The sequence below is a fragment of the Lissotriton vulgaris genome, chromosome 2_1 (assembly GCF_964263255.1).
Source record: "Lissotriton vulgaris chromosome 2_1, aLisVul1.2, whole genome shotgun sequence".
Taxonomy (NCBI): domain Eukaryota; kingdom Metazoa; phylum Chordata; class Amphibia; order Caudata; family Salamandridae; genus Lissotriton; species Lissotriton vulgaris.
Window position 1 is genome coordinate 512443735 of NC_141687.1, and position 288358 is coordinate 512732092.

The window sequence follows — 288358 nt, forward strand, 5'->3', positions numbered from 1 at the left end:
GAAGACACTGGGGTAACACTCTTCTGTCCAAAACTGAAAAGATAGTGCAGAAATTATATGTTAGAATGATTAAGGAGCTGCAAAGAGGGTATACAAACACCATCACCCTAGTCAAAACACACTGTCAACCAAGATTACGCCTGTATAAGTTCCCTTTTGACTTAGGGAGTACACAAAACAACGGGGAGCAGAAATACTACCTGCTACCCATCAACGCCAGCAAAACCCTAGTCAACGCACACTGGCAAACTAGAACAGGCCTGTATAAGCTCCCTTTTGAGTTAGGGGGTACAGGAAACAACAGTGAGCAGAAATACTACGCCAGCCAAACCCTAGACAACACACACTGGCAAAGTAGATTAGGCCTGTATAAGCTCCCTTTTGAGTTAGGGGGTACACAAAACCACGGGGAGCAGAAATACTACCTGCTCCCCATCCACACCAGCCAAACCGTACACAACGCACCCTGGCAAAGTAGATTAGGCCTATCATCACTGGATAGTATGTATGAAAAGGCCATTATCAATAAGGGAAAGTAGAGAAAAACCCTTCCCCTGAGGAATATTCTGATTTGGGAGGGAGTGAACGGAATACCTAACGAGAAATATTGGCTCAAGCCTATCCATTCACCCTCTGTTGGAAAATAATAGTCTAAAACCCGGTCCATTGGAAAAACCGAGCGAAAAATCAATATGCACACATTTGGTATATGAGCGCCCGCCATGTGGGGAAAATTAACCCCACAGCAGAGTCCTGTGTCATATATCCACCAGCTAACCTGGCACTCCCACGTTGAATGAATCGCAAGGGACTGAAGAACCTGGAGTTATAGGGGAGCGCCAGCACGCAGTTAAGCGCCTGACAATTTTCAGTTTTTATCGGAAACCCTGAACCCAAAAAAGGTGATTGCTTACTTGACGGCGGACATGCAAGAAACCTTGGTAATCAGGACACAACCCTTGGCCATGGGTGTTGAAGTCGGCATGGAGGTCTTCATACATCAGAAATTATAGGATCTGTTTCTGCTGACAGTGAAGGTGTAATAATAATTCACATTGGCAAAGCACAAACGATCACCCGTAAGGGTCTCGAGCTGTAAATGTAAATGTAAATGTGTTTCGATTTATATAGCGCACTTTAACCCAGGGGCCTCAAGGCGCTTGCTTAGGGAACCCGTCCTGGTATTCCCCTGTGAGATACCCCGGCCGGGTATCCACAAGGTGAAAGCCAGGCATCCCGCCGCGAGGGGCCGTAGTGGAGATTAAGCAAGCTATTGCCCAGAGTCGCAGAGTGTGACCCCGTGAGTCGAGTAGGCACCAGAGCGAGAATTGTCGACCCCGTGGAATTTTTTTTTTGAGCCCGAGACCCGCCGAGGCGGGGAATCGAACCCTGGTCCACGGCTGATTTCAGCTTCTGGGTCTGCTGCCTCTAACCACTGAGCCTCGCTTCTCCACTCCACCCCTCCACTGTAGGGGTCGTCAGGAAGATTAAGCAAGCTATTGCCAGAGTCACATGGTGCCAGGCTAATATGGCGCCGAGGATCGAACCGTGATCCCCAGATTCCAGCGTCAGTCGCCTTAACGCCACACCCCTTTCCAATAGAAGGCCTTAGAAGGGTGTCTAAGGGAAAAGGAGTCAACCCCTCCTTTAGTAGGAGGAACAGGAACCTCCTAAGTTGGCGGTAGCTCCGTTTACAATATATTGGAAAGAGCCAAAGAGGCTAATGGGAACGAAGGTAATAATACCAGCACACCAAAGCGCCTGAAGGAACCCTTGCACGGAGAGCTCCAGAGTGAGCTTCAAGGGGAAGTATGTGAAAAATTGCACCCTCAGACAATGCCAGAGAACGAGATAATGGATGAACCCCCTGAGGCATAGGGGAACGGAAGTGCAGCTGGAACCGGCCCTGATATTGTGTATTCCCGAAAAGGGACCGGAAGCAGAAACCCTGAAGCATAAGGGGTTATAGGCGAAAATGGCGATAAGAAGGTGCAAACGTAAAGGACCGTTATTATGACGTATCCCCGGGGGTCTAGGGGAAGGCTAAACTTGCCCCAAAAACTCCAGATACCTTGCCACAAAGTTAATGGTGAACGACCCCCCATGTGGCATGGATAAATCATCCATTTCCCAGAAAAGGGATTTACATCTCTTGGAGGAGAAGGGGTGAAAAACGTACCCAAAACCGTATCGTGGACCCTGCAACCCGCGGAGTCCCCAGAGAGACCGAACTATCTAGTACGACAGTGCTGGATAAATCCATCGTATTTAAGATCTAGAATCAGGCGGGAGTGGATGTCAATGGTAGGAAGAAGACCGACCTTGGCGGTAGGAGAAATGAAATAGGAAAAAAGAAAAAGGATAAGAAACAAGACAAAACAACAACGCCCAAAGGATATGCGTAAATAATAATGATGGGCGGTCATAGGGCTTACCACACCGTGTTGAGGACTGTATACCTGGGGCCCTGGTGACCGACACTGGGATGGAAAAATCCCGATTGGCACCAAGTGCATTCTGGGGTGAATGCTCCTTTAATGTACGTTTCATCCTCCTTGTAACTCACCCAGCCTTGTAAGGGTGTCCGAATGTAATATTGTAGTGCCAAGCACCAATCACGCCCGTGTTAGGGTGTCAGAATGTAATATTGTAGTGCAAGGCACCAATCACGGAGGAGTAAGAGGGGGAGCCAACCCTTTGCACACCAGAAGTGAAATTAATAATATAACCGGCTCCTCAGCAGAGCTGTAGTCGAAATCATTGCAGCCCACAAGGGCGTAAGAGCCATGTCTAGTTATAAGGAGCGTGTGCGCACTCCGAGGGCCCTCCTGTTGTTACAGCCGGTAAGGCGTAAGTCAAAAAATTGCTCCGTCTGAACTTGAAGCATTAGGAGCCTAGGAGCAATTTGGGAACACGAGCGAAGGGCGTAATCCAAACTGGTATAAGTGGAACCTGATTGGGTTACGCCCCCCGGCTCGTAATCGTCTCTAATCCGCACTCAGCCACTTGGGAAGGCCTGTCGCGGATACGCGAGAAACTGCGCCATGATAGGAAGTAGTCCCCGATGTACTCATGGAAGTACATTGTGAAGGTACTAGTTTGGGACAATATATAGTACCTACCTGCACTGAATACGTAACCCTTGGCATTAGTAAGATACCTTACCATCACCCGACAGTGGTGTAGTAGTAACGCTGGAACCCCAGAGCGGGGCCAAGCTCTCCCAGCCCCGTCTGGATTTAGCGTCCAGTTGGGCCATCGTATGTAGAGTCAATCTATAACATGAGAGCACGCCATCTCCACACCAACGTGAGCGTCTTAAGGCTGCGTGACTGGAAGTGTTAACCATTTCGTGTTATGACACAAAGACATCGTCTAGGCAGTTGAGGCATGAAGCTTATAATGCAAATTGCACAGGCATTGCAACTAGAAGCGCACATTGGTAAAACTCCACCGGTCAAGGAACATTTCAAGTATCCCGCCCGTGGGCGAAAACAATTCCTGTCGGGAACACTTAGTAAGCGTGAGAAACCAAGGGACAGTAAATAACACAGAAAAGCTGCAAGGTCCCTTCTATTACAGGTGGAAATACATATGAACACATATAACAGAGATCCGTCAGGCCTTTATTGTAAAAGGGGTGTAAAACGGGTATAAAAACTAAGTCTAATAAGGCCACCCGCGTTGAGGATAGACCGCCGTATTTTGATCTTAATTTGATTTTGATTTTGACTTAAGACTGACTGCTCCTCCAAAGACACCTCCAAATCTAATTCACACCCTCGCTATCTTCTGAAGGAAGACCTCCCATTATCGAAAAGTCTATTGTCCTGGACTATGGAAGTTCCTTCCGAGTGTGTTCTGGTAGTTTGAATGTTTACCATTTTTTCCAGTATTATCCTTGTACCGGTGTATGGTACCCTTTTGTAACTTGCACATGTCACTTTTCTCTTGTAACACACTGTTTGCTACCTCTCACATTTTGTTTGCTTTAGATACTTGCACAAGTGCCACCATTGCCTACGTAACGTTTGTTCTTGTGCTGGAGTGTCTGCCATTTATTGCAGTATTATACCTCTACTTGTACTTTGTATGCTTTTGTAGCCTGCACACATATCACTTTTTAGGTTTCGACCTGGCGAGGGGCACACAGTGCCCCTCCCAGATCGAAAACTTTTGTCTACAGTAGGGATGTTCGGACCGCCTCTGTTTCCCATTGGCTAGCTCCATAAATGGAGGCTAGCCATTGGGAGACAGAGGCTGTCAATCACGCTTTCTCGGGAAAACGCGATTCGGGGGCGTTTCTCGGGCTTTTTTTAAGTCCCGCCCCTTTGTCCCGGGCCGCGCTGTGATTGGCTGCCGGCCCGGTACACCCCCGTGACATCATTTCACGGGCCGCGCTGTGATTGGCTGCCGGTCCGGGACACCCCCGTGACGTCAGCCAATCACAGCACGGCCCGGGACCTGACTTGTTTTATTATCTCGCCCCCTCACCAAAGCAGGACCACCTTACACTTATGACACATCTCTAGTGTGTTAGGAACTAGGTTTAGCGCCATGCCTCCAGAGGACTACAAACTGGTAGAACATTAATGCATGGCCAGGGATTGTGAAATCCACTGATGCGAGTACTTTTGAGATGGTCCCTGAGGCTCGTAACAGGCCATCTCATACGTAAGCCATTGCTTGGCTTACTGTTCTTGACACGTGACCACGCCCCCCTTGTTTCATTTTGGTTCCTGGTTGCTGCGCGTTTGGTGTATTGTCCAGCTCTCCGTCCCGTCTTTAATTATGGGTTTATCTAGCCTTGGCCCCGGACTCCTGCGGACCTCCTTGGCCCCCTTTCAAGAGAGGTACATTCCTGTTGGCGTGCACGTCGCTGTTCCGCTCCGCCCGCTTCTAAGCCGGTCAGTGCACCACACCTTTAATTTTGGCATCTCCCTTTCGCCTTTATTCGAGTTGCTGCTCCGCTCCTGTGAACTTGGAGCCGGCCAGCACGCGACCCCCCCCAGCCTCATATTTCTTTGCTCGTGAGCTCTGCCTGCACGCGCATTGCTGCTACGCTCCTAATTCCTGAGCCGGTCAGCACGCCGTGTCATAGGTGTCACTCCTCAGAGTTCCCATCATTTCTTTTTATCGTATGTTTTGCTGCTCCGCTCACGTACTCAAGCTGAGCCGGCCAGCACACTACGTTTTGGAGAATTGTTTCCTGTACACACTCACGTTGTTGCTCCGCTCTGCCCGCTACTTTGAGCCAGTCAGCACATGATTTTTCAAAGGCACTTTTTGTGTAGTTTCCCAGTCATATTATCCCATTCCCTTCGGCCCTATAACTCATCTATAGAACCTTGAACCTTCCCTATCCCTCTCAGTTGTTTTATACACCACCACCCAATATCCTCCTACAAACCTGGCAGAGTGATGGATGAGAGTATCCCCTTAGTGTAGTACATGCAAAACAGAAACATCCTAGATACATCAACTACTGGCTCCTGTTTCTTTCACGATGTTCAGGGATTTTCCTCTCTCCCTTGGCCTTGTTTTTTTAGCCGTCTCTCTCCCGCCCGCCCACTGTCCGTGCCTCCTCCCTCCCGCCCGCCCACTGTCCGTGTTCGATGCCTTCATAAATAAAAGAAATAAATAAAATCCCCCTCCCTCCCGTTGTCCTGCCTTCTCCCTCCCGCCCGCCCACTGTCCGTGCCTCCTCCCTCCCGCCCGCCCACTGTCCGTTTCCGATGCCTTCATAAATAAAATCCCCCTCCCTCCCGTTGTCCTGCCTTCTCCCTCCCGCCCGCTGTCCGTGCCACCCCCCGCCCACCCACTCTCCGTGCCACCTCCCGCCCTCCCACCCACTGTCTGTGATGCTGTGAGGAGAGGGGAAGGTGTGTGGGAGGGGCAGGCACGAGACGGCACGTGCCGTGCCTGGAGAGAGGAGCGTGGTGCGCGAGACCGGGGGACATGCACTTCTCCATCCCAGAGACCGAGACCCACAGCGGGGAGGGCGGGTCCTCCTACGTGGTGAGTGATTGGGTCCCTGAGGGCGCCCGTGCCTCTCACCCCTCTGCTTTACTCTGTGCCCTTCTCACCCCACCTATCTCTGGCTGTCCCGCTGTCTGTCTGCGGGTGTTGTCACCCTCTCCTCCTGTGTCCAGCTGGCGGTGCTCCTTTTGATTTTGATTATCCTGCATCTCTCGTGCCCGTCACCCCTCTTCTTACCCCGCCCCCATCATGCCGGTACATGAGCATCCTCCTGTCTGTACCCCCACTCCCCCTCTGCAGGGCCAGTCTCCCCTTCTGCCTACAATAGACTAGAGTCGACTCTGCACTGGCATGGCTTCCGTTCTGTTGTGCCCGAACACCATGCAGCAGCCGGTGCCCACGTGAGGGCCACAGTGCCCGGGAGGCTCTCAGCACATCCCTTGGCGCCTACCTACCGACTGCCCCCAGTGCCACGTTAAGGAGGCGGAGTCATCCCCCACCTGCCCCCCAAGTCTGCCCCGTTCGTCAGAGCATCAGATGCATTTTTAATATTATTTACATAGCGCTACCCGTACCCCCTTGTGGCCTGAAGCGCTTCCTCACTTCTTAAGTGGCTACTCTGTGTATGTCTAGCGCTTCCTGGCCCTGTCCTGGTCACGGAAGCGCTACCGTTTTCACTGACCCCCTGGGCGCTTTTCGTGGTGCAGGATTCGTAGCCTGTTGCTTGTACATTGGCCTCTGTGGGGTAATTGGGTGCAGCATGGAAGGTTTTGTATGTAGTGCTCGCAGCTACAAGTTTTATCTTTGAAATGCTGCAAAGAGCGAGTCATCTTATAATACAAACTTGGAGTGCAGCATTTTATTAGCCTCAGAAGGATGAAAGGCCCAAGTGGCTCCTCCAGCGTGTAAGCTGCAGGTTGCAGATACATCTCACTTTCAGGCGCATTAACCCACTGAGCTATGCCAACGGGCTTTCCTGCTGTTTCTGTTTAGAGATCGGATGCCTGATGGTGAACTTTAACTGCAAGTCCTGCCTGGCTTCCTCCCGCCACACTGGCCCCGGGGATCTCACGGGCCGTTTACAAAATATGAACCAAACAATGCAATCCACTAAATATACCATAATGCACCTTGACACCACGATCTTCGCCCTGCTCACCTGGCTCCGGCCTCCATCCGGAAGGCCTGTCCTGCAGCGCTCCGTGGGCCCCCTGCCGGGGCTGGCCCCCTCCTTCTGAGCCCCTCCCCCCGTCACTCACCTCTTGGTGGGAGCTGATTTAGAGGCTGTTTCAGTTTATTTACTGCCTTTCACTGAGTGAAACGCAACCTTTGACCCCGCGCACTCGCCAGGATCAGCAGGGGACGATCATCACCTGGGAGGGAAGGAAGGAACAGGGGGCTATAATTACAAGGAAATGGCGCAGCGGGGTGTTGCGGCCAATTTAGCTGTGCCATGCCGCGTCATTTAAAACAAGCGCTGGCGTTGCCAATAGGTTTCGCATTTGGAACTATTGGTTTTGTAAATGACATTTTATATTTATATATCGTTATTGGCATGGTCAATAACAATATATAAATATAAAATGTCATTTACAAAACCAATAGCTCCAACTTTCCAAAGGCGAAACCTATTGGCAACGCCAGTGCTTGTTTCTCCTGTAATGTACCGATTGCTACCTCATGTATTTTGGTTGCTCACTATTGTCATTTTTTATCATGTAACTTAACGTTTGCTTTTGTAATTTGTTAATTTGCAATTGTTTCCTCTTGTATCATTACTGGTCCTAAAGTGAAGCGCTCTGACACCTTCGGGTAAAGTCCGCGCTATATAAAATCGCATAAATAAATAAATACATACATAAATAAAATAAAAATAAAAGCCGAAATTGCAACTATGCCGAACCCGGGATTGAACCCGGGTCCTCCAACTCTGCAGTCAAACGCTCTCCCAACTGAGCTACTGAAGCGTGCTTGAAATATGAGGACTCACGCCTGGACTTGTCTGGCTCCGCCATGAAGCCTCGTGCACCGAGCCTTCCACAGACGGCTCCGCCCCTGTGACGTAGGGGGGGCAAACCGCCATGGGGGAGCGACGGATAATAGCTTGGTTCTGAGAATCATTGTACCCTGTGACGTAGGGGGGGCAGCCACTCACGGGGACCCAATGATTCTCAGAACACCGGCAACATAGAACGTAACACGGAAGTGATTTGTCTTGCGTCATGACGCTGGTGACGCACTCCTACCAGGCTGCTCTGCTGCCTTACGCATCCCCGCCTCCGAAGCATCCGGGTCTTGCCGTCTCACTCTGTCACTATGGTCATGGCGGAGGGGACGGCAGTGCTGCGGAGGAACCGGCCCGGCACAACGGCTCAGGTACAGAAACGCATATTATCAGCGGAAACAGGTCTCCTGTGGGCAGCAGACACGTTGGAGGCGGGGTAATGGAGGCGACGAGCTTTCTGACCCTTCTTGGATGCTTTTTCTGACTCAGAACAGGCTGGTGGTCGCGGGGGAGGGCAGGACTGGGCCTGGACTGTTCTAATTTGGAGTCACTGAGCTCCAATGATGTGAAGAAGATCTGTCAGTGGTACCAGGCAAAGTGCAGGGATAGCACGGCTATCCTCGTCAAGGGCTCGCTGTATGTCCACTGGGACCTTCTCAGAGAGTCATCCCACCCGCTGTGGCCTGTCACGGCTATTAATGGGAGCAGACTTCGCAAGCATTGACCACCCACGGTCTTTCTCAATGCGTTGTTTTACACAATTATAGTTGCCATCCCAATTGATGACGTCGGTGGCCTAGCTATTTGCTTCCGAGCCAAGGGATTAGAGTTCTAGTTAAAAGATCTGCTTTTCTAGGTAGAACTGTCACTTGCTGTCAATTAACATTGAGAATGTCGTGAGAGGTCTGATCTTGGTTGTATTGCAGAGAACTCCACACAGTATATCGTTCACTCGAGATCCACGGAACGTAGACATCAGGAGTGCTTACTATGAAAACACAACACTTCTGTGTTGTGGTACTGTTTTTGTCTTTTGAGCCGGGTACTGTTGCTTTTTAGGGTAAACCTATCTAAAGAGAAACAAAGGAGAAAGGAGAATTAGTAATACTGTGGCCGCTATATAAAGCACTTATCCAATGTGCTTTGGTGCACTGCGTAAATTATTTGTTTGCTTACCGGGGATCAAACTACCCTTTTCTTAAGAAAAATGTTTGAACTTGAAGTAGTATCTTATTTTTTCCGGGTTTCCCCCACCGTTAAGGGCGCCGAAAGTATGTTCGAATTTGCCAGAGAATTCCTATAGATTGTTTGTTGGCTGCTGCACATGTGCTGCAAAGTCCACATTATACAAGCACAGCTGATTACTTCTGCATTTGTTTTGAAGAGGACTCGTTATGCCAGCACCGAATACAGTGTACTGACTACCTGCAGGAAAAAACATTTCCAATTTGGCATTCTATGCATGGTATGGTAAGCCCTTTTGGGCATGCATTCATCATTTCTGAATCTGATGTTTTTCTTTTGGCCTAGGATGATCTTTAAGTATGTTTTTTTAAATTCTTTTTTTGTTATGGTGCCCCAAGGTACTGCAGTGAAATAACAAGATATTAGTTATTAGAACTATCCTGCTGCTTTTTTAAGACTCTACAGATTTCAGCGCCATGATGCTCCCCTGGGAGCGAACGCTTGCGCTTTACAAATGCTCATAAATATCAAAATTTCCCTCTATTCTAGCATCTAACAAACTTATAATACTTAGATTTGCCATCTACGTAATCACTATTTCTTGTTATCCCCACCTTCCAACCGTAGGATGGATCTGGTGAATTATGTAAATACGTACGTATCTGGTGAATGATGTAAGTGATTCCGAAACTAAGTTACTGAGAAATGCACTCCCCATATTTTATTATTGTGTAATGTATTTTTTTCATAGTATTCAATCAACTGATCGCCATGTCGGAGCACAATATGGAGAATAGGCAGGCAGTGGGGCTTATTAAAATGCCCATGAACATATGTGGATCTGTAATTGTCTCCCGGCGTGGAAAACTTTGAAGGCGAGGGGCTTTACTAATTAAGTTCCAGTCTGGGGCATTTGACTGGCAAGGAGTTGTAAAATGGTCACTTGGGAACTAATGCAGAAGGCCTGTTTGATTGCAGAGTTATAGCTGTAAGGCTAGCGACAAAGATACTGAGGAAGTCTTGATCCATTCTCTGTGTCTGAGGAAGGTAGCTTAAGTGAAACGAGCCATACACCTGGTGAGTTCTACTTCCAAATCCTTTAAGCTCGGTAGGCTGAATGGTCAGTACGTTTTCTAAAGAGGATCTGGGGTAGGCAGCTCCTGGTAGCTCTCTACCTACCTGTAAGTAGATCTCCTGTATGCAGCCCATTCTACTAAATTCGAGGCTATAGTTTGGATAAATTAACATACGTATTACAGAATTGAAAATTGTGCTTTCAATGTGAAAACGTGTGTACTTTCAGAGCTCATTAATTGGAGAAAAATGGTTGAATTTCCAAAATATGTGTTCATTCCAAGTTGATAAAACCTTTCATTATAACTGGCAACACTGGCTGATGCTCTGAGGTAATCACCGTGGTAGTCTTGCATAGGGTGGTTGCTAACGTAAAGTTATGTATACAACACTAATAATATTAGCAGCTCAGCATGATATTCATTGAACATAATTCGCTCTTATTACAGAAAAGGTTGAAGACCTCTAATCTAGGGTGTCTGGATGGCTACTAAAGCTATGAGTCTTGTCAGTTAGCCTGGTGCTTGGCTGTGAACAGCCTTGTGTACAGTGGATTGTGTTTTGAAGTTTTGTAATGGACTCTCTCTTTGATAAGATGCCAGTGTAGTAACTGACATCGGTGGTATTGCGACAATTATGTTTTAGGGCACAAATGGGCCTAGCTGTTTGCAGTTCATTTACCATTTTTTGGGAAGGGCTGTCATAATGCTGTGGCAGAAAGCCAGACATGAGAACACCATGGTGATGATTAGTTAAATCTTTTAGAGGGATTAGTGGCAAAGGAGAATGGATTGAAGCATGCAAACATGCTAGGATGCACTTAGGTTAATTGAATTCACGAGAGAACTAAAAGTTAAATTACTCTAAAGGAAAGCACCTATGTTTTTAACGTTTTCGTCTGCTGTTGAAGGCGGGCACTGGGAATCTGGCCAAGAGAAAAGGATGAGTAAATGATCAGCTGCGCCGACTAACATACTTCAGACTTATGATAGGTTATGCAAAGTCAGTTATGGTGCACCCAGTCTGGCATTTTCTTTCCCAGCACTTAGATACTTTAAGGTGAACCGTCAGCCTTTCTTCTATTTTGTTGAGTAACTGCATATCCTCTGCAGACATCCAGTAGTCTACTTTGGGAACATCCATGGTGTATGCCACAGTGGTCAGGTAAACACCGAAAGGATTGGGAGAGTGCAGAACCTTGAGGAACCATGCACATAATAGATGTTGACAAGAAAGGGGGAGTAAAAAGAACTTTACTTGATGGCCAAGAAAGAGGTCAACCATGTGAAGTCTATGCCCCTAACTACTAACGTGACACAAGGCAGTTGAGGATGATTTTAAGAGTGTTGGCATCAAACACAGACCAACGATCAGAGTGTGTCTGTGAGTACGCTTGATTTCTGTCTCTTGGAGTGAGCTGCTCTTCACTGATGCCTAGGATGCCAGTTTCATTGCACGAATTGTAGACCGTCAATAATTTCTTTCAAAATGGGAGGGAAAGTTTGATATATCCATTAATTATGGTTACTTTACAATGCAGGGAAGCACTTGGATATGTCTGACTGTGGACAAGATCTTGGCATCAACATTTGTTTTTCGCGAATCAGATTTACATTTTGTAACCAATAAAAACAAGAATGTGGATCTAGCCTCCAGCTCACTTCTCTGCTCAATGTATAGGGAAAAGAGCAATGCCAAAGTGGCTGAACAAAAATCACAAAGATTTTTGATCTCCTCAATACAGATGTATACCTACACATAGACCTGCTGAGCTTGTTAACTGCTGTTCTGACTAATGCTGCTTGACTGATGTGCTAAGTATATAGGTGAGCAACCCAATATACCCTTGCGGGCTCGGGCAGAACTTGTTATAAGAGAAATGGCCAGCAAGGGTTTTTTTGGTTTTTATATTTCTCAGCACTGTTAGGACTTGTTGTAGATAATCAGAGTACCTAAAGCTGAATTTAATCAGTGGCTGTCCTATGTTTAACTATTTCGAAAAAGAATCAAAACAGTGTTACCACACTAACACAATATATACATTTTTTGATAAAAATGCAAGAAACCAGGGTTTTTGTGTTGTCTGAAAGTTATTATTTGATTTCAAGACCAAAACATATATTTTTATACAGAAAAGATAAACATTCATCTAAAAATAGGGTACATACATAGATACAAAGTGGATATTCAAGGTATCGGTTGTTACCTCCTTTGATCTATCCAAATTATAAGTCCAGACTGCTTTAAACACAATAATACATTGATTTCAACTCAATAATCAGAAGAAAATCAAAGATGACATAAAATTCAAAAATGCAGAGTTGGACTGAATAGTCGACGTTTCGGTCTTTTTGGAGTTTTTCATAAGACCATCATCAGGACAAAAATAATTCTATATACAATAGATGACCCTCTGTAAAGAAAACAACATTATATTACAATATATACATATATATACAAACACCTGGTTACAAATCTATACACAATTTTTATTAGAAAAAAATCTAAATTTATTTACATTCTTAAATGCCTATTACTAGGTTGCTTAAAAAAGTCGGTGTGGCGACTAGAAAACAGAAAAAACGAATTTTAGAAAAAATATGGTCAAAGATCCAAAATATTCAATCAGTGGTATTTTTAACTCACTTTTGTTTAGTTAGAGACACGTCACTATTATATTCAGGACGGCAGCAGCGCTTTCAATTGTGGCGTTGATGCGAGGCAAAGAGAGAAATCTTTTCATGCCAAAGTTTTACTGCAAGAGATGGGGGCAAACGGTAAGCTATCTTCCCACCACAGTTTAAAAAAACATTTGCATGGACTGTCAAACGAAACGGGGGGGGGGGGGGGGGGCTTATTGATTTACCTCATATTATATACAGGAGTGCTGTCAACAGTTTTCTGACAGGGTGTCCAAATTCGATCAATTCCAGAACACTTGTATATTTCTAGTTGGATAAAGAAATATATATACGAGTTTTTTAGATTCACATTATGTTATTGTTGGTTTACAACTATATTGCACATCTCTATTCTAGCTAGAAAAGGCCTTTATCTATTCATGAGCAACCTGAGCGTAGTTAACTAGTAGTTGTCAGTTAATAATACTAGTTCACAAAAGATGTTAGAACTGCTATTGGCAGCAAGTTGCAACGTTTATTGGGTTTTACTTGTGGCTTTTCAAGTAGCTGTAAGCGCCTTCTTCTCTAGACAATTAAAAAAGACATCAGGGACGTCAGGGTAAAAGTAAGGTTCCCTGAAAATTTATGTATAAGTGTGCTACTCGGGGGACCGAGGTATTCTAGCTTAAGTAGTGGAACAACTAAGCATTAGAATCTTCGCAAATCGCTTTAGCCAAAATTACGATAAGGGAGATCTTCTTTTTGAATCACTTACTTCGAATCTCGATCGTAACCGCGCCAAAACTCCAAACGAATCAGGTTAGGGCTTACAACAATGTTTGCGTATTGGTGCTTGTTTATAAAGCGTCACACTTATCAACGGGTCGCGTGTTATCGCGAGATTACACAATGGGAGCAGTTACTATGTTTAACGTGTAACGAAGGCGGCCATTTTAACCTATGCAATTCACCTATGGTGAACCAATATTTTATCTGCGATGTAGTTACTCGATTGCCCTTCAACAAGTAGACATTGGTTACTAGAGTTTGAATCGAATGTAATCTCAAATATTACGTAATTAATTTACAAAAAAGTTTTCAAAAAAGATGTAGTCAAGCAATAAGACATATTATGACAGTATTGGTCCTGTCGCCAAAGAGGCGCGCACATTCTGAAACTTCACATCATAGAATAAGCGCTCATAGTCAAAGCAGTAGTTATACAAATTTATCTAGATAAAGATATTCACACAGCATTATAATCTACACTTATCTTGTCTAGAGTAATTTGTTTTAAATGTGTATAGACACTGATTTTAGATTTAAGCCAAGATCTGACTATACTATTCCAGAAAGTTCCGACAAGTTTAGGTCAGGCAGGCAAGTATGCCATTCAGTGCAAGAGTTCAGTCCATTTTTCACACTATTGGCAATTTCAATCCAGCGATTTTCTTTAATAATCAAGCTTTTATCACAGTTTTTTTGTCTGATTGATGGTTTCACAACATCAATTACCCACCAAGTCATTTCTTTCTCAGAATGTTTTGCAGAAGAGTAGTGTTCTACTAATGGGGCATTTTCCACTTTGCAGCGGATCCGTGACTGATGTTGACGGATTCGCTGCTTGATCATCTGTGTTGTTTTCCCTATGTACAGTTGACCACATGGGCACTGTATGCAGTAAATTACATTACTGGTTCTGCAGTTAGAGAAATTTTTGATGGTAAATTTACGTTCATTGATCTCAAAAGTTTTGATGTTCTTGGTGGTGTTGCAGGCCATACAGTTATTACATTTATAATGGCCTTGTAATGGAGATAGTTGTTTCATGTTGTCAACAGTGTTTACATCTTGTCGTTCGTACGCATGTACTAGGCGGTCTCTCAGATTTGGCCCGCGTTATAATGAAAACATTGGTTTCTCTCTCAGTTCAGGTAATTCTTTCAGAAGAGACCAGTTTTTTGTTATAATCTTTTTGAGTTGTTGGCTGAATGTGCCAAAGGTAGTCACACATACTAATGGTGCCTGGTTGTTTTTAGGTTTATTCTGGAGCAAGGCTTCTCGGTTATTATACCATGCACGTTTCATGGAATTCTTAAGGAGCTTATTGGGGTACCCTCTCTCATGTAGTTTGATTTTAAGAATTTTCGCCTCATGAAAATAGTCAGACCGTTTGTAACAGTTTCTACGTAATCGTAGAAATTGTCCGAAGGGTAACCCGTCACGTAAAGATTTCGGATGGTGACTGTTATATTTCAACAAAGTGTTGCGTGTGGTGGGTTTCGTATACAAAGTTGTATAGATGGTGTTCTCCTCACTAACTCTAATGGTTAGGTCAAGAAAGTTCATTTCGTGTGCATGGTAATCTAAGGTAAACTGTAGGTGTGGATTTCTTTTGTTTAGCCACTCATGGAATTGTTTTAATAGTTCCTGGTTGCCTTTCCATTTGAGAAAAACATCATCTATATATCTTAGCCAGCATGATATGTTGGCTAAGAACGGATTTAAATTGTTGTAGATGAATTCTTTTTCAAAATTGTTGACATAAATGTTGGCTATATTGGGGGCGTAAACTGCCCCCATTGCCACGCCTTTAAGTTGTTGATAAAACTTTTTTTCAAAGAGAAAAAAGTTTTGGCACATAGAAATCCTGATGCATTCCACGATGAATTCAATGGGGACAGTGTGTGGGCTCTCCCGACTGTCTAACAGATCTTTAATGAGTGCAAGAACTTCTTCTTGTGGAATGTTCGTATATAGACTATTGATGTCCATAGTCACTAGATATTCCTGTTCTGGATTATACTCTTGGTTTTCAAGTTTAGTTATCACAGTGGTCGTGTCCCTAATGTAGGTGTCTGCTTGAGTTACGAATGGTCTAATGAAAAAATCTGAGTATTGGGCAAGTGGCTTTAGGATAGAATTGCAGCCAGCAACAATTGGTCTCCCTGGTGGTTGCGTGGCATGCTTGTGGATTTTCGGGAGGATGTAAATGGCTGGCACAGTTGGTGATTTGTTAATGAGAAAAGCAGCCTCTTTAGTGCTTAGCCATCCTCCTTCAAGTCCTTGGTCACTTAGTGTTTTTATTTCTTTTTCTAGTGCAGGGGTGGGATCTGTTCTTAGTAGTTTATAGTTGTCAGTACAATAAGACTTAAAAACTTTTTTGCTTCTAGAGATGATATCCAAGAAAGAAATGTGACAGGTCTCCATCCACCCTCAACGTTCTTCCCCCAAAATAACATGGTTTCAAAAAACATCCTAACTTTTGAAAACGCTGTTTTGATTGAAACTGAAACACTGTTCACACAACAGATTTTCTGCAGGAACAATCTTAACAAAGAGGAACATTTGGCATTGAAAAACCTTGAAACTTTAAAAGACACGGTAATTAAACCTGCCGATAAGGGGGGTGGTCTAGTATTATGGGACCGCGAGGCATACAGACAAGAAATGTTGGGACAACTATCTGTAACTGACAACTATAAACTACTAAGAACAGATCCCACCCCTGCACTAGAAAAAGAAATAAAAACACTAAGTGACCAAGGACTTGAAGGAGGATGGCTAAGCACTAATTTACATCCTCCCGAAAATCCACAAGCATGCCACGCAACCACCAGGGAGACCAATTGTTGCTGGCTGCAATTCTATCCTAAAGCCACTTGCCCAATACTCAGATTTTTTCATTAGACCATTCGTAACTTAAGCAGACACATACATTAGGGACACGACCACTGTGATAACTAAACTTGAAAACCATGAGTATAATCCAGAACAGGAATATCTTTTGACTATGGACATCAATAGTCTATATACGAACATTCCACAAGAAGAAGTTCTTGCACTCATTAAAGATCTGTTAGACAGTCGGGAGAGACCACACACTGTCCCCAGTGAATTCATAGTGGAATGCATCAGGATTTCTATGTGCCAAAACTTTTTTCTCTTTGAAAAAAAGTTTTATCAACAACTTAAAGGCGTGGCAATGGGGGCAGTTTACGCCCCCAATATAGCCAACATTTATGTCAACTATTTTGAAAAAGAATTCATCTACAACAATTTAAATCCGCTCTTAGCCAACATATCATGCTGGCTAAGATATATAGATGATGTTTTTCTCATATGGAAAGGCAACCAGGAACTATTAAAACAATTCCATGAGTGGCTAAACAAAAGAAATCCACACCTACAGTTTACCTTAGATTACCATGCACACGAAATGAACTTTCTTGACCTAACCTTTAGAGTTAGTGAGGAAAACACCATCTATACAACTTTGTATACGAAACCCACCTCACGCAACACTTTGTTGAAATATAACAGTCACCATCCGAAATCTTTACGTGACGGGTTACCTTTCGGACAATTTCTACGATTACGTAGAAACTGTTATAAACGGTCTGACTATTTTCATGAGGCGAAAATTCTTACAATCAAACTACATGAGAGAGGGTACCCCAATAAGCTCCTTAAGAACTCCATGAAACGTGCATGGTATAATAACCGAGAAGCCTTGCTCCAGAATAAACCTAAAAACAACCAGGCACCATTAGTATGTGTGACTACCTTTGGCACATTCAGCCAACAACTCAAAAAGATTGTAACAAAAAACTGGTCTCTTCTGAAAGAATTACCTGAACTGAGAGAGAAACCAATGTTTTCATTCAAACGCGGGCCAAATCTGAGAGACCGCCTAGTACATGCGTACGAACGACAAGATGTAAACACTGTTGACAACATGAAACAACTATCTCCATTACAAGGACATTATAAATGTAATAACTGTATGGCCTGCAACACCACCAAGAACATCAAAACTTTTGAGATCAATGAACGTAAATTTACCATCAAAAATTTCTCTAACTGCAGAACCAGTAATGTAATTTACTGCATACAGTGCCCATGTGGTCAACTGTATATAGGGAAAACCACACAGATGATCAAGCAGCGAATCCTTCAACATCAGTCACGGATCCGCTGCAAAGTGGAAAATGCCCCATTAGTAGAACACTACTCTTCTGCAAAACATTCTGAGAAAGAAATTACTTGGTGGGTAATTGATGTTGTGAAACCATCAATCAGACAAAAAAACTGTGATAAAAGCTTGATTATTAAAGAAAATCGCTGGATTGAAATTGCCAATAGTGTGAAAAATGGACTGAACTCTAGCACTGAATGGCATACTCTTGCCTGCCTGACCTAAACTTGTCGGAACTTTCTGGAATAGTATAGTCAGATCTTGGCTTAAATAAAAATCAGTGCCTATACACATTTAAAACAAATTACTCTAGACAAGATAAGTGTAGATTATAATGCTGTGTGAATATCTTTATCTAGATAAATTTGTATAACTACTGCTTTGACTATGAGCGCTTATTCTATGATGTGAAGTTTCAGAATGTGCGCGCCTCTTTGGCGACAGGACCAATACTGTCATAATATGCTTTATTGCTTGACTACATCTTCTTCTTTTTTGAAAACTTTTTTGTAAATTAATTACGTAATATTTGAAATTACATTCGATTCAAACTCTAGTAACCAATGTCTACTTGTTGAAGGGCAATCGAGTAACTACATCGCAGATAAAATATTGGTTCACCATAGGTGAATTGCATAGGTTAAAATGGCCGCCTTCGTTACACGTTAAACATAGTAACTGCTCCCATTGTGTAATCTCGCGATAACACGCGACCCGTTGATAAGTGTGACGCTTTATAAACAAGCACCAATACGCAAACATTGTTGTAAGCCCTAACCTGATTCGTTTGGAGTTTTGGCGCGGTTACGATCGAGATTCGAAGTAAGTGATACAAAAAGAAGATCTCCCTTATCGTAATTTTGACTAAAGCGATTTGCGAAGATTCTAATGCTTAGTTGTTCCACTACTTAAGCTAGAATACCTCGGTCCCCCGAGTAGCACACTTATACATAAATTTTCAGGGAACCTTACTTTTACCCTGACGTCCCTGATGTCTTTTTAAATTGTCTAGAGAAGAAGGCGCTTACAGCTACTTGAAAAGCCACAAGTAAAACCTAATAAACGTTCCAACTTGCTGCCAATAGCAGTTCTAACATCTTTTGTGAACTAGTATTATTAACTGACAACTACTAGTTAACTACGCTCAGGTTGCTCATGAATAGATAAAGGCCTTTTCTAGCTAGAATAGAGATGTGCAATATAGTTGTAAACCAACAATAACATAATGTGAATCTAAAAAACTCGTATATATATTTCTTTATCCAACTAGAAATATACAAGTGTTCTGGAATTGATCGAATTTGGACTCCCTGTCAGAAAACTGTTGACAGCACTCCTGTATATAATATGAGGTAAATCAATAAGCCCCCCCCACCCCCCTGTTTCGTTTGACAGTCCATGCAAATGTTTTTTTAAACTGTGGTGGGAAGATAGCTTACAGTTTGCCCCCATCTCTTGCAGTAAAACTTTGGCATAAAAAGATTTATCTCTTTGCCTCGCATCAACGCCACAATTGAAAGCGCTGCTGCCGTCCTGAATATAATAGTGACATGTCTCTAACTAAACAAAAGTGAGTTAAAAATACCACTGATTGAATATTTTGGATCTTTGACCATATTTTTTCTAAAATTCGTTTTTTCTGTTTTCTAGTCGCCACACCGACTTTTTTAAGCAACCTAGAATAGGCATTTAAGAATGTAAATAAATGTAGATTTTTTTCTAATAAAAATTGTGTATAGATTTATAACCAGGTGTTTGTATATATATGTATATATTGTAATATGTTTTCTTTACAGAGGGTCATCTATTGTATATAGAATTATTTTTGTCCTGATGATGGTCTTATGAAAAACTCCAAAAAGACCGAAACGTCGACTATTCAGTCCAACTCTGCATTTTTGAACTTTGTCATCTTTGATTTTCTTCTGATTATTGAGTTGAAATCAATGTATTATTGTGTTTAAAGCAGTCTGGACTTATAATTTGGATAGATCAAAGCAGGTAACAACCGATACCTTGAATATCCACTTTGTATCTATGTATGAACCCTATTTTTAGATGAATGTTTATCTTTTCTGTATAAAAATATATGTTTTGGTCTTGAAATCAAATAATAACTTTCAGACAACACAAAAACCCTGGTTTCTTGCATTTTTATCAAAAAATGTATATATTGTGTTAGTGTGGTAACACTGTTTGTTTTGATTCTTTTTCGAAATAGTTAAACAACATAGGACAGCCACTGATTAAATTCAGCTTTAGGTACTCTGATTATCTACAACAAGTCCTAACAGTGCTGAGAAATATAAAAACCAAAAAAACCCTTGCTGGCCATTTCTCTTATAACAAACTTGACTGATGTAGCATGCAGAAAAGACAAGCTTAGGCAACCAAAACCTTCATGAGTCAAAATATACTTTCAATAGGGTAATTTGGCAATCCTATAGCGCAATTGTTTGGAAAATCTGGTTTCTGTGATTTTGTCAACTGGAAATTGCATCTGAACTATGGTAATGACGTTTGTGGCAAATCCAATAAGTCTGGACCCTTTCCAACAATATCTGCCTTTTATATCTATCCCTACAAATAGCTGAGTCTCAAGGGATCAAGTTTTCAGGCTGCAGTGTCACCTCCACTCCCTCTCCTCCACCCCACCTCCCCACACTTCAAGTGAGGCATCGTCCCCACACCTTTACCGTGCCCAATGGAAAAAGGCAGAACTTGGTCACGTTTGTGCCCAGTCCTGATGTTTCATAAAACTCCATTAGTAGGTTGAAGCTGTGCTGGACGCCTCACCCCTCACAGGTTGGGACAGGTACACAAGCCTAGAGCAGACCATTTTTGTTGTGTTGCTGAATCACAGTCTCCTCTCTGAAGGGAAGATACAACCCAAACGTCTTTTCGATATTGAGAGATGGCACCTCATATTTACCACTAATAGTTTTATGTAGTGTTTGGCATGAGCCATACTCTTCAAATCTGTTTTGTGCTTCTGCCCCGCAATATAACTTGATTGGTCCACTGGGAGCAGTCTGAGGATCACTATCAAAAGGATACCCACTCTGACTTTACTATTCAGCTCAATGTTGGTGTTGGACTTTTAACAGCGGCCTGCATGACTTATTACTGGCTAGTCTTTACCAGGCTTAAGCCCTATTGTTATGGTGCCTCTTACATCAAGTCTGAGAGTTGTCCACACTCTAGTGCCTTCTCCCACACTTCCAGCAGTTTGCCCAATAGTGCTTTCAAGGTACATTTATAGAATTCATGTGAAGGCCCTGTCTCCCAAGAGTCTTACCTCACTGAATTTCCTTCAGCATAGATCTTAATTCCCTTATCAGGGTCACATCAAGCTGACCACCTAGAGTGTGAACCTCACAATATAACCCTGAATTCGACTGTGGTCCTCTACTTTGTGCCAAATGTACAATCCATTAAAAAAAAAGTAGTTTTGAGTGGCGAGGCGTGTGTTTAACTCAGTGACTGTTCTCACTGTCCGGGCTGTAGGGGTTTATCAGTGTTGGAGCCAGGTCCAATTTTCCCCGACTTGTCACCCTCTCTATGTAGTTTGTCTGAAGGATATGAAGGAATACTTGTCCAGTGGGTCTTGCACCCGGAACCTGTGCTTCGACCCCCACCCTCCTACCCAATAGGGCAATTACGGTTTATGTTTTAAAAAAATATTTATGCCAAGTTGTACAGTTGTACAATATTGTTTGTTTACCTGTGTTGATTTTAGCTCTGCACATTTGCTCTGCATACTTGCACTTTCTCCCCCCTCTACGTCCTCGGTCCGCCACGGCAGTGAGTGCTGATTGAGCTAAAGGACGTAGCTCCTCCTCCTTCCCTCTGGGACAGCATTCTCTTCCAGCGGGGCGTCGGGCTAGTCTTTTGGGCTCCTGGCACTATAAGTGGAGCATGCAGGGCTGGACACGCAGCAAACACGCGCAATGACGACATGCCAATGGCAAGCCCATCTGCGCCTGTCCGCATCCTGCTAGTGCCAGAGGCCACCCACCATGCCCGTTTGAAGCCAGACCAGCCCGAGGTACCAAGGAAAGATATAAAGGAGCTGGAGAGACCTCTACCCGTTTTGTGCTATCATTCGCTGCAGGTAAATGCAGAGGCTCTACGCTGCACCCAATGTTCTTTTGTATTTGATCCAGATAAGACAATATTTAGGCAAGATGACAATTTGAAGTTATCTCCTGTGAACTGCAGGTCACTCTCTAAACATAAAATTGAAATCAGCGACTACATCACAGACAACCAGCCTGACGCCATGTTTCTTACAGAAACCTGGCTAAATGCGGACTCTGCCCCGGACATACAAGAAGCCCTCCCGTATGGCTATGGCATCCTTAGACAGGACGCCCTATCACGCCCTGAGGAGGGATAGCCATCATTTTTCACCTGTCATTAAATTGCACTTTGGACAAAGTTCATGTAGAAAATGCAGAAGCAGCGCACTTCACTCTAAAAAGGGCTAGTCATTTTACTCTGAGTGGTCTCCTGATTTACCGCCTAGCGGGGCCAGCTACTGGCTTCACGCCCAATCTGGCAGAAATAGCAACTCAATTAGCACTCCATCTTAACAACCTTACGGTGCTGGGTGATTTAATTAAACATGTGGAGTATCACATGAAGAATGAGACTAAAGCGCTTTGCAAAGAGTTGGCTACCTTACAGTTAGAACTCAAGTCCATGGTTCCGACACATCGGTCGGGCCATGTGTTAGACTCCATCTTCTTGAATCATCCTGAGCTAGTGGTTGAGCCCCTGACGCCCATCTCTTGGTCCGGCCACCATCTCGTAGCTTTCCATATTCCACTAGTCAAACATCGACACACGCAAAAATTGGCCCCTGCTTTTCCACGCAGAAACCGGGCCAGTTTCTATAATGAGTTTTACCTGCCCCTTATAGAAAAATCCTCCACTACTGAGTAACTAGATTAAAATGGCTAACTCAGCAGTGGAGAAGTGGATCACAGAAGCACTCTGAGGACTACGAAGACTCATCAGAGATGGTCCAAATCTGCACCGTGGTATAACGAAGAGCGTAGAGCCGTTAAACAAGACTGTAAACGCCATGAGCGTAAATGCAGGATAGATCTCTCGAAAGACACCAAGGATGCTTACAAGATAGCACAAAAAACTACCACTCCTTGATGAAAAAAAGCACGCCACTTACTATAAGGAGAAAATAGAAACAGCAAATAATTCCTCTAAGGAACTATTTCCTACCCTCAAAAATATATCCTCCCTAGAGAGGACACTGATTACACTCACCAGCTCCTCACAGTGGTGTAATCGGATTGCTGACTTCTTCCTTCTAATATATACAGTACTTTCCCTGAGGAAGCCCGCAACGGTCCTATCTTGCAACCCGAGAGATCTATTGAGCCAGGGACCACCCTCTCTGGAAATTCTTCTCGCCCCCCCCCTTGATAGATCTGAAGGGGGTAGCCCTAAGTATTAAATCTGGATCGCCAACCTACTGGAACTATCCTTTAAATGTGGGGTAGTCCAGAGGACGTGGAAACACGCAATTGTTCTGCCTTTGAAGAAAAAACCCTTGGCTGATCCAGAGCTGCTGGAAAATCTGCGACCCATCTCTCTGCTTCCTTACATCTCTGAAATAGCAGAGAAGGTGGTGAGCCACATATTCAATGGAGTCAGCACTCCTCTTTGCTACGGAGTCTCTGCGGAAACGCGTGGACGCCTGTCAGACGACTTCCCTGGACCCAAGTGCAGCCTATGACCCCCGTATCCCACAAACTTACACTACAGTGGCTGCAGGGTTGCTGGGTGGATGGAGAAGCACTAAAGTGGATGCGGTCCTTCCTACAGGACCGGTAGCTTCCAGGTTGCACATCACCCACACCTATCAAAAATGCCAATGGTGCCAGCCAGGTGACCCCAGAGTCTGGGGCCTCTGCCCAATCCAAAAACAGAAGTGAAAAATGTAGGAGTGTAGCTCGATCCAAAACTCTCCTTCGAGACCCACACAATGAAAGTTGCAGGGAGATTCTTTGGTATCCTTAAAATGCTAAAGAAAACCTTGGATATCCTTCCCGCCTCAGCGAGGAAAACCCTAGCTCACACTCTTTTGACCTCTCAGCTGGACTATGGTAATGTCCTTTATTTGGGAGCATCTAAAGAAACCTTGCAACGGCTGCAACACATTCAGAATGCAGCAGCATGCCTAATTCTCAATCTACCTAAGCGAGCTTCAGCTACGAAAGCCCTTGACACTCTTCACTGACTGCCGGTTAGTAAGAGAATTATTTTCAAAGCCTTGTGTGTTTGTCATCGGAGTCTACAGGGGAAAGGACCCAGCTACTTGCATGATCTCCTGATCCCTTACAATCCCACTCGGCAGCTGAGATCAAAAGGAGCCCACCTGCTTAAAGTCCCAAAAATCAAAAGGGCGTGGATGGATATGCACTCATTTGGCTATCTGGCAGCCAAACATTGGAACACACTTCCACCTTCGCTGCGCACAGAAAAATCTGAAAATGTCTTCAGTAGAGGCCTCAACACCTGGCTTTACTAGACATAAGCCTCGCCGCACTATCTAACTTCGCACATAGCTGTTTCTGTAGGTGGGGACACACAAGTTGCTTTATAATTTACATTATTATTATTATTATTATTATTATTATTATTATTATTATTACAGTGATATCAATGCTCGCACATCCAATAGGCCTCCACCGCCCTTATCTCTGAAATGTAGCATGCCAGTTATCTGTGGTGGACACAAGGCTCCACTCAGAAGTTTGTCCTGAGGTATCTTGACCTCCATTTTGGGGTGCTCGGGCCTGATGCCATATTGTGTGTATGTTTGGTAAATTGGCTTTTCAGGGACATTGTCCTTCTCAGGTATTGTACATCTGTGCAACCATCTGCAAAGCACACTACTAACAAGAATTGGCAAAGCCAATAGGTTTCACCTAAGGATGTGTGTGTGTGTTTGGGTGGATGGATGAAGAGATAGTTTAAAAAAAAAACTCTGTGAAGGTGCCAGCACTAGCTGCTGTCTAGCATTTTAATTTTCGTCTGTCAGTTGGAGGGATGGGTCTGCATGGGAGGGGGAGAAGAAACGGGCGGGGGGGGGGGGCAGAGAAGAAACATGATGTGGAAGCACGTGGGAAGTGAGGGAAGAAGAAACCAGTACAGGGTGGGGAGAAGGTAAAAAAAAAAACACTATGACATAGCCAGCATTGATCATGGCATAATTTAATTTTTTTTCAAGAAGAAAAATAGTACTTTAATCATCACGCAAACAGCAGAGGGAGACTAACTAAACGCAATCTGTGCTCAGTCCATGCGCCACACAAAGACAAGGAAGTGACGCATGTCAAGCACCTCCCAATTAGCAGGCAGTGAACACTAGCGATCCTGATGCCAACAATGATTAGCAATGGGCAGGTTCCAAACCCATTATTGAACACAAAAGTCTTGCATACAAGAGCACATGCTCATGTAGGCTCGTCATAAACACATGTATGTGTAGTGCTTGGAGTGAATATCCATGCGTGTTCCCCACTGTAGTGTTCTCTCCAGATGTCCAAATTGTTAAGCTTGTTTCCCAATTCAGTCAGTTGTAGATCGAGTCTAAATGTATTATGTCGTATACATAGAACAGATGCCTCCCAAGAGTAGGTCCAGATCTTAAAGTCATCAAACCACAACATGGGAGTGTCAAGTCATGAAACTACTGCATCTTCCATTTTGGGTGGAAATGTTAAATCAGTGCTGCTGTGGGCATACACGTTCATCGGGCTCGTGTCCTGACCATCCAGTTTAACCACCAACAGGAAACGTCCCTCAAGATTGCACACTTTAGGACATGATTTGATTTTATGGAGTGCAACAATTACCCGATGGCATCAGGGTGCTTTAGCCGGCTATCCAGAGCTAAATCCTATCTATAAGCCCACCAAAAAAAAAGAAATGCTACTTAAAGAGTATAGAGCTAAGTTTTGAGTGCCTTTTCTGAAAGGCAACCGCTTTGGGATAGCCCTCAGGCTTTGTGGAAGCGAAGTCTAGTGGTTGCTTGCAGCAGTTGCGAGAGGCTTATCTCCCCATTTCTTCTTTCGGGTCCCCAGCATAGTGAGCTGGTTGCAGTGTGCCGATCAAAGTTTTTTACCTGGAATATGCCAGTAAAACATATCTTTAATCCCCGCTGGACTCGGGAGAAAAAGGGCCTTATGAACCGTGTATAATGCTTTAAACATAATGTGCTTTCTGATGGGGAGCCAGTGTAAGGCCCCGAACCCCACAGCAGCCGATTGATGCCTGGGAATATCAAGAGCTGTTCTAGCAAGCGCATTCTGTACTACTTGCAGTTTGTGCTGAGTGTAAGTATTGGAGTCCAGATGGAGGGAGTTGCATTAGTCCAATCTGGACATGACCAGGGCTAGTGCGACCTGCTTTCGTGCTGGCCTGTGGATAAAAGGAATAATTTTCCTAAGCTTCTTTATGAGCCAGAAGCAGGTTGCCACAGTGCTGTTAGCCTGATTGTCAAGTGTAAGTTCAGTGTCTAAGGTTACTCTCAGATTTTTGGCCTTCTGTACTGGGATGGGACATATACCTAAGGTGTCTGGCCAACAATTTCTATTCCAGCTCAGAGAGCGGGGGCCAAAGAGCAAAACCTCAGTGTTATCAGCATTTAATTTCAGAAAATTCCGTCTCATCCAGTCTGCAACTGCCGAAATGCATTGAGAGAAATTATTTGCAGTGGCAGCAGGTTTCTTGGGAATTGACTCCATGATCTGTGTGTCGTCCGCATATATCGCATACATCCTAAAAGCCCTAATTATGGCCACAGGTGGAGATGCAAAATTTAAAGAGCGTGGGGCTTAATGGTGAACCCTGTGGTACTCCACACAGCAGGCAGAATACCTCCGAATAGAACTGCTCTAACATCGCTCTCTGTGAGCAATCACTAAGGAAGGAGGTTAGAAGAGCCAGGGCCTGTTGGTTGATACTCCTATCCAGCTGAGGGGAATAACTGTTTGATTGAACACCCTGACATAATTCGAAAATATGCCATTTAGGGTGTGACCTGCATCGTGTGTAGGGGCAAACACCAGTTGATGAATTCCTAGACTGGAAAAGGTTTCGGTAAGTGCTAGAGAGTCTTGGTGGTTGTTCTCTTCTAGATGGAAATTGAAATAGCCCAGGATGGTTTAACACCTATTCGTCATAAAAGGTTCAGTAAAGTATCTTAGCTCGTTTACAAAAGGGAGCCAGGGTCCTTGTGGTCTATATGTGAACAGGCCTCCAAAGGAGCTGGTGGCTCAAAGTATAAACATAAAGTGCAGGGCTTCACAAGTCTTTAGCTCAAACCCAGACTACACCAGACCTATGTATTGCGTTTTGAACATTATAGCCAGTCAAGAAGTGTCAGAGGGTCTAGGATAACAAGAACGCCAGATGAGCGACTACAGAGGACTCCTATACCATGCTGTGTATAAACTATAAAGACAGAGGTCACCCTTATATTAAGCCCAACAAGTGATCATATAAGGATGCCCATCAGTCACCACACGGAACCGACCTTCATCATTTTGGTTCCTTTTGAGACCACGGATGGTGTTATCTATTCTCTTTCTCATGGAGGGCTAAGATTGTAAAAACCCTGACATGGTCAGATAGATTAACGTGGTCTTACTTCTCAACTGAGATGATGTTAAAGAAGGGGACTGATGTCGTAGTGCAAAAAATAGTGAAAAAAACAAGAAAAAATGTGTGTGAAATAAAATTGGATGAGGGGGTGCTGAAAGTGACTTTATTCTGTTGCTACCCACTCTACCAATATTAAAAAGTAGACGGGGACAACCCAATTAATCTTGGATCATCTAGATGTGTTTAAGGGTCAACATGTTTCAGCAATTCTTGACACAGGTTGTCATTGCTTTCGTCAGGACCACAGTAATCTGTTTGCTACTACGAACTAGTGTTTATAAAAGACAAAAGTGCTCAAAATTATAAATACATTTCAAACCCGATACTCAGATCACCTGTATCCACTAGATGTCTGTATCGGTGACTTCACCTTTCAAAGTTGGGGATTGCTAGGAATAGTGAAAACATGGAGATAATTAGCTGGAGTCTTGTTGAAAACAACGCATTCTTGTAATTGTATGAACATACTAGGTTACAACTATTCAATCCTAGTAGAAAATGACGTGTTCAGGCACTATCATAGACACATCTTACATAGTGCTAAAGTCTCAACATTGGATAGAATTGTCAAAGTAACCAAAGGAGATTAACATCTTACCCCACTTGGAAGATGTATGGACCTCACCCCACCTGGCCACGGCTCAGGGTAAAGGGGAAGCACCGCTCTGAAAAGGGGGCAAAGAACAGCAAAGCTGTAAGTGCCACTTGTATCACGTGTATTCAGACTGTCAAATATAAGTGCCAGAAAGCGCCATCCAATGTTCCACTCAAACTATGTAGCTAAATTTACTTAAATCCAACTGTTGTACTGGAGTAAGTAGCCACCAATTGACGATGTCTCTCTCGGCGCTGCATGTTTGTAAAACGCGCCACAAGACTATATAGATATAAAAGCTTATTGTCAGTGCTGTTAAACACCAAGTGCCACACTCACAGTATAAGTTATAGCGCTGGAACCGATTTCGCGCAGGCATTTAAAAGCACCGGTTCCTACAGGGGCGTCTTTCAACTAATAATCGTAGACGCAACCTCAAACTGCTAGTTGGTCTAAGCGGAACGCCCTACCTTTCCGTCGATACTTCGTGTCGGCATCCGAGCCGATCGGGGAGGTAAGGTAGCCCGCCTAAGCCTCTGTATATGACGCGAAGCGTCATTCGTTGGGCGTGGGTCACGTGGGGTTAGTGCGCTAAGCGCCATTGGTTAGATGCTTGGCCAATCGGAGCAAAGGACTAATATTGTCCGAAGATGTACACAAACCGGGATATTGATTGTATGTTTATACAAACCAGCATCTAAACAAATTCTCCTTGCGCACATGAATTATTCAGTATGTATATAGAGGCGCAACGCTTAGTGTTAAATGTATGATGTTAAATGTATTGCCACACGTGTTATGAACAATGAGGAGGGCGAGTGACAGGGGCAAAGGAATTTTTTGCCAGGTAATGATGAGAGAGCTAATTAATCAATTGATGGGTAATAAAACAATGCCCTGTATGGTATCAAGGGAACAGTTGTGTGCTGCAAATTCAGAAAGGTGTTACAAAACCCATGTGTCTCAAATTGAGGATGGCATGAGTGTCTCAAATTGAGGATGGCATGAGTGGAAATGATGTATGTAATGTATGCAGTATATATACAGAATCAAACCAGTCACGGCCAGAGTATTATTAAATTAACATTTTTTAGTTGGCATGAGACACATCATAATGGAGATCATAGGCTGCCCCATGGTATGTCATCATTAAGCCCAACCCGATTGGTGCCCAATTTGAACACCCACTTGACCAATTTCTATATCTTGTTAGATAAAGTCCCAAATGTGGTGACAAACGTTAACCTCTCAAGGGGGGGCTTCAGAATTGATGGTTCTAGCATTGCCGAGCGGTTATTGTTCCTCGCTCTTTTAAGCGATCGCTGTACTAATCTCCTTGGGTATTTTCTGGAAATTAGTTGTTCCTTGAGAGCCATTGAGTGGTTTTGAAAGGCCCCAACACTGAAACAGTTCCTATGAACTCTAAGAAACTGTCCATATGGCAAGTTCTCCCGAAGAGATTTGGGGTGATAACTGTCAAAGCATAACAGGGAATTCTTCGCCAGTGGTTTTCTATAGAGTTCTGAGTGTAACCCCTCTGGAGTGGATGTGATGAGTAAATCCAAGAAAGCCAGTCTGTCTTTCCCTATCTCAATGGTGAAGCGAAGGAATTCATTCCTGCTGTTAAGCCATCCCAAAAACTCTAGGCAACTCTCACTATTGCCCCGCCATAACACAAGGACATCATCGATGTACCTTTTCCAGGTTCTGATACATCGAAGAAAAGGGTTGGTGTTAGCCAGCACATGCTGCTGTTCAAATTAATGAACATAGAGATTTGCCAGGCTGGGAGTGTAAACGCTCCCCATGCTGGTACCCGATACTTGGAGGTATATCGTGTCCTCGAATTTGAAAAAATTGCATTTAAGGGCCAGAGTTGCACAAGCCATAATGAAACTAACAGGAGTTATACTTTCAAGTGTCCTAGATTGTAAAAGATGCTCGATAACTTCCAGAGTTTCATCTTGGGGTATTGATGTGTAGAGGGCCTCTACATCAAATGAGACCAGGAGATCCATTGTGAGGTCAAACTCTATTCCAGGTAAAAGGCGTAGTACATCACCCGTGTCCTTTAAATACGTTGGCATTTCTTATTTAAAGGACACGGGCATGGTCTCATTTGATGTAGAGGCCCTCTACACATCAATACCCCAAGATGAAACTCTGGAAGTTATCGAGCATCTTTTCCAATCTAGGACACTTGAAAGTATAACTCCTGTTAGTTTCATTATGGCTTGTGCAACTCTGGCCCTTAAACGCAATTTTTTCAAATTCGAGGACACGATATACCTCCAAGTATCGGGTACCAGCATGGGGAGCGTTTACGCTCCCAGCCTGGCAAATCTCTATGTTCATTCATTTGAACAGCAGCATGAGCTGGCTAACACCAACCCTTTTCTTCGATGTATCAGAACCTGGAAAAGGTACATCGATGTACTTGTGGTATGGCGGGGCACTAGTGAGAGTTGCCTAGAGTTTTTGGGATGGCTTAACAGCAGGAATGAATTCCTTCGCTTCACCATCGAGATAGGGAAAGACAGACTGGCTTTCTTGGATTTACTCATCACATCCACTCCAGAGGGGTTACACTCAGAACTCTATAGAAAACCACTGGGGGAAAATTCCCTGTTATGCTTTGACAGTTATCACCCCAAATCTCTTCGGGAGAACTTGCCATATGGACAGTTTCTTAGAGTTCATAGGAACTGTTCCAGTGTTGGGGCCTTTCAAAACCACTCAATGAGTCTCAAGGAACAACTAATTTCCAGAAAATACCCAAGGATATTAGTACAGCGATCGCTTAAAAGAGCGAGGAACAATAACCGCTCGGCACTGCTAGAACCATCAATTCAAAATGGTCCATTCTTAATTCAGATCAGTCCACAATACAGACGCCTCTTTTTTCTTTTAAAAGAGGTCCTAATCTTAGAGATCGTCTGGTCCATACTAGACCACGCATGAAAGAACCCAGGGCTCTGGGTACGTTATGGGACCTTCCCCCCCCCCCCCCCCCCCCCCCCCCCCCCCCCACTAACAGGTCACCATCCATGCGGGTCATGTCATTCCTGCCCGCAAACAAAGAAATCCACAGAAATAGACATAGGCACAACACGACCGTGGATCCAAAATAAATTCACGAACTGTAATAGTGATAATCTAATATACCTGATTACATGTCCCTGTGGCCTCAAATACGTGGGGATGACCACTCGTAAGATTCGAGTGAGAATATCTGAACACAAGAGCACCATTAGGTGCAAGAGGCAAGCCACCAAACTAACGAATCATTTCCTGGAGGCACGCCATCCATCTACTGCTTTCCAGTGGACAGTGATCGAACAACCCAACATTCCGGCACATATCACTGATATAGGCAGATTCCTCCTATTAAAAGAACAAAAGTGGGTGTTCAAATTGGGCACAAATTGGGTTGGGCTTAATGATGACATACCATGGGGCAGCCTATGATCTCCATTATGATGTCTCATGCCAACTAAAAAATGTTCATTTAATAATACTCTGGCCGCGACTGGTTTGATTCTGTATATATACTGCATACATTACATACATCATTTCCACTCATGCCATCCTCAATTTGAGACACTCATGCCATCCTCAATTTGAGACACTCATGCCATCCTCAATTTGAGACACTCATGCCATCCTCAATTTGAGACACATGGGTTTTGTAACACCTTTCTGAATTTGCAGCACACAACTGTACCCTTGATACCATACAGGGCATTGTTTTATTACCCATCAATTGATTAATTAGCTCTCATCATTACCTGGCAAAAAATTCCTTAGCCCCTGTCACTCGCCCTCCTCATTGTTCATAACACGTGTGGCAATACATTTAACACTAAGCGTTGCGCCTCTATATACATACTGAATAATTCATGTGCGCAAGGAGAATTTGTTTAGATGCCGGTTTGTATAAACATACAATCAATATCCCGGTTTGTTTACATCTTCGGACAATATTAGTCCTTTGCTCCGATTGGCCGAGCATCTAACCAATGGCGCTTAGCGCACTAACCCCACGTGACCCACGCCCAACGAATGACGCTTCGTGTCATATACAGAGGCTTAGGCGGGCTCCCTTACCTCCCCGATCGGCTCGGATGCTGACACGAAGTATCGATGGAAAGGTAGGGCGTTCCGCTTAGACCAACTAGCAGTTTGAGGTTGTGTCTACGATTATTAGTTGAAAGACGCCCTTGTAGGAACCGGTGCTTTTAAATGCCTGCGCAAAATCGGTTCCAGCGTTATAACTTATACTGTGAGTGTGGCACTTGGTGTTTAATAGCGCTGACAATAAGCTTTTAGATCTACATAGTCTTGTGGCGCGTTTTACAAACATGCAGCGCCGAGAGAGACATCGTCAATTGGTGGCTACTTACTCCAGTACAACAGTTGGATTTAAGTAAATTTAGCTACATAGTTTGAGTGGAATATTGGATGGCGCTTTCTGGCACTTATATTTGACAGTCTGAATACACGTGATACAAGTGGCACTTACAGCTTTGCTGTTCTTTGCCCCCTTTTCAGAGCGGTGCTTCCCCTTTACCCTGAGCCGTGGCCTGGTGGGGTGAGGTCCATACATCTTCCAAGTGGGGTAAGATGTCAATCTCCTTTGGTTACTTTGACAATTCTATCCAATGTTGAGACTTTAGCACTATGTAAGATGTGTCTATGATTGTGCCTGAACACGTCATTTTCTACTAGGATTGAATAGTTGTAACCTAGTATGTTCATACAATTACAAGAATGCGTTGTTTTCAACAAGACTCCAGCTAATTATCTCCATGTTTTCACTATTCCTAGCAATCCCCAACTTGGAAAGGTGAAGTCACCGATACAGACATCTAGTGGATACAGGTGATCTGAGTATCGGGTTTGAAATGTATTTATAATTTTGAGCACTTTTGTCTTTTATAAACACTAGTTCGTAGTAGCAAACAGATTACTGTGGTCCTGACGAAAGCAATGACAACCTGTGTCAAGAATTGCTGAAACATGTTGACCCTTAAACACATCTAGATGATCCAAGATTAATTGGGTTGTCCCTGTCTACTTTTTAATATTGGTAGAGTGGGTAGCAACAGAATAAAGTCACTTTCAGCACCCCCTCATCCAATTTTATTTCACACACATTTTTTTCTTGTTTTTTCACTATTTTTTGCACTACGACATCAGTCCCCTTCTTTAACATCATCTCAGTTGAGAAGTAAGACCACGTTAATCTATCTGACCATGAGAGGGTTTTTACAATCTTAGCCCTCCATGAGAAAGATAATGGATAACACCATCAGTGTTCTCAAAAGGAACCCAAATGATGAAGGGCGGTTCCGTGTGGTGACTGATGGGCATCCTTATATGATCACTTGTTGGGCTTAATATAAGGGTGACCTCTGTCTTTATAGTTTATACACAGCATGGTATTGGAGTCCTCTGTAGTCGCTCATCTGGCGTTCTTGTTCTTGTTATCCTAGACCCTCTGACACTTCTTGTCTTTTAGTACTGTTGGGGCCATATCAGAGTGTGGTCTTTAAATCCCCTTTGACCCTCTTTAAATGTTCATTGTTGTTGTCATTATAGCCAGTCCCCATCCACTTAGCTTGTAAGTTAAATAAGGAGTATCTGGTAACTGATGCCTGCTTCACATTAACCAGACCAGGGATTTCGGGCACCGGCCGCTCACAGGTTTGCCTTAGGCGCACCCGCTGCTCGTCCACATGGCCCTTAAGGAGTAGCCTCTAGGTAACCAATAGAACGCTACCTGGTTGTTGTCCAACCCCCCTTTAGAAGCCCAGAAATGGGCTGCACATGCCCTAACAGGGGCCACACGTTTATATTATATGATTGAAAACAATGTACATCTCCACGTCATGGACAAAATTAATGTGACCTGCTATTGTGACATTATCACCCCTCCGCCCAATGAATTAGTAACAAGGGTACCCAGTGTTTCTTAACATAGTCATTAATTCCCGACCTTCCGGGAAATCACTTTACAGGTGCCACCGTCTGGTAGTGTAAATGTACAGCATGGGGTCTAGTCCCGCAGGTTCAGCACACCTTCCACTGTAATGAAGTCGCACAGAGCCTCATGCTCATTTCAATTCAACAGCGACCATCAATAGATTAACTCTCCAAGGCTTGACCTCTGTAATGCTTGACTTAATTATGCAAGGCCTGGCATAGTGCAGACCTACACATAGAGACCATGCATACATATACCTCTCTATCTAATGTTTTGCATCCCCCTTCTCTCATATTACTTTGGAAATCATTTACAGTACTATGTAACTTTCTAATGGAAATTTCTTTGTCTAGTTAGGCAAGGCTAGAAGATGAATGACTAGTATTAGTTCACTGCTGGAAGTTTTAAACTGTCTTTATCCTGCATTATCTAATCTGGGCTGCTTCATACTAAGTGAAAGATGTTAAGTGCATCTGTGATTAGTTGAGCGTAATTGTTTCATACTTGTGGTAACTAATAACTTTTAAGTATTTTTTGTGTGCCCAACAGAATCACCAAAGAGCAGTTTACGCATTTTTGTTCTTATGGAAAAAAAAAACATAGCAATTAAAAAAAAAAGTTCTATGTTGATGTAGATAGGAAATATTCCCTATAATCGTTCTTAAACAGCACGACGACTATCTGACAAAGCATTCTGGACCCAGAATGCACAGGTAGTACTAGTAGTAGTGGATATGCACATTTGAATTTAATTACACCAGTTTTGATTCAGTAACCCCAACCCAAGGGTAATAAATGTCTTTATTGGACAAAGCTGCGTTTGAAGCCGCACTGATATAGGGGGCCTTTATTCCAAAGTACCTCCATATTAAACATTCACACACATCCTGCGCTTTGTTTTATGGGTTGAAGTTTTAGCTAAGGGACTGTGGGCAATTGTGATTATACACTAAGCATGGACCTTGTCTATCTTCAGTCACTGGATTAAGAGTTGGTAATTCAGTGTGTGGTATGTTGACAGCATGTGCACATCTATAAAGAAATGCTTAAATGTACCTTCCCTCGCTGCTGCTTTTCCGTTCCTTCCCTCTCACAAGTCACCCACCCACCCCCTGGCCAGCTTCGTTCTTTACGATACTTGTGTTCTGCTCAAATTTTACTTTAAAGGCCAACTGAACTCCACTTTGGTGCAGTCAAGTTTAGCAGTAGCCAGACACACTAATGAATTTCTTATATAAGAGCTTCCAGAACCATCTGGGACTTCAATACTTAATCTCTGCTCTCTCATATGTTTGGGGCGGTCTGCTGATTTTGTTGGCGCCCATTTTGAGCCCCCCTGGCTGGCTTCTGAGTATTTACTTTTTGTCAGGTCTCTAAATTGCTGGGGTTTAATTATTAAATCTGTGGGTCCCATCCTGCATGTTTGATTGCCTAGATACATTTTTTTATTTCTTCTGTGTTTGAGTTTATATGCCAGTAAATAGTTGAATTTATTAACTTTTGTTTGTAACATTGTATTGTTATCTTTAGCTTCTGATTTGCTCTTTCAGCTGTGAGTCTGTGGTACTGTGCTTGGACGTGCTTTCACTCTGCTTATAACCTGTCACTAGCACCTTCGATAGTTTTCTTACAATGGTCCACAAATCAATGGCTGCCCGTTATTGATGCCTTAGGTTTGGCACAGCACATCAGTTTCAGCAAACTTAATGGCATTTACCTCAAAGATAATCTGATCTTGTATTTCGTTCCTGAACCGTGACATACTTTGGTAGTTTTCACACATCTCCATGTTTTGTGTCACCTCTCTTTAGATTATACGGTAAAATGTAACCAATTACAGATTAATCTGAATTGTGGGCTTCTTTTGTTCAATTGTACCAAACTCTTAGAAAATTGCAGGAGAGGGTGTGGTGCAACTGGATCTGTGCTACACTTACTGTGGCTTTGCTCGAAACTAGGCACGTACTGGGATGATATTTTGAGAGCAGTGAATACTATTTTGAAATACTGGTTCCACAACACTTGGGAGTGGTTGTTCTGGGATTCCAATTTACTAGATCACCAAGTCACAAAGAGAAACGTATGTGCTTGTGGCAGCAATTTGATCACTACTAGTGTTCTGTGGAAAATTAATAGTGCCTTTCTGGCGGGATTGGTAAACTTGAACTTGGTAAGATTTAGCAATAGAAAATCATGCCCTTGTCAGTAGAGCATAACTTCAAGTCATTTGACACATTTGTTCCCTTTCTTGATTTATCATTGGACTTGAGATTACCGTCCATGTCACTTTCTGTGAAAGTGCTTGGATTCCCACAGGTATCCTTTAGCTCCACTCTAGAATGTGATGGGGAAAAACGGTCTTGCTCATTTACTTGGACCAACGGAAACTTCTGTTTCTTTTGTAAGTAGTAATTGCTCTAGAGCGATTTAGAATGCCATTGAGCCAGAAATCTATGGTGTTGGTGGAGTATCAAAGTTATGTTTAACTGGAATTTTTTTACTTTATTTCCTTGCTGACTAGATAATTGTAGCCAATGGTATTTATATAAACCAACAATTTAATACATGTGAATATTTTATCCTAAAACATACTCCTTGTGTACAAAGTGTTCCACTAATATTTGGAAAAATAATAATGACAGTTTAATCAATAAATGTTTAGTTTTTAAAGCTTTTTTTTTAAACCTCTACAGGACTTTTATAATTGGCCTGATGAATCTTTTGAAGAAATGGACAGCACACTTGCTGTCCAGCAGGTAAGGACACTATCAGCATAATGGGGGTTTCATTGTGAATTGGTCTTCTAAATGTATCTATTCAGATTTCAGTTGTTGGCACGTTCTTGTTTGTGCTTGTTGTTTTTTAATAAAATGTTCTTATCTAAAATTGATCCGATTTAGTGCTTGCTGTTTAAAAAATAAGGGCCAACGGCTGTTGTGACAAAAAGTTACTCTAAAGCCTTGCTTTTCAGTATCAACCGCATATATAATCTAAATTGCCTGTTAAATGCACGGCTGCATGTGGTCTTTCAGGACAAATCCATTTTCTTTGAGACTCCAGAGGAGGCGTGGACATGGGCAACAGAAGAACGCCCGCTGCGGATGCCTGCCCAGGGCCGCGAAGAACGCCCGCTGCCACAGGAGGTAGGATGTGCCTGTGCTCCGCCCGTGCCGCAGATGCTCGGGGAGGCCCAGGGGCCGGCAACGTGCGCGCTCTGCTTCTCCGACGGGCCCCTTGCAGGGCCACATGCATGGGCCTTCCGGGGAGACCTCTCCAGACATGCTGCACGTCCTTAGGCCACCCCGACCCCAGTTCGGCTTCGCCTCGACTGTCCTTAATAGATCTTCCGGACACTGATCTCTCCCGCAGCCCGACTCTTTTCACCGGGCGGGCCTGACCACATCACAGCGATGTTAGCCTTTCATATGATGTTTGGGTTCCTGGTTGGGGTCTTCCGAGACCAGTGGCTGAGTCTGAGACTAGTATTCCATTTGGTCACTAACTGTCCACCTAGGGTATAAGACCCGAACATCCTAGTATGAGGAGGGGTCCTCCACGACTTTCCCCGTTTCCAAATGTTTTAGCTTGGTGTTTCAGAGTTCTGTTACTGTTTGAGCGACAGATGCTTCTGTTACTGAAGTGTGGAGTGGGAGGGGTTGGAGCCTCTGTCCTGTCTGTTTTGTTTTTCAATTTTGCTGTCTTTTGCACCACCATATTTGGGAGAACACATTTCATACACTGCTACGCTACTCTATCCACGGGCTCTGGTAGTTACCGCACCTCTCTTATCCCAGCTAAGCTGCCTCGTGACCCGGCACCCCCATGGCCTCCTCCCCCTCCTTGGTGAGTCTAGCGCGCTCTCATCGTTCCATCTAATGTCCTGGAATGTTAACGGCCTGCTGGACAAAATCAAACGTGCAGCCGTCCTGCTATACCCCCAGCTCCAGGCGATAGACATACTCATGCGTCAGGAAACCCATCTATTAGGCCAACGCTGTCTTTTCCGTGCCTGCTATGGCTATGTCGCTTGACTGACCTTGGTGGGGAGCGACTTCAACGCCATTATGGACCCTGGTCTCGACATTGCGTCCCCTCCCTCTACTTCCAGGACTGTCCAGTCTGGTCTTCTCTCCTCATGGGCAGCCAGCTTGGGGCTGGAGACTGGCATCCGACTACTAGGCAATACACCCCCACTTCTGCCTCTCACCACACCCATGCATGCCTCGACTATGCTTTCCTGCCGGTTCAGGACTACTGATCGCTGCAGGCCATATCTATCCTCCCGAGGGTCCTATCGGACCATTCCCCAGTGCTACTTCAAATAGGGGCCCTTCCCACAGCCTCCCGACCGATCTGGCGACTCGACGCCTGGTTACTCCAGGACGAGGAGTTCAAGGACAGCATTGGTACTGAACTTGCTACCTATTTCAAGGCTCGGTATCCTCCTCTCGCACCCTTTGGGAGGCTGGTAAGGCTACTATTGGGGGGTTCGCCAAGTGCCAGTTGAAACTCGCTTGCGCGGCTTGACTCGCAGCTCACACGGCTGGAGGCACAGGCCACCCTGATTGAGGCGCTGAACCCGGACGATAGATCTGACGCCCAGGAACGGAGACTGGCTTTCCTACGAGACCAGATGAGTCTGACCTCTCTGGAAGCGGCCAAGCTTCTTTGGCGTTCGTCCGTGGCCCGAGTGTACGTCTGGGGAGACAAAAATGGGAAGCTCCTCCACCGCCTCGCCACCTAGCCTATGGCCAACCGTATAATACCTGAGATGACAGACTCAGATGGAGTGCTCCACCGTGCCCCGGTAGCAGTTGCCCAATGCTTTGCCTCCTACTACGCTACCCTCTACTCAGTGCATTCGCCTGATCTCCTACAACGGGAGGAGCTCTCTTCCACGTCTTAACGACTCTGATGCGGCCGCGCTGGACCTTCCGCTCACCCCTGTGGAGGTGGCAGATGCCATTTCTCGCCTGGCGGCTAGTAGGACTGCTGGGTCGGATGGACTCCCCCAGGAGTTTTATTCGTCTTATCGCGATGCCCTGCTTCTACCTCTCGTGGCGATGTACAAGGAAGCTGCGGATTGTGGTTCATTTCGGCCAGAGACGGATCTCGCTACCATCGTGGTGATGCCTAAGTCCCAGCCCCCCTCGGAGTGGCTCTCGGACTATCGTCCCATTTCACTCATCAAGACGGAACTCAAGATCTTCGCTTCCGTATTGGTCAATCGCATATGGCCGTATTTAGCCCAGCTTGTCCATCCTGACCAATGCGGCTTCACGCCTCTCCGAGGGACTAGACACTGTCTCCGACGCCTTAACCTCGCCCTTGAGAACCGGCATCTGCTTACTCCATACCTGTTCCTTCTCCTTATTGATTTTGAGAAGGCTTTTGACTCCGTTGACTGGAGCTACTTGGATGCAGTGTTGGAACAGGTGGGCTTTGGCTCTTCTTTCCGTAACTTGGTGAGACTACTCTATCACCGACCCCGGGCACAGGTCCTCGTCAACTGCACTCTATCCCGCCCCTCCCCCATTGGACGGGGTACGAGGTAGGGATACCCCCTCTCCCCGATCCTCTTTGCTCTGGCAATGGAGCCGTTCGCTTGCCTTGTCCGCAGTGACCATTCCTTTACTGGCTGGAGGTGGCCCGGCCTAGTGGAGGATAAAATCGCGCTATACGCTGATGATGTGTTGCTGTTCCTGGCGGACCGAGCCAGGTCGGGACCTCTTGGCCTTCGGGCACTGGCTATTTTTGAAAGAGTTTCCGGCCTTAGGCCTAACCCGGCCAAGTCCGTCCTTGTCCCCTTACACTTATCACGCAAGTGCTTTGACTGGCTGTCGTCGATTCCTCTTTGGCAGCTGTCTTTCAAGTACTTGGGGATCTGGGTTTCCCTTCTCCCTGACCTTGCATTGGAACTTAATGTCACCCCGCTGATTAAGCGGGTCCGCGCCGACCTCCTTAAATGGCGCATGCTGCCTTTAAACCCTCTGGGCAGGATTGCCCTGTACAAAATGATGATCGTGCCCCGTTTTTTGTACATGCTCACGAATATTCCCCTCTCCTTTGCCAGATCTTGGTTCCGGGAAATGGATGGCATGGCCACTCTGTTCCTTTGGGGGGAACAGAGGTCCAGGCTTGCCCTGGGCCAATGCCGAATCCCACCTTTTTACGGAGGCCTCGGAATGATCAACCTCTACCTCTACTACTTAGCGACTCGTCTCCTCACGATTCACGACTGGTTTAATGGCGGCTGGTCCGACCCGGCGTATTGCTTGGAGCTTCACATCTTGAGCTTCTCCTCTATCCATACCTTAGATTACCTACCTGACACATCCTGAGATAGGACTGGTAATTAAGCCTACAAAGGTGCAATAGTGCCACGGAATCCCAAATGTGATTGCTTGCAGAAGTTTCAGCCACTGAGCAAGAAGTCTTGGTCCGTGTTTTTGTCCACTAAGACACTTGAAAATGAGAATTGTTGCATCTTCAAAAGAAACAGTTCAGCCCGAACTGCTAGGCAAGGTCCTCTCTGAATGGGAACAAAAGCAACTTTAGACCCATTGCAGCCTAGTTGGACCTCAATAGTGAGGTACAGCTAGAGTCCAGTGGCCCAGCAAACGTGGAATAAACTCATTGGCATACACATCAAACATAAAACTGGAATGTTTGCCCACTATGCCAATTGAAGCCGGAACCAGTCATAGGCCTTAGTCCTGCTCCAATGGAACAGTCCACACGCGCTACAGGTCGGATCCAACCATGAACTACTAAAACCCCAAATGTGAGAAGTAGCCACACCACCCAAAATATGCCAGATGTTTAACATTCGGTCATAGTATTTTTTTCTCATGCTTGCATTAGGGGCCGCCGGAGGCGATTGGACAGAAGTTAGAGGGCTCAGAATTTGCGGCATAGATTATTGGAGACAGAAACGACCGGCAGACCCATGGGGTTTAAGTGGGAGATCACTGGAGAAAAGTGAAAGACCGGACCAGCGAGTGGGGAAGTGAAGGAGGGGTTAAGTTGTTAGCAGAGGTCATGGAAAAGTGGCTGTAGCTTAGGGACCTTGGAAGCAGTGGAGTAAAACAAACTGTAAAAGCTGGAATGCAAAGACTGAGAAGGAAGAACAGTGTGTTAAAAGCCAGATCTGAAATTTGAGAACAGAATCATAAACAAGTAATTTAAACAGTGTGGGATCAAATCATAGATGAAACTGGATGCTGTGGGACAGTACCTGGTGATGAACCATGGGAAAACTAGGTCAATGGAGAGCAGCTGCTTGGGGCAGCATAAGAGGCCAGAATAAACCCAGAGACTGGAATAGACTTTGGTGACGAGGGGCAGGCTACAGGGGGCACAGGCTATATGTGCAAAGCATAGGTTGAAGCCCATGGGAATGAATGTGCAGTAGAAGTCAGCGGACTGTGGACAGACGTAGGAGTGGAGAGCTGGCAGTTGCAGAGCTAGAGTAGCTGAAGCTAGGAGGGAAGAGCCCAGGATGTCCGAATGAGATCCGAGGAATGAAAAGCCTCACTTTTAATAAATTATGAAGCTCCGATTAGCTCAGTAGATTCTGCCATGCTGTCGGTGAGCCGCGGGCTACTGATGCCACCGGGGGAGCCTTCCTGTAACATCCGTGGGGCAGCAAGAAGGAAGCAGCCTGCGAGGCACAGCACGCCTGGCTCCACCGAGTGTAGAAGTCGGGAGACTCACTGGAACCCCGGAGCTGACCTGTCTGCAACCTCTGTGCCTGGGCACCACCCCTATGCCTGGGCATCACCCCTTCCCCTTGCAGCCTGCTCTGCCGCTGCTGTCCTCAATGAGATCACCAAACGCATAGTGTTGGTGGCATCGCTCCCTCAACGTCTTAAACGCATGTCACGTGGTAACTGGGTGCCAATCATGAGGTCGCTAGCGGGTCGTTGTTAATGCTTTCTTTTCTCGAACACGTGGCCCATGCTGGGCTAGGAAAGTTCATACACACCCTAGATTGTAATGCCAAATAAATTGTGTCCATGGCCCCAGTCCCTGCACGTCATTAGCTTTACTCCTTAACCCACTATCCGCTGTCTCTCAGCCAGTAACAAGCGTAGGTAAATAGACAATTTTTTTTATTCAGGACTCAACATGGCTGATTCTCTACACCCCCGCTGGCCATCCTTGTTCTTTATGATATGTGTCTTCTGCTCAAATTTAATTTTAAACATCAACTGAACTCCACTTTGGTGCAGTCATGTTTAGCAGTAACCCCACACCATAATTAATTCCAGAGCAGTCTGGGCCTGCAATACATAATCTCGGCTATCTCATATGTTTGAGGTGGTCTGCTGATAGTATTGAAATCCATTGTGAACCCTTCTTTGCGGTCTCTTAAGCATTTACTTTTTATCCGGTCTGTCCCCGCCTCTATCTCCGCTGAGTCCAGGGCAGGAGTGAACGAGCCGCTGTTTAGGGCGCTGAGCTGGGGAAGAAGGGGAAGAGCTGCGGCTATGGCAGCGGAGCTGCCGGGAATACAATACAGCGTGAATATCCAGCTTGGCGCCACACGTGTTCTGCCTATAACAGCAGGCAGGAGTATAGTCCCGTGATCGCCATTATTAAAACTGAAACGCGGCATCTGGGAGAAAGGCGTGTGGCCGCCATGAATATGAAGCTTGGCATGTCACACTTTATAAACAAAACATATAAATACATAAAAGGATTTTGGCGGTGCACTATGAGAAAGTCTTGCAGCCTGCCGTATGCGCTTTGCATAAAAAATTTAATTAAAATATAAATCAAAAGGGATTTGTGTGAGCCACGCTTTAGAAGTCACACGGCCGCCATTATTAAAGTTCAAATGCGACATTGAGGCGAAAGGCGCACCACCATGAATATTAAACTTGGTGTGCAGCACAGCCGAGCGTGTCTAACAGCAGGAAAGCTCTGTAAAATAAAATTGCGCTCCAGGCTCTGATTGAAAGGTACCGAGTAACAACACATGTAACGTGGTGTCCTTATGGGAAGTTGCAAGAAGGGAAAAGGCGGTATAAAGGAGGGACTACTAAGCCTGTTGACCAATGAAAAGCCACCATTTACAGAGGACAGTGACTAAAGCCAATTAAAAAGATGGGGTGAAGTTGATGGAACTACATACCCATATTCTGAATATAGAATGTTTCCAAGAGATAGCGCAAGTGCTGCCTAGGCTAGACCTAAAAATGTCAATCAAAACCTCTTTTTTCACTATCCCAATGAAAGGTTTTCAAGTCAATCCTCAACTGAAATTACAATTTTCCTCTTGGAGTCCTGAGTTTGCAGGCATGAACAGTCTGCCTTTGAGCATCTTTCATAGAAAGAGCTCTCGTACTAGAAGAGGCACTGATAAGTTGCACTGTGCTCTCATGTACCTCCTGCTATGTTCCCCCGGAGTATGCAACATCTTTTTCTTTCTGTATTTTCTTTAAAATATATGTTTTCCAATTGTTTCTTTTGCGAATATCCTGGAATTATCACTGCACACTTCATTAATACAGTTGCAGAACCAAAGAGATCAGGAAAACTTAGTGTCTCTGTTAACTATTCTGCTATACACAAGGTTTGGTTAGAACTATGTCTTTTGTAGCCAGAAGTATATTTTGTGTTCTTGAATGGCTTCAGAAGGCCAGAAGACCCCTTCAGAGGAGGCCTGGAGTACATTCAAAGAAATGGACAATATCTACAGGTAACCTTTTCAGGAAAATCACAGTTAAATGAGATTTACAGAGCAGTCACATGGAGATCCTGCCACTAGTGAAGTAGTGTGGCTCACTGGCTCACTGGTTAGAGGCGGCAGACCCGAGAGCAGAGGACGGCCCGGGACCAGGGTTCGATTCCCGGCGCGGCAGGTTTCTGGACCAGGGTCAGCGGACTCGATAATTCTCTCGCCTCGGTGCCCACTCTGATCAGCGATCACACTCGGCAACTCTGGGCATTAGCTTGCCTCATCTTCACTAACGGCCCCACCAGACTGCCGGGGATGCCTGGTCTCACCCTGGAGATACCCATTAAGGGACCACCTCTCAGGGAAGCCAGGAAGGGTTTCGCAGCGGTCGAAGCGCCTTGGGACCCTACGGGTAAGTAGTGCGCTATATAAATGCCTTTACATTTACACATTTACATTTACATTTACCTATGTTAGAATCTGCTATCTGAACTCTAATTCCAGAGTGGGGCACTTAAATGGGCCATTCCTCTGTGCGGGAGAACTACGTTGCTAGCAAAGTAGTGTGTGCATATAATATAATGTATTCTTGTTTGTCCCACTTGTTTTCTCACCCCTCTCTGATGTGCCTAGTGTAAACTTGCTGTTCTAATGCTCATCAATAAGTATTCCATGATGAAGAAAGAAAATGTACTTGTTATGCTAGTTCTTCATCATTTTTATATTCATTACATGCTAGTCCTAGTTCTTGATCATTGGTATCTTCATTATACTCATACACAACTTTACCACCTTCGTGCTAAGTCAGGAGAAAGAAAGTGGAAATGGTGACTAAGACCCCTTTTCTGATGTAGCATTTGTCACGAACTGATGGCTTATTGTCACCAGTAGAGAGTTTTTGGGCTCTGAAGGCCTGTACCCTGACATGAATGCTAATTTACAATCTAGTGCTACCTTTCTGATCCTGTTTTCTTTCTTATATTAAATGCAAGACTAAAAGAGGGTTTAATAGTTTGGTAGTTTTTAACTCCTTATTAATGTTTATTTTGGAAAACAATACATTTGTCTTAGGTGTTCTGGGATCCAGCGCAATACGCGTATACTAATAAATATTTCAGAATTTCATGAATCAACCCATAAATAGGATGGTAAGAACATGCTCTTTTTCACCAGCCTCTCCTCAGACACGAGAAGTAAAATATTCTCCTTCTTGGAACATCTTTTTTTTGCCTGGCTCCTCCATCGCAGCATTTGTTCTTGGATCTTAAATATCTCTAATTGGAAGTAGCGTTCATAATCCAATGTCTCAGCTGTTATTTTTCGACAGTTAAATACTTCGATGCAGTTGAATTTGACTTTGCAGTACTGCCGTCCATTGGGTGTTGTGGTAGCCCTAAGTTTTACGAGTGAGCTTGGTCCTCCAAAAGCTGATAATGGGAAGTCCATTGTTTTTTAAAGTTTTTTTTATTAAAGGATATTGTTATGCAAATAGGTAGCACAGTATATTCCACTAATATGTAACCTTTGCATAACTTAACAGAAACAACATACACAAGCAACATGTGGGAGCGATACTAATTGCGTCCTTTTTTGTCAACTCCATCCATTCTTCTGTTTACTTGTTGACCGAGATATCACAGCACAGTTCTATACCTAGGCATCATAGCTAACATTCAGCAACATCGCAAGCAGCACGTAATGTTGGAGCAGCACACTTGCCTACCTGAACTATCTCGCTGGGCAGTGATGACAGTGCTTTAGATTGTTTATTTAGCTGTGTGTTGGTTGGGGGTAGTTGGGCGACTTGATCCCCGTTGGGCGTTTGTAGACCTAGGTTGGGTGTCTCCTCCGTCTAAGCCACTCTTCAAATGGATCCCAGATGTCTTTGGGTCTTGCGGCCAGAGGCATAAGTTCCTAGTAAGTGGATAGTGGTTCCTGGCAGTATGTAAAACTCTTGATCCAAGAGCCTATGGATGGACTATTACGTCTTCCCCAGTGTATGGCTATTTCGTGTTTGGCTAGTAATAGCAACATCCCTGTTAGTTGTTGCACAGCCAATAAGACCTCCCTGACATACCCCAGTAGGTCTAACAACAGTGTGCAGCACATGTCTACCCTGGTAATGTCTTGTGTTGTGGTGAATACTTTGTCCCAATAGTCTGCCTTCAGCGTACAGTACCATGCCAGGTGGAGGAACATGGCGTCTGGTAGTTTATATTTCCAGCATTGGCCATCTTATCTTAGTCCCGTTTTTTTGTACCTGTCGGGGAGTTCTATAAAGCTGATGTAAGAACTTAGTGTAGCAATCGTAATCTATAATTGGAAGACAGTGATTCCAGTCGGCAGCAGCAATATTGCCACTGTGCCTCTGTGAGTGAGTTTCCCATCTCCTAGTTCCATAATTCTGTTGTGCGTGGCTTTGTCACTGGATGTTCACGCTGCAAGGAGGTGTATAATCCGGTGATTAGTTTGCATAGTGACTCATTATTTAATGTGTGTTCCAAAGGGGCGAGAGTGGGCGGCGGGCCGGAAATGTGCTGTTCACTTTCCTGCAGATGGCTCTCAAATGGTAATATAATATGGTGTCACTCAGTCTACTGCCTGCGGGGGGGGGGGGCAATGAACTTATTTTCTGGTTATAGTTCTGCGAGGGTGGTAAGCCTTAAATTCTTTGCCCTCTTTGATGCACCCGTGTCGTGCAGCATTGAAAAGTTAGGATTTCTGGACAGTGTTATAGAGGGGGCAAATAGATCTGAATGGGCTGCTCTTTTCCTCAGGCCATTCCAAGCCCATCTTAGAGTCTTAACGTACTATTAGGCAAATAAAGAACAATATTGGTCACTTCAAAAGGACTTGTATTCGTCAATTTATTCAATCATGCTTAAAGTATTAAAACATGTCAACTGCTTCAAAGGCAAAATATACAATTCGTAATGTCCATACGGTTATCCTCAACAAGAAGGTGTGGAAATGAGTGCTCAAGTGAATAATAGAAAGAAAAAAAAATAGTTGTCATCAAGAGGATAATTCAAATTCGTTAATGTATAAGGGATCCGACTTAGAATCAGAAACAGTCTCCCTTCAAAATTCAGCCTACCACTGTACACATAGTCTAATTCAGTACATTTCAATCAGTTTCTTCACAGTGTGATCTCATCTGTGATTCGGGTATTGGGGGGTCATGTTAGGGTGTAGCAGCAGAGGACACCAACCACCCTTTTGCACTAGGGTCGAAACCTTGACAACTCCTGAATAGGCCTACACCCTACCATGACCACCAATACCCGAATCACAGATGAGATCACACTGTGAAGAAACAGATTGAAATGCACTGAATTTGACTGTGTACAAGGGTAGGCCAGAATTTTGAATGGAGACAGTGTTTCTGATTCTAAGTTGGATCCCTTATACATTAACTATTTTGAATTATCCTCTTGATGACAACTCATTTTCTTTTCTTTCTATTTTTCACTTGAGCACTCATTTCCACACCTCTTTCTTGTTGATGATAACCGTTTGGACATTACGAATTGTATATTTTGCCTTTGAAGCTGTTGACATGTTTTAATATCTTAAGCATGACTGAATACATTGACGAATACAAGTCCTTTTGAAGTGGCCACTATTTTTCTTTATGTGCCTAATAGTACGTCTATACTTATTGAATGTTATAGATTTTATCTCGATTTTCTAGGACCACTGTTTTCTATACCGATCGTCACCCAGGTCCTTTGACTCTACTGGGTTACCCCATTTATTATAATGGCATCTTAGAGTCTTGGCTGTGTATTTCGTTTGCTAAAACTGAACTGAGTAAATCCAAAAATGTAGAAATTGGGCCTGTGCATAGTACGCATAGAGTTTAAAATCCGGTGCTCCCAGCGCCCCATGGTTCAGTGGCAATGTCAGGGTCTCCCAAGCAATTCTGGGCTGTTTATCCGCCCAGATTAGAGTGATCATGTTAGATCTAAGTCTCCTAAAGAAGGCTTCAGTTAGGGATATGGGTAGATTCGCAAATAAAGTAGTTTGAGCAGCATCATCATTTTAACTATTGGTATACGCCCTGCCGGTGAGAGAGTCCATTTTTGTCCAGTTGAGATTCACTCCTCAATCTATGACATGTTCTGTCCATTGTCTGTCTCCCATAGCTCATTCATATCCCTACTTCTCCACACCCCAAGGTATTTCACTGGCCAGTCCGCCAACTGTAGCGGCAAGTCAAGTGTAAATATGTGTGCCCTCACTTAGAGGCAGTATTATGTACTTTGACTGGTTTATACGGACCCCAGAATGATGTCCATATATCATCAGTTCACATATCATAGGGTTATAGTTGTCTAGTGGATTGCGTATACACAACGTGATATCATCTGCGTATAGGGAGGCCACTAGTCCTCTTGACTTGTATCGGAGTCCCCTGCATGATGTTGCCTCAGTCTTGCAGCCAATGGTTCTGTTGCTTTGGCAAACAGCTGGGGCGACAGTGGGCACCCCTGCCGTGTGCCCCGGGAGATCGCAAATGGCCTAGTCACTACACCATTGACTCTAATGCGCGCCATGGGATTTGTGTAAAGCAGCCGTATTTGTCTTATGAATTGTATGCTGAGTCAGATGCGGGCAAGGAGAGCAAACAAATAGGGCCACTCCAGGGTGTCGAACGCCTTAGTGGCGTCTTGTAGGGCTGTTACAGCATGTTCTTGTGGGTGTGGGTAATGCAAGAGTGGGCAGAGAGTGCGAAGGTTGTGTGAGGTAGATCTGCCTGGTATAAAACCAGATTGGCCCAGGCGAACCACCACTGGCAGGTGTAGCTGCAGGCCGGAGGCCAACATTTTAGCATATATTTTATTATCTACATTCATTAACAACAGCAGCAGGTATGAGTTGCAGTTTTTCACCAGTTTTCCCGGATTAGGGATTGTGATGATTAATGCCTCTCGCATGGATGTAGGAAGGGTGCCTGTTACTAGAGCCTCTTTGTGTACTTTAACCCCTTCCATGCTCATGACGAGCTCAGCTCGTCATGAGGCACAGTTGAGCTGTGCTTATGACGAGCTGAGCTCGTCATGAATAGAGAGATTCAAGGAATGTCATCGCAGGAAGGGAAACCCACTAGCAGCCAAGGTGTTAAACAGATGTGGTGCTGGTAATGAGGCATGTTTTGTAAAATGAGAATGTGAGGCCATTTGATCCTGAGGCTTTATCTCCAGGCATACTCTGGATTATTTGTACAATGTCTTTCACCATGGATGGAGCAGCCAGGTATTCCCTAAGCGCATTGTGCAGCCAGATGAGCTCTATTGTATCCCAGTAGTCATTCAATGCATTTGTATCTTGTGGAGGTTGATATATGTATCGTTCCTTGTAGAACTTTGTGATGACCTCTGGGATAGTGGCCGGGTCGCGTGTCAATTTAGTATCGTTGTGGAGTTCTGCTATGTAAGCAGAGGAGTGGAGTTTTTTCAGTATGGTAGATACGGTAGTTTCCTAGAGTCTGGCCCCCTTTCTATAGCTGCAGTCCAAAGTGTATTTTCCAGGAATCTCACCTCTCTCTCAGCCTCTTCATTGTAGGACGTAATCTTTTCCCTAATTTTGATTAGCAGATCCAGGTCATCTGTATGGTAGTATGTATTTTCAGTGCCTTTCATTTCTGCTTCAATGGTTCCTAGTGTATGTCTGATGGATTTTAGGACTCTCGCCTGTTTGGCTATGCAGGCTCCCCATATTACTGGATTAAAAGCTTCCCAACCTATTGCCGGGGTCTATACAGACTGTTCATTCAGCTCCAAATTCATCCACATCCCATTTTCTTCTTGAAAGACTGTATCCAGCAGTGCCTCTGGTGGGAGTCGCCACGTGAAAGTTCTTGAGACTGTGTGCAGGAGCAGTATTTGGAGTAATACTGGTGCATGGTCTGACAGAGTGCGGCATGTATTTTAAAATCTATTGTCCAAGAAGCAGCATCTTTTGTCAGTAGACCGTAATCCAGTCTGGACCATGCTTTGTGGGGCATAGACCTGTGTATCCGGTTGTACCCGTCTCCAAATGTCAACCAGATAATCATCTCCCATAATGGACTTTATTTGGGCCTTGACCTTAGGATGTAGGCTGCAGGCCGCACCCATACAGTCTTTTGTATTGTCCAAGACTACTAGCCCCCGCAAATTACAGTTTTGCCCATTGTTTTTTAACACTTCCGACCACACCATACAGTAGAATTCCGGGTCATTGGTATTCGGGCCATACACTGCCACCATTGTGATATTCTGTCCTCTGATATGTTCGTCTACTATTATGTATCTGTCTTCAGGGTCTGTTCAGGTAGTCCTAGTGATCCGCCATAGTTCCTTACGGATGAGAATCGCTACTCCCCTTGAGTAGTTTGAGTATGTTTTCTGCACATTTGTGTTCCCATGTCTTCGAGTGTAGCTTACTTAGTTATGCAGTTGTGAGGTGAGTCGCCTGCATGAAACACATCTATTTTGTGTCTAGGCCAATAGGATTGCACTAGGCGTGCTTTTCTGTGGTCATTTAACCCGAAATTTTCCATGTCAGGAACGTTATTGCCATTTTGTCCAAGCTTGCAATGTACCTTCCAGTGAATCTATGCTTATTGTTAAGCTTGAAGGCTTTATTATGGCTGGTTTAATCTTCCCTGTCACCCATCTCATAGCAAATCTACCCAAGGGCTGGTCTGGACTCGCGCAGAAGTTCGGTTCTACCCTAGTATAGCAAAGTTTGTCAACCCACCAACTCAACTTTAACAATCCCCGCCCCCCCTTAAAAAAAAACACCAACCTCCCCTATCAGGTTGTGGTCCTAAGCCCTTCCCACAACCCCTCCCCCCCCAACCTACTGACATATTTGTGCATAAGAAAGCAGGAATTGACTCCCCGTGGGACAAGGCACGGATGCCCTCACTGGGAACCTTGAGAAGGGCAATCAGTTTAGTGCTCTGTGGACTCCCACCAGGTCCATAGTCCTGCAATAATAGTGAAAAGAGGAACTGCTGTTGCGTGATGATTTGGTAGGGAGTACAACAGGGTCCATATTGAACTGTACCAGTGACTCTATTCAGTCTAATCTGGGACCTGAAGCATGTATGACTGTAGGGGTCTGCTCTCGTTGGTTAATCATTGTGACACAGAGTGTCCCTTTCTCTCCCTCTGGATGGTGATGAGCCTGTATGTTTTGGGCATGTGGGTTGTTTAGCAAATTTCAGCGCCAACTTCACGTCCACAAAGAAGTGTTGCTTTCCTTCATGAGTCAAATGCAGTTTTGCCAGGTAGAGAAGTACGTAGGGAACTTCTGCTGCAAGCACTTCACCCGAAGAAATTCTCTTCGAGCCGACTGCTCGCCTGGTAGAAGTCAAGGTAGAAGACTAGCGTGTTTCCTTGATGTTGGATGGTACCTCGAGCCAGCTCAAGATCCTGTCCTGGTCCCTGTAATTTAATATTCACGCTATAATAGGCCTAGGTGTGGCCCCCACAGGTGGGCTCTCTCCACTATGAACACTGCAGGTAAATCTATGTAGAATAAGTCTTTTAGTAGGGTTTCCACATATTTTTCTATTGTCAACATGGTGGTTGTTTCCGGCTATTACGGTGAGAGCAAGCTTCAATGGGGAGGGGGTGGGTGGGGGGGGGGGGGGGGGGGTGCGCGCTCCTTTTTTTTTTTTTTTTTCTTTCTTGATCCAGGTGGGCAATTAAGGCATCTAGTTTCCCATCAGTGGTCCTAAGGCTAGACTGCACGTCCAATAGTATGGTTCAAAGGTCTGTGTCTGTCCGGCCAGCTTCCTCTCTTCATTTTGTGTTGAAGTCCTGTTGTGTCTCTGCCTCTGTGTGTCTGCTCTACCTTTGGTGCCAAAGTTAAGTTTGGTCTGCTTCGCATCTGCTGTTTCCATTTTTAATTTGACTTCCTTGCCCCTGGTTCGGAGAAGGAAAAGCCCGCTGCGGAGTGCCTTTGTGTGATTTCTGACTTGTTTTTTACACCGCTGTGCCCGTGGATTGTCTGCAACGGGCTGCAGTATTTGGTGGAGTAGCCGCTTTGTTTCTGTGGGCTTCTAGCAAGGGGTAGAGGTATTGTGCGCAGTCGTCGGCGCACCTCACTTGTGTAAAGGTGTAGTGTAGGCACATTAGCGTATGAGTCTCTGTGCCATAGGGGTAGCAAATTCTCTGTCTAGTCCCCCGCAGGTGGATGCAGCCTCTGCAGTACCTGGGAACCCCTGGTCGCACCTATTGATCTGGGCCTCAAACCGGCCACACCCCTTACTCGCACTGCGTAGGGCCAGCCCGCGCCGCGGCAGTTGTGCAGCTCACTGCGCTGCAGGCTTCAGCCGTCCTCCGCCAACGGACTTTCAGTGCCCCCACAGTACTCTCTCTTCACCGCTGTACCAGGCGCTCAACAGGCCCTGCTCTGCCTGTCGAGACCCAGCGGCCCCTCCGCCTCGCAGAAGGTTTATCATGCCAGCGGGCGCCACAATCCAGGTAGGCAAGGGTTCTCTGGCCTGATTCTGGGTGCTGTTGGTTATTTCTCACTTTTTAGCTTTTGACGACGGTGATCGCCACAGGGCACTGCAGATAATTTAAGAATTTGCTTGTTAGCTGGCAGAACCCTCTTAGTGAGCAGCCATCTTGCTGCTGGGCTAGGCCACGCCCCCAAGCTCATAGTTCAGAGTAATTCTTCTGCATTTGTCAGACTATTCTTTGAATATATTACCAAGAGGTTCCTTTGTCCATAATTTAACTGGGTGACCGGACCTAGCTAATATATTATACCAAGTTCTGATTCTTTGCTGGAAGTGCCTTCCGTTTAACAGGTTGTGACTTAGAAGTCTGTCCTGTCAGTATTATCAGTGCACCTCAACCTCCTGATATTTCCTGTCCTTACCCACCAAGACGTGACACAATGATTTGTTTTTTTTCTTTGTAACTTACTTTTTAATTTTTTCCATGAGTTTCACAGTGCATAAGTAATGGAAATCAACGCAAACTGTTATTATGGGTCTGCTTCTGATGAGAGAATTTTATTTTTAACATGTCTGTATTAGCATTTGGCACAAAAATAAGGCATATGGGAATAACTCTGGCAACATGTAACCACACCGGTCAGCAACGTGCCTGAAACATCTTCTAGCTTGGCCACTGAATGATCAATCAATTACATGTCATGAACAATTGTGAAAAAGTACAATAGATAACTGTAAATTAAACATTGAAGAAACAGCAGCATAACAAAAAAGAGTTGACAGTTCACAACTGGGGGAGGAGGGGGTGAATTCCCCCCACTTCACACCTGGACACAGCGTGCAAAGATGGAAGATCAATGTAAAAATGGGCTGTGTAGACAACGGGAGGGGTAGGAGGGCATCAAATGCACAGGGGGGTGGGCTGGGGTTAGAAGGAACCCGGAGGTGGGGGACAGAATCATGGCCCCATCATCCCTGACACACCATCAGTCACTCAGAATTACACTAAAGCTTTACATCCAGGCTCTAAATCGGACACAAATCTACCACGCAGGATGTCTCCCATTACCGATTCCCAGAACTGGAGATAAGTGGGTACATGCCAGAACATCTACCTCGGACAGGCATTCAACATATCCACCCATATTTCCAGATCACGCACATCTCTCAGACGCCTTTCCACTGCCACGCCCCATTCCTGCATATCTGCCAGCAGTTTACCACCTGTGGTGGCCATGGGCATCACCCAGTGTTTGGTCAGTCTGTTTGGCCAACACCAGTCCCAATAGAGCAAACTTATGGCGTGTTTGGGCCCCACGATTGGGCGTCGGGAGCACTCCCAGCAAACCCTGTTAAATGGAGGACTTCACCAACACCTGAGTGAGTCCCCGTAATGTCCTGAACACCTACCCCCACTACCCTAGTAATTTGGTACAGTCCCAAGTCATACAAAGGAAAGTTGCCAGGGTTGACACGCAGCAAGGGGAGGCCTCGAAGCGAGCCCTGTTAATCTTGTGCCAACGCAGTGGGGTCATGTATGCTTGGTGCAAGTAGTAAAACTGTGTGAGTTTGATCCTCTCATTGCTTGCCACTTCCTTAACCTGGGCAAATGCTCTCTTCCTGGCCCCCTCCCACCTGTCCCAAACCACTGTGGCAATCCTCTTTAAGGGCCTTTGAAAAGTGCGAGATCAGGCTTCGGGTTCACCCAGCGTCTAGTATATCTGCATAGTCTGAGACTCTACAGGCTCGGTGCAAAAGGTTGGCCAGATCTCACAGATTGTGCTGGAATCTTTGGCATATTGTAGGAACTGGCCCCGGTGGAGGCCAAACACATATCGAGTTTGACATTGTGAGGAACACATAGAAAACTGATCCCCAGAACTTTAAAGCCGCCCCCAAACCATAGTGTCAAGTCCATCACTGATTGTATTGCACGTATGGGCTTCGACCAGCGTAGAGGAAAAAGTGTAGCAGAGGGGGCCCGACGCAGCACCATGTTTCCGCATGTTCCTAGGCCACAGCCACCTGTCAAACGACAAAGGGGTAGTTCACTGCCCCCCCCCCGCCCCCTACATAAGACAATGTGGGAGGTCTACCGCATCACCCTTCATGCCAAGTAGGTTTTTAAAAAACATTAGGACCATCAGAACAGCACTGTGCAGTATATTGCAAAAGGCTTGTGAAGTACTACAGTCTCCAGTCTGGCAGTCCTAGCCCACCCAGGTCCGAGTCTAACTTCAGAAGATCCAGTTTCACTCTGCTGCACTTCCCCCCCCTTCCCACCTCTCCACCTCCCCACTAGGAGATTATTAAGTCTTTTGAAGGTAGAAGATGGAACTTCATAGATTGCCCTTTGAAGGGCATAGAGGCAGTGGTGCGAAAAAACCATCTTGCTCGATGCAACCTGCTTAACAAAAATAAATGAATGTGCCCTTCTGTAACAAAACTGGTGCTCAAGTAAAGCGCTCTGGATTCTCAGATACCAAGTGGTCCCTTTCCCATTGAAGCTCAGTCACTGGGAGACCGGCTTGCCAGAGCAGCCAGCACTGTCTTCTGTTTCTGATGCAGAGGCCGGACGCCACTGCATCATGATTTGCGTGATTGGCAGCAGGGTCCTCACAGACTGCTCCGGGTGGGTAACTTACGCAAGCGTGTCGTCCCTGTTGAGTGAGACAACATTGATGATGCCCTTCACTTCAACCCCCCAGTTGGCCTTGATGCGACAAAGGCGTATTGCCAGTGGTTCCATGGTGAAATCTAAAAGGAGAGGCAACAGGGGGCATCCCCGTCTAGTATCCCTCTCAATAGTAAAACTTTCTGACACCACGGAGCCCGTCCCGATGAAAGGATTTATTTGTTTTTTAAAGATTCTTCCAGAAGTTAAGCCTGGAACCATCAGTTTGAAATTTTCTCATGAAACCTGGAAAGAAGCATTTCTGTCATCTGGTATTTTCCTAAAGCCTTAGCCGTTAATACAAGTCTTCTAAGGCTGGCTCTGTGGTTGTTAAGCCTTACTATCCAGCCAGCCATGGTTTTAACTGTGATGAATATTGTCAAATACTGAGCATCTGGGACTACATTGTTTGTAGAGCAGGAGCTGAAGTGTGAAATTTGCAGTTGAATAAAATATATCAGAATGTATGGCTGGGGAGGAGCTACGACCGCAAGCAAGATGGCCGCATAGTCTCCCGGCTCCGCTGACCTCCGTCTTACGCATCCAAGATCCTGTCACTTATCCTGATTTCCTGCCCCGGATCCGTGTGTGTGAACTGATCTGCACTCCGATGGTGTGATCCCGGGGTTTTTCTGATACTGTGGAGCTGAGTAACGTCGAGGACCTATTTGTGGCCTAACCCAGTCTGGAAGCCGGGGTCTCGAGTGCTGGCTTATCCGGGTCTGAGTTGAACAACAGCGGACTGTTGAGGGCGGCAGGGTCCGGTCTCTGGAACTTTCGAAATTTTTGGATTGCGTTGCTACCATCTGCAGCCTGGTGTTGTGTTGGAGGTGAGGAGACTAGTGACGCACGGTGCTGTGTTGCAGGGGTCCCTGACCCAGAGGCCCGGCACTTGCATCGCCGGCGCACCTTGGGTTGGAGTCTCATTGCGCACTAATGCATGCTGACGGTTGGTCCCTCACGGCTCAATCCTGCTCCGGCTGATCTTACCCCGGAGAAGGCGCCTCTCCGTGGGGATCATTATGCCTGAAGAAATATGGAACCGGGCGGAGCAGGCCCAAAGTGGCCCGTCATTGCGGGAGGTGCTGGCGGCCCTAGAGGCACTTCAGGCAACTGTGGCAGCTCAGACCTGCGGCCTGTTGTCGGCGGCAGATGGACTTGAAGGATTGAGACCGGATCCTGACTCGATGCCCGAGACCCGGCAGCCAGCTTGCCTTTTGATCAACGCCCCAGTGGCGCAATTAGACCCGGTGCTGGAAGCTGTGTCTGCCCCTACAAAAGTGGATCTACTTGAATGGGCTGTGATCGGTGACTTAACACATTTTTTGGAATCCCCGGTTTTGCAGCTGTCGGAACATTCAACTGCTGTCCCTATCCTGGAACCTTTTAATTGGTACTGTGAACTGTTTTGGATTGTGTCGAACCCCCTCCCCAGTCGGTATATCAAGATGGCGGATGTGATAATGCCTGGCTTCGGAGACGGGGAGGGACATCGTCGGTACCAGCTGCTTACTTTGGGATCTACTGTTCTTTTTTCATCTACTGAACTATGTTCCGACCACTTCTGTGTATCTTTTGACAATTTGATGATGGGGCTTTATTCGTCTGAGGGAGTCTGCGAATTCGATCGACGGGGCCAAGGCTGAGACTGTTGTTTGGGTTGTTCATTGTGGTTTTATCGGTAACGGGTCTGCTTCATTGGCTTAACGGAGTCCGGGGCAGGGTTGGTGGTTCCCCCCGGGATGTTTTCTCAGTTTGGACTATTCAGATGTGACAGTTTCGGGGGGACCCCTTTGTTAGGGCGGGGGGGGAGAGACCGGGAGCACGTAGAAGATAGCCCTCCTCCATTTCCCCTTTTTGGGTGGGGTTTAATTTCTTTCTGTCTTTCTCTGGGTCTTTCTATATTTCGGGTCTCAGTTCTTGGGCGACAGGCACGCTGCTAGGGGGGTAGGCCGTAGTCATCTGCAGGGGTGCAGGGTGGGGGGTTGGGGGATGGGTGTTTTTGTTTTTCGTTTTATTTCTATGGCCTTTTTTCTTCTTATCTTTCTTTGCCCTTTTCTTTTCTTCCTTTCCGGGTCAGTGTAATGGGTTCATTTTTATGGCCATTTCTGCTGTTTCATATGTGCCTCAATTCTCGCGATGTTTCAGTGCTACTGGGCGGACATTCAGCTGGAGCGAACTGTATTTGTACGCTTAATCCTGAATAGTATGTTTTAACGCCGCTGACTTACACGAAGATGATTTAACTGTGGACATATTGCTATTTCGCCCTCCCCCCCTTTTTTTTTTCCGCAACTTGAGATATTGTATGGCACTTGATCCTTCTATCTTATATTATAAAATGGAACCTTTTTATCCTGTTACCAACTTGATATGTTTTACAACCAGTACGTATGGTGGACGTGGCGAATCTGCTCCCCGGGATTTGATTGTTTTATTGTGTTGCAACTGCTTAGCGGCCGGCCCTGGGGGTCGTAGGCCCGTGTTTGTACTTGGTTGAAATGTCAAATAAAGGTTTTCCAAAAAAAAAAAAAAAATGTATGGCTGGTAATTTGACAGATAAGTGCTTCTACAGTACTAGCAAGTTGAAACCACTTAATTTTGGTTTGGGAGCTTTGTACCAATGATGGCTTCTTGCATCCTGATAAATATTTGTTAAATTGAGACTGAAACGTCAGACTCTGCTCTCCCTTTATTTGGATCGAGCAGTTGACTCTTAGTTTGGCAGGCTCAAGACAGCATGCGCTTTTCCTCGCAAAATGCTATCGCAAAGCTAAAAGGTTCATGGCTTATGTCCTCGGGCAGACCATCTCTGCACATGAAACACTTTAGTTGAAACCTGTATTCGTGCATCTGAATGAACCTCTGCCATCCCTTGCAGGAAACATTGTCCAGATCTGTGCTGACAGGGCTATGCCCGTCTTGTCGGGACACGTACAGCGTCAATGTGCAAATCATTCAAGTGCAAGGCGTTGTGAGGTGTGAATCTTCTTTCCTGAAGGACTACATTCTTTGGAGCATTGACTAGACCACCTGCAGTACTCTAAATCTCTATCAGCATGTGAGACTCGAACTATTTCTCACAAAGTCAGGCGGGTTCTTAAGACCATACCTTCTGCTATTACAAATGCTTTCTCTATTGTCATCTACATCAGAAAATGTTTATTCTTATGCTTCAACTGTAAACTCTCCCTGCTCCAATTTGTCTTTATCATTGTATGTGGCAAGAGGCCAAAAGACTAACTTTGAAAAAAAAAATGTTAGTAGCTCTGCTCTCGTTATTGTTAAAAGCACGGTGGTATTAATTTTGATCAAACTACTCCTAGGGCCGCCAATGCTTGGAGGACAGCTTCCAGTTCATATCAATATTATAGCACCCGATTCAGTGGCTTTTTAGTGGCATGTCTATTGCAGAATTCCATTCCGCAGCTTTGTGAGTGTGCCTTTTTAGAAATCTTATTCATTTTGCTCAACTTGCAGGGAAGGAGATTGTGGCTGTCTGAGTAATAAAGGTTCTTTTATTCTATTTTCCTTCTTCCTAGCCCCTATTCTGCCATCCATCTGTCTTATGCTAGGCCACAGTAGCTGGGGGATAAAAACTAAGGGAACTAGAAAGTGGATATTGGTGACATCAGTGGAATGCTCAAGTCAGAACACCTTTTGAGAGGAGCTTTTCGCTGTGTTTACTACTGAAAGTAGTGTATCCAACCATCCATGAAGGAGCAAGAATGTATTATTTAGTTTTCAAGTTGTTCGTGGTAGGTCTTCTCCAATACTGAGTTTGTGCAAGACTAAAAACAAATCAATATTATTGCCAAAAATAAGTATTGTTTAAACTGACTTATGTCAAAGATTTTAATGGTGGGAAGATGTATTTGTCAGTTGTGGTGCTTGGTTCTTTGTGCAAGCAGGAGTGCTGACTTTATCACTAATTTTTATGAAAACAACAATGGTCCCATGCATAATCAAAATTCAGACAGTAGTCAATATAGACACAATGGCTACTATATTGGTTTTGGACATGTCCAGCCAGACGTAGGTCTCAATCTTTTTACTTATCACAAAAAAATCAATAAGAATTTCCTTCAACAATTCTATGTAGTGGGGCACAAGCCTGTACCCTAACACATACAGATTGGCATGGTGAAGAATGTCGCAAACAGAAAACACAAGGCTTTTAGGCAAAAACTTCAGATTCTTGTAGATAATGCAACAGAAATTCCAGTCACACCATTACAAATATATAATACTTGGTATACGTTATAAGTATATGGTGTACAAAGAAGTCGACTGCGTTTCGATCCCACTATCTAATCATGGGGATCATCATCAGGACATTAATAATGCCTAAACAATTTACACCTTTGTAGCCTAGAAGGAAAATGAGGAGAAAGACAATTTTTACTAAGTTAACACGAAAATAATGAATTGCATACAATAGTGCAGTGGGTGCCCGTGGGTGGTGAGTCATAATACTCCTTAATGGCTATTGACTAAAGTGAAATGGCAGTGTGAAAATAAGTGCAAATCCCAAGCCAATTGGATTGCTACGGCGAGCAAGAAAGTGGGGGAGAAACAGTGTCTGGATTCCGAACCGTGTGATAGGTTGGAACGTCCAAATTGGGCAGTGAGATAGGAATAAGTTAAGAAGGGCAATTAGAGAATGGCGAAAGGTGAGTATATATGGTGAAAATGTGGTTAAAATCACGGGCAAGGTTAATAAAGTAAATTAGCGAGAGAAATTTGACTTTATCACTAAGGAGTGTTGTCAGAATGGAAGTACTTCTAACAACCTGTTCTTGTTTTGATGTTTATCTATATTCGGTGTTCTGCTTAAACATTTCTCGTTTATATGACTGATAGCTTTGAGAAAATGTTTTGAAAAATCCTAAATTGTTATTTGTGACCTATTCTTTTTACTATTGCAGTATATACAGCAAAACATAAGAGCGGACTGTGCTAACATTGATAAAATTCTTGAACCCCCAGAAGGCCAGGACGAAGGTGTTTGGAAATATGAGCATCTCAGGTAAAGGTCTGTTTTAAAAGATGTTTGTGGTATGGTAATAATTGTAACTTTTTTTATCTTCCTTCTTGGGGTGGTCCGTTAGCCGAGTCATGAGTTTGTACTATTGGCCAGGCTGAATTTATTGTTGCATTTTATCTAACTCTTGTTAGTTTCTTACTATATCGAATTATGTTGCTCCTAACTTGTTCTTGAGGCATTAACAGTGGTATGACTGGTCCTGCGTACCAGAATTTAGTGGATGCTTAATTTGTAGCTTATCTCCTAAGAGTTCTATTCATGTTCTTAAGTGCCTAAAAGAAAACATTATTTAATGATGAATATCATTTGATTGTCCATGCATGTACTTACCTTTTTAAATATTTGCCAGATAACATCAAATTGTAAATCATCAATGGAATTAACATGTTGTAGTAGTACTTAAAATCATAGCTTATTTTTTTTCTAAGCTTGCACCCAAAAATCCTTTGGGCTCCTGCTTTATTTTTCTCTCAAGTAAACTGCCTAGAAATCTCCGCTTGAAGCACAATGCTGACTACCTGGTTCCCATGCTACAGCTCCCTGATATGGGTTAGCACGTATTTAATAGCTCCAACAACCACTAACTGCATCGAAAGAAATGTGGTATCCCATGGCATCTTTGTGGCGCAATCAGGAGGTCTCCCATCATTAAACTGATTTGTCCTATTTCTACTATGTCTTATGAGTTTATATTTTGTTGTTGTTTTTGTTTTACCACAGTCTAAGTAGGTAGTTTTGAGAATAGAATTGCATTTGAGGTATTTATTTTTTCTCACTAAGAATTCTGATTTTAGACCATTGTTTTACTATTTATAAAGTGCACTTCTACCTGATGATGTTGTTCTGGTGCTAAGATCAGAAAAGGTTGGTGACAACTTTCAGAAAACAGCAGCCAGATTTAGAGCATTCATAGATGGAGGATTAATTAGGAAGAAGAACTTTATTGTTTGATTAATAAAAAATCATTACAATGGTAAACACGCATCAGTGATAATAACGTGTATCAGTATTACTAAAGTATTTACACATGGTACAACAAATACGTGTCTATTCTCAAAAAATTATTTTCCTTCAAAAATCTTCCTATAAATGTCAGTTTTAGTCAGTTTGTATCATCGTAGTGAATTAAATAATAAAGTTCAGCTCTAAATAATTAAAGAACCTAGCAATCTCTTTTCGTTAGCAAAAAAAATTAACTTTGTCTAAGTTGTACAACTTCATAATGAATACTTAGAAAAACAGTTGGGGGCCGTGGTTGTCCCTTGTGGTTTAACATCTGGTAAGGTCACAGAACAAAACAATAGTCATTGAGAAAAAATGGTTGATACTACTCGGGGAGCGGGTCCATTATTATGGTGGAGATCCTACGAATGATGGTTTAATGGACCTGGGACACACGAGGCAGAGAGATTGTCTGTGTAAAGAAAGAGGCCATGGTCATCTGCAATTTGATGCAACAGAGGGGTTGGTCCTCCCTTTTATTGTTGACCGTTGTTTACTTGCTGGCTCTTTCTGATTATGAATCTTCTTGCTGCTCTTGTCATGAACTTGGTGAACCGGATATTGAGCATTGGGTTGTCCAGATTCATTGATGTAAGGATGGCTTGTCTGCACGTGTGAATGCTGAGTTTATTCCATTCGCTCTTTAACATGATATTTTGGTCGTCGAGTAGTGTGGGGCAAAGACATGCCACATGCTCAATCGATTCCTTGCTACTCCCACACCCCCTGCACATTACGTTGGTATTTGTGCGTTGTCAGCTCGGCATGTGATACAGGAATGGCCATTCTCCCATTCTGAGGGCCATGAATCTATTTTTCCACAGCACGGAGTAGGTACATGACAGGTATGCGGCCATAATCCCTGGCTTGAACCACAATACAATTGTCCAGGCATGCTTACTTTGGGCCAGTTGGGCTCTGTCCAAATGAAAGGACCAGAGGCGGACGTTCCTTTTGATGTGAATTTTGAGTGCCTGCTGCAATGGGTTCAAGTTCCAGATTTCTTCTGAATCCAGGAGTTTTAGGGAGTCTTGTAGGTAGCGCCAATATGATCTGCCAAGTTGACAGACTGAGATTTCCTGCCACAGGAGGGCCTCCAGGCTTCCTTTTCTGGAGCTACGCAACTTATTACACAGCCTGATGAATGCTTCAGCCCCTACTGCTTTATGATCTTTAAGGCCAAACTCCAGCCGTATTTGAGCAGGGGATGAAAAATTCGGAAGGCTCAACACTTGTTTGAATATTCTTGTTGTTATTTTATTCATAAGAATGTTGTCCTTCCCTTGCATGATCTCCTGGCTATAGGTGAGAAAGTTGGTAATTTTTGCATTCATGACAGTTATGAGCGGGGTCAGGCATGGCCCGGAAAGTTGTCTGGCGAGGGTCTTAAAAGCCACCTGGATTGTCAGAGCTTTGGCTTCTCCCTCATATCTCTGTTTAGAGAAAGAGCCCCTTCTGTCCATGTGGACTCCCAGGTACTTGTAAAAGATGGCTTTATCTACACTTTTACCGTTGTACAACCAACCGCCGCCTCCGTATTTCCTTGACCCGAAGGTGATTGCCCTTGTCTTTGTTAGGTTCAATTCTAATTTGTTTCTGATGGTGTAAATGGACAATTGATCAAGGAGTCTCTGCAAGCCAACCCTGGTGTGGCTTAGCAGTACTAAATCGTCCGCATACAATAGGTTACTAACTCTTACCCTGGTGAGTTTTGGTGGATGAGAATTAACTTCGTCGAGTGACTGAAAAATCGGAGATGAAGAGGTTGAAAAGAAGGGGAGCTAACACACAGCCTTGTTTCACTCCGCGTGATGTTTGTATTTTCCTTGAGGTATGTGATCTGTCTCCAAGTTTTATGCGGATCAAAGTGTTGGTATATGCATTTATAGCTCGTAGAAGCATTGGTGGAATACCCCATTTCCGCAATTTGAGCCATAATAGTCTTCGAGGCACTCAGTCAAAGGCGGCCTTAAAATCCACAAAATAGCCATGCATAAACAATCCTGAGGAAGCCGCTTTGTCCAACAGGACAGATATTGCAACAAGTTTGTCATGGTGCCTGATTTTTGCACAAATCCTGTCTGGTTAAAAGGTATTAGATGACATTTTGTTGCCCAGGACGCCAGATCATAAAGGAGCAGTTTTGTGTAGTATTTCGATTCTACATCCAGTAGAGTGATCATCCTATAGTTTTTCGGGTCTGATCTCTTTCCTCCTTTATAGATTGGATGTATGATGGCGCCACGCCATGATTCTGGTAATTCCGGGTTAGTCCAGCATTAGGAAAAGAGGTGTGCCAATTGATGGGCCCATAATTCTGTGTCTTGTTTAAACAACGCCTGTGGTAGGCCATTCGGCCCTGGGGCTATATCTGAGCGACCCTCAGTTATGGTTCGAACTGTTTTATCCATGGTAATTCCCAAGTTTGTAAATGCATGTTGTGGTGGTTCTGAGGGCTGGAGTAAGGATTTAGTATTAGTTGCCAGTGGCGTCCTTGTGTTCAATTCAACTTTTTTCTTTGAGCCTACATCCGTTGTGCCCAGTGTTTGGCAGCAGTTGGGTTGTTGGGCCATTGCCGAAGGATTGACAGATGGACCGGCTTCTTTTTCTTGTTTCTCAAAGTGAGTTGTTAGATAAAGTACCCATTCTGCTTCAGAGATATTAGCGCTACTTTGTCCTCCTTGCTTGTGCATTTTGGAGTTGACAAGTGACCAAAGCGCTTTTGGGTTGTGACTTCTATTTGCATGTATCAGTTTTAACCAAAACTGTTCAGAGTGTTTATTTTTTTCATGAAATATTGCTTGTCGACGTGCTTTCTGGGCAACCTTGTATTTATTGAATTTATGATCTTCCCATGGGTGCCTGCGGACTTGTCTTAACATACTATTACGTATTGATTTTAATTTCTTGGTTGCATTTTTCGGTATTTCTTGAGTTACGGGAAACGTTTTTAAGCAGTTCCCGAGAAAAGCAGTCCCATGCCGTAACTGGCGATGATTCATTGGTGCTCCTTTGGTCTTGCAAGACTCTGCATTTACTCATTATTGCTGGTATGATTGGATCGGACCATTTCAACCTTTTGAGGTTTTCGGTATAGTCTCCTCCTGAGGTTTGACTTGTCACGGCATGATGCTCTAAGTTAGATGACATGGTAATCACTTGAGGACGGTGATCGCTGTCACCTCGAGCAGCTATGGTGTAATTCTCGATCAGAGGGAGGATTTCCTTGTTACAAATGGTGTGGTCTAGAAAGTAATGAATTACCGTTTGACCTTGTCCAGTTCGGTGGGTTATCCTTGGAGAAACGACCATTCAAGATTGTGTAGCCCAGGGCACTCAATTGAAGCACCATGTATTCACCAATTTTGAAGCGCCAGGATCCCCGTGACAGGGTGACAGTAAGCGCTATATAAGTTTTAAAATCAATCAATCAATTTTGCTGTATTTTGTGCCGATGGGTTTTGTTTGTTCGAGAATGTTTGGCCACGGGGCCACATATTCTTCAAGGAGTTCTTGAAAAAGATTTGTGTTACTAGACAGGCTGGTCTGTTGTAATTACTTTCTAAATTACACGGGGTCTGAATTAGATGGTTGAACTTCAGTTTTTTCTCCCTGGTACTTGGTGAGATGTAAACGTTGATCAAGATCAGTTGGTCGATGTGTTTGGGATTATCTATCATTATGCCAGATATCCAATCTTCCTTAAATGTCAGTTTTGGAATGTTGACGTTAAGCTTGACTGAAATATAGATTGAAAGACCGCTGCTGGGTCGGCCAGATTTATACAACTTCTGAGCTGGGACTCTGTATTCCAGGTATCCTTCTATTGGGAGACTGAACAGGGACCATGTTTCCTGCAGTAGTATGATCTCATGGTTTTTAAAGAACTTTATCACATCGATGGTTTGTAGCTTCGGGGTAAGGCTGTTGATCCATGAGTATACTGAAAGGCCGGGTTGAATACCGGTTTAATTTTGATTTCCCCCGTCCAGGGCCGCTAGCAGCCAAGCCCAGTCAGACGTCGTAATTTTAACCTCCTCTGTTTCAGGGCACGTGGCCTTTCCTGGAGATCGGCTTTTGACAGATCTTAATATTGAAAGCGATGATGGGCCTGGTTAATCTAATAAGGCCAGGGGTTTTGCGAGAACTGATGGGTAACGTGGTTCAACTTGTTGGACTATTTTAATTCCCCATTTGTTAAGTAAATCAGACATTTGTAAAACTTGCTCCTTGATTACTACAGTTGAAAAAGTGATTAACATTGGTTCGGTGAATTGGTTGCTTCCAATAGGTTTGAATTCGATCGAGATTATGTCATTGGATTCGATATGGCCAAGTTAAGGGATTTTTTACAGAGTTTTTAAATATTCCCGCTATTCAGGATGTCATTTGGTCCTTGGGTGTGATATTCAGGGATAAATAACAATTTGATTTTTGGGTTTATTGTTGTGAAGACCTGGCCGGGGGTCTTATGATTCTTTTTATCTGTTGTCTGGGGTAAATCGATTCTCCTTTGAGTGTGCAGTGACTGTAGCTTATGTCCCGCTTGTTCTTCTTGGGATTGAGGGGACTCCATCCTGGAGGGATGTTGTCCTGTTTGTATTGTGTTCAAGCTCTTGAATAGTGTTATTTGGAAGTTCTCCTTGCGTCTTAACCTGTGCTCGTCCTCGTTCTGGTCTATCATTTCCCTTGGTAAATTGGCCATATTTGTTGAAGCAATTGGGTCTCCTGGTCTAATCTTAACCATATGAGACAATGTGTTCGAGGCATATGAGCTGCAGATCCTACACTTAGCAATAGATCTCCAACTGGTGTTGGGCTCGGATTGCAGGTTGTTGTCTTCTTGGAAGAAGTCTTTGTAGTCACGAGATAGGTGACTCCTCCCTTGGACAATACTGCGCATGGTCATCGACTCCATCCTTAGATAGTTTTTTTCCGCCACTGGGTTCGGATGAAAGTTTTCCTCTCTGGCTGGAAAAGACTTTATCTAAAGTTTCTCGCTTCGAAATTGCAGAAAAACTTATTTCGACATCGAATAGACTTTTCGACGTCACCAGCTACATTCCGGTGGGTCAACGCGGGCCGTTGGGCCTATCGGCGCCGTGCGGCCTACGCCTCATGGACAGAACTCCATTCAAGAGATGCCCGGTATGTCAAGCAAAATTCCCTCATAGCGACTATCACGAGGTCTGCAACCTCTGTCTCTCGCCAGAACATGACGAGTCGACCTGTGCAGGCTATGCCTCCTTCCGATCGAAGAAAACAATTCGGGAACGGAGGGCCCGCCGACACGAAATGAGGAGATCAGCGCCATCACTGGAGGCCATCTTTGAGGAGGAGATCGTCGAAGAAGACTTCTCCGAGGACGAAGATCCAATCGAAGATGTCTCCGACGACGAGGCTCCACTTGTCGCCGAGGAAGACTCTCCTGATCTCCAGATCATATCGGGGGCAGAGGACTCGGACGATTCGATTCCATCTCGACAACCCGTGAGTACCACTGCTCCCACACAACATACACTACCCAAGACAAAGGCAGCGTTCGGCACTCCGCCCATGGGGCCCAGTCGAGACCGAAATTTAACCTCAGACGCCCCGCCTTCGGGCTTGGCTCCGAAGAAAAAGACTACGCCTTCCGGTGCCTCGGCACCGAAAAAACATCATGTGCCAATTCCACCTCCTCCATTGGCACCGAAACATCCTTAGACACCGAAGGATTCTTCGACACTGAAGCCAAAACGCCCTTCGGTGCACAAAGACCCTTCGGCACCGGAACCAAAAGACACATCGGTGCCGAAGCCAAGAACCGTACCGGACCCGAAAGCTTCGACTCCAAAACCCTCCGGTTCCAAAAATAAAGAAGGGAAGCCAGATTCCGGCGCCGCAGGCCCAACAAAACCTGTCTCCACGCCGAAAACCACGCCAAAATCTACAATATCGGTAACAAAGACTCCAAGGCATGATGCAGACAAGCCTAGACCACCTTCGGCACCGAAAAAATTGCCACAGGATTCAATCACTCCTCCTAAGGCAAAGAACACTAATCAACCTCTATCGGCACCGAAAAAATCGACGCCAAAGAAGATTATAGGACCAGATCCTAAACAGAAAAATGTCTATATTAATCCATAAACTGGGAGGCAATTCCATATAACAAAAGACCAGCAGACACACCACTTCCACCTGTGGTTCCTGCCAAAAAGGACTGTGCAACTTCTCCAATGCACCCTTCCTCTCCTTCACCTTCTTCCTCTCTTAATCCTTACATTGAACCTATGACCTCTCCAGTTCAATCTCCTGCATCACACCACACTGACTAAGCGTATGTATGATTTAGGTGGGGGCAATGACGTAACATACTCTTTAGATGAGGATGTCAACCTCCAATATCCCAAGGAGGACGAGGCTTATGGTTTTACACCAAACAATGCACCAGACATCCCTGAGCCTCAGTACTACCCAACAAAACCTTCCCCTACAGAAGATAGTATTGGGTTTAATCATTTATTGAACAGAGCTGCCCTTTACCATGGAGTGTCAATGCACTCTGATGCCATTGAGGAGGATTTCTTACTAGACACTTTTGAGCAGTCGCAAAGGTCTACTCAAGTATTACCTATGATCAAAGGAGTCATTAAACATGCTCCGGACATTTTTAAAGATCCAGTAAGATGTAGGGTGCTAAATCCCAGAATAGAAAAAAAGTATAGACCAGCACCAGCTGATCCGGTCTATATTAAGGGACATCTGCCACTAGACTCTTTGGCAGTGTCAAATGCACGTAAAAGAGCAAACTCCAAACTTCTGTTGACACTCCTCCGCCTGACAAAGAATCAAAAATTATTGATGCGTCTGGAAAAAGGATTGCTGCACAAGCAGCAGACATATGGCGCATAGCAAACACACAAGCCTTACTCTCACGCTATGACAGGGCTCACTACGACCAACTAGAAAAATTAATGTAACATCTCCACAATGTTTCTGACTTAATAGCTCTTCCTGGACCATCTAGAGTCGGGTGGTATGGGGACTTTACTAAGACCTCGCCCTAGCCGCAGATGAATCCTTATGGTTTTTACTGTGGTCCGGTGACGATAGCGTCTTATTGATTGACTCTTTGGTTACTTGTGGTGATGAATTTTGTGATGGTGGGGAAATGCTATCCGAACTCGCAGAGTTGATGAACTACGTCGTGAAATGTCCTTTTCGACATAGGGGGGGGGGGGACACTAGTCCTATTTAGGACCACTGTGCTGCGTTTATTGCGTTTTTCCTTAGCCTCATCCTTTCTCTTTTACTTAAATGTTGGTTTTTAGGGGGTTTAATCTTTGGTCTCTACCTCTGGGCCGTGTCTTGGGTATCCGTATCTTGCTTTATCTTGGTCGTAAACGATATTTCTGTTTTTAGCGTGATATTGTTTTTATTATTTAATTTGGTGGTTTGAAAAATACTGAACTCCTTAGGAGCCACTTGCTTATCTGAGGACGTTACTGCTGCTGGGACATCTGTCGGTTGGGTGTCTGTTTTTGCTGGTAAGGCCTTGTTACCATTGTTTGTTTTGTTTAGGTTTATGCTTTGATCATTATCTTTCTAAGTATTTACATTATTTGTGGGCGAGCATTTATGATGTGAGGTGTCGTGAACCTGATGGTAATTTCCTTATTTCTGTCAGAACCAGGGTAAGGAACTGGGGGAAGTGTTGACAGGCTATCGATAATTGGTGAGCAGCAGCCTATCGCTTGGGTCAGATTGACTTTAGATTGTGCTTTTGTAATTAGGGCATTCAAGCCTTCCAGTTTGTTGTCAATCCCTCCTGTGTTTACAGCTAGCGTATTTAGAAGGTAAACGTGTAAGTCAAGTTTATCTGAATGGTAGTTTAATGCTAATACTGTATATTGTAAGAGCTGGGGCCAGATGTTAGTGGATTCAAACACTGTAGAGTCGTGACCTTCAGTCTCAATTTTTGTTTTGTTTGATTCCGTTTAAAAAAAAAAGGGAGCAATCATTAGGTTCTCCTTGCTCTGCTTCAGGTGATTCCTGATGGGCCAAGACTGGTGGCGTCGTTGACGTTAACGGTTTGATAGTACCCGGAGTGGTCCTGGTCCACTGTGCTGCTTGTGGGGTAAATTGTATTTTATTTCCCGGAAAGATGGAGTTATCTACATGAGGGTTGATTTCCTGCTGCAAGGGTATTCTAGTAGATTGATATTGGCGATGAACATTGATCCTTAGTTGGTTGGTGAACTTGTTGGAAAGTGAGGGATATATCTCCAGTCTGAGTTGGTAATCTTAGCCCCTTTTTTCTGGCGTACGGGGTTCGTCCCTTGAGAGATGACTGTTTAGGGGTGTGATGGTAACCTGGTTATGAAGCTGTTCATGAATCGGGGCCTGCACTTTAATCTGAACTAGGTCAATGATGGGGGGAGTTTGAGATGACTGAGCTAATGAGGACAATGCTTCGTTGGGGTTGGTTGAGGTTTGGACTTTGGATCCATATTTCTTAAAATAATCTCTGAGGGTCTTCTCTTTTGCGTCATTAGTTGTTTCGTCCTGCATATTATGATGTTTGGTGGAGGGCAGTGTCGATATTGTTATTTCTGCCTTGATAGTATGGCCTGAGGGGCTGAGTTCGTAGTCATGATGCTGTGAAGGTGTTGATGGCGCCTGGGGGGCTGATTACACAATCACCTGTTCCCCGCGGTTCTATGAGGTCTTTGTTCATCTTCTTGCCGGTTTTTGTTGTTTCTTTTTTAAGCCTTCCAAGCCAAGCCGCATTGTGATGTGACTGAAACGTAGGGTGGCTGGATGCCCTTTTTTAAAGTTTTTTTGGGCTTCCTTGTGGAGTAGGGGGTCTCACCGAGGCTCTTATAGATTGCAGGTTTTTGCCCTCAGTGGCACCTGCCGGACTCCACTCTGTTTTTTGGTTTGTTAATATAAGGGTATCCAGGGCGGGGGAGCGAGGGAGGACTGACCTATGCACTGGGCCCTGCTCAACCCCTCTTCTCGACCCCCCCCCCCCTTCTGCTCTTCCAACTCCACCCCCGTTAAGAGGTAGCATACGCGCTGAACGCAGCCGGTCGCAGCCCTGCCCTGGGCCGTGCTCTCCTCTCGCAGCGGCTCTCTGCGAGATACAGTGGCGGTGGGAGTTTGCATTCAGGTCTGCTCCGCTCCCGTCTGCGTTCGGCTCCACTAACTCAGTTCTTTGAAGAGCTGATGAAAGGTTTTCCTGAGTAAGATTGGGAATGTCCAGTGCTCACCTCACCACACACCTCAACACTTAGAATTATCCCTTAGGGTGTCCTGGTTGGAGCTCTGATAGGAAAACTAAAAATTAGTCTTTCAGACTGCCTGTCTGACTGCCTTGATACCTAATGGTTGTACCCCCCTGGCAGGGGGAGCAAGATGGCGGAGCAAAATGGCTAGGGAAGGCTGCCTCACAGCTCCTCACAGCATCACTCTCCAAGGGTGCAGGCCAGAATAGAGGCAAAGGTTTCCCGTCTGCCGTTTGTTCACTCCTGTACCCCCAGTTGCCCCTGTCCTCGCCCACCTCGGTTCACTATGCAGAGTGGGGCGGTGGACAGCTGACTGGGGTACTGCTGCTGCCGCGAGGACCCTCGTTGCCCTCATTGTGGCTGCTGAAAACTCCTCAAATTCCGAGGCGCCGCAGCTGCGGGTGCTACACAACACGGTGAAGTTTTGTGGCAAGCTCACCTGCACCCGGGACCGGGATCCTCGGCTGATGACACAGGTGGCGGGATCAAAGGTGGGAGCAGGAGCTGAGCGTCCAAACGCCCGGAGCGGCCAGAACACTCTTAACTGTGCTCAATTGTGTTCAGTCCGCTGGCTGGGTATAGCTGCGGACTGGACCGGGCCGCAATCCAGATGCCCCTGGTGAAGGAGCCCGATGCTGGGGCGAAAAGTGGGGCTGGAGCCGGGCGTGAGCTGTGAGCACGATCGCTGCGGTTTCGGCGTCTCCATGCTCCCTCCTTACTCGCGGCAAATGGCAAAACGAGTATCTGGATCGTCGACAGCTCAAAGTAGGATTATTGGTTTTCTAAAAATAGAATGAGAAGAAAACTTGCATTGGCGGGGTCGTCCAATGTTCTATGCCTTGGCTGTTGGATGGTTTAATGCTTTGGCTGTTAGATAACAGAAAGAACATCTCCTAGTCTCACTTTCCTCTTTAGAGGAGTCCTCAAAGTAGTCTAGGTAGACCGAAGTACACTTGCTAGCCTGTACCACTTAAACCTTCGGATGTAACTCAGGCCTACGGCCAAATCACATGATGGCAAATAACTTTGAACATACCACTTTTTTTATGTAAATCAGCTGATTCAACATATGGCAGAAATTTCTAATCCTTAGAATGGCTTTTTCCATCACATTTGCTTTATAAATCTTTGCTTGATATAAACAAGCACTATACATTATTACATTGTGATATGTGGCATGCATCAAACTTCGTTCTGGCAACATGGGTACATATGCCCAGCTTGTAGAGTCCCTTGATATACGGGGAACATATGTTACAGGGAGTATACAAAACAGAAGCCAAGAATATGATAATTAGAGTTTAGTGTCTTGGCGTAATAAAGGGTGGCCTAGGGTCTCGAGATGGGCTTTGCGGTATGCATCCTTGAGCCAGAGAACTGCTTTGCTACATAACCCGCTGCGGAGACAATGGTTTCCGAGTTGTGTGTGTCTGAGAGTGCAGCATGGTCTGCAGTCTGGGCTAATTGTCATCGGAGGTCCCCAGATATCTTTAGGTTTAGAAGTCTTGGGTTCCCAGCTGGCATAGATCAGGCTTGGAGTATTGCAGTGTGTAAGGTCTTGTATGGTATCCTGTGTGCGTGGAGCATTGGCACTTCCCCAGCGCAAAGCTTCTTTTAGCTAGTAATAGAGCAGTCACTGCTGACATGCGCACCCCTTTCGGTAATGATTATACAAAGCAGAGAAGGGCTATGAGCAGAGTGAGATCAAACTGTACCTCGGTCAACTCGCCAAGTATGTCAGCCACCTGTTCCCAAAAGGACTGTATGTCCGGGCATTTTAGACCAAGTGTATGAAATCTGCTTGTTCTTGAATCATTTAGTGCATCTGTGTGCTCAGGATGAGTCTATTCTTGCTCGTTGAGCAGGTGTGGAGTAGAGCCGGTGTAAAAACTTGAAATTAATACGTTTACGATGAATTAAAACCAGTTGGATTTGCATACAACAGCACGTCCATTAAGATGCAGTGATTTCTGTGCCTATAACTCTGAACCATGCATTCCCAGATATCAGTGGGTGTAGAGGGCATGCCCTATACAGTCTGGACATCAACCCAGCAAACTCCACTGCTCTCGTTTGACCCAGATTACTGTGAATTCTTAAGGTTTGTTTGGATATCCAGGGAGGCGGGCCCGACCAGCATGTTGGAGCCTCAAATGTAAGAACTGTTCTAGAGGACAGGAAGTGTTGCCATGCTTGAGCTGTCTCAATGTCGCAAACTTGTGTTGCGGTTACAGGTCTCTCACCTTCACTGCCGCCCACTGTGTCAGGGTGTGCTGCACTAATTTGTCCATAGTGGGTGGCAGCAACAGGTTGTCTGAAAGGTGTCGGGCTGGTGAATAGAGTTTAGAATAATCTATCTGGTGGCTAAGTTTCTGCTTGGCCGAATATGTTGTTGCAGTAGTTTTTATATCGAGTGGATGCCCAGGCAAGCCAACTGGAAGCAGGGTTTTGAGTGGTGTATCCCCCGCTTTGTCATGTTCAGGAAATAAAAACTGTAGTAGAGCTTCAGGATGGTACTTGTGTCGTACATAGTGGCATTATACTTCCAGATGATAAAGTTCCAAATCTGACACCTCCATTCCACCCTTATCATATGGCATTGTTCAATCAATCATATGGCATTATTCAAAAACTGTAGTAGAGCTTCAGGATGGTACTTGTGTCGTACATAGTGGCATTATACTTCCAGATGATAAAGTTCCAAATCTGACACCTCCATTCCACCCTTATCATATGGCATTGTTCAATCAATCATATGGCATTATTCAAAAACTGTAGTAGAGCTTCAGGATGGTACTTGTGTCGTACATAGTGGCATTATACTTCCAGATGATAAAGTTCCAAATCTGACACCTCCATTCCACCCTTATCATATGGCATTGTTCAATCAATCATATGGCATTGTTCAATCAATCATAACATTTGTATAGCGCGCTACTCACCCGGCAGGGTCTCAAGGCGCTTGGGGGAGGGGGTCCGCTACTGCTCGAACAGCCAGGTCTTGAGTTGTCTCCTGAAGGCGAGGTGGTCCTGGGTCAGCCGAAGGTGGATGGGGAGGGAGTTCCATGTCTTGGCCGCCAGGTAGGAGAAGGATCTGCCTCCGGCAGTTGCTCTTCGGATGCGTGGTGCGGCGAGGGCGAGGCTAGTAGACCGTAGCTGGCGGGTGGGTGTGTAGAAGGTCAGGCGGTCGTTGAGGTACTTGGGGCCCAGGTCGTGGAGAGACTTGTGTGCGTGGGTGAGGAGCCTGAACGGGATCCTCTTGTTGACGGGGAGCCAGTGCAGGTCCCTCAGGTGGTCGGAGATGTGGCTGCGTCGGGGGATGTCCAGGATGAGTCGGGGGAGGCGTTCTGGATGCGTTGGAGTCTTTTCTGTAGCTTGGCTGTGGTTCCGGCTTAGAGGGTGTTTCCGTAGTCCAATCGGCTGGTGACGAGGGCCTGGGTGACCGTCTTCCTGGTTTCGGTTGGGATCCATCGGAAGATCTTGCGAAGCATGCGTAGGGTGTGAAAGCATGATGAGGAGACGGCGTTGACTTGTCTGGTCATCGAGAGGGAGGAGTCCAGGATGAAGCCCAGGTTGTGTGCGTGGTCTGTTGGTTTGGGAGCAGTGCCCAGGGCTGGGGGCCACCAGGAGTCGTCCCAGGCGGAGGGCGATGGTCCTAGGATGAGCACTTCCGTCTTGCCTGAGTTCAGTTTGAGGCGGCTGTTCTTCATCCACTCAGCGACGTCTTTCATCCCTTCGTGTAGGCTGGTTCTGGCGGTGTCGGGGTCTTTGGTGAGGGAGATGATCAGCTGGGTGTTGTCGGTGTAGGAGATGATGTTGAGGTTGTGTTGGTGTGCGATGGCAGCAAGAGGTCTCATGTAGACGTTGAAGAGGGTGGGGCTGAGTGATGATCCTTGCGGAACGCCGCAAATGACTTCGGTGGCCTCTGATCGAAACGGGGGGAGGCGGACTCTGTGTTCTTCCGGCGAGGAACGAGACGATCCACTCCAGTGCCTTCTCTTGGATGCCGATGTTGCTGAGGCTCTGTATTAGGGTGCGGTGGCAGACCGTGTCGGATGCTGCAGAGAGGTCCAGGAGGATGAGTGCCTCTGTTTCCGCGTTGTCAAGCAGGGCTCGGATGTCGTCGGTTGCTGCGATGAGGGCGGTCTCGGTGCTGTGGTTGGCTCTGAAACCGGACTACGAGGGGTCGAGGGATCCGTTCGTATCGAGGAAGGCGGCAAGCTGTCTGTTGACTATCTTCTCGATGACTTTGGCAGGAAAAGGAAGGAGCGAGATGGGGCGGAAGTTTTTGAGGTCGGTGGGGTCTGCTGTTGATTTCTTCAGGTCGGCGCTGAGCTCGGCATGCTTCCAGCTCTCCGGGAAGGTGGCGGTGTCGAAGGAGGTGTTGATGACGTCTCGGAGTTGGGGTGCGATGGTGGAGTTGGCCTTCTTGAAGATGTGGTGGGGGCAGGGGTCGGTCGGAGATCCGGAGTGGATGGTGTTCATCGTGCGGGCTGTGTCTTCGGTGGTCACCGTGGTCCAGGTGCGGAGGGTGGCGGTGGGGGGCGTTGGTTCGACGGTTGGGTGCGTGGGTGGTGCGCCGAAGCGGTTGTGGATGTCGGCAATCTTGCGGTGGAAGAACGAGGCGAGAGTCGCAGAGATCTTGTGAGGGAGTGATGTCATTGTTGCCGGTGCTGGGGTTGGAGAACTCCTTGACGATGGTGAAGAGTTCCTTGCTGTCGTGGGCGGTGTTGTCCAGTCGTTCCTTCAGTGATTTCTTCTTGGTAGTGCGGATGAGCTGGTGGTGCTTGCGGGTGGCGTGTTTGAGGGCGGTCATGTTGTCAGTGGTCTGGTCGAGGAGCCAGGCTTTCTCGAGAGAGCGGCAGGTCTTCTTGGAGTCCTTGAGTTTGTCGGTGAACCAGGAGGCCGTCTTGCTTCTGGGTCTGCTCGGAGGGTTCTTCAGTGGTGCAAGTTCGTCGGCGCAGGCGGTCAGCCACTGGGTGAAGTTGAGGGCTGCTTCGTTGGGGTCCGTTGTGCTGGTGGGTGGGTTCTGGCTGAGGGAGGTGGTGAGCTGGTCGGCGGTGATCTTGCTCCAGCTTCTGTGAGGAACCTGTTGCGGGTGGTGGTGGGTTGTGCTTCTTCTGAAGCTGAAGTTGACGCAGCTGTGGTTGGTCCAGTGGAGTCCGGTGGAGTGGCTGACGGTGATGCGCTTGCTGGATGAGAAGACTGGATCAAGCGTGTGGCCGGCGTAGTGGGTGGGGGTGTTGACCAGTTGCTTGGGTCCGAGGTTGGCGAGGTTGTCCAGCAAGGCAGCGGTGTTGCGGTCCTTGTTGTTCTCCAGGTGGAAATTGAGGTCCCCTAGGAGGATGTAGTCGGCGGAGGGGAGGGCGTGTGGGCTGATGAAGTCCGTGAAGTATTCGCTGAATTGTGTGCGTGGTCCCGGGGGTATGTAGAAGAGGGTGCCTCTGAGGGTCGTCTTTGGATCGGTGTCAATTTGGAAGTGGAGGTGCTCGGCGGCGGCGAAGGTGTCGTTGGAGTCGGTCGTGATGCGGATGGTGTTCTTGTGGATGATGGCGATGCCTCCTCCGGTCTGGTTGACGCGGTCCCTCCTGATGATCTTGTACCCGTCCGGGATGGCGATGGCGATGTCAGGGGCCGAGGAGGCGTTCATCCATGTTTCCGCGAGGAAGGCGACATCTGGTGATGTTGTGTCGAGCAGGTTCCAGAGTTCCACAGCGTGTCTGTGGACGGAGCGGGTGTTGAGCAGGATGCACTTGAGGTTGCTGCTGGTGTTTGGCTTGGCGAGTGCGGTGCAGGTTCGGAGGCAGGTGAACTTGCAGGTTCTGCAGGTGAAGGGTCCGTGAATGCGTTTCGGGGCAGCCCGGCAGCAGGCGGAGTTCCGGCTGGCATTGAGTGCGTTGAGGGCGGCGGTGTCGTAGGACTGTCGGGTCATTTTGCATCGGTAGGGGCCAGTGGTCCTGGCACTGGGCGCGGTCCAGACGCGGACGGGCGCAGACGGGCTTGCCTTTGGCGCGCCTTCGGCGCACCCGCTGCTCGTTGATGCTGCGCGTACGCGTGCACTCTGCCATAAATGGAGAGTGGGGAGGGGAGGGGCGAGGGAGGAGCAGCTGGGAGGCGGGAGCGGGGTGGTGAGTGGGGGGGGGGAGCGTGCGGGGATGCCGCAGGGAGCGGGGGTGGGGCCGCAGGGGAGCAGCGGCAGGGAGCGGGGTGGGGCAGGCAGGCAGCAACGAGGGGAAACTAAAGGGCACACACGATAACGGCGGCAAGAAGAACATTAACGCAACGAAAAACGACAGGTAGCAAGAAATACAGTTACAGAATCACGAATATCACAAGCACAGAAACTAACTGAGCAGGGGCCAGCCAAGACAGGGGCAGTCTTGAGCTTGGCAGCGGCGGCAGCAGCGGGAGGAGAGCAGGCACACTCTGGGTGGCCACGCGGCAGGAGGAGCGACAGGGCCGACCAGGTCAGGTATGGTCACAGCTCCTGGGCCCGTGAGCCACAATTGTTAATATGTTCCCGCAGATGAGGGGTTGCTTACCAGCCGAAGTGTGTTTTTAATCGGGGCGCTGCAGAGTGTGACAAAACGTCGAAGGAAGTGGAATAGGAATATCCATGAAGAGGTGAAAAAAAAAAAAACAGTAGAGGACCACCATCCTAATAACAGCATACCTACCCGCAAACGATACAGGAAGCTTTATCCAGCTATCCACCCGTGTCTCCACTCGCTCCATGACTGGGCTGTTGTTTTGTTGTAGTAGAGTATCATTCTTGTGGTTAAGGATTATGCTTAGGTATCTCTCTTGAGCCTGTAACCTAGCCGAAATGGAACTCTAGTGCCAGTGTTGTGCAGTCGGGGAGGGGGAGGATTTTCGTTTTGGACCAATTAATGACCAGGCCGGAGTGGCATCCGAATCTTATTGTGTCATGGATCATGGCAGAGAGGTTGGCCTTGGGGTCTTTCACGAATAGCAAAATATCTGCATCTGCATGCATAGATAAGAGGAGATGTTGCACAGAGAACACCAGGCCTCTATGTGAGTGTCGCTCCTGCAGAAGGCTGGGCGAGAGGATGGTGAAGAGAATGGGGTTCAATGACTACCACAATTAACGGATGAGAGCTGGCATCCCTGTCTTGTGCCACTATATATTCATTTTTGAGCACAGTGAAGCTGAGGGGGTGGGTGGGGATGCCCACCTAAGCTAATATTTAAAAAAGAAAGGGACACTCTAAAGGGTCAAATGCCTTATCCTCATTGAGAAGGACTGCAGCGGCCGGCAGAGGCGGGACTATCTGATTGAGCTCTGCGAATATTGTGCAAAGGTTATAAGATTTGGGTGAGTGGGGCACACATTCAGATTGAGCAGAGGCAATGAGGTGTTCAATTAATAGGATAGGTCTGGTGGCAAGCACCTTCGCCAATAATCTTATTATGGAGGTTGATCACAGATGATGGTCTGTAAGAGGCACAGAGGGTTGGGTCCTTCCCTGGTTTAGGTAGATTTGTCCTCATTGTTTGAGCCTAGTGTAGCTCTCCATGCATCCCTCTTGGTTCCAAATTGTAGTATGGCCCCCTTCCCCATGATGAGGAAGAATTCTGCCACTGAAAGGGGTTTGTGGTAGGTAGGCAGGTGGTAAGTTCACTGGGGGATTTACAAGTTGGCAGATCCTCAATTGTAAGGAGCCTCAGCATGTGCTTGGGTAGAAGGCCAGTGTCATCTCCGAAGGCTTGTCAAGAGGCAGTCAGGATATTGCGCAGGCATTAGAAATATGATCCCAACAGCGATATTTCACTTTAATGAAACACAGTACAGGTTGAGGACACGGCGCAAGATCGCACCCAGAGGCCCTAAGGTAGACAACGAGGGGCTCCTGCTACCTGTACTGCGCGGTGAATTAACTGAGAGGCCATCGCAGTACAGGCTTTCCTTAGGGGCGAATGACCTCACGGGCCCAGCCATGGGACCCAACGCTCCACGAGAGCATGCTCAGCCAGTGGGCACCAGTCCCATCACCAGTAGACCACAACCTACTGACACACCGTGAAGCCTGCCACCGTGGCCTCAGGCTCACCAGCGGCCCCTGTTGCTGCCAGGTGTCTGAAGTGCATTGCTATCCTCTGTGCAGCACGCCCAGGTGGGTTTTGACAGATCCTCCACACGGTCCATGGGTCCCGCTGAGCTCCTCAAGGGTTAGGAGGGCTGTTGCACTCATCCATGAGCAGGATGGTGGAGGATTACTCTGTGGCAGGAATTGGCTGGTCAGGCTCTGGAGCTTCGCTGCCATCTTGGACACCAGCGTGGTTCCGCCGCCTCAGCCCCATCACTTTTTTTATTTGAACATGCTGGGCCTGCTTTTTGAGAGAGCCTAAGAAAACTGTTAAAACAATCTATACTAGCTGCAATGGTGGCCTGAAATATTGTATCATATACTCTGGGAGTATGAATAGCAACAAATTTCTTAAAATGTAAAGGAGAAAGAAGTTAGTGGAAATGATTTTCAAAATGTGCTCTTGTACAGCAATGCTCATATCCAAGATAAGCCCCAAGTTATTAGGAGAGGAAACAGGAAGAGATGCATGTGCCTGCTCTGCTGGCCACCAACTCAAACTCCAGATAGGAGGTTTGCCGAACATCAAAATGTCAGTTTTCCAATAGTTTAGCCATAACAAATTATTATTAATTCACCACTATGTGGAAGAAATAGTCTTAAATCTGGATTGGATGGACGACACTTCACGATACAATTATAAAATACATTGGATGGATGATTATAGAGTGACCAGGATAGAAAAGCATATAGCCTTCAGCTATCATGCACTGAATATGTTTGTAGCTAGATGGAAAAGACTGCAGGAAGACCGCTTGTGATCAGTCTGACAAAATGAGACTAACCAGTCAAAAGTAGTGGACCCCACATCATCTTCCCTCAAGTGAAGAGCAAGAACCGGGTGGTAGATACCATCAAAGGCCATGGAAAGGTCCATTGTAATCCAAGTGGCTGCTTTCTCTGAGTCCAAGCACATATGTAGTTCATTGAGCACTCTGACCAGCACCAAAACTAGAACATAATCCTGATTAGGGGGATGCAAATCATAGTGGCCGCGAGATGATAGTTGCATATTTCCAAACGTCTTAATGATTTTAGTCTTAACTGACGCAAGTTAAATGGGTCTATAGTTAGAAAGATTCATTGGATCTGCGAAAGGCTTTTTGAGTAATGGAAGGACCAGTGCTTGTTTCCATAGCTTGGTAACATCTAAAAATCAGCAATTAGTTATATACACCAGTAATCGGGTTATTAAGAGTTGAGGCCTTTTGTTTGAGTTGTAGCAGGGCAAGAATCAAGCGGTTATCAAAAAGTTACAGCATTGGTTTTGGTAAGCCCAAAGTTCTCTTCATTGGGAGTTGAAAGCATATGGGACAGTTTGGGGACGTAGCAGGGGGGTAAAGTTCAGATCACAATTCCGTAAGATTTTTTTTCTCTGAAAAAAACAGGGACAAGTCATTGGAGAAGGTCTGTGATGGCACACAGGAGGAATGACTTCCTTTTGGCTAACTAAGACTATCGAATATGTTGAAAACTAACTTGATTTTATTGGGAGCAGAATGATGAGATTACTGTTTATTCTCCTATTACGTATATTTTTCTACAATCACTCCATGCCTTTAAATAAAAAGTCTTGTGGCAGATATTGCCATCTCTACTTGCATTTGATACATTTGCAAGGTACTTTAGTTTCCCAAAGACTTGAAGGTGCAGAGAGGTGTGATTAATAATACCTGGTAAATTTCATCAGAGTGGAAGTGCCTAGAGTGGTTGTGATGCACTTGAAAGGAGGTGTTACTGTAGGCGAAGAGGTGGAGCATCAGTAAGGGCCTAGGCCACTTTCTAAACTGATAGTATGGTCCTCTTTCTGCTGAAATGTGTCCTAGTTGAAATGAAGGTTGTGGTCAGAGGGCCCAAGTAAGGACAAAATCTAGAGCAGAATGATCAGTACAGACCAAAGGAGTGCTTTTACACATAAGGATTCTGAATTGTTGCGATAATTGAAATCTCTATTGCATTCAAACAAAGTAATATTAGTCCCGTCTATATCCGATTCGTATAGGTTTTCTCCTATTGATTTTGTCTTACTAGAAGTACTCTTTCAATAAAATGGCTTAATATTTTATCTTTTTGGTATTTTTCACTTTTTCCTTGGTTGAATAAAGCAAAATACTTCTTAATTTTTTCATTAGTTGTAGTGCGTTGTTTTTCATGTATTTCTATATCCTGATTTCTCATTGTATTGTTTTGTGCTATCAACACCAGTCATCTTTGGCTCAGTGTCTTGAATTACGTTTAACCTTATTTCTTGGCTTTCGTAATTTTTTCTTATGGTTTTTTTGTCAGGCTAAAGGGTCAGGCTATAGGGTGGAGAGGGCTTAATTAGCCTCCTGGTCTTCAATGGATATTTCTGTAGGCACTGGCAGACCAATAGATTTTTCTGTGGGAAGACCAATAGATATTTGAGCACCTTTTAGCATCCTTCTTTCCTGTTGTTGATACTAACCTATTGCTGTTAAGTTATCCATATTTGAATTTTGCTCCAATGAGTCCATTTGGTCAGAGTCACTTTGTAGGTTTTTATTTTTATTTGGTCCAACCTCCTTTATTTTCCCCTTGTTCATTATGTTTTCTGATTTGAAGACTCAGTTTTACGTCCTCCTGCATTGTATTAATTGCATCCGCTATTGTTACCAATTTATTAATTATTGAGGCACATGTGCATTCGACATATGAATTAGCAGCTTGCGTTTGTGCTCCTGATTATCTGACTATTTAGTTTAGCCAATTTCTGGTCTATTCCAGCCACTGCTTTTGCCATGACATTGAGTAAGTCCATTTTATTCATCTGATGTGCCGGAGCTTCTAGTATGAAGGATAAAGGTTGATAGAACATGTCCCATATTGACCCTAGGTCCTGTTTGCCTGAGGGTGGCAAGTTCTGAGATTGCTGGTATTCACATTGTGATGAATTGACAGAATCCATTAGGGGATTTAATTGCTCTTCTTTATCTTTTTTTGTATTGCTAGGGAATTTTTTTCCTCTTCTGATAAAATTGATGCTCGATGTACTACAGAGCTGTATGTTATTATCTTTTATTCCCAGTTCTCCTTTTATTTCATGTTTAGCTTCTATTTTATGTTTAGCTTCTATTTCACTTGAGCAATCCTTAACGGGTATACTGATCACCATATCCAGTCCTTATCTGTCGATTTGATCCCAGGGAGGATTTACTGCTAGTATTCTCTTCCAACAGAATTTCGTGTATCTACTAATAATAAATATTGCATTACCTTGATGGCCTCAGGCAATTGAGGTGTAGAATCCGTCTCAATGTTTTTCTTTCTAATTTCCAATTTAACCTGTAGGGTTAGAGGAGCCCCTGTTATCAATATTTTCTGCAGAATTTCTGGTGTGTCAGTATCATCTTGTTCCCCTTGCAATGATGGTGCTATATTTAGCATCTCTTGGTCAGTGATGTGACCCTCCAACATGCCCTCATTTTCATTTTTCCCCAATATAATCCCAGTTAGTCAAAGTTTGTGGTCCTAGATCCTGGCAGGTGACTTGCATCTTATGGACCGGTTTAATTGGAGATTGGTAGCTTCTGTCGCAGATTGGGTTGACTGCATAACTCCAAGCGTATCTTTCATAAATTCGAATTGGCTATTTTCATAGATTTTTCAGACATGCGTGCAATTGGCTTGACGCTTTCGACTCCTGTAGTTTCCTTGCTCTCCTTACGAGAGGACCAGAGGCTCTTTCCTTCCCCGAGCGCCTGCTCCCTTTGTAAGAATGTGTGGTCATAGTCCACTTTCAAATATTACGATCCTTGATTCAGATTTTATATTTTAATGTATTTAAGTTCTCATGGGGGGAACTTTCCGATTTATACCATTTGGGTCAAATTGGTCAGTTGTGCCAATTGCACCAATTGAGCACCATGTAGGCAAAAGATGGTTTGCGATGATGATTTGCTGGTATTGGAGTTGGAACCATTTACTGGTATTGAAGCAAGAACCAGTTGAGCTTGTTGCCGCACGTGGGTCAAAGTGCAAGGCGAAGACTGAGTTAGAGGACCCAGATGCCCTTAGAGCTAGTGGGGTCAACTTGGTGATCGAATAGTGGTGGCTTCACTCCCCAGCAGAAACAGAGAAACCTGTGTCCCTGAATCTTAGCCGATCCCAAACCACAGCCCTCAAGTGCAATTACTCCAGCCCCAAAGAAGATCATACAAGGTGGCTGCAGGGTAATATGATGTAATCAAGATTCACCCTACTCCCCACAGCACCGCTCTCCGCTGTTGTCCTCTTTGTTTAATTATGTCAGTGTCCTCCCGGTCCTCACCGCGGAGCCAAATAGCATGCCCTCTGTTTCGCTCTGCTCTTCAGAGACTGTGGGGCAGGTGGCAGTTAGGCAATAGGCTTATGGGGCTGTGAGGCTGCTGCGAGGCTACTCGTACATTCAGGCAGTGATCCGCGTGGACTCTGCCCTTCAGACGCTGTGGGGTGGGCACTTTGGGCGCTGTGGACTCTGTGACACTGCAGGGCTTCTCAGCTGATCTGGCTGCAGTCACCGACTTTTCTGACCCCCCCACCCGCACGACACCACCCCGAAGCCGAACTTCTTTCACATGCCTAATTGCCTCTCGTTTTCGCCAGTTCTCGCTTTCGCAACCTCTATCGGTGCAGCTCCGCGGCTCACCAGAGCATACCTAGCTCACCTGCTCACTGTTGCTCACCTGCTACTTCTCAGCACCGGATGCGGAAAACCTCAGATGCAGACAAAACACTATTCTAAATAATGCTAGGTGAAGACCTTTGCCGTTAAAGTTATCTTGCAGCTGACCTGCACAGCAGAATGACTCAAAACTGGTGCCATACGTATAACTAATTCTCTGGACTTCACATTTTATCCCTGGTTAATCGAATGTCTGGTCACAAATTCTGTTAACATGCTCCCTCATTTAGTGCAAATGATCAAGTTCAAACTTACCAAAAGCTAAAAAGGTACACAAATATCAACCCGTTAGTAAGCATAATTCCACAAAAAAGTGGCAGAAATGCAGTTACAAGAGTTTACAGTTGTTACAAGCAGTGCTAGTTGGGACCTTCAGTGGTGGTCCTCCAATGGCCAGAGGTATGAGGCAGATCTAGTCAGTTATTCCATGCCTGTTGGTGATGGGTGGTTTATTGCTGTGGGCTGGCACAGTGCTGGTGAGAGATTTGACCCAGAGGGATTCTGTCTTGCTAAAGTGTTTGCAGGTCAAGCAGTTAAAGAGTTATTATGCAGACTACTTTAACTACAATCTGGTGCCCAACTGCTGAGTGTCTAGTCCGACCACTATATAGGTATGTGAACTCAAAGATAATCCTCTTGGCCCCCGCAAATAATAATGCCAGAAGTCATCCCTACATTGTAGTGTAGTTTCTATATTCCCAATAGGCTCTGCGCATTGGAATAACATAAACAATAGTTTAGACGTAGGACTGAGGTCGACTAGGTCTCTATTGAATGTTAGACTTAATTATGAATGCCAGCTAGCTCAGATGTCACTAGAAACTTTCTCGAGTGAACAGAAGGAGTTAACTTTCCTGAATAGACAAGAAGGGATTTGTTTCTGACAACCGCATAAACATGACAACTTTGCTCCCTCCAGAATAAGGAGTATATCTCCAGAGTTGTGTGAAAACAATAGATAGCTATTTCACTCATTCAATCGTGCATGCTTAGTTTCACCAAAGTGCAGAGAAATAGGGAGACGGGCGTTTTCAATAAAAGTTGTTATTTATTGAGCAGTTTTCTTTCTCTTGCAAGAGAAGTGAATTGCCACAATTGCAATACTTGTCATAAAGTAAAGTGCGTACAGTGAAAGGAGTATTATGAAATACTGTAAAAGCATTTATATGGTTTCTGAGCCATATGATACTTAAAACGGATAAAATATATACAATACATACAATGATAAAAGTTGACTAAACGTACTCAACTGGTGCTTCCAAAATACGCCTACCCCGGTGTACCTAACCTAAGCCTAGTACGTGGGAAGGAGTAAGTGAGCTGCAGTTTAAGTTAAGTTAGTTTTGCCAAGAATCTGAATCAAGAATTCTCTAAGGATTTAATCAGCTCCGTACCTTGGTTTTAGAATGAAGGAGGTCTTGTATCTCTTTCTCAGGACTCTATCTTCCAGAAACCCGCAAGGGTGACTGGAAACACTGGAGCTGGATTTCTCGGCAGGAGAAAAGACAGCGTCTCTCTCAGTGCGTCAAATGGGAGGGTCGGCTTCCTTTGGCACTCGCATCAGCTGGGCTTTGGGTAAGTAGATAGCCGCTCTGCTCCAAACCACCGTGTGCTTGCTTAAGGCAAATGCTGGTATATTTATACCTGGAAGGTGCCGAGTTTGACGTAAGGTTGGACATAAGACGTCACTAAGAACTTTCAGTTCTTTCAGGAGTTCTAGGACAAATCAAAACAGAAGCAGGGGGGAATTCCCGGGCTGCTGGAGGCTTGGCTTGTTTAAAGAACATGTTGTACTTTCTAGGAGTCTAGGGAAGTAGCCTTGCCGTATTTGGACTGCATTGGCTTTGACTAAATATGGATATGATTCTTATGCCTTTATAAGGATATGATTTGTTATAACCACATAAGGGCATGAATCGGGAATATTTAATTAGGGTCCTAGATACGTTCACAACAATATAACGTACCTGGGCATAAAAGTTTGGTTGCTTGTTAGACTGTTCCATATCTGTGGCTAGTACTTGAAGGAGAGATTTGTTCAGGGTTCTATCCCTGGGGTGGATGATGTAATCTTGAAAATAGCAATGTTTCACTTCGCTATCAAGGGTGAATGCTCCTGAATGCTTTGAATATTGGCTGCTAGTAAGTTCCAGAGCTTGGTAGTTTATACTGAAAAACCGATGCCCCCTATCTGGGAGTAAGGCAGTGTGGTGATCTGTGTTGCAAGCCTGGAGCGCAGTGTCCAATTTTGTCTGTTACTTTCATTTAACTTGTAAGTATAGCAGTGCTTTTCCTTTGGAGGCTGGGTGGGTGATACAAAGTGCCTTAAACATTGACAACAGAAACCATGTCCTGAGCAAAGCTCATATATTAACGCCGACAATAAATCCACGCAGTAGTCTTCTCCCTTATTCTTCTTGGTGCTTTTGTTATGCCAGATCTTGTTAGTTGTATACTTCAGTTATTATTTTCTTTTCAACAACAGATAGCCACAAAGCCAACACGTGTATTGTCTTAGTGGGCATTCACCCAAGACTTCTTCAGGGCTATAATAAATTGATACAAACACTTCATTATATCACAGTAAAGCAAATTGTAAAATGGTCACAAAACACTATCTCCCAAGATAGTGATTTTAAGCAAAGAAAGAAAAGGCCACCTGAAAGAACAATAGTTATAAACTCAGTATGTTTCCAAAAACATGATGTTTATGCAAACGTTTTTGGGACCACACTGAGTTTATAAGTATGGTTCACTTTCAGTTGGCCTTTTCTTTATGTGCTTAAAATCACTATCTTGGGTGATAGTGTTTTGTGACCATTGTACATTTTGCTACTGTGTGGATTTATTGTTGACGTTAATATATGAGCATTGTTCCGGACATAGTTTTTAGGTTTCGCCTGGCATCCGCTGCGCAGCAGCGTTCGCGCAGGCGAAATCTTTTGAGAAGCAGTATGTGGCTTGTCCGGCCTCTCTTCCATTGGCTAGCTCCATAAATGGAGGCTAGCCATTGAAAGAGATGTCTGTCATTATCCGAGGCGATTCGTGGACGTTCCGTACATTTTTTCCCCTTTCCGCCCCTTTGTAAACGTCATTCTGGCGGTGGGCGGATGTTTTTTTTTTGGGGACGGCATGTTTTGATCATTTGTTCGTGGCTGACGTGCAGGCAGGAGCCGGGCTTTGGGGGTCTGCTGGTCTCGGTTTCCTGTAGTCTCGGATGTGCTCATAAAGGGCGTCATCATCGACAGCGTAGATTCCTCCGTCAATAATTCTCCCAGTGTGGACTTAGACACGTTGAAGACAAAAGTTTCCTTTTTCGCACGGGTTGTCCTGACTCGGCTGTTGTGTTTTTTTTTCATTTCGCGGCCGCGTGGCTTTACTTTTACGGCTGTGTGGTTCGCATCTGACTAGAGGCATAATGTGAGTTCATTTTAAACTGTCCTTTGATTGCACGCGATTTCTCGGTGCTGCTCATTGCTTTCACCTCGCCGTTACTGCTTTTCGTTAAGCAACAGTGGTAATTACAGCAGAGGTCTGCCTCTGGTCATAAATGTTGCAGGTGAAATTAAATGTCTCACATCAATGGCGCCGCGATGCTGAAGCGCCAGCTCGGTGCTGCTGCGGGGTCCTTTTCTGTAAAGTAAAAATGTTGTTGCACAGTTTTCTCAAGCGCGATATAGAGGCACGGCACCGAAGTATTTAAAAAAAATCTTTCTGACATACGGAAACTTTTAGGCCGCTTTTCTGTAGAGGAATGGAATTTAACAACAAAGGGCTGTGATACACCATCCCCTTTAGTGAGTTTCTTATAGCTGTTTACAAACAATCAACGGGTTCTTGCTTTATCTTGCCTTGTCACTGTTTTGCTCTAATATGTCTGTCTGAAGTTATTTTGAAGTAGTTTAATAATATCGACTATCAAGTGAAGAACAAGTAATGACCGAGACAGAGCAGGCGAAACATTTGCGGCATATAATCTGTTACATTTCTCCATGAAGGTGCTAGTAAGATGTGTTCAAAATGAACATATAAACCGACTTTGAAGAAAGACTTGTATTTAGCCTGTATATTTGAATACACGTTTGATCTATGTACATTTGGCACCATCGTCATGCAAGCATTTCCAGTGATTATTGCATGTCATGCAATGTTGCCTTTCCATGTTCTGTTCTTTTAAGTGCAACGTGGTTTCCAGTGTTGTGCGTTTGGTCAGACAGTGGGGCTGGACACAGCAGCCCCACACCCGTGCCCCTATTGTATCTGTCTTATTGCTGCTACATGTTTATGTACTGCCTGTAGAATGACTCTTCATCTGTAAATGGTGGACCAAGCTGTCTCAGCTCAATAACCATTCTCTAATACCCCTTGCATTTGAAACACGTATTTACATTTTAAATAAAGAAAACAGGGATATCCATGCATACAGACCACTAGTGGGTGAATACTTTCAGATATTTAAAAAGGAGTTGTTTCTTCTGAATTTTTATTTGAGATTGTAGCCACAGAGTAACCAGACATGCACGTCATAAAATGGGGAGTGCACACCTCGACAATTTCCAAGGGGCTCCAGGAGTTATTCAGTACGATACCATCTCTGTACCTTGGACTTCAACTCATTCCAAGTACCAACCCTTACTTCTTGCCCATCCAATAGCAGGGCTCCATCCTCCATACGTACAGGCTTTTTCTTGATGTTTTGGCTCAATGGCTGGTGGCTACGTCTTTATTAAATTTCTCATCAAACAGTATTGTTGAAATATTTTTTCTCGCAAACATCTTGTGACTGAGATAAATAAGGCTTTCCTTCTGTTCACATGATGTTCTATTGCACCCTTTTTTTGTGTATTAGGTTCCACGTTCTTCACGTTGCAGCTTCAGATGCTGTATTTTGGATTAATTATAGTAAATTAATGATGCGTAGTGGGTGAGAGGTACCATTTTTATAATGTTAGGCATCAATTCGTCATTCTTGTATTCACGTCTGTGCTTCGTACAGGCATACATACCCTCTGCTCCAGAATTCAGTATCTCTCCTGTCACTTGTTGACTGTATGCTTGCCTCTGGCCCTGTACAGCACTTCAGTGCCTGGTGGCTGGGTTTGTGCTATAGAAATACCACATACATACATGTGCCTCCTTATTACAGCTTGTTTTTTTTTTGGTTGCTCTTAAAGAATTAACTGAAGTAAAGAAAAGTTCCACATTTGCGTGTGCTCTCTTCCTTGCCGATAAGGCAGGCTTTTAGCATTCACTCACTTGATGCTTCTGCACGAAGAGCTCTTTTGAAACAGACTGTGAGCTGTATATCCTGACAACCCAACCCGGACTTTAAGGACGAGATTATTTAGCTCAGGGCTCGGCTGGAAATCCAAAGCAGCCCTGAACAAGGACGTCACATGAGCAAACTAAATACACAAGATTTGAAAATCTCTTCCTTTACTTAAAAGATCAGAAATGAACCTTAATGCGGATTAACATATTTCTGTGTAGATTCCCACGTTCCCTCCATTTTCTTGCACACACTCACCTGAACTGGGTGTGTGGGGCTGGCTCTGGGTGTGTGGAGCTGGCTCTGAGTGTGTGGGGCTGGCTCTGGGTGTGTTGCTGGCTCTGGGGGTGTGTGTGTGTGTGTGTGTGTGGCTCTGGGTGTGTGTGTGTGTGGCTGGCTCTGGGTGTGTGTGTGTGTGGTAGTAAATGCTGTCTGCTGAGCTCGTCCGTAGGGTACAATAGGTCTCACAATTGCGAGAGATTAAGCTATTGGCAATGTAAATGGCAATTCCATTTATTTACCGGTTTTCAAAACCAACACATAAATACAAATTTTGTCATTTACAATGCCAATAGCTCTAACTTTTCCAAAGGCGAAACCGTTGCATTGTAAATGCTTGTTGTTGTATATGTCAAATGCGTGTAGACAGTATCTGCACTCATCTAACAATGTTGGGTGGTCGTTGTTCAATGCCCTTTTGAGCACTCTCATGCATGAGTGAACGGAAATAATTGTGTTGATACATCCTGGTACATCTCATTGCGCAGTCTATACCCCACCACCTGCCATTTTTCTATGTTTACCTTGAACATTGCTCATGGCGACTAAGGATAACACAATCCAGGAGTCAGTCAGTCGGGCTGTTTATTTTTTCTGGTTGCTATAAAGGGATTCTAACACGTCTGCCTTTCTTACAACGTAGCTAGTGATTTAATTTTTTTTAATGCTTTTGTACAATTTCTTCGGGAATCCTAACCTGCCCTTTCAGTCACCATCTTTCACAGTCACTGTCATTCCTGTGCTAGAACATGTTTAATGAAGATGGCCACAAAGTGTGCATGGTCTGTCATGGTATTTCAACAAGGATGAAGTGGCTATGTAGAATAAAAGAAAAACTAGGAGCAGGCTGAGGACCATGAGCTTGCTTATTGGGGTGATGGCCGATGTGTCAGTAACTATCCAGTCTGCCAAACTGCCTTGAGGGAGCAAGTCCCGTTTTTTTGTATATGATTTGCTCTCAGGTCCTCCTTGGGAAAATCAGACTTACTCACTACGCTCTTATAATAATGCATGGCTGGTATGAATACATTTTCAATTTCAGCTTTTAACTTCTAGTCCATCACTGACGCCATTAAGGATTCTGACGTTTGCCAAGATGTCTTACTTGAGAATAAAGGACAGGCAGTGAGTGTTCTTCACAGCGAGGCAAGAACAATTTGACATGAGACCTGAAAAGGCTTATGCTAGGTTCTTTTGGTCCGAAAATGTTAAAAGTCACTTTCCTCCTCTGTACCACAAAGGTCTAGATTTCACACCCCTGATGTATGCCGATGGTTGTATTTGGGCTAAATTAGAACTATCACTCAAATGTTCTCTGCTTCAAGTCAAGATCCAAGTAGGTAGCCAAGCTTAGGATAGGCTTTGATGTTACCCTGGTTCCAGACAGCTAAATCAGTGGCACCATCTCCTGTTGAGAAAATGTCTTCTCCTATTAAGGAATATCAGTGAACTAACACTTCAAACTTGTCTGTGCCCTGAGACATTTAAGAATCTGAAATGGTTTATACACAGATATGCCTCAAAATCAAATGGTTGGCTGTATGCTGTTGAAAACAGAATAAGCAAGCAAATATTAGATTTAAAATGTAGAACTAAACACACCTACCACTTCAGTATTTGCCTTTGCTTGCAGTTGACTAGTAGTTTGCATTTAAAATGCACTACCCATAGTACATTTTGGATGGGGGTGGCGAGAGGGGGGTAAATACATCATCAAAGCCAACTGACACTGAACTTTGAGCAGTTTTGAATATAATGCACAAATTCTGCTTCGGCCATCTCAAACACATTAACAGTCTGTTTCAAGTCAAAGAACCTGAATATCTCACTTGGTACAACCTAGCTATCTCAAATGCAAGCAAATGCATAGAGACCAATCTGTCAGCACTGCAAATTCTCTGCAAAGCAAAATGTTCAAAATGTAAAATAAATGGCTATCTAAAAGTGATGTTTTGACAAACCTTCAACTAGCTATAAAACCCAACTGATCACCTAGCTGTATCATAGATGTTGAGCTTTTCTGTATTCACGGAAGTCATTTTTAACCTGTACCATATGCACTTTAACCCCAAACATTAAAACATGCAATTCATGAAAGTATGGGACCTTAAGGTAGGTTTGAATATGATGTTTCTCTGGTTATGCAGCCAGTATTATTTTTAGAGCATATTTTGGTGCTCACTACCGCAAATTGACAAAAGTTCTCCTCTCTATGCCCTCTAGTCCTACAAACCAATTCATAAAAGCCCCATGCTGATGGCTCAGTGTTTGCCTCCCTATCCCCCTAACCTCCACCTACTCTGATCCCAACCAAGCGTGGAGATAGAACTATTGTTAATGTTAACCAGGTATTAGATCTTCCAGCTTTTCATTATGCACTTAATGTACTGGTTTGTTCCTGTTGGAACAAACCAGTACATTAAGGAACAAACCAGTACATTAAGTGTATAATGAAAATAGGCACACACCTATATGTTCCTGTCATTTGACGTTGTCTTGCATAATCTTGAATTAAGAATTTTGGTAGAGAAAACGATAACTGAAATGTCTATTGTTATTTGGATGTTTTGAACTGTGAATATATAATTTTTTGTGTTGTATAAAATGTGTGTGTGTATATATATATATGTATATATATGTATATGTATATATATATATGTTTTCCAAGTCCGCTCAGATGTGCTACCTGGGGCCCCGAGGGAGGTGGCACCAATGCCGGCCGAGCACGCCGGTAATAGTAGTTCCAAAGTTACGAGACAATTCCGGTGCTCTCAGATCACAAACAACGCGACTCCAACTGCAACTCCAAGGGTGTTTATTCACCTAACAACATGTTTCGGCTGCGGACAGCCTTGATCACGTTAGGATGTGAGTCAGTTTCAAACCTACATAAAGGCATCAAGTGAACATGGAAATGGGACTTCCACATGCATTACAAATCATGAGACAAATCGCACAGAAACCAATGAAAATTGAAATCAAATGCAAACAGAATGTCTAGCAGGCTACCATATGGTATTGTGCAAATAATAAGGTAAACAATACATGAATGCCGAATTTGCGAACATTTTGAAAATAGACAAAATTACGTGTCTAAAATTTGATGTGTATCCACAGTACAACAACAACTCAAGAAATATCGAGTTAACAGGGGAATACAAGGCTTAATATGCGGAGCAGCAGTGTGGTCGGCGCCATGTTTGTAGTTTTTTACGCGTTAGCTGTACAGCACTCAGGAGCATAATAGAGCGCTGGAATTCTGCGATCAACATATGGCATTCAGTCATGCAATATGAAGCGTCAGATAGACACCGTGGGGTATGGTCGACACCATAGACGCCATTGCTTACGCGCCGGCAGAGGGACACCAAAGAGCTACATGGCACTGAAAATTGTGCACATCATTTGCAAAGCAGCATTAATATGTGCAACATGACAGTGAAATACGCGTAAAGTAAATTGGGGGCAACAGAGACAGCATTACATCATGGTATGTCCTGATGAGAGCAACATAGCGCTTGAATTGTGCAACAAGCAGCATTAGTTCATGCACATCATTCACAAAGCAACATTGATATGTGCAACATGACAGTAAAATACACGTGAAGTAAAATCATAAATTGGAGGCAACAGAGACAGCATTACGTCATAGTATATCCTGAAAAGAGCAACAAAGCGCTTGAAATGTGCAACAAGCCATGCAGTCCTGCGCAAAAGTGAAAAAGTGACTGACTTAGCCATGTAACTGGGTGGATGTTAAATACATTGCCACTGCGTTCTAAAAACCTGGTAAAGAGTGACCCAGGGTGGCACAAAAAGGGCCTGCTAAAGACACATCATATCTGGAAGTCCAAAGGAGACAAAACCCCATATGAGGGCTTACTGTGCTCATAATGAAACTGACGTGCTGACGGGGGAGTGAGTGGCGGTGCTCGTGAATGAAGTCAATAGTATCCAAGTGACTGGAAAAACCTCAAATTAGTGCAGTGGTGACGAGATCCGGTACATAGTGCCAATCTATAAAAAACATGAGAGAACAAGGTCAGAACTCCACATGTTACATAAAAACTCACTTCGAGCATCAAAACGAGAATAAACAGTGCATTACATGATGAGAACACAGAGGAAAAACATCCTGTATAAGTCAGTTTGCAACCAGTTACACAGAGTACTAGCAGGGCACAAAGAGTGCCACGGAATGGGTCAATCTCTAAGATGTACTGCCAATTCCTCATCCTGGTTCAAACCTCCCGGGGCCTTGCTTTGAAATTCTATGATATACTTAGACTCTTTTTGTCTAAGTTTCAAAGTCCTATCTCCTCCCCTGGGGTTTCTTTCAATTTGCTCAAGGACATGAAAACTCATCTGGGCAGGGTTGGAGAAATGTCGTTCTGCGAAGTGTCTGGCTACTGGGTATTTGTCATTTTTATTGACAACTGCCCGGTAGTGTTCGAGAACACGATTTTTGGCCTGTTTGGTACTGCTGCCTATGTACCAAAGGCCACATGGACATTCAATGACATAGACAGCATGAGTTGTACTGCAAGTTAAGAATTGTTTGAGTTCTTTTTTGACCCCATTGTACACAACCGATTTTTTGTGAGTACTGTATCTGCACGCCTTGCAGTGGCCACAGGGAAAGAAACCAAACAGTCCTAGATTCTGAGCTTTAGGGTGGTGTGTGATATCACTTTTCACTACCATATCCCTAATGGATCTACCCTTCCTGTAGGTTATCAAGGGTCGATTGGAAATCTCTTTGCCTATGACACTGTCAGACGTGAGAATGTTCCAATTCTGGGATATCACCTTCCGTATCTGTTTGAATTCAGTATTGTATGTGAGGATGAGACGGGTATGTTCATCCTCACATGATTCACCGGGGGTCTTGTCTTCTAGAGTTTCTAATCTAGGAATCCCATCCGCCCGGGTTTTGGCCTTTCTTATTACCCAAGCAGGATAGCCTCTGTCCTTGAATCTGACCATCATTTCTGAGCTGACTTTCTCATAACCTTCATTGGTACTACAGTTCCTTTTGGCCCTGAGTAGTTCCCCGTAGGGGATGCTCCATTTCAACGTCTCAGGATGGCTGCTCATAGCATGCAGGACACGGTTTCCTGCAGTAGACTTCCTAAACAGGCTGGTTTGGAGTTGCCCTCTTGTCACTTCTACTTTCACATCAAGATATTCTGCGAAAGTACTGCTAATATGACTGGAAAGTACAATATTCAAGTCGTTGTTATTAAGCTTGCTGACAAATTCTTGTGCCATGTCAGCAGAGCCTTTCCAGATTACAAAGAGGTCGTCGATGTAACGCCACCATGTACTAACGTGTTGCCAATACACTGTGAGATTGGGGTCAGAGCGGATGCCTTGCTCCCAGTGTCCCAAAAAGAGATTCGCGAAACTGGGAGCAAAGCAAGAACCCATCGCCGTCCCAGTGGTTTGTCTGTACAGGACCCCGTCAAAGAGAAAAAAGTTGTTATGGAGACAGAATGTCATCATGTCTGTCAGCATTTTGCTGTGGTCTCTAAAACGGAGGGGACGCCCTGCCAAAAAGCTCTCGCATGCTGCCAAACCCTGGTTATGGTCAATGATGGTGTACAAGGATTGTACATCCAAAGTAATGAGAAGATTCTTGTCTTCCCATTGTACATTGGAGAGTTTTTTGAGAAAGTCTTTCGTGTCCTTCACGTAACTGGGAAGGTTGTGTACCCAGTCCCGTAGGAAAAAGTCTACATATTTAGATATGTGTTCAGAGACACATCCTCTGGACGAGACGATGGGTCTGCCCGGTGGATCTACTGCATTTTTATGGAGCTTGGGGAGTAGGTATAGCACCGGGAGTGTGGGGTGATCGTTCTTGAGATACCTAAATTCCTCCCACTCTAAAATGCCCTGATCCTTCCATAAGATGAGTTTATCCCAAATGTACAAGATACTACTGTTGTAGAGATCGTAGGTAGTGGTGGTATAGTATTTGCCATCACTTAATTGTCTTAAGGCTTCTTTGGTATAAGCCTCACGGTCCATGATAACAATGTTACCTCCCTTGTCAGCGGGACGTACAACCACTGACTCGTCCTCCATCAAAGAGGTAAGTGCCTTTCTTTGTTGTTGGGTTAGATTTTGTTCTCTGGGGCCTCCCCTTCCCCTGTTCTTGTATTTGGAGCAAATCTGTTTGTTGACACATTCGTGGAAGGTGTCAATATTGTCGTGTGGCATAATAGGAATGAACGTGGATTTGGGTTTGAAACCAGAGAGTGAGCTGCAGTCCGTAACAAAAGCCGCATCTCTAAGCAATTGTGTGGCCGAGCTAGTCTCCGGTTCTTCATCATTGTCAGATGTAGTACGATCTAACTCTATGATGTTAATGATGTTGTCAACATCCCCAATGCAAAAGTTATCTTCAGGAATCGTATTAGTAGTCCTACCTTTGTGTTGGTTACCACCAAGTCTTTTAAGTTTGTGCCATTTCTTTAGTTTTAATTTCCGTACAAACTTAAAAATGTCAATTCTGGTTTCACTAAACCCAAATGACATCGAAGGGCAAAAAGAAAGGCCCAAGCTTAAAGTGGACTTTTCTACAATGGACATATGTCTTTTGGAAAGATTGATAATAGTTTTATTTACCATTTCCTCGTCCATTATTGGCCTTTTTTGGAGCGTGTTACCATGTTCTCCGCGTTGCTTTTTGCCTTGCCTCTTCTCCCCTTTGGTACATAGGCAGCAGTACCAAACAGGCCAAAAATCGTGTTCTCGAACACTACCGGGCAGTTGTCAATAAAAATGACAAATACCCAGTAGCCAGACACTTCGCAGAACGACATTTCTCCAACCCTGCCCAGATGAGTTTTCATGTCCTTGAGCAAATTGAAAGAAACCCCAGGGGAGGAGATAGGACTTTGAAACTTAGACAAAAAGAGTCTAAGTATATCATAGAATTTCAAAGCAAGGCCCCGGGAGGTTTGAACCAGGATGAGGAATTGGCAGTACATCTTAGAGATTGACCCATTCCGTGGCACTCTTTGTGCCCTGCTAGTACTCTGTGTAACTGGTTGCAAACTGACTTATACAGGATGTTTTTCCTCTGTGTTCTCATCATGTAATGCACTGTTTATTCTCGTTTTGATGCTCGAAGTGAGTTTTTATGTAACATGTGGAGTTCTGACCTTGTTCTCTCATGTTTTTTATAGATTGGCACTATGTACCGGATCTCGTCACCACTGCACTAATTTGAGGTTTTTCCAGTCACTTGGATACTATTGACTTCATTCACGAGCACCGCCACTCACTCCCCCGTCAGCACGTCAGTTTCATTATGAGCACAGTAAGCCCTCATATGGGGTTTTGTCTCCTTTGGACTTCCAGATATGATGTGTCTTTAGCAGGCCCTTTTTGTGCCACCCTGGGTCACTCTTTACCAGGTTTTTAGAACGCAGTGGCAATGTATTTAACATCCACCCAGTTACATGGCTAAGTCAGTCACTTTTTCACTTTTGCGCAGGACTGCATGGCTTGTTGCACATTTCAAGCGCTTTGTTGCTCTTTTCAGGATATACTATGACGTAATGCTGTCTCTGTTGCCTCCAATTTATGATTTTACTTCACGTGTATTTTACTGTCATGTTGCACATATCAATGTTGCTTTGTGAATGATGTGCATGAACTAATGCTGCTTGTTGCACAATTCAAGCGCTATGTTGCTCTCATCAGGACATACCATGATGTAATGCTGTCTCTGTTGCCCCCAATTTACTTTACGCGTATTTCACTGTCATGTTGCACATATTAATGCTGCTTTGCAAATGATGTGCACAATTTTCAGTGCCATGTAGCTCTTTGGTGTCCCTCTGCCGGCGCGTAAGCAATGGCGACTATGGTGTCGACCATACCCCACGGTGTCTATCTGACGCTTCATATTGCATGACTGAATGCCATATGTTGATCGCAGAATTCCAGCGCTCTATTATGCTCCTGAGTGCTGTACAGCTAACGCGTAAAAAACTACAAACATGGCGCCGACCACACTGCTGCTCCGCATATTAAGCCTTGTATTCCCCTGTTAACTCGATATTTCTTGAGTTGTTGTTGTACTGTGGATACACATCAAATTTTAGACACGTAATTTTGTCTATTTTCAAAATGTTCGCAAATTCGGCATTCATGTATTGTTTACCTTATTATTTGCACAATACCATATGGTAGCCTGCTAGACATTCTGTTTGCATTTGATTTCAATTTTCATTGGTTTCTGTGCGATTTGTCTCATGATTTGTAATGCATGTGGAAGTCCCATTTCCATGTTCACTTGATGCCTTTATGTAGGTTTGAAACTGACTCACATCCTAACGTGATCAAGGCTGTCCGCAGCCGAAACATGTTGTTAGGTGAATAAACACCCTTGGAGTTGCAGTTGGAGTCGCGTTGTTTGTGATCTGAGAGCACCGGAATTGTCTCGTAACTTTGGAATATATATATATATATATATATATATATGTGTGTAAAAAGTGATATAAGTGTTTGTAAATATGTATCACTTTTCTGCCTGAAAAGAAAGATATGAAAATAGAAATGACTGGTATAAATAAAAGTACCTGACCAGATGTAATGAAGTTCCGTTTGGTCTCAATAGAAATAACAAAGATATTGTAAATAAGGAAGGTGTGGGCATTTTTGTTGTGTTTTGGTCTTTTTTAGAAAGACGCATGCAAAGACAAATAAAAGACTGGAAAAAAAACTCACGAGTGTCCAGAAAGTCCAGAGCGATTCCAAGAATTCATTTTCTTAGAGCAGCGAATGTGTGCAGCGCTAGGCTCGACCTAAAAAGGGAAAAGGATTACCCTAATTTGGTTATCCTCTTGATACAGTGTTTTCAAAAGTTGGTTCATCTAAATGGAATAGAATGGTTGCATTTAAATTGTGGCCTTGAGTAAGTTTGTCTTCTGATCATAGCTCATCATTGTTAAAGGAGTGTCCTGCTAAAGTATCAAGTTCAAAAAGTAAATTGTATTTTGACCTACAAGCCCATTCTCAAACTGCTGGGGAAAATTGTTTCCGGTATGTATATTTTCCCTTATTTCATTTCTTGTAAAGAAACAGTTTGAATTGCTTTTTTTTCCTTGTTAGCGATTTCACATATTGTGTGTTTACACATTTCCAAGTGTTTTTCAGTGGCATTGACAATCGTATATTTAACATTTCAGGCAGTTCTGTCTTGAACTTAATGGACTTGCAGTCAAACTCCAGGTAATGCTTTTCATGTTATTATTTTGATGTTGGGTACTAAATGTCCGGCAGTATATACTTATTAAGAACTCGACGATGCAGCAATTTAGCAAACGTTTATACAAAGACTACTTAATGGTTGGTGTACACATTTGACTCTGAATAAAATTCACCATCAGTTGGTGATATGGTTGTGTTGGTCAATTTTACATTTGATCGATAACCAATTAAAGCAACTCTGCCATTGCTGTTGGTACATACTGGCACGTTAGTTGGAAAATGGCCTGATGCATTGTACACTTTATCCATACTGCTGCAGAAGAGAGAATTAAAAAATAAGTAATGGTATAAATATCTTTTCACCTGTTTGAGAATAAATAATATTTAAGTAAATAAAACTGGATGTTCTGCTAAAGCTCCTGATTGACTATGATTGTACTCCTTTGCTCGCTAGTGCTGCCTTTCCAATTATTGTTTTTCTTTTTATTGTGGGGCTGCACAAGCATACCTCAGAGTCTAAGATACTTTCTTCTAAGTTTTTTCGATGCACTAGAAGATTTTGTCTGTTGTTGAAACATGAATTAGTTCATGGATGCTCTGTCACATCAGACCATTCAAGAGGGTTACACAATGACGGAATGTTTATTGAACCAAACCCTCTTGTATCTCATGAAGCAGGCAAATGGGTGTCCAGATTTATCTGTTTGATTTTGAATTCGAAATTATTTTCTGTTGAAGTATTTGAATACAAATTAATTTAAAAAAAATATGTTTTTAAAGAAAGAACATTAGCCCCTTCGTGGCAGACCTGTACCAAAATGGCAAGGACGATCCTCCCTCACATTTAATGTTCCTATGTTGTGCATGAGTTTTAGGATAAATGTTTTTCTATCCATGTACGTTAGGCCACTAACTACCTGGTGTAATTCAAAGGCCCACATGTTTCTAAAAATACTACAGGTGTAATAATGAGAGACTTTGTTTATGTGCACAAGGAATCCTGAGCACGTTTGTATGTTGGGCATTCCTGTACCCCTGAAAGACTCCAGAGGATGAAAAATACCAGTCCAATTAGCCTTTTTGCTCTATGACGTATGCCTATTAAACCACAGGCTTTCAGAATTTTGTGTTCAATAGAAAGGGACTACTTTTTTAAATATGGTTTCCTGGTCAGCCTTTTGTTCAGCAATGCAATTTGTTAAATATAAATCAAATAATTCATGTATGTAGATGTTGAAAATGTTGTCGATTTTGCAAAAGTCTTTGTGTATAAATGAATGCCAATGGCTTGCGAAGTGTCCAAGAGTATATTACTGTGAAGCATTGTTGATTTGCATGAAGAGACCAGAACCCCTCTGCGTACCCGTCTGTTATTTTCAGTCAAGAAAACCAGGTTAGAATACATGTGGGTAGCACTTTTCCATAGGCATGCTACTATAAAAGCTAGAACGAAAATTGGTAAATTTAGCAAAATTTCTAAATTCTGTAATATTTGCAAAAACTAGCAGCCTGCCATTCACCACGAGGAAAGTCTAAAACCTAACTGTAATTCCTTAAAAACGTGCAGTCGACACATTTGTTGATTTTTTTTACATATAAGCCAAGGCTTGACCCTTGTTTCTCAAGCACAGATGCCTCAGCCAGCACTTCTGCCGGATGTCCTTAGTTCTGTCACCTGCACTGTCATTAGCTTCTGTGGGCAGAGCCAAACACATTGAAAACATTTACTTTATCTGTTCTCGAAAAAAACAAAGGATACGTGTTTTTGGTTGATCCTATCTGAGAGCGACAGAAGAGAACTAATTTTTGGAAAGTATGTTAATTTTCTGAAAATTGATATTTTCCATACTGTCTCCTGACATACCTATTTGGCAGAGGGAGGTTTGCCATCCACCAGCAGATTCCTTAATGGGAGCAGGATTTGAAAATATGATAGTGACGCGTTTTTGTTCTGTCCATGGGATTAGATCTACCCCAAGCTTTAGTTTCTGCTAGACTTCGTTTTGAAAACCCATTATATGCCTGACATCCACCAATGAGGAGTTTCAGGGGATCGGAGATGAGTCATTGGCCTCCAGAGACCTGTCCGTGTTAATGAGCTCCAAGAAAAGAATCCCCAAAAATGAACAATTTGCCCTTTTTCTGAAAACTCTACTGGCAAGCTTATCAGCAAAAGATGGTTCTCGCTAATATATTTTAGTGCATGCATAAATGTATAGTTTCAATGGTGCTCCTTTGGCTGTTATCTGTATTTATTATTCTACCTGAACCACTGCTGCACTTTTATGTGCCTAAATATTAAAACAATTCCCTCTGTAGACAAGTGCCCCTTTAAAAACTTCGTTTTTTTTTTTTTTTCGGACTCTGGACATTCAGTAAAATGTATTACTTTCTCGTGTTCAGCCTATTTCTTAAAAAAAATATATCGAAACGCTGAGCATCTACTGAACAAAAAAATCTTAACTTTTCCATTCCACTTTTAGCAGGCAAACCCATAGTAATGCATGGATTGCACCAATAAATATTTAAAATGTGCCATAAAAGAAGATGGTTCCGTTTTAATGACTCGCAACTACGAGAAGGAGGCAATCCTGTTTGAACAACTCAAACTATTCTGTCTGGCGCAAAACAGATTGAGTCCAGTAACTCTGCAGCAATTGTGTAATGATTGTGCCAAGGTACTCTGGACAATATCCTAAAATTGTTGTATTCTTGTAACCTATATTTTGGTAATGGTAACGCATGACACTGCAGGCATTTGGAAATCCTCAAGAGTTTGCATTTTTTTTTCATTATTTTCTACAAAGTGCTGAGGTGGGAGCTTACACAGGACAGATAAGGTAATGGATAGCGTGAAAGACATGCAAATGTTCCTGTCATCACTGCCTACTGTTTAGGCATGTGTCCGGTCGCTGGTCAAGAAGTGATGCTGTTCTCATTCAGTTCAAAATAGAAGGACTTGGATTGGCCCTTTTCAAAAAAAAATTTTCTGTGGGCAGCTCCCTTGTATTAATGACTTAATAGCGACTTTCTCATAAATGTTCATGCATAAGACAAAAAAATGTGAGACTGGCTTTGGAATATAGAAATTCACTGGGGAGTTTAACATTTGTTTTCTCGAATCTAATTTGTTTTGAGACATCTAAGTTACCTAGTGCAATTTGTACATTTGTCTTTGCAGAGTGAATGTCATCCAGACACATGCACTCAGATGACTGCAACTGAACAGTGGATTTTCCTTTGTGCAGCTCACAAAACTCCAAAGGAGGTAAAGACGTATGTATTATAAAATGTTTATAAGTGGAAATGATATATGTATTTCATGCAACACTGATAGTAGTCACAAGTAAAGAAAAATTATTTTGAAGCTAAATTACGTGATTGATTATATATTTAGTGTTTGCTGTCGTCTTGTGTTACACTAATCTAGTTCTATTAATTCAAACTAGACAATGCGATATTACTCAGCAGACCATGTTCTAGTGACACTCAGGGAAAATCGCTATCAATATGTTCTGTATGATAGCACCATGCGTTTGTTTAATTTCATGTGGCTGTTTACACATGAATGCCACCTACCGATGCTGCTTAACAATCTCTGGTTTTAAGGTCTGGGACACTGCCACAATTAGGTGATTGCTGCTCAAAATGCTCACTGCAGTATGCAGTGTTGGGCGTTCAGGAGTTTGAGGAAAGGAAGGCCTTATTTTTTTAGATTATATCCCTGTATTGTCTGTAATCAATACTGCTCTTTTAGGAACGGGTGGGGAGTTTAAGCTCTCCACTAAGGGCTCCACTTTGGAGCTCCTTAACTCTTCAACTTGATGAAAGGTGACGGAGGAGCAGGTCGATGATTAAGCATAGCATCTAGATTTATGAATGAGCTCTTGCATCCTCTTGAGAATGAATCCATTGACTGAGCAGTATTGTCATTCAAGACGTTTTGCATTTCATGTACTCTTTGTCACATTTTTGACAATGGACTAGAATACAGCCTATAGCCGCAGTGGTGTTTGTGTTTTGCTTGGGCTTATAAGATGGGCATTAAATTGCATGAGAAGGGTGCATCATAACAGATTATGATTTATCTATCAATGTACTGAAATTCAAGAAGGATGTACTGGCACTGAAAATCGAAATAAAAGCAATGGTGTTCCTTGGATCCAAATCTTGTTGCAAGGTGTAAAGCGAAGTTGGTAACCACTATGGCGCCTATGCCATATTCCGAAAAGGAGTTTGTTGGGGGGGGGGGGGGGCGTTGGGGGGGGACTATGACTTACACATTGCCTTTTGGCACCCTTCCACATGCTTCTTAGAGACTCATATCTTCAGCCGCAGACCTAAGATCTTTCTTGCAGATTTCCTTTGTAACAGTGCATGGGACACTGGAAGGGAGCTCTTCCCACAATTTGTGCACTTTTTTGTATTCTTGAGGGGAGAGTGGTTCTCGGACTGCTTGCATAATTTAGGTTACATTTGGTGTTGTAGACAAAATTTTGTTTGAATTTCAGGTTTACCAGAGATAGTTACATGAAGAGTTCTAATTCATTTCTTAGCGTCAGACTTAAGTGCCATGAGAGATGTTATCATGCCGCAGCTCCTTCCGGACATTGTCGTCCAGAGAAATAAACCTAATAAAGCCTCCTCGATTTTGCAGTGACTCAGATCCAAGCTCACTGGATCTGTCCAAAGTTTCACATTTGACCATGATACTTCTGATGCCACACTGTTCAACAGCCATGGTGCTCAATAACTTCGACATGTCCAAGTAGTGCATGTGCAAGACTAACAGTGTTTTCATATATGCTTACTACGGCACAAAGGTAAATGTGATGCAGATTCCAAATGCTTCAATCTAGCAGCATGGTTATTTTAGGGAAAATAATTTTACTAAAATAAACAAGAGTCCATAAGAAAATATCTTTGAGGTCGAGATGCTTTCTTCGTTTTGTTTCGAAATGCATAATACATTTATTCAAAAACTTCCTTTGTCCACCGTCTGGCTTTGTGGCTATAGGGACTTTCAAAGGGATGGAACTGATTTAAAAAAAAACATATTTTGATTAAAACCTTTAATAATTAAATAATTGTTTTATATATACATTCTTTCACTCGAGCGTAACCACACTCGGGCAACTAACTAGTCCATCCTTACGATCATACTTGTTTGTTTTGAAGAGGTACACATAATTTATAGTGCATCCATGTGTCATCTAGAACTAAAAATCATTGTTCGAACTGAAAATGTATGTCACATGAATATAAAAGATGCAAAAGGCCTGCGCCATGGAAGTATTATCTGGCAAAATAGATGGTGTGTGTAAATATTCACCAAAACACAATATTAGTTATTATTAAATAACTTGCACATTTGTAATCCTAGTTAAACATCTATAACGATTCCTTTATTTACTTTTGCCTTTTTACACATGAATGGTGCCTGGGTAACAAGTCTTTACTACCAGTTATGAAGAGGTTTTTTTGAAAGAGCAGTCAAAATGTGTTCCTCACATACACCTGTACACCAGACTATATTTTAAACATTGTTGTCCTGGGAGGTTTCATTAATTTTCACTTACAACTAATCCTTATGAAACCCTTAACTTTAAAAACTGAAAATTAAATAACTTTGTGTAGAGTTAGTCAAATGTAAACTAAACCAATTTAAACATTTTGAAATTTGCAAATGCATCGCGCCGTTTAATTTTTTGCAGCTTCCAAGTACACCACATGAAAAGTCCTCACATATCAGGAGGTTGCTTATTGATTACATAAAGGACATAAAGTCGGTAAAGTGAAAGCAAGAGTTTTTTGTCGGACATACAACACTTTTCAGAGGATCTGCAGCTATAAAAGGAGCTGTAAAAAGGTTGATTGTACAAATAATCTGTGCTACGTCTTAGCTGTTTCAACTTCAGAAATGAAGCTATAGCATACTCCGTTTGACAAAAGGGAGCAACTATGGCATATGTTGACAATGTCCCCATTAAAGATCTTTGTTCTGCTGCATGATTTTCCTCTAGAAACGCATTTATTAAACACTATTCCGTATACATTAAATCTTGAGGAATGGCTTTCAAAATCCACCACAAAAACTCTTCAAGTTTTTCTGTGCCTCCACACACTGCTAGCCAGACTCCACTTGTAGTCTTTTTGACACCGTACCGAGAAACCTCTCTGTCATTTAAAGCAAATGTAATCTCTGTTTTATTAATTACCGTCCCCACGAGAACTGCCACTTTTGCAATGAGGATCAACCAGTCATCCTGTTGACGGTGGAGCAATTTCAACTTCTCCCTATGTGACTTCTTTAAATATAATCCGATTTCCTGACCAAGTAACACCAGTGAATCGGCTCTACAACTGGCTCATCAAAGGCTTTAGGATAACCATTCATTGCAAGCCATCCACACAACTACCCTATATACTTAATAGCAATGAGTGCAAAAGACACCTAAATCATTACGCTTCATAACCGATCAAATCATACAGTTGGCATGACAAATTCAGTTTCCAAAAACTTAACAGTATCCACTAAGAGTCCATCAAGGAGGCAGAAAGGCACCACTGTCCCTGCCTTATCTCCATTGCCTTACTAGGAACTCGCAGAATTCTGCATCCCAAGAATACCATTTCAAAGATTTACCATTCTCAGGCTTTCTGTAATCCAATTACAAACTGTTTATAATAAAAAATGCATACAAGACTTCTGACATCTAGCCCACCGCTAACCAGATTAAGAAACTGACATCGACAGGCATCAAGCATAAGCCCTGCACAAACCTTCAAGTAGCTCTCCTCTCGAGGACCATAGTCCTCCAACTACTCCCTTAAATAAAAGAACCTATCCTGCAAACCTACAAACACATTTTGATTATCCTCTTAGGGAAACTAATCAAAAGATCAGTTGTCATTAAAATCTGCTACTTAAATGGGAAAGCAAAGCCTTTTCAGACCCTCAAACTAGGTTCTGCCAAAGAGAGGCCAGAATGCTCTCCTATTTTCTTTTACGACAATCTGAATACATTGAAATGGATTTGCAAATCGTCTGCTATTAGATCTGCCCTCTGCTTCTTTAAACAGTCAATCATCTCTCCACAACACTGAAGCTAGAGAAAATTTGAAATGAAAAATCATTCTTTAGTTGATCTTCTATTTCCTAGTCAAATCCAAGAACATCTGGTTGTGCTGCTACATTCCCTCCATGTTTGTGCCTATTCTTGAGTAACTTGACTCTATCATCACACCATTCCTCTTTAGTGCCCCAATCAGCACCAAGCGGGCTTAGTCCAACACTTCAAAATATGATACTACACGTTTCCTTCATCAAGCTAACCCGGACACCTTTGGATATTCAGATCACTGTGCCTTTCCTCCAGTGCTGCTGGTCCTGCACTGGACAAGCCAACGCAGTTCGGTATTTTCAATTTTCTACTTGGATCAGTTTTGAACTGATCCACATCACTGGTCATTGCGCCTTCCCCTAGCGCCACTGGTCCCGCAGTGGACTCGCCAATGCGGCTCACTAATTGCATTATTCAACTTGGGTTTACAATCATCTGGGTGTGACCTCGCTTAGTTCAGCCAATTGGCGAACTTGAGTCCATGCAAAGTGATTGTACCTTCCTTGCGCGCCAATTGTATGCCCCACCAGATGACTGTCCTATCCAGACGGCTTGCCCCTGTGCAACCACGCACAGCAAATCTTTCTCCGGCATGTAACTTTACGTCCTGATGATCCCAGTATTGGTTATAGCGAATCGAAACACCATCTACCTAATGTACACTTAGCTTGTTTAGTTTTTGTATAACATACACACCGTTTGTCCTGCCTGAGCATTTGTTACTTGTGTTTTTGTTTTTTATATATTGCGTTGGATGCAAGATTGTGTCCCACTCTATCCTTCATTGCGAACTGAAATATTATTAAAATCACACTGCCTGGCTGGGACTACTGTGTTTGTAACTTACATCTTAGCTATGGACACTCTGATCCTCCTATAGCTAGCATTTACAAACCGCATAAAGCTGTGTAGAATAGGTAACTTTATCTGAGCCATTGATTAATGGATGCTTTACTGCTGCCTTAAACGCAACACGTTCAAAACAGTGATACCAACCATGTCTATAATGAAGAACTATCAGCTTGCAACGATCTGCACCACCAGAGATAACTGTGAACATGACCACCCTGGAGTGATATGGTTTCCACCTGTCCTGATTCTCTAAATGAACCATGTGACAAGATTAGCCTTCTCCGTGCAATGTCTTTGGTGTATTTTGTCACTTCTAGGTACCCCTCAAAAGATCCAGGCTACAGTCCCCCTTGGCATGTCTCATTTTGGCTTTGCAAATGGATTCTACCTGGACACCTGACTAATGTGAGAATACAAAATGTATCTGCAAGACCACTACTAAACTTCTGTCTATGGCACCATATCTTATTTGTTAAGCAGTTCCCTGACCCAGTGGCCAGATGCACAGCTTTCAAGACTCTGCATGCACCAAAGTGTAATTTATTGCAAGGAGTCATCCGTCATCCTAGAAAAGCTGTGCAGACGTTCATAGAATAAACCTCTCTGGCCATGATGGCACGTCTCGGTTGACCCCCTCTTCATACAAGAAGAAAAGCATTGGTGTAATGGTCTTCTCTAGACTGGGGGTGAGTGTCTGAAAAGTTTCAGCGCTCCGTGCATCATCTCATTGTGTTTGCTTTGTTCGCCCTAAGTTGGCAGGGTATGCCCAGACGTGGATCCCTTGCTCACTGGATTTAAGCTAACATGGCTGATGTTGATGAGGGTTGTTAGCCTGGAACTGATCCCAGGTCCAGGGAAGACCCGGTATTGCAGTTTGGGTTGGACTATTCCATGAGGACCAGGGTCAAGACTGATTTGCATATGGCAGGATCTGAACTGGGGTGGCGAAGTGAGCTAAAGAACGATGATGGATTCAACCCAGATCTGTGACTGGGGGTGAGTGTCTGAAAAGTTTCAGCACTCAGTCCATCATCTCCTTGTTTTTGCTTTTCATTAGACAGGCAGCAAACTTAGGCAGATTTGCAAAGACAAACATCCCAGATCTGTTGGAATTGGAAAAAAAACTTGTAGACTTCTCTTTTTAAATCAGTGATAACACAACACACAACCTTGAGACAAAACCAGTCAGTATTGCTAAGATGCCAAGAACCAACTGAGGATGGTACTTGTCACAAATTTGAGGAAATCTCCCTCAGATTGTGAACACAAGACATGCCCAGCTTTCGCTTACTATCCTTTATTTCATTGTACACACACATGCTGCACATTCTCCAAAACAACATACAAAGAGCAGCCTCTGCCATACTTGCACAGTACGCACCACTTTGTACATAACCGTATTGCATTTACAATCATTCTTCCACCAACACACTAATGCTGTATATGCTTAGGTGTCCTGTTAAGCACTCATTTTGTTTTTATAAACTTCATATTGCAGGAACAAAAGCACAAGTTTATAACTTGAAGCACTTCCCATATAGCCCACACCAGAAACTCGTATTCCTACATCCAAGTAAATTCAGAGTAGCTGCATTGCCGGGGTTGGAGAGAGCCGGTACAGGCTCCCAGTCTGTCCTTGAGTGCAAATCGTCGGCGCTCATTCCAATCCTGAAGCCGCTCTCAAAATACCAGCTTCAGGATTGGCCGGAGGGCAGGCTGGAAGCTTGTGCTTCCTGGCAGTGGAAAGGAGAGGTCGACAAAAGAGCATGTTCTTTTCCAGGGAATCCTCATCTATAGTCATAAGCACTGAATATTCCCGCCCATGTGCGGGACCCCGGAAACAATATAAAAATATATATGTAAAAACACATATATCTCGCTCCACATATATGTACGTACATATATTATTTTTCTCACACCAATGCAGCCCCAAAACTGAGGCTAAACAATGTAAACACAAGTACATGTACTGCAATTAGTAAGGATACAAAAAACACATTGGGTCAAATATACCTTGAACTTTGCGTTTTAATGAGTAAAACCACTCATAAATCCTAAAAATTGCCAATAAATAGACATTGTTAGCCCTCAGGCTGCATTGTAAAAACAATAGCATAGAAAATGAAACCATTTTCAACAAAAACTGGCACTGTGCCTTTAAGGCAGCCATGACCCCAGGCTTCCCATCATGCCTCAGGGGTGACAGTTAGGTCAGTTCTTTCCGGCTCCTTCAGTCAGGACCCTGGTGAAACAGCTCCCTTTCTTTTTGACTTTCTGTCAAAAGATATACCAGTTTATCTACAATTTTTGCTTTCACTCGACGTCTTTTGGACTTAGGGTGTTACTACTACCTTTTTTAGGCTTAAAAAAGGTAATTTTTCTGTCAAAATGCCTTCCCTCTTTGACAAATGCCCTTCATGTGGAAGGAAAATGGCCAAGACTGACACTTATCCAGTATGTATCCTGTGCCTACCAGACTCTCATTCTTCGGCGTAGAAAAAGCAGTCGATGGCGACGATGAAGACGTCTTCAGCGTCGAAAGGCAAGGTACCTCCGCTACAGACAGCGTTGAGGGGTAGGTCGCCGTTGAAGCAGAGGAGCTCGACGGCGAGCCAACCGGCGTCGAAACCGCATCGTCATGCTGTGACGTCGAGGCATTCTCCGTCGACGCCTGGCCACCGGCGTTCGATGTCGAGACAACCTCAGTCAACGACTAGTCGTGGTCGTTCGACATCGAGGGAGCCTCTGTCGACATTCAGGCATCGTCGATCGACGTCGAAGCAGCCCACGTAGACGCCCAGTCAACGGCGTTCAATGTCAAGGCAGCCTCCGTCGCAGTCAGCCCAGCAGCATTCGACGTCGAGGCTTCCTCAGTCGTCGCCAGATCATCGACGTTCAACGTCGAAGCAGCCTCCGTTGTCATCTGGCAGACAACCTTCAACGGCGAGACGTTCTATGTCGAGGGACAGTCCTCGACATTCGAGGTTGAGGGAACATTCGACGTCGGAGCAGCGGCGCTAGACGTAGGAGCATCCTCCACCGTCACACAGGAGATCGGCGTCGAGGAGATCACGGTCAACGTCGAGAGGGCGTCCATCTGCTCGGCGTTCGACGTCGAAGCAGCCACCGTCGACCGGTCAGCGGGGATCCAGGGAACGGGGAAACTCTAATTCAGGGAATGTCTCCCCTACAAGAACACAGGAAAGGTCACCCTTGAGGCAGGTGGTGCAAGAGATAGAGTCAATCATTGGACCAGCCTCAGGCCCTGATGTCTCAGCAGGTTTCCCCAAGATCAGCATCTGCTGCGGAGGTGGAACAATCCCCGATATAGGAAACTCCCATCAAAAGGAGAAGGGTCTCGGATGAGAGAGGTCGGTCGAGGTCTTCCTCTAGACGGTCTCTGGTGAGCCTGTCCTCATCCTCCTCGGCATCTCGCAGTGACAGATCTTCGGATGGAGAAGTCAGCTCTTCGGACAGGGAGAGGTCCAAGTCTCCTGCAAGGTCGCAGCAGGAACAAACAATCAACCTCCTCCGACACGTTCGCCAGTGAGGGATCGCACCCAGAAGTCTCCTTCTGTTCATCTTTCCCCAAGGTGGTACAGACCTCTTCACCACTGGGCCAAGGACAAGGAGACGGCAGATCGTTTGAGGGCTTATCGAGAACAAGCCTCCCGCCACAAAGAGTGGTCTCGCTCTAGAGTGCGCTCAAGTAAGAGAAGATCTAGCCACAGGGAGCGATCTCGTTCTAGAGCGCGCTCAAGTAGGAGAAGATCTAGGTCCAGGAGCAGAAGGCGGACTCATAGATCTTAAAGTTCTTTGAGGTCACGCTCTCACAGGGATTACTCTCCGACTTTAACAGACAGCCCGCAATCGAGAATATCTCCAACTGAGGATATTTTCTCGTTCCAAGACATCTTGGGCAGGGGAGCCCTGAAGCTAGGAGTGCCTATGACAGCTCCGCAGATCAAGACGACGGTCATCTTTGAAACCCTGCATCAGATCGGCACCCAAACCTTTACTGCCGTTGACCCCGGGTATCATGGATCCGGTGAATGAGGTCTTCCTGACTCCGGCTACGGTGAAGTCAGTCCCAGCGAGGATTCTTAAGAAATATCGTTCTCCTGAAGAGGATCTCCTGTTCCTCCAGTCCGACCCACCACCAGATTCAGTAATCATTGCGGTGGCTAAAAAATCCAATGCGGTGGCCTCCTCATCCACGGTACCACCGGATAAGGACAACAAGTTACAAGACTCATGGGGGAGAAGGGTGTGTAACAACTCAGCCTCTTTCCTCAAGGTCGCCAATGCGGAAGCTCTGCTGGGCAGATACGATAGATCTCTGTGGGACTTGCTTCAGAGGTTTTCGGCAAAACTTCCTCAGGAGGATAGAAAGGACTTTGAAGAGATTCTGATGGAGGGCAGTCAAGTCTCCAATCAGGTTATAGGGGTGGCGGCAGATGGAGCTACTCTGGCTGCGCATGGATATGCGCATGGAATCACAGCGAGGAGATCTTCATGGTTGCGCCTAACAGCATTAAAACCTGAGGCTTAAGCCAGAATCCTAAACCTTCCTTTTTCGGGCACATCTCTCTTTGGGGCGAGTGCTGATGAAGAGATGCAACAGATGAAAACTGAGTTAGACACCCTTAAAGCCGTGGGAATTCCAGAAGAAGTTCCGTTCTGACAACAAGGGCTCTCCGAAGCAGAGGGTTCAAACCCCTCACTAGCAGAAGGGCCAGAACCAGTAAGGCCAAAAAAAATCGCAATATAAAGACAAGCGGAGGAAGTGGAAATCAGCGCCAATGCAGCAACTTCAATAAGCCTCAGCAGAAGCAATGAGTCTTCACTTCCCCCAGCGCCGTTGTCCACTCCAGTGGGAGGAAGCATTGCACATCACAGGACAGAGTGGCAGGCCATTACAAAAGATCAATGGGTGTTGTCTACGCTGCAGAATGGGTACTGTCTTCGTTTTCATAGTCTACCTCCACTCGTTCCTCCAATGCCAACGTCAAGCCACCAGCTACAACTGCTAAAGAAAGAAGTAGCGACACTCCTCGAAAAATCAGCCATCGAGAGGGTGCCGGTGGCTCAAAGGGGGAAAGGAGTCTATTCGAGGTATTTTCTAGTCAGAAAAACGGGCCAGAAGGCGGAATACAGGCCCATTCTGGACCTGAGAACACTCAATCTACATGTCAGAAAAGAAAAGTTTTGCATGTTGGCGCTTCATCAAATATATCCACATCTCAGGAAGGGGGATTGGATGTGTTCGCTGCACCTTCAAGATGCATACTTTCATGTCCTGATACGGCTCGATCACAGGAGATTCCTTCGGTTCCGGGTGGGGACCTCCCACTACCAGTTCAAAGTCCTACAGTTTGGGTTGAAGTCGGCCCCCCAGGGTGTTCACGAAGTGTGTCTCAGTGGTGGCGGCAGCTCTACGCCGCAGGGGGGTCTTCGTATACCCATACCTAGACGATTGGCTGTTGAAAGGTCCTTCTCCAGACAACGTAAGGAATCCATTCCAGACCTGCATAGAACTCTGTCAGCGGCTAGGCCTACATGTCAACTACAGCAAGTCTGTCTCCCAACCCACTCAGAAGATTCACTTCCCAGGAGCTCTGCTAGACTCCGAAGTAGGAAAAGTGTTTCCTTCGGAGGAGAGACAGTTTTCTATAACGCTCAAGTGCCAGCAAGTTCTTCGCAGCAGGACTCAAAGTGTGAAAAATAGCCTCCCTCTTAGGGTAGATGGCTTCATGCATCTACGAGGTAGTGTGGCTCACTGGTTAGAGGCGGCAGACCCGAGAGCAGAGGACGGCCCGGGACCAGGGTTCGATTCCCGGCGCGGCAGGTTTCTGGACCAGGGTCAGCGGACTCGATAAATCTCTCGCCTCGGTGCCCACTCTGATCAGCGATCACACTCGGCAACTCTGGGCATTAGCTTGCCTCATCTTCACTAACGGCCCCACCAGACCGCCGGGGATGCCTGGTCTTACCCTGGAGATACCCATTAAGGGACCATCTCTCAGGGAAGCCAGGAAGGGTTTCGCAGCGGTCGAAGCGCGGAGATACTCCCCCGGGAGTGATTCTAGCGCTATATAAACACGCAAATTAAATTAAATTAAATTCTTAGTACCGAACGCCAGACTTCGGATGCGTCCTCTTCAGCAGGATCTGGAGGACAAATGGGACCAGCAATCAGCTCGCTGGAACGATCAGATCACTTTGTCAGAGGTAGCTCGAGCTTCCATTCCGTGGTGGACAAAGAAGCAGAACATGCAGGTGGGAGTTCTCTTCCATCAACCTCCTCCTGCACAAACGATAATCACAGATGCGTCTTTACAAGGCTGGGGAGCTCACATGGGGCCTCTCCAAGTGCAGGGTCTGTGGTCTTCCAAAGAAAGCACCTACCACATCAACTTGCTGGAATTGAGAGCAGTCCACCTGGCCCTCAAAGCGTTCCTTCCCTCGCTTCAAGAGGCAACGGTTCTAGTACAAACGAACAACACCACAACACCACCACGATGTACTATTTGAACAAGCAGGGAGGAACACGCTCAAGGACTCTATCACTGGATGCTCAGCGCATCTGGCATTGGCTTCTGGCTCGCCAGTTGTCTGTTCAAGCAGTCCACCTCCCAGGAGAACAGAATATGAGGGCGGACGCACTAAGTCAGCACTTCGAAGACAGAGAGGACTGGGTTCTAAACGACGAAGTGCTAGAAGATATTTTCCAGTCTTGGGGTCGTCCTTCCATAGACCTCTTCGCGGACGACGTAAACAGCAAATGCCCAAGCTTCGCCTCAAGGTTCTACCGACCAGGAACGAGAGAGAATGCTCTTTTGATCGACTGGTCAGGGGAATTTGTGTGTGCCTTTCCACCCCTTCCGCTGATCCCGAAGGTGGTGAGCAAGCTGAACCACTTGTGCACAACAATGATCCTGATTGCCCCCGACTGGCCGAGACAATGGTGGTACACGGACCTACTTCACCTGTCATTGTCTCCTCACAAGAGGCTTCCATGCAGGCCGGACCTGTTATCGAAGATGAACGGGAGGATTCACCATCCCAACCTTCCGTCACTGAACTTGGCAGTATGGCTCCTGAGGTCATTCAGTACAGCCATCTAGGACTGCCACAAGACTGCATGTCCATTCTGAGAGAAGCACGACGTCCTTCCACAAGACACTCTTACGCATGCAAGTGGAAGCGGTTCTATATGTGGTGCATGCAGAATGGTCATAATCCGGTGAAGGGTCAGGAAGAAGCAGTTCTTCCCTACTTGTTGTACCTGGCTAAAGCATGGTTGAAGTTTAATTCCATTAAGGTGCATTTAGCCGCTATAACTGCTTATAGGCGATCACCTTCACAAACCTCTTTTTTCCAGTTGCCAGCAGAAAAGGATTTCCTGTAGGGTCTGAAAAAGATGTACCCTCCAGTACGTCCTCCTTCTCCTCCCTGAGAGCTGAACCTAATACTATCAAAGTTGATGGGCCCTCCTTTTGAGCCCATTCATAAAGCTACTTTACAGCATATTTCCTGGAAAGCGGCTTTTTTGGTAGCGATTACATCAGCCCGTAGGGTGAGCGAGATTCAAGCTCTCTGTAACCAGGAACCATATACATTGTTTCATTTGAATAGAGTGGTTCTGAGAAGGCACCCTTCTTTCCTGCCGAAAGTGGTATCAGATTTTCTTGTTAATCAATTGATTTCTCTACCCACTTTTTTCCCCAATCCTTCTACTTGAGCTGAGAGGGCGTTACACTCTTTGGACTTGAAAAGAGTTTTAAAATTCTATCTAGACCGGTCCAAGTCTATGCGACAATCTGATCCGTTATTTATTAACTATGGATTGATCAGAACTGGTCACGCAGCGTCAAAACGTTCCATTTCCAGATGGATCATTTCGTGTATCAAACTTGCATTGGCGCAAAAAACTTCTGGGGTTTACCCCTAAACGCATTCCACTAGAGGTAGAGCTGCAACGGCGGCTTTCCTGCATAATGTGCCCATGTCTGAGATTTGTAAAGCGGCGACCTGGAGGTCTCTCAATACATTTACCAGACATTACTGTCTAGATTCTGCCACAAGAGCAGATACCCAGGTGGGTCAGGCCTCCCTGAGGAATCTGTTTAACAGCTGAGTTATTGGCTGTTATGAAGTGGGTGGGTCATGTACTTCTCATTTACCTGCAGGTGGTTGATGGGCTTGTTATTCTATTCAGTGCTTATGACTATTGATGAGGATCCCCTGGAAGAGAAGGATAAGTTACTTACCTGTAATCCTAGTTCTCTTCCAGGGGTATCCTCATCAAAGTCATAAGCAACCCACCCGCCTCCCAGGTAAATGAGATTCGGTACTATTACAATGTTATGGTTGAGCCCTGTCTTCAGGGTTATGCAAAGAACAACCGACCTAACTGTCACCCCTAAGGCATGATGGGAAGCCTGGGGTCATGGCTGCCTTAAAGGCACGGTGCCAGTTTTTGTTGAAAATGGTTTCATTTTCTATGCTATTGTTTTTACAATGCAGCCTGAGGGCTAACAATGTCTATTTATTAGCAATTTTCAGGATTTATGAGTGGTTTTACTCATTAAAACGCAAAGTTCAAGGTATATTTGACCTAATGTGTTTATTGTTTCCTTACTAATTGCAGTACATGTACTTGTGTTTACATTGTTTAGCCTCAGTTTTGGGGCTGCATTGGTGTGAGAAAAATAATATATGTACATACATATATGTGGAGCGAGATATGTGTTTTTACATATATATTTTTATATTGTTTCCGGGGTCCCGCACATGGGCGGGAATATTCAGTGCTTATGACTTTGATGAGGATACCCCTGGAAGAGAACTAGGATTACAGGTAAGTAACTTATCCACGTGGCGCAATCATGGAGGGTGCAGGTAAGTCATTTAATTACTTTTTCTTTTGTCTCTGTGGTCTCCCATTCTCTGAGCCCACCTCCCCACCTCTTTTCATCGACACCTGCTGCTCCTGTGTAGTATATGTCACAGGGATGTGGCCCTTTATAAAGTATACACTTGTTCATGGGATGGGATGGGATGCACCACTTCTCCTTTTTGGGTCCATGCAGTGAGGTGACTTCAGAGCTCTGAAAATAGCCTTCCAAATTATGTCGGAGCTCGTAATTTATACATCCTGGTTTGGCTTCTAGCATGGCTCGGTTTTGCCACCATTTAGCAAAACTACGCCGCCTGCCTGGAAGTAGCGTGAAGGTAGTTCTAGGGGTGGAACGCCATAGGAGTCTGTGCGCATAAATAAACAAACTTACATTGTCTTAAGTTCAATCTTAGACCAAATCTCTTCCCTCACTTGAAGGCTGATGTAAAAATAGAAGTCACTAAAGTCTGCTAAGAGTATTGTTTCCAGGGCTACCTCTGTACATTTTTTAGACTTACTAAAAGTCCTAAATCAAGTACATATACCTGCGGTTGAACCTTTCAGACTTTCTGTAAGAATTGGGCCCCCAATTTACTACTTTGTTGCCGTAATGATTTTACAATTTTTTTTTTTTTTAATACTGGCATCCTTAAAACGTTTTACTTAATTATGTAGCTAAGAAACTGCATCTAAAGTTGCACAGTATTTTAGCAAAACTTTATTTTGGACACATTTACATATTGATAGCAAACATTCACCAACCCCGTTTTCAGGATTCTGTATGTAGTTGTGTAAAGTGAGGTAGTATTCTGGAAGCATTAGAAGTATCTCCAAATTGTTACATTTTGCAAACGTGAGTTCACATATTTATACTGAAGCTTCTATCTGATGGAGACGTCTAGCCGCAGATTCCTTACCTTAAAATTATCCCCAAGCATCAGACTGGATCCGGTAATTTTTCCTGAGCAGTACGCCTGCACGCCTGTAGGTGTTATCATTCGGCTCCATGTGGTGTTGCAGTGTCAGAAATGATGTGCGTGCACGCCTGTAGGTGTTATCATTCGGCTCCCTGTGGTGTTGGCAGTGTCAGAAATGATGTGCGTGGGGCCTATATAGGCACCACCCTAGCATTCTTTATTTCTGCACCAGGTAGCACAAATCTGGAAAGTTACCCCAAAGCAATTTTTTTACTACCTTTTTTCAACATTTTGTGCTTTGAGGTTTTTTCCTCCTGGTGTTGCAGGATATGTTATTCAAGAATGCCGGCTTAAATCCCTGAGGTGTCTGTCACTACTCTGTCAGTATGTCAGTGATGGACCCGCACCTTATATGCCTCTAGTGCCTCGAGCACGACCCGAAGACCTACTACATTGGTGAGCCATGCACCCAGAGGCCTTGCATGAGCGGTCCCTGATTCTCCTGACTGCTCGGCGTGCAATGATCCAGATCGAGCGGAAGGCCCCAGCAGCAATTGCCGAGTCTGAGGAGCTCTTCGCACTCAAAGTAGTCTGGTCATTTGGGTAAGTTCAGCCACAAGAAGACGTCCAAGCTTGCTTCAACTTCACCTTATCTGTCATCCGACAGGACAAGGGAGCATCACTCCAAGCCTGGCTCTGTGGTTGAGGCAGCGCCTGGACCGGCTCCACGCCTCCCAGAGTTTCCGGGAGCTGTGGCGACCCCTGCCTAGTTGGGAGAGTTTTACGAGGCAATGTACCTTATACTGGAGCGGCCTATTCCCTACGGTGCACCTTTGGGAGGGGCCCCTTCTATAGAGAGGCCGGCTGCTCCGGCCTGGATGCCAGTCAGGCCCCAGGGATCCACAGATGGATCTGAATCGTTGTCAGTCATGCAATGTCGACCTTCCTTGCCCGGGTGCCAAGGACGATGCTCCCGGCGGTGCCATCCTGCCTCTGACATGAGCCGAAGGGCATCAACCACACTTACTCTTGCACCGACTCGAGCCATGCCTTCCAGGCCTAAGCCCTATTCCTATTGGCTAGTACTCGGAGAGGAATGGGAGGTGTTACTGGACCATGAAAACCATGAAGAACACCATCCTTATGACTCCTTGGACTGGATTTGGTAAAGCTAGTTAACTGGACACTTCCAAAGATAGTGGCATGCTCTCTCCCCCTACCTTGCCTACGAAGGAGGGATCTTCATTTGCAGCGGTGGTGCGAAGGGTGGCTGAAGTCCTGGACCTTAGCTTGTGGTGCTGCTGTTTCCACTCTGTGGAATACAGTTGTGCAGGTGCTGCCTATGATCCCGGAGGAGGCCCGGGCCATCCTCTCCCAGGCTGTAACCGACAGTGGAGGATGCAGCTAAGTAAATCATTAGATGTGGACTAGACACCACCGACTCACTAGGCAGAGTGGTTTTGTCGACAGTGGCCCTGCAGCGTCCTGCCTGGTTGAGTACTAGTGGCTTTTCTGGGGGATGTCCAGATAACACTCATGAACTTGCTCATTGATGGTTCAGTTCTCTTCAGAGACGAGGTGGATTTGGCACTTGAGCGCTTTAAGGTCAGGAGGGCTACAGCCAGATCTTTCAGCCTTTCTATGGACCATCTACACCCTCAATCCTCCTTTTACTCCTTTCCTGGTCACTGAAGGGATGTACAGCGACATCCTTACCTGCCCAGCCACCACAGCACACAAGCTTTCCAACCTCTGCTTGGCCCTGTGGGTCAGGTAGCCACCAATCTAGTCAGTCCACCACCTCCACATCAGCCTCCGAACTCTCCTAGTCTGCCCATTTACCATCATGGACACCTAGTGAATGGCATGATTTGCTTCACCTGTTCTATTGCCAGTCCAAAACATCAGACCGGTGGATATTGCAGATTGTCTTAACGGCTGACTCCCTCTCTGACTCTTCCTTTCATCGGAGCTGTTCTGGACACAGTCCAGTTTTGGGCCTATCCTCCTGAACGGCGAGTCCAGGATATTCAGACTATGATAACGATGTTTCAGCCTCTATCCTGGATTTTGGTGAGACTGACTTGCAGGCTGCTAGGCCTCATGGCCTTCCTGCTAGTGATGCAGGCACATTGGCATATGCGAGCTCTGCAGTGGGACCTGAAGTTTCAGTGGGTGCAGCTTTAGGCAAATCTCTTCGACCTGGTCCAAATCTTGGCAGGAAATGCAAAGGACCTGCATTGGTGACTTACGAACCGTGATTGAGGCAGTGGCAGACTCCTCTCCCTCACCCAACCTGATTTGAGAGTAGTGACAGATGCGTCACTCCTGGGATGGGGCGGCGGCTAGATGGGAGAGCTCGAGATCCGAAGACTCTGGTTTCCAGCAGAATCAGGACTCCACATCAACCTATTGGAGTTCTGAGTGAAATGATTGGCATTGAAAGCTTTTCTACCCACAATCCAGGGGAAGGCTAGGGCAAGTGTTCACAGACAACTCTACAGCCATATGGTACTGCAACAAACCGGTCGGGTGGTGTCTTTGACCATTGTCAAGAGGCTCTGCGTCTTTGGGTATATCTGGAACAGTATGGCGATTCCTTTGGGGTTCAACATCTGGCAAGCTGCCTGAACACCTGAACAGACAAACTCAGCTGCAGATCCCTCATGGATTATGCACTACGTCTTCATCTGGAGGTGTTGCAAGGTCTCTTTCAGTAGTGGGGAGAGCCTTGGTTAGATCTGCTAGCCACCGATGAAACAGTGCAATGTCAGCAGTTCTGTATGCTGGAGTTTCCAAAGCTGCTCTTGCTCAGGGATGCTTTTTGTCTCTAGAGGAGCTCAGGCCTCCTGTACTCCTTCCTGCCCAGAAAACTCCTACCCAGAGTTCTAAAGAAGATCAGGAACAACCGGGCCCAAGTCATCCTTGTAGCTCTGGATTGGGCACTTGAAGTCTGGTATCCCGAGCTCTTGAGCATGGGCATCAGTTCTCCGATCAGACTGTCCCTTCAGGAGGATCTTCTGTCACAGCAGCAGGTGAGGGTTCTCCACCCGAACCTGTGAACGCTCTACTTTCTTGCATGGGAATTGAGCGGTGACTGTTGACCACTCTCAACCTTCCTCCAGAAGTCTGTAATGTTATCTTGGCAGCCAGGTGCCCCTCTACTAAGTTTGTGTACGCCTTCAGTTGAGGAAAATTTGTAGTATGGTGTACAGAAAGACAAAGTGATCCCCTTTCTGTGCCACTTTCTCAGTTTCTCATTTTCATCCTTTTGCTTGCCCAACATGACTGTGCTCTGGGCACTCTTTCTGCCATTTCAGCTTTTCTGCAGTTGCCTAATCTGCCACACCTCTTCAAATCCCCTATTGTAAATACGTTTCTGAAAGGTTTACAACTTTTAGTTCCACCTTCTCCCTGTATTATGCCCCAGTGGGACCTCAATCTCAATCTCACTTCCCTTATGTGCGTTGAGCTCCTGCACAATTGTCTGCTCAGGCTCCTTACCATTAAGATTGCCTTTTCTGTGGCTAGAACATCTACCCAAAGGGTCAGTGAGCTTCAGTCCTTGTCATCCAAGCCTCCTTATCTGAACATCTAAGGAGACAAACTGGTGTTTTGTATGAGAGCACTCTTTCTCCCAAAATTGGTCACTCCATTTCACGTAGGCCCATCCTTCCCTCTGCTTACTTTTTACGCTTCGTCTCATCCCTCCAAAGCAGAGGAGCAAAATTCACCAGCTGGACCCAATAAAAGCATTGGTTTTGTACCTTGACTGCATGCACACAAGAGTTCTGGATGGATGACCGTTGGAGCGAAGAAAGGACAGGCTGTACAATAGAGGACCATCTCACAATGGATCATGCTCTGTATTAAAATCTATTACGCATTGGCTAGGAATCGGCTCCCTGAGCAATTTATTACTTGCTCATTCAAACAGAGTTAAAGCTGCAACCACTGCGTTGGCTTGCAGAGTCCCGGTCCTAGCCATCTGCCAGACAGCAACCTCGGCTTCCCTGAACACATTTACCAAACACTACTTTCCGGACAGTCGGGTCTGTAGAGATGGGCACTTTGCCAAATTGGTCCTGCAGAACTTTTTCATGTGAAAATTGGTCTACTGACGCACTTGCAGGGAGGTTTTGCTTGGGTATATTTTCTAAGCTAAGGAATCTCCGGCTAGAAGTCTCTATCAGATGAACATGTTACTTTTGTTAACGCCTTATCTGTCTAGCTGCATAATCTGAAAGAGACATGTTAGTGATAGATTCCTTACCTTAGAATATCTCCAGGCGTCAGACTGGATCCGGAAATTTTTGTGTAGCAGTACCCTTGCGCGTCGGTAGGCGTCGTATGCGGCTCCGCGTCCGTCGTCGGCGTCGTGGGCACCTGATGAAGTCGTCGGAGTACTTAGACGCCGCCTCCGCGTGCTGACGTCAGTTCTTCTTTTTTCCGCACCAGCAAGCGCAGATCTGGAAAAAGCAGTACTTTTAGTCACTTTTTGACTAACTTTTTGGATCTTTTTGATAATCTTTTCAAAAACTCCGATCGGTGCCATAGGGATGCCTGGATTTAAGCGCTGCGAGGATTGCGACCGCACGATGTCGGTCATGGATCCTCACCGTCGGTGTCTACTGTCTTGGCATCAACCACGACAACAAGACCTGCACCGACTGCCGGGCCCTGTCTTCGAAAGCTAGCTGGGAGTCGGCACCACTCCACCACTCCCCCGGGTCGAAGTCGTCGTCGGGTAAAAAACACAAGAAGTCAAAGAGGCGTCATCGCTCTTCTGACTCCAAACCCCCCCCCCCCCCCCCCGCAACACGGGTTCGGGTGCCACCGCCCACGCGACTCCGTCGGAGTCGCGGCCTGCTCCACACCCTCCGGTCTCTGGCCATGAGGAACCTCTCTTCCCCAACGGGTTCCGCGGCGCCTTCGGGCCCAGCTGACCAGTCTGGGGCCCCTAGCGGGTCGGGGGCTTCGACGCCGTAGAGTGCTTCGGCCCAGACGCCGCCGGAGCGGCAGGGCCCGGCGGCGCAGGGCTCTACGGTCCGGGCGCCTTCGGGCCCGGCGCCGCAGGACCCCACTAGACCCGCTTCGGGATCTGGGTCTTCGCCGGTGGACCTTAAGATCCCCTCCGGCGCTGGGTGCCGCTTTTGTCGCCGCTTGGGGAGTTTACCTTTTATGAACCGGCCTCATCGTTTGATCACCCTGACTATCAGGGGATGGGTGACGAGGAGTATTGGGAGGTGTCTGAGGACCCTCTGACCAGGGAGTATCGGTCTCAAGAGGACTGGACAGGTGGACTTGGGGATGCCAGTGGTCTGGACACCTCACCAGACACTGGTTTTGTCTCCGGAGGAGGGGGCAACCTACAGTGTGGTGTTGATGAGGGCTGCCAAGGCCTTGAGCTCCCCGTCGCGGCCCTGAGGACTAACCTCCTCACTGAGGTCCTTAAACTGCAGTCATGCCCCACAGAGCCTCTGCTGCCGTTTAATGAGGCCTTGTCCGACGTTCTTTTGGGCACTTGGTCCAGGCCCGCTACGGGTTCGCCCGTAGATAGGAACGTGGCTGGACGCTACCGGGCGACCCAGTTTTCCTGTCCACCCATCCCACCCCCGAGAGCCTGGTCATCCAGGCATCCACTTCCCAGACCGCATGCCTGTCTGCTCCGCCGGACAGGGAATCCAAGAGGTACGAGCAGTATGGTAAAAAGATCTTCTCCTCCCTTAGTCTGGGACTGCGGTCTTCCAACACCGCATGCCTCTTGGGCCGCTACACCCACTCTCTGTGGGATACGGTTGCGGACGTGCTGCCAGAGTGTCCGTTGGAGGTACGGGCCAAACTCGGCCAAGCCCTTGTGGAGGGCCGGGATGCCGCCAAATATTCTATCCGGTGTGGGCTGGATACCACTGACTCACTAGGTAGAGCGATGGCAACGACGGTGGCGATTAGACGCCACGCCTGGTTGAGGTCCGCCAACTTTTCGGCCGATGTCCAAAAAACACACTGATGGACATGCCGTTTGATGGCCGTCGCCTTTTTGGCGACAAGGCAGACCGTGCGATTGAGCGCTTTAAGGACTCCAGGGCTACGGCCAAGTCCTTGGGCCTCTCGGCCCCGCGCCAGCAAACGGGTGCCTTTCGCTCCTTTCGTGGCCAAGGAAGGGGCGACCCCAAACGTGCCGCCAGCCACACGCCCCAGACTAACATCCAGCGGGGTGGCGGCCGTGGAAATCGCCGTGGAGGCGTTCGGTGACAACGGCGAGGCCAGTCCACACCCTCCCCCGCAGCATCTGCCTCTAAACCCTCCTAGTCCGTGCTTTTCGGCCCATGTGACGCCAGTGGGGGGCAGGGTTCGGCACTGGCGCACTGTCACTTCGGACAGGTGGGTGCTGCAGATCGTCCGAAGGGGCTACTCCCTCCCCTTCGAGACGACTCCTCAAGCCATGCCACCGCAACACCACCGCGTATCGGGGGATCATTTGCGGCTTCTGCAGGAGGAAGATATGGCCCTCTTGGCCAAGGGTGCCATCGAGTGCGTTCCGGGGCCAGAAGTAGGACTTGGTTGCTACTCCCACTACTTTCTGGTAACCAAGAAGGGCAAAGTGGGCCTACGCCCTATCTTGGACCTACGGAACGTCAACGGCTTCCTCCGGAAGGAGAAGTTCAAAATGCTGGCTCTGGCTCAGGTCTTAGCTGCCCTGGACCCAGGAGACTGGATGGTAGCGTTGGACTTGCAGGACGCCTATTTCCACATCCCCGTCCTGCCGGCCCACCGGCGCTACCTGCGGGTTACGGTAGGCCACAAGCACTTTCAGTTTACCGTGCTCCCCTTCGGCCTTACCAGCGCCCCACTGGTGTTCACGAAAGTGATGGCGGTGGTCGCAGCTCATCTGCGCAGGTTGGGGGTTTCAGTCTTCCCCTACCTAGACGACTGGTTGTTGAAGGGGTGCTCGCCCTAGACAGTCTTCAGCCACCTCCAGACGATGGCAGACCTCTTGCACCAGCTGGGGTTCTCCATCAGTGTGCCGAAGTCGCACCTGTACCCCTCTCAGAAGCTCCTTTTCATCAGAGCTGTTCTCGACTCTGCGAAGTTTTGGGATTACCCACCCGAACAGCGGGTTCGGGATTACAGACTCTGATTCCACTCTTTCAGCCTTTATCCCGAGTTTCGGTCAGGTTGACACTGCGGCTTCTGGGGCTGATGGCTTCCTGCATCCTTCTGGTGCATCACGCCCGTTGGCGGATGCGGGCTCTGCAGTGGACCTGAAGTTTCAGTGGGCCCAGCATCAGGGCAACCTGTCCGACCATGTCCTGGTCTCGGAGGGCACTGCAAGACCGCTGCAGTGGTGGCTCACGGACCGCGATTGGGTCGGAGGCAGATCCCTCTCCCTTCCCCAACCGGAGCACGTAGTTAAGACTGACGCGTCCCTCCAGGGCTGGGGAGGCCATATGGGAGAGGCGGAGATCAGAGGCCTCTGGTCTCCGGAGGAGTCCTGGCTCCATATCAACCTTTTGGAGCTGCAGGCGATTCGTCTAGCACTGAAGGCATTCCTCCCCTCTGTCCGGGGGAGTGTAGTGCAGGTGTTCACGGACAACACCACCGACATGTGGTACTGCAACAAACAGGGCGGGGTGGGGTCGTGGACCCTCTGCCAGGAGGCTCTGCGCCTCTGGCAATGGCTGGAACATCAGGGCGTGACCCTGGTGGTTCAACACCTGGCAGGTTCGCTGAACGCCAGGCCGGTCGAATTCAGCCGCTGGTGCATGATGGATCACGAATGGCGTCTGAACTCGGACGTGGCGCAAGGTCTTTCTGCAGTGGGGGGAGCCTTGGTTAGAACTATTCGCCACCGAAGAGAACGCGCAACGTCATCAGTTCTGCGTGTTGGAATTTCTAAGGCGGCACTCGCTCTGAGACGCTTTTCGTCGCGAGTGGAGTTGTAGTCTGTTGTACGCCTTTCCGCCTATACCACTTCTGGCCAGAGTGCTGAAGAAGATCAAGCGTGACCGGGCACAAGTCATCTTTGTGGCTCCGGACTGGGCACGAAGGTACTGGTATCCCGAGCTACTCAGTATGTCAGTCGATCCCCCGGTTCGTCTGCCTCTTCAGGAGGTCCTTCTGTCGCAGCTGTAGGGGACGGTCCTCCACCCGAACCTGTCCAGTCTCCACCTCCATGCTTGAAGAATGAGCGGCGACAGTTGAGGCCATTTGACTTGCCTCCTGAAGTCTGTAACATCATTCTGGCAGCCATGTGTCCCTCCACAAAGTCGGTATACGCCTGCAGGTGGAACAGATTTGTGGCATGGTGCACAGCAAAGGCTGTGGATCCTCTTTCTGCCCCTCTTTCTGAGGTTCTTCTCTTCCTTCTTTCTCTTGCCCAGCAGGGCTCTGCTCTGGGCACTATCAAGGGCTACCTTTCTGCTCTTTCAGCCTTTTTGAGGCTGCCTGATCAACCTTCTTTGTTCAAGTCCCCTATTGTTAATCGATTCTTGAAGGGCATCACACATACGTACCCTCCTGTTCCCTTTGCGATACCTCAGTGGGACTTGAACTTGGTTCTTACTTTTCTTATGTGCGCTCCCTTCGAGCCACTTCAACTGTCCTCTCTGCCTTCTTACTTTGAAGACTGCCTTCCCCTCTGCCAGGAGAGTGAGTGAGCTCCAGGCTCTATCCTGTAAACCTCCTTTCCTTTCGGTCCATCCGGACAAGGTTGTGTTGCGGACAAGGCCCTCTTTCCTGCCCAAGGTAGTCACAGCCTTCCACATCGGGCAATCCATCACCTTGCCCACCTTCTTTCCGCCTCCGCATCCCTCAAGAGAGGAAGAGAGGCTCCACCGTCTGGATCCAAAACGTGCGCTCTCTTTCTATCTGGATCGCACACGCCAGTTCCAGGTGGATGACCACTCTTTGTTGGTTACGTGGGCGCTAAGAAGGGAAAAGCGGTACACAAACGGACCATCTCGCGGTGGATCATATTGTGTATCCAGGCGTGCTTCTCCTTGTCTAAGAAGGAACCCCTGTTGGGCTGAGGGCTCATTCCACTCGAGCCACGGCTACTACTACTGCCTTGGGCCGAGGAGTGCCCTTGCAGGACATTCGCCAGGCAGCTACGTGGGCCTCGCTGCACACGTTTGCAAGACATTATTGCCTGGACAGCCAAGTCCGGAGGGATGGCTTCTTTGGCCGTTCCGTCCTCCAGGACTTTCTGGTGTGATTATTGGTTCGCAGACCCACCACCGGGGTTGGTATTGCTGAGGTATCTATTTTAAGGTAAGGAATCTATCACTAACGTGTCTCTTTCAGATGCACAAGTTACTACTTGTGTAACAATATATCTGTAAGAGATATTAGTTAGTGATAGATTCCTTACCGACCCACTCATCCTCCCCGTTCTGCGAACCGATATCTAGGGTTAAGGTCATCCCCCTTTCAGGGCCCTAGTTTCAAGGCATCAGTGTTGGTTTTTGGCATAGCTCTGCGTTTCTGGCGCGGAAAAGTTGTGTCTAAGAACTGACGTCAGCACGCGGAGGCGGCGTCTAAGTACTCCGACATCATCACGGCACCCACGACGACGGACACGGAGCCGGAGACGACGCATACCGACGCGCAAGGGTACTGCTACGCAAACATTTCCGGATCCAGTCTGACGCCTGGGGATATTCTAAGGTAAGGAATCTCTAACTAATGTCTCTTACAGATATATCAGTACACTAGTAGTAACTTGTGCTTCCTTACTGACCCACCCATCCTCCCAGCTCTGCGAATGGATTTCCCCTTTCGGGGCCTCAGTTTTCCACACCACTGGTCAATGTACTTCATGGCTCCATGCTTCTTGTGTGTAAAGTCGTGAAAGTAACTGACGTCCACATGCTGGGGTAGTGGCTATCTAGGCACCTCGTGCATCTCTTCGGTGCAGACAATCCTATGCTGAGCCAAATGACGCCTGCTACCGTTGTGCAGTTTCTGCTCAAGAAAAATTTCCAGATCCAGTCTGATTCCTGGGGATAAATTTAAGGTTAGAAATCTGCAGCTAGATAGTCTCTACCAGGTAAGGCATTACAGAAGGTAAGTAACTTGTTTGTCAGTAATGCAGGCTGAGCTCAAAACATTTCTTTAGAGTGCTCAACCTCCTAGTAAATCCTTTGCAATAATGAATGATGTATACACGATGGAATTACTTGTACATAAGGATACAAATCTTGCTTTAGTTGAAGATCGTCCTCTCTCTCAGATCTATCTTGCTGTATATTGGATGGTAAAAGGCATATTCTGTAGGGGATTGTGCCTACTTGTCCAGTGGACCAAATAACCTAAAGACTTGTTGTCCTTTATCAAAAACAATATGACCTAGACATTGCGCAATTGGAATTCCCCATACTTGTGTCGTAATTGTAATTTTAAAAGTGCCTGTCTCGGCTGAATGCAACCCAGAAATTCACAACTTGTACTCCAAACTGATCGGCTAGTGTTTTAATTCTGTAATCTTGAAGGTGTGCGTCCTAAAGATGTCCCCCGAGGCACAGGGTCAAGACTGATTTGCATATAGCTGGATCTGAACTGAAGTGGTGAAGTGAGCTGAAGAACGATGATGGATTCAACCCAGATCTGTGACTGGGATTAAGTGTCTAAAGTGTTTCGACACTCTGTCCATCATATCCTGGTGTTTGCTTTGTTCGCCTTACGTTGGCAGGGTATGCCCAGACGTGGGTCCCTTGCTCACTTTGCCACTGGATTCAAGCTAGCCTTGCTGATGAGGGGTGTTACCCTGAACCAGTCCCAGGATGCTTGATTCCAGTTCAGGGAAGACCTTGCTTGGCTGTTCAGGCTGGACTGTTCCCATGAGGCACAGGGTCAAGGCTGATTTGCATATAGCTGGGTCTGAACTGAGGTGGCATAGTGAGCTGAAGAACGATGATGTAATCAACCCAGATCTGGGAGTGAGTGTCTGATGTAATGGAATAGACCTAGAACAATTGAGTGGATCATTTTTCCAACCCTACTATCCTTGCCAGTTTTTGCAGGTGAAAGGTGCCTCCACCAGGAGCCATACAATCTCTCATAAGATCTCTTACGGATGTGAATCCGCAGAAACAGGTTATTACTTCAGTGCAATCCTCAGATTTTTAATTGACAAATGTGTACTGTGTTTTGAACCTGATAGGCTGTGCACATAGCCGATGTTTGCTACGACAGCCACTAATATACTGGAAAGAACATTTTGCTTTGAATATGAAAGGCAAAAAAAATAATGTTCGATTTTCTAGCAAAGCCTTATTTGTTTAGGAAATAATATGTATGTGACAAAGAAGGTTTAGATGTATTCAAATGAATCTTCTCTTTTCTCTAATAGTGTCCTGCAATAGACTATACTAGGCACACGCTTGATGGGGCTGCTTGTCTTCTGAATAGCAATAAATATTTCCCGAGCAGGTAAAGCTTAAAATAAATCTGATCATCTTTCCTGTTTGTTTGCTGTATAATACACCAACCTTTTATGATGTTTAAAATCTTCATTTTAAATGTTGCACTTTTTAGAGAAATATAGACTGTAATCTTTACTGATAGTCTACTTAATTAAGAATAAATAAGACATAGGAAATAAAATGGCCTACAGTGTATACCTGCTTCCTTGTCACTTCGGCAGAAAGCATGCGACATATCTATGGCAAATTCGCTAACAAGCTCTAAAAAACAGCAATGCAGGGTTACATGAGCGAAAAATCCAGGTGTGATGGGTTACAATATTTACCAGCTGGTATATTTTGTAAGAATAGTGCGAAAACATTTTAATCTGTGAGTTCAGGATTTAACAGCAGATGGGAACGGAGTAGTTGCTAAATGTTTTTGGATCGGAAGGCGAGGGGTATTGAGGTTTCATAAACATCGCTGATGGTATTGCAGTACATCAGGTCTCTCAGCCATGCCTTCACAGTCCGGGGGACAAGGAAACCTGCCTTTTGGCCGGCAATAAGGTGATAGCAGTAAAGCAATGTATCCCTGACCCGAGTGGGCGGACATAGCCCAACAACGCCAGCAGTGAGGAGGGCGATAATTCTGAGTCCACCATTAACGTCAGATGACCAAAGATCACTTTCCAGAACCCCAGGACCGGGGGGTAATTCCAGCATAGGTGGATAAAATCAGCATGTGGCGCCTCACATTTCCGGCAGGTGTCAGACCTAGTGGGATCCATTTTAACAAGAAGTGCTGGGTGACATAAGCCCTTTGTATATATTTAAAGTGCAGAAATGTGTGCTTGAAGTTGTTAGAGATATAGCGAGTTTGCTCGCAGCAAATTGCCCACATCTTGTCTGTCAATGAGTTCCCCAGATCCACCTCATAAGTTACCTGTGCTGCCCGCCCACCCCCTGGCAAAGAGCCTGAGCTAGGTGGTAGAAGCCGGGAGACCAAATGTGTGCTATCAGGCGATGTAATCATTGTGGATAAGGGAGGGAGGTCATGCGGCTTCAGCAGTGAAGGGCTTATTGCAGCAATCAGAGAGGCCCTAGTTCTGTGTATAAGAAATTTGTCCAGTGTGGATATGTCTGGATTCTCCACTATGTCTGCGACCGATCACACCTGACCATCCTTAAACGCATCTCCCACCACCTGAAGTCTGCAGCAGGAGAGTGCGTGCTGTGTTAAACTTTCAGTGGTCGGGAGCCCCCATAGTAGGTAGGTGCGGGAAGTTTAGACTGTCAGCCTTCAAATATTGACAGTCTATCCCAGGTCCAGCAAATGGTTTGTAATGTGTAAATTTCCACTAGTGTTCTCGTGAGACCCTGAGGTAAAATAGCAGAGCGGGTGCAAGCTTGCAATTGCTCGGGCCTGAGTACTGTAGTCGCTCGTCAGGATGGTACCAGAAATCAGCATAGTGTGCCTGCGCTACGAGATAATACAAATAAAACCTCCCTGGAAAAAGGCATTGTCAGTGTCTGTCATCCCACCCGCCCCCGTCCCAGACCAGCCGTGTCCACAAGCCCCTAAGTGTAGCAAAAAATTAAGTGGTAAGTGGAATGGGAATATTTAAGAATAAATAAAGCAAGCAACAATAGCTATCCGGCCAGCAATTGACAAGGGAAGCATTATCCAGCGGTCAATTTGTGTTGATAAGCGGTCCATGACTGGGGCCATAATTATTAATACGGAGGACTTCATAGGCTGTGCAATGTAGTAGGACACAGAGATATCTAGGGGTTCGTCGCGCCAATGCAGCGGGAAGTCCCAAAAATAATTTTGACAATTCTCTTTTGAAGAAGAGGGAGTCATTGTCGTCATTGTTGAACCTTGGCTAAAGAATATTCCCTGAATGACCCCCTTGAAAGCAAGAGACTTTCTGCTTCTAAGTGGATTTCTATGCTGGCTTCATTCATGCGCCTACATTTCCCACTATGGTTTGTGAAATTTTCTTTTTTCCCTACTGAATATGCCATTATTTAATATCCTAAGCTTGTGGAAAAGCATCCTCTTTGTGAACACAAAGCTGAGCCCATCGACAACTAGCCATATGTTCATGAGCGCACCAGTGATAATGGTTGCATAGATGATATCACTGAAAAGTACCTCATTGTCCAGGATATACTTTGTGAATATCTAGGCATTGAAAATACCCATATCCTCTTTGACACATTCAGAATGCTAATGAGGATGGACATGGTTATTGTCAGCCCTTTCTCTCATACCTTGAAGCGTCATTGGCTATTTGGATCCTTTCTGGCAACTTGACTACTGTTTGCCACATATTTCCCAGTGCCTTGATTGCCTTTGCACTGTTTGTTTGTGCATGAACTACTGACTATTCAATGATTAGGATAGTGCCCTGGTTACTTACCTGCAAGTCCCTCTTTTCCTTGTCACGGTCATTACAAGGGAGGTGATGTTACCTCACACAAGGAATCCAGGCAAGAGGATCCTGAAGCCAGCCACACCCACCCTGGGTCTCATAAAGAGGGCTGGCACTCTGCCTCCTCCTGTAAATACCTAAGCCCCTTTGTCAAAGGGGTGAAAGTAGGGAGGGTGGGTGTCATGTAATGACTGCGACAAGGGCGAGATGGACTAAGCGCAGTAAAGGTTACCGGTAAGTAACCAGGTTTTTCTCCTACATTCCTCGTCCTAATACTAGTCATTTTAAGTGAGGTATACCACATCTGAAGCTCTTTGACTCCAAAAGAACCAAAGCCTTGATAATGCAGCACACAGAATCATTAAAAGGAAATAACCGAATAAATCCAATATAGAGTACAGCCCCAAAATACATTATGTACTCCTAAATCTGCATTCAAGACAGCAGTGCTCAAATTTAACTGACTATTTAAAACCGAATTAAGACTGTCTCACAAAAATGTGCTCTGAAGCCCAAGTGGCTGCTCCCCAAATTTCTTGAACAATCCTCTCTGAAATTCTGCTCAAGAAGTGGCTTTACCCCTGGTGGATCTTTCCTGGATATGAAGATTTTTATCTAGATCCTGCAGTGTCAAAAGAATAGTAGATTTGCACCATCTGCTGCTGAGAGTGTTGATAAATGTTCTTTTACCCCTTCTAGAGTGTCCAAAAGTCACAAACATGCAATCAGGCTTTCTGTATTGAGGTTACCCATCAAGATAAATCAAGAGCTAGTTTCAAGACTACTTAATAACTGTTCCTCTGAATTAGGAGTAGGAAAGAAAGAAGGCAGGATGACCTCCTGAGACCTATGACCAATCGCAAAGGATGGATCAGGTTTTACCACCACCCCGTCATCCATAAGCCTCAGGTAAGGAGGAGCACATCTTTAAAGCTCTTAATTTCATAACTCTGGGGTGTGTGGCCAAGGCAGCCAAGATGGCGGTCTGGCTCTGAGGAAGCTCCTGGTGGCCACGCTACATCCATCGACATCCTGACAGCGGCATCCTTCCCATCTATGCCGACCCTCCCCGTGGGGGGGTAGACTCTGCACCTCCCCCCATATGAGCTGGAGCCCTCAGCAGTGCCCCATGTCCGTTTTACTTGTGGCTACCTGGAGCCAACTCTCTGAGAGGTTGGTAGCCATGCTGCTGCGGCTCTGTCACGCCTGGGGCCGATGTAAGCGGGTTCGGACGCAGCCTGGAACACTCATCGGGGCTGTGGCTTACAGCTTACAGCTTTGTAAGGTGATCCTGGAGTCGGGCCGCCGCTCAGCTCTCTCGATTGCTCTACGTGCTGTTCTCTCTGTCTAGCATGTCGAACATACCCGCTCTTGTCGAACACCAGTGGCCTTGTGGACCGGATTAAGAGGTCCTTGTTGTTACCCTATATTAAGAGGCTGTTGTTATCCTGCAGGTGACACATTTATTAGGTTCTCTATGTTCCTTCGTGGGCAGCTTCGACTAGGACTGTTTCTCTCTGGTTCTGTACGGGGATCCGCTAGACACTATCATCTTGTTTCCTGCTGTAGTCCTCCCCCTCTGCTGCTGCAGGCTGCTCTACAAGTGCTCCGATCCCTGATCTGCCACCCCCCCACTCCTCTCCCCTGTACCTTACACCAGGTACCTCGACCACTCCCTGTCCAGGCCAGCGCACCCGCTCGACCTGCTTATCCACCTGCGCCGACTCTGGAGTTTATGCGACGTGTGGCGTTCTTGGTATCCAATGCACTTAATCATGCATTGACTTGATATAGGTACCAGCTGCAGATCTCCTCCCCCTTCAGTCCATTCGGATTCTTCCACGGGACATCTCAGACCATGCTCCCTTACTGATAGAATGCGGTACTCGTTCCCAGTCTCTACACCCTATGTGGCACTTCAGTGCTTGGCACCTGACCCTGCATGCATTGTGTTCATTGAGGAGGAGCTCAAAACCTTTTTTAAACTCTACTAGGGCTCAGGGCTTACCGTCCAGAGCACCCTCCCTGAGGGGGATCTTGAAGGGTTATGTACAACATCGTCGCCAGTCTCTCCAACAGACACAAGTGACTGACCTTGAGGCTCAGATACTCAAATTGGTAACTCGTTATGATACGAAGAAGAGACGTCTCCTCCTGGGAATAGCACGCACAGAATTGCGACATGTCTCCTTAGAGACCTGACTGGCCCGTGCTCTTCCCCAACTTGTCTCTTTCTCAGATGCAGGTCCTAGACTTCACCCTTGCATTGCTCCTGATAGATTTGTTCAAGGCCTTTGATACAGTCTCATGGGATTTCATGGATGCGGTCTTGCGGCAGGGGAGCCTAGGAGAGGCTTTTCGTGGGTTAGTCCGTCTCCTCTACAAAGACCCGGTGGACTGCATCCAAGTGAATGTTATCTGGTCGGACCCTTTCTGAATCCAGCATGGTATACGCCAGGGCTGCTTAGTCTCCCCACTATTATTTGCATTATCCATAGAATCCTTGGCATGCTTTATTCGCTGCGACTCGCGGGTGTTGTAATGGAGACGGCAAGGTGGATTCGAGGACTGGTCATATTTCTATAACTCACAAGTGTGTTCTTTCTCTCTCACGTTCTCCTTTTTTTGTTCTCTTACTTACTGTTTGTCGCTCTCCCTACACCCAACAAAAGGAAAGATAATTTATACAAAGGTATGAGTACCTTTTTTCGTTAATGAAAAGAGAAATCTGTTTAAGCAGTTATTTAATTTAGACTTGTTCTACCTTACTTTAAAGTTGAAAACCAGTCCGTTTCCTTGCATCTTATTTCAGCGACCAGGTATGTACATAGGTTGCACCAAATAAAAGCATTGACTGTTACAAATAAGTATTTGTTTTCTGTGCTATACTGTATGAAAAATGAGAAATACCTATTTGAATTATGTAGTTGAAGATAGCATGACTGGTTTCATTTTATAAATTAACTCTTCTCTGTCCCAACATGGGTAATCCCTTTGTCACTGACTACATTCATCTTGTCTGCCTAAAGATGATATACTTAAAATACATTTAAAAGAAAAGCTGATGGAATCCAAACTATCAGATGGTCCTCCAGTGGTTAACTGTATGAATAGGTGTAGAGATATTGCATACTTGTATCTTAATGTGACCATCCTATTCCATTTTAAAATGTTACTGTTGTCTGTGTACTGTAGCTTCTAATTAATGCAATATATATATATTTTAGCACTTAAAGATCTTACAATTATTCTTCCAGGGTTAGCATAAAAGAATCTTCAGTAGCTAAACTAGGATCCGTATGCCGTAGAATTTACAGAATATTTTCACATGCCTACTTTCATCATCGACAGATATTTGATGAATATGAGGTAAGCATTACATTCCTTTGCATTACTTCCATTCACATTACATGAATCCGTAATTGTCTACTCAAGGGTATTCATTTATTGTGATTAATTTTAGCCAAGTTCAGTTTAGAATAGAATGTTTTATTTTATGATAACCCTTTTGCTTTTCCATGGCAGCTTTATGTTCTTGCTATTAGTCATTGCATTGGAAATGCTAGTGAAGGTTCGATCAAAAGCTGAATTGATGTAGTGTGTTTTCTGACAAAAATTTAATTAGTATATAAAGCTGTAATGGCAACAAATTCCAAAATGTGATGGGATATGTTTTATTATCATTCACGAAACCAGTAGCATCCTCTACAATGTCCTCACAACCAGCACCCCGCCTTTCTGGTTGACAAATTCACCACCTCTAATTTAGGAAGTATTTAACATGTAAATAGTGTAACAAACTGGAAGTTTATCATTTTTATAGAACTGGTTTTATAACAGATTTTATAATTAAGAATTACTGCATATATTGTAAGGTTTTAATTAATCAAACAAAGACTCTCTTACACACCTACAACCAGGAAACCATCAGACCAGAGAGTGATGGGGAAGGAAACAGGCAAGAGACCATCTTGATTTGGGCTCCCAGAATCTCGAATAAAAGCTCCTTATTCATCAGGATCATTCCACGTCGCCTCCAGTTTAGGAAAGAGCTACATCCTATATCATGAAGGAGTAACAGTTCACTTCTGCTAAAAAACATTTTTTTTTTTTAAACGCATCCCTGTCAATTATTCATTGACTTATTCTGTCCTTTGACCCTGGACAACATGCTGCTGACATTCGGCTACGTTTGCACTATACAAATTCCACATGCATACACAATAACTTTTGTAATTGTGAAGCCTTGAAAATACTTTAATACAGCTCAAACTTAAAGTAAAAGTTGGATATATCCGACACCATTTATAGGACTTGAGGCATAATACATAAAATGCTGTTATATCTTGAACTGTACCATTTCATTTTGTGATGGGTGGTATGCAGTTGCTGGCATGTGTTGCTATTTGCACTATAGTATAGCGCGAAAAGAAGTTACATTTTCCCACTGTGCAATTTAATCACTATTGTGAAGGTGTGGCTGAGAATGGTAATTCAGCACCAGTGTTCGTGTGCTGAGTACTTGCACCCTCGGCAGGAAATTCTTCTGGTGCAAGCAACAGAGGGATTTCCTTTAATTTAGCCTCCGGAGCTGGGAAAGAGCTTCCCTAGCCCCTGAGGCAATTTTTTTTCTCAAATGATTGGCGCATGTGGCATGCTGCCGTCATTTTCTGAGAAAGTGAAAAAGAAATGAGCTGGTTAACTCACTTCACTTTCCCTGCTTCGGTGCTCTGCCCTCGAGCAGATAAGCAGTCTGGAGAATCTCCCCTTTCCAATGGTACTTTTTACCAATTGGATCACTGCTTGGGGATCGCTGCAGGAGGGTGATCCCGAAGCAGAGTCCACCCACTAGACCCCCAAAGACTATTTATAATGGGGGTGGGGGATGGAGGGGAAGCGGACCCCCTGGCAATGGGCAAATGCTCACTCCTGGGACAAAAGACGTTTTGGAGGATCTCGCCACTAATCACAGCCCACTAGACCGCCAGGGATTTTATATGGAAGGGGGAGCAGTCCTCTCAGCAATGGCCTAGAGTTCCTCCCCTCAGCCCAACAGTCTTTCCTGGGGAAGGTGGCGGGGTGGCAGAAACTCCACTGAACACCAGGGATTCTCTTTTTCTTTTTTTAAAGCCCAAATGGGTAAGGCCGGTTCTCCCAGGCATCCTGCCTCCCTCCCTCCCTCCCAACCTCCAGCAATCATTCTGCCCCCCAAATGGGGCAGATAGGAGGCAATTTCATCCAATCTGCCCTCAGCGAGGGCAGAAAGACCACTAGACATCCGGAGTAGTCCAGGGTGGTATGCTTTGCATGGATCCCATATAGATTTCTTTTCACAAAGTCGTGCAAACATCAAAGTTTGCCTAATATGGCACGTTTACCTTGCATTTCTGTGACAAACTTCCGGAATCAGCAGGAATCCACAAAATTCCTACTACCAAGCTTTCCCCACTCCCCCTCCCCCCCCCCCACCCCCACCCCACTTGTCCCGATGAAAATGCAACCCCACTTCTGGGACTTGGCCTACCAATTTACATGTGATCAGTTGCTTCAAGGTATTGTTGAAGAAATCTCAGTTGACATGTAAGTATTGTATCAGTAGATGCATCTTCGGTTCGGAGGCGGTGTCGCCCCATGCCGGTGAAAGTGATCTTGTGATGGAGTTATGTAGTAGGAATTGACCTGGTCGTAATCCTCTGCCAGAGCCTCAAAGGGTATAAAAGCGCCCTCTACATAGAGGCCAGGTTTCTCTATTTATGATGTTTAGGTCTTTCTCTTCCTTAGTCTTGTCACTTTATTTTTTCCTCTCTCAATCCTCAGTATCGGGTCAGCCATACCCTTTTAGTCCCGTCTACTCTTTCGGGACGGCGTGCCAGTATTAAGATTATCCTGTTTGTTGCACATCTGATGTTGGAGACCACTTTTGATTGAGTCTCCAACTCCAAGGGGGAGGAGGGGCGGGGTCTGCTCTGCTTTAAATTCATATACTCCCACTGGGAGGCTACAGGCACATAGCAGACTTAGCACCAGTGTTTTATACTGACTTTTTGTAGGAAAGTGCCCCTTTTTAGGTCTCGTAGCGATAACGGCGCGTAAGCGCTGTCTCGCCGAGATCTTTTGTTACTGACTGTGCTTCCCAGGAGACAGCACCTGGCCGCGCGCATTGCCTCTTCAAGGAGGCGATTTCAGCGGGCCACGCGCTCGCGAACACGCTCAGCTGCTGTCTCCTGGGAAGCACCAACACCACACACGCATGCGCAGAAACAGAGACACACACACACACACACACACACACACACCCATGCACGCACCAACACATACAGAGAACCCACCCCCGCCGTCGCATACACACACACACGCGCACACACACACACAAGTGCACGAGCGCCTGCCCACTTACCGCCACTCCGGAATTCAGCCGCCACCGCGGGGCTCTCTCTAGGGCATGGGAGCCCCGCGTCACCAGCACTGCTTCTCTCCGTGGGCGCGGCTTCTCTCCGTGGGCACATGCGCAGGCTTCCGAAGCCGGAAGTCCCGCCCCACGGAAAGTTTCGATTTGTTTTTAGCTGAAGTGTGACACACTGCACCGAACTGCAAGGAGAAAAGTATTTAAGGTAAATAAGTAACTGAGGTCCCGCCATTGCTATGAAAGAGGGGAGCAACCGAGGATCACAAGTTCCAGCACTGAATGTTAACAGCGTGGGGTGGGTGACCTAGGTTCATGACATCATTTCCTTATGTTCGGCATGGTGTTGGCTGGCAACGTTTGTTTTTTGGTTTTATGAAACTGTTCAAGGGGGCTTGTGTGTAAGTGCACATTGAGCAAGAGCAGAATGATCACTCACTGAAGTAAGCCAGTGGCTGAGCGGTTGACTTGTGCCCCATGCTGCATTTTGGGGTGGGTGAAACAAAAATGTGAATGTCCGTCAGATAGATCAAAGGGGTAAATATATCCATTGTTTGATTAAAATCAAACCGTCTTGGCTAACTCCAGATCTTAAAACGGTCTGGGTAACCAGAAATAGCGGTACCGCCGCAAGCACATGTGTAAAATATAGTTCTGAACTCATTCACATTTAGCAAGGCAGCATATTGATTTATGGTGCTGTATTGTTGTTATTACCATTTCTAACAGATGGAAGTGGGTGCAGATGTTTGCCATATGGTCTGACTTGTGTCGGGATAGTAAAATACTGGAGGGAGGTCACCGACGGATTAAGGCTGGTATCAGGGATCCGAGCAGAGATAGGGATTAAGCATGGTCTCCTATGAGTGGTCCTTCTCCCCCCAAAATAAAAGGAAGAGGAGCCGTTTTGTGTTGTTGGGGTTTCTGCTTCCCATGAGGCGGATAGCCATACAGCAGTTTGCAAATACTAGACCCTCTGTGTAGGCCTGGGTCAGAGATACAGATGTATGGGTGCTAGCCGAGGAAAGGCATATGAGTGAAGAGCATACAGACAAGAAAGTACAGGATGATTGTATGATATGGGGTGACCTTTTGTGTCAGCTAGTGAGACCTACACTTGCTGAAGGGCTTCAGCGACTTAAGGTACTATTGATACACTCTTCCCTATAAATGCCACGGGTGGAACACAGTAAAGCAGGAGAACATTTTGCAGTGCAAGCCATTGGATGACTAATGGGCCATAAGTATTTCCTTACAAGTGAATGTGTTGCCTTGTGAAGAACACCATGTACTTTCTGATTGCAGTATGGATTTCACGTAACTATGCCCATAACTAAAGCAAATGTTTCAAAGAAGAAGTGATGTTTTTCGTGCTTGCAATCTGGCTGGCTAAGGGTTGAGGGCATTTGTTACGCCAAAAAGATGTTTGTGCTGTTTATGAAAAAAAATTAAAATAAATATTACATTACTTATGGATTTAAATAACAGGTACCTTTCCTCTTTGTCTACCTTCCTGAAAAGATGCAAACACTACGTTATTGGGAGCCCGGAACACAAACACTTCCTGTTCAGAAAATTAAAATGCCTCCTTTTTAAGGTCTCGTGCGAGCATTGGAGAATAAGACATCATTGTACACTGGAGCAAGAGACGGTGACCGCTAGGACAGGAGTCGCATGCAGTACACTGGGACATTGGAAACGGACAGAATGGAGATGAGACACTGACATGTTCAATTAGGGAGACACTTATGTGCATTAGGATGGCAAGGCATTGAGTCAAGTGGCCGACATTCACTTACACTTGGGCACGGAAGACTGACTACACTCTAGGAGAGGAGACAGCACACTATAGGGAGACAGCACACTATAGGGAGACAGCACACTATAGGGAGACAGCACACTATAGGGAGACAGCACACTATAGGGAGACAGCACAACAGCGACGGCTCGTGGAGGGAGTTACGGTGGGGCAGGAGGGTGGGGAGGGGGAGGGGCAGGGTGGAGGTTGCTAAAAACCGGCATATGGATAATTGCAGGTAAGTAAACAATTTAATTAATAAAACGAATTTCGTAGCTCGCACTGCATTGCATTTAGCGATGCAAGGCGCACTACGATATTCGTTTTATTAATTAAATTGTTTACTTACCTGCAATTATCCATATGCCGGTTTTTAGCAACCTCCACCCTGCCCCTCCCCCTCCCCACCCTCCTGCCCCACCGTAACTCCCTCCACGAGCCGTCGCTGCAGCACAACTATAGGGAGACAGCACACTATAGGGAGACAGCACACTATAGGGAGACAGCACACTATAGGGAGACAGCACACTATAGGGAGACAGCACACTATAGGGAGACAGCACACTATAGGGAGACAGCACACTATAGGGAGACAGCACACTATAGGGAGACAGCACACTACAGGGAGACCCTGCTGTGACTATTTCATGCTTTTTGTCCTAACGAGCTGAAACTGGGCAATGAGACACTGACAGTGCAATGACGGGTATCAAGGACAGCACTGTCTGAAGGAGACACTGTCACAGGGCGTTTAACAGGCACGAGCACAGGACAGTGTGACAAAGTATTAACAGGCAACACTGAAATTGTACTGGGGCAGGAAGAGATAGGCTCATTCAGAGACCGTAGATAGCGACACAGGAGACGCTAACGGACACTCGTATTGATATACCGACATGCTCTGGCAGACGCAAAGACACCCTGATATACGTACAGGGAGGATGGAACAGGGGCACAGTGACAGCGCACGGTAATGGGTACGCCATCACAGCTTGCTCTAGAGTCAGAAAACAGTAAAAACTAACTCGCATAAGCAACAGCTAACCATTCACAAACAATGTTTATATACCAATTGCAAATTAAAGAAAAAAAAATCATGCAAAGCATTGTCATTTACAATGCCAGTAACTCAAACTTTAATGCTGCGAGACCTATTGCATTGCAAATGCTTGTTTGCATGGTGGCCCACCACTTTTTGCCTCATGTTTGTGGCCTCTTGACTAAGTGTGCCCTGGGTTCCTGATAATCGGGTACCCAGGGCCATTGTTCTTTCCCCAAAACAATCTTTGCTCCCACATTGGCACTCTTCTGGTCTACATGAGTCCCATGTAAAAGGTGCCAGGGGCCTTGTCGCCAGAGAAAGTCTCTGAGGGCTGAAGCATATATTTTGCCACCCTCAGACTCCTCCCCTGACGCATACACACTGCCAGTGCAGTCTGTGTATCAGGGGGAGACCCTAAACACTACAAGTCGATATGGCATACATGTATCTTTGTATAAAGAAAAAGAAACAACATGTAAAATTGTTCTGCAAATGAGAAGAATTTGAGATTGATGGCTAAAAGTTAAGTTGGCATCTTCAGAATGATTTGTGGGAGAAGTGCAAGTGCCTCAAACGGAATATATACAGACCATGAATGGCCTCAATTGAATTTAGACATGCTCCAACATTCTGATTAAACGTTTCAATATACGTTTTGAATTAAATGAAATATTTCATCTTTTTGATGAATGCTTGTTTCTGGCTTTTTTTGTGTATTGTTTTATGATTCAAATCATCATTCTTAGGCCGGGTTAGCCTGCTTCCAGTAATGACTCACTCTGGATCCCTGGATTCCAGGCACGATTCAGTGGGGGTCCTCTGTTCAGTAATAAGGTGGGGGTCCACAGAGGTCAAAATGTTAACCACTGGTCTAAACAGCCGCGCAGGGTAGCATCCCAGCTCATTGCGTTTCACCTACTGTGCCACTCGAGATGGGTCAGCTTCATGGTGATCAGTGCAAACCTTGCTTCTTGTAGTAACAGTCCAGCCTGAACTGCTTGCAAAACTCCTCCAGCAGCAGGGCAGCACAAGTAATCCCAGACCGGTTTCAGCCTTGTTAGTGAGGTATAGCCTGGATCCTGTGGCACTGTAGGGGAGCTGTCTTTGACATTACTTCTGGCACAGAAAAGATGATGGGGGCAAATAGTCGAAATCATTGGCAATTGCTCTGTGTAGTATTCTAATCCACTTTCATTTTTTTGCACACTTTACAACTCTATACAGAGTCCTGCCTGACAGTTTGTGATGGACTGTTCCCATGCGATGCAGGGTCAGTACTGATTTGCCAAGGCAGGACTCTGTCTACGGTGCTCAAAAGGCCAAATATGAATGCTACCCAGAGTGATTGCCACTGGTTTAGACTATTTATAAGCATTCCTCCCATCACCTTTTTTGTACATTTATCTTTTTACGGTGTGAGGCTTTGCTTACCAGTGCCTCTCCCCCCGCTCCCCGTTCCAGCATGCAGAAGCCAATTTATTGGGCACATTAGGGACAGGCGTAATCTCTTGATGGTTCACTTCCCCTGCACTTGAAACTACTGTAGCTGGTACCTGTGAAGGTAAAAGTGGAGTTGGAAACCTGCGGTGTTTGTCTGCATTGTAGACTTTTTGTTTGTTTGTTTTTTTGTTTTTTTAATCCTGACAGAATAGATTTTAATATCGGTCTTCAAGAGACCTCTTTGGGGTTGACTTACGAAAAGAACTACAAATGACTTCCTGACCTTTGCTAAGAATTTTCAGTGACTGCTTGTTGAGTTAAAATATACTTGTGCATGCTGGAATTTTAACATACCCTATGAAAGATTGATTTAATTTAACAGTGAAATGAATCCATGCTGATGTGTACTGTACTGCCGTTAAAATGACTTAGAATTCTTTCCTTTCGTACACAGAATGAGACCTTTTTGTGTCATCGATTCACCAAATTTGTGATGAAATATAACTTGATGTCCAAGGATAACCTGATTGTACCAATTTTGGAAGAAGAGGTGCAGAATTCAGTTGCTGGGGAAAGTGAAGCATGATAGGAATCCTGGCACAGAAACACTGCACTGAACACATGATTAACAATAATTACAATGTACTGTATATATCATTTTAGACACTTCAATCATGTATTCTTATTATAGCTTATTTGTTTAGTATAGTTTTTGTATGCTACGTACATTGCCTTTTAAAATGGGAAATACATTAAGTTATTAATGGGTCGTATATTCAACAGTGTGGCACTCATGGTTTTTAAATAAGAGTATTATCTGTTTATGATGCCTGTTAATAAAATGATTTACATTTCTGTAAAATTGCTGCTAAACAATCATTTGATCACCATCTTCGCTAAAAGGAATATGTCTATTAGGAAAACGTGAGATTAAAATTTCACAAAAGCAGTTTTACGTATGTGTTACTTCAAAATTACATTAAACAGATTATTCTCTTCTTCTAGGCTGCAGTAAGATATCTTTAAAGATCGACAATGTATTTCTGGATTTATGGTTCAAATTGAGCAGTTTGTCTTTTGGTTGGGGTTCATAGGATATAGATGTACTAACTGTAGAACATTAATTAATACCCTTTGAACGTATATTCTGCTTTACTTTTTATAAACAATGGAAGACTTTCTTCCCCTCTCTGGGGAGGAGGGTGTTGAAAGAACCTGGACTGATCAGTGGATTAACTACATCTCTTAAAGACTAGCAGATGTCTTTTGCTCCTAATGTAAGTTTTAAAAAGATACTTTGTCACTTTAGTAAGAACAGCTTACTACTTTACTGTACCGTTTGAAGCTTTTTTTTTTTTTTTTTTTACATTTTAGGCATGTAATTTCTACAGTGTGGTATTGGGTATCATAACATTACTTTTCTGATTTTTTTTATTTTTTATTTTTTTTATGCACATCCGTTCTTACAGTGCATTCCTCACAGTACTTTCGGAAGGTTTTGACCTCTGGTCCACTGCGCACATTTATCAAGTCCCATGTGTATTGAATGTCTCTGGGTAACTTTGTTAGCTACTGCAGATATTCTTTCATTTATTTACTATGTATACAGGTTGAGAGGTATTTCTTACAACAATGTGGGTGAAACCAAAATATTTGTCAGAAGTCTTGTAGGCCTTGGACACCTTGAGCACTGAACAGCATTAATGCAGCACTTTTGACTAGCGTAGGCGGTGCACACTGGACTTCCTAGAAGCTGATTCTCCTGGCAGAAGCAGTTGTGTGGTGTAGGGAGAGGGAAGCCATAGAGGGGTGGCGTGCAACAGTGAGGCCAGGTGATGTGTCTGGCACTTGCTGACTGACAATCATCTGGTTGAAAGGCGAGAAAGTGGTTGCATAGGGCCAACGTGTACAATTCCCTCTAAGGAATGTAAGTGGAGACGTGCAAGAGTTAATGTTATTAATCTCAAAATCTTCAACATCCGCTGAGAAGCCACTAAGAGGGTGACTCTGACCCAGATTGAGACCCTTATTATATTCACATTGTGATCTGCAGGGCATGCCATAGCTAATGGAAGCTAACTTTGTTCCTGCTGGAGGAATCAATCTAGATTGACCGGAATGGCAAACTATGAGTATGTAGTGACGTGTCTAGACCACTGAAGGCTGAAATAGACCATCTGGTGCAAAGTTGTTTGGGCACCCAAAGCCCACCGTTTGTACAGTGTGCATACTCTCCGTTGGTTAACCTAGAAATGAAAATCGAGATCCTTGAAAAAGAAACCATTACAAGTAAGAGTAGAATCCTGGGGCTGATGTCCTGACAGCAGAACGAAACCTGAAAGCAGAGTTGCACTGACTTCCACGCACATGGATTTCTGAGGGGTTGCAAATCCGTGTCCTGGTTTAGTAATTAGCACAGTTGTCAAATGAGACTGAATGGAAAAGGGTAAGAGCCTGAGTACATGGTTACTCCAGTATTGGAACTTTCATAGATTCCCATAGCTTAAATCATTCCCAGTCGTCGGAATGGGAGTCTCGGTAAACAAAAGAACATAGCAGTAGGTACAAAACAGAAAGAACAAGCATTTGCAATGCAAAAGGTCTCGCATTAGAAAAGTTTGAGCTATTGGTCTTGTAAATGGCAAAAATTTTATTTGTGTTGGTTTTGAAAATAGCGAAATTAATAGCTTTGTCATTTACAATGCCAATACTTTTAACTTTTTCAAATGTGACACCTATAGCATTTGTAATGCAACATGTTTTGTATTTACGTGACTTAGATGTATTGATATTACAAATAACAATGGCTTTTAATTTTTTTAATATTTAATACTTAAATAAGTTATTGTAATTTATAATAGCAATAGCTTAAACTTTTGTAAATAACTTTTGTGAAGATTATGTTCAGTGTATTTTATTGTGACGAAAATCCAAGAACAGAAATGAAATATTAACATCTTTTTGTGACATTTTGTAATAAAGCTTGAAAACATTGAGAGAACATATTTGAACCAGTTGTTGAATGGTTGTACAGATTGATGCTGAGGTGGCGCGTAGTGATGTTGTGGTGGCGACCAGTGATGCTATGGCGCTCAGTGATGCTGTGGTAGCGCATAGTGATGTTGTGGTGCCCCTGAGTAATGTAATGTATTACTTGTAAAGCGCACTGTTGCCAGCCGGCGTCCTGGCGCTGTATACCGCTGGGGAACCCGTCCTGGCTTTCCCTGTGGGATGGTCCCTACTGGGAATCCGCATGGTGGAGCCAGGCATCCCCGGCGTTGATGGGGCCGTTGTAGAGATTAGGCAAACTAATGCCCAGTGTTGCCGGGTGGGACCCTGGTTAGAGTAGGCACCGAGGCGAGAATTATCGAGTCCGCTGACCCTGGTCTACGACCCTGCCGCGCCGGGAATTGAACCCTGGTCCCGGGCCGACTTCAGCTCCCGGGTCTGCCGCCTCTAAACAGTGAGCCACACCACTCCACTGAGTGATGCTGTGGTGCCCCTGAGTGATGCTGTGGTGGTGCGATAGAGGGAGGGCGATAGACAGATGGATAAATAGACTGACGGCGAAAGATAGACCGAGTGAGGGCGATCGATATAGAATGATGGCGATAGAGTGAGGGCGATAGACCGACAGAGTGAGGGCGATAGACCGACAGAGTGAGGGCGATAGACCGACAGAGTGAGGGCGATAGTCCGACAGAGTGAGGGCGATAGTCCGACAGAGTGAGGGCGATAGTCCGACAGAGTGAGGGCGATAGTCCGACAGAGTGAGGGCGATAGTCCGACAGAGTGAGGGCGATAGTCCGACAGAGTGAGGGCGATAGATAGACAGAGTGAGGGCGATAGATAGATAGACAGAGTGGGGACGATAGATAGATAGACAGAGTGAGGGCGATAGATAGATAGACAGAGTGAGGGCGATAGATAGATAGACAGAGTGGGGGCGATAGATAGATAGACAGAGTGAGGGCGATAGATAGATAGACAGAGTGGGGGCGATAGATAGATAGACAGAGTGGGGGCGATAGATAGATAGACAGAGTGGGGGCGATAGATAGATAGACAGAGTGGGGGCGATAGATAGATAGACAGAGTGAGGGCGATAGTCCGACAGAGTGAGGGCGATAGTCCGACAGAGTGAGGGCGATAGTCCGACAGAGTGAGGGCGATAGTCCGACAGAGTGAGGGCGATAGTCCGACAGAGTGAGGGCGATAGTCCGACAGAGTGAGGGCGATAGTCCGACAGAGTGAGGGCGATAGTCCGACAGAGTGAGGGCGATAGTCCGACAGAGTGAGGGCGATAGATAGATAGACAGAGTGAGGGCGATAGATAGATAGACAGAGTGAGGGCGATAGATAGATAGATAGACAGAGTGAGGGCGATAGATAGATAGATAGACAGAGTGAGGGCGATAGATAGATAGATAGACAGAGTGAGGGCGATAGATAGATAGATAGAGTGAGGGCGATAGATAGATAGACAGAGTGAGGGCGATAGATAGATAGACAGAGTGAGGGCGATAGATAGATAGACAGAGTGAGGGCGATAGATAGATAGACAGAGTGAGGGCGATAGATAGACAGAGTGAGGGCGAGAGAGAGAGTGAGGGCGAGAGAGAGAGAGTGAGGGCGATAGATAGGTAGACAGAGTGAGGGCGATAGTCCGACAGACAGAGTGAGGGCGATAGATAGATAGACAGAGTGAGGGCGATAGATAGACAGAGTGAGGGCGATAGATAGACAGAGTGGGGGCGATAGATAGAGTGAGGGCGATAGATAGATAGACAGAGTGAGGGTGATAGATAGACAGAGTGAGGGTGATAGATAGAGTGAGGGCGATAGATAGATAGACAGAGTGAGGGCGAGAGAGAGAGAGTGAGGGCGATAGATAGGTAGACAGAGTGAGGGCGATAGATAGGTAGACAGAGTGAGGGCGATAGTCCGACAGAGTGAGGGCGATAGATAGATAGACAGAGTGAGGGCGATAGATAGATAGACAGAGTGAGGGCGATAGATAGATAGACAGAGTGGGGGCGATAGATAGACAGAGTGGGGGCGATAGATAGACAGAGTGGGGGCGATAGATAGACAGAGTGGGGGCGATAGATAGACAGAGTGGGGGCGATAGATAGACAGAGTGGGGGCGATAGATAGACAGAGTGGGGGCGATAGATAGACAGAGTGGGGGCGATAGATAGATAGACAGAGTGAGGGCGATAGATAGACAGAGTGGGGGCGATAGATAGACAGAGTGGGGGCGATAGATAGACAGAGTGGGGGCGATAGATAGACAGAGTGGGGGCGATAGATAGAGTGGGGGCGATAGATAGAGTGGGGGCGATAGATAGACAGAGTGGGGGCGATAGATAGACAGAGTGAGGGCGAGAGAGAGAGTGAGGGCGATAGATAGACAGAGTGAGGGCGATAGATAGACAGAGTGAGGGCGATAGATAGACAGAGTGAGGGCGATAGATAGACAGAGTGAGGGCGATAGATAGACAGAGTGAGGGCGATAGATAGACAGAGTGAGGGCGATAGATAGACAGAGTGAGGGCGATAGATAGACAGAGTGAGGGCGATAGATAGACAGAGTGAGGGCGATAGATAGACAGAGTGAGGGCGATAGATAGACAGAGTGAGGGCGATAGATAGACAGAGTGAGGGCGATAGTCCGACAGAGTGAGGGCGATAGTCCGACAGAGTGAGGGCGATAGTCCGACAGAGTGAGGGCGAGAGAGAGAGTGAGGGCGAGAGAGAGAGAGTGAGGGCGATAGATAGACAGAGTGAGGGCGATAGATGGACAGAGTGAGGGCGATAGATGGACAGAGTGAGGGCGATAGATGGATAGAGTGAGGGCGATAGATAGATAGACAGAGTGAGGGCGATAGATAGATAGACAGAGTGAGGGCGATAGATAGACAGAGTGAGGGCGATAGATAGACAGAGTGGGGGCGATAGATAGACAGAGTGGGGGCGATAGATAGACAGAGTGGGGGCGATAGATAGACAGAGTGGGGGCGATAGATAGACAGAGTGGGGGCGATAGATAGACAGAGTGGGGGCGATAGATAGACAGAGTGGGGGCGATAGATAGACAGAGTGGGGGCGATAGATAGACAGAGTGGGGGCGATAGATAGACAGAGTGGGGGCGATAGATGGATAGAGTGAGGGCGATAGATAGATAGACAGAGTGAGGGCGATAGATAGATAGACAGAGTGAGGGCGATAGATAGATAGACAGAGTGAGGGCGATAGATAGATAGACAGAGTGAGGGCGATAGATAGATAGACAGAGTGAGGGCGATAGATAGATAGATAGACAGAGTGAGGGCGATAGATAGATAGATAGACAGAGTGAGGGCGATAGATAGATAGATAGACAGAGTGAGGGCGATAGATAGGTAGACAGAGTGAGGGCGATAGATAGACAGAGTGGGGGCGATAGATAGACAGAGTGGGGGCGATAGATAGAGTGGGGGCGATAGATAGACAGAGTGGGGGCGATAGATAGACAGAGTGAGGGCGAGAGAGAGAGTGAGGGCGATAGATAGACAGAGTGAGGGCGATAGATAGACAGAGTGAGGGCGATAGATAGGTAGACAGAGTGAGGGCGATAGATAGGTAGACAGAGTGAGGGCGATAGTCCGACAGAGTGAGGGCGATAGTCCGACAGAGTGAGGGCGATAGTCCGACAGAGTGAGGGCGAGAGAGAGAGTGAGGGCGAGAGAGAGAGAGTGAGGGCGATAGATGGATAGAGTGAGGGCGATAGATAGATAGACAGAGTGAGGGCGATAGATAGATAGACAGAGTGAGGGCGATAGATAGATAGATAGAGTGAGGGCGATAGATAGAGTGAGGGCGATAGATAGAGTGAGGGCGATAGATAGAGTGAGGGCGATAGATAGAGTGAGGGCGATAGATAGAGTGAGGGCGATAGATAGAGTGAGGGCGATAGATAGAGTGAGGGAGGGCGATAGATAGAGTGAGGGAGGGCGATAGATAGAGTGAGGGAGGGCGATAGATAGAGTGAGGGAGGGCGATAGATAGAGTGAGGGCGGGCGATAGATAGACAGAGTGAGGGCGATAGTCCGACAGAGTGAGGGCGATAGTCCGACAGAGTGAGGGCGATAGTCCGACAGAGTGAGGGCGATAGTCCGACAGAGTGAGGGCGATAGTCCGACAGAGTGAGGGCGATAGTCCGACAGAGTGAGGGCGATAGTCCGACAGAGTGAGGGCGATAGTCCGACAGAGTGAGGGCGATAGTCCGACAGAGTGAGGGCGATAGTCCGACAGAGTGAGGGCGATAGTCCGACAGAGTGAGGGCGATAGTCCGACAGAGTGAGGGCGATAGTCCGACAGAGTGAGGGCGAGAGAGCGATAGTCCGACAGAGAGTGAGGGCGAGAGAGAGTGAGGGCGAGAGAGAGTGAGGGCGAGAGAGAGTGAGGGCGAGAGAGAGTGAGGGCGAGAGAGAGTGAGGGCGAGAGAGAGAGAGAGAGTGAGGGCGAGAGAGAGAGAGAGAGTGAGGGCGAGAGAGAGAGAGAGTGAGGGCGAGAGAGAGAGAGAGTGAGGGCGAGAGAGAGAGAGAGTGAGGGCGAGAGAGAGAGAGTGAGGGCGAGAGAGAGAGAGTGAGGGCGAGAGAGAGAGAGTGAGAGCGAGAGAGAGACAGAGTGAGGGCGAGAGAGAGACAGAGTGAGGGCGAGAGAGAGACAGAGTGAGGGCGAGAGAGAGAGAGAGAGAGAGTGAGGGCGAGAGAGAGAGAGAGAGAGAGTGAGGGCGAGAGAGTGAGGGCGAGAGAGAGTGAGGGCGAGAGAGAGTGAGGGCGAGAGAGAGTGAGGGCGAGAGAGAGTGAGGGCGAGAGAGAGTGAGGGCGAGAGAGAGTGAGGGCGAGAGAGAGTGAGGGCGAGAGAGAGTGAGGGCGAGAGAGAGTGAGGGCGAGAGAGAGTGAGGGCGAGAGAGAGTGAGGGCGAGAGAGAGTGAGGGCGAGAGAGAGTGAGGGCGAGAGAGAGTGAGGGCGAGAGAGAGAGAGCGAGAGAGAGAGAGAGAGTGAGGGCGAGAGAGAGAGAGAGTGAGGGCGAGAGAGAGAGAGAGAGTGAGGGCGAGAGAGAGAGAGAGTGAGGGCGAGAGAGAGAGAGAGTGAGGGCGAGAGTGAGGGCGAGAGAGAGAGAGTGAGGGCGAGAGAGAGAGAGTGAGGGCGAGAGAGAGAGAGTGAGAGCGAGAGAGAGACAGAGTGAGGGCGAGAGAGAGAGAGTGAGAGCGAGAGAGAGACAGAGTGAGGGCGAGAGAGAGACAGAGTGAGGGCGAGAGAGAGACAGAGTGAGGGCGAGAGAGAGACAGAGTGAGGGCGAGAGAGAGACAGAGTGAGGGCGAGAGAGAGAGAGAGAGAGAGTGAGGGCGAGAGAGAGAGAGAGAGAGAGTGAGGGCGAGAGAGAGAGAGAGAGAGAGTGAGGGCGAGAGAGAGAGAGAGTGAGGGCGAGAGAGAGACAGAGTGAGGGCGAGAGAGAGACAGAGTGAGAGCGGGCGAGAGAGAGACAGAGTGAGAGCGGGCGAGAGAGAGACAGAGTGAGGGCGAGAGAGAGACAGAGTGAGGGCGAGAGAGAGACAGAGTGAGGGAGGGCGAGAGAGAGACAGAGTGAGGGAGGGCGAGAGAGAGACAGAGTGAGGGCGGGCGAGAGAGAGACAGAGTGAGGGAGGGCGAGAGAGAGACAGAGTGAGTGAGTGAGGGAGGGCGGGTGACAGAGTACCCACAGAGTAGGATCTCTGGTCAGGGGTGTGAGAAGTTGGCCTGATATATGATGTTCACTATTCTAGTGAACACCTTGCACCAGTCCAAACAACCCTTATGGTGATGGTTGTCAAGTCAACCTTATAGACCAGCTATCCTAGAGGTAGCGTGGACAGAACAGTCTTAGGCTAAAAGACTCTTGAGGGTGTGTAAAGCCAGCTGTTTTACCATATGAAACCCCTTGAATATCAAATGAAAGGACACCACACAGGATATATATAAAATATATATGTATTTATTTCCTAACACACTCCTCTGAACTCTTTATGAGATCAGAGGCAAAAGCACATAACAAGTTACACTTAGAAATACTTTAAATAGCACAATTTACAGTTGGGCTCTAGGGGCACGTAAAACCATATACTAAGTAAGTGGTATAAGAACCACGACTTGGGAAAGGAAGAGGCCTAGGGAATCACTGGGGCTACACTATCTGTCCCTTAGGTTAGGAGTAGGAGGCCCACAGGCGGCGCGTGCAGTGTCAGTACACTCACGCGAGATTCAATAGAAAGTCAATGGGAACTTAGAAGGCAAGTAAATGGAGATTTAGGACACTTCCGGTCTAGCTAGAAGGATACAACTAAAAACCTAGACACTTGGATAGTCAATACCCTTGAGAGCACCAAAGTACTCGCGTTACCTCACCCACAGGAAGCGGGTGCACAGGTGTGAAGGTGTGTCGGGTTTCGCCGTTGAAGTCTATGGAGCCTGTGAAGAAAGATGCTGCAGGCGACCAAGAGGGAGATGTCCGGGTGGATCCAAGGGTGGATCAGAGTTGAAGACCTGAAAGCAGAGGGGTCAGAGTCTAGGTCACTAGACAGTGACCGGGTGGAACCAGGAAGTCGTCGAGGAGCAATCAGGTGCTGAGGTGAAACTTGTAGTTGCAGCCATGCGGACCAGGAGGCGTCGAGGACGACCAGGTGCTGGAGAGGAGCTGTCCCACAAGAGTTCTCACAGATGGAGGGGTTGGCTTCAAGATCAGAGCTAACAAGCCTAAGCAAAGGCAACCCACGCAGGATACACAGAAGGCTTCTGGTGCAGACCAGGAGGGTCTGAGGTACTTCACCTTTTCAGGGAAGCAAGGGCCTATCTGGAGCAACCAGACCAGCGATGGAGTTTCAAAATGGATCGTCGCCAGGGGCTACTAGCCAACGGGCCAGCAACCGGACAACATGTCGAGCAGGACACAAGCAGAAGGGCCCCACGCAGATCTCGTGGAGTGTGGGGGGCTGGTCTTCGGTGCAGGTGGAGCTCGGTGTCTGGGTGTCTCAGTCCCCAGTGCACAGCTTCGAGGAGGCCTCAGGAGCTGCGCTGCTGGCAAGTTGAAGACTTTCCAAGTTACCTGCTTCCACCAGTCCCGACGCCTTCAACGGGGCTCAGCTGTGCTGGAGTCGTGCAGTGGGGTCAGAGGGATCCGGGAGTCTAGGTCTTGTCAGGCTCTGTGCTCTGGTTCCGGCGGGAACGGGGACAAAGCAAGCCGACTAGTTGCTGGATGGTGCCCGGTTGCCCAGGGTGGTCACTCGGCCACAAGGGAGATTTCTTCAGTGTTCAGTTGAATGCCGAAGGGTCCAGAGTTTCGTCTTCAGTTCGATTCCAGGATTAATCTAAAGTCTCCTGGGTCAGCTCCTACCTTTATATAACTAAAGGGGGCTAGTGTGGTCACTAGGTCCCTCCTATGGGTGGGACCAGGAAGGGGGGTGGTTACACCCCCTTTCCTTTGTACAGTTTCGTGCCCGAGCTGGGGCTGGAGTGCCCCAACAACCGGTTTGAACTGGTGTATGCATGGAGCACCTAGAGTGCTCCAGGCAGTGTCTGATTCTATTCAGCCCTCCCTGTCCCAATACACATCCTCCTGTCTGGGGTGGTGCTCTCACCTCCCCAAGCAGGAAACCTATTGTCCAAACCTCCGTGACTGGAAGGACTCCCAGCAGCAGGAGGTCAGACTTGTGTCTGTGGCAGCAGCATCCATTTTGTGATGCTGGGGCTCTGGTTAACTTTACCCGGGATAGTCAGAACGAACATATCTTCTCCCTCTAGAAGGGTGGAATGCTACTCCCGTCACCAGAATTGGCGAGGGGGTAGTATTCCAAAGTGTATGACACCTTACACAACATGTTTTGATAAAGCCAAACCAAAGTTAGCATTAACCGCGAGGATTATAATGCACTTAAGAGTATATGGTATGGCAGTATCATAGACCAGCTATAAGGACATGGTTCTGAAAGCTGCAGACAGGATCAGCTCATGCTAGAGCACCATCTCACACATAACCAAGCACTCTGCCTTCAGGATTGTTAAGGCCTGACATAGGAGTGACTTATAGGTTACTATGTGTCTATATGTAAGTAGGTATAGGAATACTACACCTAAGCAAGGGGTGATTACACGACCTCGCCCCAGCTGAGTGATCAGCCAGTTGTGTCTATTTGAGTGGCCAGCCAGGGGTGGCACAATACATGCTGTAGCCCCTGGTAGGCCTTGGTTACACCTATACCCTGAGTACCTAGGGTACACTTTTACAGGGGCTGACAAGGTGACTTAATTCCCAATTGTCTATGTACCTAGAGTACATTGCTTGAATTTAGAGAGAGTTCATCTGGGCTGTGGTTCTGATTAGCAGGCCCACAGCCTCATCTAAGTCGAAAACCAGTAAGGCAAAAGCAAAAAGTGGGGGTGACCATAGGTAGCAGACGCTACTCTCCTACAAGGGGCACCTCTGCCTGCTGGCCAGGTTAATTTCAGCATGAAGAGTTCAACGTCACAGAGGGCTCTGCCAGTCCTGACCTTCTGGATGGAGTGGGTAGTCAGTAAAGAAGATCCTGGCCAAAAATGAAGCAGCAAGACCTAGCAGGGAAGGACCCACCTGTTAGTTATGCACTGGTCAATTCTGGCACTTGTGACCATCTCACATCAGCTCTTCTGAAAAGATCCCCATAACTTCTAATGCAAACTTTGAGAGAGCTCTCTTCTGTAGGTTGTTTGTTCTTGACTTGAGTACAAATGGGCCTAGGTTGTAACAGCAAGCCATTGGGGGGATGTGCGGTTATCAAAAGGTGGGGGCGTGCGATTATCTGAAAGAAAATACCACTATGCAAAAACAGCCTTTCGGCAACCTTCAATAAAAAAGCATTGGTAAGACCAATAGGGCTTGCCTTTTGCATCCACTGGCTTTGCTAATGATGGTTGCAGATGCTGTTAAGCATCAGCAAAATGCTTTACAGTGACGGTGCATTGCATCTGCAAAAATAAAAAAGCAAAGGTCTGATGATGCAGCTGCTGTTGCTAATCACGGCATGACACAGGCGCCATATACCATTTTCTTTTAACTGATTGGTCTTAGATGGCAGACGTCATGTACTTCTGCAAAGCCAGCAATATAGTTATTGATGTAGTGGCAGCTGTTGGACCTTCCAAATAAAAAAGTGGGGAAAAACATATGATTGTGAGGGTAGGACAGCAAAGGGGAATGGGTTTGAAGGGAGGAGGGAATATAAAATGAAAATAAAGTCGTGGGTGAAGTGAGTGGGACAAAGAGCACCAAGAGCGTGAGGTTCCGTGACAATTGTAAGTTGTGTTTTCGACTCGCACGAATATGGTCGAGTCTGGTATCTATGAACCGCAAATGACGAGTTTAGTAAGTGTGCGCACGCTGTGCTAACTTAAACCGTTCGTTTGTTATGTGGGTTTTTCGTCTGTACCCACGGGTTCCATCTTAGATACGGCATCCATTTTGTCTCTTGCCCTCAAGTAGCCAGCGAACGGACGATGTCCGCTTCGCGACCCTGGGACTCCTAAGATATTTGCGGAAGACACATGTTCTTTGTAAGTGTCTTTATGACAAGGGGGATGATACTGTAAGGCAGATGGCCCCGCTCGAGGCTCATCTTGCCGTGCCGGTTTATTGTCTCAGCCGTGCATCTCATTAGGCACGTCCCTTTGATGCCTGTATCTCGTGTTTCCCGATACCTCCCCTTTTACACCCTTTCCGATCTCCCCACTGTCTCCGTCTTCCTCTGCACCTGTCTTTGTTCCTATTTCGATCTGTTTTACTGCCGATTGGAATGCACTAATGTTGGGAAGATGGGTTTTTACAGTTGGGAACCGCCAAATGTTTCCGCACTTATGTTCCGGACCTTGTGTGTATCAAAGTGACCAAAGCGACCCCTCTGGGGGATAATTGTGGGAACCGGGTTGTAAACCTTTGTGTATCATGTTGTCCTATGGGTAAATTCTGTATAAAAGGAGCGATCCACAGAACCAATTTGAAGCAGTCTCCCCAAGTTGCACGTGTTGTACTTGTCGTGACTTCTGTGTTCCCTGCAGTAAATAAACCTTGAATCTTTGACGCCGAAGGAAGTGTCCCGTGTCTGTCATTCGTACGCCGGAGCAGGTTACCCACGAAGGTTTCAGGTGTTATGCCCTGGCACCGCTGGGTCTTAAAGAACCCAGTCCTTCAGTTGGCGCCCAACGTGGGGCTGCTTCAGTGGTACCGGTCCAAGCCCGACGATCGTGAGGAACTTCGTGTGAAATCTCCGAGGGAAGGTGCACTCCGCTTCATCGATCCTGTTGTCGAAACAAGTGGCCCGAAGACTTTTCCCGCGAAGATTCCCGCCTCCTGACGGCTGCGACGGACTGCTGCCCTGACTGTAGACCTGTTTTGGCGCCTGGCGTAGACCTTGGTAGAGCGAGACGACTGACGGGCCTTCCTAGTGACGCCATCGATCTTTGAGTTAAGTATTTGTGGGTCGCTCCCAGAGTTCTTGGTTGTTGACACTTTAGCGAGTGTTTTTGTTGTTGACGCTGTGTGAGTGTTTTTGTCGGTGACACTTTGCTAGCGTACTTTGTTGTGTTATTTGACGACTGCAGCCGCCAAAAACAGAGGGTTTTTGCTCTTTGCTGGGACTTGGTAAATCCCGTAACCCTTGAAGTTTGTGAAACTCGGCTAGTGTGCAAGATGCCTGGTCGTAGTACTTTGTTCAGTTGTTTCAGACCTTGTGGTGTGGATTCCCGACTGGAGGACTCGTGTCCGATACCTCCGGTTGGAACTCCGACTTATGAACTGTACAGTAAACATGGGCTAGGCCCGATTACTTTTAATGAATACTGGATCAAATACACGAAGAAGGACGGTGACCTTCGCTGGCCACCACATGGTAGCTTCGAGGCCCCGATCTTAGATAATCTAGAGGTTAAATTGTTCGAAAGAAAGTCAAGGCCGGCCATGTTTGATGCCTTTCGGTTGTGGCGTAAAGAAGCCCGACAGAAAGAAATCAGACAGACTAAACGAAATCAGAGAGATAATGTTGCTACCATCGTAAAGAAAGCAGAGCAATTTCAGCATGATAAGGAGGTTAAGGAAAAGGAAGTGTTTGACAGATTGCAGCGTATGACTATAGATAAGTGCTATCCTGCTTTGCCTACGGAGTCGGACAAGAAGGATGAGTCAGTTGAGGATCCTTTAATGTCCTATCTTATGAAATCGCCACCTCCGTACGTACAGGGTACCACAGCCCCTGTGATTCCCCCTGTACCTGTTCCCGCACCTATTCTTCCTTTGCCTGTTCCTCAACCTGCACCCGTTCTTCCGACTGTTCCTGCTCCTTTGGCTGTTGCTATTCCTACTGCTCCTCCGCTTCCACATACTCCTGCTCACGCTACTGCTCCTGCTCTGTTAACCCCTGCTGTTGTTTCTGTCTCTACTCCTTCACTTGTTAGTCCTGTGTCCTATACTTCTCCCTCTACTCGTAGTCGTAATTCTCCTCTTGCGGCTAGTTTCTTTCATTCGCTCGGGCCTGTTCTTGGGTCCGCTGGTTCAGATGGTCCTCAGAGACGTAGTCAGCTTCCTGGTAACAGGGAACGTGCTTCGCTATATAATATGGCGATGGGTTGGATGACGCACCCCCTTAGAAATCCACCACGTATTGTACTCGACACGTTTTGTCAGTTCAATATTCCAACCCAAAGATTTGTGTTCGAGGAAATGTGTAAGGTCCTTCGTGATCAGATATCGGCCGACGCACCTGACGAGGTGCTGACCGCTTTGTCTGATCTACAACTTCAGTTTTCGGCTGGACTGATAGTGGATACCAATGTTCGACGTGCTGTTGAACGGTTGCTATCTTTTCGTCCCTCTCCTATACCTCAAGCCTTGTTTGTTGAGGATATTGAAAGACAGCCAGATGAGTCTGGTCAATTTCCTATGCGCGAAGTTCCACCAGTGTGGATGCCAGGTAATCCTGGGGCAAACCCCCCGATCCCGCCGTTCTTCCAGAGAGTATGGATACATCTCCCATGGAAAAGATCGGAAGTGTTACAGGTGAAGCAATCTTTGCCTGACCCTCGTAAAAATCCTGCGGGGTATTATAAGGAATTATCGCAGCTCGTAGACGCTACGATAATGAATCTTGCTGATATCGATATGCTGTTTGGTAATGTTGTACCGCAACCGGTATGGGCTAAGATTCGTCAGGAAAATCATGCAAATGAATTAGGTGGTGATTGGGCGGCCATTATAGCGGCGGATGGGCTGCAAACTGGTGGTGCTAAACCCGACCAGTTGATTACTGCTCTCCCTCAAAGAATAATCACGTTAATGAAAACTCTAATGCCAGCTATGAGGGTAAATTGGGACAAATTGTCAGCTTGTAAACAGAAAAAGGACGAGAGTGTCTCCGACTTCTTTACGAGGTTCGAGGAGGCATTCATCGACCATAGTGGACAGGATATGGGTACCGAGGGTGGTCAACGATTGTTTGTGGATAAATTTGTTTCGAACTTATTGCCCGATTTGAGCAACAAATTAAAGAATTCGGAAAGTGCATGGGCCGTTTCTACCTCAGCTCAGATATTGGCTACAGCGCAATATTATGAGAATAGAGAGAAAGAGGAGAACGACCGTGCTGATAAAAAGACGAAAGAGCTAAAAACTAAAGTGCTGCTGCAACAAGCGTATCCTCCACGTTCGAATCGGAATACTTCGCAACAAAATAGATCGCAGCCGCAATCGAATAGATCACAATCTCGTAATGACTCCTCTTCCCAAAGATCCTCGTTGGGATACAATCAATGTGCCTATTGTAGACAGGAGGGTCATATCAAATTCAATTGTCCTGTTCTAAACGAACGTAATAGTGGTAACTCATCTAGAGGAGGTCGTGGTGGTTCACAGCAGGCACCACGTGGTAGAGGTCGTGGTGCTCAGAATGATCGTTCAGATAACTCATTAAATTCCGATAATTGTTTTGATCAACGTGGATCGTCGCAGGGACGATCTGCGCAGTACAATGTAGACGATTATTACGTCGATCAGGGAACTGACGACAGTAATTACTAGGACAGCCATAGACAAGGAGAGGGAGTGGTATCAGTTCCGGTTGATCAGAGAGGGCCTTACGTCGCAGTTGCTACATCGGGCGTCGTTGAGCCTTTTCTGTTGGACACTGGTGCAGCGAAAAGTTCCATTAAGCATTCGAAACTCCCTGGCGCACCTTTGTCTGGCTTAACAAATGTTTCCGTTGGATTCTCTGGCGCCCCCGTTAGCAATCCAGTTTCGTGCCCTTTGCCCCTTACAATTGGGCCTCGTGAGCTAAAAGCTCCGTTGATTTTAACCACGGGTTGTGGTGAAAATCTTTTGGGCCTGGATCTGCTTAAACGTTTGTATGCAACTTTGTATTGTTCTCCTGCGGGTGTAAAGCTTACGTTGGGAGAGAGGGTTGTCTCTCCCATGTACTTGTCTCTCGATAAGCTTCCACCGGAATTGAGTTCTCTTCCTGCGTCTTTGTGGGCAACAGGTCCCAATGATGTGGGCCTACTTGATATCTCACCTTATGTTGTTCAGTTGAAATCCAATGTGCGATTGTCACGTATTCTCCAATATCGTATCTCCCTTGATGGGGAACGAGCATTGTTAGCAATCATCTATGATTTGATCGAGAAAGATGTTATTGAGGAAACACGGGGAAACGTGTGCAACAGCCCTGTACTACCCATTCTAAAACGTACTGATCCTTCAAAACCGCCTGTTTATCGCTTTGTTATCGATTTACGGGAGGTGAATAAAATTGTGATTCCTCAGTTCCCCGTTGTGCCTGACATCACGGCACTACTGACTCTGATTCCAGCTTCTGCAGCATGGTTTTCGGTGATTGATTTGAAGAATGCGTTCTTCAGCATCCCGATTGCAGAAGAGAGCAGAGACCTTTTCGGTTTCTCTCTTGGTGGACGCAGCTTCCGGTTTAAACGCGCTCCTCAGGGCTACTGTGAAAGTCCATCAATTTACAGCCAAGCCTTGAAGGGTCAACTGGATGCGTTTAGGTTGCCGGCTGGTGCGGCCTTAATCCAATACGTCGATGACCTATTGGTGGCTGCTGATACTCAGGACATTTGCAAAATTGCTACAGTATCGCTGCTGCAACATCTCTGCGAGTTAAATCACAAGGTGTCACCTTCTAAACTCCAATATTGTTGCCAAGAAGTAACCTATCTAGGTCACTTATTGTCAAAGGAGGGAAGGCGGTTGACCCCAGAGAGAATTGCAGCAATTGCGCGAATGGCTGTGCCAACAACCCAAAGAGATGTGCGTGCCTTTTTAGGTATTACGTCGTACTGCAGGCAATGGATTCCTAATTTTTCATTGCTAGCGAAACCATTAGTGGCTCTTACGTGCAAGGATGTTTCAACTCCTTTACCATGGACGGAGGAATGTCAGAAAAGTTTTTCTGAATTACGTGATTCATTGTGTTCGGCTCCTGTGTTAGGTACTCCTGACTATAGCAAGCCGTTTACATTATATGTTCACGAGAGAGAAGGTTGTGCGTTGAGTGTCTTAACGCAACCTTTTGGTGGTAAGCAACGTCCATGTGCATATTTTTCCTCGACCTTGGACCCGGTAGCTAGAGCATTGCCGAGTTGTTTAAGAGCAACAGCGGCAGACCGCGGTCTCCATCCGACAATCAGCAGGATTGGTCATGGATAATATGCTTACGGTGATGGTTCCGCATGCAGTCGATACTCTTTTGAATCGTACGAAAACTCAGCACTTGACGAGTGCGAGGTTGTCTGGGTACGAGTTGACGCTGTTGGCAAGCCACATTCAAATAAAACGTTGTAATGTTCTGAACCCGGCAACTTTGCTACCAATTAGCTCAGAGTCAGATGAAATAACAGAACACGATTGTTATTTGAGGACAGAGGAGGAAACGAAAGGTCGAGTGGACCTTAAAAACACCCCATTGGAAGACCCAGATGGTACACTGTATGTGGATGGTTCATGTTTCAAGTTGCCGAATGGTGATGTGACTACTGCTTATGCTGTTGTAACGTTGAATACTGTTGTTGAGACTGCAAGATTAAATCAGAATTCTGCCCAAGCTGCAGAGCTGATCGCTCTCACTAGAGCGTGTGTGTTAGCGAAAGGGAAACGTGTGAATGTGTTTACCGACAGCCAATATGCATTTGGCGTCGCACATAGTTTTGGACGGTTGTGGAGAGAGAGAGGTTTTTTAACATCGCATGGTACGAAGATTCAGCATGGTCAGCTTGTGAATGATCTTTTGGATGCACTTACGTTGCCTAAGCAAGTGGCGATTGTCAAATGTAGTGCGCATCGTAAGGTGACGGATGATGTTGGTCGAGGTAATGCGTTTGCGGATGAGACTGCTAAGGAGACTGCCCGGAACCTTAGCACTCGAATGTATGTGACGAGTTCGGTTAGGTGGCCTACAGAATCGAGTATGTGTGAGGACACTATCGAGAGTGTAAAGGCAATTCAGAATGAGGCCACCGAGACTGAAAAGGAGAAGTGGAAAGAAAGCACGGGAAAGTTGGATGCGAATGGTTGTTGGATTGATTTGTCGGAACAGAAAAGATGGATGTTACCGGATGCGTATGTGCTGGCCGTTGTGACAATGGCGCATGGGTTAGCACATAGCGCGAAAGGTATTTGTAAGTTGCTGTCTCCTGTGTGGAAGAATGATGGTATTACGAAATGTGCTGAACGCTTGGTTAAGAACTGTATGGTGTGTATGATGTACAATCCTGGCAAGGGAACCCCAACTCCTCCTGGCAGTTTTGCTCCCCCTTCATGTCCCTTTGAGGTGATTCAATTGGACTTCATCCATATGGAGCGATGCAATAACCTGAAATACGTTTTAGTTGTGGTTTGCGCATTCTCCCGATGGATCGAGGCCTATCCTCTCAAAGAAAATACTGCTTTGTCTACTGCGAAAATCCTACTGAAGGAATACTTTCCTCGGTACGGAATGCCTAGAGTCGTGTGGTCAGATAACGGAAGTGAGTTTGTGGGGAGTGTGATGAAGAGTGTATGCAAGGGCCTTGGAATTAATCAGAAATTCCATAGCGCCAACCATCCCCAGTCAGCTGGTTTGGTTGAAGGGTATAACGGTACCCTTAAACTAAAGTTAGCGAAGATTCAGGCTACGACTGGTCTCTCGTGGCCTGACGCTTTACCCTTAGCATTACTGTCAACAAGGGCAACTGTACACTCCCGAGTAGGGCTCAGTCCCTATGAAATAGTGTTCGGTCGTCCTGCCAATGTTTGGGGGGTCCCTAGACCGGGTACTTTCTGTGATCTTGAGTATCCAATGTTGATCGATTATCTTCATGACTTGACTGCTAAACTGAGGTTAATTCACCAACAGGTTCACGAAGCATTGCCGACGCAGACGGAGGGTCCAGGCCACCAACTCCAGCCCGGAGATTGGGTGGTGACGCGCAACTTCTCGCGCAAGAACAATTTGGATCCCAGGTTCACTGGACCCTACCAGGTCCTCCTTGCCACGAGAACTGCAGTTCGTCTTGAGGGGCGGAAGAATTGGGTGCACGCCACCCATACCAAGAAAGTCCCTATCCCGTTGCCAGCAGACTCGTGGGTGAGGAAAGGCATTGCATCAACTGAAACCGAAGGATTGCCGGCGTTTGTACCTTTCAGTGACGCACAACCTGTCGGAGAATCCTCAGTGCAGCAGAGAGACACTGTTGAACATTTGTCAGCAAAAGACTCAAGACCAGAACATTCAGCTGATCAACAGGACGTTGCCCCTTCAACGGATCCTTTGTTTGACGAACAGACACGTCCTGGGAAAACCCGATACTTTTTGCGATCCAGCACTAAAGACTAATAAAAGATCCTGTTCTGTCCCTTGATAATTGCATTATCCTGTTTTCCACGATCAGTCTGAACATTCGTATCATTGTAATTGTTTTGTACATATTCATTGAGCTTCGTTCCTTACACTTTTTGCTTCCACAGCTGAGAAACATTGTTTTCGCATATATACACACTTGTGAAGTAAAAGCCGTAGGGCCGCGCGCGTACTTCCTTCTGGTTAGTAGGTCTTGACGCTAGGTTAAAGACCGTCGGTTCCTGGGAACTCCTAGGGATTGACTGTTGCTACACAGAACGAAGTGCGTCAAGAAACGTTGCGGACGGTCATAGGGAATGGCATTTTCGAAGCTGACGGATTTGGAAGGAGCTCAAGCACAAAGATTCAAGCTGCAGCAACTCAGTCGTACCAAATGTTTTATATTCCAAATATTCGTGTTGTTTTTGACTGTTTCTGCATTATTGGCGGGTGGGGTGTATTACACGATGTTTTACTTTTTACCTTCTGCTACACCTACTCCTACCCCTGACCCTAAACTTACCTCCACTGCTTCTCCTCATTCTTTTCATATCTTACCTGAACACGAGCAGGCTAGACGTGCAGAATTCCGCAACAATTCCTTTATTCAGCTCCTTCATCAGCATCAGTTAGTGGTTAACACTACTAATTGTTGGGTGTGTGGGTTGATGCCACATACTACGGATAAGGGAATTCCATACCTGGTGTTACCGTATAGTTCCCAAGGGTCTGCTCGAGCATTTCAAACAATGTTTCGTAGCGCACTGGGTTTCCACCCCATTCGAGAACCACGTTCCCCCTACTCTGGTCCTACCTCGTACCAAAAACCTTTGTCTATAGCAATAGAGGATTTAGATAGCGATATCTATGATCCCTCGCTTATTCCTGAAGAAGAGGTACAAGCCTATAGGGTCCTAAGTAGAGGCGAATATAGTGTGTTCACTAGTGAAAAACAGCTTAAAAGCTCGCCTCCGATATGGGTCGTACCCCCACATTGGTAATTTTTGTCTAATAGGTCGCGGCCGAAGATCGAAAGCCCGACTTGGAGAGAGTGCTTGCACTGAAAATTACATTCTGCCGATGGTCTCGTCCCCTGTGTTCCTGGCTGCCAAGGGTACCTACTTTATCTGTCATGATCGTGCATATGCATGGTTGCCCTCTGACTTCATGGGCTCATGCTTCATCGCAAACTTGTTGCCTCCGACGTTCACTGTAGATGCAGATTATCACAAGACTAGAGTTGTGAGGGGCGTAATTAGCGAAGAGGATACTGCCGGTCAAGAGGCAGGAGACTTTTTCAAGGGTTTCCTCCCGTTTTGGGGACCTATGGTTAATAGTAGGAACCTGAGACAGCTGACTCGAGTGGTAGAATCGACAGCTAATATTACTGCCAGTGCCCTTGGTAACATCACCACTGAACTTCAGGCGGATAGACTTATGACGTTACAAAACCGTATGGTTTTAGACGTGATCTTAGCAGATCGAGGTGGGGTATGTAAGGTGATCCATTCGAGCTGCTGTATTTTCATTCCTGATAATGCTCCGACTGTCTATCAAGCCATCTCGAAGTTGCATAAGATCTCTGAATCCATACACGTGGATGTAGGGGATTGGACGCTACTTGGGTGGTTTTGGGGCCTAATGTCGACTTGGGGTTGGAAGATTCTGATGATCATCGGAGTCGTTGTGGTGTTCCTGTTCACGTGTTGCCTTTGTGTGCAGTGCGGTCCTGCCTTATGTGGCCTCTGTGCTACCACGTGTATGAGACAGCCACCTGTTACCAAGGGGACTCGATTGGACAGAGCTATGCTACAGCAACAAGATGGTCTGATGAATATCGAATATGATTCCGACTAGTGCTTGCCTACATGAGGGCAAAAGGAGCGTCTGAGGTTCCGTGACAATTGTAAGTGGTGTTTTCGACTCGCACGAATATGGTCGAGTCTGGTATCTATGAACCGCAAATGACGAGTTTAGTAAGTGTGCGCAGTTTCGCTGTGCTAACTTAAACCGTTCGTTTGTTATGTGGGTTTTTCGTCTGTACCCACGGGTTCCATCTTAGATACGGCATCCATTTTGTCTCTTGCCCTCAAGTAGCCAGCGAACGGACGATGTCCGCTTCGCGACCCTGGGACTCCTAAGATATTTGCGGAAGACACATGTTCTTTGTAAGTGTCTTTATGACAAGGGGGATGATACTGTAAGGCAGATGGCCCCGCTCGAGGCTCATCTTGCCGTGCCGGTTTATTGTCTCAGCCGTGCATCTCATTAGGCACGTCCCTTTGATGCCTGTATCTCGTGTTTCCCGATACCTCCCCTTTTACACCCTTTCCGGTCTCCCCACTGTCTCCGTCTTCCTCTGCACCTGTCTTTGTTCCTATTTCGATCTGTTTTACTGCCGATTGGAATGCACTAATGTTGGGAAGATGGGTTTTTACAGTTGGGAACCGCCAAATGTTTCCGCACTTATGTTCCGGACCTTGTGTGTATCAAAGTGACCAAAGCGACCCCTCTGGGGGATAATTGTGGGAACCGGGTTGTAAACCTTTGTGTATCATGTTGTCCTATGGGTAAATTCTGTATAAAAGGAGCGATCCACAGAACCAATTTGAAGCAGTCTCCCCAAGTTGCACGTGTTGTACTTGTCGTGACTTCTGTGTTCCCTGCAGTAAATAAACCTTGAATCTTTGACGCCGAAGGAAGTGTCCCGTGTCTCTGTCATTCGTACGCCGGAGCAGGTTACCCACGAAGGTTTCAGGTGTTGTGCCATGGCACCGCTGGGTCTTAAAGAACCCAGTCCTTCAAGCGCAGGAGTCAGTGAGTGTTGAGAGGGAAACAGCACACTAAGACACAATGGCGGGAGCTGGAAAACACATACACTCAAGGACTGCTGAAAGAAAAACAAAATAGTTCCCTAACAGTAAAAGCATACAAGACATCCAAACAACAAGAAAAGTGGACATCAAAGGAAGGGTGGGAGGGAACGAGTGTATGGGGTGTGAGCGATAACGAAAGTTAATTTCTGTAAGATGGGGAGCAGGAAGTGAGGCCGAACGCGTGCTGGCGAAACCAGTCTGCTGCTTTCAAGTCCGATGCCAGCTTCATGCTTGAATGCCTCACATGCACTGGCCATAAACCGCATTCCAAAGGTCTTTGGCAGCATTTTCTGGAGCCCCTCTATATCTCATAGCGATTGCTTACGCAAATGCTAGGCTCGACCTAAAAAGGCCTAGGCCTCATTCCCTTTTGTAGCATATCCACCTCTTTTTGCAAAAGGGACCAAAGTAAAGCAACAACCAATCAGATTAGCCTCACCCCATAGAACCCTGCTGAGAGAACCTCAGATTTTCTACCGCATGTTGTGCTAAGGGAGTCTCCTTTGAGTTCTGCTCACTTCAGCTCTAGCTGACTATTTTTTCAGCATTTTCTTCAGAATTGTTTGGTATTTCATCTGGAAATGTCTGACAAGGAGAAGAAAGCCCCTTTTGAAGGCTTGTTCCACCTGTGGCAAGAAGAGGCTGTATGTGGAGGACAGGCAAACCTCACCATGGTGCAAAAGAGTGGGAAGGACTATCTTCATTTACAGCAGTGGTGGAGTCTGCTAAAGCTTTTAAAAAGCCCTCTTCTCTGACATCTGAGAAGTCAGAGAAAGATTCCAGATTGTCGACGACGCTGCTGCAGAAGACTCAGTCGACGAAGACTTCCAAATCCCAGGTGAAAAAAGTTGCACAGTCGACGGGCTTGTCGACGGTACCGTCTAGTCTTCACATATCAATGTCGGCGTCGACTGGAGCATCGACAACGGTTACCGCGATGACGAGAGAGTCGACGACGGTAGCGGCGACGAGAACAACGATGAAGACGGCAGGAGTGTCGACGGTCTTGTCGACGATGTCCATCTCGTTGTCTACTATTCAACCGTCGACGGTGGATCTTACGTTGACGATGGTTTCTCTTGCAACCCCATCGCCGACGGTACAGTCGACGACATCTTCGTTGGAGAGGATCACTATTTCCTTAAGGAGGATAAAGCCTGATATGACGTCTCCAAGGAGGGTTACCCCCTTGCCTCACGCACCGTTACTCGAAGAAGAAGAGGGTTCTGACGGGGATGATCAGGATTCTTTTGGCTATGCCCATGGCCCCTCACAATTGTTGGTAAAATGCCAAGACACTGATTCTGAGGGCTCATACCTTCATGAGTGCTCATACCAGCAATCCTATCGTCGACAGGAAGGCGCAGGCCAGGAGATGGTTTACCCCTTCTTCCCTCCTGGCAGTTCTTAAGGGCATGTTGCAGGATTATAAGAGGTTTTTTCAAGATACTCCTCCTCCTTCGTCTTTCTCTGCAGTACATGCTGTGCCTGCACCATCAGCTTCTGCAGTGGTTTCTCCGGGAGAACCATCCCAGATGGTTTCACTGCCGCAGGTACCCGGCCCAGGTATACCTCCAGTGGTCCAAAATGTAAAAGATGATTCCTTGGACGAGGATCAGGATGATGGCAACAGGTCTAACCAGGGTATAGAGTGGTATGATTGTGAACCCGGACCCAGCTTCACCTACTCTGGATCCAGTGGACTCTCCCCCGGCAGACATTGGGGGATTTCACAAACTGATGGAAAAAGCCTCCAGTAGATTTAAACTTCCTATACCTTCTGTTCAAACGGAATGCTTCCTTTATGATTTTAAGGAGCCCTACAGGAAAGTGGTCCGGTCCATTGCCATTGTCAGCCATGTCTGGGAAGAGGGTTTAAAGGCAATGAAAAACCCGCCTACAGTCATTCCAGTTTTGCCACGCCTGGAGAAGAAGTAAAAGGCCCCTGAGGATAGTCCAGCGTCCTTGATTGGTCAGCCGAAGACGGATTCTGTAATATCGCAGGCGGCGCAGAGAAAGTCTCGCAATCCTTCTGCATCCCTTACAACTCCTCCTGATAAAGAGGGCAGGTGCCTTGATAATGCGGGAAAAGGTTTTTCTCTATGGCAAGTCTTTTGGTACGGGCAGTGAATGCGTTGGCGATCCTTCGCAGTTACGATCGCCAAATGTGGTGCGATCTCTCACCATATTAGGACCAGCTCCCTCAGGAGTCCAAGGTGAAGGCCAAGAAAATCCTACAGCAGAAGTGATTGACTGCGCCATGGATATTGCCACAACTGCTTTCCGTTTGCTGGTAGGCGCAGCTGTTCTTAGTCGCCAAGGCTGGCTCAGGGCGACATGGTTCCGGCCACGTCCAGAACAAAATCCTGGACCTTCCGTTTGATGGTGAGGCATTATTTGGCAAACCTATCGACTATGCCCCCCAGGAAATTAAAAAGGATATGGATACGGCAAGATCTCTCGGTACTCTTCAGTATCGGAAGGTTCCTCCAGAGGGAAGAGTACCACATCCTACAGAGGTTCGTTCAAACAACAACGGTACTCCTCTTATGGTTCAACGCCTCAGTCTTATCGGCCAACAATGACAAGGCCAGACCTCTTCTTACTCTAGGTCCAGCACTAGAGGAACACGGAATCGCTAGGGACGTGACACTTCCAAATGGCAATAGCGGCGTTCTGGATCTGCCTGCTGTACCCACCTCCCCATCAACATCTGTGGGAGGCAGGGTGTCTCAATACCACCACAACTGGAAACGGATAACATCAGAACGTTGTGTGCTCCACATCATTCAAGATGGCCATATGCTGGAGTTTACTCATAGGCCACCTTCCAAGCCCCCTGCCGCCATGCATTCAAAACATCTGCGTCTCTTGCGGCTCGAAGTTCATCAGATGCTCCTCAAGGGAGCTGTAGAGCCGGCCCCCCTTTTTCAAAAAGGGGAAGGTTTCTATTCCAGGTTTTTACAGGTCAAGACGACGCTGGAGAAATAGGGCCCCATTTTAGATCTCAAGGAGCTAAACACCTATCTGATAAGTCCATCCTTTCGGATGGTGTCTCCCCAGGATATCTTGCGTCTCCTCAACCTGGAAGACTTCATGGCCACTCTCGATCTCGATGATACGTATTTTCACATAACCATTCATCCAGCCCATATGAGGTTTCTTCGATTCACAGTAGCCAAGAGCCACTTCCAATTCAAAGTTTTACCCTTTGGATTTCGCTCTGCCCCGAGGATCTTTACCAAGGTGCTAGCACTGGTGGCAGCTTTCCTAAGGAAACAGAATTTTCAAGTCTTCCCATACCTGGACGGCTGAAGGCCCTGTCCAGGCGGGCAGTGGCGGAGACAGTCAAGGCATGTACGACTGTTCAGCAATCTGGGCCTGACTCTCAACAGAGAGAAGTCGTCTCTCTACCCTTCCAAGAAAGCACGATTCCCGGGGGCTATCCTGGACACATCTCTCAGCAAGGCTTCTCCATCCTTCGAAAGGCAAGAAAAACTGTGGTCCATGGCTCATCTGTTGAGAAGAAGAAAGTACCTTTCAGTATTCTGTTACAAATCCCTTCTAGGAGTGATTTCTTCATGCATCCCTCTGATACCCCACTGCATGTTGTGGATGCGATCTCTTCAGCACCAACAAACCACCTTCGAACAGAAACTATCCGCCCAAAAAAACAACACAGAATGCACAATCCAACGAAGAAAGGACCACCAAAAAGGGAACGACGGGAACAGAAAAGCCAACAGAAGAACCAACGACTTCAGCAGCGAGTGGTACCACTGAGGATCATTTTTTAGTCGAAGGCCCAGACCCACAAGGAGATCCTGGAGGAGAAAACGAACCTCCAAATACAAGAAGCATGACAACAAAAATAAAGGAGAAAGAGAAAAAGAAGACAACACCAAAACCCACCTAGTGATCAATATATCTAACTACAAATTGACAGACCAAGAACTCACAGTATTGGAAAAGGGTACTTCCTTTGTTCCCACCACCTTGACGAACCCATTGGAACTGGAAATCAGTTTTTTCAAACTCATGCGTAAACTAAGGTTGAGATATTTCTTTGATCATGTAGTAGATAAACCCTTGGCAACTGAACAGGATCAACTAAAAGGATTACGAGCCAGAAGCACTTTTATGGCACCTTCAAGTCACAAAACCCTTGACTTATTTGAGACCATGGTCAAACAAGATCTGAACAAAATAAAGTTTGAAAAAAAAACACGTAAAAACCTGACCAATAAAGACTTGGATACCTTGAAAAAACTTGCTGAGAACAAAGAGATAATATGCACCAAGGCTGATAAAGGCGGAGCCCTTGTTATGATGAATGCTACCATGTACCTACAAAAAGTCAAAGAACATCTAGCTGACTCCAACACTTATTCGAAATTGAATCTAAACCCAACTAAAGAATACACCAAAAAGTTGACTGAAATAATTAACAAAGCAAGGGAAAATGGTACGATAAACGATAAAACCAAAAAATTCCTGTTGAAAGAAAATCCCAGCAGCCCAACGTTCTATATGATGCCGAAGGTGCACAAGAACTTATGGGACCCTCCACTGCGTCCCATTGTATCTACTAAAAACAGTATACATGAAACCACAGGCCAATTCATAGACAAATACATGCAACCTTCAGTTCAAAACATGACGACATACATTAGAGATTCCACCGATTTTTTGACAAAGTTAAATCAGCTGGAATTTGAAGAAGATGAGGAACTGATTCTCTGCACAGCGGATGTGATGTCCTTATATACTTCGATACCCCACGGAAGTGGCATCGAAGCAATGGAACAAGCTATCCTAGCAACTGATTACGATAAATCCATGCAAATCTTCCTTATGGAACTGACAATTTTTACGCTATACATAGCTACTTTAAGGCCAACGATGAATGGTACCAACAACTGGTCGGTACATCGATGGGCAATTGCGCAGCCCCTGTATATGCAAATCTATACATGAAGGCATATGAAGAAGAACACATACTGAACAACCCAACATGGACGAATAATTTGAAAATAATTGTCCGATACATTGACGGCATCTTCTTAATATGGAAGAACACGGAAGATACGTTACAACAGGCATTAATGGAATTGAACCGGAGAAACGACAGAATCCAACTGACATGGGAAATTTCCAAATCCACGATAACATTTTTGGATGTGCGAGTAAATTTAAAAGAAAGAAAAATCCAAACGGAAATGCACAGAAAATCGACAGATAGGAACAATACCGTTCATTTTCAAAGCTTCCATCAAGACTCACTAAAAAAGAATTTACCGATATCACAGATGATGAGAGCAAAAAGAATCACCTCAGAGGAGAGTAAAGTTGACCATACCCTGAGAGCGATGGGTGACAGATTCCTAAAGAGAGGATATCCTAATATTCTGGTTGACCAATCTATTGAGAAAGTGAAGAAGATACCAAGGACAGAACTATTGAAAACACGAACTAAGAACAAACAGGAAAGAATGACAGTGGTATCAAAATACTCAACCATGAGTCACAAATTTAAAAAAATCATACGGACATATTGGAGTATTCTCAGAGCGGAAATTGACTTTAAACCCAGCTTTGAACAACAACCAATCTTCGCTTTCACCCGAAGCAAAAATTTATGAGAACTGTTGAAACAAAAAAGTTCTAAAGATGAGATGTACCGAGGAACAAGACCATGTTTGCAGTGTGGTCACTGTAATAACATCATAAGAGGAAACACGATCACACATCCCATGAAGGGACACAACATAAAGTTACATGTCAATGCTACCTGTGATACGGCTAACGCCATCTACATGCTGAAATGCCCTTGCGGAAAGGCATATGTAGGAAAAACAATCAGAAAAATTAAAACACGACTAAACGAACATAAATCAAACATAAGAACGGCTAATGTGAAGTCCACAATAGCGTTGCATTTCAACGAAGCTAAGCATAATGTTTCTCAACTCCAGTTCACGATCCTGGAAGTAATTGAGAAAAGAGAAGGTCGTGATAATAACAGATTTCTCCTCCAGAGGGAGAATAGTTGGATGTATCTGTTGAATACCCACAAGCCCTTTGGACTTAATGATCGGGTAGAATTCATGTGCTATTTATGAACATGCAGAAGATGTAAAAATAAGCACATCTTGTGCTCTGCCTTATCCATACTGGTGGATGCAGTAGCCATCCATTTCTAAGTTATACTTTTGACAATTATTATGAATGTTGCTTTTTTATCGTCTTTTCCACTGTTTATTTTACATTGCTCACGCATCATTATAACATTCATCGACTGATGAATTTACACAGTGCCAGTTGTATATTTACGTTTTGAAATGCCTCTTTGACAGCTATTTGTACTATAAACAGATTAGGATTGGACGTTACCCCAATCACATGACCGGGGATCGTCCAATCACAGTAACTGTGTCAACTACGACTAACGCAGTGAGAGCTACATAGATTATGATTGGACCGGCGTCTAGTCGATGCCGGAAGACTGCTGACCGCGTTGCCTAACTAAGAGCAGGAGAGAGGAGACGCTGGTTAATGCGTCGAGAAAGTGAGTGAATAACACGCTAATGATGCACCGAATTTAAGTTCTTTTTTGACTATTCATAATTACGAAAAAAGGTTTTATATTGAACTCATTCACACATTTTCCTTGACAGTTTCATTTATGCGACCATAAGTGTAGTACGCGAGACGTTGGCAAGCACTACAATTGTAAGTGCCCGTACGGGCGTTTTTTATGAAAAAATGTCACCATGACACAAAAGCTGGTTGTGCACTGGGGTGTGTTTCACAATAAGTCACTTTTAGCAGCATTACAGTATTGAAGAATATGTACCAGTTTATTTTATATATGTTTTGTGACACAATTTCTGTTATGAGGATTTAACGGCTGTGCGTCAGGGGATGCTTTCGCCATGGCCAGATCTGGCATCCAGATCCTCGTTCCTTACACCCGTCAGCATGGCTCCTGAGCAGCGAGAGTTCTTAGACCTTCATCTCTCGGAAGGAATAAGAGATGTTCTCTCTCAGGCAGGAGCTCCTTCCACTAATGAAACTTACCGTTTGAAATGGAAACTATTTGCATCTGGTGCCAGCAGAAAGGTGTTAACCCTTTCTCGTCTCAACCTCACCAGATTCCTCCTTATTTCCTGTCCTTGGCTAAGGCAGGGCTGGCTCATTCATCCATAAAAGTTCACTTGGCTACAGTTTCTTGCTACAGACACACTGCATCTGGACCTTCTCTCTGGTCATCCAGAATTGTCAAGCAATTTCTCAGAGGCCTATTTTGAGTTTTTCCTCCAGTGAGGCCTCCGCCCCCCACATGGCATTTGAACTTTGTTCTCACCCAGCTAATAAAACATCCCTTTGAACCAATTCATCGCTTGTTCTTGCTCCTTCTTGCTCTCACTTCGGCGAGACGTATTGGAGAATTGCAAGCTCTCACAATACAGGAACCTGTTCTCCAATTCAAAAGAAATACAGTAATTCTAAGGACTAATCCAAAGTTCATACCAAAGGTGCCTTCGGACTTTCATTTAAATTGGCCAGTGATTCTTAAGGCTTTCTTTCCTCCGCCTTCTATGCCGGCGAAAAGGACACTTCATTCACTGGATGTGCAGCTGTGCTTGAAATTTTATCTGGACCGCACTAAAGAATTTTGAAAATCTTCTCAATTGTTAATCGCATTTAGTGCTCCCCACAAAGGCTTACACCTGTCTAAGCAGGGTATTGCTCGATGAATCTCCAGTGCCATACAGTACTGTCAGCTGGCAAGCCTCTAGAAGGCAGAGTTAAAGCACACTCGACAAGGTCCATTGCTTCCTCTACGGCTCTCTTTGCAGGAGTTCAGATTAAAGACATTTGCATGGCTGCAACTTCCAGCAGCACGCACACCTTCACAAGACATTACTTCCTGAAGACCTCGGCACAAGAAGACACAGCTGTAGGCCAGGCAGTCCTGAGGAACCTCTTCCATTGAGTGGTGAGCTTTCCTTTCTTCTTCCTTCCTTTTCTTACTGTTAATTGCACATTTTTCTATGTGTTCTTTATGTGATGGCACTGTTGATTAAGGTTTTATTTAAAAAAAATAAAAAGTAGTAATGGAGGAAGAAATGTCAATGAGGGAGCAAAATGTGCTTTCTGACTACTAGCTACTCTGATACAAGCTATGGGAATCAATGAAAGTTCCAATACTGAAGTAAGAAAATAAGTTACCTGTAACTTTGGTTCTCCAGTATTGGTAACTGTCATAGATTCCCATGCGCCCCCCCTCCTCCCCTGGTAAAGCTCAGCCCTCAGCAAGTTTTGGTTATATAGTTACACAACGGCTACGAAAATCTGAGGTTCTCTCAGGAGGGTTCTATGTGGTGAGGCTAATCTGATTGGTTGTTGCTTTACTTCAGTCTCTTTTGCAAAAAGAGGTGGATATGCTACAAAAGGTAATGAGGCCTAGACCTTTTTCTTTCTCTTTTGAATGAATGAATGAATGGGGGTCTTGTATTGCGCAAACTTAGCCCAGAGGCGTCAAGGCGCAGCAAACAGAAAACATAGAGAGTCAGAAAAGGAAGATAGTTCAGGATTTATAGGACTGAGAAAAGAGCCAGGTCTTTAAGAGTTTGCGAAAGATCTCCAATGAGGGTTGACTGGAAAGTTCGGAGGGGAGAGAGTTCCATAATTTAGGGGCCAAGGAAGAAAAGACTCTTCCTCCCCACTTCGCCTTTTTGAATCTGGGCACACAAAGCAGATTTCTAGAAGCTGAGCGGAGGGTTCTATTGGGAGTGTAGGGGCTGACAAAGGTCCTAATTCCTTAGGGTCCAGCTCCAAACACTGCCCTGTGGGCCAGGCAGATAAGCTTGAAAGAGATCCTGGCCTGTATTGGTAACCAGTGAAGATCTTTCCTGGCCAGAGTTGCAGATGAGAGCCTCGGATGGTTAAGGACCATCCTGGCTGCAGCATTTTGAACCATCTGGAGGCGAAGGAGAGATTTCTTATTAATGCCACCGTAAAGAGCGTTACAATAGTCAAGCCTGGAGGAGAGCAAGGCGACTACTGGGTTCAAAGAAGCCTTTTTTAGAAGAGGCTTAACAACTGCAGTTTTCCATGACCCAGGGAAAAGCCCCTCGGTGACTGCCCTGTGCATGACATCTAAAAGAGGGGGTAGGACAGCATCTCTACAAGCCTTTAAAGTTTTTAAAGGACAGGGGTTCTTTTGTTTACTGAGACTCCCAATCTGACGACTGGGAATGATGCAAGCTATGGGAATCTATGAAAGTTACCAATACTGGAGAACCAAAGTTACAGGTAAGTAACTTGTTTTCTTTTCTGACCTGGGCGACCCTAGACAGCGTGTCTGGATCATTATATTGGCAGTAAAGTGAAGAAATCTTAAGGTGGATAACACTAAAATATGTGCTCTAGCTTGAGCCGTTCTAACTTAATAAGTCAACTGGATCTTATGGGCTAAAAAGGAAATGCATTCCTGAGAGTAGAGGCAACCCTCTAGTTCGCAATTCAGGACCGAGTGAATTTCTGAGTATGATGTACTATTTTCTGGAGGAAAAAATACTCCAGGGCAGAATTCAATGCAGGGAACAACACCCAAGTTGAGCTAGGAGCCATTTTACTTAAGGATTGGTGAGCCCAGTCTGATAATTTATCCACTTAAGGGTTGGTAGAATTTACTTTTATTTAACACATTATTGTGCTGTACAGTAGGCGTGAGACACCAATTTTGTTGCAGCGTGAAAATCATGTCTTTATTGGGGTCCCTATTTTTCTCCCATTCCCTCCGCCGACTCCCCTTTAACACCTGTTTATGTGCCGGGCACAGTGGGACAGCTGACTTAACAATGAGAACATGGTTGAGATGATGTCAAAATTCAGAGAGTGGGTGTTTTTTTAAAAACATTTTTTATTCTTGAATGTTCTGGATTAATATGAAGTTTTTATTTATTCAGGATATGCATGTTTTGGCAATGGCCCTGCTGCTCATTGTTAATGTATGTGTTACTACTTTTATAGCAATCAATCTGTTGGTGAAATTTAGTATACAAATATTGTAATTTCTCAGGATATTGAAATGCTATTGTTTGGATACTTTACTTCAGTATGAAGCAGGAATAATTGATTTGTTTGATCCTCAGTAGCTCTGTCACTGGTTCTGCCAGCTTTTTCCAATTTCTCCTTTCTGACCCTCATTAGAGTTTAGGTGGCAGTCACTAAACACACGTTTAGGATCCACACTGAAATATTGTAAAGCCTACCAACCATTTGTCTTTTTGTTATGAACATAATACTTGTGAAGAATTCTCTCAAAACTGGTTCTGAGGCATACTTCCAACCCCAGCTTCCTTGCTTTGCCAAATTTTCCCAGGCATCAAACTGGTTCCGGTAACAAAGCAGTACTCTTGCTTGCTGGTAGGTGGCATTGTGTGGCTTCACTCTGATATCATTCCACTGTGAACGTGATGAGTAGAGCTGCATATAAGGGCAACCCATATGTACTGACGTCAGTTCATTTCTGCATCTTCAGACACTGATCTGGAAATTCTCCTTTGTCTTCAAGACCCATTTCTCATAAAATTTGTTTACCAGTATGCTGGGCTGCATATAAGCGCAACCCATATGTACTGATGTCAGTTCATTTCTGCATCTTCAGACACTGATCTGGAAATTCTCCTTTGTCTTCAAGACCCATTTCTCATAAAATTTGTTTACCAGTATGCTGGGCAAATGTCACCCCTTAAGACAAGTGTTCATGTAGAGACTGGTGCAGACAGAATTCTGTGACATTTTGAGAGGCCATGCTGCATATTTTTGCCACTTTATTGGTCCCGTCTGGTTTGCCTTCGAGGATCCCCAGGGACCAATAGTTGGACTTCTGCTTGCAGGTCTGCCTACAGTGCCATCTTTAACCCTTGTACCCACTTCAGGTTGACCAGCTCCTGTGCAGTCTTTGGTTCCAGCACCAGTCTCTATACCAGTTTCCTTTGTATCAATGCCAGAAGTGGATTTGCATCTCATTGTGCCATTTCACTCGTAGTACAATCTACCGCCTGCTCTCCGCTCCTACCGGCATGCAATCAACAATTGGTCCTGATTCTGAAACTTTGCCCATACCATGTAATAGGGCCCAAACTGCACAAACAATTATGATAGGGTTGTCCCATAATATGATGAGGGCAACCAATATGAGGAATTTCAAGATGCTAGTGGTCTGGGTACATATGCAGATGCTGGCCTTTTGTTCCTCTGTGGTCCTACTTCTGAGGAAAGGGTCTCCTTCGCAGTTATGTGAAGGGTGGCAGAATTCTTAGATGTGCAGCTACCCCTAGCTAAATGTTTAATACGTTCTGGCTTGTACACGACTGCTGGCGTTGAGCAATGTGTACTAGTGTAGCACTTTCAGCACCATACCTAAATGAGGTCTATGGCCTCTTAGGGATCTCCAAGCAGTTCTGATGGACATGATAATTGAGGGTTCTCACCTCTGGTAATGAACCAGATTCGCACAGGAACGATTGAAGGAGAGCAGACCCACAGCACTACAGCGTTCGCTGAAGCTAGTGGAGGCCAAGGTCTGGGTGCTGGAAGTGAGAGCGGAGGACAGAGAAGGGCTCTCCCGCCTGAACAATCTGCGCATTGTGGGGATCCCGGAGCAAGAGGAAGGGGAAGATGCAGTGCAGTTCATGGAAAACTGGATTAAAATGGTAGTGGCTCCGGAGGGGCTCTCCTCCTTCTATGCACTCGAGCAAGCCCACAGGGTCCCGAATAGACCACCCAACCCTGGGGCCCCTCCTCAGCCGACGGTGGTGCGGCTCCTTTATTACCACGATAGGATCACATCTTGCAGCAAGCCAGAGAGAAACTGAATTTGCAGATTGAGAATGCCAGGGTGATGATCTTTCCGGACTGCACTAGGGAGGTACAGAGGCAAAGTGCGTCCTTCCTGACTTTCAAGCGGAAGCTGTGCCAGGTCCAAATTCCCTATGCCATGATATTCCTGGCATGTCTCCGGGTGGTTGACAACACAGAGACTCACTTCTTCATTGCCCCTGCAAGAAGCCTGGCACTGGCGAGCGATGCAGCACACACGTGTGGCATCGGGCACTCCGCCACGATCTCGGAGGTCTCCTACTCCGATGGGTCGCCAACTCGAGAGGCACAGGGCCGTGCAGGCGGTTGCGGAGGTTAGCCAGGGGGAGGCTAGTCCAAACTCGACGAACAGCGAGCATGGCTTGGACAGATCAGAAAGCTCCGGTCCTAGTAGCACGAACGGAGACTCTGAGATGGAATTTCCGGATGGCACACCCCAAACAGCAGATGGGATTGTCTGACAGTTGCATGCCGAGCTGCCAGAGGAATGGTCATTGTGACGCTGGCGGCTGACTGTTGAAGAAGCTACCATGAGGTGGCAACAGCTTACTGGCACCAAAGCAACTGATGGGGCCACCTTCTACATTACAGGGTGGGGGGCTAGGCAGGGTGGTTCTGGGTTCCACAGGGCCAGCCTACATCTCTCCACTTTTTCTTGACTTGTAGTTCACCACACTAGTATGGATGGGGACTTGTTGGTTGGAACCTGTCCTGGGGAAGGAGAGTTGGGAGGAGGGTTTAGTTGTTGAGGGGGGTTTTGTTTGGGGCCAGGCATGTCGCTCTGGGGAGGTCCAAAGGAGGACTGGCACAGTTTGAGCAATGGGATCTCCTGTAGGCATTAAGTGCATCTCCTGGAATGTCTGGAGGATGCACACGATGTTGCGTCGTCCTAAAATACACGTGTACCTAGTGCGGAGGGGGGTGCAGATTGCCCTGATACAGGAAACTCATTTGACGCAGAAGGAATGGATCGCATTGCAGAAAAGAGGGGGCAGGTATTTTGCACTACGTATGCGGCCTATGTCAGAGGCATATTAATCTGGGTGCGGGCAGGAGTACCTTTTCAGAGTACAAGGCAACTGGTGGATCCTGAAGGCAGGTATTTGGTGGTATCGGGCGGTTAGTCGGCAGGGATATAGCGATAGGGAGTCTATATGCCCCCAACGTGGACCAATCTACATGGTTTGCACATCTCTCAAGGTCGCTGGCGACCATGCTGACAGGATCGATACTGTTGGGAGGGGACTTTTAACAGTATTACTGACGTTGACCTGGACCGATCTCACCCACCACTTCCAAACGCTCCCATACATAGGCTTGCAGCAATCAGACATGACAGGCAGCAACACTCGGGGTTGACAGACACCTGGAGGGCCCGTCGCCTGGACGTAAGAGATTATTCGTACTATTCTGCATTGCACAAACTGCACGTTCGGTTGGACTCAATCCTATGTTCCCCAGACGTACATGGTGGGGTCACACTCGGTGAATATTTGGCTAGAACGATTTTTGATCATAACCCGTTGTTGTCCTTAAACTGGCTATGGCTTAGACCTAACATACCTATATGGCGTTTGCGCCCTGCGGCATTGGAAGACCCAGTGTTTCCGGATACAATAGGTTCAGTTATGTATGATTAATTTGTAGATAATTCCGGGACAGCTCCTTTTATTGAATTGAATTTGGACGCCTTTGAAACTGTTGTTAAGGGCCGCTGCATTGGAGAAGTGGTTGGAGTGCAGAGATGGCTGCTAGGGGAGGTGCAAACTGCGGAGTGCATGCTCCAGGAGCTGGAGAAACAGACCAGAGCGCATAGATAGGCAGGCTGATCTTCTCGCAGCTCGAGAAGTCCACACTACGGAAGTGGAGAGGCTGCGCTGCTACATTTATCTACGTAGACCAGGCAGGCTTCATCCCATCCAGAAACGCGGCGATGAATGGCGGTAGGATGCTGTGCATACTGGGGGCAGATAACTATTGCAAGGAGGAAGCGTGCATTTGTACGGGTGACATTGAGAAGGCTTTTGACAGCCTAGAGTGCCTGTATCTCTTTAGGGCTTATAGAAACTCCCTCACACCCCATTTATTGCAAGGATCTATGTAAAGGATTCCATCTAGGGAACTACAAATCACGAAAAAGATCAATTCTTTCTTTTTACTTTCTTATTTCATTTTATTTATTCATCTTTGTATAGTCCTTTATGATTCTTATACACTCTTATTTTCTTTTTTTTCCCTTTTTTAAAACTTTTCTTACAAAAAACAATTTTTTACGAATCAAATACAATTCCTTTCCACAGTTTACAACATTACAAAATTATTTACACATAAAACTTCTAACAATTCACATCCGTACCTGGGTAGAGAAACATGCAACGTTTCTATAGGTCTGTGTGTTATTTTCCCGTCTTCTCCCTGGCCCAGAAAGTAAGTGTTTTAGAGGGGGTCCCCCTTTTTTTCCTCGATTGGATCTCTTTAGGGTTCTGAGAGCATTTGGCCTGGGGGACCGTTTCGTAGAATCGATGACGCTCCTGTACAAAATTTCCTCTGCCAGAGTCTGGACAGGGGGGTTGATTTCGGAGGCCTGCATAGTGGGCAGAGGTATGAGACAGGGGTGTCCGCTATCACCTTTATTTGTTCGCAATCGAACCCATGGCTGTGCAGGCCAGGTCAGGCCGTTATTATCAGTTGCTGGTGGTAGAGGGACAGATACAGCACATTGCGCTATATGCGGATGACAACCTACTGTTTCTGGCCAACTCTGGGGAGGCCCTAAGTGGCACCAAGGAGCTGCTAGGTGTCCTGGGGTGAGTTGCGGGGCCTATGGTGAACTGGGGCAAGCTGTGTCTTTTCCCCTCAAGATGGGGTAGAGAGGGCTCTACGGCAGCTGAGGGTGTGTCTTGGGAAACTAGATGCTTACCCTACCTGGGCACTCGGATCTACCCTGACCCTGGCCATCCGCTGGAGGGTAACAAAGGGCGCACAGTGCGTAGCACAAAGGGCAACTTTGAGTTCTGGGGGACCCTCACATTATCTGTGGCGGGCCAGATGGCGTTGGTAAAAATGGTCAAATTACCCAGGCTTCTCTTTCTTTGGGACACTCCCACTCCTGATCCCACCCAACATTTTTGCGCAACTAAATACAATGCTCACAGGTTTCATCTGGGATTCGGGGAGGCGGAGAGTGGCTCTCACCACTATGATGAGACCCAGGGCTGATGAAGGTTTAGCGGTGCCGGATTTTGAGGCCTACTATCATGCAGCGTAGCTACAGTGGTACACAAAATGGATGGCTGGACGGTTAAAAATTACGGAAGACCTTGGTGGTCAGGTCCCAGGCCTGAACCTCCTCTCCCGGGTGCTGCTGCGTCTGCCCATGGGGGTGATCCCCCTCAGACTTACATGCGGTCCGCCAGTGTTGGAACAGATTGGCTAGACGAGTGCAGGTGCGGACCCCATATGCGCCTGAGATCCCGTTGTTTGCGAGGCATTGCCCCATGGAGGGGACTGGAGCAGGTTGCGCCTATGGAGTGAGGTTGAGATCCCCACTCTAGGAGACTTATTCGAAGACAACACCTTGCTCCCATTTAATGATCTTCAGGAGCGGTACGACCTCCCTAGAGGTGATTTTCTCCTACATGCCGCTCTGACCACAGCAATCAAAAAACATTGGCGAGAGGGGATGGTGGAACCACAGACCTTCCTGGCCTGTCAATATGTGATGATGGCGGCGGGAACTATCAAGGCGTTCACTTGCCTCTACAGGCGTATCACACAGGGTCAGGTCGGCCCCTAACAGCACTGCTCCTCAAATGGGAGGAGGACCTGGGTAAGACCATTGATGAGAACTTCTAAATGTAGCAGACCTACTGATCCATAGGCCTCTCACCCTCGGCACAGCAATTGGTGCTGAACAATATTCAGCAAGAATTAACGTGAAAAAATTTCTTTGTGCAATTCATGTTTTTATCGTGCGATTCGATTTCATGTTTTCTTCCACATATGTTTTCAATCACATATTATAATCCGTTTACAAACATTCCTTGTTGTTCCAATGCATTTCGGTGCCCCTTGCACCTTCGTCAGGGAAAATCTAGAACATACAAATAAGCATACTTAATACCGAATACTCTGTATATCCTTGTTTAAATCAAAATAAACTGTTTGCGCGCATGCTAATTTCATCTGTAGCTATGCATTCTAGCTTTCTAGATTAGTTCGTATGCAACCCTCCTACTATCAGAAGTTTAACACTTGGTTCTAGTGCTCTATAACCTGTTTGTTTTACCGATGTTCTCTCACTATAGTCAAACAGCTTTCGTGATGATTATTACCCTGTAAATCAGATGCGCCGCCTGTTTGCTTGCTAAATTGCTACTGTTGAATGCACTTTATGTAAACGTAGTTCGTCTTACCTTGCAACTAGTTCTAACGCGGCGTCTTTCCTCCTCGAACTGCTTGTGGGGTTAGTGTTACAAAAACCAGTTTGAGCCGGGCATTTACGCTAAGCACGTTACGCACGTGGGACTTGGGAGTGGCTCTTTTTTTTATCTAACTTTATTGACTACCGATTCTCTGTCTCTGTGTGTTAAATGAACGGTGTAATTCGTTCAACGCGTGCTGCCGCCAGTTACCATATCAACAACGAGTATTAATAGTCTTGTAAAAGCCAAAAATAACAAATAACATATTGAGTACAGTTCAATGCTGACAATCAGTCTGTTATAAGTAACATAGAAATTCAACGCGATCATTAAGTCCATTTGCCTTATGACTGTTCAGATGATAAATCCAGTAATTCTCATGCTTTAGTAAGTTCTTCTTGTTTAGCGGACCCTCTACTTTGGGAACTACTTCCAATATGCAAGCTCACAATTGGTTGATGTGGTGACGTTTTTCAAGAAAATGTGTGGCCACTGTTGATTTCTGCGAACTGGTTCTTATGTTGCTCTTGTGTTCTGTTAATCTTGTTTTAAATTTTCTTTCGGTGTGTCCCACGTAGACTGACCCGCATGGGCACTTCAACATGTATATTGAGTTCATGGTGTCACATGTTACGTTCACTTTTATAGGAATTTTGTGTCCCTTCATGGGGTGGGAGATTGTGTTGCCCTTTATTATGTTACTAGCAGCCCACCCAGCGTTGCCTGGGGCAGAAGGGGACTGGGGGCAGCATTTCAGGCTAGCGTGCACCTTACCTCAGCGCTTGCTCCCAGTCGCACAAACCCAGGCCCCCGCTCCAGTCCGCCTCACTTCACCGCCCCCCACTACACCAAGCCAGTCTACACGCCCCGCTGCAGTCCGCTATCCCGCTCCATTCCGCCTCACTTACCGCTCCGCCCCGCGTACTTCACCGCTCCTCCCCGTGTTTCATATACCTCATGGCGCTGCAGTCTTGCTACGTTCTTCGCTCCTCCATGCGCTGTTGTCCTCCATTCCGCTCCAGTCCGCCTTACTTCACCGCTCTTCCCGGCGGTTCACGTACCTCATTCTCTCCAGTCTGGCTAAGTTTTCCGCTCCTCCCCGCGCTGTTGTCAGCTCCTCCTCGGGTTCCTGTCCTCCGATGAGGTCAGCACGCACGCTGTTAGCACACACGGCCGGCACTACTTCTTAGGGACTACTTTTTTTTATTGTTTATTTTTTAAATAACGGTTATTTTTATTTCTTTTATAGCCTATGTCCATCTACTGGACCCCCCCTTTCCAACGCTGTATTGGGTGTTGCGATTGGTGGTGTACTTTTCGAGTTTATCTTGCCCAAAGGACACAGTTCTCTCTTTATAATAGTAGTATAGATGACAGTTACTACAGTTCATACATGGTATGGTTCCTCTGAATGTGTTCATAACGGATGGTTCATTTCTGTGTTTTAACATTTCTCCCAAATTCCGGCCCCTGGTATGGGCGAATAGTGGTTTCTTATTGAATACTCCTTTGACATCTGTGTCCAATTTTAACATTTGCCAGTGTCTCTTTATGATTTTGGTGAACGTTGGGCTCACGTTAGAAAATTTACTGACGCAAGTAATTCTATTCTCTGCTGGTTTGTGCTTATCGATAAGTAGTTCTTCTCTTGGTTTTTGTAGAGCCCTCGTAAACGCTGTTTTGATGATGGTAGCTGGATATCCCCTATCCAGAAATCTACGCTCCATGAATTTCATTTGTTTTTGCATTCTTGTGTGTCTGAGACCACTCTCCTGAGCCCGAGAAACTGAGAGTAGGGTAAGTGAGTTTTGAGGGGTTGAGGATGATGGCTTTCGTATTTGAGAAGATTGTTCCTGTCAGTTGTCTTACGGTACAAATTCGTGCGATATAGATTTTCCTCTCGGGTTATTTCCACATCAAGAAATTGTATGCACTTATGATTGATTTGCCACGTGAAATTAATGCGGTCGTTTCTTTGATTCAGTACTTCCAGTTGAGTAGCTAAAGATTCCACATCACCTTTCCATATCATGAAAATGTCATCTATGAATCTCACATACATGAGGAGTTGAGTTGCCCATGCTTGGTTGTGATAAATGTATTGTTCCTCGAATGATGTCATGTACAGATTTGCATACGCCGGAGCGGCGCAATTGCCCATTGAAGTTCCACTTCGTTGAATGAACCATCTGTTGTTGTATGTGAAATAACTGTTCATGAGTGTCTAAGTCTAAAAGATTACTTTATTTGGTATTTCACAACCATAAAGTATACATATCCAAGAACAATTTAAAAGTAACAAACACATTAAAAGTTCCTTTTAGTTAAAAATGTCTTTTCTCGTTTTTTCATTTACAAACTAACCCAGTCATTATCGAAGGTCTGATTCTGCTTTTTGAAGCTTGGTCTCTACAGAATTCATAAACTTTACCCCGCGGCATATCAAAATGTTTGAACCTGCTCCCATCCAGCTGGTCACAGCTTGCCTGCAGGTACGGATCTGTAGCATATTAAAAATTGGTTTCAGTAACATTTTCCTTTCTTCTTTAGAAGACTCACACGTGCACAGGAGGTGACACAAGGTCTCTCTGTGATAATCACATAATCTACATCTTCGTTCCTGGTGAGTGACCTTCCATGACGGAATCAAGTCTTTTGAGATATGGTTGCCCATTCTGAAGTCCATGAATTTTGTTTTTAGTGATAGCCGGAAGTGCGCAGTGAGATAAGGTTGAGGTTTTAGTCGTTTATACAAATTTAGAATGGTCCATGCGTGTCGACGTTTGGCCAAAGTCTTTTTATCCTCTACAAGAGATAAGGCTTTTGCGTTTAGATTGCAAATTTTTTTAAAGGACGTTTCCTGTGGGTTATTCCAGATCTCCACTATTTTTAGGGTATCTAGTGATGCTCTCAGGTCATAGCCCCATGAGTCAGGTTCCTGTTGGTCATATTGTTTTTTAATTTCTTGCCAACATAAGTTGTTTAAAGATCCAGTTTCCGATAATCTCAATTTCCAGCACCATTTCACTAGAGCTGCTCTCCTCTGGTAGATTTGATTTTGTGGACCAAATTCTAGCCTTATTTGGGCAGGGGCTGCTCCTTTGTATATGTGAAAGACAGTTTTGTATATTCTCGTCTGGAGTGCGTTTAGGATAGCTGCTTCTTTCCCATGCCATATTTCCAGTCCATATGAGAGGGATGGTAAGACTTGGGCTGTCATTACTTTTAACAGGTGGTCATATGATGGACATTGCAATTTCTTTTGCAAAACCTTGTAAGCAAAGCTCAGTGCTTGGGCCTTTGCGGTAATTGTTCTATTATGATCTGTGAGGGACATGTTTTTACTTATTGTAACCCCCAGATATTTATAAGCAGTTGTTTCCTCAATGGGTTTTCCTTTTGTTTGCCAATTGAAGGATTTTCCACCGGTGCCCGTCAATCTCACCACCTTTGTTTTTTTGATGTTTATTTCCAAACCTTCTCTCTCGAAATAGTCAGTTAGTTCCGATATTACTCTTTGTAGGCCTATTGGAGTTTGGCTTAAAACTACAATGTCATCCGCATATTGGAGGCACTGGATGCTTTCATTGGCCAGTTTGGGCGGGTGTCCGTTAACATTCTTGAGATGGTCTTTCAAATCGGCCAGATATATATTGAAAAGGCTTGGGGAGAGCACACAGCCTTGTTTAAGGCCATTAGTTATTTTTTGTTCAGCAGATATTCTTCTTCCATCACCCAATTTTACCTTGGCCCATGTTCTGCTATATAAAGCCATTAATGTTTCCGTTAGTGCCGGTGGGAGACCCATGAGATCCAGTTGTTCCCATAGTCGTTTTCTGGGAACTCGATCGAAGGCGGATTTCAGGTCTATATAGCAGGCTATTAGACCGATCTTCTTTTTCCTTGCTCCTTCGATTAGTAAGGACAGGGCTGACAGATTGGTTAAGCAGCCCATGCCTTCCCTAAAACCGGTTTGAAAGTTGGGTATTATATTGTGATCTTTTATCCATTGTCGTAGTAGAGACAATATGCAAGAAGAAAAAAGCTTAGCCTCCACATCGATTAGGGCTATTAGTCTGTAGTTACCAGGGTCCGTTCTGCATCCACTTTTAAGGAGAGGGTGGAAAATGTTTCCTTGCCAAGATTCAGGAATCTTTTTTTCCTTATAAATGTGGTTAAATAATGGAGTCAGGTAAGTTGCCCAGAAGTCGATATCATATCTGAATAAGGCATTAGGCATTCCATTTGGGCCAGCTGCTCCCTCAACTTTTAATTTCCTTATTAGGCTGGTTAGCTGTTTGGCAGTTGTCAAGGGCGTTTGATCCTCTAAGGCAGTGCCTTCGGGCTGGTACTTTTTCCACTGTCCCAGGGTTTTTTCTTTTTGTTCTTGACCTTTTTTGGGTAATTAGATGTTACTGTGTTAATTGGGGGGCTCTGGAAGTTATACAAATTATCGATATATGCAGCCCATGTATCTTCACTTATTCCTATATTATGTTGATCACCAGCTCCTTTAGATAATTTATTTATGATTTTCCAAAATTCTCCACTGTTAGGTAGTTTGCTTGTTCTTAACAGTTCTATCCAGATTTCCTCTATGTAAGATGTTTTTGCTTTTCTGCAATCTTCTTTGTTTACTTTGTATCCATAAATAGCCGGAGATTTTACCGCGAATTTTCCTAGTACAAATTTATGTAAATTCTCCCAATTTGTTATGGGTGATTGGTTTATTATGGCGTTCGTGAAATTTACGTGTTCCAGTACCGAGTCCATAATTTCTTTTTTTATATTGCCTTTGCTTTTGATTTTCTTCAATTTGTATATCTCTGGAATCGCGGTAAGAAATTCTAATTGCGTTTTCTCTTCGATGTTTTTCCTCATTGTAATCTCTTGTGGGGAATGGTCGCTCTAACTGTTCATGAGTGTAAACTCCATTAGTTCCATTAAGAAGATTTGTAGATCCTGTGAGTACATACTGTTCAGTAAAGCTTGCTCAATCGCTTCTAGTCCCTCTTTGTGAGGTATCGACATATACAACGCCTTAACATCTATTGTTGCCATCCCTATATCCTCTTGGGTTTTTATATGATGGAGTTTGATCAAAAAGTCTGTGGAGTCTCTGATGTATGATAGCGATTTCAATACTAAAGGTTGCATGTATTTATCTAGGACTTTACCCACTGGTTCGTGGAGGCTTTTCTTTGTGGACACGATGGGACGACAGGGTGGTTTGTGTAAATCCTTATGTACCTTTAGTACCATGTATAAGGTAGGGCTACTCGGATTGTCTTGTGTGAGGTATTTTCAAGTTTTTTCAGTGATGGTACCTTTTTCCTGAGCTCTTTGAAGGATAGTTTGTAAAGTCTTCCGGATTTCTTCTGTGGGGTTGAAGTCAATCTCCATGTATAGCTGTTTATCCTCTATGTGTTCTTTGACCGCTGTTTCATAATAAGATGTGTTCAATATAACCAGGGCCCCTCCCTTGTCTGCCTTTTGACACAGGATTTTCTCATTGTTGGCTATGGCTCCAATGATGCCATATTCTTTGTTAGTCATGTTTTTCTTTCTGCTTTTCTTGTGAAAGTTGATTTTGTTAATATCCCGTTTGCATAGTTCTTCAAACAAATCAATGGTTTTGTGGCATGTAGGTGCTACTTGTTTTTAAACCTCTTAATTCATCTTGGGGTTTGGGTCTGACGTCTGTTGCCACGTTGTCAAAAAAATGTCGAAGTCTCATTTTTCGAGTGAGTTTAAATAAACTTACATCTAGTTCCAATTTGTTGGTATGCGCTGTGGGTACGTATGACATTCCTTTTTGAAGTGTTTCCATTTGAGCTTTGTTTAGCCTGTCGTCTGATATGTTAATTACCAAATTCTTTATGTCTGTTGATGTTTCTTCGGCTTGTCTTTCTTGGTTGTGGTTCTCGTTTGTGGTGGTCCCTTTTCTCTGTTTTTTTCTACCTCCCCTCCGGGGTCTTCCTCTTCTGTGGGGCCTTCTTCTAAAAAAGGCACCGTTGTTGGTAAGGTAATTTTCACAACTGGAGGTTAAGTGCTACGAGTTCGCCCTGTGGGGGCAGTTTGTCTTTCACTGTCAGTAGATGATGAGTCCATTGATGAGAAACCATGAGGGAAACTTGTGAAAAGGGCCCGGAAGAGCTCTAGGAATGCACGCTTCCAGTTGATTCACTTCCATGTCCTGCACAGGGCGTATCTTACCCCGGGCAAGATTAATGAGTCGGGGCCAGGACTGCGTGCCCGAGATGCAATCTAGAGGGAGCGGGGTTCTACAAATGTTCTGGGATTGTCCACATTTGGGAGAGTTCTGGAGGGCGGTGACAACTGGGCTGGCAGCTGTAACTGAGAGGGACGTAGCAGTGTCACCAGGCTGTTGTTTGCTGCTCTAGTTTCCCCCACAATGCTAGGAATAAAGTTACTAGTAATTCATACATCTGGGGTTGGTGTTGGCTAAAAGGGAACTCACTAGTCATTGAAAAACTGCCCAAGTATGGCATGCTGGACTAGGGAGATGGTGAAGTGGGTGGACTGTGAAGGGACCTTCCAACTGCAGATGGCCAACCGCACTGGTAATGAGAGAATGCTGGAGATATTATGGGCGTGGGTGGCATTGGTGGACCTGTTGAAACATCCGACTGTTGACGCTGTCTCTGACCCTGGGCGGGGGACCTTGCAGCAAAGGAATGATCCAGGGGTTGCTTTGGTGCCTTGCCGGCCTCTCTGGGCCTCGTTGACATGGTAATCATGCCATCCACTGCCGCCCATAACCGGAAACATAGGACACAGCGCCCCTAATACATGACTGAATTGACCAAGGTCTGAGTACAGATTATTTGAAGTATTAGCGACATGCCTGGGGGAGGGGAGAGAGGGGTTTTGGAGGGAGTTTTAGAGGGAGTTGGGAGGGCGGGGGCCAGAGGGGCTTTTGGTTGTTATTCCCACAGGGTTATCAAGTGGGGTTTAGGACACAAAGTGCACTATTAAGCAATACAGTATCCCGCGCTGCGGGCGGACTTTGGCTTAAGATGTGCATGATTCACAACAACAAAAGAGTGAGCCTTACTGAAAAGAAGAGCATGCATGTAGAATCAGACTAGGTTCTTTAGAAAGCCCTCATTCACCAGAAGAGGCCGAATTCCACCCAGGTGTGCTTCAATGCCAGAATTACTGCGGAGCTGGTTTTATTGTGGATTGTGATCAGTGAAGGTGAGTTAAAATGTCTAGATTGTGTCAAAAAAATAATTTTTATTAATTAGCTAATCAGACATGAAAAAAACAAAGTGTGGGATGTGTAAACTGAATAAATTGTTCAGTTATATCCCTTAGTGTATGGTCAATATGTTTCTGCCTATGAATGGTGATTAACCAGGCATTCGTCAGGACCAAAGAGGAGAACCTCAGCGGTATGGACGCACTTAGGCCCACCCTAACCAGAGGTTATAAGTGTGAATTTTTTTTTTTAAACTTGATAATCAAGTATTCCTCGCGTTGAGAGGAACCAAGTTTATTATAGGGTGTAATCATTCATCACACCATGGGTCTCGGGAGGGGGGTAATGGCAAAATGGCACACCGCCTTCGATGCCAGGCACCCGCTTGGTACCTATAGCGTTCCTCATGAACTGGACCCCGCTGGTGTGCATTACCATATTTCCCCGACAGGTGGACTGGAAATTGCACCTGAAGGACTATTTTGCTCTTTTATATCCCATTATGTTGAATGTTGAGATGAACGTCATGCTTCCTCAACGCCCTGTGGGTTGTTTTTCACTTTTTTTTTTATTGCAAATCAATAAAATGTGTTTACAAAAAATATTCAGATCAGGTTTATATCAAAGGCCAGTTGCCCTTAGATTCTTTAGTGGTTTCTAATGCCTGTAAACCTGCCAATTCTCAAGCATCGTGGGATGCTCCACATGGAGAAAGAATCTAAATTGATAAATGCCTCTGGGAAAAGAGTAGCCTCCCAAGCTGCAAATTTCTTGCGCATTTCTAACACCCAAGCACTTTCAGCCAGGTATGATAGGGGGCATTGGGATGAAATGGAGCAATTGCTCCAATTCCTGCCTGCTGAGCACAAGTCCAAAGCTCAAGACTTAATGCAAGAGAGAAAGCTCATCTCTAAGATACCATTAGGTGCGCGTTAGATACGGCTAACACAGAGCCGTCTACACCAGCGTGCTAAGAAGACATGCATGGTTACGAATTTCTGGGTTTAAACCAGAAGTTCAAGCTTCTATTTTTAACACGCTATTTGATAAACAACACCTCTTTGGTCCTGTAGTAGTCACGTCCTTAGAAAAAAATAACAAGCATTTGCAATGCAATGGTCTCGGCATCATTAAAGGTAGAGCAATTGGCATTGCTCATGACATTTCTTTTTTTTTCTTTAAATCATAAATAAATGGCATTGTCATTTACATTGCCAATACACAGCACTCTGCACTAAACAGCACACACCACTCTGCACCTGCACTCACTGCTCTGCACACTCACTCTGCACACTCACTCTGCACACTCACTACTCTGCACACTCACTACTCTGCACACTCACTGCTCTGCACACTCACTGCTCTGCACACTCACTGCTCTGCACACTCACTGCTCTGCACACTCACTGCTCTGCACACTCACTGCTCTGCACACTCACTGCTCTGCACACTCACTGCTCTGCACACTCACTACTCTGCACTCACTACTGTGCACTCACTACTCTGCACTCTGCACTCACTACTCTGCACTCTGCACTCACTACTCTGCACTCTGCACTCACTACTCTGCACTCTGCACTCACTACTCTGCACTCTGCACTCACTACTCTGCACTCTGCACTCACTACTCTGCACTCTGCACTCACTACTCTGCACTCTGCACTCACTACTCTGCACTCTGCACTCACTACTCTGCACTCTGCACTCTGCACTCACTACTCTGCACTCACTACTCTGCACTCTGCACTCACTACTCTGCACTCTGCACTCATTACTCTGCACTCACTACTCTGCACTCTGCACTCACTACTCTGCACTCTGCACTCACTACTCTGCACTCTGCACTCACTACTCTGCACTCTGCACTCACTACTCTGCACTCTGCACTCACTACTCTGCACTCTGCACTCTGCACTCACTACTCTGCACTCTGCACTCACTACTCTGCACTCTGCACTCTGCACTCACTACTCTGCACTCACTACTCTGCACTCTGCACTCACTACTCTGCACTCTGCACTCACTACTCTGCACTCTGCACTCACTACTCTGCACTCTGCACTCACTACTCTGCACTCTGCACTCACTACTCTGCACTCACTACTCTGCACTCTGCACTCACTACTCTGCACTCACTACTCTGCACTCACTACTCTGCACTCTGCACTCACTACTCTGCACTCTGCACTCACTACTCTGCACTCACTACTCTGCACTCTGCACTCACTACTCTGCACTCTGCACTCACTACTCTGCACTCTGCACTCACTACTCTGCACTCTGCACTCACTACTCTGCACTCTGCACTCTGCACTCATTACTCTGCACTCACTACTCTGCACTCTGCACTCACTACTCTGCACTCACTACTCTGCACTCACTACTCTGCACTCTGCACTCACTACTCTGCACTCTGCACTCACTACTCTGCACTCTGCACTCTGCACTCACTACTCTGCACTCACTACTCTGCACTCTGCACTCACTACTCTGCACTCACTACTCTGCACTCTGCACTCACTACTCTGCACTCACTACTCTGCACTCACTACTCTGCACTCACTACTCTGCACTCTGCACTCACTACTCTGCACTCACTACTCTGCACTCACTACTCTGCACTCTGCACTCACTACTCTGCACTCACTACTCTGCACTCTGCACTCACTACTCTGCACTCACTACTCTGCACTCACTACTCTGCACTCTGCACTCACTACTCTGCACTCACTACTCTGCACTCACTACTCTGCACTCACTACTCTGCACTCACTACTCTGCACTCACTACTCTGCACTCACTACTCTGCACTCACTACTCTGCACTCACTACTCTGCACTCACTACTCTGCACTCACTACTCTGCACTCACTACTCTGCACTCACTACTCTGCACTCACTACTCTGCACTCTGCACTCACTACTCTGCACTCTGCACTCACTACTCTGCACTCTGCACTCACTACTCTGCACTCTGCACTCACTACTCTGCACTCTGCACTCACTACTCTGCACTCACTACTCTGCACTCACTACTCTGCACTCACTACTCTGCACTCTGCACTCACTACTCTGCACTCTGCACTCATTACTCTGCACTCACTACTCTGCACTCTGCACTCACTACTCTGCACTCTGCACTCACTACTCTGCACTCTGCACTCACTACTCTGCACTCTGCACTCACTACTCTGCACTCTGCACTCACTACTCTGCACTCACTACTCTGCACTCACTACTCTGCACTCTGCACTCACTACTCTGCACTCACTACTCTGCACTCACTACTCTGCACTCACTACTCTGCACTCACTACTCTGCACTCACTACTCTGCACTCTGCACTCACTACTCTGCACTCACTACTCTGCACTCACTACTCTGCACTCACTACTCTGCACTCACTACTCTGCACTCACTACTCTGCACTCACTACTCTGCACTCACTACTCTGCACTCACTACTCTGCACTCACTACTCTGCACTCACTACTCTGCACTCACTACTCTGCACTCTGCACTCACTACTCTGCACTCTGCACTCACTACTCTGCACTCACTACTCTGCACTCACTACTCTGCACTCACTACTCTGCACTCTGCACTCACTACTCTGCACTCTGCACTCACTACTCTGCACTCACTACTCTGCACTCTGCACTCACTACTCTGCACTCACTACTCTGCACTCTGCACTCACTACTCTGCATTCACTACTCTGCACTCACTACTCTGCACTCACTACTCTGCACTCACTACTCACTACTCTGCACTCACTACTCTGCACTCACTACTCACTACTCTGCACTCACTACTCTGCACTCACTACTCACTACTCTGCACTCACTACTCTGCACTCACTACTCTGCACTCACTACTCTGCACTCACTACTCTGCACTCACTACTCTGCACTCACTACTCTGCACTCACTACTCTGCACTCTGCACTCACTACTCTGCATTCACTACTCTGCATTCACTACTCTGCACTCACTACTCTGCACTCACTACTCTGCACTCTGCACTCACTACTCTGCATTCACTACTCTGCACTCACTACTCTGCACTCACTACTCTGCACTCTGCACTCACTACTCTGCATTCACTACTCTGCACTCACTACTCACTACTCTGCACTCACTACTCTGCACTCACTACTCTGCACTCACTACTCTGCACTCACTACTCTGCACTCACTACTCTGCACTCACTACTCTGCACTCACTACTCTGCACTCACTACTCTGCACTCTGCACTCACTACTCTGCATTCACTACTCTGCACTCACTACTCTGCACTCACTACTCTGCACTCACTACTCTGCACTCACTACTCTGCACTCACTACTCTGCACTCACTACTCTGCACTCACTACTCTGCACTCACTACTCTGCACTCTGCACTCACTACTCTGCATTCACTACTCTGCACTCACTACTCTGCACTCACTACTCTGCACTCACTACTCTGCACTCACTACTCTGCACTCACTACTCTGCACTCACTACTCTGCACTCTGCACTCACTACTCTGCACTCTGCACTCACTACTCTGCATTCACTACTCTGCACTCACTACTCTGCACTCACTACTCTGCACTCACTACTCTGCACTCACTACTCTGCACTCACTACTCTGCACTCACTACTCTGCACTCACTACTCTGCACTCTGCACTCACTACTCTGCACTCTGCACTCACTACTCTGCACTCACTACTCTGCACTCTGCACTCACTACTCTGCACTCTGCACTCACTACTCTGCACTCTGCACTCACTACTCTGCACTCTGCACTCACTACTCTGCACTCACTACTCTGCACTCTGCACTCACTACTCTGCACTCACTACTCTGCACTCACTACTCTGCACTCACTACTCTGCACTCTGCACTCACTACTCTGCACTCACTACTCTGCACTCTGCACTCACTACTCTGCACTCACTACTCTGCACTCTGCACTCACTACTCTGCACTCACTACTCTGCACTCTGCACTCACTACTCTGCACTCACTACTCTGCACTCACTACTCTGCACTCACTACTCTGCACTCACTACTCTGCACTCACTACTCTGCACTCACTACTCTGCACTCACTACTCTGCACTCACTACTCTGCACTCTGCACTCACTACTCTGCACTCACTACTCTGCACTCACTACTCTGCACTCACTACTCTGCACTCACTACTCTGCACTCACTACTCTGCACTCACTACTCTGCACTCACTACTCTGCACTCTGCACTCACTACTCTGCACTCTGCACTCACTACTCTGCACTCTGCACTCACTACTCTGCACTCTGCACTCACTACTCTGCACTCTGCACTCACTACTCTGCACTCTGCACTCACTACTCTGCACTCTGCACTCACTACTCTGCACTCACTACTCTGCACTCACTACTCTGCACTCACTACTCTGCACTCACTACTCTGCACTCACTACTCTGCACTCACTACTCTGCACTCACTACTCTGCACTCACTACTCTGCACTCTGCACTCACTACTCTGCACTCTGCACTCACTACTCTGCACTCACTACTCTGCACTCACTACTCTGCACTCACTACTCTGCACTCTGCACTCACTACTCTGCATTCACTACTCTGCACTCACTACTCTGCACTCACTACTCTGCACTCACTACTCTGCACTCACTACTCTGCACTCACTACTCTGCACTCACTACTCACTACTCTGCACTCACTACTCTGCACTCACTACTCTGCACTCACTACTCACTACTCTGCACTCACTACTCTGCACTCACTACTCTGCACTCACTACTCTGCACTCACTACTCTGCACTCACTACTCTGCACTCACTACTCTGCACTCACTACTCTGCACTCACTACTCTGCACTCTGCACTCACTACTCTGCACTCACTACTCTGCACTCACTACTCTGCACTCACTACTCTGCACTCACTACTCTGCACTCTGCACTCACTACTCTGCATTCACTACTCTGCACTCACTACTCTGCACTCACTACTCTGCACTCACTACTCTGCACTCACTACTCTGCACTCACTACTCTGCACTCACTACTCTGCACTCTGCACTCACTACTCTGCACTCTGCACTCACTACTCTGCACTCTGCACTCACTACTCTGCACTCTGCACTCACTACTCTGCACTCTGCACTCACTACTCTGCACTCTGCACTCACTACTCTGCACTCTGCACTCACTACTCTGCACTCACTACTCTGCACTCACTACTCTGCACTCACTACTCTGCACTCACTACTCTGCACTCACTACTCTGCACTCACTACTCTGCACTCACTACTCTGCACTCACTACTCTGCACTCTGCACTCACTACTCTGCACTCTGCACTCACTACTCTGCACTCACTACTCTGCACTCACTACTCTGCACTCACTACTCTGCACTCTGCACTCACTACTCTGCATTCACTACTCTGCACTCACTACTCTGCACTCACTACTCTGCACTCACTACTCTGCACTCACTACTCTGCACTCACTACTCTGCACTCACTACTCACTACTCTGCACTCACTACTCTGCACTCACTACTCTGCACTCACTACTCACTACTCTGCACTCACTACTCTGCACTCACTACTCTGCACTCACTACTCTGCACTCACTACTCTGCACTCACTACTCTGCACTCACTACTCTGCACTCACTACTCTGCACTCACTACTCTGCACTCTGCACTCACTACTCTGCACTCACTACTCTGCACTCACTACTCTGCACTCACTACTCTGCACTCACTACTCTGCACTCTGCACTCACTACTCTGCATTCACTACTCTGCACTCACTACTCTGCACTCACTACTCACTACTCTGCACTCACTACTCTGCACTCACTACTCTGCACTCACTACTCTGCACTCACTACTCTGCACTCACTACTCTGCACTCACTACTCTGCACTCACTACTCTGCACTCACTACTCTGCACTCACTACTCTGCACTCTGCACTCACTACTCTGCATTCACTACTCTGCACTCACTACTCTGCATTCACTACTCTGCACTCACTACTCTGCACTCACTACTCTGCACTCTGCACTCACTACTCTGCATTCACTACTCTGCACTCACTACTCTGCACTCACTACTCTGCACTCACTACTCTGCACTCACTACTCTGCACTCACTACTCACACTCACTACTCACACTCACTACACTGCACTCACTACAGCTTCCTTCCACAGCTAGAACTAGTGCATAATGTCAAAACAGAGAAAACAAGGAAACACACTGAAGCTGTCTGTACCACGCCAAGTTCACATTTCGAGCAGCATGTGTTAAATCACGCTTTAGACTACTTCTCTACTCAAAAGTAGTACATTTCCTTCAAAAAGATAAAAATATGACATGCAAACAGTAATGCCGAAACAAACTGTTCAGCATGGGTTCTGATTTACATGAAAACATTAATTTCACTTAAAATAATAATAGTTTTTAGCTAAATTAAATTTACATTTGGATTTAGGGCATATTCACATATTTTTAGTAAATTTAAATGTCAGTGGCAGATGGACACGCTTTCATTTAGCAGCCAAATATACAATAACTCTTACTGCCCCCGGAATTCCGCCGCGGCCGCACCGGAAGTCAGGCAAGGTCGCCTGTGACGGGGGGCGGAGCCGCGTCCGGACCGGAAGAGGAGGCAGGCGGAGGAAATGCGTGGAGCGGCCCGGGGCTCCTGCGAGCGTGGAGAGCCCCCGGGGCCGACAACAGGACGTTGCACGCGTGTTGCGGGGCTCCCTTGACCAAGAGGGAGTCCCGGGATAGGAGCCGCAGCGTCAACTCTCCCTGCCGGTGCGGAGAGCGGAGTCCCCCAGATTGCCACAGTAAGTTAAAGGGGAGAGGGGGGGGGCGGTGCGCGCGCGCGTGTGTGTGTGTGTGTGTGTGTGTGTGTGTGTGTGTGTGTGTGTGTGTGTATGTGTATGTATGTGTATGAGTGGGGGGGTTCTGTATGTATGTGCGTGCGTGAGCGCTTCTGTTTCTATGTATGCGTGTGTTGTGTGGGAGCCTCGCGCAGCGCTCGTACTAATGCGCGTGCCAGTTTAGAATCACCTGCGCGCGGCCAGGAGTGTCTCCTGGGAAGCACGCTCGGTGACATAAGATCTCGGCGGAGACGCGCTTCCGCGCGTCTTTAGCCGAGACCTAAAAAAGGACACAGACATGGCAAAATCTCTGGGAGCCCTATAGTCCCCTTCTGCGCTCCTTCTATCATGAAGGGTCCAAGAATACCTCCTCAGACACCGTACAAGGGCAACAATCAGCCCTCTGCTTCCAAGGGTTTCTTCATAGAGGGCTACAGAGGCAACAATGGCAGAGGTAGAGGTTCCAACACTCGCACCTCCCCATCCAATACCAAACAGTGACTTGCCTACACTCCCCCGATCATTTAATACCTGTCGGGGGCGTCTTTCTCAATTCCTACCTGTCTGGCAATCAATCACTACAGACAAATGGGTGCTTGGAATTATCCTTTCTCGTTCTTGCCTGGAGCTTACCAACAATACTCCAAACATTCCTCCATGTGCAAACAAAATGTCACCAGACCATTTACAACTCCTCAAACTAGAGGTTCAGTCTCTCCTCTTCAAGGGGGCCATAGAGCCCGTACCCCTACAATATCAGGGGTTGGGTGTATACTCCCTTTACTTTCTCATACCCAAAAAAGACGGTTCTCTCAGACCTATCTTCGACCACAGAGAATTGAATCTTTACATACAATCAGATAATTTTCACATGGTGAGGCTTCAAGTGCTCCCACTTTTACAAAAGGGCAGCTTTGTCTACCCAACGCATAAAGGATGCCTATTTCCACATTCCAATACATCACACTCATCGCAAATTTCTCAGATTTGTGGTAGCCGGCCATCATTACCAGTTCAAAGTACTCCCATTTGGAGTCACCACTGATCCCAGAGTCTTTACAAAATGTCTGGCAGTAGTCAATGCTCACCTATGAAGACAACACATTCTTGTCTTCCCGTATTTGGACGACTGGCTCATCAAAGCCAGTACGTAACTAAAGCGTCTCCAGCAAACTCACATAATACTGCAGTTACTGCACCGACTGGGGTTTACAGTCAATGTGTTGAAATCGCATTTTCAACCTTCCAACACTCAAGACTATCTAGGAGCCACTTTAGATACTCAGAGCTCTGGCCTTCCCCAATGCAGCCAGAATTTTCAATATTCAGCAGTTTCAGCCCACTCACTCACTACCAGATGCTGGGAATGATGGCCTCTTACATCATGATTGTTCCCAATGCGTCTCCTTCACGAATGCTTAGCAAATCAATGGAACCAGTTGCAGGGTCTTTTAACCGATCTAGTATGGTAAACGGCAGTACTCATCACTCTCTGCAGTGGTGGAACCCACAAAATGTATCAAAAGGACGGCCCTTTATAGACCCAGTTCGATAGACCATGCTAACATCAGACACGTAGCTCACTGGTTGGGGAGCTCATCTCTAAGATCATACAGTTCAAGGCTTATGGAGTCAAAAGCAAAAAGCTCTCCACATAAATCATCTAGAGTTGCTAGCAGTGTTTCTAGCGCTCGAAGCCTTTCAGGCTCACCTTGTAGGAAAAGCTGTCCTGGTTCGCACCGACAACATGACAGCTATGTATTACAGACAAAAATGGGGGCTGAGAAGGGGACACTCTCTCCAACTGTCACACCTGGCTCAAGCCATTTGGAAGTGGGCCATTCACCACAAAATCTATCTCCTAGCAGAACACCTCCCAGGATTAACCAATCAGATTGCTGACCTTCTCAGCAGACAGAAGCAGCAAATCCATAAGTGGGAACTTATCCCTCAAGTTCTACTCCCATACTTTCGAAGTTGGGTGTTTCCTCAAATAGATCTTTTTGCCACACACCAAAACGCAAAATGCCCAAGCTTTGCCTCCAGGTATCCACTCCCGCTCTCCAAAGGCAATGCACTATGGATGAAGTGGTCAGGGATATTTGCCTACGCTTTTCCGCCTCTCCCACTTGTTCCATTAGTGGTTCAGAAACTCAGGAAAACATCCCTCACACGGATTCTAGTAGCTGTCACATGGGCCGTCAACCTTGGTCATGACCCTGTTCGAGCTATCACTAGTTCCACAGCAAAAGCTGCATGTCACATCCAGTCTCCTTACACAGCAACATGGAGAAATCAGACACCCAAATCCCAAAGAACTCAACCTAGCGATCTGGCTCCCAAAGTCATAGAGTGTGGTTATTTGAATCTTCCACCAGACTGTATGAATATCATTAGAGAGGCCAGAAGGCCTACTACAAGAACTTGTTATTCAGCTAAATGGAAGCGTTTTGTTATCTATTGTAATAATCTCAATCCTCTTGATGCTTCCATTTACAAAATATCATTTATTTGTTACACTTGCAGCGGTCAGAGTTAGCTTTCACTTCTATCCGCCTACATCTTGTGGCGATAACTGCGTATCTACAAAATAGGCAACACTTATCTCTCTTTAAAGTGCCAGTTAACAGAGCTTTGTTGGAAGGACTTAAAAGAGTTATGCCACCAAGACTTCCACCTGCCCCAGTGTGGAATCTTAACATAGTCCTCACACGATTATGGCCCCACTGTTTGAACCCATGCATAAATGTGAGCTGCAATTTCTCTCGTGGAAAACGTCTTTCCTCATTGCAATTACTTCACTGAGGAGAGTGGGTGAGCTACAGGCACTAACCATACAAGAACCTCTTTTCCAGCTTCACAAAGACAAAGTGGTTCTTCGTACCACCCCAAAGTTTCTACCTATGGTAGTTTCTGCCTTTCACATCAATCAATCGGTTGAGTTACCTGTGTTCTTTCCTCAACCGGATTCAGTGGCAGAACGAGCTCTATACACTTTAGATGTTAGAAGAGCCCTCTTATAGTACAAAGAAAGAAAAAAGTCATTTTGTAAGACTAAACAACTTTTTGTTGCTTTTGCTCCACCGCTCAAGGGCAATCCTATATCCAAGTCAGGTATTGCCAGATGGATTGTTAAATGTATTCTGAATTGGTTTTTTTCCTTACTTTTTTATTGATATATTTTATTTATTTTCTTTTAAAACAATTGTACTTCATATTATTTTTTTTATTTTTTTTATTAAACAACTCCAATACAACAAAAAATAAAACACTATAATAAAGAAAAAAAGAGTCAATGCAAGAAACAGATAATATAATATTGCTTATACACTAAGAGAAAAAAAAGAAAAGAAAAAGGCACAGAAATCAGCAGTAGAGTAGATACTTTAGGAATATGAGAAACAAGACAAATAAATAAAAGGTATCATATACTATCAGACATGAAATACAATAAAATGGTTCGTAGAGTTTTAGACACTCAATTTGGCATTACTGCGACACTCCATGCTGTGACAGGGGACCAGATCTTTTCGCCTCGTCTTTTAGCCTTCAAACCCCTAGTGGCATAAATTGCTGTCTCATGATTATATACGCCCAGGAAGCGGGTTAGCCACATTTGAAAGCTGGGGGGGTCGCATTCTTTCCATCGTACGGCAAGTATAATTCTGTATACTGCGGTTCCAATAAAAAGAATAGCTTCCTCATTAGGGTTTAGTTTTAGTGTGCTATCGTACTCAAGCATGTAAATAGTGGGGGACTCAGGCAGTTCCCGCCCAAAAACCTCCACCCAAAATTCCCATATCATTTTCTTAAATAGTGCCAGCTTGTCGCACTGATCAAACATATGCAGTAGCGTGGCTGGGCCAGAGTTACACCTAGGGCATTGATCATTAGCTCTTTTCCCCCCATGCGTGCAGTTTTGCTGGAGTATAGTAAAGATTGTATATTGTTTTGTAGAGTTGTGCTTTAGGATTGGAAGAGAGTAGCAGTTGTGAAGTCAATGCCAAGATGTCATCAATGTCGACGTCTGGAATCTCAAGTTTATTTGCCCATAAAATTTTGGTGTATTCTGTGTCATCTGGTGATTTTTCCAGGAGGGAGGTATATATTGTACCAATTCTGGTGGAGGGCCTGATGATACTTTCGATAAGGGGTACTCTATCCCAACTTCTACTGGACATCTTGGGGTTAACAATAGTTTTTATTTGAAAGAATTTAAAATAGTCAGTCACAGGTATATTAAACTGATTTTGGAGGCTAGTAAAACTTGCCTTCATATCTGTACCTAAGAAATCGAGAAGGGAGATAATTCCCCGTCCTTCCCAGTTAGCAGAAATCATATCATTGACATTTTGCGGAAGCAGAGAAGAATGCCAGAGTGGAGTATAGCGGCAGAATTTAGGGATTTGCATAAGTTTTGCAGTTTTTAACCAGACTTTCCATGCACTGATGATAACTTTAAATGTGATTTTTTTTAAATAACTGGGTTCTAATTGTCTTACGAGCAGTCCTTTAGCTTTCTTACCAAGGGCTAATTCATATATTGATGGTATGCCCGGTTCGCCTACATTGTATAAGGGGTTAACAGTGGTGTGAGTTGTTGCAGAAAAGCTGCCCAGAAATATAGGAGTATCTGCGGGATTGCAAGTCCCCCTCTATTCTGTGGTAGGGATAAGAGTTTAAGCGATCTTCTAATCTTGCCGTATTGCCAAACAAATTTCGAAATCTGGGAATCAAGGACATTAATAAGGTTGTCCTTGACTAACAGAGGGATGGCCCGGAATAGATAAAGTACCTTAGGAAGAACATTCATTTTTACGTAATTCCCCCTCCCTATGATAGACAGATGAAGACTGTTTACTCTAGTTAAGTCCTGTTTGATTAAGTTAATTAGGGGCTCCAAATGTATTTTAGTAATATTTTGAACCTCCACGGTTATGCAAACCTCTAAATATGTGGCTTTTTTGGTTCTTCTGATGTCCATACAGTGTACGTTATCTGTGCATAATATAACAGTTTTCCCTTTATTGAGGGAGTATCCCGAATGGGACCCGAATAAATGCGTGATCGCCTCGATCTCCGTAATAGCCTCATCGGGGTCAGGTGATAGAATTGCGACGTCATCAGCGTAAGCTAAGACTTTAGTTTTAATTAATCCTGTCACCACTGGTTTAATTCTGGTGTTGTCTAGGAGTTTTAATATCAAAGGATTGATGTAGAGGGCAAACAAGATTCGGGAACACGGGCAGCCCTGCCTGGTTCCTCTTGATTCGAATAGTGCCCGATTCGAATCCCATAATTTGTAGTTTAGCCTTTGGGTCTATATACATTGCTTTAACTGATTTAAAGAAGTTAAATCTATGCCCAAAGTTATAGTGTTCTAAAATAGCCTACATGAATTCCCACGATATTCAGTCGAATGCCTTCTCGGCATCTAGGAGGATCATTGACATCTGGCCACCCGTCACAGACATAAAATCAAATAATGAAATTGCTCTGCGGGTATGATCCGTGGTGCCCTTCCCCAGAATAAAGCTGTGTTGCCACGGGCTAACCAGATGTGCAACGACCCCCCATAAGCCGATTGGCCATGATTTTTGCGTATAATTTAGAGTCGGAATTTATGAGTGAGATTGGGCGGTACGATGATGGGGAATCAGTGGGTTTGCCCTTTTTGGGAAAAATAATGATGTTAGTGTCTTTCCAAGATTCAGGTGTAATACCATTCAACTGAATCCCTAGAAATAAATCTAGTAAAAGTGGCAGTATAGATTTACCAAGAATTTTGTATAGTTCCAGCGGGATTTTATCGGGCCAGCTGCTTTACCCGATGCGAATTCTGCAAGTGCAAGTTCAATCTCTGCTGGTGAGATCTCTTTCTCAAGATCGTCCTTAGTGGTATTATCAAGGCTATTATCTGTACAGGATGAAAAGTCGTTCAAAAATGTCTTCATCTCTTCGCAGTTGGGAGCGAATATCATTCTGATATAGGTTTTATTTATTTTGGGGATTTGTAGAGCGCGACTGATACCTTACAGGCTTCCTGGCGCTGTAGAGTACTCTGTTAGCGAATAACCGGGGGAACAATCAAACGGACAGTTATTGAGGGAAAAGCCAGGTCTTGATACGTCTCCTAAACGGAAGAAGCTGGGACATCTGACGTATGTCAGTGGGCAAGCTGTTCCACAGCTTGGCCGCTGCAACACTAAAGGATCTTCCCCCTGTTCTGGCTTTATTAAATCTGGGTACCTTTACCAAACAAGCCGAGGAGGAGCGTAGATCTCTGGCAGGAGTGTACCACATAAACAGGGCTTGCAAAGGTTTAGGTCCAAGTCCATGCAGAGCCTTAAAGACAATGCAGAGGGACTTGAAGGCCACTCGTTGTTTTAGAGGTAGCCAGTGTAGCTCAGACAGAGCTGCTGTGGCCGAAGCCCTCCTCGTCCAGCCAAGAGCCAGCTTGGCGGCGGCAGATTGGATTCGCTGTAGACGATCCATCAGCGTGACTGGAGACTCCAGGAGCAGGGCGTTACAATAGTCAAGGCGACTGAGTATCGTGCACCTGACTATCGACGCCCTGGCTTGTGCCGGGAGGAGAGGCATGATTTTCCGCAGTGAGCGAAGCAGGGCTGTGCAGATCCCCACAGTCTTCGTCACCTGGGTTTCCATACTTAATTTGTTGTCAAGCATGGCTCCCAGGTTGCGAACCGAGGGAACTGGCAGAGGTTTGTCACTAAACTCTGGGGGCCAGAAATCAGTCGGAAACTGACGGGGTATCTTGGTGCCTGAACAGAACAGGACCTCCGTTTTTGCGGAGTTAAACTGGAGGGAGTTTATGTGAAGCCATCCAGCCGTCGCTCTTAAGCAGTCGTGGAAGGTCGAGAAAGGAGTGGCATCTTCACCCTCCCAAGAGAGGATGAGCTGTGTATCATCCGCGTAGTTTATTGTTTTGATCCCAAAGGATTGGATTAGTTTGATTAGCGGGATGAGATACACATTAAAAAGGATGGGGCTGATGGAGGAGCCCTGAGGGACTCCCTGAGGTACTGGTGCAAAGGTGGATTGGAATGGGGGGAGAGAGACAGCCTGTCTTCTGTCCCGAAGGTAGGAGTGAAACCAGAGCAATGCAGTGCCCTCCACTCCCACCTCACCAAGTCTCTGCAGCAGCATACCATGATTGACCGTATCGAATGCGGCAGACAGGTCCAGTAGTATCAGCGCCACTGGCTGACCCCTGTCTGCACGCATGCGAAGATCCTCCATGGCTGTCAGGACTGCTGTTTCGGTGCCGTGGGCAGGACGGAACCCGAACTGGTGATCATCAAGAAGGTTGTTTTGTTCTAAGTGGGCAGACAGGCACGAGCTGACCCATCGTTCGGCGATCTTCGCTGGGAAAGGCAGCAGGGAGATGGGTCGGTAATTTGACAGACAGTCCGAGCTCAGGGAAGGTTTCTTCAAGAGAGGGGTAATCAGTGCCTGTTTCCAGGGAGTTGGGACAAAGCCACTGTGCAGAGACTGATTACATATAAGGCGCATGGTGTCAAAGAGCTCATTTCCAAAATTTTTCCAGACTTTTGGTGGTAGGGGGTCGAGTGGAGAACCCGAGGTGATACCAAGCGCCAGTCTTTCAAACTCGAAGACCGGAATCGGGGGGAATTCCTGAAGTCTAGCCAAAAGGACAGGGCCAGGAAGCGACGAGTTTCGAGAACTGGTGTCTGGTCCCTGCATATTGGAAATGCCTGAGGCTGGGGGTGTTTTCAGGTTGTGAATAATAGTGTTGATTTTGTTGATAAAAAACACTGCAAGATTGTCACAGAGGGCTTGGGTGGGAGGCTGTGTAGAAGTGACACAGTCCGGATTAGTTAGATTTTTGAGTATCTGGAAGATACTTTTTGAGCTGTTAGTGGCGTTGGAAATGATGGAGCAGTAATGTTTAGCCTTATTTTGGGCGATAGCCGTTTTGTACTCCCGGAGGTTTTCTTTCCAAAGAATTTTGTAGGTGTCAGAGTAACCCTGCCTCCATTTTCTCTCTGCTTGTCTGCATGCTAGTTTGAGAGCTCTTAAAGAGTCATCAAACCATGGGGCCGGTGCCCGTCTCTGGGATTTACCCTTTTTCAGAGGGACGAGGCGGTCCGAAGTGTTGGAAATCCTGGTGCAAAGGGATAGATAGTTAGCCTCCACTGGATGAGTAATGGAAAAGCTGTCTGCCACTTCAAATACTGGGCCATTTCGTCTGAGTTTTTCCAGAGCCTTCCAATCTCTGTACGGGGGTACAGGGCCGTGGAGTGCCGGTCTACAAGACCTGCTGCCTGCTATATAAAATTTAATGAGTGCGTGGTCGGTCCAGCACATCGGCAAAATATCGCTCAGATGTGCTAACTGGGGGGAGGAGAAGATTAAGTCGAGCTGGTGCCCTGCTACGTGTGTGGGTTTGTTCACTAGCTGGCACAGTCCTATTCCTTCACAGGAAAGTAGGAGATTGTTAAGTGCAGAATCTAGGCTGCCGTTGGGCCAGAGGTTGAAATCGCCCAAGACAATCAGATTGTTGTGTGAAGTGGCCATATTAGTAAGGGTGGTGAGGAGCGACTGCTGCTGAGTGGAGTTGAAGGCTCCCGGCGGGCGGTAGCAAATCACAGCCGTAAAGGTAATTCCGAGATGACAGTCGATGGCAAGGCCAAGTATTTCGGTCCCGACCACTGGGTCCATAGCAATAGTTTTTACTGACCAGGACGCTCTATGGATTAAGCCGACTCCGCCGCCCCGCCCCTTAGGTCGTGGGAGGTGCAGGATTTTGAAGTCTTGTGGACAGGCCCAATCCAATTCTATATTGCAGTCAGAGTGGGTCCATGTTTCCGTCAGGAATAAGGCATCAAGATGGTGATTGTCTATGAGCTGAGCGATTTCGTGGGCGTGTTTGGGCAGGGACCTGACATTCAGCAGGCCACCAGTAAATAAGCCTTTGCGCGCAAAGTCGTGCAGAGGATAAGCGGTGTCTTGGAAGGACAGTTGGCCTTCGTGGGCGTAGTCTCTAAGGAGGAGTAAAGCCTCCCGCGTTAAGTGCGGAGAGCTACTGGTGAGCGAGGAGAGCGGGGCCGCGGATGGCACACCGGGCGCTGCCGAGGCGCGGACGAGCGCAGACGAGCTTGCCTTAAGCGCGCCTTCGGCGCGCATTCGTCGCGCCCGCTGCGCTCGTCCGCTGCGCTTCCGGCTGGTACTCATGTTTTGTAGAGTGTACTTGGCAGTGGGAGGGGGGGTTTTGATAATAGTGTTTAAACACATCCACTATATCTTCTATTTGTGTGTGTTCTTGGCCGTTTACCTTTATGGAGGCGATTGTATTGCTGGAGGCCTTCTGCCTCGTGTGTAGGGCTAATTGTTTACCCACCCTTTCTCCATTTTCATACAGGTTTCTTTGATGTGCTCTAAAAGTTTCAGCAGACTTCTGGGTTAGTTCCTTGTTTAGATCAGTTTTGAGAATTAATATCTGACGCAGTAAATTCGTCCCATCTGCCCTTTGTGCAATTAGTGTTGTGTGTGCCGCTTCTAATCTAGCTAGTTCCCCTACTTTTCTGATATACTCAGAAGTATGTTGTTTCTTAGTTCTGGCTACATAACTGAGAGTTTCCCCTCTAAGAGCAACTTTAAAGCAGTCCCATACAACATTTCTGGGTGCACTATATCGGTTCGTATCAAAGTAACCGTGAGCCCGCTTCCTAATAAAGTTAATGTAATCCAACAACCAACAATTTCCTGTCAAATGTCCAAGTAGACAGCTTTCTGGTAGTGCAGTTTATGTCAATAGTGAGAGCCAGGGCGTTATGGTCAGAGATTAGCTTAGGATGTTTGATGATAGTTGCTAGACCCGAAATGTCTTGAGATGTAAATATGTAATCAATTCTGGTATATTTGTTGTGGGGGTGTGAAAAAAATGTATAGCCTGGATCCCCCTGAAGCTTAAGGGACCAAATATCCACTAGGTTGTGACTGGTTGTGATTGAGCTAATTGCCTTAAATACTCTAGGTTTTCGACCGGTATACTTATGTTTGGTTAGATCGTTACAGGTGAAGCCAAGTGCAATATTAAAATCTCCGGTAAATGTAAGTGGTCCTGAGCCCTATACTGAACACAGGGTTAGTCCGAGAGTGAGCTCTACTATAGCCCATCTACCCTGTTGATCTGTGGCTTGGCGTATAGGTTTCACTAAGTAGTTTTTACCTAGTATGGCTACCCCCCGGGTATTTGTTGTTTGGGTTGTGGTTGCTAGAACACTGTACCCCTGAATTTTAAGTAAATTTCTCTTCTCCCATGGTAGGTGGGTTCCCTGAAGACATATAATGTCAGAAGAATTTCCCTTAATTATCTCGATCAACCGCCCCCACTTGTCTGTCATGTAGCCCTGCTACGTTCCAACTACAGATAGTTATCCTCCCCACGACACTAAGTAGTGTGATCCCGTTAGTCGGCCCATGCATATATATATTTCATTCAATGGAATTTCTCTGCCCATTAAACTTGTACTTGTACTTGTATTTAAAAGTGTATTGTTTTCGTTTTTCAGATTAAATATTATCACATTCCTAATTTTTTGGTATGGAGTTGTTTGCGTTTTCAGTGTTTGGTTCCCTTTCCCACACACCCCACCTCCCCCACTTGCTCTACCCAACCTTTCCCTCCCCCCCTGCTCCCAAATAAAGGCAAAAAGACTGGGGGTGCAACACGCTATGAAGTCCTGACCAATATGTAAAAAAAGAAAGGAAAAAAAGGATATAGGAAAAAGAAATGAGAGCCCATTCGTGGAGTTAAGTGCCATAAGCAATGATAAAAAACTACCGTTCTAAGAACCTATCACGCCATCTATGTGTGAGTGACCAGCACCTTGTGTAATGCCCCAAGTTAAGCGACCATCCAACCCTAACACAACAACGGTACTAACGGACAATTACAAAGCAGTTAAATTGAAGTTACATCACTTCGCTTGTCTTTCAGTTTAGAAAGGTACTCTTTTTTGCCATTGTACACACTTTTCTTTTTTTCCCCCCCTCTTTACTTTTTCTTTATGGATTGCTTAGGGTATGGGCCTTATAATCCGTGATTAGAGTGACCATTTCACCATTCCGAGGTAGTTTGATTATTTTAGGCCATCCAGGTATTCTTTTGCAACAATCTCAGAAACAAAGAACTTTGTCTGCCCCCAGTAGATAACCTTGAGCCGTGCTGGGTTGTTAAGATACACTATTGCCTTCTTGTCCTGAAACTGTTTTATAAGTTGGCGTTGCCTCCATCTTCTTTCCACGGTTGTATGGCAGAAATCAGGGCGTGAGAAGTATGAGATACCTTTGGAGGTGCGTTTAGCTTCAGGTCTGGCTTTCTCGAAAACCGCCTGTCTAAGCAAAAAAATACCAAAGTAAACAAGAATAGCCCTTGGGTATGCTCCCGGTTTTGCTGGGGTTTTTAGAGTAAATGGCATGCAGTGGGCCCGTTGGACTTCAACGTCCCAGTTCCAAGAGGAGAGTTCGGGCAGGGAGTCACGGAAGAGGTTACTCATAAAGGTACGGGCGTCCTCCCCCTCGGTATTTTCAGGAGCCCCCAAAATGCGCAAGTTGTTTCTGCGTTGGTGGTTTTCAAAGTCCTCCAATTTCCATCTAATATCTGCTAGCTGCGCTTCGTTTGTCTCGACCCGTTCTTGGTTAGCGACAATTTCAGCCTCATTAGCAAGAGTTCTGGCATCCACCTCAGTCAGGCGATCTCCGAAAGAGCTACACGTTTTTACCAGCTTCCAGACTACTCCTTGTACTTTGCGAAGTGCTGTTTGTGCCCTACGCCCATCTTGCAAGGTCTCTTCGCGGTGCGCAGCTATCGCCTTTAAGACTGCATTGATAGATGCAGGAGCTGGAATTGCTGGAGTTGCTAAGGTGCGCTGGGTTGGTTGCAAGGAAAGATCTACAGGAGGGTTGGGGTGAGTTAGTTGTTCAGTATGGGTATGGTCCCAATCCAGGCCTGCTCCATGAGACTTCTTGCCCCGCTTGTTAGCCGTTTTTTGTTTTGGTTTAACAGTAAGGGGTTCAACTGGATGTATGTTGTTACAACGCATGCTTTTAGCACGCATGCTGTAACAACGCGGTTTTTATAACGCATTCTTTTACAACGCATAACAGAAAGGGGTGTTGGATAGTGAATATTTTAATTTACTATTCCAACACCAGTCCCCGTTGACACTAGGGAAGGTGTTGGAAAGTAAATTAAAAGTATTCCCTATCCTTGAGCGCCCCCCAGAGTCATGCGTTGTAATAGAATGCGATTTAAAAAACGCGTTGTAATAGCACTGCGTGCTAAAAGTTGCGTCGTAAACGACGTTCCCCGGTTCAACTACACCGTCGGTCAAACTGTCGGATTCATCAGTTAAGTATGAGGCCGAAGTGTCGCCCCACTCAGCTTCCAACTCTGCCTCATCGGAAAGGAAAAAAAAGTCACTGGCCTCTTTCTCAGGGTCAATATGCACAGGGTTGGTTCTGTCCGGATTATCCGGATGGATTCTCAGGATTATTAGTTGATGTATCATCTTCTCCGGCACCCCCAGCATTGATCGAATTCCCGTCATTGTTTGTTCCTTGGCTAAAGTTATTGGTTGTGGGCTCAGGCTGCTTGCAAATGTCATGATCATCAGTTCTCAGAAGACCCTGCTAAAGTGTTTGATCATTGATTAAACCTCCCCTTTCTCCCGCATCAGCTATCACACTTAAGCCAGACTCTCCCTCTATTGTATGTGGCATCACAATGTCATAATTTGCAACAATATTGCTATTTGTGCTGAGATTTGTGACTGTGCTCACCTCAGGGGTAGCTGGTCCCAGTGGTGCGATTGAGGAGCCTGCGGCATTAGCGGTGTCTCCTGCGCCCTCGAGGAGTCCTTCTGTGGTTTTGTTTCCAGCTGCCGTTGTTCGCGTGTCTGGGGTGGTTGTGAGGCTGTTTGGACTGTTCAGGCTGTCTGTGAGTGGGACCTGACGCTTCCTCTCCTGCCCCGGAAGTGTACTGGAGCCTCTCCGCATGAGATCCACTACGGTCGGACCAGAGGCGTCCTTCCTCGGGTCATTCTTCCGGGTTACAGCTCCCGGCTTTGGGGATTCTGGTGCGGTAGGCGCCGCGTCGGTCTTCTTGGCTCGTGCTGATTTATCCTCCTTCTCTTGTGATGCCATCAGTCTCTCTGCCCCCCGGCGTTCTGCTGCCTCTCGCTGAGCCTGCCTCGCGTCCCTAGCACGAGCAGCGGCCGATAGAGGAGGAGGAGGAGGAGCGGTGATCTTTGGGGCCATCTCTGTTGTTGCTTCATTCCTGCCTTGACGATATCTGTGGACCTTGTGTGGTGAGTACTGCAGGTACTGCAATCCGGTTTGAATGAGTGTCAGTGGGTTTCGTAAAATAAATGTTACCACAGCCCAACCGATATATGAATAAAATACACTGATTGTGTTGCGCGTGGAGGGGTGTATATCCATTCTGCTGCACTAGGCTGCGGTGCTTGTCCTGCCGTACTTGTCCTGACCGCTCAGACATTCGATCCCTCGATCCTCCGAACCTCCGATCATCCAATCGTCTTCTTGGGAAGCGTGTTTTTGATACTGCTTATCCTGGTCACTTGATCATCCCTGATCTTCTGATCATCCGATCATCATGGTAGCGTGCTCGGAGCTCTCTCTGCATGACTGGCCAGGAGTCCTGATGCGTGAGCACTGCGATCCGTGTCAGATCGCCATCTTGCCTCAATGAATCAATGTATTCAGACTTTAGGGGGTATTGTTAATGTTCTTTTTGCTTTTGCATAATAATGTATTCAGACTTGTTATGCAAAAGCAAAGAGTACTTTAACAATACCCCCTAAAGGGCATTCCACTCTCAAAATAGGGACTACTATGGCTTTCTTAGGAAAATATTCCCATTCGCTGACATTTGTAAGGCTGCAACATGGTCTACACCACACACATTCACCGAACATTATTGTGTTGATGTGTTAGCAAGACAACAAGCTAATGTGGACCAGTACTTAAAACACTTTTTCAGACCACTGCAACAGCTACAGGTTAAGTGTGGTATTGGTTATAGTGTTGCAAAGTGTTTCACGTCACTTGAATGTATCTGAATCCACGCTGGGGCCCGACAGATAGTTGTTGCATTGTCAATGACAGTGGGCATCACTGACCTCTGTCGTACTTGTCTTGCTTTAGGTCCCGGGTTAACTAATAATACCTTTTGATTTGATCAAAATGCCATGTATATGATAGTTGTAGGGGCTTTCAACAACCCCTCCTTATCCACTGGTTTGTTAAGTCATTCACATTACTACATAAAGCATGGTGAGATGGTTCAACCCACTTCAGCCATAGGTTAATTTCTTAGTAAGTGACAGCATTATGCTTTGTGGAGAAGTGTGGCTCACTGGTTAGAGGATGCAAACACAACAGGTGATGGACCGAATGTGGATCAATGTCACACACTCAACCCAGTCCAAAGATCTGGGCCCAAATCCATCGTTTTTTTGCACTCCACACCACCCTGGGTTAGACAATGGCGATATGCAAATCAGCTCTGACCCTGTGCCCCATGGGAACAGTCCAGTCCAAACTACAAAAGCCATGTCCTTCCCAGAACGGAATCAAGCATCCGAGGACCGGACCGGTTTCGAGGTAACACCTCTCATCAGCCCGGCTAGCTTGACTCCAGTGGTGTGGAGTGCCTGGGACCCACGTCTGGGCATCCCCAGCGCACTTAGGGCGGAATATGCAAACACAACAGGTGATGGACCGAATGTGGATCAATGTCACACACTCAACCCAGTCCAAAGATCTGGGCCCAAATCCATCGTTTTTTTGCACTCCACACCACCCTGGGTTAGACAATGGCGATATGCAAATCAGCTCTGACCCTGTGCCCCATGGGAACAGTCCAGTCCAAACTACAAAAGCCATGTCCTTCCCAGAACGGAATCAAGCATCCGAGGACCAGACCGGTTTCGAGGTAACACCTCTCATCAGCCCGGCTAGCTTGACTCCAGTGGTGTGGAGTGCCTGGGACCCACATTTGGGCATCCCCAGCTCACTTAGGGCGGAATATGCAAACACAACAGGTGATGGACCGAATGTGGATCAATGTCACACACTCAACCCAGTCCAAAGATCTGGGCCCAAATCCATCGTTTGTTTGCACTCCACACCACCCTGGGTTAGACAATGGCGATATGCAAATCAGCTCTGACCCTGTGCCCCATGGGAACAGTCCAGTCCAAACTACAAAAGCCATGTCCTTCCCAGAACGGAATCAAGCATCCGAGGACCGGACCGGTTTCGAGGTAACACCTCTCATCAGCCCGGTTAGCTTGACTCCAGTGGTGTGGAGTGCCTGGGACCCACGTCTGGGCATCCCCAGCGCACATAGGGCGGAATATGCAAACACAACAGGTGATGGACCGAATGTGGATCAATGTCACACACTCAACCCAGTCCAAAGATCTGGGCCCAAATCCATCGTTTTTTTGCACTCCACACCACCCTGGTTTAGACAATGGCGATATGCAAATCAGCTCTGACCCTGTGCCCCATGGGAACAGTCCAGTCCAAGAGGAGGCAGACCTGGAAGCAGAGGTCAGCCCGGGACCAGGGTCCAATTCCCGGCTCGGCGGGGTATTAAGTCCTAAAATGTCCATGGACTCGACAATTCTCGCTCCGGTGCCTACTCGATTCCCGGGTTCACACTCTGCAACTCTGGGCAATAGCTTTCTTAATCTCCACAACGGCCCCTCGCGGCGGGATGCCTGGCTTTCACCTTGCGGATACCCTGCCGGGTTTATCTCACAGGGGAGTACCAGGACGGGTTCCCTAAGCAAGCGCTTAGAAACCGCTCGGTGATTTGCGCTATATAAATTCCTGTACATTTACATTCACATTTGTTACAAGCAGCATAGCCGTACACAAAGTAGTTATTTCCAATGCCAGGGACTGCTAGGACAGTGTGTCTTTTTGAGACAAAATTATTTTTACTTTTAGGCACTGTTTTTCTTTTTTTATAATCAAGGGGTAAAGGAGCTCCACCAATAATAAGGTTTTACAAAAACCATGATAAAATCAAACAAGCATTGATGAAGACAAAGGGCCGACAGCCAATACCAAACCTAACTGCTTTGCCAGTGCTTGTTTCTTATGTGCAATTCATGACTCGATCAGAAGCCACGATTTTGTTAAATATTCAATGAACTGTTAATCCTTTTCCATTCTTCTGTGAGTTCCCTGTTTCGTTATTTTAGGGAGTTTTTCGTAACCATTTCTTTTTTCTACTCGTGCATGCTTTTGAGATCCGCAAAATAGAAAGATGCCCACATATTTATACAACCCGTTGGGACATGTTGTTTCAGGCTGTCGGTCTACATGCAAGTAGAGGTGCAGCCCAGAGTTACTCGTTCCTGGATTGAAACAGTTGTACTGGCGAGGTTTGATTTTTGGTAGAAATGGACTGAACATACGAGAAGATATTTTTATTAGGTCACGGGTGCTGGTGTTCCATTTCAGCAGAGCATGACTCTTGTTATCTTTTCTTCCTTTGAGTGAGTCCCTTTCATGATGGTAGCCTTTAGAATTTAACAGTAATGAGACCTTTGTCTTTTAATAATAGTTTGTTTGTGTTATTGGTCACATTTTGATTTACAGTCTGGGTGAGACTACAGAGACTCTCTTAAGTAGAGAAAGAGCAAGCTCCCTTTTTCTCCTTTTTCTTTATTTTTTCCCTTTGGCTTGACTTTTAGCTCGATTGTTGTCCAAAGAACAATAGTACGTAAGATACTCGCTTAGTTTTCAAACAGCAAGGTAGTGCTGCCTCTTGTTTAAAAGTTGTATATACGGGTATGTATTTTTATATATGTTTGTATGTGAATAAGAGGGTTTATTTTGTGTTTTAGGTTTCCTTAAATCCCTAGTCCTGATGAGGCCCAGACGAAACGGGCTGAAATGCGTCCACTGTTCATTGAAAAGAAGCCCATATCATTGTGACTTGGATTTATATAAAAGAATTACTTACACTAGCCTTACATATAAATAGGGTTGACCCTTAGGTATCCCCTAGCTAGTGTATCTGAGAGGGCTATCTTTCTATACATGCTGCGAATTATAGTGGTTTTTGCCATAAGAGGTAACCTGCAGCTATGCAAATATTAGGGCAGTAAGGATTCAATTTGCTGAATCAATATGTATTTATTTGGCTTGTTTAATTTTTGTTGTTTATATTTGTTTTTGATGTAAATGTTTCTAATCGAGATGTTTCTAAAGATAGATATACTGTTTGTAAAAAGTAAAAATAGATGTAGAGTGATATGCATCTGATCTAGAAAACCAGCGTGAGTGCCATTGTAAATAAAATAATTGGCTTCTTCAAAAAAGTTATTTTTACAGATGGAATAATTTAGGTTTCCGTCTGGGTGAGAATTCAGTTTTTTTTTATCTATTCCGCCGCATCACTTTTGTGTGCCTTTGCAATGGTTAATAGAGGCAGATAAAAGTGATTACAAGCACCTAAAGCGTGAATAGTAGATATAGGTTTACCATGGTGCTAAAACATTGCACACATATATATATATATATATATATATATGTGCAGGCATATAAAACAAGGCAGTAATCAAGCCTACTCCTACTATATGAGCCCTACTCTATATGTACCTAGAGTGTGTGTAGGTGTAGAGTCAAAAATCCCCCCTCCCCCCAGGGATGATCGTTTCCCCATTACCTGGTCGGAGAAAATGAAGGAACTCTTTTTTCTTTATCACAAGAAGTCAGACCGCTGCAAGGTGAATTCTCAGCATGCAAGGACCTCTGGTGTCCGCTAGAGTGCCTCCTGTGCTAGTCTGTTGGGATGGTCATCTTTTATAATAGAAAGCAGCCTTGCGATGTGCGTTTAGATTAGGGATGTTATGGCTATGTCCTGTCGCCCAGTGGATGGAAATAGAGATGACATTTGTACCTAGTGCGAAATGAGACCTTGTACATGATGTTCAGGGCATTAAGACAGTGTGCGAAGCTTCGCACACTGTTTTAAGATCTGCAAACAAGTTTAGTTTTAGGGAAACTAATCCAACATTGGAGCGTAAGAAAATATGTGCAAATGGTTACTGCTGAAAAATAGGACAATGTATGAAATGAGCTGCTTCGCTACATGGCCTAACTCGGGAATATAACACCCACTCCTCATACCAAAGGTTGATGCTTAAAAGCTATCTATAAAGCCAACGGAATGTTTAAAGCATTTTTTTAAACTACTCTTTTAAACATCTAAAAGCTATCTAGAATCATTCTAAGAAATCTGCAAGCCATGATAATATGTAAGCTAAAAAAACATAAAGCTGATATAAAATTATCTAAAAGCAAGCTCCCTTTCAAAGTATCTCCTAAAAAGCCTTAGCAATATACTGTCTGAAATCCCAAGCACTCAGAAAGCCATGGTGCCTAGAAAAAAATGAAAGCTGTTTTGATTCATTTTATTTAAAAAGAGACCTAATTGTTCCCACACGGAAAAGGCAAACTGTTTATGTATTCCGAGTGGTAGACGCAACATTACTGTTGCCCAAACCACAGGCATTCCAAGAGGCGCACCTCGTAGCCTGTTTATGGAGCTAAGGTGATTCCATCCAGTTCCCACAGCAGCCGCTGAGGGAAGCGTTGTATCCCATGTTTCCAGCAGAGCTGTTGTTCAGATCACCAGGAGCTGAAGCATCCAAGGGTGGCTTCAAGAATGCATTCATCATCAATGGAATATGCTGGGGACAGTAATACACATGGACTTTCAAGGGGTCCATCAGTACTTCAATATCCGGTGGTGCAACCAATTCTGATCTGAGACCTATATCCAGGACGCATTTTTGGCTGCAAAGCAGACAGCAGAAGCCAGATTGTATGCAGTAAAGTCAGACATGACTGAAGGATAAGAACCATGCTCGTTCAGTTCTGGAAGCAGAGGTGTGCTGAAGCAGTATACCATGCGCTCACAGCAATGCAGCACCAGTAGTGCTGACTCCATTCCGGGTTAAACTGGGACGTCCATTGTGGAGCAGAAAAATTCAAATCGGAATTCCTGCCACAAGTAGCAAGACTAGCGAGAGCCTCCAAAAACACTTCCCAACACGGGTGTATGAAAGATGGTAGAACTCCGAAAATCGTCTGAAAGGTGCTAACCAGACCAGAGCTGATGCATTTGAAAAAGTGTACTACTCCCTTCATATCAGACATGTCAAAATATACGGTGGGCAAGCTCCCCAAAATGCAGCCGGAAGTTAGTGTGGTGCAGTGTCTGTATCTCAGACGAGGACCTTGCAACCTGGAGATCAAACATCTCCCCTGGCTGAAGTTGAGGCCACATCCTTCTGAAAAAGCATGGCTTTGAGTCTGCTAAAAGAATCAAACTGTAGGTTGGAAACATTTATTGAAGGCCATAGCGCTGGCTTCCTAACTGTGCTGGCAGGTGTAAATCGTACTAGTGTACAACAAGTCACTTTGGAATTAACCGTCACTAGATAAGCAATTCCCTGTTCCATTCCACAGCAACCTTGATCATTCAGCATCAAATAGCTCCCATTCGGGAGCAGCCTGAACACTGGATGAATCACAGCAGCTGAAGAACCCTTCTGATAACAAGACAAGTTCACCACTGAAGCATTGCATGCCCGTGGAGAGAAATGTCCTTGCAGACTAAGGAACTGCTTCAAGTATCCTCACAATCATAACCGCTAAGGACAACCTCAGTGTCCCCATTCCTGCATCTAAACCTGAATGGTAATTCCCATTGCTCATGCACATAACCTTCCCTAGCGCTTCGTATCTGGCTACCTTTTGGTATTGGAGACTGTATTGGAATTGAAACGTTGTGATTGGTAGGGTGAAATAACCATGGATTATCCAGTCAGTGGATGGTGTCTCTGCAACGGTGAAAGGTAATTGGTAAAAATGTTGTTTAACATGGTATATTTTGCATCTCTGCGTGCCATTGTATTCTGTCTTTCTGTTAGATTGTATGCCAATTACAGATTGTCCTGTTGACGTAACGCCATGCCACACGGCCAGAATGTGACGTTTGTAATGTCCAGTTTAGTATTATGATTGACTGCAATTGTGACTGTCCATGTTGTAAAATAGACATGTCTTGCTATATTACGTCAATAGCGGAAGACACCATGTTGCCCAGTGAATAAATTCTGGATGATAATCTGGTCATACTGTTTTCAATCACAGCCAAAGCATTTTCTAAATTAACCCTTTCGATCTCGCACAATCTCTCAGCAGCTTCCTGTTGAAAACTTCCACAGCTCATTGTATATACCATACAAAGGCACTTTTGACGTGGGTTCTGGGGACCTAATAAAAAATCCCTGAACTCCAGGTCATCAGAAAGAAGGGACAATTGTTGCTTTACCTAAGAAAGTGTTGAAGTCTTTAGCCAATCTAGGCATAACTTCCCAACACTATATGACGTCATCATATCGAATGTTCGGTGTTACTCTAGCATCAAGATTTACACCTTCCAATTGGGGTCTTATAAATTGAAAGAACCATTAAGTATCTAATGTATCCTTACTGAATTATGCTAAGTGCTGCCAACTCTCATAGCATGAGAATCTGGGAATATGCAGTACTCTCAAAACCTTCATTTTTGCTATACCCAGACAAAAAGATTGTTGCACTGTTTTGTTCAGGAAAATCATTTGATGTGGTATGAGGCATGCCCTAAATAAAGCATCTGTTCCCTGAACCTGCCAATCTTTTGTCCCACAGACAGATTTTGTGTCCATGGTGTCTTTCCAAAAGTCAAAACCATGTGTAGACAGTTGGGAAATAAAGGAAGCAGAGTATATCAGCTTGGTGTTTGTAAGCATATTCTTCTGTGCAGGTGTAGGTGCAAGCCTATAATAATATGTGGCTGGGTATGATGTATCAAAACCTGAAAAATAAGCAAACTTTTGTGCAAAAGTCTTACAACTACTTTTCGGTGGTGTTGGGCAGTGTTCTCATTGTGTGTCATTATAAACAGCAAGCAGGACACTAGCTTTGTGTAAGAAATGGTGATCATAATGATGAGAACAGAACAACTCTCCATAATTACTTTTACCATCATATAATTCTTCATTAGAAAATGCAGCGGATTGATCTTGATCTGCAAGCAAATTATGCAGATCCAATGTCCCAATCATCAAAGAAAGTACTAGAGGTGATGTCATTTAAAGAAATTCTGAACAAATAAGGAATTTGGAAAGTTTCAGTAGGACTATACACATCATACAGTAACCTATCCCATACAATTCTTTGTGGAACTTGAACTGCTGTAATGTTCCCCAGGGACAGGTCCCTCAGTTCACAGTGTGATGATGCATGAGGTTTAAGAACCTAGGGGCATGTTATCAAGAATGGCGATAAAATTATTGCCGCTTTAGCGACAGGAAACTGCAGCTAAAGCGCGATAGTGGGCTTCATAATATGCCCTTGTGAATTCCCATAGCAGCCCAGGTTAACACCAGAACCTGGGCTGCTATGGGAATTCACAAGAGCATATTATCAAGCCCATTATCGCCACTTTAGCGGCAGTTTCCTGCTGCTAAAGCAGCGATAATTTTATCGCCGTTCTTGATAATATGCCCCCAAGTTCACGAATTGCACTGTGGAACGTTCTGGGAGAAAGTGTCCATTCAGAAGTAGGTAAAAGACAGTTACTATACCAATCCAAAGTACCAGGTAAAATAACCCAATTGTAATCCAGAGATGTATACAGGGAACAACATGGTAAATATTTTTCAGCCAATGTTGGAGAGCATACATTCGTAGCTTGAAAGGGAGAGACGGCGACAGTATCTCCGGTTCACTTGGATCCAATGAGAAATTGTCATAATGTATGAAGTAGCCAGACGCTGTCTGGTCTATTCTTACAGCTCAGGTGTAGTTATAAATGAAGAGTAGACCCAAATAAGTCACTGGGACCTGGGTATGAAACAGTACAGTGAGAAACAAATAAACAAAATAACACAAATACAGTAAAGGAGTATTTGTTCAATGTTATTTAATCACATTGAATATTTTGAGTGCTGGTCAATCAGCATATACTTTTAAAGCTTTACGCAACAAGTGCACCACAACAGTGGGAGAAAGAAAGGGGAAGGTTAAGTGCATCAAGTGAGGGTTTTAAAGGTGTAAGGGAAAGGTGGTTACATCGTAATCATCACAAAATTAATTTCAGTGGAAATGGCTTGTATCAGCCGCAAACTATTATGATAATTGTTAACATTTCCATGATTGGGGGTCGAAACGTCGACTACTTCGACTATGCCAGTCTCTATCAACAGTGATTTATAACTGTGATACTGTATTTCCAATCATGGCAAGCTTTCTGAATTATATGCTGATTGACCAGCACTCAAAACGTTCAATGTGATTAAATAACATTCAACAAATAATACTTTACTGTATTAGTGTTATTTTGTTTAATTTGATTTAAATTGTGAGTGTTCCTAGGAACTGGCGCACTGGGATCATTTTCTCACTGTACTATTCATACAGCTCAGCAGGTTTTGTAGAATTGGTAGATGACTCGATCTTTGGCATGTTTAGATACACATCGTCAATTTTTCAAATCAAAATTTCTGTACTTGTTGATTGTACAGTTGTATTTGTTTTAACAGGGAGAAGTATAATTACGTTGTTGTTTACAGCTTCTCTTTGGAGAGGGGAGTCTGCAGTAGTTATTAAAGCTTTCATTTGAACTTCCTGTACAGTAGTGAGTGGAGTGCAGTGGCTACCCAGGAGCCCAAGTGGCCTACTATTGAGAATCGCACACTTAGTGTGGTTTGATCAGCTCAACTGAGACTTACCTTTTGCCTCTGCAAACGGCAATCTGCGGAAGAAGTACAGTCCCGGTACCTTCGACAGCCAGGACAGTAAGATGGCCCAAATTCCTCTGTCCACAATTGTTTCTCTGACCAGGCCTCTAATCTTTGGGCCCCCGGCAGGTCTTGCCAGTACTGCTTTCACTTCCCCGGAGGTGCGTTTTACTTGGACGTTACATTGTAAAGCTCGGTATTCTTCAAGGTCCTATAAAACATCCAAATGATTATTGATGTCAAATGGGGTTTCAGCTGCCACCGTGCTGACATTATTGAGGTCAGGTATCCACATTCTCATCTCAAACAGGAGTTCATAAAGTGTACTACCCCCCATCCCCCCAGGGATTGTCTTGGCATGCTATTAAGTGCTTTCTGGACCCCATATAGGTGATTGACCCAACTGCCACCCAAACCTAATACCATCACTGTTAAGGATTACTTTAAGTCACGATTCGTCCTCTCAACGACCGAATTTCCCTCCGGATGTTAGGGGGAGGAGTACCGCAAGGCTACACCCAAACTTCAGGCGGCTTCTTTGTAAGCCCGAGGGCTAAACGCAGGACCCTGGTCCGAATGAATTGTGCCAACTGCGTATGTCCCGATAAAGACTTGCACATCCTTTATTTTTTTTGTGTGAAATCTGTTTATTGGCATTTTTAAAATTCAACAACACAAAAGGCAATGCACTACAATCAAAATGACTTTGCGAGTGTTCCTGGGTGGCACTACATCAACAGTTCGGTCAACAAGGGCGTAATGATGGAGCACGTAATCAGTCCGTATATAGGATACAAACGCCCAGGTGTGTCCTCTGGTTAGGAACAAGAATTAATACGCTTCCCCCCCCAACAAGGAAGGGGACACGGTTTGCCTTCCCAGCCCAACCCTAGATAAGAAGCACGTGCAACAGAACAAAACAACTAACTGCGACACTGTCACCAAAGCAAATTAGCATCGTTTGCCCCCATTCTCGACCCCCCTAGCCCACGTCCCCCCTTACCATTGTTCCCACCAGTAAACATACATGGCTACTCACCAGGTGTTACCTCGCCGCAGTGTCGCGCAGTGCTCAGGAGAGTGTGTCTGGTGTGGCGCTCCCTGCGTCCTCGACCCTCTCGCCTGACGCGCCAGCTGAGCACCTCACCTCCCCCTCCGCCATAGCGGCTCCTGCCTCCTGTAGGGTGTTCAGCATGTGTTCCCACCTCTCCGCCATAGGTTCCTTACGGAGTCCCATGACTTCCTCCCTCCTGATGGCTGTCCATTCCGCACAAGCCCAGGACGAGAGCGACAGGATCCATGCCCTCGTGTCGGGTGGGTCCCTAGCCTTCCATCTTCTGGTGAGGAGTCGAACTGCCGTCACCGTCCCCAAGTCAAGGAATCTAGACAACGCTTTGTCCTTAGGCGGCCTCTTAAATAGGTGCAGGAGATACTCGGGCCAATTACAAGGGATAACGTGGCCAGTGCTCTGTGCGAGCAGTGCATGAATGTCCCTCCAATAGGTGCTGAGGCTCGGACAATGCCACAGAATGTGGAGGAGATCTGCATTCGCTTCTCCGCATCTGGGGCAGGACGTGTCCATTCTGCGAAAGTATTTATTTATTAAGTCGGGGGTTAGATAGGCCCTGTGCACTATATACACCTGGATTTGGCGGAACCTCATATTTCTGGGGATACGGACCGGACTTTTGAGGAGCTTTCCCCATTCTCCATCTGCTAACGCTCGCCCCATGTCTCTCTCCCATTTCACCCGTAGCGGGGCTAAGTCCTGCTCCGTATGCGTCCGCAGAGACGCAGCAAACCATTTAACTAAATGTCTGCCGCTGCCCATAACATGCAGGAACTGTACCGTCAAATGCTGCGCCGGCTCTTCTGCGATATCGCCCCACCAAGCCACCATATGCGCCGTTAGGGACCTATGTATCAGGAAGCCCCCTGAAGGAAGCCCAGTGTCCGCGACCAGCGTCTCATAGGGTATTAATACTTCATCCTGTTAGAGATCGCCCAGCGTCTGGACATCCGCCTCATGCCATTGTTCCAGCATGGAGTGGGTAATCGTCCCCCCGCCTCCGGGCGAGCCCTCCAGGGGCACTGCCGGCGCATACGGGCGCACCCCTCTCGTGAGGTACAGGGCCCTGCGAAAGCATTTGAACGCCACCGCCAACAGTGGAGGAGCGGGTCGTGTCGATGCCGCCAGCGGATGGAAAAGGGCAGTAATCTGCTCCAGTGTGTACGGAGGGTCTGCCGCAGCAGTATCCTCCCTGCCCCTGTCCACCAGCCAACGGGCGCCCATTTGAGCTGCGCCGCCAGGTAATAGTGTTCAAAGCAGGGGACGGCCAGCCCACCCCTGTCCGTGGGCAGAAATAGTTTCCCAAGTGCCAGGCGATGCCGAGACGCACCCCAGATAAAGTCTCTCAAGATCCTATTGAAGCTAGAGAAGAAAGACGCAGGCAGGAAGATTGGTAAGTTCGCAAAATAATAGAGGAGGCGGGGGAGCATCACCATTTTAGTGAGGGCCACTCTGCCTGCGGGCGACAACGGGAGCGTGGACCAGAAGCCTATTTGAGCTCTGAGCGCCGTCACCGCTCTTCCCAGGTTCCCGTCCAGTAGATCCGTCTGCCGGCGATAAATCTGGATTCCCAGGTATTTGAATGTGGCCGCCTGCCATTGGACTCTTGTGCCGTCGAGGCTATACTCTGGGTCTGCCACCCCCTCTCCCAACGTGTACAGGCACGACTTGCCCGCGTTGACTTGGAGCCCCTAGAGATCAGCGAAGCGACTCAGCAACGGGGCCAATAGGTCCGGTATGCGACTCACGTCACGGACGAAGACCAATAAATCGTCGGTGTACAATGACACCTGGTGGACCCCGTCACCGAGGGGGATGCCATCGGCCAGAAGCTGTCTCATGGCCGCAGCCAAGGGCTCCATCGCCAGAGAAACAAGCATTGGAAATGCAATAGGTCTCGCATTAGGAAAGTTTGAGTTGTTTGTCTTGTAAATGACAATTTTTTTATTTGTGTTGGTTTTGAAAATAGCTAAATTAATAGCTTTGTCATTTACAATGCCAATAGTTATAACTTTCGCAAATGTGACACCAATAGCATTTGTAATGCAATATGTGTTGTATTTACGTGACTTACATGTATAGATCTTACAAACAATGGCTTTTAATTAATTCTTAAATAAAAGTTATTGTAATTTCTAATGGCAATAGCTTAAACTTTTGTAAATAACTTTTGTTAAGATTATGTTCAGTGTATTTTATTGTGACGAAAATCCAAGAACAGAAGTGAAATATTAACATCTTTTTGTTACATTTGTAATAAAGCTTGAAACATTGAGAGAACATATTTGAACCAGTTGTTGTTGAATAGTTGCACAGATTGATGCTGTGGTGGCGCTGAGTGATGTTGTGATGGCGAACGAGGGATGCTGTGGCGTTCAGTGATGCTGTGGTAGCGCTCAGTGATGCTGTGGTAGCGCTCAGTGATGCTGTGGTAGCGCTCAGTGATGCTGTGGTAGCGCTCAGTGATGCTGTGGTAGCGCTCAGTGATGCTGTGGTAGCGCTCAGTGATGCTGTGGTAGCGCTCAGTGATGCTGTGGCGTTCAGTGATGCTGTGGCGTTCAGTGATGCTGTGGCGTTCAGTGATGCTGTGGCTTTCAGTGATGCTGTGGCGTTCAGTGATGCTGTAGCGTTCAGTGATGCTGTGGCGTTCAGTGATGTTGTGGTGCCCCTGAGTGATGCTGTGGTGCCCCTGAGTGATGCTGTGGTGCCCCTGAGTGATGCTGTGGTGCCCCTGAGTGATGCTGTATGCTATGCTACGTTTTGTTTTGCTTTCCTATGTTTTGTTTTGTTATGCTATACTATGTTTTGCTATCCTATGCTTTTCATTTGTTATGCTATACTGTGTTTTGTTATGCTATGCTATGCTTTGTTATGCTATGTTTTGCTATTCTATGCTATCTTGTGTTTTACTATGCTATGCTTTGTTTTGCTGTTATGTTTTGTTATGCTATGCTATGCTTTGTTATGCTATGCTATGTTATGCTATGCTTTGATTTGTTATGCTATGCTTTGATATGTTATGCTATGCTTTGATATGTTATGCTATGCTTTGATATGTTATGCTATGTTGTGTTATGTTATGCTATGCTTTGTTATGTTATGCTATGTTTTGTTATGTTATGCTATGTTTTGTTTTGTTATGCTATGTTTTGTTATGTTATGCTATGTTTTGTTATGCTATGTTTTGTTATGCTATGTTTTGTTATGCTATGTTTTGTTATGTTATGCTAGGTTGTGTTTTGTTTTGCTGTCCTATGTTTTGTTATGCTATGTTTTGTTTTGCTGTCCTCTGTTTTGTTATGCTATGTTTTGTTTTGCTGTCCTATGTTTTGTTTTGTTATGCTATGTTTTGTTTTGCTGTCCTATGCTTGGTTTTGTTATCCTATGCTTTGTTTTGCTCTTCTATGCTGGTGAGGGTGAGGGTGTGTGAGGGTGTGTGAGGGTGTGAGAGAGTGAGGGTGTGTGAGGGTGTGTGAGAGTGAGGGTGTGTGAGAGTGAGGGTGTGTGAGAGTGAGGGTGTGTGAGAGTGAGGGTGTGTGAGAGTGAGGGTGTGTGAGAGTGAGGGTGTGTGAGAGTGAGGGTGAGTGAGGGTGTGTGAGGGTGTGTGAGGGTGTGAGGTGTGTGAGGGGGTGTGAGGGGTGTGTGTGGGTGTGTGAGGGTGTGTGTGGGGGTGTGAGGGCATGTGAGGGTGAGTGAGGGTGTGTGAGGATGAGAGGGGGTGTGTGAGGATGAGCGTGAGGGTGAGGGGGTGTGAGGGTGAAGGGGTGTGAGGGGGTGTGAGGGTGAAGGGGTGTGGGGGTGAGACGGGGAATGAGGGGGGTGTGAGGGTGAGGGGGCGTGAGGGTGTGGGGATGTGAGGGTGAGGGGGTGTGAAAGCCAGCGGCTCATTTACTTTCTAATTAAGCACCCTCAAATAGAGAATCTCACAGGATTGCTGGTGAACATCAAGTAAATTGATTATTCCATTACTAAAATATATATGTGCAAGCCTTCTTTCTACAAATACCAGAAAATGCTTGAATAGAGATGCAATAAATGTAATATTTAATGTTGCATCGAAGATAGTAACTCACTCCGGCAGTTAAGTGAGGAAACGAGGAACACCCCACTGACATTTAGGCTATTGAAGGGAAATGAGTGACACTTTGTATGAGACTATTGCAGTGCGAATGAGGGACACAAGTATTTGAGGTGAGCGAGCGAGAGTAAGTGAAAAAATAGCGCTGCAAGAGACCACCGCTGTGGAGAGAGAGAGACCCAGCTGAGCTATTTTAATTGAACGACGGACAATGAGTGCAACAGGTGCCGCGTAAGGGACCACTCCTTTGGAGAGTGAGTGGGACTCCCGTTTACGGGTATGCAACAAGTGAAATTTACACCGCGAGACTCCTGTGGTCCCCATGAGACCTACGGTAGGGACTGAGAGACTAGTTACAGTCAGAGGAGAGAGGTGGTTTAAGGGGGAGACTGCATTCAACCATGGATCTGTACGAGGAGAGAGGGACACTCTGGCGTCTATGACGTAGGTGATGGAATAAGACCGAGACCCCATTGAACTATAGGAGGTGTTTGATAATGACAGAGAGACGCGCACTGCCTGAGGTGAGTGATGGGGCGCGTGAGAGGGAGACTCCAATGATGTGAGTGACGTATAACTAGCGAGACTCCATTGAAGCGTGACACCTCTGACGTGGATTTGGGTGGGACTCCTCAGCAGTTTTGACGAAGCTATGGAGTTTGCTCACTTGAACCACATGTACACAACGATGGGGAACCAGTGACACTCTTGAGGAGTTTGAGGTGAGTGATAGGTAATGGGTGAGACTTCACAACAGTATAAGAAACGACTGGTTTAGGAAGTGACTGAGATTTTACCAGGGTGCGTGTGGCAGTAGCGCCTGACAGTCAGTCTTGTGGACGGATATGAAGTCACTGCGAGTGTTTATTCTACCGAGGTCGATAAATCGAGCCGCCGCTCTAATTGTGAGTCAAAAGCGTGTGTCACCTGCTTAAGGAAATGAAGCGCTTTGAAAGTACTGCGTGCTAATTACAACATGTGTCCGCAATTAGTTTAACACAAGGCTGCTGTAATCTCACATTGATCCGTGACTGCCCTCTGCAACTATTCCGATCCTGCAAGTCGGAAACATGACGGTGCATCACCGCAACTCGGGACCTTGACACCAGTGACCAGGTGCTCATCTTGTTTTTGTTGCAGATTTTATATAGCGTGAACTCGACCCAAAGGTTTTGGAACACTTTACATAAGCACCGATTACGTTACACACAGGGCACAAGTCCTAACAAGGAAGCAAAGCAAACAGCTGGAGAAGAGAGAAAACAGCAGGATTCGAAGTAAAGAGGAGGATGCAAGGAGAGGTACAGAGGGAGTTAATGATAGTAACGTTGAATGTTCACCCAGACCAGCGGGAGGAAAGGAGAGACGAGGTGGAAATGAGGAGAGGGACAAGGCTCCGTGGGAAGGGGAGCAAAGGGAAACACGATAAGAGAAATGCAAACCAAAGTAGATGCATAAAAGGAGACACGGCCGGCGGCCGTGAAACTGAAAGTACGGCCGGCCGGCCGTGAATAATTAGGGGATGAGCGCACGCTGATAAGCTTGTGGGAGGGAGGCTGGGCTGCCTTTGATGTGGTAATGAAAGGCAGGCAGGCGGCTGGTGGCATTGTGTACGCGCTTTTTAGGGCTTGCGCAAGGACCTAAAAGCACATGCACTGCGTGGAATCGCCAGTGGAATCGTGCTTGGTTAAACGCTGTTTAACCCCTATAGAGCTTCGCCAGCTATGCGCATGCGCACAGCAGGCGAGCCCTAAAAACGTGCATTTACGTTTCAAATGTCCGATCCTGCATCAGCACACTTCCAAAGCCCATACATGCCAGTAACCCGATTCAAAGCCACATTCTCCCGATTAATTTTTTTAAATCTCCCACTTTGCTCTCCTGAAATGTTGGCATGTATGACGTTGGCACATTTCTTGTATGAAATAAACCTGCAGCAAAATGTTTCCCAAACGTGTCTTGTGTGTTTATTTATTGATGTACATGCTGTGTTCTTCATGTTGGGGGAGTTGCCTATATTGGCACGATTATACTTCCGGCATCAGGTGACAAAATGGCCTGGATTTAGAAGACAGAGCGAGCATGTTCTTCCCCTCTTGCAGGCGCGCCGGGGAACGCGGATTTTGTCGAAAGAGGAAACTAAACAAACAACTTGAGAAACTCCGTGGGCCGGAGCATGGCCTCTTCACGCGCAGGAATGCAGCTGATGCTGAGAGCAAACACGAGAGGGTTGTGTACACGGCACACAGCAGCAGCTCAGCTGCCGGCCCTGTGCGGCGGGTGCAGGGCACCGGGCCGCGCCGGCGCAGAGAGCGCCGTGTGCGCTCGGAGCATGGCCGCCTCTTCATGCGCAAGAATGCAGCTGATGCTGAGCAAACACGAGAGGGTTGTGTACACGGCACACAGCAGCAGCTCAGCTGCCGGCACTGTGCGGAAGGTGCAGCGCACCGGGCCGCGCCGGCGCAGAGGGGGCTGTGTGCGCTCTGCACACGGCCTGCTGCCCGGGCGCCACCGTGTGTGCCCTGCACGCAGTGTGCATCTGATTACATCCACCCCACCGCCCCAGCTCAGCGGCGCAATCCCAATTTTAACCTTAGAGCCGAGGGGTTTAATTCAAGGGCGTGGTCTACATACACGTTCCCTAAGAGAATTTCTCTTTTCCACAATTTTTCTAATTTGGTTTTGCCAGTGCTTTAAAAAAAAAAGTCACGTTCACCTGACAGGAGTTAGTTTGCCATACTGTTCATAAACGTGCTTCTTTCTGCATTTCGTTTCCATTGCATCATCGGTTTATTTTGTTCATGCTAGTCATCCATTTTAATGAGGCTTTTTGTAGGCATGGGAAACCAACACAGACTGGACCCCGGTTCCCGAGTCGGCAGTTCTGTATGTTACGCCACAGGCTGTCTGGACTCCGGCGTCAGTGTGTTTAGCTGGGAGCGGCCGGTTTCAGTTTGTATTTGTTTCCCTTGAAGCGACCTGCTGGCGGCAGAACCGGCTCCCCTGGGGCTGTGTGTGCAGCTCTGCGCCGCCCTCGTGTTCTGCTCCATGTGTGACGCATCTGCCTTAACTGGCTGCGTCTCGAATGGTTTAAACAAAATAAACTTAAGTTCCAAACCACGATGTGATTTCAGCTCAGCAGTGGATTACTTGTAAATATACTTAAATAATAAAAAAAATATTTATCACAACTATATCGTCAATTAGTTAATTCGGAACGTGAAATGAATTTCCAGTTTGGAATTTCTTGCAGACTTGAAACAAGCATTGGCCGCGCAGCAGCAAAGCTGCACGGCCGTGAAAGGATCATCTGCATTTTTTTTAAAAAGGCATCCAGCAACAAACATAACCAGCACCGCCTCTCACCTACCTCCTCCACCGCCCAGGAACTCACATGAATGACAGCACAAACAAAACAAACAAAAAAAAAACGGGCGGGAACAGAATACTGAATCCCGCCCCTCCAGGACTCCCTGCCCTGCCTCATGGTTGCCAAGGCAATATTTCTGAAAATATTGTCGTGCTACCGTAAGGCAGGTCATGGAGTCCTCGAGAGGTGGGATCCAGAGCAGACAAATCTGCTGACCAGGAGCTTTTTCCAATGGCAGGCCTCCATTTCGAGAGGCCTGCCAATGGAAAAAGGGGGCGTGGTTTCACGCAGTACTGAAATTCTCCTGTTCACAATAGATCTTTGCCTCCAGCAGGGCCATGCCCTGCAATGGAGGCTTCGACCTAAAAAGGAGCGGCGATAGGGGGCAACCCTGCAGAGTACCTCTACCGATCGCCACCGCCTCCGAGACATATGGCCCCATCCGGACACGGACCACGGGGTTGTTGTACAGAAGCCCCAGGATCTGCAGAAAATTGTCGTCCAAGCCATACGCCTCTAACACTGCCGACAGGTATCCCGACTCCAGGCAGTCAAAAGCCTTTTCCAGGTCGAGCGCAAGGCATCCCGCCCTGGGCCAGGTTGATGGTGCTTCCGCCGCTACCCGGAAGTACCTGCTAAGGTTCAGGGATGTAGACCTTGCTGGCACAAAACCGTTCTGATCCGGGTGCACTAAGCGGGGGACCACCGGCGCCAGGCGCTCTGCAAGGAGGTTGGCGAACACCTTGTAATCGGTGTTCAGCATCGCCAGCGGGCGGTAGGAACCTAAGGACATTGGGTCCCTGTCAGGTTTAGGTAAGGACACTAAAAACGCTTCCCTCAGGGAAGGCGGGAGCCGGCCGGCGTCAATCAATGCCGTATACACACGTAAGAACTTAGGCGCCAAGATATCGCTGTTTGCTTTGTAATACTCAGCCGGCAGACCATCTGGCCCCGGGGTCTTCCCGGACGCCAGCGCGCGGATTGCATCCCCTCCTCCTCCAATGTCAGCGGCGCACCGAGCTCCTCGTTTTGGCTGTCCTCAACCAGAGGCAGTGTAACCGACTCCAGAAACTCCGCCAGCTGGGGCGTGCGACCAGCGCTTCGCGACCTATAGAGTTCCCGGTAGTGATCCGTCAGTGTTCGGTGGATTTGGCGCTGCGTGTACACCACCGACCCGTTAGTAGAGCGGAGCGCGCCAATCGGGCCAGGCGTTCAGTGTTTCGGACTAGCCAGGCTAGCAGGCGGCCAGCCCGGTCCGCTTTAGAGTGTGTCCTGGCCATGTGTGTCGCATAATTGTGGCACCTCAGCCGTTCAAGCAGAGCTGCGTGCTCCCCGCGGAGCTCCCCCAATTGACATGTGTGCTCCCCTGTTCCTTCCCCCTCCCTTTCGTAGCGTAGGAGTTCTGACTCAATACGGGTTAGAGATTCAGACACCTGCGTGCGGATATTCCAGGTGGCGCCCACGCAATGCCCACGCATGGTCACCTTGTGAGCATCCCATTCCACCCCCGGGTCGCTCGCTGTGCCCTCATTCTCTTCAAAGTAAGAAAGGATAGCTGCGCCCAGAGATGACCGTAATTCAGCGTCTTCTAGCGCTGCAGGCTGTAATCGCCAGCTGGGCACCGGGGGTCTTTCCGCCCCCCAACTGAGGTGGGAGCAGAGAGGATTGTGATCTGAATGGGTCCCACCTAATTACTCTGTCCTGGACAGTAGCGGGAGGAGGGACTGGGAACCTACCACACGGTCTAGGCGGACGTGAAGGCCATGCACAGCTGAGTAATATGAGTATATTTTGTCCGCAGGGTGTTGCGTGCGCCAAAGATCGTGTATGTCCCAGTGCAGCAACCAGTTCCTAAAGGCCTGTGCTGGTGATGCCGCCGCCGCTGCGCGCAGGGGTGGGAAGGAACGGTCCAGGTGCCTGTCCAGGACCATGTTGTAGTCCCCACCCAGCAACCAGGGGAGGCCCATGTAGCTCTGGAGGATGGGGTTTAGGGACGCCAGGACGGCGGGCTGGTCTGTGTTGGGGGCATAAACGGAAGCAGCATCTCCTGCCCATTAAGCCTCCCCCGGACAAGGGCGTCAGTATCCACTTGCGCGCTTATACATACAAAGGGGACACCAGCTCTCACCCACACCAGTGCGCCGCGTGCATGTGAAGAGTAAGTGGTACCATATATCTGCCCCCTCCATCTCCTGCGGAGCCTGTCCAGCTCCATCTGTGACATGTGCGTTTCCTGGAGGAGTGCTATCCCCACCCTGTGTCGCTGCATGTAGGCAAATATTGAGTACCTGCGCGACGGGGTATGCATGCCGCGGATGTTCCATGTCATAATAGCGGTACTCGCCATGGCGTGTGGTGGAATGCCGTCAGCTGGGGGGTTGGGGGGGGGGGTCGTTCCTCTAGACCAGAGGTAGGACTGTTTCGGGGTGTTCGCTAAGTGTCGCTCCAGGAATATGTAAACTAACAGTAGCATTGTAACTTGACGGGCGATTACCCAACGGGGCAAACGTCCAAACCTGATAATGCAAGTACTCTTCAAGGCAACGTGTCCGCTGTTAGAGTGCGTGTGGGGTAACGCGCAGTCAGTAGCGTATTGTGTTAGTCCCTCAATTAGGGCCCTCAGGTTTGTGGCGGTGGTTAGGAAGTGCTTAATCGGCGGTGCACGCCGGAGTGCCCGGGGCCGGTCCATGAAGCGCCGTACACGCGGGGCATCCCTCCTCGCCCCAATGCCAGGCGCAGCCGTGTGCCCAAGGCGTGATGCACGCTCGGCGCCAAGGCCCCCCACCCGCGCTAGCAATACATTTGGCAGTCAAGAAAAGGATACAATATGCACTGTGCACAGTTCAGACAATAAAGCTGGTTGACCCCAGTCCGTCACCGCTCATATTATGAAGTCCGCTGCTTGGGGTGTAGTGAATCACCCTGGCGCCCCGCCCCTTCCCCACTCTGGCCGCAGGTACGTGGCTGCAGCGTGTTGCGCGCTAGGCACCAAGCCTGCTATCCACCATAACAGTACAACAGGCAATCAATGAAAGGATACAGTATGCAGTTGGCTCAATCCAGTCTGCATATCAGAGTGTCCCAAGGCCGGCTTCAGTCACACTATGAAGTCCGCTGTCTGAGGTGTAACCACAGGCATAGCATTGTCGTCCGACATCTCCGTGGATGGCGACGACGGCCCGCTGGCCTGCGCGCCGCCTTGCTGACTGTGGCTCAGGTCATTGCTGATAGGCACCACGCCCGGTTTCGTCACCGCCTCCAGGACTTCCTGTCTTTCCTGCCACATTTTCTCCTGGCTCGGGCGGTCTGCCCCAGGCCTGTGTTCCGACTCACACAAGTCTCCTGACTGTAGGGGAATCGGACATGCGCCCCCGAGTAGTGCCGTGTGCAGGCCGAATAGGGGCTATTTGCAGTAGAGCTCTACCGTCCGTCGCCCCCGCTCAGGCCCTTTGAGGCCGCCTGCCACACCAATAAATTCCGGCCCGTCAATGGGCGCCCCTCCACAGTCTGATGCGTGCCCGTGGGCAGCAACGCTCTTCGTATCGGCACTGGTAATCCTCCCCAGTGTTCTCACTAACGCCGTATATCAACGACGACCACATTCCTATGAACACCTATATATATATATATATATATTGGGAAGTCTCTTCACTAAAGGTCTGCTACTACAATAATATTATGGGATGGTGTACTAACTTAGTCCCTTAGTTGCAAGTCTCCTCTCTCCCTCACTATTACTTACCTGATCAGGGGTAGCATCTGTTCAAACAGTAATACCTACCAGGAAAGATTACCCTCACTGTATGGGGACAAAGATATACACACTATGTGATTGAGTTATTTCTTGATTTAAGCGCTCCTACTCCCTTCTGATCCATCAGTGGCTCAACAGCAACTGGCTAGAAGCCAGGATAGCTTTATCATAAAACAAACTCATGCACACTAATTCACTAATTAATGGGGTCATTTATTTTATCAATAATAAAACATACATATACAAAACTATGGGGGGTCTCTATAACTAGCAGTAACTTTAACACACCGCTGAAAGAGAAGGATTAAACATAACAGGAACACTCCGCTGAAAGAGAAAAGATTTAAACATACAATGGCTTAGGGAATAAGGACAAGATTAAGATGCAAGTGTAAAGTAAACTAATGTGATGAGAACAATATCACCTGATTAGTGTGAAGTCTTGTTCTAGCTGTCATCTGGGTTCCTCTCTCGTCTGTGCCTTGGCTCATCTCAGACTCCCTCTCTCTCCTGCACTCTTGGGTACACCTCTGCGCTGATCACTCTGTCTCTGGACTCCTCTCCCCCACGAACTGTCTCCACCTTCCAGCTTCAATCTTAATGGTTCCTGCCGCTCTGATCACGTTCATTCCACTAGCTTATTCACTCTGTCTCTGCGCCAATGTCCAATTAACTCCATCTGCTCCCATAGGTTAGTCCACGATCTCTCCTCCGTCTCTTCTAAAAGGCATTACTTCAGACTCCAGCTATTCACACCTCCTCCTGATAAGCAACTGCTTCTGACTGCTTCCTTCAGTTCCAGCTCACTATTCAACTCAGCTCTTCTCCAGCTTGAACCCTCTCTCTCTGCCAACTCCACTTCACTGCTTTCCACTCCTCCACCTTAACACGACCCTCTGGCTTCGCCACCTTCACTCCACTGCAACTCTACTCGACTCTCACTCTGCTCGACTTTCTGACTCCGCCTCTGCACTTCACTGATATAGAATGCTGTTTCCTCATGGAAAGTTCCAGCCAGCAGCTTCCTCCCACCAATCCCATGCACCAGGCTCCTTGCGCTAGACGCTCCCACAGTGACCAGTCTGCTTGTTTCGTCTAGAGACCTGAGCCCGGGAACAATTCCTGATTAGATTCAGCCCTGGCCGGTTCTCTCCGGTCCGCTTAGGGCGAACAACAGTTATAACTATAAACTTTGCCTTTGCCCTGAAAAGCCTCTCAGCTTCATCAAGATGGAGTCCCTCTAGCTCTAGGCCTGTAGGCCTGAAAGTGGTGAAATGCTCCTTAGCTCTGTCAGAATACCTACATAAACCATACCAATGTGTCTAATATGTCAAAGCCAATAGGCAATAGACAGGTTAAAGTCAAGAATAAAGGCATATTAAGCAGCTATCCTCTTCTAGGTCTGGAAAAAGGGCTTAAAAGGGCCAACACAGGCTAAGAATACCTATACTAGATGTGAGCAAGATTAATGATCTATATCACTGCTAAATAAAGCCAAAAACTCTGCCATTACATCATGCCAGAAGTGCTTTAATGAAAATCACTTACTTCGTACTTGATGTGGGAGGTGTGGCGGCCCTGTGGGCTGGGGAGAGGGCGGTGCGGTGGGAGCTGCGGGCGGTTATGTTACCTCTTCAACTCTCACCTCGGTAGTACAATTAGCGCTAGTAGCAGGTGGGGGCAGAATGACGCCCTTGTAACTGCGAATTCAGCGCGAGGGCTGGCCAAACATTCCCAGGGCCGTCATTGGTAGCGCTTTCGCGTGCTTCAAGATTGACGGCCCTGGGAGGGGACCCACGGCCACAAACGAGGTACGTCACGCTGCGCACCACCACCAGTATGCTAGGTGGTGGTGCGTGCAACACTGCAGGCAGCCTTTAAACCTTGTTGGTGCGCTTGCACGTCACACGGGGCCTGTTGTAGTGGGCTTTATAATTTATTTGGGGCACTCCTCCGTAATGACTGACAGTAGGAGTGCCCCAAATAAATGATAAAGGCCACCACAACAGGCCGCCCCCAAAATAGTGCTGCCTGGGGCGGACCGCCCCCCCTCGACCCCCCCTCGACCTCGACCCCCTCGACCCCCCTAGCTACGCCGGTGCCAATAGCACTGCTTTAGTGGTGAAACTGTAGCAGTAATGCTTGTTAAGCTGACCCCTGAACCTCGTGTGAAGCTAGTATCAATCCCAATCTGCAATCAGAGTTTGGTATTACTACATCCCCCACTCCTGGAATCTGAGCATACAGAATGTTTTGTAATCTAACTTGTAGGAGTACTTGAGTGGAAAGCCTTTTGGCAAGGCTGCGTTGTTGTTCGTGGCTATCATTGCTGTCCATTTATCTTAGTACTGGAATGAGTTATTGCAGCAAGGGAGCACTACGAGCTGTTGCCTTGGCGGCTTCATTTGCCATATAATTCCCTTCAACGTGAACACCAACACGTTGATTACTCAATGTATGAATAACATGAGCCCGTGGCATGCCTTCTTTCAGCTTCGCCACTTGTTCCCAAAGCATCTTGTGCTTTGCTGTGCAACCTTGGAATCCCTAAATCCATTAGGTCCCCAATAATGTAAATATTTGTTATAGGATTGAACACAGTAAAATGAATCTTCCATCATGCATGCGTTCTTTTACAATTGCATATCAATCTAGAGGCCCAATTTCAGTCAACAGAGGATATTCTTGTTCCTACTGCAGAAATGCTTGTGTTTGTAATGTAGAATCGAATCTGTAATCTACATCTGTTGCAGTGAGGGAGTTAGCCCATTGAATCCATTGTGGATGCAATGCTTTAGCATTTGGGATGCTTGCTTTTGTAACGGCCTCTAGGGTTGGTACTGAAGTTTCAGCGTTAATGTACAAATGTGATTTGTATGCAATAGGGACTGTATCGCCTCATTGGAAGTGATATAGGTGGACTCAGTTGATCCAGCGACATCACATATTACCTGGTTAGTCGTGTTAACACGTGTGTAAATATTTAGAAGCTACCATGTCAGCTTGTACAGAATGTAAAATATCTGTATGTTCCTGTGTTCAATGATGCACTAACAAATCTGGTCTAATTAGATCAAAGAAAGGTTTCACCTTTTCTGCGTAATCCAAAATGTATGTCCTGTCAAAATTAAAAAGTCCTAAAATGGATTGTAATCACTTCAGAGTCGTTGGCGGTTTGGGCAGTGCACATTTTTCCAAAAACTGTGCTGACAGGCTTTTTCCTTCACTTGATAACTCGTACCCTAGAAATAGGACACTGAGATGGGCAATGTTTGACTTTTTAAAATTGAATTTGTAACCCAGGTGAACAAACCCAAGTATTATGTTGTTCACTCTAGACAAGTGTTCCATTAATTAGTTGTTCATCAGATGTCATCTACCTAGGACATGGCTCCGCATCAAAATTTTGAAGTTACCCTAGATGAAAACAGCCTGGGGCTATTCTTATACCCCTGGGGTAATCGACAAAATTGGGATAGAGAACCTGGTGTTGACAATTCTGTCAAATACCTGCTCCCAAGCACTATATTTTGGCAGAAAAATCAATTTGAGATGTCTAGTGTTGTCTTGTATTATTTCCATGCAATATTATTCATTAGTGCGGCACGATGGGCATTTTGTACTGCAAATATACATGTGGATGCGTTTAAATGTCAGTAATTTAAGACTAGACTTTATGAATTATCTGGTTTCATTAGCAGAAACAAGGGATTATTCATAGGTGAGGTGTAATTATTTATCACACCCTTTTACTCAAGTTGATCTAGAATCTCCCTGACTTTGTACTTTGCTTCATGCTTTATTGGGTTTTGTCTCAGTGGTTGAAAAATCGATTTTAATGGGATTTCGTGATGAGGTGACGCATCATCCCACACAACACGATGGCGGTAAAGTGCAAGAGCTAGTGCGAACACCCTCTCCTGCGCGTAATCATTTTTAACTAATTCTAGTACGAAGTCGGAGAAAGCAGGTAAAATAACTTCTTCCTCCATTGGGCAATCCACTACGAAATCAGGTGGCCAATCTTTTTCGGCCAAAAGAATGTCCTAACCATAGTTCAGGATCTGCCAAAAGAGACCCTTTACTTGCCTGGGTATGTCCCCCCGTCCATTTGGAGCATTATTATTATTATTATCTTGTATCAGGTGTTTCCAGTGTGATAAGCTAACTCGTCGCTAATACTCCCAAATAATTAATCAGGTTCTGGTGAGCAATTGTGATTTCTGCCGCGCTATCCAGCATCGTCACTGCCCATTCCCCATTCAGAAGCAGAGTCCTCCTTAGCCTGGGCATTTCTAATTTTAATACGTGCTACCTTCTTCTTTTTAAATTGTGGTTTAGAAGTGTTTTGTTTGTCTTCCTATTTAACTCCTTGCATGCTGATGACGGCCGGGAGCCGTCATGGCACACAGTGCTCGTGTGCTGATGACGGCTCCCGGCTGTCATGACCGCACCCGCAATCGGAATGTGCCGCACAGGTGCAGAATCGCGGCTGATGACGGCTCCTGGCCGTCATGACCGCACCCACAATCGGACCGCACCCGCAATCGGAATGTGCCGCACAGGCGCAGAATCGCGGCAGCATCCAAGGGGTTAATGATGTAGTCCCAAGAGCGACGTCTCTCCCTTTTCAGCTTGACTTGCTCTTACAATCTTTGCTCTGACCGTCTGTCTCTCTCTCTCTCTCCGAACACTTTTTGAATGTCTCATTAAATGAATGAGATGAATGTGTATCAGTATCCTGATACCATTCAGGCTTCCTAATACTGTCACAGTTTCTCAAATTGTATTGCCTCTCGGTGTGCTCCTGTTAAAGGAGCCCCACCCTGTGACTGTTTGTTTAGTTTATTTTTTTGTTTATTATCCTGTTTCTTCTTTGAAGAATCTGGTGCTTGCTTAGAATTGTCCTTTTCAGAATTGCTCTTAATCATTGGTTTCCCAGGTCTGGCTCCCAGATTATCTCTATCTAGTGAAGCATATGTCTCTTCGAGAACCTTAGGCAATTCTCACTCCTGCAGTGCAGCAGTGAATTCCCCCAGGCATTGGCGTATAGCCATCGCTGCTGCCTCCCCTTTTATGTTACTTAACATAATTGCGGAAACCTGGGCAAAATTGCCCATCAATTTTATTCCCAGATCTAGGGCAGGCTCTACCCCGTACTTATTTTGTATGTGTGTCAGTATGTCTGGTATAACTGCTATTGAAGGGTACTATGTGTTCTGGTGTAAGCGGCAGCGCAGATTGTACCCCAAGTGACACAATCTTCTATCAGGGGTGCCATCTCTATTGGCAAGCACATTGTTAGTATTCTATGTTTCTTCTGTGGGTCGTATGGGGAAAAACTGCTTCAATCTGTGCTGTTTCCTGTGCTATCCAGAATGGGATTTTCTCCTGGCTAGTGGGAATCTTTCAGCGTTTGGGGGCTAATACCTGTGGTAGCTAATTGAGACTGTGTAGTCTCAGCAGCCCTCGCAGGTTGGACTGTCATTTTCCTCATTATGTATTGTGTAACATTTCTGTAAATTTTTACTAAATCTCTGCAAAGTGTACGAATTCCTTCTGCTGATAAAGCAGCAATGTCTGGATGCTGTGTATAAGGAGCTAAGACCAGCCATCTTGCTCCTTCTCTGCTGAGCGGACTGAGTCTCATGTGTTCTGTGGTACGAGATAGGGCACCTTTAAACCAAATAATATGCTCTTGGTAAGTTAATGGGACTTCTAAGTCCACATATGTGAAATACTCATCAGGTGGTTCAACTTCAATGTATATGTGAAACAACTGTGTGTGTTCATCTGCAGCCGGGAATTGAACCCAAGAGTAGAATACCTCTGACCTGAATGCTTTGTGTGCGGCAACCACAATGGTAACATCTTCACCCATTGCAGGAGGCCATGTTGTAAAAGTTTCATAGTAACTGCCTGTCTGTGCATTTTTCTTTAATATTAAGAACCGCTACCTGCTCTTCAACATCCTCACCTGCTTCTCCGTTTATGGACATTATGTGAAGAGAAAAGTTATTTTATTTGAATTAATTTATGGATATTCTGTTTGCACAATGTGGGAACTCCTAATCCTCAAGCTTGAATAACCTACAGCCAATACATATAGCATACCTACTCAGCCGAGGTGTTTCCCTTCCCACTTCAAACTTCTCCTGTTTAAATATGAGTAGGTTTGGACTTCTCCTGTTTAAATATGAGTAGAAGTCTCTGAGCAAGCACTACGGAACTACTCATATTTGCTGTTAAATAATAACCCAACCTTTGTTGGTGGTGCCATGTCGTGTAGTTCCTACTAATCCGTAGGATCTGTGCATTGTTTGACCAACATAAACAAGGGGCTTGTTGCCAAGACTGATCCCGGACACCCCCTTCAGAATATGTTGGCCTATAGACCAGCTAGCTCACAGTGACACCATAACCCACTAACTTACCAGGTAGCGAATGATTTCTGGCAACCACTTAACATGACGAATTTGACACGTTGGAGATCGTGGAAACAGTACAGAAACTTTCGCTCAGCCACTCGTGCTCTCTTATTCTCAGAGAAATATACAGAGAATACACAATGACATGTTTTCAATATATATATTGAACCAGCATTATTCTCGTATAGAATACATGCACTGCAATGATTAATAGACAGAAGCAGATAAAAGTGACTTCAAGAACCAAAGCATGAATAGTTGATATCGTTCTACCATGGTGCTAAAACAATGTATATATGCAGGCATATAAAACAAGGCAGTTATTGAGTGTACTCAAACGTTGAAAACCCTCTTCTAAGTATACCTAGAGTGTGTGTAGGTGTAGAACCAAGAATCCCCCCTCAAAGGATGATCCACCCCATAACCTGGTGGGAGAGAATGAAGGACCCCGCCTTGTTCACAAACTGGACACCCCTCAAGAGATGTCAGAACGCTGCGTGGTGAATTCGCAGCATGCAAGGACCTCTTGTGTCAGCTGATGTGCTTCTTCTGCCAATCTGTCGGGATGCTCATCTTTTATAATAGAAAGCAGACTTGCGATGTGCGTATAGATTCGGGATGTTATGGATATTTAGGTAGCCCTGTCTCTCCGTGGATAAAGATGACATTTGTACATAGTGCAAAACGAGACCTTGTACATGATGTTCAGAGCATTGTGATAATGTTGTTATAAACAAGTTTAGCTTCAGGTAAACTAATCCAACATTGTTGCGCATGCAAATATGTGCAAAAGGTTATTACTGAAAATTAGGACAGTGTAAGAAATAAGCTGCTTCGCTACATTAGCCTAACTAGAGAATATAACACCCCATGATGCAAAGGAAGGGAAAGCTGTACTACTGCAACTTTGCTTTATTTTAGGGCTATTTTCCATGGCAAATAAAGTTTTGTTTTGTAAAGTAAATGCCAAATAAACCTGGTACAAAATGTTAGTTAATATACCTCAAGGTGTTTCAAAGTTCTCTTCAGTTTGTAAAAGTCAATAGCTTTGCTGTTTCTGCAGGTGCAAAAAGAATACAAATATACGACTTTGGCGTATCAGACTTTTAGTGTTAAGTTTTAGGTTTTTTGGTTCCTTTTCAGGTTGGTACGTACCTCTAACTATTAATTGAAAAGTTTTTTTCAAGGATCTTCAAAAAAAGAAAAGTAGTTATTCTTTTTTGAACAGTTTAAACTAAAGGTTGCAATGATGTCTGAGTTTCTTTTTTTTCTTTTTAAATCTTTTTATTAACATCTTCGACAAAAATTCACCATATTAATTCAAGAGCAAGAGACAAGGCATATTTCGGATTTCTGACATTAGGTCACAGAGAATCAGGTTGTACTGTACAATATATAACAATCGGGGGGTATCACGAGTCTCAGTGTCATGCAAGGGTGTCGGTGGAGTACAGATATTCCCTCTATATTGGTTCCAATGCCCCCACACCCTGTTTCACTTCCTGGAGCACCCTCTTGCAACATAAACTGATTTCTCCCAAAACATGCACCAATCTAAGTCTTCCATTTTCCTAGTGTGGGCATTTGATGGGCCCACTAGTGCTGTGCAATGTTCCTTTTTGCAATCATTAGTGCCAGAGTTGCCCACTGCTTGGTGTAAGAGGTGAGGTCCGTGGATTCACAGACGTTTAGGAGTCATCTGCACGCTTCAGGTTGCAGGTCGATGGTAAGTACCTCCCATAAAGTGCAATGTATGGCTTGTCAATAAGACTGTATGTGTACACAATCCCACAAGATATGTATGAAAGTACCAACCTCCCAACACCCACGTCTGCACTCCCTGCTATCTGCTCTGCCCATGCGGACCAGGCCCGGTCCTGTGGTGTAAATCCTATGTAGAATTTTGAGCTGGACTAATCGAAGTCTAGCCTGGACCGCCACCACCCCTCTCGTAGAGGAGACTGTCTCTCGCCAGTCTTCCTCATCCAGTTCTAGGCCGTCTCTTACCCATTTCTCCCTAAGCGATTGTAGCGGATACTACATATTGTTTATTAGTTTTTTGTAAATCAGGGGGATGGTTTTTTCGGGAATGTGTCCGTCGAGTAGCCTATCCTCCAAGGGGGAGGCTTCCGGAAGTGGGTACTTGCTAGTGATAGTGTGCAGGCATGCCAAATTTGGAGATACCGATGATACTCAGTAGCGGCCAGATGATACTGCCGTTAGAGGGAGGCAAAAGGGAGAATTTCGCCACTACCCAGAGATCTCTGATCTGGGAGATACCGATAAGGTCTCACTTACCAAAGCCCCTGGATCACCACAGACTTCCAGCCTCTCGGAGTTACACAACAGAGTTGCCAGGGTGAGTCTACGGTCCCATCCTAGCTGTTTGTTAGCCGCGTGCCATACATGGGCTCAATGTGTGGTCAGTTCAGTAAGGGGGTATCTACGGGGACTAGCATAGAGCGCTCAACTGTAATCGCCCCCCTGGGAGGAGCCATCTGTCCATGGCATACCTGGGATCATCCTGATGACCATATACCCCCTGGTTGATGGCCGCCAAATGGGTCGCCCAATAGTACTTTTTAATATCTGGGAGACTAATTCCCCCGATCGTACCAATTGAGAGTCAACTTGGTTAGGACTAATCAAGGCTTACCATCCCATAAGAGGTCTCTTCAGAGCCTCTTAATTTCTTTGAAATAGGATTTGGGAACCAGATCCATTGAATTCTGGAGGACGTATTGGAAGCGGGGCAGTGCCATCATTTTAAACAGGACAGCTTTACCCAGTAATGAAAGGGGCAGAGACTTTCAGCGTTTGACGACGCTTTTCAGTCTCTGTATTGGTGGTAATAGGTCTCGAGCAAAACAGAGCTCAGCGTGATCAATATGCCGAGGTAGCGGAAACCGTCTGGCGCAATATGTATCGGGCAGTCCCTCCGAAGGATGGGTGACTCTCCCTTTAGGACATAAACCAAGGACTTAGACCAGTTTATGGTAAAACCGAAATACCTCACAAACACTGCGAGTATATATAGGAGGCTGATCAGAGAGGCCCTCGGGGAGGTCAGATATAGCAGAATATCATCTGCGTATAATGATATCTTATCTTCCAAACTCAGGGACCAGCAGATACCACGAATCACTGGCCGGCAGTGGCTCCAGGGCTAAGGCAAAAAGAAGCGGAGATAGAGAACACCCCTGGCGTGTGCCTCAGCTTAGTTGGAAAACCGAGGACTTGCAGTTGTTGACAACAACCTGAGCCATGGGACTGGAGTATAGCAGTTGGACCCAGCTCTTGAAGGAGGGACCGAATCCCAATTTGTCGAGCACAGAGAATAGAGATGGCCATTCTACCATATCAAATGCCATGGCGGTGTCTAGGGACACCAACACGGCGGAATCTAGAATGGTTGTTGCTCCGCCCAGAATTCCATGTAATCTACGTAAATTTGGGCAGTATTCAATGAGGCATCAAACCTGACTGGTCGGGGTGCACTAGGGCGTCGATCACTTTTATTAGGCGTGTTGCCAATAGTTTTGCCAGGATCTTGGGCTCTGCGTTGAGCAGCAATATTGGTCTATAGGATGAACAGCTGGTTTTGGGTTTACCCTCCTTATGGATGACCACAATTTTGCAATCCTTTGATCAAGGGGAAGCATCCCCGTATCTCTGCTATCTATGAACATCGAACGGAGGTATGGGGCTATCTTGTCCGGTCTAAATTTGTACAATTCAATTGGTATGCCATTGGAACCCGATGCCTTCCTGGATTGCACCCCCCATATTGCCTGAGCCACCCTGTCATCCGTACCGGTGGACTCGAGATACTCACTATTGTCGTCCGAGAGGGTGGGTAGCCTGATGTCACAGAGCAGTGCTTTATTGTCTACTTCTGTGTACTTCCCAGTCGTGCGGTAAATCATCTGGTAGTAATCGGCAAAGTGGTCGGCTATTTCCTGTTGGTCGGTTATAGGGTCGGTGCCCTCGACTTGTAACTCGGGCACCTGTCGGGCAGCCCATTCCTTCCTATCCAGCCATGCGATTAGCTACCCTGCCTTGTCTCCCAGTTTGTAAATTCTGATCTGCGTGTCCCTACTCTGCGCGCTGGCTCTGTCCGTCGCTATGCTTTTGCAGACCTCTTGGTTTAAATTAAGGAGATGTCATTTTTCAGGTGTCACAGCCTGCTCTAAGTCTTCTTCTACTCTGAGTAGTTCATCTTCTGCTCGCTCTAAGTCCTTCTGTTTGTTTTTTTCTTGCCCGCAATCAGGGAAAGGGCTTCTCCGCGGATAACTGACTTGTAGGCTTCCCATATTGTCTGTGCTGAGTCCACAGTCCCCTTGTTGTCTTGAAAGTCATTTTCTGTGGCTTGTGCTAATTTCTTTTGAGTTTCCGGGTCTTGTAGGTACCATGAGTTAATGGGAGCTACTCTCCCTGTACTCATTTGGTCAAGGACCATCTTCATCCATACCGGGAAGTGATTTGAGATGCCTCTACCCAGGGGGCGGATCTCCCAGATATTGAATGCCTGTGCCGCCGGGACTAGGATATAATCAATACGAGATAGACTATGATGGGCTCCTGACAGGAAGGTATATTGGGTCCTATCTGGATTACATGCCATACATCCGTCCACCAGTCCCATAGACTCAAGGAATTCTGGCAACCACCTCTGCGTGGATGTAATGTCCCGCGGTGGAGAATGATCAAGCACTCTGGACACCACTGCGTTGAAGTCCCCTCCAATCATTAGGAGGACTAATGGGATTGACAAGAGTATGGCACCTAGGTCTTGAATGCATCACTCGGGAGGCCGGAGGGAAGGTACACTGAGATGAATGTAGCCGTCTTACCCTCCCACAAACCCGAGACACCTATATATCTGCCCCGGTTGTCAGACCATGAGGATTGCACAGTGAAGGGGAACGATATTTTGATTAGTATGCCCACTCCCCGTGACCCGGTGGTAAAGCCTGCGTGTGCCACCAATCTATATCCTCCATTGTTCATTGCCTGGCATGTGTTCACAATAAGATGTATTTCCTATAGGAGGACAATGTCTGGGGCCTGACGCAATGTAGTGGAGGACAATGCCACGTTTAATCTTGTCCCCAAGTCCATTTACATTCCAGCTGAGGACTGTAACCCCTATGTGCCTCTGTGTATCCATCTGTACTGGTGCATAAAGACGCTCCTGCTCCGTATCACATGCTGGTGGCGTCGAAAAAACAAACTCTACATACATTTCAAACCTCAACAATGTAAACTTACCCTCCCAACCTCCCCCCTCCATGCCCCGCTGCACTCTGGGCTTCAAACTGCCGATGATGCAACCTGCCGAGTGCCTGTCGCCCTCAAAAATTACTAAAAGTAGAAAAGTGGGGCATGTGGTGCCCCCCCATCCCCAACCCCAACCATTAGCAATAAAGTTGTGCAATCCCTCACTTATGATTCTTTTTTGCCAAACAAAGTTACTCCAAAGGAAGGCTCCTAACATCCACAGAAATGATCATCAACCCACCCCGCCGGTGTCCCGATTCCTTGTTAAAGTCAAAGTGTCATATTTTCCCACATCAATTGTAACCCCATCACAAGTCCGTCCCTCCTCCCCACTCCAAACCACAATACCCCAGTGTCCCATGAAGTGACGATCAAAGATTCTCCAGCCAGTCCGCCACCTCTGGATTCTCGAAAAACAAGGCCTTTACGTCCACTTCCACCCGAAGCCTGGCTGGGAACAGCATGGCGTATTTGTATCCTTTGTCCCTCAGTGCCTTCTTAATCCCCAAAAAGGAGCATCTTTGCCTCTGCACCAACTGGGTGAAGTCTGGAAAGAAAGTTATCTCTGCATTTTCGTATTTCAGGGTTGGTCCCGTTCGGGCATGCTGGAGTATCACATCTCGTTAACGGAAATTGAGAACTCTGGCTAGGATCTAGAGCTATAACTTTCCGAGCCCCCTGGGCTGCAGGTGTTTTAGGATAAGATCCTCTAGGAAGAGACCCGCGTCCTGCCTCTAAGACTTTTCCACGATTTCAAAGATTCACACGTTGCTGCATCGAAGGCGCCCTTGGTTCCAGCAAATTTCTGGAACTGTTGTAATTCTTTGACATCCGTCTGCAGCTGGGAGGCATCTTCTACCAGACTTATGGTGGCGAGTTCCACTTGTTTGATCCGTTAGTTATTTTTGTTTAAGTCCACCCGGATTAGGTTGACCTCTACCGTGCTCCAGTGAAGATTTGATTCCGGCGATTGCTTCTAGGACGTCCTTAAGCGTGGGATCCGGGTCCACCTCTCCTGCCGCTCCTCCGCCCTTGCTCGTGGGGGAAGGTTCAGGTATAGATGATTTGGGTAATGTGTGCTTATCCAATCTGGTCTGCTGCCCAGGTTTGCTGCCTCAACTAGACAACATTGCGCTTTGGTTGGTGCCCCATGCCCTTTGACGATAGAACTCCTCAGCGACAGGACTACCGGACGATGCCCAGCACTGAATGCAGACTTGCCCCTTCACCTAGTCCCGCCGGCTACCTACCTGGATACGGTCTCACAGTCAGAAGGAGGGGATGTAAAAGGTGAGCCCATATTAGTATCGATGCCCGGGCTGCTGGCGCAAGTCGCCTCTTAGTTCTCATTCTGAATAGTTACCAAATAAAGAGACGGGCGCTGGAAGCAGGAATTACAAGAACAGGATTTATTACTCATGAGGAGAGCCTGTCATTTCGGACACGAAACACAGTGTCTTTCGGGAGGTGCTCTAACAAGTGTTCTGAGACATCGCCTTTTATACCTTACAAACACTCCTTATTACAATAATGACATTGTGAAACAAGGAAAAGACATTCCCGTTATCCTCGTGTCAATCCCACCCCACATGTATCCACAATAGAGACCCTTGAACTGTCGATAAGAGAAGGGGCAATCACGCAGCTGAGTGTTCCGCTGATTATTAGGATGTGTGCGCCTGATCGTATCCCAAGGGGTGGGGAAGCCAGGATCAATAGTGGGTTCTTTGAAGAGGAGTGACTCCATACAATAAGGGGCAATAAACAGTATCTTCCGGCTTAGGCGATGGCTTCGGACATGTGTGGACAGTCCATCGCGGGGGAAGGGTTTACTAACAGAGGGGTTATTCATGAAAGGAAAGGAGGTGTTGGTCAGGCGCGGCCGTGACTCCCAAGGACAGGGTTTTTGCAGAAGAAGAAGGTTTATGACTTATCCATGTGAGGGAGGAGGGGGGGAGCCAGGGTGCGCACAGGGACAGAGCCGCACAGAGAGAGAGGTCTTACGACCCGTACATGAGAGGACGGGGGCAGTCAGATACAGCTGGGGGGTTATGTCAGCTGAGGCGAAGGATGCTTCTTCGAGAGAAAGATGGGGGGGGGTGCATGGGTCAAGCAGGAGGGTTACCTTTCAGAGCAGGATCGCGCAGGAGGGAAGCCGGGGATTCCAACGAGCGGGCAAAGAGGCCATGGTGCCTGAAATGGCTGTCAGGTACATGTGGGCACGGGCCTTTACTGGCGGAGTGGTGCGGTTAACGTACAGGGAAGGGAATGGGAAAGGACAATGAACGCCGCTTATGTACATTAATTTCGTTATTTTCCACAGTGGTTGAGGGAGGAATTCAGTCCAATATTATCTCTTCGTCACAGTGTCTTTTTAGCAGTGAGCCATCACTGGTAGGCTCTAGTCCGTGTCCTTTCGTTGGCGCTGTTGAGCACCGGCGGTGGAGCTATAGGTCCAGCTCGGATCCATCCTTACGCGTTGCAGGGTGCGGTCAGTCCTCTGCTGTTAGACCACAGTCCTGTTCCCTAAACAATCCTTTTAGTGGCGCCTTATGTTCGGCACCTATATTCTTGTGGCGTAACCCCATTTCCATCTAAATGCTGTTCTTCCTTTCGGCAAAAAGTCACGTGGAAAAGGGGGTATGGTTTAGTAGTCGATGGGAGAGAGAGAGCGGAGTGGGGCCAGATTTCCTGGGACACACCAAAGGGACCAAGGGAGCAAAGGATAACAAGCAAGCAGGCCCATCAATCGGGCTTGAAAAGGGGGACGGAGGCTCCAGGCACGCGTGGGTAGGCGGACAAAAGGGCTTCAGGACAGCCTTTCATCCTTTCGTTTACCGCATTGGAGAGTGCTGCCTCGTCCCGTATTCCTGTTGTGCTGTGGCTCCACCTTTGGTCGAGGTCGCATGTGTCCCATGATCTGCAGCCAGGCTGTGTGTCACGTCCGACCCTTCTCCTCCGATGGTCGTATATCTTTGAATGGGTAAAAACAAGTTTTAGAGAACTGGCAGAAGAAGACATTTATGCATTAGAATTCCTCCTTCATTCCTACGCACTTGGGTGATACGTTCATCGGTCACAGTTAGAAGCCTATTACCATGAAATGTATATGCCGGTATTCCTACTGTGTTCATGCCAAGTTTGTCCATCGTCTATTCATGACACATATGGAGAGAAATCAGTCTCCTATCAACTGTGCATTTCATTAAACTCAACATGGCGGAACATTCAGTGGTGACTCGTCTTCTAATCCGAGCCTTAACAGTCTAACATTTCCCTTCAGAGCTGGTTAACCCTTTCAAACAGGGCGGGGGTGCTATCATTGAGAGAGGGGGTGGGCAAACAGGCTTTTCTCGAGGAACGACAGTTAATCACGGTCATTAGTTATACTTCAAGGACAGCTGATATGGAGCAGGGGTCAATAGGGAGAAGCGGGGACGCTTTGGACATTCGCGCTTGAATACATAGTGGTGGGGCAATCTGGGCATTGGAGGTCAATCCGGACCTTGGCGCTTGTCTCTAACGAACCGAAAAATAGGGTGCCATTGACATATGGTTCCCTTATAAAAGGCCAGATTAGGGGACCTTAGTCGTCTCACCTGTCCTTTCTTTCTTAGCCAATTCGAGTTCATTCATTTCGCAGAAAGGAGAGGTAGTAATATGGCAGATTACAATCATTTTAGTTTCTGTCAATTTCGCTGAACACCTTCGTGTTCGATAAGTATCCAATCAGACCGGTGCCAGCGAGGCACAATTTTACCATAAAAAAAGGAAGATGGAACAGGGGGACTCTCGTAGAGAGTGAGAGTCGCCCGCACCTAAACGAGCCATTCGGTACACGTATGACATGTAGAGAGAGAGAGAGAGAGAGAGAGAGACAGGGGGATAGAGAGGGAGAGAGAGAGAGAGAGAGAGAGAGAGAGAGAGAGAGAGACGTGTACGGCAATAGGTCATTTAGTGCATTCATAACACAGGACGGTAGGGGTCAGGTAACACGGAAACACAAACAGAGGGAAGACATAAATCCCTACACTACACATACACAAACTCAAACAAGGGGGGACAGTACGTGTTTTACATAAAAAGAAAGATTCACGACAAAACATAGAACAGTTATTGGCCATAAAGATCTTTTTCTGCATGCTGCGCATCTTTAATATCCTATTTACCTACGGGCTGAGCTCTTTTTACCTTTCCCTCCTTTTTCCTCTTGCTTGCTATTTTTGCGAGCGTTCTCAATTGTCAATACTTACACCTCGGTCAGCCGGTCAGGAATTAACCTGGTCGGGCTTTTGCTCACGGTTGGATCTTAAACCACTTTTTAGTTTCTTCTTTTGGTGGGAAGTTCTCCAGGTTGAGGCAACAGAGGGTATTGATCAGGAGAACAGTCGGACAGCTTGGTTATATCTATAAGAGTGTGAGAAGGAGGTGGTACATTTCGAACATCAACAACATTTCTACCTTCCCAGACGGGTGGTGCCTGGGTAACCCTTACCCCGGGACTTTTCCTTGTCCTTTCCCTATCTAGTTAAACGTCATAGTTGCATTATCTAACGTGCTAATTTCGAGTCAATTTCCGTCATACAGTACCCGTCAAGTTTCTATGTCAGTCCATCCTCCCAGTCGCTACGTTCTAAGGAGGAACAGTCATATCTAAGTCTAGCATAAGTACTATGCTCAAATCCCCTCCTTCCCTTATCGTCGGTCGTTCGATCATCGCTCTTCCATACTTCAGCCGACGTTCCGACGCGACCTGCAGAAGGGAGGAGAAGAAGGGGTGGGGGCAGCATTCAAAATACATCAACGAGCATAGATCCGAAAATGTTTTTACCTACCACATACTCGACCTATCTCCACGGGGTGCATTCTCTACCATCTCGGTGTTTAAGCCCAGAGGGACCAGTAGTGTTAGATAGATAATCATAGATGGTCTGCGTATCTACATGAATCACTTGATCGTGGCCTTTTAGGTCATGTGCAAGGGTGGTGGTCAAGTGGCATTTCTTTGGTATCGTTTTAAGGGCGTCTAAAACACTTTTCCGGCTGCCTGTGACACATAATGTAGCCGCTAAGTATCGGGCCCTCTTAACCTTCAACCTTAATCATGCTTATTTTTCGCTCATATTGGAGACAGCAGTCACACATTCAAACCTCATTAATGCAACCACTACAATTATGCTTTTCCTCTTCAAAATACCTTTAATTAGAAATGTTGGCGCACAAATACGGGCCTACAACCCAGTGGGCCGGCTACGGAGCAGACTGGAACTGGGCATAAGAGGAACGAAGTCGGTGACCATTCGTTTCATAAAGTGCAGCAGTGCAATAAAATCGTATCGAACTTTCTTACGGGGCGAGTATAATGCAGGCCAAGAATTCAGGCTTTCAATATTATCAATTCATTATCCAAATGTTCACTCAGTGCCTACTTTACACCAATTCATTGCTTCCAATCATAATTAGTACCCACCCTAAATCAGTTCATTGTCCCAATACATAATCATTATCCATCTTATATCGCTTTCTTTTCCAAACACATAATCAATATCCATCTTATCTACTTTCATTGTCCAAAACTGCATACACATCTCGGAGCATCAAGGTTTGAGCAATCAGGGTGAACAGGGAGTTTGAAAGTTTCATTTTGTATCGGCGCCATTTTGGGCGAGGTCAGGCAGGTCCCAGTATAGTCAGAATGTCTCCAATGACTCGTGGTTGGACCAGAACTTCTTTTGGCAGTTCAAAAAGTTTCTCGCAATGGGGTAACAGACTAGCAATATGAACCATCAGTCAAAAAGTGGGGAGGGCGGCAACAATCTTTCCTACCGGGTCATTCTGGTGTTCCACCGGAACTGAACAAATCTGTATCCTTGCGGGATTTTAGTCATTTCCAAACTGAGGCTGGCGCCGGCAGGAGTGCACCGACGTCTCGTGGCTCCATCGGAGGACAGGGCGGGGGGCACCTCGTGGAGAGGTCGGCCCCCCCGGCTCTTTTAGAATCTTCAAGGTTGAGGAGTACAGGGCGTGTGCCCGTCCCGGAAAGGAGCGCCGCCGTCCTCGCCTTGGCTTCGGCCTTCGATGAGAGCCAGATCAGGCGAGAGAGGGGGGTGTGGTCGGTGGCTGAGGCAAGACATCCCCCCCCCCGTGGCCTGCAGGGCAGCAGAAGAGGGGAAAAGGAGAGACCTTTACGATTTTTCGGGCCGTCCGCCCTACAGCCTCCCCTTCCGACTGCGGCCAGCCGTGCCCTGCACGCATCGAGGCCTCGCCTTCCAGATGGGCGTACCCGCGGACCTGTTGCACTTCGGGAGCTTCCGGAATGGGGGTAGGTACCTATTGATTTGTATCTATTTCATGTGACCGTTATTTGGGCGTGGTGGGCAATGAGGCAGACATGTTTGGAGCAGGAGTAGGCAGCGGAACCTAGCTACCTCGTGGCTGTCTTGCTGTCAAACTTTTCGCCTTTTTATATTTCTTATTACGAACTGTTTCTAATGTTTCTTATTTTTAGTGAAGTCGAAAGCTCATCAGGGGGTTACTGACTTAGCCCGATTCCTTTTTATTTCTCCTTCTTTTCCTCAGCGTGTTTCGAGCTAAAGTTTCTGTTAATAGGGTACGGTGATCACTTCATATTTTTATATGTCCTTTTCATTAGGGGTACTCCTGGACGGACCAGATGAGTTACGTCCAATAAATGGTCCGGGGTGGAACTAGATTATCAATCAGAGGGGAACACATGTCCCTTCATTAGGGTATCATCCTGGACGGACCAAATGAGCTACCCCCAATAAATAGTCAATCAGTGGGGAGTGGGTAGGACTGACGAATCATAAGGGGGCATAACCTACCCTTTACTACTTGCAAAGACTAGACAGAATATTGCTATTCCACGTTATTTGCAAACAGAAAATACCTCAAACGAACAATTCCTTGGACAACAATGTCCAGTCAATCAATCAATCAGTGGGGAGAAAAACAGGCATGACGGATTACAACGGGGACAAACGTCTGCATTACCTGCCCTTCGCTATCTGCAAAGGGAGACAGAATATTTCTATTCGTCTCTGTTTGTGGACAGGGAAGATCTCAAAGAGCAACAATCGATTATTAATCGATATCAAACAATCAGTGGGGAGAAAGGTAGGCATGACGGATTACAACGGGGACAAAAGTCTGCATTACCTACCCTTCTCTATCTGCAAAGAGAGACGAACGTTCCTATTCGCCGCTGTTTGCAAACAGAGAATGTCTCGTTCTCAAGAAGAGAACCAATATTTCAAGTAGCATCCAAAGCTAAATGAACCAATAACAACAATATCAGTATTCAAATACCGATTCCAATACAATCAATCAATCAATCAGATGGATAAAACCACCCTACCAATCAGGCGTAAAAACACCCTACTTAATCTTACCCGGACCGGACCATACGGACAGTTCTTCGTCTTCCTCCTCCAGCGCCCGATCGTTCTCTTACTCTATGCCGCATTCCTGTGGGATTCCAGTCAGGACAGTAGGTCACTCGAGAGAGGTCCGTTCAGAATCGGTGAAGTTCATTCAATCGGCAGCCGGACGAGGGCCCTCTCAAGGCAGGTATACTCCGATCATTTAGATGTTCACCTCTTCGTCTGGATCTCTCTTACTGGACCTTATGTCACTGATGGACCCCGCGTTGGGACGCCAATTGTGAAAGGTGAGCCCATATTAGTATCGATGCCCGGGCTGCTGGCGCAAGTCGCCTCTTAGTTCTCATTCTGAATAGTTACCAAATAAAGAGACGGGCGCTGGAAGCAGGAATCACAAGAACAGGATTTATTACTCATGAGGAGAGCCTGTCATTTCGGACACGAAACACAGTGTCTTTCGGGAGGTGCTCTAACAAGTGTTCTGAGACATCGCCTTTTATACCTTACAAACACTCCTTATTACAATAATGACATTGTGAAACAAGGAAAAGACATTCCCGTTATCCTCGTGTCAATCCCACCCCACATGTATCCACAATAGAGACCCTTGAACTGTCGATAAGAGAAGGGACAATCACGCAGCTGAGTGTTCCGCTGATTATTAGGATGTGTGCGCCTGATCGTATCCCAAGGGGTGGGGAAGCCAGGATCAATAGTGGGTTCTTTGAAGATGAGTGACTTTATACAATAAGGGGCAATAAACAGTATCTTCCAGCTTAGGCGATGGCCTCGGACATGTGTGGACAGTCCATCGCGGAGGGAGGGTTTACTAACAGAGGGGTTATTCATGAAAGGAAAGGAGGTGTTGGTCAGGCGCGGCCGTGACTCCCAAGGACAGGGTTTTTGAAGAAGAAGAAGGTTTATGACTTATCCATGTGAGGGAGGAGAGGGGGAGCCAGGGTGCGCACAGGGACAGAGCCGCACAGAGAGAGAGGTCTTACGACCCGTACATGAGAGGACGGGGGCAGTCAGATACAGCTGGGGGGTTATGTCAGCTGAGGCGAAGGATGCTTCTTCGAGAGAAAGATGGGGGGGGGGTGCATGGGTCAAGCAGGAGGGTTACCTTTCAGAGCAGGATCGCGCAGGAGGGAAGCCGGGGATTCCAACGAGCGGGCAAAGAGGCCATGGTGCCTGAAATGGCTGTCAGGTACATGTGGGCACGGGCCTTTACTGGCGGAGTGGTGCGGTTAACGTACAGGGAAGGGAATGGGAAAGGACAATGAACGCCGCTTATGTACATTAATTTCGTTATTTTCCACAGGGAGGTGGGCCCGGGCAGTCATGGAATGCGACCCACCCCGAGGCCATGATCTGGATGAGCTGGTTAGTACTCCGGCATGATGGAGCCAGAGGTACTATAGTTAGTTATGCGGTGCAACGAGGGGGAGTAACGATGCCAGCTGCGCGACAGGGTGGTTGGCGGTACTTCCTGGGTAAAATTGGGCAGTACACCTCCCTCACTTCCGGTGCCGGTGGAACAGTAGATCAGATCTGCTCCCGTGGGAGCCACAGCAGTCCCAGCACTGTATATGCACTACTAAGATGCAGCGGTGGAAAACCCAACGGCAGACCCCACCGCACGCCTTCTTGCAGCTGGTATTATAGCGCGGTGAGCGCCATTGACGTTGTCAGTTCTGCGTGGTGCACCCGCGTCCACCTACCCTGATCTCTGCACTCCGCTGCGAACTTCGGCGGGCGTAACTTCCCGGATAATGATCAGGGCGAGGGTCTCAAGGCCAGAGCGCAGGCAGAGGCCCCCACACCGCACCTCCGCTCCTCACAGGGTAATGGCTCTCCAAATGGCCTCGGCCGATAGCCGCCACTTTGCCACACCTCACAGGGTTTGCCACAGTCCTGTGACGAGATGAGGGGGGACTCGGGGAGATAATCACCCTAGGCGGCTCCCGGGCTATCAAAAGGCGGCAGCGGACGCAGGTCAATCTGTACAGAAGCTCAGAGCAAGCGGTGCCTCCCCTCCGATTCCAGGCAAGTCCCCGAGTCTCTGCGCACCACTCAAGCCTCCAATGAGTCCGCATCCACGGTTCTCCTACTTACGCTCCGGATCCGAGCTTCAAGGAAGCACTCCAGGCGCCCTCCGGTCGAGGAGCCTCGGATGCATCTTTAGCAGAATAGGGGCGAGTGCGCACCGCGGCCACCCCACTCCAGGGCCCCGGCTTCAGCTTCTTGGGCCGGCCTCTCTCGAATCGCAGCAAGTACACAGCCCTGAATTGATAGAGGGGCACTTCTACCGCAGGGTGGTGGTCCGGGAGCCCTCCGATATGTGGACTGCACACTTTATCCAGGATATATGTGCAGGATAAACGCGGGGATGAAACGGGGTAGCAGAGCTCCGCCAAGCTGCGGCCATCGCGCTTTACGGCTTAGCCACGCCCCGATGTTTAGGTTTATGGCTTTCAATTGAGGAGCTAAGGATTCAAGGTGAACAGGGTTCACAGACTGCTTAAAGGTCTTTTTACTTACAAAGTTTTTCAAGCGGAATGCCATTAGTGCCTAGTGGTTAAGGTCTGTCTTTCGGCATTATGGTAATTGTGATGTTTCTGATGGAAGGTCTGCTCATTCTCCGGGTGCTTCAATTGCATCAATATGTGCAATTTTTGTATCGGTGCAGTTCTTGTACTTTCATCCTGCTAAGGTAGGAACTTCAGCATTAGGAAGATCTTTTTAAGGAGGCTGAAATTAATAGCTCTTGAATTTCAGATTTCCTACCTGTCAGACAGGGCTCTAGATAGTTTATGTTGGATGGCATATTGCTCTTGATTGGAAGAGGCCATTCTATTGGCCCTCACTATCGGCATCAGTGTCTTTCCTGTTTTTTTTCTGTCTTATCAGTCGTTTCTATGAACCTTAATCCCACATCTGTTATCTTCATCTTAGCATCATCATAGAGTTAAGCAGTCTTGTGACTGGTATCAACTTCACAGTTAATACTTTAGGTCTACTGTGAGCAGAGGACATGTTTCCCTACATCCTTATTTTGTATTCCTAACGGCAAACTATGGGATTCTATATGTCCTACACTTTTCCTTGGTTTCTCTACTGGGGGTGCATCTCATGCAAAGAATGTATGATGTCTGTCTTGGGTCAACCTTTACTTAGTATTTTGCTTTTATGGGCTTGTTGACAGCACAGCCGTTGCCAGACTATTGTGAGAGAAACACTAGGAGAGGAGCTTTAGCTCTGCCCACATTTTGGGAGCCAGGAGTACAATGTTTTGATTGGTCAGAAGTTGTGTGCTTCCGCAGAAAATTGCTTACCTATTCAGACAAAAGAACTAAGAAATAAAGTAATATATACATCAGCTTCTTTTTTTCTCCATCCTTCATTTCATTCTCTTCCGTTTCGATATATGGAAGTTATTCACTGTTTTTGTACTTTTGAGAAAACATTTTTTGATAAAGAAATGTGCCCTCCACACAGCTGGGATCATTTTGTTTATTTATTCAGCAGCCTGAGCTTAAATTCTCAGTGGGACACACATGACATTTTAATGCTATTAAAGTGTTAGATAACTAGGGGCCCGATGTAGGTAATTAGTATTTACCGATTCGTAAATACCGAATTTTACCGATTCAGTATTTACAAATCGGTAAATGCTATGTAGGTTTTTTTACCGAATTATTTAACAAATCTGTAACATTCGGTAATTACCGAATCGGTATTTACCGATTCGGTAATTGCCATTGATTCCTATGGGCCTTGAGGTAAAATTCCCGAATTGACAAGGCGGACAGGGTGCCACTTTGACACCCTGTTGCACCCCTGATTCAGGCTTGTGTGCCCTTAGGGCATGTATGTGTGCCACATGGCACAGGTGTACATGCACAGATGTGCATGTACACAGGAATTCGTTATTTACCATCAAATAGTATTTGATGGTAAATAACAAATTCTGAAGGGTCTGTGGCACTGTTTTCAGTGCCACCTACATCACAAATTACCGATTCGGTAAATTTACAGATTCAGTAATTTACAGAATCGGTAAATTTACAGAATCTGTAAATTTATCGAATCGGTAATTTTAAGGCCCCCTACATCTGAAACTTCAAATACCGGTCGGTAACGGCCGAAATCGGCTGTTACCGACCGGTATTTGGCCACCTACATCTGGCCCTTTATCATTTACAGTGTTTTTCTCTGGCAGCAGCACAGGTGGGAGGAGGGCAGTCATTTAACCCACATGGATTTTTAGGTCTGTCTTGACAATGCAACTGTTACCTCACCTTACATGATCAACGAAAAATAACTTTCAGAATCCTATTGAGATATGTGCTTAGACTCAACTCATATATTTGTCCCCCTGAGTACAGGATTTCTTTGGGCTATATTTTAGTGCTTCCACTAAAAAGACTACATTTATTGCACTTTTTGGCTTGTGACAATCTTTATACTCTACGCAGAAGGGATGAGTTTGCTGTGGAGGCAATCCAATGACCATGACTATAGCCCTGATATGTTAATTATGAAATGTTATGATGAAGTCAGTAGGCCTAATATGTATTGTGAGAACCCTATGTTAAAGTTGATAGGCATTTATGTGTGGATTGTCATTACTCTATATTAAAGCCAACAGATAGGTATGTTGTTGCATGGAATCTCACAGATTACTGTAGCAGACAAGGGTTTTGTCATTGGCCACCCACTCTGACAAACCTAAGGGTGTTTCACTGGGATTATTTTTGGTATGCCCTGTTCATAGGGGATTTATGTTGTTTTGCAAGCTGTATTTTACAACATATTTGCAATTTTACAACTGTATGCATGATGGAGCCAGTTTATATAAACTTGAATAGGTCGGTGTTGGATAAAGTCTAAAGCCAATGTTAAAGGGTAAAGGCTTCTTGATTTCATTGGGAAAAGCATGCCAGATTTCATAGCTTTGATCTGTTTATTATGAAACATTATGCAAAGCAAGTAGACCTGACCTACTTATTGTGAAAAACATGTTTTAAAGACCATAGGCTTTTATGGTTAGATTGTTATTACACTGGGCTAAAGCCTGTAGGCAGGTACTTTGTTACGTGGAATTTAACAGATTACTGTAGTAGGCAAGCACTTTGGTGTTGGTGATCTACCCGAACAAATGTAGGGATAGAAGATATGCACTACAATAATGTTTGCTAGGCTCTGTTACGAGATATAGTATTTTGCTTTGTCTACAGTAATTCTGTATACATTTGCACTTTTATAAATGTATGCCGAATGGGGGCCTTGTGGAAAGTGTACACTAATTACAATGGGCTTAAGTTGGTTATGGTGACAAGCCAATCATAAAGGCTATATGCCTGAGTGTTTATTATATTAAAGTTACGATAAAGGCAAGAGGCTCTACATATTGATTGTGAAAAGCATATGTTAAAAGTCAGCAGGCATTTAAGGATGAATTGTTACTAGTCTGAATTAAAGCCTACAAATAGGTTTTTTGTTACATGAATCTCACAGATTTCCATGGTAGGGAAGCATTTTGGTGCTGGTTTCCCCCATGATAAAACATGGTAGTTGAAGATTTGTACTGTTTGACTCCTTGTTGGATCCTCTTAGAAGAGATAATATAATATTTTACTTTAACAGCTGTAATTTTGAATTCTATGGAATTTTATGACTGTAGGCCTGATGGTTACATTGTGGGAAAACTGATACTCGGTAGAGAATGCCTCTGTTGGTTAAAGTGATAAGCCATTGATAACAACTACAGGCCTGATTGGTTCACTAGGAAAATATATTTCTGTTGCCATAGGTCTGATCTGTATATTATAAAAAGTTATGACAAACCTTTTAGGCTTAACTTATTGAGTGTGAAAAGCATATATTAAAATCAACAGGCATTTATTTAAGGGTGAAATTGTTATATTTCTGCATTAAAGCATACAGATAAGTGTTGTGTTACACAAAATGTGAGATTACCTTTGAAGGAAATGATTTTGGTGTTGGTTAATCCCTCTGACAAACCCTCTGCGGGAGAAGATTTGCACTGTAGTAATTATTTTAAAATTGTCTTCTTAGCTGTCTTCCAGGATCTAGGAATGAAACAAATAATGAAATAATACATACATCAATATATACACAGAGGCCCGGTGAGCCCACTCTCATCTGACATTGATCTGTCTATCATTTACACTCAGGTTCCAACCATGACAGCGAACTGCATAAGGCAATGGTTCCGTCTGCATCAGTCATTGGCTCTTTTGCCCTATGAATTATGGCATTTTCTCATTGTATGTACATCCACATGAAAGCGGGTATGCATTAGTACTGGGGCTAGTCGGTCAGTTCTTTAGTTTTGAATGTTCTCCTTTTATTATTCCTCTTTAATTTATTTGCTTATCCTCTTTTTATTGTAATGTTTCTTAAGAGGATAAAAACTACAGCTCTCCAGCCAGTGCTAATGAGTTTCTTACTTGCCGCTTCTTTCATCTACAGTGCTCCATATTCCACACAGCTGTTCCTCTGTACCAGGAGATCATTGTGGAATGCTGTTCCCCATAGTGTATCACTGATTTACCATTCTAAGATGGTCAACACGTCGTTTCTAAATGTGTTGGCCATGCTTGAACAATAAAGCAATGATACCTCTGCAAGACCGACACACGCTGCTATGTTTAGGTTTGTTCCTGCAAAGTTAGGCCTGCTGCGGCAGGGTGTTTTCTTTTTTTCTTTTTGCATTCTCTTAAATTATCTTGCATATTTTGTTGAGCTTGTGTGTGTTTTATTACGCTTGTGTCAGAGAGTAAATAGAAATATGAGTCAGTGGATTGATAAATTGATGCATTAGTGCAAAGATGAGTGACTGGGTGTTTAAGACGACTTATTGAGGGTCTACACCCATCAGTGACACAAAAGGCACTTTTGTACATAAGCAAAATCTATTGTTATTGCCAATGTTTGTTGTTGATTGTTTTCCTGCATTTTTCTTATTCCTTGTTGCTGTTTTCATCTTTTGTATTCTGTAAATTTCAGGAGTAGTTAAAAAGTGTGTCCTACCATTCCCTTGGATGCATTTACTTATTCTTAAAATGTTCTTATGGCATATTGATAGGTGTTAGTCATAACTGAAGGCTTCCTTTCGTTTTTAAGGGTTTGTCTTTGGTGTTTGTTTTGCTAAGAGGAGCATGTGCAGGGATTTAATCATACCTCTAACTGCTTTTCTAACGTGTATTTCTACTGCCTCTTAATTTGATGGGAGTCATCCCTTGCCTGGATGTCTTTTATAGTGTTGATGTTATCATATTCTTACCGTTTCTTGGCCTTTTGGGATCCTAGAGCCTATTGTGCTCTCATTTCCCCTTGTACTTCTTTTTACTCTTCTCCATATGATTCTTTTGATTGATCCCTGTGGTATTTATTTTTGTTCCCATGTAGGCTGTTTCTCTCAGTTGCAGGTTTTTTTTCAGTCGCAGTGATGGCCGTTGTAGCGTTTTTATTACCTGGTAAGTCCTAATCCTGTCGGCATGGAGGCGTCTCTGCTGCTTAATATGCTTAAATATTCTGGTGCTGGGCTTGCCTTTAATTTTTATTCTTGGTGGTTTCTTTAGATTTTCGTCCGAAAGGTCTCTTAGAGGAAAAAGCGACAAAGGATTGTATTTGTGCACAAAAACAGCCTGCGTGCTATGCAGGCACATTTACACCACAATAAATAAAGCCCTTGATTTATTTGCCTTGGGCCTATCCCGCTCTTATTCTCCAATGAAATTAAATGAAAATAAATTTTATAAAGCGCGACAATTACCCGGGCGTATTTAGGCGCAAGGCGGACAATACAACTAGGAGGATCCAGAAGATGAAACAGTTATTTGCGGAACAGCCAGGTTTTTAAGTGTTTCCTGAAATCTAACAATATTTGTCTTAATTGTAAGTTCTGTTGGAAGAGAGTTCTACAGCCTCGAGGTGCATACAATGAAGCCTTTCCCACCCCGTTAGCTTTTTTAAATCTGGGAATTGTAAAATTACCGCTTCTGGATGAGCGTAGAGGATGAGAAGGAATGTAGTGTTGAAAATTGCAAATCAAATAGTCGGGCCGACAGCTTGTTGAGCCCTTAAGGCAATACAAAGTGCCTTAAACTTAACACATTTATCAGTAGGGAGCCAGTGTAGTTGGATCAGTGCTTGGGAAGCTAATTTATATTTCGGAATGCCCTGTAGTAGCCATGCCGAGGCATTCTGTAGTGTTTGTAACCCTTGAAGAAAATGCTTTTGGATATTGATGAAGAGGGCGTTACCATAGTCTACTTTGAAGGAGATAAGAGTTGTAACTACCCTCTTCTGCAGGCTTGCCGGAATATAAGGCAACACTTTCCCTAGAGTTTTCAAGATAAAGAAGCATGAGGAGTTGATATGATTTATTTTTCCTTCAAAGAGTAAATTGGTGTCAATAATTATCCCAAGGTTTTTTGCTTTGTCACTGGGGGTGGGCAAAATCCCTAGTTCCTGTGGCCACCATTTGTTGAACCAAAAAGAGGGATTTTTGCCAAATAGCATAACCTCAGTCTTTGAGGAGTTTAGTTTCAGACAATACCTGCTCATCCACTTCCCGATACGGAGCATGCAATAGTCAAACTGAGCTGCAGTGTCCCCAGGGTTGTCAGTGATAGATACAACAATCTGCGTGTCATCTGCATGAGAGACTAAGGAGTAGCCAAGTGATCTAATTAGGGCTGCAAGTGGAGACACATAAATGTTGAACAGAGTAGTGCTCAAGGATGCGCCCTGGGGGACCCAACAGGGCAATGAAAAGGGTGGTGAGGTAAAATCACCAAGAGAGACCGTCTAGATGCGGTCTTCCAAAAAAGAAGAAACTAATTTAAGAGCGTTACTTTTGATCCCTATTGTTTCAAGGCGATCAATTAGGAGAGCGTGGTTGATGGTATCAAATGCGGCAGAAAGATCCTAAAGGATCAAAGCTGCATTGCCTCCACTATGTATGGTTTGCCTGATTTCTTCCGTAGCTGTGATCAGTGCCAACTCAGTACTATTGTGATTACAAAAAAAGAACTGCGTGGAGTCCACTTAGATTTGTCTAGGAAAGTGCTAAATTAATTATTAACCATTTCTTTCGACCAGTTTAGCAGGAAATAGTAAGTGAATGATTAGGCAATAATCTTTAGGGTCATCCATATCTAGATTCATCTTTTTTTATAATGGCAAAATATAGCCTACCTTCCAGTCTTTTGGATAATATCCTACTTCGAATAGGTTATTAAAAAGGGCCGTGAGATGAGTAGCTATCACCTAGGGACCAAATTAATAATTCTGGCAGGACAAGGGTCCAGTAGAGTGCCTGATTTGATCTTTGTCAGTGTCATTTGCGTCTGTTCCGCCGTCAACATCTCAATGTGGGATAATGTGGTGACATTGAGAGCGCCCTTAGGAAATCTTCTATTTATGTAATTGGTTTGATTGATGTCTAGGAGAGAATCAAAGACAGATTTGGCTTTATCTTGAAAGTGAAGTGCTAACTTATTACAAAGTTGTTGGTTTGTGTTTGGATTCTTAGAATCTGGGAGTTTTGATAATTTCTTAACTGTGGTGAAAAGTTCCTTAGAGGAAATCATAGCTCCTTCTATTTTAGCTACAAAGTAGTCCTTTTTCGCTGTAAATATCATCTTTATATAAGTCAGCAACTTGATTTTATAAAACTCTATCAACCGATTTGTACTGAAGTCTCCATTTACGTTCAGCTCTTCTGCATTCCTGTTTTAGCTATCTAAGGTAATCGTTGAACCAAGTTACGGAGGGATGAGACTTGCTGGGAATAACTGAGTTAATGATGAATCCAGCCATTGATTGTAGTTGCGAACAGCTATGTCCAAATCTGGCCAGACCGTTGGAGTTGATTGGATAAGGGAAGCATTAAGCTGCCTAGCATCAATGATACTCCGTGGACACTTCGTAATGCTCTCAATTTGTGGGCAAACTGATTCTGTCTTAGGTATCCCATTTAACTCAAACATGAATGCCTTATGGTCAGACCATGTCAGATTGAGAGATGATAGCCAGTGGAGCGGAGGATTGGCCGTGAAAATGCTATCTAGAAAAGGGACCAGCTGTGTGTGAGGGACCCTGGACAATTTGTTTTAGACCTGCACCGACCATATGATCCAGTAGATTCAATCTGAATCCAGAGAATGTTCCATATGAACATTAAAATCGCCTAGACAAGTGAAGTCTGTAGTGTCTACTTTATATTCTATAAGCTTTCCAATAGATTGGGTGAAGGCTGATCTGGAACCGGGTGGCCGATAGATGAGAGGTCCGTTAAAAGAATAGTGGCTGTTTATTTCAATTTTAAAATAAATAGCTTTGCAAAGAAGCACATTAGAAAGACTGTTAGAATGGTTTTAAAATGTCTCTAAATATAATTGCATGACTCTGAATATCCTGAAACCTGCAGGTAATGCTACTAGTCTGGGTCAGATGTTGAGACTGTCCAGGTCTCAGTGATAAAAGCTAGGTCAATGTTCTGTCTATGAAGTCTGAGAACTCCAGTGCATGCTTAACGAGTGATCTGGCGTTAGTGCAACTGCGGCTAGTTTTCCTTGTTTTTGGAGATAATTTTGCTGAATATGTAGGCGTGAGAGACATAAAGTGCAGAGTAGTTAGAGAGAAGTTACAGATTGGGCACGTAATGCCATCATTGCCAGAGTGAGGGTCTAATTGAGACCCTGTGCAAAGATCATGTGAGGCAATAATGGTTAACAGGGTATCCATGGAATAGGTAATGTGGCTTTCGATATCTAAGGCCAGATTACCAGGGGGGCTGGAGCTGAGTGTGGTCCGGGCACAGACGGGCACAGAAGGGCATGCCTTAGGCGCGCTCGCTGCAAGCATCCTCTGCGCGCTCGTACCTGCATCTGTTTTTGAAGCCTCGAGAAGTGGAAGTGGGAGAAAACCTGGACCCTCACCCTCACAAGATGGCGGCCAGCAAAGGAACAAAGATAGCAAAGAAAGGCAGCGACTCTCTCTGCTGAAAAGGAAGCCCACAGCGGACCAGGGAGCTGGCAGAAATGAGTGAGAGGAGAGGAGTTCCCCAGTTGAGAAGCAGAGAAACGACGAGAGCAGTCTGCCCGATTGGACCAATAAAACAGGTAATAGCCACAGGTTAAAAATAAATCAAAGCTTGCAGAATAAAAACTACCCTAAAGTGCAATAATAAGGCCTGCTTCCTTACACTTATATGTGTGGAGCACTCTTTCATTTTGTGTTCCTGTTCTGCTAAGGCAGAAGTGTCCTGAAGCCTCCGCTTTAGCAGCTGCAGCGGGGTGGGGTTCTTGATGGGCCTCTTCTGTCTGCAACTCGGCAGGTAAAGGCTCATAATAATATGACAGGTTGGGTGAGTGTGTCTGTGAAACGATGGATGTGTAAATTGTAAGGGTGGATGAATGAGTAAAAGGATGAATGTATGATGAGTGGGTGAAAACAGGGATGGAAGAGTGAAAATGATGATGGGTGGGTGAAAGAATGGATGGATACATGGATGGTTATGAAAGGATGTATGGCTGAGTGAAAGGTTGGATGAATGAGTAAAAGGGAGAAAGATGGATGGATGAATAAAAGAATGGATCAGTGAAATGATGAATGTAAAACTGTATGAGTGAACTGAATGGAGGAGTGAAAGGGAGGGTGGCTGGATGGTTGGATAAAAGGGTGGATCGATGGATGAGTGAAAGGGTGAATGGATAAATGAAAGGCTGGATGGATAAGTGAAAGGATGAAGGGATAAGTGAAAGCAAGATGGGTGATGCATAAATGACATGATGGATGACTGAGTGAAAGAATGGATAGATGAGTGAAAAGGAGGGTAGTAGGAGTGAAAGGGTGGATGGATGGGTGAGCAGAAGGATTGGTGAATGAGTGAAAGAGGGGGTGGAGGGATGGATGAACTGGATGGGTTTGATGAATAGGTTTGGAGATGGATGGATACGTTTGTATATGACAGAATGTAAATGTGAAATGGTGGATTTCAGCAGATGGATAGAAGGATGAAAGGATGAATGGATAGACGCTACCATGGAAGAGTCAAGAAAGCTCTTTTGGGGAGGGTTGCGATGACTTGATTTGCTTGCTTGATGCGATAAGAGCTTCGGTTCAAAGCGGGGGATTTTCTGGCTGCTCCTTTGTGTTAAGGTAATATTATGGGCAAACGACTTTGTGAAGTGTGTGGTGCTCCTTACATGACTTAAGTCAACAGTTCAATTCCCACGCTGGAACTTTAAATTGTGAAATTCGTTTTTGTTATGGCATTTACTTCAAATTGTTGTATAATTTACATAAATGAAGGGAAATACCTCGGAGATAGGTAGGGGTGCTCAAATGGAGAAAGATGGTAAGTTAAAAATCCATCTTTGCAATTTTCTGTATTCTTCTGTAGCTAACTCCATACAGAAAGCTTTTTCTTCATCCTTTTAAGCGTATGGCTGCAGATTTAGGCACTTCTGTGGCCAAAGCAATATTAGATTATCTGACCCAACCTCCAGGTGGTAGCAAAATGCAAACCCCTGCTCAGAACCTGTGAACCCCAAATTTAGATGCTGGTTAGGGGGCACACTATGAGCTGGGGAAGAGTTGCAGGAATTCTAAGCATTTGGTTTCCTCCCATGACTTTCCCAATAATGTAAGTAGTTATAATCCTCATTTAGACAACAATTTAAGGTTGCAATCTCTAGCCTCTCAAGTGGAGGTGCAACTAAAAGTCCTTTTCATGTAAGGAATGACCAGGATTTGGATGATGTGTATGTAAATGACATGTATTATAATAACGATAATAGAGGTTATCCACATAAAAGATGAAAGCTTCAAGGGAGGCCTCATAGGATTATATAAAAAGATTGGAGTACTCCCATATTTGGTCCAAGTATATGTATGTAGGTATGTGTGTAAACCAAGCTGCTGTTCGCATGCTACTCAAAGGTGGACACCTTCGAGCTTTGATTTATACGCGGCCGTCCAGCCGCGGAGTATGCACCACCCCGGTACCCTGGGGGTCACTACAGTGAAGCAGCAGTCGTACTTGGAATCGAGGACGGGCCCACTTGTGGAGTCCATACAGGACTTGATTGTGTGCTTCCCGGACCACACTTCCCAGAATGCACAGTCTCATTTGAGCCTCCCATCGGTGGGTGTGTTATACATAAAATGGGGAAGTGGGTCGGCGGTTGCGCACACCGCTTCCGTTAAAGCCCCTGAAGAGAAGCAGATGGAGCTTCGAAACGCGTCGGGCAGATCCCGAACAGAGCAGCGTCTACGAGTGGATCCCCGTCCTCACCTATACATAAACCAAGCTGCTGTTCGCGTGCTACTCAAAGGTGGACACCTTCAAGCTTTGATATATTTATATATATTCATAAATATATATATACATATATATATATATATATATATATATATATATATATATATATTCGGTAAGCACAGTCGTCAGAAACAAATCTGAATCTTGAATGACGAGGCAGGACCCATGGATAGTGCAGATTTTCAATTTATTACGAGACCCAACACCAGTCCGACATGACGCGTTTCGGCTTCTCCAAGCCTTCTCCAAGCCTTGATCACATGACTAAATATATATATATATATATATATATATATATATATATATATATATATATATATATATATATATATATATATATCCAACCAACAGTTTGCCTGGAAAGAGCAAGCCCACAAAGATGTAAATAATCACCACTTCTTTAATGGAAGCACGGCACACAGTAACACCATCAAGTGCTTTGCAGAATTGTCCCGTAGTTGAGCCCAACGCGTTTTGTGCAAGGTAACACTTCGTCAGGGGCAACAGGCATCGCTCAGAGTTCAGGTCGTGGCAAAATGTATCCACAAGTTGTAATTCACATCCCCGCCCAGATGGGCGTGGCCGCAATGGCATTCTGGATCTTGTGGTTCTGTATTAACTCAAGTGAGTAGCCGTCTCCCGACTCCAGCTTTCAATAAAAAATAAATCACTATACTGTGTGCCGTGCTTCCATTAAAGAAGTGGTGATTACTTACATCTTTGTGGGCTTGCTCTTTCCAGGTGAACTGTTGGTTGGAGATGTGCGGCGCAGCCTGAGCCGCGAGCAAAGTCCCGCTGCATTCCGGTGCAGCCCCTTTGAGGCGCCAAGCGACGCTTCGACTTAGGGAAGGATGTGCCCCATGAAACAACACTGTGAGCATGCATGCCATGGCAGTATCTGGTGAAAGTTGCCACCCACTTGGGATTTATGTTTTTATTGAAAGCTGGAGTCGGGAGACGGCTACTCACTTGAGTTAAAACAGAACCACAAGATCCAGAATGCCATTGAGGCCACGCCCATCTGGGTGGGGATGTGAATTACAACTTGTGGATACATTTTGCCGCGACATGAACTCTAAGCGATGCCTGTTGCCCCTGACGAAGTGTTACCTTGCACGAAACGCGTTGGGCTTAACTACGGGACAATTCTGCAAAGCACTTGATGGTGTTACTGTGTGCCGTGCTTCCATTAAAGAAGTGGCGATTACTTACATCTTTGTGGGCTTGCTCTTTCCAGGCGAACTGTTGGGTGGAGATGTGCGGCGCAGCCTGAGCCGCGAGCAAAGTCCCGCTGCATTCTGGTGCAGCCCCGTTAAGGCGCCAAGCGACGCTTCGACTTAGGGAAGGATGTGCCCCATGGAACAACACTGTGAGCATGCATGGCAGCATCTGGTGAAATTTGCCACCCACTTGGGATTTATTTTTTATTGAAAGCTGGAGTCGGGAGACGGCTACTCTCTTGAGTTAATACAGAACCACAAGATCCAGAATGCCATTGCGGCCACGCCCATCTGGGCGGGAATGTGAATTACAACTTGTGGATAACTTTTGCCGCGACCTGAACTCTGAACGATGCCTGTTGCCCCTGACAAAAGTGATACCTTGCACGAAACACGTTGGGCTTAACTACGGGACAATTCTGCAAAGCACTTTGTGTTACTGTGTGCCGTGCTTCCATTAAAGAAGTGGTCATTACTTACATCTTTGTGGGCTTGCTCTTTCCAGGCGAACTGTTGGTTGGAGATGTGCGGCGCAGCCTGAACCGCGAGCAAAGTCCCGCTGCATTCCGGTGCAGCCCCGTTGAGGCGCCAAGCAACGCTTCGACTTAGGGAAGGTTGTGCCCCATGGAACAACACTGTGAGCATGCATGGCAGCATCTGGTGAAATTTGCCACCCACTTGGGATTTATTTTTTATTGAAAGCTGGAGTCGGGAGACGGCTACTCACTTGAGTTAATACAGAACCCTAAGATCCAGAATGCCATTGCAGCCACGCCCATCTGGGCGGGGATGTGAATTACAACTTGTGGATGAATTTTGCTGCGACCTGAACTCTGAGCGATGCCTGTTACCCCTGACGAAGTGTTACCTTGCACGAAAAGCGTTGGACTTAACTACAGGACAATTCTGCAAAGCACTAGATGGTGTTACTGTGTGCCGTGCTTCCATAAAAGAAGGGGTGATTACTTACATCGTTGTGGGCTTGCTCTTTCCAGGCGAACTGTTGGTTGGATATATATATATATATATATATATATATATATATATATATATATATATTACCTACTGGCGTTCGCCAGTAGGTATATATAGTTAGGATTTTTTCCCTATGGGATTTCTGAAAATTCTATGCCTAATAACTTTGGCGTTTGTGGACGGAATTGGCTGAAATTTTCAGGAAAATGGCACATTTTGTTTCTGTGCAGCACTTGAAAATTTGGGGGGGTTTTGTGGAGGGGGGGCCGAGAAAAAAGGGGGGTCCCAAAACGCGTTTTTTCCATGTTAATTTCCATAGGGCGGTTGGACTCACTTTTAGCCCGAACGGCTGAATGGATTTGCACGAAACTTGGCAAAATTGTAGGGACTGTTAGCCCGATGTGCCTTTGCTAGGTCTCAATATATGTGCTTCAGTGGATTTTGAGAAATTAACGTTTAAATCAAGATATATATCTGTAACAGCGCTCCGGGCAGCGATCCGGTTAGCGAACCTTTCGCGTATCGGAACTTTGCGATGCGAAGCTGATTGGCTCTTCGGTGTCTGTCAACATTCTAAACAGTCCGGAGCGGCCGCCATCTTGTCTCTCGGTAGGATCGAGAGACAAGAGGAGGCCAAAACAAAGGGTGAAATTACCATAAGGGGGCATAGTAGATCCTCGTTGACCCCCTAGGTTTTATGTGGAGGTTTTAAAAGGGCCTAGGAGGGTCCCAAAAAAAAAATTTTTTTTTTGCGTGGTAAGCGCCAAGTTCGCGAACCGGAAAGCGTTCTGGGCAGCGAACTTTAAGGATAAAAGAATGATAGACTTTTGTAATACTGTATGTTAATTATTTGTTGTTTTTGTTCGTTTTTTTATTTATTTATTTATTTTGATTTTAAAAAAAATTATTTATTATTTTCATAGTTCATTAAAACTTCCAGCATTATATCATCTGGTATCTCGTCGAACATGGATGTTTCTGTCTCTTGTAAGGTTTGAATAAATTGTTCGTCAAAAGATTGATCCATAAAATCTTCATCCACATTTTCTTCATTTACAATGTCTTCGGATGTAATCTCGAAGGAAACATTACTTTTTTCTTGCTCCCCTTCCATTTTTTTGCTGTAAATTGCATAAAAAAAATAATTAAATTAGAAGAGTTAGGGCACTGTTGGGTTTAAGTTCAGACAGGTAGTTCTGTTTTTTTAACAGTGAACTTAAAGTAAGTTAATTCATAATTATAGCAGAGAAGTGTAAGTCAATCAATAAATATAACAGAGGAGTCTATCTGTATCTATAACTATAGCAGGGGGACAGTAAATAATTATCAAAAACGTTTTTACAAATTAATTTAAAGTGCCACTTACAAATTATCAATTTAATTTTCAGGGAGGTGAAAAGGCTCTTGAAATGTAGTTCAGGAAGTAGTAGTCAAAATGGCTGTGTTTCCTTCTCTTCCTTTATATATATTCAGGTACATAACCAATCAAATGTCAGGAAAAAAAAATTGAAAATGAAAGTAACATTTTCATTGGTTGTCAATTCCAACACTTCAGATGTGTTTTGTGAAGTAATTTACCTCACGGTACTTAGAGAGGTCTACAGGCTTAATGGCTAAATGGAATTTCAATCAAATTTGTGAAAATGAAAGGGATTGTTATGTAGTATGAGCTAATCTATATTTGGTGAGAGTGTCTCTAGTCGTTTTTCTGTAAATTACTTTCCCACCTTTTTTTAGGACCGCTTTCCGGAAAGCGGCCCGGTTAGCGAACCTTAAGCGTCACGGGAGTCCACCATTTTGTGTTTCGGTCGCATTAAGATACAAGATGGAGGGCAAATAATGTTTAGAATGGGTAGAAGGGGTCATGGTAGACTTATCTTGACCCCCTAGGTTTTCTGAGCGTGGCTGAGGAGGCTTATATGTGCGGAAAAAAAACCTATTACATCATTAGGAAACCAAAAGTGAAATGAACCAATGAAAAGTGTTATTACCGAGTCACATGACCTGCTGTGTTTACGTTTCGCGCTTTGCGCCGCTTTCAGTCCGCTTCCGGGTCCGCTAACTTGGCGCGTCCGATGACGTATTACGCGACAACGCAAAACGTCATTCTAACGTAACAGTTACGCTGAAAGAACGTTTACCGGTTCGCGGACTAGGAGCGGCTTTAAAGTGAGCTAACGGAAAGCAGACCGGTTCGCGAACTGGGAGCGGAACAAAAAAATATTTTTTAAAAACATGTATTAAAAACATGTAAAATATATTTAAAGATTTAAAAAAGAATAGATTTTACAGCTACAGATATTAGCTTTCAAAAAACCATTGAAATTCAATGAAAAAACCATAGGTTATAGTCCATATATAGTTAGGAATTTGCATTTACAAAACCTTGAAAATTCAATGAAAAAACCATTGGTTATAGAACATATATAGTTAGGAATTTGCATTTACAAAACCTTATTTTACTCGCATAAAACCATTGAAATTCCATATATAGTTAGATGCGCTAACTATATATCGCGCACCCGCAATCCACTGCTGATGATGTCACATATTACATCATTCATGACATGGTCAGTGACATCACTGATGACATCACTCATCTCATTTGACATGACTGATCATATCTCTGATGATATCATTCATGTGATAATACCACGAACCTCTTCAGACTCTAATATAACCTTAGATACAATCAGTGTAAACAGACAGTCACAGACTGTCACTCATCCATGGAGTTACTCACACACCTAGTCAGTTATGCAAAAAATCAATCACACCTCCATTTTCTCAACTATACAGTTATACACACCTTACTAATTCAAACATATAATAACACATATTTACTCTCTTATACAATCCCTGATACTTATTCACAATGATCCATACAGCCACTCACACATTCACTGGCTCTTATGTACAGTTATTTATATATGTCAACTCTCACATGTACTGTGTTTTACATATGTACATACTTTGACATGTAGCACTGAGATATCCATTCACTCACTAATACTCTCATGCACAGTCAACCGCCCATACAGCTGTTTCCACTTGCACTTTTGAAACCATACATCTAGTGAATCAACTGCTCACACATCTATGCACAGAGTCATACACCTCCCAGCCACCCACACACACACCCAGTCTCCCATACAAATACTTGGGCAACCAATCAATAATCCATATAGTTACTCATATAGCTACTTATCAACACATGCAACAGTTTACAGAACAACAGACATAATGATGCACAAATTAAGACAGTTTAGTCACTAACCCATGCACTCAGTGAGACACATTTAATCACTCACTCATACAGTCAGTCATGCACCTACTAAATCCTTCATCCAGACACTTATACATCCACTCATTCTTCAATATGTAAGACATATTTTAACTTTACAGAAACATACAGTCACTGGATGTTGTCATCAGTGATGTCATCAGTGATGTCATTTGAGATGTCATCAGTGATGTCATCAGTGATGTCACTGACCATGTCATGAATGATGTAATATGTGACATCATCAGCAGTGGATTGCGGGTGCGCGATATATAGTTAGCGCATCTAACTATATATGGAATTTCAATGGTTTTATGCGAGTAAAATAAGGTTTTGTAAATGCAAATTCCTAACTATATATGTTCTATAACCAATGGTTTTTTCATTGAATATATATATATATATATATATATATATATATATATGTATGTATGTATGTAATAATCTCTCTACTCAAGGAAAAGAAGCTGGATCGCACCACAAAACCTTTTAACAAAGTTTTAAAGCATTTATTTTTCAAACATAACTCCAAAGCATTCCAAACACCAACGCGTTTCGATCTCCCACTGAGATCTTGATCACGGTGCCGCCCTGCTCTTATATATATATATATATATATTCCAACGTAAACAGGTTGCCCCGCATGAAGGTGCCCACACAGGAGAGTTTGTCTTCAATATTTAATTGCAGGCTGAAGTGGCATAAGATCATTCCTTCTATTCAATAATTCATAGCCATACGCGTTTCGGATATCTTCGTATCCTTGTTCACTGGCATATTCCAAAGTCACAGTTGCCATTCATGTGTTCGTATTTAAACCCCCAAGTCCCGCCCCAGTGGGCGGATGCTTAATGCCTCATGGAACTTGAAGTCCTTGCAAAATAAAACTCAAGTGGGTGCTGCCGTGCCTGGAAAAAATTAAAAACACTGATTTAGTCCCAAGTGGGTAATGGAAAGGCAAAGAACTACAGCGCACTGCCATTATTTAACTCCACAAGCATGAGCTCCCCTTTCATGCGGCGCTGGGTTTCCAACGCTGTTGAGCCGCTTCTAAGCAGCGAGGCGCCCTCGCGGCCGGACCTACCGCTATCAATTCCAACGTAAACAGGTTGCCCCGCATGAAGGCGCCCACACAGGAGAGTTTGTCTTCAATATTTAATTGCAGGCTGAAGTGGCATCAGATCATTCCTTCCGTTCAATAATTCATAGCCATACGCGTTTCGTATATCTTCATATCCTTGTTCACTGGCATATTCCAAAGTCACAGTTGCCATTCATGTGTTCGTATTTAAACCACCAAGTCCCACCCCAGTGGGCGTATGCTCAATGCCTCATGGAACTTGAAGTTCTTGCAAAATAAAATCCAAGTGGGTGCTGAAGTGCCTTGAAAAAATTACAAACACTGATTTAGTCCCAAGTGGGTCGATGGAAAGGCAAAGAACTACAGCGCACTGCCATTATTTAATCCCACAATCATGCGCTCTCCTTTCATGTGGCGCTGGGTTTCCAACGCTGTTGAGCCGCTTCTAAGCAGCGGGCCCCCTTGCGGCCGGACTGACCGCTATAAACTCCAACGTGAACAGGTTGCCCCGCATGAAGGCACCCACACAGGAGAGTTTGTCTTCAATATTTAATTGCAGGCTGAAGTGGCATCAGATCATTCCTTCCATTCAATAATTCATAGCCATACGCTTTCGGATATCTTCGTATCCTTGTTCACTGGCATATTCCAAAGTCACAGTTGCCATTCATGTGTCTGTATTTAAACCCCCAAGTCCCGCCCCAGTGGGCATCTGCTCAATGCCTCATGGAACTTGAAGTCCTTGCAAAATAAAATCCAAGTGGGTGCTGCCGTGCCTGGAAAAAATTAAAAACACTGATTTAGTCCCAAGTGGGTAGATGGAAAGGCAAAGAAATACAGCGCACTGCCATTATTTAATCCCACAATCATGAGCTCTCCTTTCATGCGGCGCTGGGTTTCCAACGCCGTTGAACCGCTTCTAAGCAGCGGGGCACCCTCGCGGCCGGACCGACCGCTATAAATTCCAACGTAAACAGGTTGCCCCGCATGAAGGCGCCCACACAGGAGAGTTTGTCTTCAATATTTAATTGCAGGCTGAAGTGGCATAAGATCATTCCTTCCATTCAATAATTCATAGCCATACGTGTTTCGGATATCTTCGTATCCTTGTTCGCTGGCATATTCCAAAGTCACAGTTGCCATTCATGTGTTCATATTTAAACCCCCAAGTCCCGCCCCAGTGGGCATATGCTCAATGCCTCATGGAACTTGAAGTCCTTGCAAAATAAAACCCAAGTTGGTGCTGCCGTGCCTGAAAAAAATTAAAAACACTGATTTAGTCCCAAGTGGGTCGATGGAAAGGCAAATAACTACAGCGCACTGCCATTATTTAATCCCACAATCATGAGCTCTCCTTTCATGCGGCGCTGGGTTTCCAACTCCGTTGAGCCGCTTCTTAGCAGCGGGGCTCCCTCGGGGCTGGACCGACCGCTATAAATTCCAACGTAAACAGGTTGCCCCGCATGAAGGCGCCCACACAGGAGAGTTTGTCTTCAATATTTAATTGCAGGCTGAAGTGGCATAAGATCATTCCTTCCATTCAATAATTCATAGCCATACGTGTTTCGGATATCTTCGTATCCTTGTTCGCTGGCATATTCCAAAGTCACAGTTGCCATTCATGTGTCCTTCGAGTAACACCGCAAGTACTTCTTTAGAGTCTGATTTAGACGTTCTGTCTGTCCATCGGTTTGTGGGTGGAAGCTAGTAGATAGTGCTGCTTCTATGCCCAAGGCACTACACCATGCTCTCCAAAAACGAGCAATGAATTGTGGCCCCCTATCGGACACAATGACTCTTGGAATGCCATGTAAACGAAAAATTTGTGACGCCATTATCTGTGCTGTTTGACTAGCTGTGGGGAGGTTCACACAAGGTACGAAATGGCCCATTTTTGTCGAGTTGTCCACAACCACCAGCGCTGCGGTGTTCCCTTGATCTTTTGGGAGGCCCGTGATGAAATCCAAACTAATGTTTGACCATGGGCGATCAGGCGTGGGCATTGGCATTAACAACCCTTTCTTTTTTGATGTTTCCCCCTTGCTTCTAGCACAGACTTCGCAGCTGCCTACCCATTGAGTGGTGTCCTTCACTAGAGTTTCCCACCAGAAATGCCTTCTAAGCAAATCCACAGTCTTTGTGATCCCTGGATGTCCAGCCGCAGGCGCTTCATGACACCAACTGAATGCCTTCTTCCTAATCTCCATATTAGGCAGAAACAAGCACTCTCCCTGGAAGGGTAAACCCTGCCTAATCTTCCTGTCTGGTTTGGCGGAAGCCCAACGAACCCAACATTCCATGGACCTAGAGTCTTTGATGTCCTCCAGAAACCTCTCGGCTCTCACTACACAAACCACCTTCGTGGAAGGGAGTATGGACTGTTCCTCTGCATTTTGTTTGGTGGGGATTCCCTGTCTAGAAAGAGCATCCGCTTTTCGATTCTCCGAGCCAGGACGAAATGTCACAACAAAGTTATACTCGGAAAAGAACAGCATCCACCGCATCTGCCGTTGTGTAAGGTGCCTAGCTGCGGACATGTACTGGAGATTCCTGTGATCTGTGTACACAGTTACTGCCTGTCTTGCTCCCCACAGATACGGCCTCCACTCCTGGAAAGCCTTTTTTATTGCCTAGAGCTCTTTTTCTGCGATTGAATAGTTGACCTCAGCAGGACTCAGTTTTTTCGACAAGTAGGCCACAGGATGAAGCTGACCTGTTTGTACATCTCTCTGGGACAGTATTGCCCCTATGGCTTCATCCGAGGCGTCTGCTTCAACAATGAATGGATGTTCCAAAACCGGATGTGCCAACACAGGAGCAGTAGTAAAAGCCCTTTTTAATGCCTGGAAAGCGTGCTCAGCCTCCACTGTCCACTCAAAAGACCTCCCTTTCCGTAATAGCCTAGTGATAGGGACAGCGGTTTGGGAAAAATGTACGATAAACCTGCGGTAATAGTTGGCAAACCCCAAAAAGCTCTGTACCTCTTTTACATTCTTGGGGGCTGGCCAATCCCTCACCACCTGTACTTTCCTCTCTGACATCTGTAATCCTTCAGGACTTAGGTTCACACCCAAAAATTCTACTTCATGCACCCCGAACTCACATTTACTCAGCTTTACATATAGATGGTGTTCTCTCAATTTATCCAGAACCTTGCAGACATGGTTGTTGTGGCATGAAACATCCTGAGAGTAGATCAAGATGTCGTCTATATACATCACCACGAATTGATCCACTTATTCCTTTAGCACATCGTTTATAAAAAACTGAAAAGCTGCAGGGGCGTTACAAAGCCCAAAAGGCATCACTAGGTATTCATATAACCCAAACCGTGTTTTGAACGCCGTCTTCCACTCATCCCCTTCTCTTACTCTAACCAGGTGATAGGCCCCACGTAAATCTAAACGGGTGTAAATCCTGGCCTCTCTCACCTGGTCGAGCAAGACTGAAATGAGCGGAAGAGGGTATCGATTACGAATGGTGTTCTTATTCAATGCTCTGTAGTCCACACACGCTCTCAAGTCCCCGTTGGCTTTTGATATAAAGAAAAGAGGGGAAGCTGCGGGAGAGCGAGAGGGGCGGATAAAGCCCAATCGAGAATAATGTTCAATGTACTGCTTCAAATGGGAGGTCTCCGGCACAGACAAAGCATACACCCTACATGATGGTAATGATGCCCCCTCTACTAAATCAATTCGACAATCATATTCTCGATGAGGGGGCAGTGTTTCTGCCTTCACCTCACTGAACACATCACTGTAAGAAGCGTATACTAATGGTAGCTTGACATCCTTTTCCGCAGCAGTGGCAGCCAAAAACGGTGTGGCTAACACGGTGACATTAGCAGACATACAAGGAGTTAAATGGTCCCTACAGGTCTCTGGTTCGAACGTAATAGTTTTTTCCTGCCAATTCACCACAGGGTTATGTTTATGCAGCCATGGCATGCCCAAAATAATCTCGTACTGAGGAGCATCTATGATATTTAATGTTAACACCTCAGAATGCACACACCCATGCGTCACCATTGACAGCCCCAAATCACCAGTTCTCTCCGTTATCTGACCTGAGGTTAAAGGCTGCCCATCCACTGCCAACACATCTTCCGGCGTCTCCCTAGGAACTCGAGGCAATTCTAGACGTCTTACCAGACCTTCCTCTACAAAATTACCAGTCGCTCCTGAATCCACCATCACCATTACCGGACACCTCTCTAGCTCGTATTCTAGAGTCATCACCACCACCAGGTGAGGCTCTGTTTCCTCATCACCCGAAGAGGACAGGGAGGTAAGTTTCCATGCTTGTTCTCCATCTACTCCCGCTATGCGGTCCTCCTTCTGCTCGTTATCTGATATAGTTTTAGACACCGCAACCTTCTTAAATCTACTGAAAGTCCCTGATGCTTTTGGTTTAGAAGGACATTCCCGGACGTAATGCCCCTTCTTACCACAGTACATGCACAAGCCCTGTACCCTTCTGGCTTCTCTCTCTTCTCTAGACAATGGTGCTCTAAGAGCCCCTATTTCCATTGGTTCAGACGTAGCGTCCGTACCCCCGGATGCTTTCTTGGGGTTTCTTTCAACAAAGTACGCTCCTCTTTCCCACCGTCTCCTATTACTACCCCTGTCCGTTAATCTACTGTCTAACCTTAACACCAGGTTTACCATGTCCTCAAAGGTATTGGGCTGAGGATCCACCTGCGCTACTACATCCTTTAAATCATCATGTAACCCCTGATAAAACAAAGATAGTTTTTTCTCCTCTGGCCATGATGCTTCTACCACCAGCCTATTGAAGGCCGTTAGGTATGTTATCAACTCTCCTCTACCTTGTCTTAATGTCAACAACTCACGATCAGCACAGAAAGTGGTGGCTCTTCGGTCAAAGACCCTTTCAAATTCCTTTTTGAACTCTGCCCAATTAGATAAAAGAGCATCATCACGTTTCACCAATGGTACCACCCAATCAGCTGCATCCCCAATTAAATAAGAAATTAAAAATGCCACCCTTGAATGATTTGTGGGGAACGAGGACGGTTTACAGGAAAAATGCATGAGCACCTGTGTCATAAACACATGCACCTTACGTGGATCCCCTGAAAACCGTTCAGGAGTAGCCAATGGAATGGGTGGGGGTACAGTAACCTGAACGTTAGAAGAAGATGCGGAAGCGTTGAACGGGTTACCACTCAAACGCTCCACCTTCTCACGCAAAGCTGCGGTCTCAGCCTTGGAGGAGGCCAGCTCCTGTTGTACCAAAACCAAGGCTTGTAACACATCCTCCATGGACGCCATTGTTGCTACATATGAATCGGGCAGAGTGTATTTCTTGGGTCAGTGATTCTGTAAGGCTTGGCACTCCGCAGGATTCACGTGCAGCAACAATGCTCCACCTCCGGACCCTCCGAACACCCTGAAGTATAAACACAGGGTGTTCAGACGATACGGCGAGGGAAAAACCCCAAAAGGGGAAAAAACCCAAAAGAATAAAGAGGAGAAGGAAGGGGCAGCAGGGATAAAGAAACTGAAAGACAAAAATACACAGGTTAGTACACTGCTAAACCCTATTCTCATAAATTCTTAATAACACCACACCAACATGTATTCACCTGAATGTGATTGACACTAAACCTCCCTTTTGCTGTAACTCCCGTCTTCCTCCCTGATCAACACAAAAGAACAGAGTTACAGTCAAGCCTATATTGGGGAAGCGTAAAGCCTAAATATAACAGACATACACATACCCCCGGTGATAACGTATGAGCTTGGAACAAGGACCCAAAAACGTGAAATGAAAAGTCACTTCCTGTGCTTGAATAAATGCTGTAACTTAATACTGTTATTCGTATTACACAGCAACTTATAAGTTCCTCCAATATATGCCAAATCCCCACAGAGTACCCAAACACGGCAGTGTGTAGTTTACTCACTACTACACTCCGCTTTGGTATTTGCCATGTCAAACAGTTACTACATGCCACTGAACCATATGCCTTGAGTTCGTAACGGCAGTGCGGAGGTCCAACAATACCCCCCTACACTCCGCTACTTGAAAGACTGAATAGCTTTAACTACCCAAATACGGCAGTGTGTAGTTCCATCACTACCACACTCCGCTTTGGTATTTGCCTTTTCGTAGAATACACAATGTACTTGAACCCTATGTCTTAGGTTCGTGACGGCAGTGCGGAGGTCCTTCAATCCCCCCCTGCACTCCGCCACTGGAAGGGATGTACCCTATATTCCTCTGCTCTCCCTCCAAAGAAGATTGTTCCCGGAGAGCGTAGCGCTTGACCACAACAAAGTTTTCCCTCGCAGCCGCGAGGATAGATTCCACAATCAACAAACACGGTTTCCGTGAAAACGAGAAACCCTCTAAGTATCTGTAATGCGCCGCACGCTAGCCAGCGCGCTGAAATTGGCACCCGCCTAACCTGTGCAATGAACAGCCGGTCAGACGACAACCCCAAGCCACGAACAGGAGCAGAATTCGAGGAGCAGCCGCGTCCTCGTAACCAACAAAGAATCACTGACACCGGCGTTCCTGGGCGACCGGCAGATATCCGGAAGCCGCCGGGAACTCTGGGTAATGTAGTTCCGCGCCCAGGACCGCCGGTAATTGTAGTTCTATGCAGGCGCGTCGGGCTAGATCCCGACAGTTCCAGCATGCAAGTTGAATCCACTCACCTGAGAGTCCCACTGGACGGCACGATTTGGAGTAATCAGCATGCAGACATTAGGGTGCTTCTTGTTTTTTTGTGTTCTAATTTTTTGATTGACATTTTGAGAAAATTGCATCATAAGTACAATAAATTTATTAATAATTTACAATTTGAATAATATGAATAAATATACGGAATATATGGAAAAGAAAACAAGAGAATGCATATATGATAAATACCATGCACCAATAAATAACACTTACAACTATAAAGATAAATAGTTAGGTATAGTATTGAATAAATATGATGTGAGAAACGTTAAATATTTAAATAATGCAAGCAAATTATAAAAAAGATATAAAAGTCTTAAAGAATCAATCATAGGTTAAATCAATAGATATATAAATTAAACATTATATATAACTAAAAATATAGAAAATAGTAACATGACAAATCTCAGCCCTCGAGGAGTAATTCATTTGTAAAATCGAAAATTGTAAAATATATCAAGAAAGGTGTATTGTACAGAAAATAGAAAAACAGTTGATATAAGAATTAACAAAGCATACCAATAGAAGTTATTTGAAGAGAAAAGAGAAATGAGATGTCAATAAGGTATAGTAAAAGTAAAAGAAAAGAAGAAAATTATAAAAGATAGAATAATAAGATAATAGAATAATGAAATAATAATACAACAACACTATAAGTTAATATAATAATAGGAAAGCATGAAAAACCTTGGGTGGAAGAGGGAGGGGAGGGAGAAAAGAAAGAAAGAAAGTATGTTGTCAAATGTCAGATCAAGGGGTATTAGTATCCACTCCTGGAGTGTTCTCATCAATATTCATGCCAATATTGAGGTTCAAGAAAGGTGACCAAACACAAAGATATATGTAAGTTTGATTTTGAAGATTATAAATTATTCTCTCATTTGACGCTGTTTGGAACATAGTTGTCAGCTATTCTTCTTGCGAGGCAGGAGATGGAGATTTTCAATGGCGTAAAATACACGTTTGCTGTGGCCATTGCTGTGTGAAAAAGACGACATTGGGGTTTGGTGAGTTTTGGAGATAACTGAAGGTCATGAAGGATAATAACATCAGGAGTGGATGGAAGATGTAAAGGCATAGTAGAAGATAAGATTTTTACCACATATGCCCAGAAGGGTTTAATCAACGGACAGTCACATATAATGTGTGCTGAGTCACAGTTAGTGTTATCACATCTCCAGCAATTGGGATGGCTTAAATAGGCAAAATTTAAGTCGAGCTTCACAGGTTCCTATATCTAGATTCTTCATTATTGTCTCCCATGCATCAGTAGTGTTAGAAATTGAAAGTCGTGACTGCCATTTAAATTGTAATGTCTGTGTTAGGGGTTGAGAAAAAAGATGTGATGTAAAAACTCTGTGTAAACCAGATATCACTCCTTTATGTTTTCCCTAAGTATTTAGGTATGATACTATCTGTGAATTTAACAGCACTGGAGAATGTGAACCTAATTATCTTTCTAAACATTGCTTGAGCTGGTCATATTTTAGGGATTGATGAGATGGAAGACCGAATTCCACTTGTTTTTGTGTGAATGTTTAAGTGAATAAGGGTGCTTCTAAAGTTTCTCTGCAAAACCTGTGAACAAGGACCAGGAGGGTATGAAAAGCATCAGTCATGTTGAGAATCTCAGTAGGAATGTCTATTTTCTGCCATGAAAATTAAAGAGATTTTTTAAAGCTCATCTGCAAGTGAGGGTGTCTTCATTTCAAGGGCAACTTTGGTGATATATATATATATTCATAGACTATTTTTTACAATTGGCTGTATGTGAACTTCCTGCCTACATAAGAGACACTGGGGATTTTTTGACAAAGATTTATGATATATCTTTGAAAACAAACTATATACTGATGACACTGGATATGAACACACTGTATACTAGTATTAGACATAAAGGCGGACTCAATGCTCTTGGCTATTACCTTGGCAAGAGACCTATGAATTTGCACAAACATACCATGCTGCTATTACAGATGGCAGAAATGTGTCTAGACAACAACAGTTCCATCTTTGATAAACTCACATACAAACATCAACAGGGCACAGCCATGGGTACTTGCTTCGCCCCCAGCTATGCTAATTTGCATATGTGCTGGTGGGAGGAGCAAGTACTCATGAAAACACATGAAGAACAACTGGCTGAAAATGTCATCGTATATGCAAGATATATAGATGACATATTCAACCTGTGGCACGGTATCCTAGAAAGTGCTAAAATCTTCTCAGATGAAATAAATAACAATTACCTAAATCTCAGATTTACGTGCAACACCAGTACTGAGTGTATACAATTCTTAGACCTAGAAATATTTGTGGAGGATAACAAATTACGGTTAAGAACATATAGAAAGCCTCCACCCCACCTCTCTCAAAGAGAGTTTTCCATATGCAGAATGCCTGCGCATGAAGCGTAACTGTAGCACAAGCAAAGGATTAGAACAGTCCACTTACGACCTGTGCAATAGATTAGAACATAGAGGGTACAGCACAGACACACTAGTCAAAGATAAAAGAACAAACATAATGAGGGAGGATCGGCTTTTCAGGACAAAAGAGAAGGCAGAGGTTAAGCAAAACTCCAACAAAATAGACACCACCAGCCTTACCACAGGTTTTAATGCGTACCACGCGAACATGCGCAGAATACTACACAGACACTGGTGTACAGTGCAAAACGATCCAGTCATAGGCCCCACATGTATAATCCACCCCGTACATGTCAACACATTGCAACACCTTAGGGCCATTTCTAATAGTGACCAAACCTATCCTGTTGAAGACACATAAACACATTTCATGGAGGTAAGGCCCAAGATCTCTTCTTCTATGTGATTGACACAGTTCCCAAAAGCCCAAGAGGAGTGAACAGACAGTTGACACTTAGAAGATTAGAATCAAGATACATCATCCTCCTTAATTCAAAAATCCCCAACGGGATGAATGCGGATGAAGTACTAAATGTGAATTTGTAATTTGTCTTAGCTGCTTGTCCCGCCCCTGTCCAGCCTCTGTAATGTTAAGTCACATTCACTTTCATTTTCTTTTTGCTTATTTTAACGATTTTCCCTCACTATAGATCTTTCCACAATGTACACTTTTTAACATAGAGATAGTCTGTGGCACCTTTTTTATAGTTAATGTTATAGTGGCTTTGCACTCAAGAACCGGCTCAAATAGAGTCTGGAACACTCTGCCCACTTGGGTTTGACCCTTGTATCTTCTTTGCTTCTTGTCCCCATTTGGTCCCACATACTCAATGCTATGGTAAATGTCAGACTTAGATTAGATGAGTTGTGTCTGACTTGCGCTTTACACTAGAGGACTTCCTTTAGTTTAATAATGCACGCGCTGCACCACACATTCGTTTGGCCATAATACCCACCCAAGGAACACAGACTCAACCATGAGAGTTAAATGACACAAATAAACCGCTTGTGCATTTGGACATTAATAAGCTCAAAACACGCAATATTACTTCTTATATGTCTATCTGTTTCACAGGGACAATTTTCACTTTTTAATTTCATGATGTGTTTAAACCCTTAATATTGTTTTACGTACTGTTGTACTATTGTAGGAATGATCTGTTAACAATGATATTTTATTTTCCATTTATCCTTAAATTTCTTTGTATACGAGTACAATTGCACTGTCAAGCAAGTGCATAAATAAGAGACTTCAATGTCTGTTGCCCAGCCACAGGTTGCTGTGACACCCAACAGTGAGTGTTTAGCATAAATATAGAATATCTAAATGTACCTGATGTAGTGATCAATGCGGTTCGCCGTCGAAACACTTCTAGGCCGTTGTTGGATTAAAATTTTCTTTGTCATCATCACACGGAGTTGGTGCCTGTCTTTCGCCGTTGCCACGATTGATAAAAATATATATATATCTCACCACTATGAATTTGCTATGTGCAAAGTCTTGGTTCGCTATTCATGAACTGTGGAACGTAAAATTAACAACATGACGCATACATGCCATGTGACCAAGGCCACTGTGCGGCCAAAAGGCGTTACGGCGGAAGGCAAATAAACTAAAATATCAACACGATCCTGCATCGCTGTCTGCTTTGTATCATCTGGTGAGAGTTGACTGATCTTTAAAGTGATATGATCCCAAATGTAATCGTAAATCCAAACTAGAAATGGGCACGGACTCCAAAGAGCTGGTGCTTCAAATTTTATTGCTCAAACCATGTCTATGACGCATTTCGGCCACCTAAAGTGGCCTTGATCACACATGAATGCGCTGCAGCATTTTTAACATTTAAAAACCTATCTTGTTACCACTTGATTCACCAAACGACCAGCATTGAGAACAGATTGTCAAAAGAACCTTATCTTTGATGAAGAAAGACTTGTGGCTTAGTTCAAATGCGTACATTACAGACCTGGTAAAATGACAGAATATATGACAATAAGTACCAATAGACATGTTTAAAAATTATATAGAGAGCCTAAATGCTCGAACTACAGAAAAATGACCATTGTTCAATTAAACCATCAGGCTATAAATAAATTCCATTTTGATTGCGTAAGTCTGTCCATGTAAAATAATCATGTAGTTATGAAATCACAAAATTGGATTCATATTTGAATTTGCATACACACAATATAATAAATTACTGCAAAGCACCAAAGCTTGACGTAATGCAAATTATAAATGGTGATAAAGAAACACCTTAACGTTACTAACTCACAAGGGTTCATATCATAAAAGCCTTCGTACACGTATAGAGTGCTAAATATGAAAAAGTGTAATGTGCTAGCAAAGTGCTAAGTGTGAATACAGTACATACTAAACTAAGGGAAGGCATCAAGCAGCAGAGAGAATTTATTCATTTTAATATTTCAGAAAAAATTAACTACTATAACGCAATCATTATATTCTATTGTTCTTAATAGCATTCAGTATCTTGTCAACGGAATCCTGGACATTGCATTGACCCATCAATATAAAATGTTATATTGATAAACATGACCATTACACATATGATAGTAATCATACATACAAATTCATAAAAATATTTCTAAAAAAATCATAGGAAATTGTGCAAATCTTCTCTATTGTTCAGGCCATAAGGCAGAGGTCTTCAAACTTTTGTAGGTTGAGCCCCCCCAGCTGAATTTTTTTAAATGTCGGGCTCCCCCACCACCTGACAGAAATTTCGGGAATGTGGTACACTACATATTCGACCGCCACCCGCATATCCCGGCCATATCGGCAAGTAATGTTCAGCACAATAAGAGTGTTTAGTGGGTGTGGTTAAATGACAAAGGCTTATTACACAGCTCAAAACACAATTTTCCAAGATAAAATATGCGGAAATAGTTTTTACTAGGATGCTTCGTTTTACACGACATAGATTGATTATAACACCATCAACATTAATGTGACGGGTGTGCCTGTTTTTTGCCACAGAGACGGTCAGTCTGTGGATGGATTTTCGAGACAGCCATCCTCAGGTTGTGCTCCACATCCAGTCTTGAACTGTACTTAGTTTTTAATATCGCAAGCGCCGAGAACCCAATCTCACATAAATATGAAGAGCTAAAAGGCAAGAGAGTTTTGATAGCAATTGTGCTGTGCGTACAGATTCCGTGAGGATGAGGCTCTCTTTCTTTACTTCCTAAAAATAAAATGTCTTTGCTCTCTTGTGTTGTTCTTTTGTCTGGTAATAAGTGGCTGTCCGAGAGGGAATTGGTGATTCCCATTTGGATATGAGTTTTTGTAATAATGATAAAATGAAAATCTCTTTGAACAGGAGAAGGCGCCGTGCTCCTGGTTTTTGTTGTCTATATTTGGGCACACAGAGTTTCTTTCTCCTTTGCTCAGTTCCTACGGGCCTTGCCGAAACCCCCAAACATGTTTCTTTACACTACAGAAGTATGGGCACGTCATGCCCCAATTGCAATTTTCTTTAAATTACCTTGCTCTCAATAGGTGTGCAAAGGTTTCAGATTGCTATATGTGACATTTTTATAATTTCAGTGTAATTGTGAGTGACATTTCAATGACTATGAGTGACACTTTCTCACGAGCAAACTCAAGCAATGAAGATGAGGGAAACATAAATATCTGGAATTGCACCCATTTGAGCAACATGACTGCCAGCAAAAGCATATTTTTATAGCATAGCAAGTCAATGTAACAGTAGATCATGATTTACACTCTGTTCCTGCACCGGGGCAATGGAGGTCTGTTCTGTGTCCCCTTAGCACATTGAGTAACTGAATGTGCTGTAATGTGACACACTTTACACCTGGCACCCACGGACTGTAAGCAGTTGCCTGATCGTGCGCTGCCAAGAAGGCATTTGCTAATTAACACAAACACACTCGGGTAGAAAGGGCACTGCACAATACACTGAGGCTGGATAAATCAAATTACTATAGTTAGGCCTTAACAAGAAGCATTTCAATATTTCCTGCCAGGTGACTCGGTGTGACCAGCGCTGCTCAGCTCACTTTAATTACCCGCATGATGTATTCTGGGAGCTGTAGTGCAGACTGGGTCCGGATTAGTTGTTCCAACTGAAGATAACACATTGCTGATTTGTAAAAGAAAAGTCCATGGAAGACGTGTGTGAGAGCGAGGAATGGAGGAGGTCTGGAGTGCCACAGGCCTTACCTAAATAGATTTGATAAAAAATGAACTGCTGAAGACAGGAGCACTAGAGTTTCCTGGTAACCTTACTAACGTGGGCAGACATTCGCTCCAAGCTTCCCTCCCCTCACATCAATTTTACTTGATGCATCCTACTCCATCGAGAAAAAAATAACATGTGTACAGAAACAGACAAATATTGCAGTTTCTGCTCACAATACCTAGAAAAAACGGGATACAGAAAAGACATTTGCAAGCCTCCCAGAGAGGAAGCAAGCCTCTGTTCCTGACAGGCCTTGCTGAAACCCCCAGGGAGGTTTCTTTACATTTCAAAAGTATGAGCACGTCGTGTCCCAGTGCAATAGTTAAAACTAACATCGTGTGTCTTCAATTTCCCTCTTTCCCCAACCCCACCCCAGCCTCCTCCCCCATCCACCTCTGCCCTGACTTAAAAAACATCGAAAGAATGTTTGCATCCAAAGAATACAGCAACCTAAGGAAGTAAAAGTCAGCAAACGGAGGAGTGAAGAATCTCCACACTACCCAAAAAGTTAAAGAATTCATGAGATTTATGCTCCTGGTCTCGCGGCACTTCCTGCCTTCTAAAATGCTGTCCTCTTCATTTGTGTAACTTGATCAGTGATGGCGTTACTAAGTGCTGATTGGCTGCGGTGCAGGAGTTAGCCAATCTAAAATCCCCATTTGAAATGGGGAAGAAATGCAGGAAGTAAACATACATACAGTCGAGTCGACGTGGTACATTCGAAAACAAAGGTGAGGTTTCAAGTGAAGTGCACGCCCCCCCTGAGATGACGGCGCGCCCCCCCAGGGGGGCGCGCCCCACAGATTGAAGAAGTCTGCCATAAGGTGACTTGGACTCAAACTCTAGAATAAAATGTGACTCAGTTTGGTGGAGGATTTTTTCTCTATTGCCATCTCTTCTCACAACATATTATTTAAGGCAATTGAGGTAATTGCTGTGTTTAAATTTGATATGTCTTGCAACTGGGTATGTGGGGTCTGAATTCACTATTGCCTCAAGTGTTCTAAAATTCTCAAGTGCACCTGCAGCTTTGTCCTACCGACATCGCACAGCCCACAGGTGCATTCAAGGACATACACTGCAAACTCAGTTCAGCAGTTGTAGACTCCCTTCAAATCCACTAGTTCAGGACTGAAATATGTTGTATATTGAGAAGTACTGATACCAAACTTGCACGCCCTGCAAGAGCTGCATTTATAAAACCTCTTCTTAGGTGTAAGCCAAGTAGTCGTGGCACTAAGTTCAGGGCGCTCTTAACTAGTATACTTTTCATGGATGGAGCTCGCTAGAAGGTAAGGGTTGGCTTATTGGGTAATACCGCATCTGTTAAAATGATAGGCCATTCGTTATTCATAATGGACCTTATCTTCCTCTCCTGCCGGCTATAGTTGGTAATAAGCCTGATCTTGGATTCCTCGCCTTTACTGGTTGTGCTAGTCTTTCGATTGGCGTCAGAGCAAGAATGAGCTGGCAACAGCATGTTCTCCCTAGATATCTGATTTACTTTAGAAATGACCTGCTCAATGACCTTATTATTATATACCCGCTCCAAAAATCTTTCCTTAGCTTCTCTTTGACAAGATTCTAGATCACTATCAGAACTGCAGATCTTACGCAGTCTTAAAAAAATCACCATAAGGGATACTATTGATCAAATGCCTAGGATGGAAACTGAACGCATGCAGTGTGTGCCTGCTGTGGTTTTGCAGTGGAAAGTAGACTCCAGTTTGTTTCCAGCAACATAAATGTGTACATCCAAAAAATCAGTAGAATGCTCATCTATGTGTGCAGTGAACTCTAAATTCAGTTTGTTATTATTGATGTTATCAACAAAGGCTTCTGCACTAGCTTTAGAGCCTATCTACACGATAAATAAATTGTCAATGTACCTCAGCCACCTGATAATATGTAATTCACACCCCTTTTGATGGGTCACCCTGAGAACCTGTTACTTCCACCAGCCTACATGTAAACACGCATAGATGGGGGAGAAACAGGCTCCTCTCATTTGTTGAAACACCTCCTTACCAAATAAAAAGTTATTATTTAAACACCATCTTATCAACTCTAAAAGCATTTTGTTATGGCTATACATTTATATTGCTCTTCTTCTTAGAAAATTTTTCACCGCCACTAAACCATCTTCATGGTCAATAATGGTGAGTAGGGAGGTTATGTCTAAAGTCATAAGGATGTAATCTTCTGACCAGGGCACATTGTTTAATTTTGTTAAAAAGTCACCAGTGTCCTTGCTGTAAGAAGGCAACCTTTGAACAAGCTCTTGAAGAAAAAAATCCACATATTGGGAGATTTTTTCAAAGAGGCCATTCTTCGCTGATATAATCGATCTACCAGGAACTGGTGACACTCCTTTGTGGATTTTTGGGATAAAATAAATAAAAGGCAACAGAGGGAATTCATTGTGTAAAAACTGGAATTCGTCTTTAGAGATGAGGCCCTCATGTTTCCATTTAATCAAATCGTGTTTGAGTGCCTCTCTGATGGATTAAAATTGTTGAATACTAGGGGGCAGATTTATGATGCCCTTGCGCCACAATTGGGTCACTTTATTTGACGCAACTGCGGCGCAAACAATGCGCCCTATTTACAACGTGACGCATCTAGGAGATGCGTCACGTTGTAAAGCCCTGCGCCATAAGGAGGCGTTCCTGCGCAGGGGGGGGGGCGTTCCTGCGCAGGAACGCCTCCTGAAAGTGGCTGAGTGAAATCTATGAGATTTCACTCAGTCACTTTCTGGCCAATGCTGCGTCAAAACCCTGCGCCTGCTTGAAGCAGGCGTAGGTCTTGATGCAGCATTGTGTAGATGGGGCACCCCCGAGCCTTGCTGGAGCTGCGTCGCGCTTGCGACGCAACTCCAGCAATGCGCCACATTTCCGGCACAGATGCGTCACACATCTGTGCCGTTTTTGCACCATGGTGCGCCACATTAGAAATGCGGCGCACCATGGGTGTCGTAGCTGTGGTGCACTGTGGCGCACGTTAACTGGCGCATCCCTCGGGATGCGCCAGTTAACATAAATCTGCCCCTAGATGTTTTATAACACCTGATGTTGTTAAGTTGTTTGTAAGCCTCTTGGAGGTAATCTTTTGTGGGCCAGAGAACAATATTCCCTAATTTGTCTGATTTATTGATCACTATTTCATTATTATACTGTAATTTTTTCATCAGACTGGCATATTGCTTTTCTTGCAATTAAAATTTTCCGAATGTATGCCGGGTTTTGTGATGTAATTTTTTTATTTCTTCTACAACACGATTGTGACAAATATCAACTGCAAACTGCGGCATCATTGGCATAAATTTAGAGACAGGTTTAAATGGACTGATCACTGCTGTAGAAGGACTGATGCCAATGTCATGTAATACTGTTTGTGTAGAAGTTTGTCCATAACTTTTATTTGCTTCATTGGCCAAGTCATACAAGGTTAGAAGTGTAGGTGCATCAGACACTTGCAGACCATCATAATTCTCCACATTGTGGGAAACATCCTGAGTATTGTGGGCAACTCCTTGTTTGATCTTAAAGTATTTTGTGAGTTTCAGTTTTCTGTTGAATTTAAAAATATCAATTCTTGTTTGGCCATAGTTAAATTTGCTCTTTGGGCAGAATGTTAGCCCCAGTGATAAATGTTGGATTTCTGCTTGATTTAACACGGTGTCTGATAGATTGATGACTGTATTGTCCTCGTTTTTACTTTCTCCGCCATAACTTGCCTTGTTGTTTCCTGTTCTTTGTGTTTCCTGAGTTTCCTCCGGGCCCATCGTCTTTGATTTCTCTTTTGTCTGGTATGTTTTTTAGATTCCGCGGTCTTAGTGTTTGTTGGCTTTCCCACCTTAAAAAGTCAAGCTTCTCCCATTTTTAGAAGCCAAGCTGCCATCCTCAGAGTCCTTGTTGCTGACTATTGAACTGAGGTCTGATGTAGACGTCAATATTGTCTCATCTCTACGATTGTTAATGTTCTCATTTTGCCCCGCTATGTTGGAATTTGTAAGTCTCTGGTGTTTAATGGAGTTGAATTTTCTTGAAAAAGTAAAGATTTGTCCAGTGTCATAATCCACTTTGTCCCCAGCGAATGTATAAGCTTTCCTTGTTTTGATGGTATCTTCTTGTTTCTTTAGCCTTTTTTTCTTTTATTATGAGTTTTAGCGATATATATCTATATATCTATATAAAAATATAAGTGATGGTAGCCACTTTATAGTTAGGGAGACTAGAGATAGGGATGTTTCGGATTTTTGTCCATTAGTAACTTTGCCTCCATTTGATGAAGATGCGTGAAACTTTCCAGACATGCTGTGTCTCCTTTTTGAAGGACTGAAAGTTTTGGTGTGTGTGGTCAAAGGGGGTGCAAAGAGAAAACAGAGGTTCCAAAACGAGGGTTGAAATCCAATGCATTTTCCTTAGACTTTTATATTGTGTGTAGCGTGAAAACAGCTTGATTTTTATGAAATTTGACAGTATTATCTGAGGGTGCAGATGATTCTGTAGGGTAGCATAGGTAAGTAGAGTAGGTATTTTTTAAGATATAGGTTTTTCAATGTATCTCGTAGTAAAATGCTAAAAGTAGCAAGGAAGCCCAAAGAATAAACTGCACATGTAAGGTTCCAGATTTACTACACGAACAACAGAAAGATCCTTTTATGGTCACATGCTAATTGAAACCTATAAACCGATGCATACCAAATAGAATACATCTTAATCTACATAAATTACCTTTGCATGCTCTCTGGCTCACAAAATAGAAGTAGCCCAACAAGTCAAACAAAAACCATCTTTCTTATGTACCCCATGCAATTGAATGAAAAATTGCCCTAGTAGTGAGCCACACAAACTACTGTTTGGAGGACATAATTGACCACTAGGAAAAAACAATAATCTATATTTTTATAACAATAACAATGATTGCCTTTCATTCACTGTGACCTTTCAAATGTAGCACAATCCGACTAACAGTAGCAAAGAAGCCCAAAGAATAAACTGGACTGCATATGTTAAGTTTCAGATTTTACTAGATTAACAACTAAAGACCCATTTATGGTCACATGCTAATGGAAGCCTATAAAAAAAATACATTACAAATAGAATACATCTAAATCTACATAGGTTCTTTGCATGCGCTCTGGCTCACAAAATACAACTGTGCTCAACAAGGCAAACAAAAAACATCTTCCTTATGTACCCCTGTACAACAAAATGGAAGAGACCTTGCAGTGATAATTGTCCACTAGAAAAAAAATATCTCAATTTTTATAACAATAAAACAAATTCTAACTGACATGTCAAGAATTGTCAATTCTATTAAGGACACAGATGCGAGGATGATGCTTCTATTTGTTTCCTGAGTAAAAACACAGCAGCCAATTAAATGTTTTAAAACTTTAAACTGTATATACCATAAGCCAACAGCCTAATGTCTCATCCCATCATAGGGCCATGTCTCCCTATATATGTCCTTGCCACAATAGTCTATCCTCTTTCTTTGCGAACATCAACTATTAAGCTTCAACAACCTAAGTACAATGGGAAACATCATGCCCACCTTAATGGGCAAATTCAAACTCAGCAGACGAAGACAAACTCCCATTTTTGTGAAAAAAAGAAAAAATTCAAGAATAATAACGGATCACCAAAAGTCATCATAAACTAACCGGGTTGGCAATTTCAAATGGGATCAACATAATGTAATCATTGTATGAAACCAACACCAATAACATCTTGGATTTACATATAAGAACTTAAACACACGTTGTTTTTGAGGGTGGGATAATCCTCACCTCTGAGACCAGTAGAAAAAGCCTTAGAGGCCATGGCCCCACACACAGAATGCATCTCAAAAAGGGAAACTTCAATTCCAGCCATCTACTGCCAACAACCATTTAACCCAACGGGCCAAAGTTGTCAAAGAAACTCGGCGGAAAGGTCTCTGTAGAGAAATGAGTAGTTGACCCACTGCATCTCTTCGAAATCCACGGGTACACTCCTCATTAGCCTTAAGACATTCTTTTTTTTTCATACTAAATTTTATTTGGTTTCAACAAAGGAGAAAAACCAGAAGACACAACAGATCATAGCATTAAATTCTGCAAAGCATGACATACATAGTATAGGATACCTGGATTGGTCCGTTCTCCCCTGCTTTTCAGTGTCCATACATCAAGAACCTTAAAACAGGAAGTAGACCAGAACACATTTCTCTTGTGTGTTAACCCAATAGGCCCCGCCATTTGCCCCATACTCTTTTGTATTTAGTTGGACACCCCCCGATCCTCATACACCAGCTGAACTTGTGCGGCGCACCAGTCCAGTCCTTTGCGCCACTGGGAAATTGTGTGTGGGGGGTATGGTTCTTCCATCTGGTCGCTATTTCCCTTTTTGCCACCAT

General features: G+C 45.4%; 1 protein-coding gene across 1 annotated transcript; it reads left to right on the forward strand.

Moving 5' to 3' along the window:
* Positions 1-8085: 8085 nt before the first annotated feature.
* Positions 8086-141104, forward strand: MOB4 (MOB family member 4, phocein). Its single transcript, XM_086955425.1, has 8 exons — positions 8086-8355; positions 36813-36875; positions 59871-59971; positions 97810-97852; positions 101013-101099; positions 126980-127059; positions 132730-132841; positions 140610-141104. Exons 1-8 carry the CDS (start codon positions 8296-8298, stop codon positions 140739-140741), a joined length of 678 nt encoding a protein of 225 aa, XP_086811551.1. The 5' UTR covers positions 8086-8295; the 3' UTR covers positions 140742-141104.
* The last annotated feature ends 147254 nt before the right edge of the window (positions 141105-288358 follow it).

Coding starts and splice junctions, on each gene's coding strand:
- MOB4 (XM_086955425.1), top strand. CDS start 8,296: ATGGTCATGGCGGAGGGGACGGCAGTGCTGCGGAGGAACCGGCCCGGC. Junction 36,876..59,870: donor GCACACTTGCTGTCCAGCAG/GTAAGGACACTA, acceptor TTACTATTGCAG/TATATACAGCAAAACATAAG. Junction 97,853..101,012: donor GACTTGCAGTCAAACTCCAG/GTAATGCTTTTC, acceptor TTGTCTTTGCAG/AGTGAATGTCATCCAGACAC.